The sequence below is a fragment of the Aptenodytes patagonicus genome, chromosome 12, assembly GCF_965638725.1.
Source record: "Aptenodytes patagonicus chromosome 12, bAptPat1.pri.cur, whole genome shotgun sequence".
Taxonomy (NCBI): domain Eukaryota; kingdom Metazoa; phylum Chordata; class Aves; order Sphenisciformes; family Spheniscidae; genus Aptenodytes; species Aptenodytes patagonicus.
Genome location: NC_134960.1, coordinates 12,979,659 through 13,268,016, shown reverse-complemented (window position 1 = coordinate 13,268,016; position 288,358 = coordinate 12,979,659). Strand labels below are relative to the sequence as shown.

Below are 288,358 nucleotides of genomic sequence, written 5' to 3'. Positions count from 1 at the left end.
GGAAGCATCATGCGTTAGTTACACCTTCCAAGTCGTATCACCAGCCTTCACTGAAATAGCAATTTCAGACTACCCCGTAAACAGCAGAGGAAGAAAGGACAGAGCCAACAATCCTTGTATGACCCTAAGATGAGGGTATGGGTTAATGAAGAGATGGAAAATGTAGATCACTTTTTACTCCAATGCCCAAAATACACAGACAACTATTTTCTCAAGTGACTAGGAATAGTATAAGTCTTTCCAATAAAATAGGATGAGCAAAAATAGTCTGCACGAGCTGGTGAAGAATAAGGGAACTAGTAGGGGTGTAAAAACCTAACAGCATGTAATAACTGCTCCTAATCAGAAATGGGTCACTGTAGAGATGGTACAGAGCAGAACCCCACAATGTGTTAGGGCTCTGCCAAGCCACCCTAACTGTATCCAAGCAGAAAGCCAGTTTCTGCCATTTTAAGTTCATTGCAATTTCTGTCACTAAAATCCAAGCTGCTTTTGTTGTTTTTGAAGAGGAGTGAGTCTGTATGCCTGTGTATACATGTGAGGAAATTAAAAAATGACAATATATTTGCTCCTTTTGAGGCTGACACAAGCTAAGGGAGATAAAAATAAGCAAGTGAAATGAGCCCAAGGAGAAGGAGTGCAGAGGAATTGCTTATCACCACATCCAGTTCCTGCAATTTTGCCTTAAAGTGAATGCAGCTTTTGAGGAAGAAAGATGAAGAACCCAACCACATCAACTGGAATAAGCAGAAACAGCTTTTCACTGTTTCCTTGGGGGAGATTCAACAGCTCCAAGTGGGTTTTAGATCTTGTGATATTATCATTCGTCTTTGGCCTTCCCTCACACTACACTGTCAGTTTTGCTGAACTGCACTGCCTGAAAAGTATTTTTCTTCCTTGACATGGGACCAGCAGGTGAGGGACATTTCAGAAGTTCTGTCCTGTGGGGATAGCAGCTGCTGCATTTTACTAATCCATCTGAGATTATTGCTCTAGTCCAGATAACGGAAACTACTTCTTTCCTACTGTAAGTCCCTCCCTTTCCTATAGAATTAGCTACCAATTCTGAACTAGTTCTCTCTTTATTTGCAAGAAAAGAGAGTACCTGACTCATGGGGAGCTATTTAACCAGATAAGGACTTTCTCTGGGGCTTGTAATTCTTCCTAGGGAAACGGACCATTGCTTCTTTCTGACAGAGGAATTAATCACTGAGCATTATTAGCAAGTGAGAAAACACACACACTTTCAGATGTAGTCTTCATAGCTTTGTGCGTTTATCAAAAGACTAATGAGGAAACATTATAGAACTCTGATTCCCTTATACCACTTCATTTGCATGAAAAAGACATCTAACCTGGTGGAAATTACTCCCAGGGAATGCCCCAGCACAAGATAACTTTCTGCTCATTACAGTAATGCCAGAAAATCTTCCCTGCAGCATTTTTTGCTACCCCAGGGTGTTACAGTGCAGAGGCTGAGCCATGTTTCGCCTGTTCTTGGCCAGCTTTGTGCTAACTAGAACAACTTTAAGGCTGCTTTTGTCTTGCACAGGGAGCCACACGAAGAAGCATCCTTGCTCCTATCTCTTTCTTGGGTGAAGCAGAGCAACAAGGACACAGAGAAACACAATCATGCTTTTACTTCTACATTTCTGGAGAAGAACGGAAAGGAAAATGAGACAAGCTACCTCTGAAAAACTTTGTGGTGCAATGCCAACAGATAAACTGTCATTAAGTGAGAGAACCAGTTCTGCATTATTGAAGCCTGAGGTTTTAATTGTACCCAAGGGAATTTTATATTTATTCCCTCTGAAATTCAGACAGGTGGAGCACCATAGGATTCCTTGGCATTCCCAGTGGCAGCACTGAAGATAACTCAAATTGTAATACTCCACCCCACTCCTGGGACTTCCAAAAATACAGCAATGGATGTACAGACAAAACAGATGGCTGTGAGATTTTGGCAGAAACTGGTTTGAACAGAGCATCTCTGGGGAGCATGAGGAAACAAGGCATTCATTCCACTCTGCTAAGTCATGGATCACTCACAATTTGACCAAAGAGAGGTTTCCTTCAAAGAGGAAACTGTCGCAGAGCAAGTGGCATCGTTTTGGATACTCCTGCTGGCTAGTCCTTCTGGTCCCTCTGCTCTTGGACATCACTTCTCTTTTAGAAAGTGTACTTCTGGCAGCAATTCCCTTCACACCCCAAGAGTCCCTCCTAACATGGGCTCTGCAGAGCACAAAGGAAAGCAGTGTAGGGGGGAGGCATGGCATGGCTCTGCTGAAGTTGTAGCTCTCTTCCATACTGAGAAACAAGGCCAGGTTTCTCTCCAGAACATATTTAGCCAAACATTTCCACCCTATGTAGCTACAGCCCTGTGATACAAAGTGCTGAGGATGCGCTTGAAGGATCTTGAGCTTGGTGCAGAAACTTTTCTTTTCTTCTGACCTCAGTGGGGGAAATATGCTCAGGATTTATACCCTACTCCCTTTTAACCAATGGAGACAAATTCTTCCAGAAGTTCATGTTATTCTGGGCTTCTAAGAAGAACCAGGTGCAAAGACTTTAAACACTTCTTCAGCCAAAAAGGGTTTTTGAGTATCAGCTAAAGGTGCCATACCCATAGTAAAAATGGTACATAGCTGTCATAGTCATAGTCAAAAGGAAGGACCTGTCTCTTCAGAGGAAGAACAGGTCCACAAGAATGTGTTATTCAGCTTCAGCAATTGGTAGTCCAGGGAAAGTCCAGTGAAAACTCAGTAGCAAGGTACCTCCTATGGAGAGGGGATGAAGGTACAAACTTCAGTACGGAAGTGTACCCAGCTCTTCAATAATGTAATGGCCTCTGCTGCTTGGTGGCATGGCCTAAAACGTGTGAACAGAGTATTGTGATTTCTCCCTTTCTACACCCAACATGCCTGCATTCAGTGACAAGCTTATCTTTCCTTTTGTGGGAATTATTTAACACCCTAACCCAACTCCCAGCCTTCCAACAGATCATTTTGAAGATTTTGGGGAAAAAATGGCTAGTGAGATCACATTTTCAAAACAAATGATCCAAATTTCTCCCCAGCTGGCTGGTTCCCTTCTAGTTCTAGTGGTTATTACATTTTAGAAATTTACTGTATAAAGTGCAAATTATTACAGTTTGGCTCATGAAGCTATGGGATGAGGAGCAGTCTGCAGAGTTTGAGGGGCTTGTTTGTACTTTGCCAGTTGCAGCCATTTGAGCTGGAACAGTCGTTGCTATTAGTCAGGAAGTTAATTGCTGGGACATGAAACTGAGATAGCATGTCTTATTGCAGCTCTCCTCTGAGATTACTGAGAAACAACTGAGTGGAAGAGAGTCTTAATAGCAATCCAGCATGGACCATTTCCCCAGACCTTCAATTTCTTGCTGAAGATTTATATTTTTAATTCTTTTAATGAAGGTTGTCCTAGAGGTCAAGAAATTCCTAGCTGACACTGGCAAGCAGGATTATACATTAAACAGCACCTCCAGCTATGTGCTGGCAGAGAGGCTTTTGGGGCAGAAGTTCTGGGGCATCTCACTCATTGCGAACCCCTTGCAGCACTTTGAGGTCAGGTTTTGTAGAGAGAAGCAACAAGCTCAAAACTGCTCTTTTAAACCAGAAAAATTCATCAGTTACAGTCCCCAATTTCATCTTCTGATTGAACTTGTTGGAGGAAAGAAATTGTATTTGTAGGCTTATTAAGTTGAATTTTCTGCCAGCAGCACTATATGACTGGATTGCACACATGTGGAAATGAGTTCTTATCTGTCCCGACACACTCCTGATGGAGTTAGCTCTGAAGGACCTAACGGAGGCAGTGCTGGTGTCTGGACAATTTTCTTCATAGGTGCTTAAAGTTCTATTTGTTAAACATGTGTGGTATGTCTAGAGAAGATAGGTGCAATGCTGGTCCCAACACATATCAGCCCTAGCCCAGGTCCACAGGAGGATAATTTCCTTGATGTGTCACTGTATGGAGGCCCACCTGCCTTCATTCCCACCTCACTGCCATTCCAAGGGGGAAGGAGGCTGTGACAGGGAAGGGCTGCGTTTCACACAAATTAGAGGCATCCTTTTTCCGCATAGGTCCTGAAGCCTCTTCTCCCAACCTTAGGCATGTGATAGTGAAAAGAGACCCCTAGAAAAGCACCTAATCTCCAGCACACTCTTCTATCTGCTCCAACAGCCACTGCTACCTGAAGTGCTTCCCGCAGCCCAGGGCCGCATACCTCAGGGAGCGAATGAAGCAACTCGTGTAAAAGCTCAGGCTCTGATTTGAGTGGCTGGAGCTAATGAAGGAGTTCCTGCTTCTCACTGTTATCTGTGCATCAGACCCCCTTGCATGGCTTTAGCCTCTGGCCCTGGTGGGTACAAGCATCTGGGCCTGCTGAAGTGGGCTGCAGCAAGACCATGGGGGTAGCAGTGGCTATACCTGCTCTGCGCTAGCAGAGAAGCCATTTCCATGGTGTGAAGCTTCATGACCCATTCACAGCTTTAGTGCCATCAGCATTTCTCTTGTTTTTCTTCTAAAATGATTAAGTGGTCCTAGAAATAGATTACTGTTTGAAGCCATTTCTGAGCATTTAATTTGTCCAGACTTCTATGCCGCTGGCTATGATTTTCTTTGAATAAACAGAGTCTGTCTGCCAGGAAACTTGACTAGTAGGGATTTTTTAAGAGCAGGAATACAGCACAGAGCATCTGCAGGCAGTGGGAGAAATTTTATTAAGTGTGAGTATGTGCAAGGAACTCACAACTAACTTAGTTTTACCTGCTGAGGACTAAACTACGCAGAATGTGACATGGAATGAAACTACATTGGTGGGAACACTGAAACTTATTGACTGGAAAGCAGACATTTGGGGAAATATTGACCTTAAGCAGCTGTCCGCAGGGATGTTTGGAGCTTTAAAGAAATCACTTCTTTTCTACCTTAGTAGCAGTGTATGTTCTTATCCAGAGAGATGAATGCTGTCCAGAGAGAAGCACTCTCCAAAGTATACTATCCATTCACTATCTGTGACTGACTTTTGTAAAAGGGCACTGCGTGAGCATTTCCTAGCACATGTTGAACCTTTGGTCTTTTCAATGTCTTTAAAACTTTCCAGTTATTCTGAGCAAGTGGCAATTGCTTATGTCAGTTTAAGTCTAAAAATACCAGCTTCCTTCCCCTTCTGATTGTATTAGCAATGGTGTGAGCCACAGCAGCTGGCTTTGGGGCAGGGTGCGATCAGATCTGACAGGGTCTGAAGTTCTGACATTCCTCAGTATGGTACTAAGCATCATTCACAGCACTAAGGTCAGAGCTTCCATCAGGACTGAGACTAGGGGAGAGCTGAAATTCTGGGTTTCCGATTCTGGAATACTTACATGGGAAGGTTGAGGGCTGAGCCAGCTCAGCAAGAGTGTGCCTATTTAGGGTTTTAATTAATACAGTATTAAAGATGGGTTTTCATTGGGTTTGGGTGCACACACTAATTAAGTAAATAGTAATTCTGTAATTTGCTGTAGGGATTTTTCTTGTGCTTGTTTTAGGTATGGTACATTCAGAGCAATCTTCCTGAGGAGATCCTGTGAGCCCACATACTGCCATCTGGGGAATCCTGGCATCGCGCTTTCTTCAACGATCACTGCAAACACTCTCGGGAAGAACTTGCCCCTATTTTCTCTTTTGCAACCCTCCAGGAGATAAGCTAAATTTGATCAACAATACAATGCAATCCTGAGCAGAAACTTTATCCTAAAAAGGACAGCTGGAAACTTTATGACATTCAGTAGGGACTTTGCTATATTGATTTTATGTAGAAGGTACTTTGGGGAGTTAAATGCTTTAAATGGCTGAGTTATGGTGACTGGCTTTCATGTTACCCTCCACAGGCTGTGCTAGAAGAAAGGTCCTCTGAAAGACAACTTGGAGAGCCTGAGCTGGCCTTTTGCTCTCCGTTTCTTACACCCACCATTCCCGTTGGCTCATACATTGCTGAGGAAGAGCAGCCCTTGTGGTGCTGTGGGTGAAAAAGCTGCCTCAGGGCTCCCCCCAAGCCCAAGGTGTTCCTCAGCCTCTGCGACTGCTGCAGTGACTGGGGACACCAGCTCTGCCCTCCCTCTCTGAGTGCAGAACCACTCACAGTTTCAGGGATCGTTTTTCTAACAAGGCTTGGAAAGATAGCAATGTAGGAAGCAGGCACTTCAGAAGTGAACAGTATTACTGGTAATTACTATAAGCCACCAACCTCAAATTTTCACAACCCAAGAGCAAAATAGTGGGAATTACATCTGAAAAAGGCTTAATCGTGCAGAAATGGCACATAGATTGGCATCATGAAGAAAGGAGAATTGAGAAAGCTGCATAATTTCAAGATAGTGAAAAATGTCACGTATCTAATTCAGAACAATTGAACAATCACTGGTTTACAGTCTTCTAGAGCAAAAAAAATGTCAAAGCAAAAGCAAGCTGATCTGCTGCAAGAAAGAACACCTCCCAGTCAAAACATTCAATTGCACTGGGATATTGCTGTTAACTTAGCAGTATATTGCTTTTTCTAAATGATATGAAGTGTAAATGAAAGTTGTAGACCAAAGGAAGCATGCGTTGACTGGGTGAGCATGCTGTGTTTCAATTACATCTTTGTTAATCATAGTTAGAGGTGTTAGCTAAATAAGGTGGCATTATCTCCTCCTTAACTGAATGGCTGGCAAATGCATTTATCGGCAGGAAATTGAAGCAAAACAAGTGCAAGATGCCTGAATAATTCCCACTGAACTTTCTAGGGGGACTAGCCCCAGCACTGACAATAGGCTTCTCTCTCCTCTTTTCTATTAAAATTCATTGAACAGAGGTACAGTGGGAAATAATTTCAGGAGCTGAAGATGCCTCTGGAATGAGCTAAGCAATTTCCGTTTGATATAATTTCTTACAAATCCAAATATTCAGGGACCACCACAAAGTAAAGCCATGGAGATACTGATCTATCACAAGTCCACACTGCGTTTATCCCAGCCCACTGAAACCTCTGCAAACTTTTCTTCCCGTGTCAGTCAGTGTCAGGCCAGACCCACTGCAAGTAACAGCTGAGAGGACTCAAACAGAGCACAGAAACAGCAATGTTTCAGGTTGCCATTTGATGGCAAGGTTATTATTGCTTATAAATGCCTACAAGAATAATTCTTGATGCATACCTATCCAGGCTGTGCAGGTCTGAGGAACACTGCCAGGCCATCTTCTGAGGTACAGTAAGGGAACTACTATGCTTTTCAGTCAAGAAGGGAAAGGCTGAAGGGTAGTAGGAATCAGGCAGAAATCGAGGCTGAATGTATCATAATCACTGCTTATGATTAAATCAGTTGGATTGGCAATATGGGCACCTGGCAGGAGAATGTACCTGATACTGCAAATAGATACATGGTACCATTTAATGAACATATCTGCTTCCTTTCTCAGTCTGTAAGTAGTGATACCATTTTGCTAATTGCCATGAAAAACCTAAGAAGGTTCCTAAGAAGGAACTATGGGAAATGAGACTGATGATCCATCTGCTAGGCAGGGGCCTTTGAGAGTAGCTGTTCCACGTACAACAAAAGGACATTGCAGCCTCATGAGGGAGTTTCTTCCCTTGCTCTAAGCCGTTATGCCTCGTCCAGTCAAGAATGAGGAGCTGGAGTTGCTTCTGTCCCATGAAGAAGACAAACATAGTTAAGTGGCAGAAGTGGGGGAGAAATGAGATCACAGGAGAGGAGAGATGGTTTGGGGAAAATGTGACTTTATGGGGAAAATTAGGCAGTAAAACTTCACTTCTCATCGTTGGATGAGACAACCTGTAAACTGCATTTGCTTACAAACCCTTCACTGCCAAAAGCAGCTTGCTATGGTAAGAGACTGAATCACTGCTGTTGCTGACACTGAAAGGAGGGGCTCCCCATATGCTCACTTTATATTATTAGCTCCAGCATACGAATGTGACAGGTCTAGGAGGGAATAGAGAAAACACAATGAACTTCAAAGGTCCTGGCATGATGGCATTTAGGGACTATAGCAGCCAGCATAAAACTGATGTTCCTCTGTGGCTGATAAATACTGAAATCCAAATTAGACCCAAACCAGTTCTCCAATAAGGGGAGCTATAGGAATAGCTAATAGCCTCGCCCTGGCAGCTGTAATAAACATATACAGAAGATATAATTCTGAATAAATATAACATTTCTGTGGCTTGAAAAATGCGTCTTTTGCAATCTCCTAACACAGGACTGGTGAATCATCATGTCATGCTGTCATCTGTGGAAGCGCAACAGATGGAGGAGCAGTCATCAATGATCCATCAGAAACCATCTCAGGGCTGAAACTGGTGTCATGGGGCACCCTCAGAGAGAGAACTGTGATGGAAGACAGCTTCTGGAGACAGTCTGCAGGAGCCCTGGATCACAATGTCTGTGACGGGTGCGTATATTTTGTATGAAACTACTGGAAGCAATGTTACCAGATTATTCATAAAGGTGCCAAAAGCAAGGCAATACCACAGCTACTATTGTCTGATGGACATTAAATCAGCCATCTTATGTTTATGCATTACAATACAATCCTTAATTACTTGATTGCATACTATGTTGATGGAGGACCTGTCTCAACCACTGCCCAGGGTGAACTTTGTGGGATAAATCAGCTGCATAGCAAAGCACTGTTGTGTGCAAGACTCTGCCTTCTTGTTGGAGGTACAGAAAGTCATGGACCGAGTCAGTGATCTGCCTGAAAGGACAGAAGGGATAGCTGCTGAACCAGTCACCTGAAATCAAACACCCCAGAGGTGGTTGTTAATTGTGTCACTAATTTTGTGGTAACTGTGATATTCTAATATACGGCACCAGGACATGTTTTGTAGCAGTACTGGCAAAGTACAACTGCAGTGAATGCTGATTAGTGTTATGCTGTGAACAAATGAAGTGTTATTGTTACAGTGGTGAGTATGGGAGAAAATTGTGCTGAAGGCATCCCAAAAATGTGCATCCTGATGACCACACTCTTTTTTGTTTTTTTGTCTGAGCAGTAGGAATTGTGCCAAATTCAGCTGGAAGGCTGTTTTGCAAATAAACACGAGTGACATGAAGCTCCCAGATTAGTATCATTAGTGACGTTAAAAAAAAAGTTATTAAAAGCTACATATTATATTTATTGAATCATACCACAGAGAGGAAAAAAGTCCCTTAGAATTTGATTTAGTGTTGTCCCTCCTGTGTGAATAGCGGGGAAAAGGCCATCCTATTTGTTATTTTTATTATAGAGCTATACAGGACAGGTATTACATTTCATTGCCATCTTCAGGGAGTGAAACCTGTAGGGTAATTTGGGCCTAAACTTATCCAGTTGCTTCCTCTGCCCCACAAAGAGGAAGACTAAGGTAATCAATTGAAGTGGCTAGCTAGGAGACTGAACATTTTCTGTTAAGTCTACTGGCAGGAGGAGGCGGGAATCTGCCACGTGCCTGACACAGAAAGGAGGAACGGGATGTATGTTGCAGTTCCCCAGGAGACTTGTTACTAGGAAGTAATTCTGTCCATGCAAAGAACCCTACAGTCATAAAAGCGCAAGTGGAAATCCACTGCTGGTATCATGGAACAGGGTTGTCCCACGCCTCTAAGCCCAGCTGTGCTGACCCTGCTAAGCACAGGGCTTGATCTGGTCCTTGTGGTTCTCCAGCCCTGTATGCCCTGCCTTCATTCCCCAATATGACCTCCATCTTGCTGAGTCTAGATGCCTTGCAGAGGGATCTAGATAGATTGGAGCAATGAGCAATGATTAATGGGATGAAATATAACAAGTCCAAATGCCAGATTCTGGACCTGGGACGGAATAATGCCAGGCACAAGTATAAACTGGGAGAGGAGTGGCTGGAGAGCAGCCCTGCAGAAAGGGATCTGGGGGTGCTGGTCGACAGCAGGCTCAGTATGAGTCAGCAGTGTGCCCTGGCAGCCAAGAGGGCAAACTGCATCCTGGGGTGCATCGAACACAGTATAACCGGCTGGTCAAAAGAGGTGATTATCCCGCTGTATTCAGCATTGGTGCAGCCTCACCTTGAATACTGTGTGCAGTTTTGGGCCCCACAATTTAAGAAGGATTTAAGGTCCTTGAAAGTGTCCAGAGGAGAGCAACAAAGCTGGTGAAAGGGCTGGAAGGCGTGTCCTCTGAGGAGTGGCTGAGGACTTTGGGCTTGTCTAGTTTGGAGAGAAGGAGGCTGAGGGGCGACCTCATCGCTCTCCACAGCTTCCTGAGGAGGGGAAGGGGAGAGGGAGGTGCTGAGCTCTTCTGCCTGGTATCCAGTGATAGGACATGTGGGAGCGGTTCAAAGCTGCGCCAAGGGAGGTTTAGACTGGACATTAGGAAGCATTTCTTTACCGAGAGGGTGGTCAAACACTGGAACAGGCTTCCCAGAGAGGTGGTCGATGCCCCAAGCCTGTCAGTGTTTAAGAGGCATTTGGACAATGCCCTCACTAACATGCTTTAACTTTCGGTCAGCCCTGAATTGGTCAGGCAGTTGCGCTGGCTGACCGTTGTAGGTCCCTTCCAACTGAAATAGTCTAGTCTAATCTAGTCTAGTCTAGTCTAAGAGTTCTTTGATTTTCAAATGCAGTAGAAGTGTTTTGGTATGTCAGCTCTTCTATGACTAAAGATCCTCCTCCTATTTTTTTAATTTTTAACTTTTAAGCATTCATAAGGGTCTGCAGTTCTGGCTCACAAGAGCATGTTGTATGTTTGATTTCATTTTTATTATGGTTTCCCCTAAAAAAACAGTACAGCTAAAGAGAACTCCACTGCACTTTTGAAATAAATGGAAAGGCAATCCCTTTGATTTGCAGATACTAGCAAAATCAAGAGAAGACAGACTTGGAAAAGCCAGTTCAAAACTGGAAACAGAAAAGAAAGGAAAAGCTAGAGGGAAAGAAGTAGTATAGTCAGAGCAATTTGTCTTTAAATTTTGTTTTTTTTAGTGGAGAAAGAGAAAGGACTTGTATTACATTAAACTTGCCAAATTCTGGTAAGACTTAAAATAGTTGCAGAGATGGTTATACTGGTAAAAGCAAAACCCTTTAGAGGATCTAATAAGTTAATTTTCTTGTCAGAATTAGGAAATAATCAGCTGAAGAAAATCAGTGGAGACAATCACAACAGAGAAGGGGGAAAAATCTGTTCAGTGACACGTCTGGCTCACAACTTAGAATCATAGAATCGTAGAATAGTTTGGGTTGGAAGGGACCTCTAAAGGTCATCTAGTCCAACCCCCTGCCATGGGCAGGGACATCTTCAACTAGATCAGGTTGCTCAGAGCCCCGTCCAACCTGACCTGGAATGTTTCCAGGGATGGGGCATCCACCACCTCTCTGGGCAACCTGTTCCAGTGCTTCACCACCCTCAGCGTAAAAAATTTCTTCCTTAGATCTAGTCTGAATCTCCCCCCCTTTAGTTTAAAGCCATTCCCCCTTGTCCTGTCGCAACAGGTCCTGCTAAAAAGTTTGCCGCCATCTTTTTTATAAGCCCCCTTTAAGTACTGAGAGGCTGCAATAAGGTCTCCCCGAAGCCTTCTCTTCTCCAGGCTGGAAAACCCCAACTCTCTCAGCCTTTCTTCACAGGAGAGGTGTTCCACCCCCCTGATCATTGTTGTGGCCCTCTTCTGGACCCGCTCCAACAGGTCCGTGTCTTTCTTATGCTGAGGGCTCCAGAGCTGGACGCAGTGCTCCAGGTGGGGTCTCACCAGAGCAGAGTAGAGGGGCAGAATCCCCTCCCTCGACCTGCTGGCCACGCTTCTTTGGATGCAGCCCAGGATACGGTTGGCCTTCTGGGCTGTGAGCGCACATTGCTGGCTCATGTCCAGCTTTTCATCCCCCAGTACCCCCAAGTCCTTCTCAGCAGGGCTGCTCTCAATCCCTTCATCCCCCAGCCTGTATTGATACTGGGGGTTGCCCCAACCCAGGTGCAGGACCTTGAACTTGGCCTTGTTGAACCTCAGGAGGTTCACACAAGCCCGCTTCTCGAGCTTGTCCAGGTCCCTCTGGATGGCATCCCGTCCCCCTGGTGTGTCGACCACACCACTCAGCTTGATGTCATCTGCAAACTTGCTGAGGGTGCACTCGATCCCCCTGGCTATGTCATTAATGAAGATATTAAACAGTACCGGTCCCAATACAGACCCCTGTGGGAGGCCAGTCCCTTAACTCAGGAATTAATCAAAAGGGACAAGTAGTGTAGTTGCCTGGGTCTCAGTTTAACAAGGTATTTAAGTATATGCTTAAATTTAGGTATGTAAACTGGCTCAATAATTTAGTAGATGATCTCAGCAGAGCCTTTCTGAGTTATTCTATGATTAATCTCAGCAATATTAACTTGTTGATGATTAAGGACACATTTATGCCAACTATGTAACTAAATTGGATTCTAGGGTCCACAGCAGCAGCAAACTGTATAATTTTCAGTGTTTATGAAAGAGAAATGGCTAGGCCCTGAAGAGTTAATACATCTATTTTGCTTCTTGCTTGCACTGAAGGCGAGATCAGCAGTATATTTATTACACTCCCCAGACAGACAGCAACAACCTTTTGCAAGAACTTTCCTAGCCGGCTGCTTGAGGACAAGTTAACTCCCACTTCAACTCTGTTACCTTTGAGGATGTTTTCCCCGCAGTGACTTTGATGTTTAGTGGACAAAGTAGAGTGGAATCGGGAGAGAAAAAAAAAAAAAGTATCCATTTGACCTGCACTGCTTGATGCTGCTGTGATAAAATGTAGCTTATTTTTTAACAGATATTTTGGGAAGATCCATCCAATCTAACTTGAGTCTAAACTACCAAGTTATCTCAGCTTCCCCGTAGCAAGTGGCAAGAGGCAGGATATTCAGCCTATCCCAAAATAAACCCATAATGTAGAATAAATTTCTCTTCCCCTCTACTGACACAATGACTGTCTACTGTCTCACTAAGTAACATCAGAGGATATGGAGTTGACTTTCTGACAAGGAAGGGCCTTTTTGTTTTGCTCTGTTGTTGTCATCATTTTCTGGTTTAAAAAAAAAAAAATTCCAAAGCTTTAAGATTGTTTTATTTTATTAAAGTTTAGCTGATGAGTTGCAGTTTCTTTGATATTGCTCCAGGTCATTGTTTCTGAGGAGTAATGGTTTGGGTGTAGAGTATCTTTGAGATACTCTACAGAAACCCATTTTCTGTAGCAACATAATTTTCAGCAGTATAGATGTGCTGGTTCTCCTCGTGAAGCAAAGCTGTCACTGGGTTCTACAGTTCTGCTAAGAAATCATGGCAGGGGGTTGCTCCAGTGCTGCCCACTTAATAAACATGATATCTAAGAGAGACTTTAATGGGACTTAGATAAGGCGTTGAAAGATTTACTTCTTTGCCTGTCTGTGGGTTTGATGGCTCTCTGGAACAGAAAACACCAGTTTCATAATTCACACACCTCTTAAGCACAAGAAGTTTCTTCCTTAATCTTAGAAAACTGGGGGGAGGGAGGACTGTGTTGCTTGGTTTTCAGTTTGGGGGTTTTGATTTAGCAATGTCTTGCCCTTTTTGAAAAGTTTGTGGATGAGGAGGTTGAAATGAGTTAAAGTGAATATTTATAAGAGCTTGATACAGTAGTCGGCTTGTCGCTTCTTGTCCCCCTCTGTCCCTCACAAAGACTACAGGCCTTATGGCTCTACAGTGTTTAGAGATCTTTGCAGCACTCACCCTGTCCCTGACTAGTTTATCAGGATTTTAAGATTTTGCATTCACAAAGGCAGGGTGCAAAGTTCCTTGTCCATCTAATACTAAAAGGATTCACAATTCCCACAAGAGGACATAACAAACCTGCTCTGCTGTTATCTATGGAGAAAAACTGACTGAATAGTCAGGACATGCCTGCTTCCTTTGTGAACACTTTCACAAATCCTAAGGGCTATTAAAATACAAGCATAAATATAAAAATACCTGCTCCAGGTGGTCCTTATTCATTGCATGCCACTTGTCATTCTTGACTTTGGAAGCTTTAGTCGGCAGTTCAGTGAGTAACATTTATCCTGTGCGACACCATAATAATGAACAGCCAATACTGAAAAACCCAACAATAGAAATTTGTCCTCCAAAACAACTCAGTTAAAAACAAAAACATTCTCCTTTTACTTGAAACACTGCAAAATGGGATGAAATAAAAGGATAAATTGAAAAATATAATTATTAATATAAACCATAGACTATACTGTAGTAAAATAATTCCAAATAATACTTGATCAAAGGCTTAAAAAGACTTTACCCTGCTGCTTGTGCCAACCATGTTTTTCTTAGCTTGAATAATAGAAAAGTTTTCCTTTCCTGTTACAAAGAAATTTTCAATAGTAATTAGAGTGGTATAGAGACAGATAATGTGGACAGGGGGAGTTTTACAATTAAGTGCCTTTGAAAATCCCAGTAGATATTGATTTTCTGGTGTATTTCAAATTCTCATTTCTTTTTTTTAATTAGTTTTATTGAAGTGTTCGTATGTGCTGGAACAATGCTGAACTGTGTGAGCCATGACTACCGCAGGAGAATGCATACTTGTTAAACTTACAAGCTCTGAGTACACTTCTAGGCATATTTTAATATGATGAAGGTATCTCTTGGTCTTACATGCTAAAGTCTACATTTGGGAGTGATTTGACTTGACCAAACTTCTTTAAACAAGTGTAGCAGATCAGAATCTACATGCTTTGAGCATGCATTTCTTACAAAGTGTGATTCCACACGTTTTCAGAGTATCTCTTACATATGGTCTATCAGCCCATAATTCTCTCAAAAGAGGAACAGCTTATTATTAATTTGTGTCTATTTCCCCACAGGAAATCTTTTAGGATTTTACCACGGAAGGAGCTGTATGATCGATGGAGTGAAGTGTCAGGAGCTGTTAAGACAAAAGAACGCTGGCTGTATATAGCAGCTTTACTGCAAAATCTTGGACACCTTTCACATACCAGGCTCTGGAGGCCCAAGCTGTGGAATTTTCCTCGGATCTCAGGGGATGACAAGGTAAGGCAGCATGTGCACAGCTCGAGGCGTGGAGGCCATTAGTGGGATCTGGTGGGTGCCTTCCAGTCTGGAATAAAAAACTGTGCCAAATTTCAGAGTACAAATGGAGGTAGAATATAAGGGAAGGTTCAAAGCAAGCATCAGGTTCGGCTGCACCTGGAGCAGACTCTCCCACTCTCACTACACTGCCTGTGTGCACCCCAACAGAGATTAAGCTGTTAGGGTCCTAGAGGGAGGCAATATGAAATATCTTCTTCCTCTCCCTGTGTTCACACCTCTTCCCATCCTCACCACAAAGCCATCACCCAATAGTCCACAGACCTTTCTTGGCCATGAGAAGTAGTTCATGGACTCCCAGGGACGAAAAGCAAATCTATTGATGACAAGCTCAGATTTGTTAATAGGGCTACAGGTCTGCTTACTCCAGACCCAAGCCTGCCTATACACACAGCAAAGTTCACTGCATATGTGTCGTGGTTTAATCTCAGTTGGCAACTAAGCACCACGCAGCCGCTGTCTCAGTCCCCCCCACCCGGTGGGATGAGGGAGAGAATTGGAAGAGCACAAGTGAGAAAAAACTCGTGGGTTGAGATAAAAAACAGTTTAATAATTGAAATAAAATGATAATAATAATAATATGATAATAATAATAATAATACGCAAAGCAAGTGATGCACAGTACAATTGCTCACCACCCGCTGACCGATGCCCAGCCAGTCCCCGAGCAGCGGCCCCCCCGCCCAGCTTTCCCCAGTTGATGTACTGAGCATGACATCACATGGTATGGAATGTCCCTTTGGCCAGTTTGGCTGTGCCCCCTCCCAGCTTCTTGTGCACCTCCAGCCTCCTCAGTCAGTAGAGCATGGGAAGCTGAAAAGTCCTTGGCTAGTGTAAGCATTACCTAGCAACAACTAAAACATCGGTGCGTTATCAACTTTGTTCTCATCCTAAATCCAAAACACTGTACCAGCTACTAGAAAGGAAATTAACTCTATCCCTACCGACACCAGGACAATATGCTATCTCAATTACTTCGTTTCCAAAAAAAAGCAAAGGTAACTTATCTGTAATTGTGATTGCAGCATTTATTTTCATAATGTCTTAAAGTATTGCTGCAATACATGAATCTCTTTTCTTGTCAGTGCCTTTGATCTGAATCCAATACAGGTCAGTCAGGTGTGGTATTCGTAGACATTTTTGATCAGCTCACAGCTTTCAGTACTGACCCTATTGACATAGGTCATATCTGTAAATTCATTTGCACTGAATAAATGAAAAGAAGGAAAAGTCGGGGAAATTAAATCCCAGCAAAATCAAACAGCTTGCATAGTATAGTGCCTAGAACATTTTGTATTGGCCTTGTGCATAAAGATTTGAGAATGTAACAGCTATTGCACATCATTCAGTAATTTCCTGTATGAGTCAGTGCAGAGGTATTTATCCCCAAGGAACTTGCAGAAGCCTTCGTTCATAAGTCACTTGAAAGTAGAGAGGACGATACACTTCAGATTATAAACTCTGTAAATAAGCTCTGTAGTGTGGTCTGTAGCCCTGATCTGGTCTTTGGTGTCTGGGAAGCATTCAGTGGCCCTTCCATCCAGCCTGTAAAGGTCACTGAAAAGTTCCCAGGGCTTTTGGTTGCATTTGTTTAGGCCCAAGTAGGATGGTCTTTTTAAACTTTACTTTCTGCGATTCCATTAGAAAAACCTCATTTCTCATTCATAAGGCGAAATTTCCATTAGGCCAAATTTCACTCTCACTTTGGAAAAATAGCAGTTTCAGGGGGATTTGGGCTCACCTGCCTGAGAGCAACATTGAAATTAACTTTCAGCAGTTGTCTTCAAGGCTTCCACATTCATTAGAGTGTACAAAGCACTTCCTTTGTCTATGTAGCTTTTTAAGTAGAGAAACTGCCAGATCATACTCCTTCTCCCAAGTACACCTCCTGTTGTACAAGTGTGTCTTTGTCCTTAGCTGTGGCTCCTCCATGCCACCTTAGTGCAGGCAGCAAAAGCTCTTTACTGTGACCAAGCAGTCTTAGAAACTAACTGAAAAAACTTTGTCACTAAAATCTGAACTTTTTCTAAGTTGTGGAAACAAGCCATAGCTCGAGTTGGAGGGCATTAAGTTCCCTTTTTCCTTATCTTACATTACCCTCTAGTGGCTGAGTCCTTAAGCATCAGCATCTGAAGTAAAGACAAGAAGTTAACTAAGGTTTTCATGCATTGCTCTTTAACTGACCATACAAGGCCTCTAAATTTCCAATGCATTTTACCTTTTTTAAAAAAACTTTCTTCAAAATAATAGAAAACTTGCAAAACCAATCTGAAATCAGTTTATCTTTGAATGAAATGAGTGTGAGAAACAGTATCTTCTTGCCAAATCAGAGGAAATTATGTTCAACACTGAACGATAGAGAACCACAGTAGGAAGATAAAAATAGACCCTAAAAATGGATAAAGATCTGTTTTTATCTTCCCTGACATCTTTCTGTACTAGGTAGGGAATGGGAAAGTCAAAAAGGGCATGAGTTTAAATATTAAATACTTAGGAAAGGAGGAGTATATTAAAAACTTCCATTTTTACTGTGGTGGTCATGGAGGAACAATCATTCAAGGTTCCTAGGGAATAAAACCCTTTTAAATTTCAGCTTCTATTTCTAATTTCAAATTCTTTTAAGGGTTTGGAGGGATTTATATAACATAAATTGATCAATATGTTTATCTCAAGGGATTAGTCAATGTAATCACTAACATGTCTTGCATTGTTCAGTTTGTTCATTCTCAATTATCATTCTAAATTTATCGGAGAGTCAGAACAGTGTGTCTATTATTATTAGCAAATTAACAGACTCTCATTAGCTTAATTCCAGTTAAAGGAATAAAGTAAATCTCAGGGCAATTGGGTAACTTTTCACACTTATATTATTTACAAAGGAATAGAGAGATTCAGATGTGTATTTCCTTCAGAACAATTATATTAAATTTCATATTTCTCTGGCGTTGGTTACATTAGAAATGTTTGACGAGTACTCATGATGTGCTGTTTGCACTGTCATGGTAATGAGTTATGTGATATTAGTTCTATTCTGGCAGAATGACTTACGTAAATAACCAACGTGATTCTAGTTATGAATATAAGAACAGAACATTCAATTTGGAATTACATTGTTTCAGTGTGATTCTATTGTTTATTGTAACTAACAGAAACAATTCAGTCAAATTTGCATTACTGCCAATAGTTAGACATTTCATGTGATATATTTAACGGCACTGTTTTCCTCTAGCAAATCTTTCCGTAAGAATTACATAGCAAAGCAAACTCAGCAGGCATTCTTAATGAAGGCTTTTCAAATACAAGTATATAATACTATTAGAAATTCATTCAGGATATATTGGAGCTTGGAACTCCAAGCATATAAATATGAATCACAACACAGTCTCCAAAATATGATCAGATCAACATTTGTTTGTAACTGGAACAAAATGTTCAGAATGTTTCCCCCCACCACTCAGGCCTAGTGTGCACAACGGTCCTAAAGACCAAGTTGTTGGATTTTTTTTTTTGCTGCTCTCAAAATGAGGGCAGCAGCCCCGAAAAGCATCCTCTCTGTCCATGGAACTTCACTGTAGTAAAACTCAAGTATTGTTTGGGATATTGTATGTCTTGCAGTCCCAAACAGCTGGGTACTGCGAAACTCGGAGAAAAGAAATCTGCCCAAACATCAGCACAAATGTACTGTGCACAATTTCTCAGAGTTTTTTGCTCCAGTGGGTTTGCTATCAGCAAGCATCAGACTGGTTGCATCCCATGCCCTGACCATGAGCATGTTTGTTCTCTGCCACGGGCCTCCTCCACCATGGAGACATGGAGCTGCCCTGCATTCACACTGCAGTGCCGCCTGTCCTCTTCCCTCCGGACTGTGCTGCTGCATGTCACCTCGTGCAGATGTGTCAGGGACCCACACTGCAGACCTCCTCCGCATGGCCCCATACCCAAAGAGAACCAGGTGCAAGACATGTTCCACAGGCAATAACTATGCTCTGCCATTTCTTCCCACCTACAAATGCATTCATGGAGTGGTAATGCACTCTGGGTTTCCCCAAACACATTATCTTTACCTACTTACACATTTTTCTAGTCAAACATGAGAATTCTGTCTATTTATCCAGATTCAAAGAATAGGTGCTACCTTGTATACTCATTTTTTCCATCTGAGCAATCCTAGGTAGCAACATAGCACTTCTAGATGCGTTGAATCTCACAGTAACGCTGCTAGCATCACTTGCACTAACCATAGTGATTTTCAGGGTCGTGTAGAGATTAATTAATTCTCCTGAGTTAAGAACAGATAAAGTCACATCCTCCCTAGCATCTTAAGATGAGGTTTTCTGTGGTGTTTAGCTCAAGCTGATAGCTTGTATGAAAGCAAAGTGTCTCAGTTTCTCATTGCAAAGAATGATCATGTCACATTTTGAATACAGTAGTATCTGAAGCCTTTTTATATGTTAAAGGCAGCAAACTTCCAGGGCTGTTGAGAATATAAAACTGCTGAGAATATCACCATAAGGTTCAAACTTTTCCACCCACGATAAGGCCAGACAGTGCCAGTATAGAAGAGGCCCAAACTCTGTTTTTACTATCCCTTTTGATTTTGGCCTTAGAGACAGTGAGGGAATTACCACTAATCCTCTAGAGCTATACAGTCTGGTGCCCTAATGACCACTGAGTTTAGATTCTGATTATGAGACCATTTTCTTCCCCTTTATGCAACTTCAGTGAAAACTAGTATTTCTTAGAAACTGAATTTTTTTTTAGTAAAATCATTCTCTCTTAATCTCATTGTATCCTATCTTGTCTTGCTTTGTCTTGTATGAAGACTCTGCTTTGCTAGCCTCCTTCCAAGGTTCAGACATAACAGGACACAGGTGCTCACAGCTAATTCCTAGTTGAAACACCTTCCTAAGCACACCCTTTTGGTCGGAAGGTATAAATTACTGTGGTGCCCAGCTTTGTAGAGCAAAGGAAATGGGTGGTGGTGTTGTTGTCGTCAAAAGAGGTTGTTTTGGTTATAGGGCTCTGCTGGGACTCTCAGATGTGCACAGACCCATGTATGTTGTTGCTTTGATGCTCTCTGGTAAGACAAGAATATGAGGAATTCCTTAGATTCATATTCAAAGCTACCTCTTTAGAGCTAGAGCTTTTTGCTTGGTTCTCTTTGTACTCTATGAATGCTTATGCAGTAGGAACCTCCAAAAATACAGCAATTAAATAAGCTGCAGTATCAGATCCAAAAATCTGTAGTTTCTTGGGATAGAAATCCTTGGAGGAAGTGCTTTCTCATGGTTCTTTCAACTCTGAAGGTGAAGTCACATTTGACATACAGAGAGAATTACCTTTCTTTCAGTATGTTGCTGCCTTGCTTTTGCAAGTGGCTCATTGATTAGGAGATGAGGGGAGTGGGGGACTAATTATTTAAAGGGAATTTAACAAATGTTGTATAAGCCTCAGTAATGTCCACCTGCATTTGCTCCTGGCTGAGGTAGTGGTAGTAGTTCCTACATCTTTATAGACAATTTCCTTGTTTTCACAGAGTATCATTCCTCAATACACCACATTTTTATATTGTGAAGTTATTATACTTCCCTTTAATTTTCTAAGCTAATTAAAGAAATAGATGTTTGTTTCTTGGCAACCTACCTTCTTTTGCAATCTCTAGTGTGTATATTCGTATATAACTAAGTTTGTCACTCTACCAAATTAAAAATTCATAAGTAAAAGATTGCAACTTGAGCCTAGAAATAATTAGAGTTAGGAAGTTTCTGAACGCAGTTTCTGCTTCCTTGAAAATGCTCCTACGAGGTCCCAAATTCTGTAATCTTTAACTACAAACTTCCATGGATTTCAAAGGCAAAACTTCAGTAATTAGAACCTGCAGAATTTAGTCAAAGATAAGGAGAGGGGAATCCTTTGGGATCCTAGAGAGAATCATGTGGATGTTTTAGTCTGTTTCCTGAGGTGTTACTGTGTCATTAAGACCCAAATTCACACTTTTGGGTCCCAGCACTCAATTGAGTGCTGCAAAGTGTCTTTCAGATGAGATTTTGGAAACACTTGAATGGTGCTTTGTGGACCTGTGGCCTTTTGACCACCCTGATTAGCCAAACATGGAACAAAGCTAATGATGTCTCCCAGATATCTTTAATCAAAATCTTAAAATGCAATTGGGTTTCTGCTTTAATGGCCTGTCAGCTGCAGCCAGATTTGGGCATATTAACAGAGGCAATGTTTTTCTTTCTAAATTTGAGTGCTTCATTTATGAAAGGCACTACTTCAGGCATCCCAGACAGGGTAACACGGTCTGCCACTGTGAATGTGTAGAGTAATTGCTGTCCTTACCCAGCCTCTAACAAGCTAAAGAATGGGGAATGATAAAAATAAGTGATTCAAGATGCTTTGCAAAAAGAATGTCAGTCAAAGCATGTTTTGTGCCAGCTGTGATCGTGGCTGTTCTGGTGTATATATTTAATATGTCAGAGTAAGACTGCAACAGGTTATTTCAGCCTGCCAGGCTGTGGGCTGAACTACAGATCTGAAGATATTTCCTTGGCCATTTGCCTATGTATGTGGGGCGCTCAGGACTCCTGCTGTTGCAAGGCACTTTTTGCATGGGAGCTTGTAATGGACTCCTGACGATGACTTTTGGTCACTTCTGACCACCACTATTCCAGAGAAAAGCAGAAGAGGTTGCTCTCTTCTGTGTTGAGCTGCCTTTTTAGAGGCCAAGAACTGAACTGTGCTGATGTAAACTGCCTTGACTTCAGTGGAGTTTTCTCAAATTCTACAGCGGTGGAGCTGGAAGCAGAGTTTGTCAGCTGGTACTCATCTTGTGTCTGTGCGCTCATATGCGGTTGATTTAGACTTGTTTAAATGGATACAATGGCCTAACATCATGTTGCTGGAAACCTCGACTGTGACAGGCCAAGGGTCCAGCCCATGGAGTCACTTCAAGGGGAAGATCTGCGGATGAATGTTTCTTCAAGTGGCATGTTCTTCCAGCTTGGAACAGTATCATGCTCCAGCATCCCATGTGTCAGGTCGTGGTGGGCAGCTGAAGCACTATCATGCTGAGTGAAGGAGACCCATCACATCAGCTCTGCTCTTTTCCCTTTTTAATAAGAATGCAGCAAGATTAACAACATTGGAATGGTGTCCATCCTTCAAAATGAAAAAAATCAGATTGTTGACAAGAAAAGCAGAAATCAAGAAGGATTTGCTTTTTGGGCACATAGTGAGAGTATCAGAAAGCAAGGTAAAACTGCAGCTTTTCTGTCACCATCAAAAAGGTAATACTCTTCTTTACCCTTCATCTCTCTTATCAAATAGAATTCACTTTATTTCTAGGAATTTTCCCTTAGCTCTGAGCTGGTAAGGACTAAGAGGGGGGCTGTTTTGGAAACTCTGTTTCTAGGCTCCTGTTTCCCTCTTACAAGACTGTGTGGACCGGTTGTTCATGTCCAGTAAGGTAGCACCAAAAAAGAGTGGGTCTGTCTACAACTGTGTGTATAACTAAGACTTCCTGTTGGACCTAATCTTGGTTATTTTCCTGAAGAAAGCCCCCTGTTTGGCCACCACCCCACATTTCTTAGAATCTACCTATATGGTAAAAAAAGGAAACTTTGGATTTCTCAAAAAAATGGGCTACATTGCTGAAATGAGTGTTTCTTAATGAATTGCTTGGCCACAAAATATATTAAGAAAATAATCTAGGGAACCCCTGGGCTAGCTGATAGCTCAGCTGTTTCCAGGCAGAAAGGAGTTTGTATTGGTGCAGTATACTTATATCGGTATAACTGTATCCATACTAGAGAGGCTGTGATTGTGCCAGCCCTGCAGCTGCTTCTGCTCACAAGGGCCTCCTTCTGACACCTTCTTGCTTAGACCTTATTTCTATGGGCAGCTATCCACAGCATGCTCTAATCACAAAACGTGATGATGGTTTTGCGGGTCTTTTGCTTTGCTAAATACAACATAGAAATTGTTGGTGGATGTTAAGCCAGCCAAGACAGATAAACTGGAACATGGGTGAGGAATGGAAAGTTTGGGCTTTCTGACTCTCATGTATTGATATGAAGTCTAAACCTCATTAAAATGCAGCCATTGAATGGTGGAACAAGATATTATTTCTCAGGTAGGAGAGCTGAAGTCTTAATTTCAGAAAAGTGGGTACTGTGTGAGTAATTATTTTTTTTCTTTTTGGGCACAAAGGCATTTACCCGACAGAATGAGGATGATTTTCTTGCAGCTTAGTAGCTTCAGAAACAACAACAGTGTCTGAAGAGATCAGAAAGTCAGATTCAAGCATCCAAGCCTGCCTGACACCTTGATCAAAATTCAGTGCTTGTACAAGCTGCAGAGAGATTCTCCTGTCCCCGCTGCTGTATCTGAGTACCTAATGAAATATCACCACAGTACAAATCCTTCTAGAGTTGAGTCCTTAACAATGTTTTAGTAAGTTAGAAAAAATTTCAAACCTTCTAGCTCAGTTGATGTTTGGGCAGATTTGGAGTTACCTATAATAATGTTGAACATGATACTCTGATTTCTGCTTAAGACAATCTTGGACTAAATTGTTAGAGCTGCTGTGAAAAATACAGGAAAGCAAGGTATTGCCTAGAGATGGGAATATCCCCCAACCCTTTGAGAAAGCCTTAAGAAGCAGAGGCAATAGTAGGGCTTGTTTCTTTCACGGTTTTGTTCAGCCCTTGGAAAGTGTACCAGTTTGATTTTTAGGCTGTACTTCCAAACTGGGTATGTGCAAATGGGCAAGCCTGGCTGGATTTAAACATGGTAAGAAGCAAAAGAAGATTTAAGGGAGCAGATCCACACACCGGCAATGCTCTCTTGCCTCTCTTATCCACTTCATGGCAAGATAGTCATGCCAATAATGAGAAGTAGATTAGACTTTAATGAAATACCCTGTTAAATAAACAATTCTGATATTTTAAAGCTGTTTTGGGTCATTACACCTACTAATCAAAGGATACTGGGGGCAGGGAGGATGCATGATGCCAATGTCTGAACGCTGTGGGACGACAAAGAAGCAATATTGAGACTGAAGACTGTGGTTCAGGACACACTGTGCATTGGAGAATCACCTCTAAGCTGGGAAATTTTATGGTACAAAATCTGACTTCTGAGGGCTAAGAAGCTGAGAGCTTATTTCACTATCTGTATTTGAAACAAGTCTCCACAAAAATGAAGAAAACTTTTTCAATGAAAAGAGTACCTTTCTCATAATACTTAATAGAAAATACGGAATTTTTGTTCACCTCAAGAAGATGATACCATTCCTCAATTCTAAATATGGGTTTGCATGTGTGTGTGGTTTTTTTTTTTCCCAAACCACACTGCTGTTGTCAAAACTGTCTTAACTCTCAAAGACTACGGAGAAAATATTGCAGAACTGAGAATCTGATTTGGGAATACTGTGTCAGTGGTGTTCTGACAGTGTTTTAACAAGGGGATCCACAAAACAGCTCTTTGCTAGCAGCAGTGAAACCTCTAGGGAAACTTGTGGGTATGTGTTTGCCAAGATGAGAGATAAAGGTTGAGATTCACAGTAAGAAGATTGTAGAATTTGTAATATGCTTGTGGTATGTTTGTTTGTGACACACTGCTATTGTTGCTTGGGTGATTGAAAAAATCAAACAACTTCTAACACAGTGCAACGTTGTGGTTTGGAAAGCAAATAAGGTTGTATTTTTCTTTTTCGATTTGTTTGGGTTTTTTTTAACCAAAGGGATAAATTGCCTGTGAACTGGTAGCAGAAATGTAGGGAGACACACCCACACACCCACACACACACCCCGCTATGCAGTACTTGAGCATTTTCAGAACAAGCCCTCACAGATGAAAATGAACAAAATCAAAGATTATGGGAAGACTTGTATTCATGGGACACAGTTTAATGTCAGGACCACCACCACTGGGATATAACTCAAAGGTCTGAGGCTGCGATTTTTTTATTCAGGACCTGAGCTGCATGGGGGCATGTCTGACCTGCTGTAGGAGCGGTCTTCCAGCCAACCCACCTGGCTGCTCACAGCCTCGGTGGGGTCGGGACACACAGCAACCAGCCACAGAGTGCCCCAACCAGTTTACTTCTGACCTCAAAATGTCTGTCCTGCTTTCAACCACCCACCCCACCCCCCAAGGCCTCTGTTTTGGGGAGAGAATATAGTATTTGTTCTGTCCATGTACCATCCCAGTTAATGAGGAAAGTCTCTGGAAGAATGAGGAGATGCAGGTTTTGCCTAACCTTTTGATTTGTCCCCTATAAAGCACAGCTTAGAGAAACTAAGTTAAGAATATATTTTGCTTACATATTTGATGTTAAGCCAATTAATGGGATGAGGATCAGAGAGGACTTTTCAGTGAGATTCAGTAAAGGCCTTTGGGAGGTTTTTTTGCCTCTTTCTGGCAGCAAGAGATGTGGTCCTTTTTTTCAGGTGTTTCATCTCAGAAATTCCCTGGAAGTAGAGAGACTCATTATGCTCATTATACTCAATATAATGTCCTTGGTCTTTCCTGCTCTGTTACTGTGAGACGCTGGTATTGTAACCTCCAATTTTAAAGGTATTCAGAGGAGCATTTCATGGCTTGGGAAGGGGCTGTTGAGGACATGCTTTGGAGTAAACATCTCTTGTGTAGTTGTGATGATGGGGAATTGATCTTGATGATCCAGGTGACTCTTCCAATTTCTTTTTTTTAATAGGCATTTATTTTTAAAGAAAAGATGTCTCACAAAGAGGATAAATTTCTCTGTGATTTTTTTCGTTCTTCCTTGGGGCAAAAAATATGGACGTACAAACTCTTTGACCATTACTGAAATGTGGTCTTTCTTTTCAAAGTGTCAGCTACTTTTTTTTAAACTCAAATCTACCAATTAAGGGCGTTATATTCACACATGTGGAAAATGAAAGAGGAAGAAAAAAGAATTGCCCCAGTGAGTTTCCCCATTTCATACCCCTATTAGTCTTGTAAGAGGTCTCTTGATGTCACAGGAATGAAGCTACTGGGGATATTTTCCACCCACCCATGTGATAGGAAGTCCAGTGTATAAGAATTACATTGCTTTCTTGAATACTCCATTCTTTAATTACTTCATGATTTTGTTCTTATTGAAGCAAGAGGTTTGAATGCTCATGAAGACAGACAACAAGCACAGAATAAACGGTCACAGACACTGAAGAAGCTATGGCACTTCACATGGCTGTGTGCCCCCAAACACTGTGCTATGAGGAGGGGAGCTCACGTCCATAGTTATTCTGGCAGCAGCTTCATCCCTGCAAATTCTGTTTGCTGAGACACAGTAATAGGCTGAAGAGGACCAGAGGGGCCCTAAGATGTGGAGGGTCTCCTCCACTGTGGAGTGGGAGCCACCTCTGTAGCAGAATGGCTGTGAGGAATTTGGATGGCTGCAAGCTGTCTGCAATCCAGGCTCTGCTGGAGAGCCACGTTGCCTCCTCCTGCAGCCTCAGGGTAAATTTGTGAGATTGTTTCAGCTCACCTAGTAGCACACTGCTGCAAAATGGAGCAGTCCTGCTTCTCTCTGTGTTTGCCACTGGTTCCCAACCACTTGCTCTTGGTGCTGGGCTGTGGAGCTAATCAGCCTCTGCTGAAAGTAAAGGAGCTGGGTGATGAGTGAGGAGGAGCAGTATTTCCAGCAGCCATGACTTGTAAGTATACCTGGAGAAAAGCAAAGTCTCTCTCCTGTTTTGGCTCTGGGTCCTGGAAGCCCTTTGACTCTGGGCAATTGCCTGGGCTGTGGAGGAGCCCCAGGGTGGTAGCACAGCGCTGCCTTGGGGACATGTGCCTTGGGAATGGGCACAGCTGACCAGAGGGGTCTGATTCAGCCAAAAACATGAACTGGGTATAGGGAGAAATAACAAAAGGGAAGTAGACTGAAGAAAAGAATTGACTGTACATTTTTTAGGAATCTTCTTGGAGTTTGTTAATTCTGAGATGAACTGTGAATGAGTGAATTGTCTTGCAAGTGAGATCACCCTTGATATGAGTCTTTAACGGGGATTTATCTATCAGAAAGTGGACTGAAATTACTCAAACTTTCTATGAAGCTATCCATTAACGATCAGTGGCTTTCAGTCACTGTAGATTAAGGTTGGAAGTGAATGTCTGATTCATAGGTAAAAGACTCATTGTCATCCTCTATGTTGGAAATTCTTTATACAATTTCTTTCCCATTTTTAAGTCATTTGCCTAAACAGAGAAGAGGACTGACCTTGTAATTAAAACACACGGCAGGAGCAAATCATGTGTGTTTGTGTTACTTTAGTCAGGTAACTTAATCTTTCAGTATATTAATTTCTCAATATCAAACGCCATGGTAATCCACACTGAGACCTTGTGAGTTCCATAGGAACAGTCAAGACTATAAACGTGAAATATTGGAGGGAAGCTACAAATGCTTAAATAATAATATTAAAATAATGAAGGCAGTTGCAAAATACTAAGTTGAAAGGGGAAGTTGTGTCAGGTAACATTTCCTGCCGTGAACTAGTGGCACTGTTCTTGGTGGATTAAACTTTTGACAGTCGAGTTGCTTTGGGCATACCTGAATGTCATACTCCATTTTTAAATAATGTGGATTACAGCACTATATTTCACTTCAAAAAATTACTTCATACTGTCATTTGCTTTCACATTACCTAATACAGCTCAAAATTGCATTACCTGGTATTTTTTCTACTTAAAATACCTGCCACATGTTTCTTGTGCAAGATCATAATTTTCTTTACCTTTTCCTTTTCTTTTCCTTCTCTCCTTTCCCTTTCTCCTCTCCGCTCCATTCCTCTCATCACTTTTGCCTTTTGTTCCAAAAAACCACATATGCGAGATAAAATCTAATTGTGTTTTCACAATGTGGTGGTTGTTTCCAGGAAAATAACGTTCATTAATAATAGACTCTGTTCTTCACATTTAATTTGCCTAACAGGTAGCATTACGTCACTGAGTAGTAGGAGAAAAAGCAATGTGATGCAGAGACCAGTATAACTCTTAGTACAGACCGCTGTGTGCCCTTTGCAGGGTTGTCCAAAGTGAATTCACTTGTTCGGGACAGGTTCCTGATTTTTGTTATACCAGTTCAATTTGCATTAGTTCTCTTGTTCTGAAGCTGGCCAAGCTTTCAGCTTGAACAATTCTTCATTTCCCATAATCAGATCTTTTTGTAAAAACCATTGGCAAGAATTGGTTTTGATATCATCTTATGTCATTGCATACTTGCATTGGTCATATGGACTTTGTTCGCACACCAGAAGTGAGACTTGTAGTCACATTGGAAAATACGTTAGTTGCCCAATTTGAATGTCACAAATACATTTGAAGTTTCTGATTCCAGCAGTCTGCTGCCAGCAGCAGTCTCAAAAATGTTAATGAGGTCTGGGCTTAGTGAAAATGTTCACAAAGTTCAGATAAACTGTGGTTTCTGTTGGGCTTTCTTGAAAATCACTGAGCTTTGAGAATTCAGGATCTGGTTTAAACACTGCGGATGACTCCTTGATAAAAAAGGGCATGAACCAAACCCTAGAATTAAACACAAGGAAAGGTTGAAGTTGCGTATAAAATGCAAACTGGAATGTATAAAGTCTAGTCAACATACACGATTCAAGTCGAGCATTTCATGCAACTTTATTACCCTCAAAGCAGAAGAGGTTCCACTGAAATGCACTTGAGGGAAGTGAGCATGAAGGGAATGAAAAGGGGTAAAAGATTCGGTGTGGTGGGGCATTTCAGAAACTCGGCAGTAAGTCTGGAGAACGAAACTCAGCTTGTCTGTGATGAGAAGGATGTGGAGGAGAGTGAGTAATAGGAACTGGCAGGTAAGGAAGGCAGCTGAGGCACTGCGGAGGAGAGAGGATGGGGACAGGGTGGAGAGTATGGGGCAGAAGGCTGAGAGGGAGTGATGCCAACCATGGTCCACAGTTGTTAGAGCAGGTTCTTGGCAGAAATAAACGAGGGACCTGGGGCTTCTGGCAGCCAGTGTGACTCCGCTGCCAGCAAATAGGGACAAAACCTATTACTCAATGTGCCTCGTCCCATCCTACTTGCACAGATGATGACCCTCCCTAGCTCTCACCACGTCTGTCTTTACCTTGTTTGTGGGTATACAAAGGCTCCTGGTGACCTATACAGTGGCAACGTGACAGGACATGGTGGGACTTCTGTATTTCCAGTGTGGGTTTGGTTTTTGTAAGTACTGAAACATACTGACAGAGTAGCCACAAAAAAATTACTGAAATCACAGGTCAATTACTAAGATATGTGTAAAAGCCCAAAAGAAGAACTCCCATTAGAAGGGTGGTGGTGTGGATATGGGAGGGGGTGAAAATCAAACACCTCTACAGCTGATGTAAGTGCTGCATAAGAAACTTGTATCAGAGCATCTGTACTCTTCTGGCAAATCAGAAATTCTATTGAAAAAAGAATTCTATTCATAGTTTATTCCGATGTTTTCTTTTGCCAACAGCTAAGTGCTGATTAGTATTTTTGAGATGTGTCCATTTAGCTTTTCTTATTCGGCAGCACCTGGAGTATGAAATTAAAATTCTCCTTGTTTGTATTTAATCTCCACTGAGCAATCAGAAATTCTTTAATTCCTACTGACGTTTCACATCTGTAAATACCAGGAGTGAAATCCTGACCCAGTGAAATGAACACGAGTTTTTTTCATGCTGAGTTAAATATTCTGTTATTTAAATGGAGCAGAGATATAACTTCAGTTCTTAAGCACCTAGAAAGCATCAGCTAAATCCTGACTCCAAAACAGTCAGTGTAAAGTCACCATAGTTACAGGACTGTGTATTGACATGAAAAATGTGACACAAGAATTGATTGGTTGATGTGCAATATAACATGGTAGGATTTTATGTCAAAGAAAAGCATTAGAAATTGATATTTGAAAAGTTCTCCTCAGAAAATGAAGAAAATCAGCTGCTTTATCATTATTTTTAATGATGACTGATTTTTCACAGTGTGAGATTTTTCTGTGTAGAATATGGTAATTAAAACTTTAAAGAGCAACTGATCAACTGGTCAGCAGGACAAGATATGTACAAAATATTGGTATAGTTAGAGAATTAGCACATGTTCTGTGCTTTAAGGATGCTATCTCCTTAAATCTATTTACACTGTCAGGAGGTGCTTGGGTTTCAGTGTTTTTAAATAATACATTAGGGTTTTTTTCTTATACAATGTTTTTAGTTTTTCCACTGAATTTTGAGTTTGACCTTCAGACCCACTAAAGACACAAATCAGATGCCGCACAACCCTGTTCCACTGGCAGGAGATAATGACAACATGGTAGCGTTGAGTTTCAGTACATGAGTTTGCATCAGAGCTTGCAGGTTCTTTCCCTGACGTACAGAGAAATGAAGTTCGCAGAGCTGTGCTTACAGAACAGGTAAAACCCTTCTCCACCAACTTGCGGGCAGGCACACTTCCCCTGCCAAATGACTTTTGAAGATACTTATCACTGAAATCACAGGTTTTCTGGTTTTTGTATTTCACTGGATCAAATTACCCTCCTGTCCCCAGCAAATGTGTTTTCTTTCCTTTATTCACTGGATCTAAAGGTTTTGAAATTTCTCTCCCCCTCTCCCCCTCTCCCCCTCTCCCCCTCTCCCCCTCTCCCCCTCTCCCCCTCTCCCCCTCTCCCCCTCTCCCCCTCTCCCCCTCTCCCCCTCTCCCCCTCTCCCCCTCTCCCCCTCTCCCCCTCTCCCCCTCTCCCCCTCTCCCCCTCTCCCCCTCTCCCCCTCTCCCCCTCTCCCCCTCTCCCCAGATTTGGAAGTAGAAACACCATTGACGCAAGTAAGAAAACCTGGCAAATTTCTCATATTTTTTCCCATACAATAAAATTTCTGTCTGAGACAGACATGGCAGGTATATCAGACGAGGAACAGTTCAGGGTGAGAATTTCCAAGTTTCTTTGAGCTCTTCCTTTAGTTTGGGAGTTTGCATCACGTGAACTTTATCAGAGATATCGGAGGGGAGGGGAAAATTTGTGTGCACGTATGCGCACGTGTGTGTGTGTGAACCCACCACTCTGCTGATAAGTGTAACGACTGTGCCACTCTTGATACTCTCATGACTGCTACGACAGCTCACTTTCCTGTCACAATAAGGAGTCAGTTTCAAGCTTCTGGGTTTTGAGGTCAAGTTAGGTCTTACAAACAGTTCTGGGGGAAGTACTACAGTGAATAGAGACTTAGGTCTTCTTTGAAAGGCTTACTATTTTATTACATAATAGAGAGCTCCACTTCTGACTCATCGTATTTTATTTCCCCTAATATGTAAATGAAACCACAGAGTTGTTTTGACTGGAGCTGGTTATTACATCCCTAGATAACCAGTCAGCAACTGGAAGCCTCGTTAAAGCCGCGGAGGCTATGCAAATTAAGTGACTGCGTACTCCACCTTTGGCTGCTCTCAGAAGGAAACAGCAAAGTTTTTAACATAACAAAACTGTCTTAGCATTTCAAAACTGAAAATTAGTGCTGTTGAGGGGGAGAGATTGTGAATGCATGAGAAAAAGTCACTATTTTGAAATAACGTTCAGTACATTGCAATGACTTCAAATAACACACAGGTAGTCCTGAATGGCTGGTTTTAATCTGAAGCTCTTTTGTCTTGTGAATGAGAAGGTGGACATGAGCAGCACAAACCTATACCGTGCTCCTGGAGGAATCTGCACTGAATACTCACAGTAGTCTTGGTGGACAGAGATGCAATGTACTGAACGTTATTTCAAAATAGTGACTTTTTTCTCATGCTGCGAAGAGGGAGGCTGCGGCCCCCGCACATTAGCTGGAGCATAGGAAGGGCACCACTGGAGTGGTGGGGTTGTCCTGCACCCTGCAATGAACGCACATGGGACACCCACATCCAGCCAGCGTTGCTATCTGCTTCTGCAGTGAGGGCCTCCTTAGACTTGTTCTCTCTGTTGGTTTTTTGGGTTGTTTGGTGGTTGTTTTTTTTCCCCTTTGACAGGCTTCAGCTTTGTTGGGCTTGATACAGCTCTTTGTAAAGAAAATAATTCCTTTACTTTCTGAGGCAGAGAAATCACTCTCAGTGAAAACGGCCAACTTCTTGCAAAACAAGAGTTTCCAAGAAAGATAAAATGATTCTGAGGAACTGGCGTTTCACCCTGTCGTTACGTGGCTGTTTTCATATAGACCCTTTTTTCACTGAAGAGCATGGAATACTCTGCACCATGAAAATGGCCAGTAAATGAGAAAAAACATGGGGGGAAAAAAGGAAAGTCTAAGGGCTGCTTCTGCGCATTCATTAAAAATGTCAGCCAAAGTCATTGTTAGTCTATGCAAAAAGATCAGGAAAAAAGGTAAAATCCATGCTTGCTCTGACTAAACAATAGGCCTGGTGAGAAAGAAGCAGTGGCTGCTTCCAGAACTGTTGTCTTGATGTTTCCTGCCAAGAAATCCCAAAGCCCTTATTAGATCTGTAGCGATACAGATGGGAAGACAAGCCGCTGCCTTTATGTGATTGCAGCTGCGCTGGGGACTCTTACGTGTTCTGCACTGAGAGATCAGAAACAGGGAGGACTGACGACTCCTGGTGTGACGCGAGGCGGTACCCGGGAGAGCAGTGCTGATGAGGGGGTCTCACGCAAACAAATCCACGCTGCTGTGCACCATGCAGACCCCACGCAGGTCCCTCGTGGTGGCCAGGGGGGATGGGGCCATCACTCACCCACGCTCCAGTCCCGCCCTTCCAGCCTTTGTGCAGCAACATGTGTTCGTTACTGCCACCTCTTACACTCCCGAGCCATAGACATCTTTCAGCTGTTTCTTACTAGAAAATGTTGGAGTTACCTGGGAAATGTCCTGCTCCTGGCCTTCCTCTTTCCCCCTATGGTTTCACCACAATACTGACATCTTCAACAGGTTTGTACAAAAAAAAAAAAGGCACTCCAAACAATTTTAGTAAACAAAAGGTTTCAATCTCAGAGAAAATGTTGCTGAAACTCAAAGTGGTTTCTTTTCAGTGAAATTGTGAAGGAAAACGGAATTTTCTTTTTTACCAAATGTTCCATTATCTCAAAGTCATCAGTATGGAGAAAAGGGATCTAAAGATCTGGGAAGAATTTTTAATCAAAACTAATCAAGAAAGGCTGGAACCACAGGTAAAATGGACTTAGAGTGCTTTTTATGAGTCTGTTTTTTTAAAAGTCCCTAACACTAAGATTCCCCCAAACTAGATTTCGAAATTTTACTTTAAATGCTTCTACTTTTCTTCCCTTCTATTTCCTTCTTTGTTTCTCTGATTTTCTTTCTTTCTTTCTTTCTCTCTTCCCCTCACCACCGCCCCCCCCCCCAATCTTTCAAGACAACTTGCTGAGTGCCTAATGTTTTCCTGGTAATTATAGTAAGACTTTAAACTCATTCCAAAGAAATCTAAAGACCTCCTTATCTCTGTACGGCCATTTTAGCTCCCACAAGCTGCCCAAACCTAAACTGATTTGAACAAATTTTAGCACCTTTTTCTTTTTTGTGTAGCACAAACATTTATAAAGAACAGCTTTCTCACAGATACTAGTACATCCACCCTGCTGGTATCGATGGTTGCTAGAAACTTGCAAAACACAACAGCCTGAGCATCACTAGGAAGTTTAAACTATTTAATGGGATATTACTTACTCTTCTGCCCTGTCCATGTGCTCCAGCCAGTGAGTAATACCAGTGAAATCCTACAAGGGATTTCAGGTCAGATTCTCAGCCTGCAGGAGTCATGCTGGCACAGCTCTGCAGTACCGCTGTGCCTGTTCACCTCATGTAAGGTTCTGGTCTTTTGTTTCCTTTTCAGCAAGTGGCAGTTTCTGCCAGCTGAGCTGACATGAGAGGAAGGGTCTTTGATTCATAACAACCAAGTAGCTACATCAAAGAGTGGCAGTAGCACCAGCTGAGATGCCTTTCATCATGATTGAGGTCAACAGGAACTCGAACCTTTGTGCCAGGACTGGGTAGGAGGTAGTCTCTGGTCTGAAGGTAGTAGCAAAGGTCAAAGGCTACCAGACGTTACTGGCAGCACCTTGCGCCATCCCGGGGTTCCTGTTATATCTCAGATGCAGGAACCCTCCCACATGGTTGTGGGGCAGGTCTAAGCCTCCAAACGAAAGACAGTGACAGGGAAGGGGAGCTGCCAGATGTTCTAACTTCACACTGAGTGATGGACACAGTGCCTTCTCCTATAGAGAGGATCTTTTCTCACAATTTCCAAAGTTTAAGCAAAGGGGATTTTTATTTTTGCTTTAACTTTGACGAGGATTCCCCTTCCAACTGAAAAAAAATGGTTCTTTTAAGAGGAGTGGCTTTAAATTTTCCTTCCCAAATGCAGATGTGCTGAAGTTGTTTGTGAGGAATATTGAAGTTATTTGCATTCTGCTGGATTTCAACACTAGTAATGCTTTTTTATATAAAATGAGAAATGCAGGTAAAGAGTCTCTATGACAAACCCTCATGGCAAAGTATTTGAACAATGAATAGTGATAACAGATACAACCTATATACAACTACACACACTGTTATTTACTGATGCCTTGTCCACGTCATATGGTTTTATATGTGCTGTTAATGGAAATGTGCCCATGTCTTTTCTACCACAGTTCTGCCTTGCTTGCTAGGAATTCTGATTCAAGTCATAGCAAAAACCTGAGCACTACTGAATGGGACCTTTCTCAACAAAGATGTCTCTGGCTCACCTATGAATGCAGACACAATGTACAACAGCAGTGCGGTGTGATATAATGTAACCTTCACTGTCTCGACAAAAATCAAGGCTATTTAGTAGAATCTGTGTTTCTCTCCCCATCTTTCCTTTTCCATATATTTGTTGTATGTAAATAAAGCTGCAGCGCAAGTGAATGAAATTCTGTCTCACCTGCTCAGTCACAGGCATTCAAGAGAGACATTTGTCGTATAAAGTTTCTGGGGTTCTTTTCTCCTCATTTCTATTTCTTCCTTTTCATGACCAGTTAACTGTAAGGAAAGGGCAATGCACATGTAGTCCCCTATAATTAAATGGTAATTATAGTATTGTCACAATGGAAATTCATGACTGCTAAGGATTTCAGCTCTGATGACTCTGTTCTCAAACCCATGGCTGTGCCCAGTCACCTCCCATCTAGCAGCTGTGAATAAACTTTGCCCTCATTTATAACTCTACTGCAGATTGGAAGGTTCCCATTTTCTTAAAACAACACACTTTGTTGCAGAGTTGACTTCTGTGGAAAGCTGTGTGGTGACTCCAGGAATGTGGCTGTCTTCCTAACTCATCCTGTGTCTGTGGTGCTTCTGCCAGCTGGCTCATGCAGCAGCGCCAGGCTCGTGGTGCTGACCACAACCTGCAAAGTGACTGGCCCTTTCAGCCAGCCTGAAGTTCCCTGCAGATCCGGATGGAAGTGTCCTTCCATGAGGATGCTCACAGTAGTTAAGTAGCATGTTCATTAAATTCAGCTGGGTGAAAAAAAAAAAAGCAGAAGGTAAGGTAGCAGTTAACATATGAAGGATACTATTTGATATATATTGTTTTACTGCAAAATTTCTATTCCATTCAATCTACCTACAACATTAAGCTACCTATAAGGAACTGCATTCTGTGATAAAAGTGCTTTTCTGCTGAACTCTCGAAATATGACTGACATCTTGTTTGCTTTGGGCAAACAACAGTTCCTTTGACAAAGGGACTTATTGTTATGATTGTCAGACTAAAGCTCTCTGAAGTGATTCTTACTCTTAGATGTTAATTATAGGTGGAGGGAATTGAAACAGAATATCTAAAACTGATATTATTATTACATATACAAACAAGCATTGCGTAGGAATATTAATGTTTAACTTCTGAGGTAGTCAGGCGTGTGCTTATGGAAGAGATTCTGCAATGCAGGGCTTTCTCCTGCTGTTTCTCACTTGCCTTAGAAATTCCATAACTAATTGGAAGATAGTACAGCTTTGCCTCACAATATTAGAGGAATTTACATTGTGGAAAGTCACAAATGCAAGCAAACTCTTTGCTCAGTCAACAGAAGTCAGAGAAATAAACAGTGAATATTAGGTGTCCTGTTTTCATATGGTGTTCCTTGCAGTAGCTATTTACCACGGAAAGGAAGTAATGTCATTTGTGGCTGGAACCCACATTTGCTTGACTTTCTAGTGCCGGGGAAAGGTTTGGTGGAGTTAGGAAGAAACTCCATGGTGCGTTCATTATGTCAATACCGATTGTGTAACTTCGTTTAGCTTTGCACGGAGGAATTGAGTTTTTGTTTTGAGTACTCTGAGGAGTGTCCTAGGGGATTTTGCCTATAGAAAGAAGCAACAGAAAAAGCCAATTAAAGATGTAGTTAAAAATGGAATGACACACTTTTGGCTCAAATAGCTTATGAAGTCAAGTGGAATTTTGGGGCCAATGAATCTTTGTGTTCTGCAGCTCTGCACTGTGGGGTTGGAGACTAAGTTTAATTTCCATCCTGTTCATTCATTCTCCAGCTAGATAGAGTGAGGACTGCCCCCCAAAAAAAAACACAGTTAAGCTTCAGGGAAGAGCAGAGTTAGGAAGTGACACAGGAGAGTCAACAATCACTGTGTGATAGCTGCAGGGGTTATTTATTTACTTAGCAGGATAGCATCCTCTTCTTCCCGTAATCTAGAAGGTCCTGGTTTCATTACCTTCATACTTTCTGCCTATAATGAGAGCTGAACCCAGTAAAGACTCTCCTCTTCTGGCACAGGATCAAATGAGCTCTCATATGTGCAAAAAGCAGTCAATTTTAACTTGAATTGAGTATCGATAGTCCGCTCACAACTCTGAAGAGCCCTGTGTATCAGATCACCAAAAAAAAGGCACTGGGTTACATTTTTGGCAAAAACCAACCGTAAGTACAAATCCATGAAAGTTTAAAAATGTGAAGTGTTTCCTTTTCTTTTTTTTTTATGTCTCTTCAGATAAATTTAAGAGAGATCTCATTCCTGCTCCAGTCCAGGAATTTACTGACATTGGTCAATGATTTCATCTGTGTGACAGACGCTTTTTCTATGGACCTGTTGTGGTGCATTTACTCAGGATGATGTCAGAGCCAAGGGAGGAGCAAGAGAGCACAATTCCCAATATAAGCAACTCCAGGCACATCCTCATACTCCATGGCATGATGGTAAGCAGAAACAGATGCGTTCACTCCATGCAAGCGGTTTCATCATTCTTTTGGGAAAGTACTTAGTGGAAGTTCCCTCATGCCAGGCTTTCTCCTCACTTTGAAACCTAAATTGTTTGCTGAATGACAGTTATTGACTAACCAGTAATCTTCCCTGAATAAGGAATAGTAGGTAGGTTCACACCCAAAATCTCAAAAGACACCCCATAATGACATGAAAAGCTGTGTGTCTGCTTTTGACTTGATCAAAAAGAAATGTAAGCAGTCACTTCCTTTCTTGTTTTGCTTCCTCTGTGCCCCAGTCCAACTGCGTTGCTCGCAGGCAGTAAGAACTGAAGGACAGTGATCACTCTCTCTGCTCCTCACCTTTCTGCATCTGTGGAGCTCAGGCAGTAGAGACCTGCTCCTTGGATGAAGCAGCTCAATCTTAATGTCTTCCCCTGCCTACTCTCTTCCTTGCATCTGAACACAGGGGCCATACCAGCTGTGTTCCCCTTCTTAGCTGGTTGGTTGATGTTGTATCCCCTAGAAGTAGCTTTTTTAACAAACTGCAGAACAATAGCAATAACAACAACACCAAAGTACGTGATGTCTGTTAGTCCCGTTGCTGTTAAACCTTGAGACAAGGCATTGCAATGTGTTTTCATGTGTCTTGTGCCATACCTAGTCACAAAGACACAGGACACTGCAGTGGAACTATCCTCTTGTTTTTTCCCCTGCCACAGTGTTTGGGGTCAGGTAGATGTTCAGATCTTTCAATGTTAAAATTGGAAATAAACCCCAGGATTTCTCAAAATTTTCCAGTCACACTTCTATCATTTCTATCATTCTAGCATCTTTATATGTAACATGTTGAGTACGATTCTGGCCAGCATATGGATCAGTCAGCAGCTGAATATGAAAAAACCTCTCTTTAGGTACCAGGGTGTGCTTGGTCTTAACTAACCTAAAAGTCTTCCCTGTGTTCTCTGCTACTGTTTGAGATGGGATATAGAGCTCACCTGGCCTTTGGCCTGATCTAGGCCATACATTCTTATTCTTTGCTTCCTATTTTACTTTTTTTTCCCTTTAATTAGAAACCTAAGGGATCAGAACTGTTAAACCATGAACTAGTTATAAAAATGTTGCATGATACAACAAAATCTACCAGCAAAAGAGTAACTTCTACAGGATCTGAAACTGAGTCAGAGATCAAGACTCTGTGTCCATACGGGCTCAAAGACCTGCCACTGCTGCATTCTTGTGATCACAGAGACTGTCCATGTGCCTGTCCTCTCTAGTTTGTGTAACCTATGTGCAAATGAGGTAGTGAATTTTTGGGGCACAAAATGAAAGGAACGCCACAGGCCATACAGCGGGCAACAGGGGAAAGAAGCAGAGCAGTGGGCTACAACCAGCAACTGAGTTGCTTGCACCCAGTATAAAACTGCCATTGAGTTGGCATGAACAGAAACAACGTATTCCTGGTCAGGAATGGTGGTGGCAAACACTGGCAAAGCTCAGGACAGGGACCATACAGAGATGCAACTTCAGGTTGTTATTATTCCATTCTTACAGCTGGCATATCAGCACCCACACCTGCCCCTGTATCTTGAACAAGAAGCCTTCTGCAAAGATTTCATTCAGAAATGTGTGGTGACCAGAAACGGAGTTGCTGTGGTTAAGTATGAAACAGTCTAATTCCCATTAATCTTGTAACAGTCTATATGTCAGCACAGCTGGGAATGAGACAGACAAAATATAGTTAAAAAACAAAGACTCTCTCTTCTGTCTCTTTCCTCTGCCTGTTTAATTACTTTTGGCTGCAGAGACATCATATTAGCGGTAAAAGAAATTTTTAAAAGACTTCCCCCTTTCAAATAAAAACAAGATAAATTCAGTTAACTGATTTGTATCATAAACATTGTAACAACAAGGACTGCTCAGCAGTTTAAAAATTGATGAAGAAAGCTGATACTGTTGAGAAGAGGAAAAAATATATATGGATCTCTTGTTTTATGGCTACAATTAATAACTCTGTAATAAAGGACAATTTTTCTGGGGCGATAATTTTAAAAAGTAGAAAAATGTAATACAAAATTACAGCACAATGCAGTAATAGAGAAAGCGTGTTTTTGCACTGAAAGAAGTGACACTGTAAAAATAACTTTTTGGGCTTCCATTTTTTTAATTTACAAAGAAATACACTGAGAAATTATTGAAATATTTGTGTGCTCCCTATTAGAGTTCAGATCTACTCTGAACACCTTTTTAATGGACAAAGTTAAGGAACATGAATTCTCTTGCACACTGCCCACTTGAACTCATGTGTTGCTGGTCTCCCTAGTGGTTTGCTGCATGATTAACTACATGAAACTAACTATACAGAGAGAATGCAATGTATTAGTTTTCTGTCCTTGAAATTCCGTGATATATGACTCAAGTGGATATTGAAAACCTGGGTTTCATATTTCTTCAAATTTTCCACTGGAATTTCAAATGTCTGTTGAGAATTTTAGACTACTGTGGTGACCTTACTCTCTTAAAAGCTTGTTTATAAGCGTCTTAGAACAAACCGTGGGCCAGTTTGCAAACCTCTGTTGCACAGAATATATTAAAAAAGCCTAACACATGCATTCATTCCCTAAATAAGCCAGAGGATAGACCTAGGTCTCCTGATCCACTCTTTGAGAAGGCAGGCAGCACACTTCAGGTCTGATCATGTCCCATTTAAATACAGTGGAAGTTTTTCCTATCCTCAAGTCCAGTGGTTCCAGGTTGTTTCAGCCAAAGCCTGCACAAATAGGGCAACCTTTCTGCAGGCACCTTGGTCAGATTCAGAGAAGTCTGAAATAAGTTTTCCTGTCTAAGCATTGTAGCTTTAGTACCCAAGAGGTTTTTTTGTGAACACTGGTGCAAAAGCTCTTTTCACTGACATCTACGCTGAAACACCCATTATATTGGAGGGAGAAGGATTAAGCCTGTACTGTTTTCTCTTTAAACATGGAACATTCCTTTTCCCACTGTACAAACTCTCTATAAATTCGCGTTAATCCAAATTTGTCTTCTATCAGGAATAGAAACTAAAAGCCAAAAAAAGGCTTTTCTTTCAGCTTTCTTTTAAGAGCGTGCTGCAAAGTTCCAGAAACTGCTCACACCTTTTGCAGTTTATTAACATAGAAGCTCTGTAAAGTTTTGAATTGCGTAGTTTTAATTAGTCCTAGACTAGTACCAAGCAACCTTATTATTTCTCTAATTATAGTATTAATAACTCTCAAAATTTTACAGGGACTCATCTTTTCTTAACATGACAGTTAATCTCAAGGCTTAGATTTACATGATAACACATGAGATTGAATTCTCAGCTTACATTTTTTACTAAAATTAACTTCTAGCTATTGTGATTGCAAAGAACAGCTGACGAGTGTAACTTGGCTCCACCCTGAATCCTAAATACAATACCAGCAGAAGACAGAAAATGTTGTTTAAAAAATAACTCCCTGGAGTAGATAATATCTGGGGACTGCGGAAGGCTAGCAGGGCTGTAGCCCCTCCCGGGCACATTTATTCCAAATGTTATCTGGTACATAACAGCTGGGAGGATTTGCCAGTCCACAGTCTCTCTCTTTTCCCCATTCTACTGTGGTTGCTAGAAACCATCACATGTCAAAGCTCCTGATTTTTTAGCATTCAGGGCTGGTAATACTGTAGTCCCACTTATTACAACATGACTTCAGCAAAGCTAACGTTCACAGAAGTTACAGAAGCGAATGTCATATCACAAAGCAACCACTGGAGTCATCTCAGAAATTTCCTTTGACTTTCAGAAGTTGAGGGATGCTTCAGTGGTTCATTTGTGAAACATCTTTGCTTTCCAAATAGGCCTTTTATGACATCATTCATCAACAGTCATAGGAAGTGTTAAAGCTCTTATTACGTAATTTAAAATATCTTTTCACCACCTCCAGGAATCTGGAATTTTCTGACAGATAAAAAATGATGCAACAAGATGCCTAGATCATGACTGGGCACTCAATCTTCCTATAAACTCCTGGTATCCCTTATAAGATGGGGTCCTATTCTCAGTTTGAGTCTGTAGGCTTTAGCGTAAAATAAATGTATACACATTAATAATTACATAGCAAAATAGGAAGTTGTCGTGACTTCCCTTTTCTTCCAGGTATATCCCCAAGTACTTTAATTTATGTCCATCTTCCCCGTCAAAATAGCAATAAAAGCAGATAAGAGAAGTATTTTTCGTAATGATTACACTTTGTACTGACATACATGCTCTAAGAGTACAACTGAAATTCTGTCAATACAGTATTTCATACACAGCTGTCAGCTTGCTCTGCTGGGACCCTGAGCTCGATCAGAAGTTGCATGGCAGCAGTTAGCACAGTGCCAAACCTGAACTATGTGCCCTCTTAAGAAAGGTTCAAATCTGCTTGTGAAATACCATGTAAACGTAGACTTAGTCAATGGAACTACTAGCAAGAATAACTCCTCTGCTCTGCTCTACTTTGCTCTCCTCTCATTAATGCCATGATAACAGGCCGGTACCTGAGCAATGTGCATGTATACAGCACATGTTGTTTGCTTTCCCTGGAGGAGGAAGCGTGTGCAGATTAGAAGGGAAAGAAGGAGGGTTTGTTTGCTCTTTATAGACATATTGCAGGCAGGGTAAAAAAAAAAAAAAGGTGCATTTGGAGCAGAAGGCAATGATGTTTTCTGACTTCCTGAAACATTTCATTCAGAAGTCTTGGGCCATTTCTGGAGAAAGACCTGTTTTCCTCCCTTCTTCTCCCCTAAAGAAGCATTACCTTTATGTCCAGATTTCTTACTATTAAAAAAGGTGAGAATTTTTAACCACTATCATCCTCTCAACATTCCAGGTGCTGTTTTAGATTTCCTTAGCCCAGCTCTGGTGCAGCTGGAAAAGAATGGCCATGAGGGTCCTAGATAAAGCTGGAAACTTATGTGAGTTTTTGCAATATACTACCAAAAGGCTGGAGTGGTTCAAAATGTCTTTCAGTGCCTTTGACAATTTTCCCTTTTCCCCACAACGGGAGGAAATGAACAGTGCTTTTCTCCCCAGCTCTTCCCTTCACCAAAGCTGCAGATCACTTAGCGTGGGCTATGCTAGCCGGTGCAAAAGCAACAGTCCTTCATCTATGGTTCATGAGCAGCCTGTCCCTCATAAGGCCCTTTGATATTTCATGTGGCCATAGGGATGTAACAAGCTCATACTGCATTAAAGGAGAACAATGTCTCATGTTGCCAACAGCTTATTATTTGTTTTACCTCTGAGACTGCAAATCCAAGAGCCAAAATGAATTCTTATGGTTGCTGAAACAGAATAATTAAAAAAAAGTAAACTGTCCTTCAAATACTGTGCTATTAAGTGATAGGTGAGTGGTTAAAAATAGAATATTCCATATAATCCCACAAAAATTACAACATAATGACGCCTGAAATATAAAAGGTCTGCAAAAAGTGTTGTTATAACCAATTTCTGTCTCTCTCTGAGGCATGCTTAACCTTTGCAGTTCTTTTCTACTCTGCTTCTATTTTGATTAAAGTCACTCACTGAACGCTTTGTCTTAAGTGCGTGCATTAAAAGCATGTCACTTGCTGTACAAAACTGACATGTATCACAAAGTTAATTCCCTCCTATCAACAAATATCTTTTGTAATGATATCTAATCAAATAGATGTATTTCATATGAGAAAATCAATTAATGTCTGAGAAAAGTATTTGATGAATTTTAGATGATTAATACAATTCCAAACCCTGAGAATAATTTCTCAATAACTTATTCTCTAACTGAATGTTAGTGTAGATGTTTTTTCTTCTCTTCAATGTCATGCTATAGTTCTCCACTTTATCTTTCTCCTGCATTGGTCTTTCTTCAACTGTGGCCAAGGAATAACTGAAGAGCAGTATGAGAGCATCAAAGCATTTTCCAGACCATGCAATAGATGCTCTTTAGTAATTGTCCACATTGAAATTATTTTCCTATATTGCCTGATCCTAACACCAATGGAGAAGTCTTACGTATTAATTGGCTTTTAGTAAAGAAAATACAGAGCTTTCCAGGGATGTTCTTATGGCTTAAAGTAGTGTGATGGACTACTCTGGTTGTTGTCTCCTTTGTCACCTTCAAGTTTATGTAGAAAGGCTAACGTTGTTTCCTGTAGACTTGTTGATCCCAGTCCAATAGTGTGATTCTGGGTTTTAAAAGACTATCTGACCCCATCACACATCCATTGCTAACAATCACTGGCTCTAAAAACTGTGACCAATCTACCTACCTGCCTACATACCTTTCCCTGTCATGTCTTAAATCAGCTGAAATTCCTATTAGTGTAATACAAATCACAAGTATGTCATCAGGTTCTCTGCACAGATACTCAGCTACTGAATTTGTTGCCCAAGGATTTTATCCTTGCCTATTATTAACTTATTGTGAATACCTGAAAAAATGCTATATGCAATTTTAGAATTGCAAAGAAGTCAAGTGTCTGGCCTCCTTTGTATGGAAGTTGCCTGACAAACAAGAAAATGCTGCTTGAATTTAAGTCAATAAGTTACTACTGGGTTTTTCCCTTTACTTTCAGTTTGATATGTTATTTCCCCCACCCCCAGCACTATATCCTGGCCTAAGTAATGGTGACAGTGGATTTCAAACAGTTGCAACATCACACTCAAGAAATGAGTGAATTTCACATAAAGTGAGCAACTTACATCTAGATCCTGCAGTTTAGTGTAGCATATCAGATTTATCAAATGTAAACAACAGATTTATGATGGAAACAGCCGACTGATGTAATAGGAAACATTGCATTGCACTGCATTGCATTGCACTTAAAAAAAGCAAAGAACCGTCTTCATATGTGTGCTCGGGGGGAGGAACCTTTGTGCTTCCTGTGTTAAAGAGGACTGGTATCTCTATGGTTCTGCAATGAATCTTACAGAGATACCAGTTTCTTTTGTATCTCTGCCCCATATTTTCTGAGTGACTATGAAGATTTGCAAAAGCATATCGTAGACTTAGGTACCCAAATCCCATTGACTCTCTGGAGTAATTTACTGTAGAAAATGTGATTGGGTTCTTAAAACCCTTTTGAAATGTCATACCTCTTTTTGCTTTTTTTTATCCTTATGCTGGATAGTACTGTCTCCTTCCTCGCATTCTTTTTTTACTTCTAATAGTCTCTAAATACAGGCTGTATGTATAATGGAGTCTACGTAGAGACACCCAATGCGTTGTGAGTCGTAAGTTGACTGGGCAGATGTGGATTTACTGGGGGAGAAGGGAGTAGGACTAAGAGATGAAAACCCCTTCTTTCCACTTCTCTTATTTAGCACCAGCTAGTGCTCTGTGTCTACAGGTATTTTATATCCACATCCAGCCCTACACTGAACAACACTTAGCTCTAATCTGAAAGTTGAATAGCTACATTAGCATGATACTGGCCAATTAATTAGGTCAGGCCACAGTAATGCTATTGTGCAATTTCTACTCTGGAGGTAGGGGATGGCTTACCAGCTTGGAGCACAAATGAGGTAAACATCTTATTGTCCTCTCCATCTAAGGAGAGATACCCAAAGTCCCCATCTTGGGTGGCTGCTCTAGTTGTAGCATAATGCAAAGGAATCACTGTTGTATAAAGCTTAGATTTTTTTATTTTTAATAGAAGCAGGATGTATTTTTCCCCTCTATTGTTTTGCATTTCTCTCAAGGTTTGATCTTGGTTCAGTGATTCCACATAGTAGCTTGCGACTGGAATTTTTTAGGAAAGTTCATTGATATGCTAATATTACACAGTATTTCCTGATGAAGTCACATAAATCACTGTTTAGTGAATTATATATAAAGAACGGAGTTCACTTCTCACTGCTACTACAATAACAGTAATAAAATTTGATCTTTGGCATTAATCTCCAAATCGACATCCATGTAAAACTAGCCAGATGCTGAAGGAAATTCCATATAGAGGAATCATACTGATCATACAGTTTATATAAATCTTCCTTTTACTAATGTTACACAGGTTTTTTCCTGGATTGTGGTGAAATAACTGTGTCATTCCACAAAGCAAAAATCATCTGTCCTTCAAAAGAAAGAAAAACCATTTTCAAATGGACCATTTCTGCCAAAAAGGAATGTTTCCATTGCATTAGAGGAAAGCAAAACATGGACGTAGAGTTTCCACCATTCTCTTTCAGCGTCATAGGGGAAGTAGGATAAAACGATGGGAGAGAAGCTGCTCTCCTCCAAATTTCCCCTTAAGAATATATGAGCTCATAATGAAAAACCAGACTGTCATCAAAAGATATTTTCACAATCTCTATGTTTTAATATTTAAAAATTCCTCTGATGGATCATAGCAAACTATCCCATAATGGAATTTCCACACAGATGTGTCTGTGCTCCATAACTGGCATCTAGGATTCTTGACATAACGCTTGGGTACCGTATTACTCCATTTGTCCTGTAACAATAACTGAGCTAAGGCAATTATGTAGCTTTATGCATGTGTGTGCAAGCATACACTCTGAAAATGTGTATTTATGTATATTAATCATTAACTATTCATGTTTCAGAACTGAGCAGGCATTTAAAGACTACCATCAAGTTGGGCAGATGTTTAAGCTATGCATTAGTGACATTACAGTCAAAAAAGAAAAGCCATAATACATGGTTGACATAAGCAAACAGGCAAGCTAAGATGGGTTGAGAAAGGAGTAGGCAACATGTATGTAAAGTTCCTTGTGCCCTTATTTGTCTGCTCAGTGACTGAATGCGGCTCTCAAGTTTTCCTGGTCATTGCCGGCTTGCTGTTGAACTTGTGTGTTATCACTGAAGTGACTTTTGGAAATTGGAAATTGTCTTAAATGGGAACAAATTGTTGCCTAACCTTGATTCAGCCTGGGCTCTTTCTCATTTGTGAAAGGAGAGCTGCCCTAAGTGCTTCCTGGAGGCTGCAATTAGAACAGGCTGAGACTACAAGGGGAAAGGGGTGTCACTGTTCACTGAGGCTTCCTCCCGGCCCTTGTTACAAGGTCTCCTCTGGGAGGAGAAGCAGATGAATGGGAATATGGTGCACAGCCCAGCCTCCTTCTGACATGCATTTTAAAGGTAATCAGGGACCAGGATCAGGAGGAGGCAATTTTGTCACCTGGAACAGTTTGAATACCTTTCACTTGCCTGTGCCCCAGCTGCTTCTGTCACATCTTTCTCAACATGCTTTCTGAGACTGCCATTTTCTCTTTCTGAAGAGTGAAACAACAATGGCAGAAGAAGTGTCAGCGTCTGCATGGCCCACCTTTGGCAAAATGGCCTGGATAACAACAGCTGTTAAGATAGGAGTGGGAATATAAACAGTGTATGTGAATGGAGGACCCAAAACTGCCTGAGAAGACGTCTGTCCCAAATGATCATGTAAGAGAGGAAGACAAGCATCAGCCAGATGCAAAGACGGTACATGTGCTTGTAACCCACACGTCCTCTCGATGTGTGTGTGTAAGACTGTGTGTATGTGTGGGAGGGGGAGATTAGAGCTTTTGGGGATAAGTGGAGGGTGGAGATGTATAGGTATAATTAACATTTTGGAAGTGTCTAGTACTCTGGCTTATCTGTTATATTATTGATATGGATCTCAAATGAATAGTTCACTGGTTGCTGGTCAATTCTGTGTCATGAATAAATCAATAAACCACTTTGATCCAGATTCAGTATACAGTATGTGAAGGGAGCAGTTCTTCTCTGTGACAGAGCCACTATTTCAAACCTGCTTCAGAAAGCTGCCCTCACAGCCTGCAGCCCTCTCACTCTGCTCTTGCCCAGCTCTGGCTGTGAGCTCTAGCAAAGGGAGGTCTGGGGCTGACGTTTGGGTAACAGGTTGATACACTGGACTCAGCAGGGAAGTTGTTAGGCCCATCTGAGATTGCAGTGCTCTAGTTTTGTGTTTTGTCAGATGGGAGGGAGTTAAAGCTCAGCTGCCAAAGGTGCATGTGAGCCTACTCAAGCAGTGTTTCTTTGAAGAGGATGGCTAAGGAGAGAAAAGGATTCCACTGGCAATACTGTACCTTTGTGTAAGGCTTTCAGCACGGTTAATCCAGACTCCTGAAACTACCCTCTTTCAAATTAGAGCATGCCACCCTCTCTGCTGTCTGCCTCCCAGATGTGTGACAATAAACAGGAACCCCATGCACTGGGAACTGCTGGGGTTCATAAGTTTATCTCACTGCTAATTTGGGTTGTTCCTCCTTTTGTTTTATGTTCTTGCCATATTTGGGGGCACCAAATATGCAACATATTGCAGATGCTTGTGTTGTTTCATCTGTGTGAAGGACTTCTGAAAGACCATTGACTATAGCAGAAGGGACAGGCACCGTATTTTCATTGCTGGATTACTACATTATAGCTTTGCTCTCTGGGCTGTGGGAATACTCCCGTCACTAGAAAGCACATAGGATATAGTTGTGTCTCTTTATGAATTCCTAAAGCATGTCAGGTTGAATTTCAAACCTTTTTTTTTTGCTTTTATAGGCAATGTATTTCTTCTTGTGTGTAACTTTTCAGTCATCTTATTCAGGTTTGGAACAGGGCTAGAAGAACAACTCAGTTTTGTTTTGCCTGACAAAGTGAATTGTTTTCTATTATTTCACAAATAATAAAAAAATCAACAGAAACTTCTTCCTCATTTTCAAAGTATATGTTATGTATGGGCTTTTCTTATGCTTGAGTACAGGTCTAAAAGGAACATCAGTTTATAAAGAAAAAACAATAGGTTATATTTAAAAACTGCAACATAATGTGACAATCTCAGGTTTTTATCTCTGAGCCAGAACTAATTGTTTATTTTTTGGTTGACCTCATTCTCAATTTTTAGAATAAACACAATTCTAAAACAGCAATTAAAAATTAATTTTCACTTAGCTTTACTTCTGATTGATGTGGTAGCTGGGATTTTATTTCATGTAATTATCTCTGTCGTGCTTATCAGGTAGAAATAGATTTAGTTTATTTAACTTTCTCTTTCTGTCTTCATGATATACTCCCCATCAGACAGTTTTGGAAGTTTATTCATTCTGTATTTATTCTTCCTCGGATGATGAACAGGCAGTATGAGAGAGACAGAAAATCGGGCAGGAAAGGAAATGCCTCTGGCATACCATAAAGGTCACTGTAACAATCTCATAATCTCATTTCCTCTTTAAAGTTTACCTGGGAGTCCCAAACTTTTTTTTTTTTTGCTTTAGCTCTGCCACTATGTAAAAAAGGAACTCAAGCCACGTGTTGCAATTCTGTGGTATTGCGGTGAAATGGAGCATCCCTTTCCTTTCAGAGTTTAGAAGTATTTATAAGGGAGCCAGCACTTTGTTTCCTTCAGATCACAAAACCAACCTGCCTGGCAACTTCAGCTAACAGGCCTCACAGGAAAAGGTGAGAATTCCTTTCTTCTCTAACACTGGGGCAACACAAAGTCTGGTACCAGCTGCTTCAGGGGAAACTAATGAAAACTTAAAATTATTTATTTATAAGTATATTTAAATAGTTGTCATGACATTTTTCTCAGGACAGTATTTATATGCTTATGTGCCTGAAGTTAAGCACATAATGTATATACATATATAGCTCATAGAATTGTTATCTAACCAACAGAACAGCTTATGTTATAAGGTAATAATCTTTTGTATCTTACCAATATTCATGTTGCTGGGGTTTGTGCATCGACAAATACGTATTTATGGTCAGACCGTTCTCTGTTTTAAAAAACATGCAACACCATTGACTTGGCCCTGCCTTGAGCTGGGACTGGTCCAGATGACATCCAGAGGTCCTTTCTGACATAAATTATTCTGTGATTCTCAGTGAAGGAATCTGTGCTGATTTACAGCAGCTCATGCTCCAGAGTGCAGGCAACTTATGATGTTGGTACACTCTCCTCATCTATGAAGTGCTCGGGCAACTGCACTGGTTAATGATGCTCAGAAACCGAGTTTATTTGTGATGAATTTTTCAATAAAATTTTGAGATGGGGGGAGAGGGTGTTCTCCCCCCCATCTCAAAAATTGAATAATTTTCCATGAAAATGGTTAACTTCTTTCATCAAAAACCTGAATCGTGAAGCTTCTCCCTAAAACCAGGAGAAACTTTTCTGTTTTCAAGGTTTCAATTTTGATGAAAGGTTGATACGGAAAAGAAGGCATGTTTTACACCCTTCTCCTCCAAGTTTTAGCTGATACTTCAGATACTGGTTTTATGAAGCATAGTGATGAATGCCATGTTGTGATGAAAGAACTGAGCGTCTTTCAGAAAGTTGCAAAATGTATTTTTCTTTTGCAAATTACAGATAATCCTGCGTGCAGTAGAAAATCATCAGGAGCTAAGAATGTTTGCCTTTTAATGAAGCAATATACTGCTGATAGGCTGCCTGATAGTGTCTGGCTTTTCACTGAGGCTCGTGCCTCTTTCTGAGTACAGGTGCAATGTGAGCTGGTTCCTCTCCTAGATACTCTCTCCGGAAAGTATACTTGTAGCTTCTGGTCCCATTAATAGCTGTGCTGTGTGGTGTACAAAATCAGATGGCACGCTTTCTTGGCATTGGTCCAGAGACAGCTGACTTGATGAAGATTAAGGACCGCTAATAATAGCAGGAGCTGCCAGTGAGTAACAGAATTGGTGCACACAGAAATACACACATACTCTTCCTCCATAAACCCAAATGAAAATGTTTCATAGCACATGAGAAGAAATCAGGAGGACTACTCCCCTCTCACTGAAAAAGACTGGTTTGGGAGGAAAAAAACCCAAACCACTTAATTTTGTGTTTTTCATGTGCATTCAGACTCCCACTGTAGTCAGAACAGACTTTGAAAGATATATTCACCAATCTCTTTCTAAGTCATACTCCTATTCATTTGGCTTAATCTCCATTTGAAAAAGGTCTGAAAGTGTATCTAAAAAACTGTCATTAAAGTTTTTTATGCACCTAGTGGTTACTACAATATTTGGCAAATATGTTTTGTGTTTCATGAAGAGCTCTAGCTGTATTTTGAATTCAGGACAAATATACATTTATATCTTGTATATACAGCTATATACTTCTCAAGTAAGATACATGTATATGTCTCAAATGAACACAGCAACAATGATATACATATCCAGCCATTTCTGCAAATACAGCTGTGGCACTGAATCCAGTAGGAATTTTGCCTGAAATTACTTGCAAAATTAATTAGACTATGCAACCTCAGGTGGATACTAGAACTAGTACCAGTTAGGCAAGTGTCAGTATTGATGCCAGCTCTACACTGCATTATTGACACTGTTACACTTGTTCTCACAAAGATGGTGAAGACTACAGTCCAGCAAAACTCTTCAGCAGGTCCTTCATTTTAGTCGCAATCCTTTGTTTTAATAGGACTATTGACATGCTTAAACTAAGGAATATACTTATATGCTTTGTATGACTGGAATTTAATGTCCATTGATCCTTTAGTCCAATGTTCATGCAACTAGCCTCACTGGCATCAGCAGGACTTTTCTTGCATGAGGAATATTTAACTGAGGGACCTGGGAATGCTTCTGAGCTCCTGACCATATAAGACCTATGCACACAACAATTTCCTCTAAGTTCTGTGATTTCTTCTATAAACTGGTTTGCGGTGTGAATAACAAGCGGATCATAATCTTGGCTTGAGCTCCAGTACAAACCTGATTCAATTTTTCCGTAGTCTAAGAGTTCTCAGAATGTGAGAATGTTTCTTCACTGGAACTGACTCTGCCTTCTTATTATCCTGTCCAGCATTGAGCTCGATTTCAGTACACACTTAACAATCCCCAATGAAGTCTAGTAATTTATTTTTTCCCTACAGATGTGTCGCCTACTATTTGCCTTATTTTCATTATTTTCCTTTGCTGCCCTTCTGGAAGCACAGTGGAAACTGAGGGAAAATGGTAAGCAATCTTCACTTACTGAGACCTACAGCTGACTGTAGGACACAAGGGTATTTCAGAATTATACTTGTGTCCACAAGCACAGAATTTGTTAACTATAGTATCTTAGGCCAAGGTTCTTCCTCTTTGTTTGTGAATAACTAGTCAACTAATTGGTATTAATGGAAGAAATATTTAGAAGTCCTAAAATGTTGTACAACAGCCACTCTGAATATTTGCATTAGAAACTGTCTTATTTCCTATTCCCTGTTCTCTTGTTTCAAAAGTTTCAGTCATGCAGTCTGGAAGCAGAAATAGTATCTTGTGACTTAGGTAATAACCCACAAACAAACAAGTGAAGAATTACCAAAAAGAATACTTCACAGTAAAACCTAAAACCTAGAAATAGTTTATCCAACTTTTCTGGTAAATAACTTAAATGTAAATACATTTGTAAAAATAGAGGGTCAGTAATAAACAAAAAAATCTTTTGAATAACTTACCAGAAAATTGGGGTAAATTCAGATAATCAGGCTTGCTGTTCTTATTCACCCAGTGTAGCTCCATAATCCAGGCTGTCTTTAATGTGATTATCCAAAAAGAAGGACCCTAATCAACATGAGAAAAGCATTCTCAATCTGATTGTGTTTTATTTGTAAAAAGTAACTCAATTACTTTTCCCCATATCTTGACATTAAAAAATGATTTATCCTGTGGGTTCCCTGGACAATACCACGGTGCTGAAAACTGCAAATATGTTTGTCAGTATTGAGAATAATCTTTGTGTTTGAAGTCTGTAAGATTTACCTTGCCTGTGCTTCAAATATCCATAAGCAGTTTGGTAAGCTTCCAAGCTTCCTGGAGTTGCATGTTTTCTGCCATTTTAGATTCAGTGTTTGACATGTATTTCTTAGTGTTTCTTCTTTGTGGTAAAGTCTTAAAGCTCTCATGCTGGTAGTGAAATGCTCTGGTGAAAAGGTCTTAGAGCTCACTGGAACTCTGATTTCCTGAGCTGAGTGCTTGCTGTGGGGTTGACACACTAAGAAACAAATTTTTGCCACTTCTTGCATGTAGAAGAGTCTCTGAGGACACTGAATGTGGTTGGGGAGCCTGTGACAGCAGTAGTATATCTGAGCAATGACAGTTAAATTTGAGAACTCTTGCCACACAGAAGTGTAGGTGAAGTTCTTCAGCCAACCACAGCAGAGAGACAAGATAAGATAATGTTTCTTTAGCAGAATTTTTCAAAGTTATTTTGTTATGTGGTGTGTCTTCTAATTTGGAAAGACCAGCAGGGCACTTCAGAGTTACAAGATGGCATTTAGAAGACCACATCTCCCTGTTGCAGTCCACTTAGCTCTGCTGTAGCTCAGTGATCCCCTGTCTCTTAGTAATTGCTCCATTGGGACCAGGGTGATAGCAGTACAGATTGTTCCCTGCAGAAAATGGAAAACAGCATCATCTACAGGCAAATACAAACCATTTACCCAGAGCTCCCCTCCTTCCCATTGCTCACTCACAGACCTTTGACGCTGAAGAGGGCAAAGCGTCATAGCTTTGCACCATAGCAAAGCACCATAGTATGGAGTGGTTTTACATGCCATTCTGTGAGCAAAGGCCACAGGCCACGTGCAGGAGGAATAAGTGGGCTCGGTATGTCCTGGCATCCTCACCTTTAAAACAAAGGTACATGCCTGCTTCCCACTGTTATAAACCACTGTAAGATTCTCTGGGAACTTAGAAAAAAAATCACTTCTTCCATTAAAATGTCTTCCCTATTGATCAGCATGTTCTAGATACACTGTAAATTTCTAAGTTGAACCTCTTCCTGTAGTAAAGATTTCCAGGTTATGGTGAGGCCTCAGGCAAGAAAGCCAGAGGTTTGTTAGCAGTTTTCCTGGAGAGTAGAGCTGAAAAAAAGGGCTCAGTTCAATCTTCATACTGTTAAGTATGAGTAGCTGCTAACATATCTTTCTCTGCAATGTCCAGTGTACGTCATAGAATCAGAGTGGAATGATGAGACACCAGCTAAAAGAGTGGAGCTCACCTGTAACACATCTGATGAAGCACTGCCAGTTTACTGGAAAAAGGGCAGCGAACTGAAAGGAACTGGAAAGACTCTGATTGCCGAAGTGAAAGAGTTTCCAGATGCTGGCAACTACACCTGTCTGACAGCTAATACCCATGAAATCGTCAGCTATGATTTCTTTCTCATAACTAAAATAGACTCCAATGGGCAAATGATAAGGTCAATTCTGAAAAGCTTTAAAGGTACGGTCATAAGATGATGTGATGTATCTTGCTCAGCTTTGTGCCTTAGAGCTTTGTGAGGACCAGAGGGACCTCTTTGGAGCAATGCATGAGAAATATCCACTTTTAAAAGGGTCCTCTTCAAATGCTTTACTGACAATGAAAGGCAAATGATTACTTTTGTGGGTCTGTATATGGTGCAGCTGATGAGCAGCATAGGAGTCGGTTGCCATGGGATTAATTTAGGACTCTCTAGACCTATAGGATGGAGTGATAGTAGGAATGATTAAATACAGGATAACATCAATACCATACCACTGCTTTTTTGGTGGGGGGCAGTTGACTTGCTTTGCCTCCACCTCACAGACCCAGCACTCAGGAGATGGTTTGCAAAACCAGGGCTACATGATTTGACAGAACCAGGACTGACCTAGATTTTAAGTGCTGTCATTTGGGCTTCTCCATTCACAGTTAACCCACTGGGACAAGCCTGTGTTGTTTTGCATTTTCTGCATGAACCTCAGTCATCTATGTCTCATATTGCAGTCCCTCACTGTAGTGCCAGGAACTTAGGAATTTCCAGGACTTTTTCCCTGGCTCCTGGACCCACATATCAGATGCAGTAGGCTGGTCTGCCAGTCAGCTACATCCAGGGTACAATAGAGAGTTGTTGAGAGTCTGCAGTGCTGGGCAACAGAAATGAAACACGCCTATACAGAGGCCTCATTCACTTCGCCCACTGGAAACATTCCCCATCAAGTGCCCTGGTGTGTGAAGACGTGAGATTACCCACTGCGTGCACTCTCATGCGCGGGGTAACAAATAACAGAGGTTTACCAACTGAATAGCTGCAATGTTTCTTTGTGAAAGGAACAATGGATTTGTCTACATAAATCTCTTACTGATAGCTATCTGCGACAGCTTGGGTATGCTCTAGCTCCTGTCAATAGCCACACAGATGTGGTTAATGTGGTGCCATGTAAACCAGCCTTCAGCCACTAACTGTGGTTATATGGCTTTTTAACTACAGGTGAGACTCTGTCTGCCTATGTACCCACCACCTGCCAAAGTAGATGGGAGTCTACTGAATTACTGTTTTCTCTCTGCTTTGACCATTTTGGCAAAAAGAGTAAATAAATCATGTTTTCTTTCTTTTTCCATCTAGAGCCAAACAGGACATTTTTAAAATGTGAGGCAAAGAACTACTCTGGAATTTTCATATGTTCATGGATGATAGAAAATGAGAGTCCTAATGTGAAGTTCACAATCAGAAGTCTAAAAGGGTAAAAGCTTGTACTTTCCTTAACAACCTCATAGTAAGGTCGGAACAGCCCTTTGTGTTACTCTGTGTAGGAGATCCTGCATTTTTGGCTATTGAGGACATGTAGAAGGCGAGGAATCCCACTTCCAGAGTCTGAACATCTGCAAAATGTTTTGAGCCATCACTGGGGCTAACTTGACTAATAAGGGCATGGAAGTTGCTCAGAAATTAATAAAGACTTGAAAATGGAACAACCCCCACTGGACTGTTACAGCTGCTACAGTACAACCACAGAATAACTTAAGCAATAGCAAAAAACAGTTCATGCAGGGGAGAGAGAGGAAGTTGAGCCAAAAGCAGAAACAATCATAGCACTGAGTCCCTTTGCAGCAGATCCAGTGGAATTAAGGGAGTGGGAGGCTGCACCCACTGCAAAAGCCACATGTCCACTGACAAGTCTCTGTTGAGGAACACTGCAGAAACCTGCAAGGGAAATATGTGAGGGGAACCTTGTGGGGATTTCCTACCTCCCTCTACTCTTCGGGGTTTCTCCAAAACATGGAGTGCTTGAGCAAAGGTCACTTCAGTTTGTTAAAGAAGAAACAACTGCAAAGTGTTTTATTTTGCTGAATGCAAAAATAGAACCAGATTCAGGTAGTACTTTATAGATGGCTTTTGTTATTTATCTCCCAATGGATACATTTTAACCTTCCCTTATTTCTTCCAGCAAGGTTTTGGAAAGGGCTACGGAACAAAGTAAGATACTAGAGCTTGTCATGGGACAGTGGTAATAAGAAATGCGATATCTTGTTTTAGATTTAAACACTAATTCCTTCTGCTAAGGTAGGGGGGCTTTTGTGATTTTACATTAATATGTAATACAGCACTGAAAATGTAAGAACTCCCACTGAACTGTCTCTGCAGCTGTTGAAGCACAGCCGTAAAATGATACAGGCAACAGCAAAACATTACCTTACCAGCTACATGTTATCATTGTGGCAACAAATTCTCAGAACAAACCAGCACTTCAGTACTTTTCTCTGTTCTGTATTCAGCTCTCAAGCAGACGTAACCTGCAGCAGCCCTGTAGCTCACACTGATAAATCAGTGACTGAATACACAGCCCAGTGCCAGAAAGAAAACTACTGTCCATTTGCTGAAGAGCACCAGCCAATTGAGATGTTCCTGGAGGTCATTGACGAGGTGGAATATGAGAACTACACTAGCAGCTTCTTCATCAGAGATATCAGTGAGTAGACCAGGAATCATGATTAATTCTTAGCTTTATTCTTGCTGCTGATAGTGGAACTAACAACAGTAGCTGATCAAACCAAGCTTGGGAATCCCTGCCCTATTCTACTGTAAATCTGTATCAAGCTCCCAGTTACAGGAACAGGGGAAAACAAGTCTTAGCAGCAGTCCAGAAGAGGATGAGGAAGTGAAGAAGCAACATCTTCCTAGCTTGTGACCTCCAACCCTCTCACCCCCACATCTCCCAGAAGTTTCTGTAGTCTTCTCTATTAGATGGACATGTTTTGGAAGGGGTATGTGGGAGAAGTCAGAAAATAACCAATAACCCAGCAAGCTCTTCCCTGAGAACTGCAGATTTACTCAGATAATGGTTAACGCTATGTACGCTTCCCTCCTGATCCATTCTTACAGAATGGGCATCCAGGGCAGGTTAATAGAAACTGACAGGAAATAAAAGGACCAGTTGTGACCGTGATGCCACAGGGCACAGGGAAATGAAGCAGCATCCTAAAGAAACAGATGTTTTGCTAAATGCCCTAATGGTCAGCAGGGGTTGAAGATATTCCTCTGTGTCCAACAGAACCCTCTGCAACCCTTCAGGCAAAAAAAAGAAGGATCTTACCCAGAGAGACTCTGGGAGTGTGCTTAAATTTCCGTAAGAAGCGTACAAGGCATTTCTTACACATCATGCCTACTCCTCTCTTAATCTCATGGAGGCTCCCAAACCTGATTCCTATAAAACTATCAATAGTAGTACACCAACATCTGACATTATGCTGCTAATGTGAATTAATTCCTTCTATATTTTTTCTTGCAGTAAAACCTGACCCACCCCAATGTCAGTATGTGGCCACAAATGGAACAGTGACCTGGACATATCCCAGAACATGGAGCACACCAAAGTCCTACTTCCCTTTGACTTTCAGGGTCAAAGTTGAAAGTACAAAGAAACGCAAAAACCAGGTAGAGATACAACATTTGAAACACTATTTTCTTGCTTGAACAGACAGTACAAATAATATAAGCTTAGTATGCAAGAATCATGGACTAGAATAAAAAAAAAAAAAAAGGGTGCTGAGACCCAAATGTGGCAAGGTTCTGTCTTGGCAGAAAAAGACCTCCTTCCCAGTTCTATGAGCAGTAAGATCCAAACAACACACTCTGGGGTGGATGCAACCCTGATGTAACTGGGGAGATAAAATCGTGCCCAGCATTGCATAGCTGTGCTAGCGTGAGAAAAGCATTTACTAATTCATTAGTAGGCTGTGTGGGTCCTAATGTGGGAAAATCCCGATTTCCAAATCAAGAAGTCTAGGATCTGTTGCACTGATTTCCTTGTATGTTGTTTGTACCTAGCTAGCTCAGACTTTCTTTACAGGTGAATGGCAAATAAGGAATCAATGCTACCAATCATTTGGTAGCATTTTTGTGGAGACTGGCGAAGACTATAGTCTTTGCCACACACTTTCCAGTTATTAGTTAATTGTTAACTAAACATTGCTACTCTGTATTAGCTTTAAATCACAAAATGGTTTTCCTTCCTTTGCTAATGCTCATGGATACACTACAGGGTACACAACAGCAGTATGGCAATTTGCCTAGGTTGGCAAAGAAATCAACAGCAAAACTGGAAAGAAATACACAAACCGGTTGACCACAGTGCAGGTCCTTAACTGCAGTGCTGCTCTTCCTTGGTCCAGCAATCAGAAAAGTAAACATATGTAATGATCGTTCCAGTTTGTCAACTGATTAAACCAAAGACACTAGAGGACGTCTTTTTCTATGTGAAAAAAATAAGCAAGCCTGTACCAGCAGATGGGGCCATTCCCCCAGCGCTGACTCCTTGATTTTAGTAGGGTTGTCTTGTACAAACCCTTAGGTAGAGAAACTGGCGAGTCTACGGAGTGCTTCTTGTATCAGCCACGAGTCCTCAGTGGAAATTTCAACGATACTGAACACCAGCAACTTCTGCCTTTTAGGGTTCCCACTCTGGGAGAAGAAGGAAAAAGAGAAAAACCCAGATAAACAAATAAACCCTTTGTTTTCATGACTGTTTCAGTTTGGGGTTTGGATCACTTTACAACACTAACTTCAGTGGAAAGTGGGCTTTTTACTTTGTTTCTGCTGAGGCTCAAGTTCTCACAAGTCCTCATGACTTTGGTATCTGTGGGTGAAGATATCTGGGTTGAAGAACCCAGACTACCAGTGGGTTTTTTGAGTTACATGTGCTTGTTGCAATCTGTCTGGCACTTATTGTATGTTCTGCTTGACCTTTACAATCCGCTGATGGAGCTGTGCCCTGTTCATAGGTCTATGATGCTGAAGAGCAGTCTATTCAGATTCCAATGACTGGGCCGAAAGACAAGATCTCTGTGCAGGCCAGGGATCGCTATCACAACTCATCCTGGAGTGAGTGGTCTTCACTTTGCAGGTAAGACTTAAAGAACCTTCTACTGGAGGAGCAGGGATAATTCCTTACCTAGGAGAGTAAGGAGTCTATGAACTTCTGCTTCTTAAATATTCATTTATTCCACATTTCCTCATAACCCTTTTTGTCTCCTGAACATTTTTTCATGAACTATCTGTAAGAGAATAAACATGTAAATGTATTGGGCTGTCTAAACGATGATTCTCTTAAAAAAATAATTGAGGAAACAATTAGAATCCATTTAAATCAGAGAGGAAACAATGGATGTAGGTTCATGGACATGGGTACTGTTCTACCTAACTAGGCAATTATAAAATATTCTTTAAGAAATATATGAGCATTTGGCCGTTGCTAGTGTAACCCATGCTGATTTTTATCCTTTGTGTTCATTGATAGCTTATGAATCAATGTTGAGCATCCAAATACAGCAGACAATCCATATACAGCCAAGTTTTACCAGTAAAATGAGAAAGGGAGTGAGAGAGGGAGAGATGAGATATTTGCTATTAGGAAGAAAAGCTATTAGCAGCTTCTGCTAGTCCTAGGAATGGCTGTTTTCTTACTCTGTGAATTGATTAGCGTTCTCTGACAGCTCTAAATTACTCCCAGCCCAGCTTTCCAGGTCAGAACATATTTTTAAGTATGGAAATAGCCTCCTTCAGATCAACACCAAAAAGAATTATGCAGATTTTTTTTATCTTCTTCCTCTCTTCTGTTTTGTAATTTTGGGGTGGTTTTTTTTCAATTAGATGTAGATGCAAATCTCTCTGACCTCCAAGTTTCCTGACTCACACAGTTGAAAAGTTGTAAACCTGTAGCCCTATTGAAACACTTGAAATGAGATCACACTGTTCTGTGGATCCAGTCTTCATTGGTACAGGGGTATTTATAGATACCTGGGAACTGAAGGAAATTTTCAAAAGGGCCGTAGCTGGACAGGTGCCTAACTCCCATCAGTTGAAGCTGAATCCCTAATCCCCATCAGACACAGGAACTTCTGAGCCTTGCATTATGTGGTCCTGAGCCCTTTAGAGAAATTGAGTGGTGGCATTTCACTAGATGGCTCAGACCAGCGAAGCTCTATTAAGAAATGGACTAAAAATCTAGGTCTGAGGAAAATAAAGATAATTAAGAAATGGACTAAAAATCTAGGTCTGAGGAAAATAAAGATAATTCTCATGTAAATTTCCTTTCTCTTATTTTACAGATAACCAGTAAGAGATTCTAGGAGAATGGCACAATGCTCCTAAAGAAAGCAAAGAATGAATTAGCACAAGAACATAAGCATAATTAGAAGAAAAATTTGCATTTGAGATTATTAAGAAGCCATAGCGTATCTTTTTTGTAATAGATAATACGATCCTGATTTTGGCAGCTCTTTTAAATTCCCCAGATTTGAGTAACACCTTTAGCATACATCATGTTATGTTAACATGTGTAGTATTTTGATACATTGCTGTCAGCTATTATTGTAGGTTCTGCATATTATTGTATCACATTTATTTATTTATTTTTATTATTATTGTTATTATTTTTATTTATTTACTTGACATGACTTGCAATGCCAGATGATGGCAGTTGCTATTCAAACTGTTTCATGTGTTTATTTATTTGGAAAGTAACTTACTGAAAGAACTGTTTTAGTATTCCATTATTTAATTAACTATTTGATTATTTAATTATTTATTTTTATTTATTTTGTTGAAGTGTATCACCATAGAAAGCCTTGGCTGCATGAGGCAGCTATGTATCATGTATCAGGGCCATCCTCATCTTCCAATCTGATGGCAGATGTTTTAGTAAAAGAAGGAATTGCAAGTTCAGAGTCCTAGAAATATTAGCTGCTGCATTTTGTCAGCTGTCTGTGCTTACATCATGTTGATGCCCAGCTGGTGAACACTGCAAACGGTTGTTGCATGAGAGATCAACCACTCTCAAAGCCCTACACTTGCAGCTGAACCCAAGCTGCAGTGGAAGCAATGGGAGTGCTGGCATGGAGGCAGCTTTGAGGTGCTGTGGTTGAAAGAGTCCTGTTGCCACCTCTCATGAACATGAAAGGAAATGGGAGCCAATAGCTGAATATAACACCTCCTAAACAAAACTCCTTTTCTTTCATGCTTGTGATCATTAGAAGCCCTTTATTCAGTGACCCACGTGTACCCAGTGCATCTCTTGCAGTGGACTTTTCTGACAATAAAATTAATTCAGAGCTGCTATGCCACAGGGCACAAGTAGTCAGGAATCTGCAACTGAAACCAAGGCAGCTTAAATTGTTTAGAAGTTTAACTGCAGTGTATCTGATATTTCAGAGAGCAATTGGTAACTGGTTTTATATGTGGATGTTAAGCATCTAATTCAAGTTAGAGTTTTAGAATACAGCTTTTTATAGTTCACTTTGAAAGTATTTCCCTAGTACTGCAACATGTGCTAGGTGTTTTCACAGAACCTTAGGAAAAAAACCTCAAGTCCTAGTTCTGAACTGCTTACAGTGTAAGTCCCCAGGTCTGGAAAGAAGCAGAAGCATGTGTTGAAGTCTGTACATTTTTGTCAAACCACGTAAGTCCTGACTTTCAGGAGGGAAAAATGCATTAAAATATCTTTAAGGAGTTAGGCCTTAATCCCTGGTACAGAATCACTGAAATTAAAAAAAGACTTCCATTGTGACCATGCTTCCTTTTTTTCCAGTCTTAGAAATGGGTGGTAATTTAAGATATTTAAACATTGAAATGTGGGAAGTATCTGATATTTCAGAGAACTGTTGATAATCTAGCTACAAGTGCTGTTAGTATTTATTAAGTGTACACATCTTATTTCTGCTATAAATGCAATTTACTGTGCTTGTTTTACAAAGGAGCTAATAATAAATACATCTGAAAACAAGAAAACTTGGTTTACTTGTGATCTTTTAAGAAGAATGGTTAATATCTTCACTTTCCTACCAGAATATTATACACTACTTCTGAGGCAGTGTTGGTAAGGAGAAGTAATATTACTGATTAATGCTACCAAATTCATGGCCTGTAAAACTGTACAGGACAACACAGAAAAGTGACGTCTGTTAGTCAGCAGTCTCTTCTAAACCCTCTTCTGCAGGCTAAGAAGTGATTGTTTCTTTTGCAGTCTAAGAGTACATTCAAGTTCACTGGCCTTTGTGGTCAGGAGGTTTGCAATTGAAACCAGGCTGACATATATCTTGAGGTCTTTGAGGTTTCTCTCTAATACTGTTGGTACAGTGTTCAGTAGGACCTTCCTGTTCTTCAGATATCTGGGTTGAAACCCTGACACCATTGAAACCAATAATTGAAACCTCTCATTAACTTTGATTCAGCCTAGTTCTCACTCTCAGAAATACTCAGGCTAAATTTGCAAGTATCCTGCAAAGACTGTATTGATCTATTACCTTTAGTGGAACATGCCTTTCTGTGCCATGATCCCATAAGGTGAGTTAAACCTCCCTACAGGAAGCTTTTCTGGCATAGATCATGAGGTAATGAGGAGCCGGTAGTGAGGAAATTTGTTGTCTAAGATTCTTCAGGAAAATAACAAAGCACAGCTTGAAACTACCCCTTTTTCTGCAGAAATCAAGTTAATTGTAAGGTGGCTGTTCTCTATAAGACATAAAGTTGGCTTCAGTCCTTGATTATCCATTTCCTGGGCCTTATATGGATCCAAGTGCCTCTGAATATCTGCTCTAGAAATTGTCAGACAGTCTCCCATTTCTGAGGAACTCTCTAGATTGTATAAAAAGGTGTTAATATCACAGCACAAATATTCAGTGGGGTGGCTCCATACACTGGAGATCATTTCCTAACATACTCCATCCAGTCAAGAAAATAATAGTTGATGTGTCAGTTAATCCTTGTACTTCTCTTTCTTAATTCCTCTCCTTGTTGTGCCTCAAATAATCTGGAAACCTTCTTATTAATGTCACAATGCATAGACTCAATCAGGCTGCACAATGTACAAAACTGCCCCCCAAAAAAACCTTTAGATTGCAAAATCAAAGCTTCTAAAATAAAATAATGATAGAACTAAGTTTATTCCTGAGGCCCTTATGGTATGAAAGTCGTCAATCATATAGACACATAATAGGTCTTCTACTGGACCTCTGTCTTACTCGGTGACCCACCATTCTCTGGGAAGGGGCAGCTCCTCCAGCTTTCTATTCATACTCATCATTCAACACCTGGCTTTAGGTTTTGCCTACCACACCTCCCTAAATGTGCACTGAACAGAGACTGACTAATTCCCTCCAGGGCTTTTTGTGGGTGCTCCTCATCTTTTAAAGAATGCTTTACAAATAGTTGGTGTACTTAATGAGGCACTAATAGGTTGCAGTAGGAGCTTGCTATCCTCTAAGTGTTTCAGCCATTACAGCTGGGTAAGCAGGCACTTGCTAACAGAAAAAGGAAAAAAAAAAAAAAAAAGCTTACATCTAATCAGGAATTCTGTGAGAGAACACATATTAGATTTCAGGTCCAAATGCTTCATATCCACCCCTCCTTCCATGTTGACCTTCATCCTTTCCCAATTCTTCATAAGTTGTAGCTTCTCTTTTATAAAAGTTATAATATTTTTAATAGGGGCAAAACCAATGTATGTCCTCTAACCTTGTTCTGAGACATGAAAAAACCTTAAAAGAAACCTTTCCTCAAATACTTCAGTTTCACTGACTTCAGTGTGACAGAACTTCAAAGTGCTAAATGCCTGGAAATTACACAGAATCGTAGACTACTTTGGGTTGGAAGGGACCTCTAAAGGTCATCTAGTCCAACCCCCCTGCAACAAGCAGGGACATCTTCAACTAGATCAGGTTGCTCAAAGCCCCATCCAACCTGACCTTGAATGTTGCCAGGAATGGGGCATCCACCACCTCTCTGGGCAACCTGTTCCAGTGCTTCACCACCCTCAGCGTAAAAAATTTCTTCCTTAGATCTAGTCTAAATCTACCCCCCTTTAGTTTAAAGCCATTCCCCCCTGTCCTGTTGCAACAGACCCTGCTAAAAAGTTTGCTGCCATCTTTTTTATAAGCCCCCTTTGAGTACTGAGAGGCTGCAATAAGGTCTCCCCGAAGCCTTCTCTTCTCTAGGCTGAACAACCCCAATGCTCTCAGCCTTTCTTCATAGGAGAGGTGTTCCACCCCCCTGATCATTGTCGTGGCCCTCTTCTGGACCCACTCCAACAGGTCCGTGTCTTTCTTATGCTGAGGGCTCCAGAGCTGGATGCAGTACTCCAGGTGGGGTCTCACCAGAGCAGAGTAGAGGGAGAGAACCACCTCCCTCGACCTGCTGGCCACGCTTCTTTTGAGGCAGCCCAGGATATGGTTGGCCTTCTGGGCTGTGAGCGCACCTTGCTGGCTCATGTCCAGCTTTTCATCCACCAGTAGCCCCAAGTCCTTCTCAGCAGGGCTGCTCTCAATCCCTTCATCCCCAGCCTGTATTGATACCGGGGCTTGCCCCAACCCAGGTGCAGGACCTTGAACTTGGCCTTGTTGAACCTCAGGAGGTTCACACAAGCCCACTTCTCGAGCTTGTCCAGGTCCCTCTGGATGGCATCCCGTCCCTCTGGCGTGTCGACCGTACCACTCAGCTTGATGTCATCTGCAAACTTGCTGAGGGTGCACTCGATCCCACTGGCTATGTCATGTATTGATGAAGATATTAAACAGTACCGGTCCCAATACAGACCCCTGCGGGACGCCACTCGTCACCAACCTCCATCTGGACATTGAGCCGTTGACCACTACCCTCTGGATGCGACCATCTAACCAATTCCTCACCCACCGGACAGTTCACCCATCAAATCCATACCTCTCCAGTTTAGAGAGAAGGATGTTGTGCGGGACAGTGTCAAAGACCTTACAGAGGTCCAGATAGACGACATCTGTAGCCCTTCCCATGTCCACTGATGTAGTCACTCCATCATAGAAGGCCACTAGGTTAGTCAGGCAGGACTTGCCCTTGGTGAAGCCATGTTGGCTGTCTCGAATCACCTCCCTGTCCTCCATGTGCCTTAGCATAGCTTCCAGGAGGATCTGTTCCATGATCTTCCCAGGCACAGAGGTGAGACTGACTGGCCTGTAGTTCCCCGGGTCTTCCTTTTTTCCCTTTTTAAAAATGGGGGTAATGTTTCCCCTTTTCCAGTCAGTGGGAACTTCACTGGGCTGCCACAACTTCTCAAATACGATCGATAGTGGCTTAGCAACTTCTTAAAATACAAAATAGAAGGCAATTTAAAATAAGTCCTATTCAGTGCTCACTGTCTAATTCATTCAGTGCTAAGTGTTAAGCTGTTAATGCCTGTTTTGCATATATCTGTGAAGAATCAAGTCATTCAGAAACATCAATGATATGACACGAAGTAACTCAAAGTATTCACAAGCTAGTTGCACAATAGTAAGTATCACAGCCCTGTAATTTATCTTAAAGAGATGAGAAGATACAAAGAAAAAGAATAAAGATCAGCTCCAGCCTTTGCAGAGAGTCATGATGTTGGGTTGTTGGTTTTTTTACTTTCTAAAATAACATATGAAACCTTCAGCTGGGATCTGTCCCAGCCTGATACCTGCAATTTTAAAGAAAGGCTCCTTTGATCTTTCTTAAGGTGTGGAAAATGGGAAACTCACCTTCCTTCAGGCAAATACCCAAATGTTTTGGCACAGTTTGATGCCTTAAGAAATGCATCACTTGGTTCTCAAATCTTCCATTGAGCAAGACTTTAAAGTCTGATATGTTAATTGCACATGGGTGGACAGCCCTAACCACCCACACACAATCAAATTGAAGGAGCCTGTGTACTGGGTTGAGTATAAACATGCACCAGAATCACTAAGAGATCTGAATTCCCCCTCGTGACCATATCAATATCTATCTTGGCTTGTACATTCTTTCCAGTTATACCTGGTGTGTGAGAACATGTTTTTTAGCTATTCCATGTGCCTTTTTTTCAGCACTGTTGATGTCCTCAATGTGAGGCACTCCATCATATGAACGGGAACAAGCTACTGTGCATCAATGCTTTCTGGAATGCAGCCAGGTAACATCCTCCCATGCAGAATAAAGCAGGCACTTAACTAATGACGTGCTGCAGCAGCGTATTTGGCATCACATTTATGCTCCATTCAGGGCTCCAAAAATAAAAGCAATATATCAATAATTGTGACAAATGTTCTCACTCTCCAAAAAAAATGCACTAATATTTTATCAGATATAGCAGACCCATTGAAGTGAATAAACATTTGTTCACCAAGTAATTACTTTTTCTTCTTCAAAATAACCACTTGGAGAGGTAAGAAGTTGGGAAAAGACAAGATACAATGACAAAAATTGAAAACTATCAGAGGCCCACAATTAACATACATGTATTCAAACAGTACCTCCCAGCTCAATGGAAACCAGTACGAATTTGCTGAAGAGACCAAAATTTCACTCACAATTTTTCAATCCAAACAGAGTCATGAATTTCAGAATTAGTTTTAGGTATGGTAAAGAGGCCTACTTATCCAACTCTGGGAAGCAGCTATTACTAAGCAGATCTGAACACTTGTTTTCCAACAAACAACATTTTTTTTTCAAGTAGCTAAAATCAGTCCAACTACTCTTTTGTCCGTGTCTGCTTTGTCAAATCTAGAAATGTTAACTCATAAGGACAAATATAATATGCCACAAAGTCCCTAAGCAGCTGACAGTCAGCAACACTTAACATTCACCTATAAGAATCACAGAATCAGTTCAGGTTGGAATGGACCATGGGGGTCGCCTGGTTCCCCACATCCCCACCCACCACCAGACCATGGCCAGTTTAGAACACATTCATTTTTTATTATCTCCAAGGATGGAGTTTCTATAATCTCTCTGGGCAACCTGTTCCAATGCTTGACTACTCTCATTGTGAAAATTGTTTTCCTCATATCTAATTGGAATTTCTCTTGCTGCAATTTGCACTATTCTCTCTCTTCCTTTCACTGTGCACCTCCAAGAAGAGTCTGGCTCTTGTCTTCTCTGTACACCTCTGTAAAGTAGCTGAAGACAACAATGAGACTTTGCCTTCTTTCCTTAAACTGAACAAATCACTTCTCTCAACCTTTCCTAGTATGACATGTGCTTCATCCCTCTAAACATCTTGGTGGTCCTTCACTGGATTTGCTCCAGAATTTCAGTGTCTTTCTTGTGCTGCGGAGCCCAGAACTGTACACAGAGCTCCAGATGCAGCCTCATAAGGGCTGAACAGGGGGAAATTATTTTTTTGACTTGATAATTACATTCTTACTAATACAGCCCAGTATGCAGAGTTGGACTTGTTCACTGTAGGGCCAAACCATTGACTCATGTTCAACTTGTCCACCAAGAGAAGAACCGCTCTGTTCTCCTCTCAATCTGCCACTGAATGTTCTCAAAGACAGCACTCTGACCTAGATGAACCTATCTGAGGATGACAGGTCTCAGGCTGTCAGACCAGCTCCGTATGAAGACTACCAGGGCAAACAACAAGCCTCTGCAAGTTTGGACAGAAAGACACCTCAGATGAAGCATTTTTTCAGCCAGTGACTATTTTCTCCAGCTGGCTAATGTGAATTCCACCCATTCTTAAAGCTAGGCATATAGATACTGGGGTACTTCAGTATCCTTTTAAACTGGAGTTGCAATAAATGCTTTGTGGCATTACTTTTTACCGAATTTCATTTTGAGATTTTGCATATGAGTATTACCTCACTGCAGAAAGTGAAACAGACTATTGCTTTCTGTGTATGGCATTTTTCTTCTCAAAGCTTCAAGACAGCTTTGATATTTCAAAATGCAAAAATCTCCAGAACTTTGGCTGACCCCCTGCTGTGCCCTGCTTGTCGTGAGCTGCTATTTGCACACCCTACAATATGTCACAGCTTCTCATCAGAACTGTATCCCTCCTATCTGAGTGGTCTGGGCAAGCTCTACAAAGCTTAAGGTCCACTGCTCAGAAAATTAATCTTAATTTGATTCAAAAGCCCTAATCAAAACACCTAAACATTACCAGAAAGAAAACACTCACACCATGGCTATCCTGCTGTGGGGCATAGAATAAGCATCAGGAATCCTTTCAATAGCAAAGTAATTTTCAAATGCTAAGAAAAATCTAATCGAAAATCTGCCTCCCTCATTAGCCCCCTCCAACCTCCAAAAGTCCTCTCTCCCTTTCTACACTAGTCCTCAGAAAATCTTCCTACATCATCTCAGAAGATGACAAACAGATGTTTATATTCTTCTGCTAGAGGGATGGGATGGATACTGAGGTTGCATCAGACAGTACACTCTGTAGCACCGTATTAGGCAAGACAGTGTAACCAAAGTGGCAGATTTCCTCATACCAGTGTCAAGGAACCTGCGTGTTCTGTCAAGCTGCAGTTTTATAGTTTCAAGATATCCTCAGGAGTCTTGTTTGCTCAAAACTATTCAGACTAGGAGTACCTTCTGGCTTGTTTTGGGTTTTGCTCTTGTTGCCTGATGTTGGTAATTGTCCATCAACCAAAGAACATGTCCTGAATATTTGCTGTGAGTTTATACACGCTCTACGCCAGGCTTTTCAGAAAAGTTTTGGGCTCTCCAGAACAAAAGTTTCACTGACATCCCAAAGCAGCAGAATCCAGACCAACCCAAATTTAAATCACAGCCTGTCTTTTGTGATCTCTACCTCACAGGAATATGCAGATGTCCAAGTGAAGAACAAAGAAAAAATTAAAATGAAATCACCGAAGTAAGGGCATTTAAAAAAAAAAAAATCTACAGGCCTCCACCTCAAACCAGATCTTTACCTACCCTGGAATTGGAATTTGATGGCATCTATTTTTTTGTCCCATTAAGTGATGAGGAATTAACCGTTTATTCGTTACCTACATTCTTTAAAGACAAGATGATCTGTATCCCTCTTGGGATGAGTTAGTGGGGCCCAAAGTCTACTTGACCTATTACAACCTTTTCTGTAAAACTTTCAGTCCCTCTGAAATTAGCATATATGTCCCTAACTCCTGCATGGGGAAAAAGCCCCAGGCTATCTTGCAACGTAGGGAAGGTGATCACTGGAATACTGTGAATTGTAATGGTGTGCAGGGATCTTTCATATTGAGACAATTTGCACATCTGCATTGCAAATCACTAAAGAGAAGGGACTTCTGGAAGGCTGGGTTCAAACAAAACTACAGGCTCAAAACTCCACATTACTTTGAACTTTATGAAAATTAAGACTCAGATCTGAGTTTCCCACTGTGACTCTACCCCTGGTCTGTACTATAAATGCCAGAAAATTATGCCTATTGATTAAGTCACTAACACACTGGTATGTTGGATTTGTTTAAAGAATCCCACATGATATGATACCTATTGTGCTGGAAATAGCAACAAAGGAGAAGATGGGCAAGCAGGGGGATCTTCTCCATATCTCCATGACAGCAAACTAGGCGGTAACTCAGCAGGATGCACAATGGCTGTGAACTCATCACTTCTCTGTTAGGCAGTGCAATGTGGTATCTTTGCTCCTTCCGTCACAAAGCATTGTTTCTGATCTCTAAACTGGTGGAACTTTAAAGGCAGAACACTGAAAGACTGGGGGATCTTCTGGGCTGTGTGTGAAGGTGAGGGTATTCACGTGAAACACAGACTTTTCCAAGCAGCAACTACTACCACAGAGCAGTCTGAAAGGGCTCAGCGTATGGCCATACTAACCCGCATCGCCTCTATCCACAGCTAGTGACAAGGGTCTCCAAAATTTCAAGAGAATAGGAATTAAGCATTTCAGCTCTACTGGTATGATTTTCTTGGAATGCACCCAGTAAGAATTATTCTTTTGCCCTGAGAATTATGTTCAGCTCTAAGGATCAATATGACAATAACAGAACCGCAATAAGTAACCACCTTACTGAGTCACTCCTTGAACTCGCTAATGGAGATGGAACAGTTAATTAGGCAAGGGGATTAGCCAAAGTACAATACATCTCCTTTATCAACACAATCCATGCTGTGACACTCATCTTTGCCCTGTACTTATGACCTTCATGTTGTACAGAAGACATTCTTACTGACACTACCCATGGGCAACACCTTCTTCTAATTACCTTCTCTACAAGGAGGATTTCATCATCAGGGTTCCTGCTCTTTGTGCGTTCATATATATATATCGGCTCTCACAGATACACGAATACACATTTAAGCTAAGTGTACAGGAGTAATTAGAGCACAGATTGGCTGTGAAACAGGTCAAGAACCCACGTCTGCCATGAAGATAACAGGCGCCTTTGTGCTCCTCACCCTGGCAGTTCTTTGCTTAGCAAGTGAGTAACCTTTTTTACTTCCTGATATGTTATAGTTCTAATGTTCAAACACTGCAAGCTTCTCAGTCTACTGGGATAGTAAGCAATGGGTGCTGGATATGGGTGGCAGAAAGCAAGTGAAATTTTATGCTTGTGCACTATTTAGCAAGCAATATTGCACCAGCTTTACAGTTGCCAACTTGAGCAGATGAAACCTATTCCTTGATGGTGGTGTGAATCAGAGCTACATTCTGCATTGTAACTAAAAAGTGAACTGTAAAGCCTCAGAACTAAAGCAGGTTTTTACCTACTGATTTTTTTCCTCCATCTGAGCAGAGAGCTTGGAGCTGATGAGGTCCTTCTCCTGCCAAACTGAGAAAGCAGGAGACAGTTGATTATGCACGGGCCACATAATATGGCTGTGAATAACCTCTTTATGATGTTAGTTCGCCAGGCTGGAAAGAGCTTTGGGGCGCAGGTTGCTCTATAGTAAAATAAGGAGCTAGGAGTAATTTCCTGAGCCTTCACCTGGTAATTCTTTTTAAACAAAAACTTGCAATAAAAAAAAAAGTAAGATATAGAAAAATAAGTACATTTGGAATAACTGAAAGAGGAGAGTCCAAATCTTCTCTGCTAGTAGTATAGCAGTTCAATAGCATTATGAATGTTAAAGAAGCAAAACAATGAAAATGTTAAAACAAAACCAAAATTATGAAACAAAATAATCTGTTTCCATTTTGAATAGCTCTGAAAAGTTTGCTTTGAAAATTGTCTCAAAATCAAAATTCTTATGAAAAATGTCAATTTCAATGAAATGGCATGCTTTTCATGGAAACTGTTCTTCCAAACAGTGTTTCATTAACTGCAGATAAATGAATAAATATTGCTTTCATACGAATTCCAGCAAATCCCTTCCTTGAACATTCTAGTTTATCTTATCTGCATTAAAACTTTATGGATCAATACTTTTTGAGCCACATCTTTTTTGCATTCACTCCCAAATACATAGTGGATACTAAAAGGTTACCAGAGGAAAAATAACATCTTAATGTTTTTGTGGAAGTGGGTTAAATATGATCCAATTCCAGAAAATGAAAACTCAGTCAAACTTATGGTGACATAGACTGAAACTTGACATGGAACATTATTTATGCTAGTTTTCTTTACCTTGGACAACTTTATTTGATGAGAAGATGTAAGTAGCTCCATGAAAGGAAGTTTCAGTGGAAAGCTTAATGGCTTTAAAGATCAAAAAAAGCTACATTTAGTCAGAAAGACAAGTGCTAGAGCTGTATTGCCTTTTAGATCATAATGCATTTTCTTCCTGCTCCTTCTGTACAGAAGCCTCTGCCTGATAACTTTTATCCTTTGGAAGCCACAGAATGACGATTACAGGACAGGAGAAGAACAAAATACATTCCTAAAGAAAGTAGCAAATGTGTCACCATAATGGAGACATGCCAATGTTACTTGATTACTTTCTGGGAGGTGTAATTACCATTGTTTTGAAGGAGCTTTTTGAAGCCCCACCTGAGAACAGGGCTCCATTATACTAGATGCCATGTGTATACAAAATAGGAGCCAATCCTTCTGCTAAATAGTTTAGAATCCATACTGACTGGCAAAGGAAAACACTTTTTAAAGTGGTATTATGATCCAAATTGCATTATCATCATTATATATATTTAGTATTATATTTACCTCTGACAACAAAGGCTGTTCTAGTTGCTGACACAGATTTCTAAGGTAAACAATACAGTAAGGTCTACTTGTTTAATAGGTCCTGAAACCTGTATCTTATTAAACACGGAAAAATTATGTCAGTATTCATTTTCAAGGAGGTAAGAGACGTGGTGTTGCTGGAAGGGCTGTTACTAATGAAACCATCCCAGTTGCAAACTGAATATTCAACAGTGTTTTTTTATTTTATCTTTTGTGATTCTGTTTATATTGCAGATGCTGCCAAAGAGAATGAGGTGAGTAATTTTCTCCTTTATTTCTGGATAAAAATATATAGTTTGCAACAACATGAGGCCCATGAGGTAAAAAAAGCATATTAAACATTAATTAAATGCTGCCAAAGTATTTCAGAGAGAAATCCCTGAGTTTGAGATATGTGGTTTCCATACAGTTGCCCTGACAACTTCCAGATGTTTTTACATGTAATGCAGTCTGGGCAAGGCAAGGCCAAATTTTAAGTCAGAGAAATCAAGATTTTTTTAATATTTATCTGGTGATGACACTTTCTTGGTGACCTTCAGATCCTAAATCATGTACCTAGAGATTTTAATTTCTCTCTGACTATGCTGGAGTGTCCATCCTGGGGTCAACCTCTGAAAGAAATGAGGCACCAAGCAATAAAATTCCTTACTCAGGTGAGCAGAGACAAGCCCTTTGGGAGTCCAGTGGACAGTAGCAGGGAGTGGGAATTCACACACACACAGAGCTGGTCCAATACTAAGCACACCATATACAGCCTCTGATGCCTAAAACTACACCAAGACATACATACTTTTCCAGGAAGAGCCTGTTCTGCTCTCCACACCAAACTAAGTATCTTCCCCATTTTACCAGCTGTTACACATATATATATGGGGCAAATTCACCTAGTTTCTAGCTTTTTTATTAGCTGACCCTTGCCCCTCACAAGTTGGTGGTTGACCAGTTTTAAAATGATAAGTTACAAGCTACAGAGATTGCCTCCCATGCCACTGCCTCTGCTGGCTTATGTTGTGGAAACCTGTCAGCTACGTCAGGTCTCTGACCTGCTTTTGCAGTTGGGGCTAGGTGTGCTGCCTCCTGCTTTCCAGCCACAGAGTTTGAAATGTGTGAGCAGCCAGGGCTTTGGAGGAGAGGGACAGGACCAAATGAAGGAAAAACCCAGGTAAACTAACATCCCATATGCTTTTTCTTTTTTATGGGACACTGCATTTAAGCCCATAATACCCAAGAGTGATTGGCTAATGACTCTTTTTGGCAGTGGAGACTTCAGCCTGTGCTGCAGCCATGGCACAGGGGCTGGGCTGCTGAAGGGGCTGACCACACAGAGCTCCTCACTTCACCCACCTGCAGACCCTGGGCAATGACTAGCATAAAAGCAATCATATAATCTGCAATAAACTCCAGGGTTTGGCTAAGTAATACTCCTATCTTTCACTAAGAGTTGGAATGAAGGGGAAAAAATCAGGCCATAACAAGAGAACAGCAAGGCTCAGTTCTGTTTTAAATGTATACATTTATAATACATATTTTGGCTAGATCTTCAGAAAGGAAAACCTCTAGTCATAGTGTTCTTCCAAAGACTAATATGCTTCAAATTGTCACTAGACTAGCAGCAAAAAGAGCTGAACAAATTTTAGTTACAACAGCACCTATAAGGACAGGTGATTTCCTAGGCAAGGAAATCCTAGGCTTTTGAGGATAACAAAGCACATCATTAACTAGAATATGTGCACTGCAAAAGGAACTCATTGCTTGTCAAATACCAGGAATAATATTCACTTGACAGGAGGAGATTGAGCTCCAAAACCAGGACAGGAGCACTTTCAGTCATTTCTTGTATTAGTTTGTACTCCCATTTTCATATATAAGTCTGTAATGAATACAGTCCCACTATCAGATGAGGGCCTTTCAACAATTTCTTTTCATGCTAATACTTAAATAGGACTTTACTTAATTCTGCCTGGGCAGATCCTTTCACCAGTGTAAAAAGCGTCAAGAGCTGATACTTGTGCAATAAAGAGACAGAAACCCTTCACATCCTTGAGAACTAATCTCACCTGAATTTACTGATAATTGCAATCAGGTAGAAAAAAATATTAAGCCTCAACTTTTCTGTAGCTGGAAAAGGGGCTGTATTTTTTGCAGTGATGTATTCTTATTCAGACAGACAGCGAAGTCCCTGAAGGTGCTCAAAACCTGACATGGGTAGCATCACACACATCTCTGTCAGAAGGAATGCTTCTTTTTTGAGGCTTAGGCTCAGCTAATATAGATGGTGGAGCCCCATTGACCACGCTGCTCTAGAGCAACTGACAAGCTTGTCCAAAAATTTCATATATTCATTATTTCTGTAGGTGAACGGAGAATGTGAGAAAGATGGATTCAAAGAAAAATGATAATGTATTTGCAGGTAGACTGCAGTGAATACAAGAGGTTAGAGAGAGGAAGACCTATTTACTGCGAAAGACTCTATCAACCTTTTTGTGGCTCTGATGGGAAAACATATAACAACAAATGTTCTTTCTGCAAAGCAGTCCTGTAAGTACAATACTATGTAATTACTCCTGAATAAGCCAAAATCTGAGACTAGCTGAGTTATCTGGTATTTCCATTCCACCTAAGTGCTATCATTTTTTTCAGGGTCACTACTCCTCTGCCTCTTTGCTTAATCTTTATAGACTAATTGCTTCTCCCACCAATAAGGTCCAATTGAGCTAAACAAATGCCCTTGATATTTGTGTGAGCAACTTCCTACTCTAGCAGAAACTGTAGTTTCTCTCTACTGGAGACAGTAGAAGTCAGACAGTACAGAGAAGAGTCCAATGAGCAACACAGGGCTAACAAGGCACCTGGACCCAAATCAGGTCATATAAGAATTCAAAAATGGTACTGGAAATATCTTGCTTTTTATGGATAAAATACATACTTTTTAAAAGAAAATTGTTTACAGATCAGTGCCTTCTTGTCTACTACAAATGTTTATAGTGTCTGTTAGCAAGTTGTTGGCTGAGGACTTCAGAGAGATTTTAGTTTATAATGTTAAGCTTACTGTCTGCAATGTCTATGTCCTCCCTTTCCTTTGCAGGAAAAGTAGAGGTACCTTACGCATGAAGCAAGCAGGGGCATGCTGAATGAATTCTGCGTGACAGAGAAGAGTGCTGAGAACAGCTTTACACTGCCTTATCACAATCTCTTAATTTAATTTCATTCATCCTGCCTGTTCTGATGATGGTGAACAAAGCACAAAGTAGGCTTTTCAGTTGTGCTCTGTCATTTGTGGCTTCTCTTTTGCTCCCCGCAAAGCATTTCTTTGGGACTCTCAGAAGCATTCCTGTTTCTGTAGCAGTTGGTTTTCACATGAGCCCTTCATTATATATTTGTCTCCACAGTTAAAGTTCAAATCTTCTGCCAATGCCACCTGATTTTAGTGGCCACAACTCAGTGCAGGCATTGCCTCTGCTTTCCTTGTTGGTGAAGTGTTTTCTTTCATCTACCCAGAAACTTTTGCAGATACTTCTTTTCAAAGGCTTCAGCTTTCCTAGGCAGTGCTTTGACTCCTCCAGTTTTGTAGCTAAATTTTAAATGCTCATTTTTCTTCTAACTTTGCACAATTCTGATTCATGTATGTTGTTTAGCTACTTAGTTTGCAAGTTTATTAAAATAAACATTGTCGCTCTTTTTGTCCATGGTGACCTTTCTAGAGAATAAGTTTTTGCATCCATTATTCACAAATGAGATATTTCCCAAGGTACAGAAAATAATCACAGAGCAGGAGCTAGGGACAGAGGTAAAAAACCAAAGCCTGGAAGACAAAAGTTGTAACACTGATAATATGCACTAGATGGCCTCATGTTACTGGAATTTACCCTACAATCTGGCTCTTTTTTTCCTTCAAATGAAACAAATCTGGTAAACTGTAAGACTGTATAAGCTTCATAGCAGTGTCTCTGTTAAATCATGTCATTTAAATGTGATCATTAATGATTCTGTTCACTTCTGATAACTTGGCTGGTTTCAGACCTGAAGAAATTTCTGTTCTGCTGTTGCATCCTTATTATCTTCATTATTAAGCTAGTTTATGTCTTTTACACTTGAATAGTCAGTCAAGGGAATAAATTTTCCCAGAATTAAAACCTATGAATGACTGACTTTACTGGGCTTACACATGAAGAAAATTTTGGAACTGGAATGTGGGTATCATTTCTGATCATTTCTGTCTCGTACTCTAGTTGGGCTGGAGTAAGACTCATACTTCAAAAAAATGGAAAATGAGGGAAGACGCTCATGTCCTTGCCTTTGAAGGCAAGACACCAAAAAGCCTAGCCATTCCACTGCTGGCTGAATGTCACTGTAGCATCAGGCAGACTGCATTCTGTAACAGAAGGATCAAGAGGATTTGTTGGTCCACAGTGTTAGTATGCGAGTGTTAGCACGCGCTCTTTCTCCTGACAGAGCTGGGAACATCACCCTCATTCCCTGTAGAGGAGAAGAGGCTGTTGGACTTTATGTGATGCTGATTAACAACCAAAGAGAGAATCTTTCACAGGCTACTTTACCAAGGAATTAAACAGTGCCAGGACCCAGCTGTGAGCACTGGAACTCCATCATCTTTACTTTGAAACTGTTAGCATGGCCCTGGCATGGTCCTGTCTTGGATCAAAATTCCACCCAACAGTTCTCAGGCACATCTTGGGAGGCTAGGGACCATTCCCAAATAGGAAACTGGATGAAGGCACCCTGTTTTGGAAGCTAAAATAATTTCATAGCAGAGATGTGACTAGACTCAACTAGCTGGCCTCTGAATGACAGAGGCTCTGTTTAATTTGCTAGTACACACTGATGTAACCCTAGTCTCTAGTTTGATTTATAACGTGAGCTGGCTGAACTATTTTTAAGCTAATTGCCTATTACACTCAGTACATCTGGAACATCTGGAAGAATTATAAAGCCGAAAACAACAAAAAATGAAAGGAAAAACTGAGGATTAATGAAATGCTAGATTAAGTATGTAAATGGAGTGCTATCTTCCAACGAAGCAAACACCATAAAAAGTAAATACTCTGCATTTCTATGTCAAATAATAGTAAATAATGAGTGTATTTAACAAGGGACTTCTTTTTCCTGACGGTACAGTTCCCTAATGCATTGCATTTCTGGGCAAAATAGCAGTAGCTACTGAATATTATGTAAATCTTGGCCAGATGGATTTCTTAACATTATTATATGCTGTTCCCAGTCACTGGTGTGTCCCATAAAACCACAGGTAGCAGAACAGGAGCCTAGGGACTGTTTTTTGGGATGGAGTGGAGTTTATTCTCCACTGTGGGAGGCTTCAGACTCCTTTCTAAGGGACAGTGGTGCTCTTAGTACGTTAAAAACCTACTCAACACTCCGGATCATTCAAAGGCCACTGAAACTGATGGGAGGCTGCCTGTGACCTTGGCTTTAAACATGTATCAGAAAGGAGAAAATGGGCATATTATTTTCTAGGTGATGCATAAGCAGAAGCTACTCACTTTGATGTTCTAGTGAGGTTATCAGTTTAGAATATCAGTCTTAGCCAAGTGCCAGGATAAAGTTGGAAACTTAAACATTGAGACTAATGAAGATGGATGAAGAGCTTCTGCATAGACTACGGCGCCCTTCTCTTTGTAACTGAAGTCAGGATTAGCATCTTCATTTGTCAAAGGACGGACTACTGCTCTAAATGCCAGATTACAAAAGTATGTGAGGAACATAAAGCTCCTAGAGTGAGGAGTGTGGCCACTCTCTTCATGGTACCTCCCAGACTGTGTTTCTGCTTGGTGTATTTCTCTCAATAAAATCAGACTTTATGTGTGGTGTGGATGGGGAGAAGTGGTGGAGGGGCTTCAGGTGCCATGTTCTCCATGAAACAGAAAAAGCACAGTCCATTAAAGCAAGTTATAGTTCCCTACAATGCCAACTTATCAATGTTATTCCAGAAAAGCTGGCAGAACAAATCTCATCTTTGCACTTTGTTAACAAAGGATTAGTTAATAAAGGCCATTTCCATGAAACCAAATGTTCATTTCATAGTTAGAGAGCCTCAACAGACATTAAGCAGGTTTCTATCACATATATTTCTTTATTTAGTCCCTTCATCATTAGTATTTTCTGATTGTGGGAAGTTTACATTGCTATGAACTATGTTCTCATGGATATGTTTAAAATAATTTTTTCATGAGACTGTCCCAACTGCTGAAGCAAGTTATCAGAATGACACATTTTCAAACGTAATTTACACTCATGGTTGCTTTGGAAAGCAGACCTTCCTTCTACATTAGTGAAGAATGGATGCAACAAATCACAGATGATGAAACTTGGCATGTTCAAGCATTTTCAGATGGTGGCAGTGACAGCACCATGGGCAGATGGGTGAATATCAAGCAGAATCAATGGACAATGTTTTAACGTGAAGATTTTAAACCAGGAAGCTGGAGAGCACTTGTCCATTCCTTCTCCTCATTATCTCCTCAGGCTTACTTTAGTGCACAAACCAGAGCAATATAGTCTTTGCCAATTCCTAAAGACGCATCTGTTAGCTGAAAAAATCTGTAGTGAAATACACATTGACCATACTGCCTTCTTTCTTTTCCCATGATTGCTTAGTGGAGAAGACTCCACGTGTTCAGCTAAGCCACGTACTCAAGAATCCTGCAGGCTGACTGAAACACTAATAAAGGGTTAGGTGCAGATGGCATCTTTTTATCTTCTCTATGAAATAAAAAGGCTGGAAATCCTTGTAATTCTAACACAAACAAAGTCACATGGACTTTTCTAGGGGTTTATATGGTTATCTTCCCACTCTCTTTCAACCCAGGGTGAACTTCTGTGAATAAATGATGGAGAACACTAGAATGGTGACATACATTATGAAAATACTTATGTTATGTAAGCTGACATTGGAGGTTTTTTTCATTTTTCTCTGCCCAAAGATAGGGACATTACATACCATTGAAATATTTTCTAAAAATCTTCGAGAGTCTAGTGAAATTGCCATGTCTTGAAGTTGCAGGTAAGACATCTGACTAGAAAAGCAATGCAATAAAAATCCTCCATTGGGTCACCAGACTATTCAGGTACTTTCAATGCATTTTTTCTTTCTTCTTTAGCTAGACTGCTCACATTAGTACCTCCAGCATTAATTAGATATGTTGCTGGTAAAAAGATAAATTGTAAATCTGTGCTAAGGTAATAAGAAACTGTTGGTTAGAGCCACAAGCGCTCATGACCTCTGGCACAAGACCAGCAAGACTTAAGGGCTGTGTGCATGGACTGGTGGAAAAGGCTAGTCAGATGGCTCTGACTATTATCTTTTGGATTAGGACATGTATAAAGCATGAGAATGTAGGCTGGTACTGAAACTAAAGAAAATCAGTGGCAGCAAAAAATCTGCCAGTATGAAATGTTACTGCTCATCAGCTAGAGTTGTTTCCTGTTAAACGAGATAAGCTGAGAAAGGTAAGGAACCTAGTTCTCTTAGTATCGAATGAGAGGAATTAATGGAGGACATTGGCAGAAAATTCTTCTGTTTATCCGAGGACACAGACTAAAGCCACCACTATCATGAATTCTGTTTATCTGGAAACCAGGTCCCAGCAATTAGGCAGTAGGAATGCAAATGAGCAAGGTAATATTGTAGAAGTTTCTCATAGCCCAAAGGCTTGTGGGTCTGGCCAGTCAACCTAAAAAGATTGTCACAACAGGTCAGCTTACCCTGAATGTGTCTTGACTGACAGAGGTCAAAATGAGAAAACAAAGATCAAATTGAGAAAACAAAGTCAAAGTCTGATGTTTCATCGTGATGTCAGAAAATCCAGCAGACAATTTGGGGATATTTTCTGCCTTCTAGCTTGGCTTGTTATAGCCTGAGTGGATATTCACACCATCTGCTTTAGTCTATAGAGGTATTTAACTGCCTGTGTTTGTGGACCAAACCTAAGATACTAAGTTTCCTATGCAGCCAATGCACATCCACAAGGGTGATTCAGAGCCCTGTAAGTTAGAGGTCTAAAATAGTCTACCACAGACCCCTGCATCTACCACAGACCCCTGGGACTCTAGTTCATTTCTCTTAATTTCTGACATGAAACAGTAGATGAGAGCAGCTGGAGAGCAATACTCTCCAACATGGAGTGCTTGTGCTTTTTATCAGCTCCTGCTAGCATCATGTGCTGGCCCATAGCTGCAGATAACACTGAGAAGCATACCAGATTTTGCCACATACCACAGCAAAGAACATGATTTGCCAATTGCTGTAAATGACATCTGAAGAAAATGTTGAAGCAGCCGGACAATCTGGACAGTCAAGTTTGTGTGATGGAGCAACGACATAGAAATATGGGGAAGGGAAAATGTATGTAGCTTGAGCGAGCTGATGAAACATGCTGAGATCCTGTTTGCTAGAAAATAAAGTAGAAGTAGCCAGATATTGGCATTGAATGGAAAAATAGAACAGATCTCCTTGCACTCATTGAGGATTAGAGTCTTCAAAACTCTGCACTGAAAAAGTACTCATATATCGTTGATGTATCTATTTATATGTGGAGGAGAAGGAAGGGCTTTCACAGTAAGGTCTTACGACATTTTCTTTTTCACTTCTATGACAAGAGGTAATGAAATACAGGCCTGAAAATCAGATGGGTTGGATTCCCGAAAAAGAAAATGCCAGAGCTATAATAAAGCTACTTCACTTGTCCATAAAGCCCTGTATTTTCTGATATTGTTGTTACTGTCATTGTTCTAGCATGTAAGTGCAGTAGGTGAAGAGCACTGGTGCTAGGTCCTCTACGTGCTCAATATAAGAAATGGACCCTGCCCCTAAGACCTTGGAGATTGACCTGGAAAGCAATCTGTTGAGGGGGAACGTAGCCACTTCGATCAAAGCCTCTTATATATCAGACATGTATGGGTGAGCCAGAACCAACATCCAGGTCTCCTGACTCCTACACTAGCAATTACATTCTTAAAGACATCAAGGGCAACATGAAAAATTGCCAGCTGTGCTCTACAGTTGCTATTGCATAAATCATTCTTTTGATCAGACCAGAATCCCATGTCTCTGGATTGAAGATAATACCAGGTGACAGACTGGTGAAGTATAATGGAATATAATTCACATTCAACTGGCTTCATTATGGTGTATCAGTGTCTGGTCAGCCTGGAGAGCTGCATTCTAACCCTGCTTTAAAACCAGTGTGATACTGCTCAGGCTGTTTACACTAAATAGCTCAAAGGTCATCTCATGCTTGTTGAGTGTTTCCAGTTACTACAGTTATTTGGTGTTTCTGAATCTTCTAATACTACTAAGTATTTGGAAAAAAACAGGTCCTCAGTGCCACAACTTAGAGAACATAAGCAGAAAACATTTTCAACTATTTGATGTTAAGATCATAAGATCTTACTCTGTAAGACTCTGTAACTTGTGGCTGCAAAGAGAACTGGTAAAAAAAAATGTCACCACCAAAATACCAGTGAAGTTCTCAACACTTAGTACTCTTTATTTCAGCCATGTGTCAAGAAGGAGACATCTTAAAATTTTAAATTTTTATTGAATTTGCATTTTCATGGCAATCTCTTGCTTTGGAACATTCTTCAGCTGGCTCCAATATAAAAAAATAGACGGGAGATGATTAAAAGCAAGTCTTGAGCTAAGGGAATGGATAAACAACCAGGATATGGTGCTAAATTAACTCTGATCACACTAGCATTGTAAGCTTAGGAAAAGATAGAAAAAATAATTTTTCGTGCCATATTTGATACCTTTAACAGTAAAGGAGATTGGAACGCTATCCAGTACTTTTGCACAAAACGTGCAGACTCCTACATGCTCTGTTTAAACAGATATGTTGCCCTCTCTCCCCAAAGAGAGGGCATTTAAAAATTACAGTGCAGAACATCAGAGTACCAAAGCAATGTATTTCAGTAATGAGCAACAATCAACACACGTATAGTGCTAATCAAGGAGCAAGAAAAGAAACTGGTGACTGAGGAAAGACAAATTATTTTTTTTAAAGAAAAAATGGTGATAGGATTCTACATATTCACTTACAAGAGAGAGGGTCCTCCTCTGAATTTAACAAGCCACGCGGAGAAAAATATTTATCTGTCATGAAAAACAAAACAAAACAAAAAGTCAATGATTATCGTCAAGAAATGTGAGACAGACAGACTTGCCTAGGAATCTTTCCCAAAGAGGCTATTCCAACCATTCTCTGTGGCATGGAGCTCATTATCTCTAGTTTTCTTCTGTTCTGTTTAGGCTTTCATACTTCATCTATCATTATGACAACTCTAATCATTGTCTCACTTTTTTTTCTCCAATTCAACTGAGGCAACCATCAATGTAAACCAAAATAGACTAATACTAAAGTGAACTGAAATGAAATGAACTCCGATATTCTTCAGAGGACATTAATCAAACTTACCATCCTTACTTGTGCTAATGTACCTGATGACTTTTGGTTTTTTGGACTAATGCCTGAACAAATTCCATATATAGATTTTTGGCTGCTTTTTTCTCTTTTCCTCAGTTTCAAATATTACAGATTTCCTTGCAAAAATCATTAAAGAAGCAAAATTTCCTCTCTGTTTTGCAGAAGATAAATAGACCGTAATCCAAACAACTAAAGTCTGATAACAGTTGAGTTCTGGGATTCAGTTCCTTGAGGAATTCGGAAACTGGGGCAGTAACAATCTTCCTTGGGAATCACTCAGAAGGAGGCAAGATCAAATTCAAATAGTAATCCAAACTGTGCATCGATCTGTCCTTGGACAACTCATAAGCATGTAACAAGATTTTCAACTTTTATATTACAGAATATAAACTCTTTGACACTTTGGACAATTGCTAGTAATGCAAAGCTTTGTATGCAAGTTACATACACTGCGAGTTACATGAATTAACTTATCAACTGTCCATAAAGGGATATTTTTCCCATTCTGTGGGACACGAGGTGTGTTAAACTATTGAGACACAAGCAAACACGTAGAGATACACATTTAAAATCTGAAAAACTGAAAAGATCTAAAAGATTTTCTTTCCCTTCTTAATTGGACTTTAAAATTCCAGCACAAGATGGTCACAGGGATCAATAATTATGAAGCTTTCCCCCTGTTAGGCCTAGATATTCTCAGATATAGCAGGAAATTGGAATGCATCAGCTACAAGCATGACAGCTCTAGTATCTCATTCCCAAAGGTTAATGATTCCACAAAGAAGAGCAGCCCCCCTTGACAAAGTATCTCACATAAACCTTACACTAAGTTGGCCAAGCTATGACCATGTGCCTTCAGATGTCCCAGAAGCAGCACCTGAAGGTAGAGGAATGTGGGCACGGGGAAGGCTGTTTTCCCATCCACGCCAGAGGTGCCACCTCCTGGGAGAAGCACAGCACATTTGCAGCTGCTGGCCTCCCACCAGCACACCTCTACCCTTTCTGAGCACAGCTGGAAGGAAGATGATTTCATGTGACACAGAGCATAACAAAAGAATGACAGGTTTGTTTCTGCTGCTGTATCCACTCTTGTGGCTGGTTTCCACTCCTGCAGCGGACAAGCCCATCATTGCAAGGACTGAAGCTGCCGTTACTTCCATAGACTACACTTCAGTGTGACTTTACAGGAGGGCTTGAGGATTTTGATAGGGAAGGACTCACACCCTGCCGAACAGGGGAATGACAAAACAAGGGAGTTTCCTCCCCGTTCCCAATGAACGTTGCATTGTAGCTCGTCATGGCCCCAGCCGTCACCCGTCTCCCACAATGAGCAGGACCCCAGTTTAATTCCAGCTCTGAAGACCCTCAGTTCCCTATCCCAATCGTAAACTTACCTAACCTGAAGCAGAAGGCTGCAAATTTCTTTCCACCTCTCAACTCCAAACATACATTTAACTATAGCTCCCTTCTGAATTCCATGCTTATCGTAGCTTTCCTGTCTGAGCAGGAAAAAAAATCAGAAGCTCAAGGGAGGACACAGTTTCCTTTGCTCCCTTTGTAAATCTGTGAAATCACAAAACATCACCCCATGCCTGCCTGAAGGAAGAGTGCAGACACTGAGATGCTATACTATTTGATTTTTGTTATATACCTTATTAAGAATTTATTGTATTTCTGGAAGCTGTTTTTATTTTTTAATTCTGACTTGCAGCACAGCCTCTTAGGCCTGTTGTTTTAACAGACTCCGCACCCTCTTAAAGGAGAGAGGTGCATTTGGTGACTGTCAGCAGACCACACCTCTTAATGCCACCGGCACATTCTGCCACAAAGGGCTCCCTGTAATCCTCCCACAAACTGATACCCCTTGTCACTTGTGTGAAATTAAACAGCCAGTAGTTTATATGAATTTCTAAGCAATGCCTCCATGTTTTCAAGCAACCAAAGCATGCTACATGGCTATTCTGAACGTGCTCACTGGGCAGCTGAACTGCCTCTTTCTCACTGGAGGAAATCATAACAGCTTCCATCAGCCAGGTCAACAGAAGACAGCCCTGGGTGGCTTATAGTCAGGAAAACGGCACAGTTCCACTCAGTGCAACCAAAACACCTTGGCAGCAGATGGACTTCCCATTTATGAAACTGTAAATATAATTCAGAAGGGTCCAAGTGCCGCTAGAGGTACTTTCTCCTGTGAATGAACTTACTTCAAGTTCATAGCACCAAATCTGTTTTACAAATGCATGCATCATTTTTTCCATAAATCCTTCCATAATTAAAGAATTAGTGAGAAGTGATTTCATGACTTTGTAAACCTCCATGACTGCCAAGAGCACTATGGATCTGGCAACTTTATACTATTGCAAACAGGTATGTAATTGTCCAAGCTGAGACCACCTTCCCTAAAGGGAAAAAACATGTAGTCCCAGAATCCTCTATATTTAAATTATGTGTCATGGCCAAACCCATGGCCAGTGCAGGTATGAGTTGTAACATCTAGGTATGGATACAGACAGCATGGTAGCATTTCAATGAAACAGGCAGACAACAGCAAGTATTAGCAATAAGAAGTAAATATTTTTACATTATCAGTGCTATGCTAATCCCAAAGTTTTTATAAAATTTTCTTGAGCGTTTTCAGGGTGAAGAGGGGCATGTGCATATCAGAAAATAGAAATCATTCTTTCAAAGTTTAACCTTAAGAGAATATTTCTATGTGCAGAAGACACAAAAATGTGAGGCTAGATATTTAAACTTTGGTGAAAACACTACCGACATGTAAGAGGAACCCTGTATATCAGAATCCCTTTGATTCACTTTTATCAGGTATCAGCTGTGGAGAGAGGAGCAAAATACTAACTGCTGACTCAGTGATGCAGGTGAGACACATTAAGTACCGATTTCTTATAAATACAGAGAGAAAGACTCTTTTTGAAAGAAAATAGTGATATGTTGGGGTTTAGGGTATGCTAAGACATTTTCTTAGAATTATGTTGATGGGGTAGGAGCAGATACAAGAAAAGTGATATACAAATTGTTAATGACGAGTTATAGATACAGTAAATGTGTTGGGTTTAAAGATTTTTCTCAGCTTGAAGTTTCTTTTGGAGGTAGATGGGTATTTAATAAGTTGTTCCCTTAGAAACTTCAAGTTTTGAAATGTTGATGAGTTTTGCTAGCCACTCCATATGTAGGTAGTGCCTAATTTTGTCATCAGTTGGGATGGGGAGCATTCATTGTCTCAGAAGATTAAAGTTTAGAAACATCTCTTTGGGAGACTGGTAAGTATTGAGAGTCTGTGGGTTGTATACTTTTTTCTTTAAAGCATAAAGGAATGCATTAATTCCCTCAGGTCTCTTATTTTTGATTCAATAATACTTGTGTTACAGAAATAAGATTATGAAACCTCCCCAAAATATAAACTTGTAGTATGTATGTCCAATTACCTTCCACCAGTTCTAAATGAGAGGTCCTAACACCGTGGATAAAAAGAAGCAAAGCTAATACTCTAATATTAGTTTAAGAAACAATAGCCTCTTTACTTTGTAAACTTCTCAGTAGTGCGCTATATGTAATGCAGTGTGCTATTTCATTTCAAATTTGATCAAGACCAGAACAGTATTTTTATTGATGGCTCAGCATCTCTACTTTCTAATTGTTTTGCTTTGGGTTTTAGTTTAGATATCCTCGAGTGCCTCAAACTCTAAACTTTCTCATATGTAGCAGTGGAGAGAGAAAGAAATAGAACCTTCGAAGATCCATGTATAACATAATCTATGTGATAAATTACTGGGTTTCTGTTAAGAAAAAAAAGAGGGTGTTTTTGGTTTCTGCTGTCTATCTTGTAACCACCTAACCATTCATATACTCTGTTTCTACATAAGTTCAAATGACAGTTAAACCGAACTGCCCTGCCCAAATTCCTTAATTCAGTTTAGTCTCTCTTGTGTCCTTTTTGCAATATTCTCTTATTGCCACTAACTGCGTGCCCCCCTGCCTTTGGGGGGGGGGGGGGGGGGGGGCAGGAACAAGCATTGTTAGACTTGAATCCTGCTATTAAATGAACTACTGTTTGCCTTTTGTTTTCTTTTCAGAGGAGGCCTCCCTTGCCTACTTTCCCCATATTTTGGGGTCTAAATTTTCGGATGCTGCTGTTGACGCATCTAAAATCCATGCTGATTGCCAAGAAGAGGGTCTGTCCCTGTTTTGCACAGCTGTTACCAATTGTTCTATGTTCAGCAATAGCATCAGTGGCACCAGTTCCTCTCATTCAGCAACCCAGCTTAAATTCAGTCTATCCTGCATGCGTTCCTGTTGCTGGGTCATTCTTTTCCTGCTGTATGCTGCCTTCTCCTGCTTTTTTTTCTGTACTGAAAAAAATCTTACAGGAATGTAATGTGCTAGGCTGTGGGTAGGTCGTATGAGGTATTAGCCAATAGATGTTCTTGCTGTCTTTGCTGTAGGTAGCAGTGATGATATGAGAAGTTAGCTGAGGGATGAAGAGAAACAAGACTTGGACAGAGCAGTTATTTGATTTTTGTAGTCGTAGTCATGAGAATTTCTTCTAATATGCAAGAGGAAAAGCTAAACAGGAACATTTCCTGAAGGCATTTCACAGTTGGAGTAAATAAGAGTAACATCAGATTAAATGTGAATGCTACTGCATGCATTTGCTCTATGATCCTTCTATGATTTGCTCTATGATACTTACTCTTCACTGGATAAAAAACTGGCTGGACGGCCGGGCCCAGAGAGTTGTGGTGAATGGAGCTAAATCCAGTTGGCGGCCAGTCACGAGCGGTGTTCCCCAGGGAACACGTTTTGGGGCCGGTCTTGTTCAATATCTTTATCAATGATCTGGAAGAGAGGATCGAGTACACCCTCAGTAAGTTTGCAGACAACACCAAGTTGGGCGGGAGTGTTGATCTGCTCGAGGGTAGGAAGGCTCTGCAGAGGGACCTGGACAGGCTGGATCGATGGGCCCAGGCCAACTGTATGAGGTTCAACAAGGCCAAGTGCCGGGTCCTGCACTTTGGCCACAACAACCCCATGCAGCGCTACAGGCTTGGGGAAGAGTGGCTGGAAAGCTACCCGGCAGAAAAGGACCTGGGGGTGTTGGTTGACAGCCGGCTGAACATGAGCCGGCAGTGTGCCCAGGTGGCCAAGAAGGCCAATGGCATCCTGGCCTGTATCAGAAATAGTGTGGCCAGCAGGAGCAGGGAAGCGATCGTGCCCCTGTACTCGGCCCTGGTGAGGCCGCACCTCGAATACTGTGTTCAGTTTTGGGCCCCTCACTACAAGAAGGACGTTGAGGTGCTGGAGCGTGTCCAGAGAAGGGCAACGAGGCTGGTGAGGGGTCTGGAGAACAAGTCTTATGAGGAGCGGCTGAGGGAACTGGGGTTGTTTAGCCTGGAGAAGAGGAGGCTGAGGGGAGACCTCATCGCTCTCTACAACTCCCTGAAAGGAGGTTGTAGCGAGGTGGGTGTTGGTCTCTTCTCCCAAGTAACAAGCGATAGGACGAGAGGAAATGGCCTCAAGTTGCGCCAGGGGAGGTTTAGATTGGACGTGAGGAAAAATGTCTTTACTGAAAGAGTGGTGAAACATTGGAACAGGCTGCCCAGGGAAGTGGTTGAGTCCCCATCCCTGAAAGTATTTAAAAGACGAGTAGATGAGGTGCTTAGGGACGTGGCTTAGTGGGCATGGTGTTGGGTCGATGGTTGGACTCGATGATCTTAGAGGTCTTTTCCAACCTTAATGATTCTATGATTCTATGAAAAGAGGTGGTCTCAATGCATCCTGTACATGTGGGTATTCCTAATAGCTTCTCTGTGACTCACTTCGCTCATTCTGCAAAGTCAAATTATAAATTTATTTTGTTGCTTCATATTTCACCACAGAGCATTGTGGATTATTCTAGGGTGATCATTAAACCAGTAACTGACTCTTTACATGTTGGTCTTCACAAAAAATAAACCACAAATAGTCTGCTCAGTAATAAATGAGCTTTGTTACTCAATTCCTTGGGGTTTGCATAAAATGTGCCTTCAAGACGTTTAGTAAATTGTGATTTCTACTGGGATCAATCCAAATGCACTGATTAAAAGATGGCCTAAATAGAGACCTGCAAAATGCTGCAAATATACTTTGGCAAAGGCAACTAGCAGGACTTGGGGCCAGGCTAAAGCCTCTGCAGGTAATGTATCACACTCACCTCTCAGTTTATACAGAACTGTGGGTTGGGGTATAATTCTTATAAATTACATTCCTCTTTGTATGTGTGTAAAGGGACCTCAGCGTCTCACACGTGGCCTGTGAGCTGTTGTAATCCACAACACCTCAGGGGTACACTGCCACACATGTACAGTTGCTGCTGTTGTGCTAGAACTCCTCACCCATCTTTGAGGGTTTCCTCAGTTCCTTCTCTTTCAACATACCCAATTTATGTGCCTGTACCTCAGCTGGCATTTAATGCTCTCAGGGGTCTGACCTGCCAATCTCTACCCTGTCACCGGGCCTGCGGACACACGTCCCGCCAGCTGCTTCAGGCTCAGGCCGCGGACCGGTGTAAGACCAGGGCGGCCGGGGCTGTCGAGTCTCGGCAGGCCGCGCTGGGACCCCCTCCGTGGGCTGCGAGGGGCCGGCCGCGCCTGCGCTGTAGCCACCACCGAGATGGCGGCCCCCTGAGAGACGCATTGAAGATGGCGGACGCGACGCCGCACTCAAGATGTCGGCAGTAAGGCCTCGCCCCTCACTGCCCCCCCAAGATGTCGGGCATCTCGGCGGCCGGCGCCGGAAGTGGGACCGGAAGCGCGGCGGCGCTGGCGGAAGGGGACGCGCAGGAAGCGGCTGCCGGGGTTAACCTTCCCCCCGCGGCCACAATAACAGGGCGGCGCTGAGGGGCAGGTAAGGAGCCGCGGGCTGGCGGCGGGGGGCTGAGCTGGCTAGGGTACGGCGGGGCTCGGTGAGCTGGAGGCTGTCGCCCTCGTCGCCCCCCCGCCCCCGTCCTCTCGCGGCGGGTGGGCCTGGTGCGGCGGAGCGGTGCCGCTGTGCCGCTGTTCCCCTTCGCCGGCCGGGGCCGTCGTTGCCCGGCACCGGGGCCTCGGGGCGGGTCGGTGAGGGCCGTTCCCCGGTGTGACAGGCCCTGAGGAAAACTGCTCTCCTTCCTGCTGCCGCGGGGGAGAGGGGGAAGCGCTGAGATGTCGCGTTAGGGGCGGCTACCGCCTACCCCCCCCCCGCCGCTGCGGGAACGGCGGCGTTTGGGCTGGCTGCAGGGAAGAGGGCTGTGGGGAAACCTGCTTTTATATCGCTTATCCAAGCAAAAATAAACTTGTTCTTTTTTTTTTTTTCTTCTCGCCATAAGGAAACACCCCTCTTAAATCAGCGCTTGCCAGACCGTCCCTAGCTGTTCTCCGCATTTTTCTCTAAAGCGGTCGTTTCTGCGGGGCGGCGCGGGTCTCCCCGTGGGTTTTTAAGCTTTTTAAGTTCTGCGTAGTGGTTACTAATCGAGAAGATAATACATCAAGCTGTTGTTTCATACAAAGGCTCTCGTGAATTAATTGAGTTGGGGAGATCGAAACTCTGTTTTATCTGCTTTATTAAATGTCTGAAGAGTTGGAGTTTTTTTGCAAATGGGGTCAGCTTTCTAATTATAATGAGATGTCAAAGCTGCACGTTAGCTCAAAATAGTATCAAGACGAGAATGTATTTTGCAGAAACTGCTGCCTCATAAGAGACTAGGTCATTCTTTTTCCCTTTTACTTAATGGCAGGAGCCAAACTAAACTACAGCCCAAACTCAGAGGGCAGGTTGTGCTCATTGCATTTAAATTTTACAGGATTCTTTCAGACTTTTTCCCTGATATGCTGGTCTGTTTGTTAATATCTTTCTTTCTCTTACCTTATATCACAGTCCTTTTAACGCTGTCCTTTAAATACTGCTGTATTATACTCCATCATGCGTCTGCATCAACCTAGAATTTTTTACGTCGTATCCTGCCTTCTGTTCAAATTGAGTCATCAGGTGACATTCACTGGGAATCTGTGTAATACTTGTTTTCATCGGAATCCAATCTCATAAGTAGTTTGAAGTCAGTTTTGGGCTTCATGAAGTTGAACAACATTACAATGCAGTATTATGAACATACTAAACCCTTCCAGTGTGCACCAAAAAGAAGGGTAGTACATGTACAGGCAACAAACTCAGTGCCTTTAGCTGTGGCTGGAGAAGTCCTAGCCAATCCAAAGGAGTAGAGATATGTTTCATGCTATTCACGGGCAGAGGGTGCCAATTTAGTTATTCTAATATCACCGTTTTAAATAAAATTAACTATGACAATTTAAAATGCATATGAAAATGTGTGAAAGCACATGTTTTTAGTAATTAGATCACAGTGAAGCTATCAATATTTTAAATTTTGTGCCAGCATATACATCATTTGTGTTGGAGAAGGCAAAATTTTTCTTTTTCATTTCCATGAGGTACTTTGTTTTTCTTCTCAGTTGCCACTTCCACATAGTGTGAAGCAAACACTGTGGTATATTTACATCACAGTGAATGCTGTAACAGACGCAGCTCTGATAAGTTTTCCAAAAGCTGTCTTTTTTTAAAGTTGTTTCTCCTCATCCACTGAATTTTGGTATTCAACCTGTTAAACAGGTTTACTGAGTTAATGATGCTTTACCCTACTTACCAGAAAGCATTCCTCAGCTAAATACCAGTAGTGAAGACATTTCTCATGCTGTTCATCTGCATGAGGTGCTAACTTGGTTATTCTAATGTTAACGTTACATTCATATTTATTTGAGTTACTTATTTGTTACTTCTTGTAATCAATTTGTATGTTTTTAAATGAAACATATTATTGTTATTTCAGTCCTTCTGTGCCTGTATGTGTGCTGCAGGAACAATGTAGACATGAACACATTAATTCAGTAAAGGGAAAGAGGAGAGGATATCCTGCACATTGCTGCTGAGGCAAGGTCTTTCAGTTTTTCTGGGGCTTTGATCTTTAACTAAGCAACCTGAATATTTTATTTGGTATTCTAACCTCTAAGAAGAGCTAGTTTGAGGACCTTTAGTAGGGCATTTTTTGGGAATGATTGGTAGGAGCCCGTTTTTTCTTAAAGGAAAATTATTTATTTTTCTGCTAGACAGAGGCTTTGGGCTTTCTGTTTCACTGGAACATGTCTAGTTGGTATTTGCTTGGTAACTTCTGTAGTCTCCGCACAGCTTTCCTGTGGTTTGTTTTGTCAACTAGTGTGTGGATGGTATCTCTGAAGACATTTTATTCACGCAAAAGAATTGATCTCTTATTAAACCTGTGGTGATTTTCCTCTTTGTCAGTTTTCCTTAGCTCAAAGGGATGCTCTAGTTTATCTAAATTGTCAGGTTATGTCTGAGACCTCATGTATGAAGCAAACTATAACTTGTTGGAAGAATTTTTCTATTTCTTAGTTAACTCAGTTCAGCTGTACTGGAGCTTGTCTGTATTGGCAGATTTTGCTGGGTTTTTCAGTAAACAAAGCTTAACTGGTGTGTCCTCCTCTACTCTCTGTCCCTTTTCTTTTTCAGTTGCACTGAATTTGCATAACATTGTGAACATTTCCTTTAATCAGAAATCATTGCAAATATGGGTCCCCGGCGGAAAAATGTGAAACCATGCTCAGTGAACAGGGAAGGCTCTGAGTCTACCAAAGCTGATGAGCCAAAAGATTACATGAACCAACTCTCTCATGAAGTGCTTTGCCACATCTTTAGGTGAGCAGCTTGTCAGAAGTCAATTTATTGTTTATTATTATATTGTTTTCTATTTTTTTCCCAATCTTACCTGCATTGATGCTTGTGTCACATAGTATTCAGAAAGTGTAGATGTACCATGAGTGAACTGGTGGATAAAAATTGGATAAAAAGGGGTGAGAAATGTTTTTTCAGCCCCAGAATTCATTTGGATACTTTGAAAATTAATTTATGTGAATGTTGTGAATGATAGAAGGAAGAAGAAATAAGTAAGTGATTTAATTCTGTTCACCAGTGTGTGGTAAGAAGTGTTTAAATATTGATTTCAGTGCAGAAATGTATCTCAGGTATTACATAGTTGAGGTACATGTTTTGAAATTGTTGCGTCTGCTTCAGTGTGCGGAACGGAACTTGGATGAGTATATAATCTTCCCTACAGCACAGTCTTTCTCCAAGATGTTCACTCATGCCTATTATATTCAAAACATAATGTCTTACTGGCAAGTTCTTTAAAAACAGTAGCTCTCCAAAATGTTGGCAAATTGAGTATGCTAGTATGTACTAGAAAATGAAAGTACCTTTAATTAAAAAACATAGAAACTATCGCGGCAGATGGTTTGGTCAGCAGTATTTATTAGAGAACTAAAGCATCTCTCCATTTTAATACTATATTTGTACCTTAAATATCCTATATTCCGTGTCAAAAATTGGCGAGTCATTCTGCTTAGCAAAATTTCACACTTTATTAGAGTACAGTCTGAAAATTCTGTTTGAATTAATGTTATTAGGTGTTAGAACTGTATGAATTTGTGTAGTCATGCTTGGGATGTTCTTCAGTTTGGAAAAAGTCAAAAAGGATCCACCTTTGATAAATCAGAGGGGTGTTTTTTCCTCTCCCAAAGGTACCTTCCCTTGCAGGATATCATGTGCATGGAATGCCTGTCCAGGAAGCTGAAGGAAGCAGTCACTCTTTATCTGCGAGTAGTGAAGGTTGTGGATCTATGTGCAGGCCGTTGGTGGGAATACATGCCCACTGGTGAGTAATGCACTCACTCAAGATATGGCATTAAAGTGGTATTGGGCAAAACTGTCTGTGCTGTCCTGGCATTTATAATGACATATGCAGGGTAAATTTTCAAAAGCAGTAAAAGGAGTTAGAAGTTTAATTCCTTTTGACTTTTGTGAGATTTGGGTGGCTTCCTTGAGTATGTGGTTTGGAAAATTTATCTGTGTATGTATGTGTGTATATATTGGATATTACTGTAGCAGAAACGGGGATTCTCTGTAGCAATCTGTAAATACAATCTGTGTTTGTCTGATTATTGTAAGGGAGTTAATCCAAGGGTTAATCCAAGAAGAGGCTGTTTGCATGCAGGCAGGAAAAAATACAATGGAATGAGAGAGCAACTCATCTGCCAACACTTAACAATGTAAGAATAAATAAGTTTTGATGTCACACCTCAAGCCATCTTCAGATCAATAGATAAATTTGGCAACCTAGGTCAACTCTGTGAGTATTAGGATTTCTGTTGGATTTAAATGATGCTGCTGGGATTTGTTGGGGGAGAGAGCTAAAATGAGTGAATTCTAAAAGTTAAAGGATCTGCAAAGTTAGATTTATTAGGGCTGATATCAGGTAGATGGTTAGACCTAACCTAAGATAGATGTAAATACAGGTAACTTACTAGTTTAAAATCCTTTTTATGTGTTGTCTTATGTTAGAATAAAATAATCCTTTGCTTTAAGAAACTGTCTTATTTCTTTGAGAATTGTGAGCTGTGGTTAATAGTGATCAACTGCATATAACTGATCCAGCTGGGCATTTTTGAGCCATATAGTTGATAAATGGAATTCCAGGAAAGACAGAAACACAAAGCCTGACATTCTGCAGAGGTGCTTCATCTTGAGAAGGGAGAAAGTATCGTTAACCCTGTAGCCATGCAACTCCACTGAAGGAAACCTATAGCAAGCTTGCAAAATTCAAGGCAGAAGAGTATGTAGGTCATGATTCCCAGAATCTGGAAGTAGAAGACAAGCTATTGCTTCACTGAGTACATCTTTTGACATTGTAGAATTTATACTACCATATAAAGAGAACAACGTATTTGGCTTTCCCTTTACAGCTAGGTGTCTGCTGTCACACAAATACCAAATCTGTTGTTGTCATCTTAGGTTTCACTGATTCCAGTTTCCTAACGCTGCTGAGGAAGATGCCAGACATTGAACAACTTTATGGTCTTCATCCCAGGTATCTTGAAAGACGCAGAGTCCGTGGCCATGAAGCTTTCAGCATTCCTGGAGTTTTAGAGGCTTTGCAGGCCTGTCCAAATCTGCTGGTGAGTGGTTAGACTTGAGAGAGAACCTCCTTCAGCAACTGAGATGATGCATGTTAACAGAGCAGAAGTAGTATGTCAGGAACTCATTGCTTACAGGGCTTCATGTTCAGACCTGGGCTTTGTATTCAGATCTGGCTGTACAGAGTAGCAGATAATTGTGACCATATTTGCAAATGACTACTATTTTTAGTTGCACCAGTGGGAATCACTGGTGCTCTTAAGTCCAGAAATTAATTGAAACTCTGATCCCTCTGCTTTTAAAAAGACAAGTCTTGCTACAAATTTAAAGTGAAATAACACATTGCATTATGTATAGCGTGCTATTGAGAAGTTAAGAGGATATTGTTGCTTGAACTGGTGTTAGAGCATTTGCTTTGCTTCCTTTTATCCAGGGTGTTGAGACCTCTCATTTAGAGCTGGTGGAAGCTATTTGGACATACATGCCACAAGTTCACATTTTAGGGAAGTTTCGTAATCGTAATGGTGCTTTTCCAATTCCTCCTGAGAACAAGCTGAAAATTCCTATAGGAGCTAAAATTCAGACTTTGCACTTAGTAGGTAAGTGTGGTAATGGTGAAGTAGTTGGCTTCAACACAGGTGGGTTTAAAGGCTTTGAAACTCTGCAAGATTGTAGTTCTTCTTGAGAGGGAATTTGGCATGTGGCATTTTTGAAATATTAGTTGCTATATATATGATAGCAGGTCCAAAGGGCAAATTCTAAAAAACTGTGTTGACAAACTGAGGTGAAGAACTTGTGTTTAAAATGTTTACAGCTTTTCTCACACGCCACATAGCAAAGACAAGACTTCCTTTTTAAAGCCAGAATGATAATCCAAAGACATTTATCCTAGAGTTTATAGTTTAAAGCTTGTTTAAAATGTTTGTTTTGTTTGTGTTATTAGGGGTGAATGTCCCTGAGATTCCTTGTATCCCAATGCTGAGGCACCTTTATTTGAAGTGGGTGAGACTGACCAAACCACAGCCTTTTAAAGATTTCCTTTGTATCAGCTTACGCACTTTTGTCATGAGGAACTGTGCCGGTAAGAGGCATTCATATATGGAGGGGATGTTTTAGTATGTAGGAAATCTACTAATTCTGTTAAAGCTATGTAGGCACCAACTGTAAATGGAAATCTTAGCTAAGATTCTGAAAACAGTTACTGTTTTATTCATGGTGTTGGATAGAAATGTATCCCTCTCCTGTACATTATTTGGTGCTATGTAGTTCTGTTGACTTCCTGATCTAGATGGATATATGTGGACATTTTTTAATTCTTTAACATGATATGTTCGATGTTGTTAAGTGAACAACCTTCTTTGTCTATATTGGTTTGTTCTATGTAGGACCCACAAATTCTTTGAAATATGTTCCCCTCGTGACGGGCCTGGCTTCTGCTCGAAATTTGGAGCATTTAGAACTGGTTCGTGTTCCATTTCTTGGAGGACTTATCCAGCATGTGGTAGAAGACAGCTGGAGATCAGGTATGAAACTTCTTATCCCTCATACTTAAAACAAACAAACAAACAAATAAAAATATTAGCAAATACTGGAGGCATGTGAAGCTTAGCTTTTTTGTCTGTGGCATATCCTTTCTTGATTATTATTTTAAAGGTATCAAGTTTGGAACTATATTTATGGTGCTAAATATAGCTCTGTATTGAATATTGTTTTGATCTTTTAACTGCAATTAACTCTTGACTGATAAGCTAGCCTTACAGTTGCATTTGTTAGTGAGTAGGACTAGCAGGATTGGAGGGGAGTTGGGTGCAAATACGTGTTTTATTGATTTGCTAAAAAAGATGTGTTTTGTTAATTCACTTGTCAAGATAACACTGGTGGAAATGTGTAAGGCTTAAGGTTGTGATCTGTGACTGAAGTGAAAGAATGTTTTTTGTTTGTCAGGTGGTTTTAGGAATTTGCACACTATAGTTCTGGGAGCTTGCAAGAATGCACTTGAAGTGGATCTTGGCTACCTCATCATAACTGCTGCACGAAGGTATGGGCCTTTAGATCTTTCTTTTCCCCCTTCTCCTTTTTCAAAATAAGTATCTTAGTAGTGAAGTCCAAGCACATGAAGAAGCAGAACAACCTTCAAAAATTTAAGGAATAAACATTTAAACTTTACATAACAGGAGTATTCTGTGGTTAAAATAACTGGAGTTATGTCTGTTTCTGAATCACTTTGTATCATAAACCTTCTTCTTAGACCTATATCTGAAAAGTGTCGTGCTGTTAGTCTCACAACTATATTGCTGTGTAACTGCCAAATACTGCTGTCAAGATACAACAAATATCCTCTTAATCCTGCCATTGTTGAAAGAATATTTTCATTTTATTATGAGAGGGCATCTTCTTGAGTGGTTTCTATGGCGATTGTGTTTTGACATGCCTTTTAATAGGAACAATTCTTAATTGTATTCAGGTTGCATGAAGTGCGGATCCAGCCTTCCTTGACCAAAGACGGTGTTTTTTCTGCTTTGAAGATGGCTGAACTGGAATTTCCACAGTTTGAAACTCTTCATCTAGGATATGTTGATGAGTTTTTACTACAGTGTATGACTTTTTTTTATATACATAAATTATTCGACAAATATAAGGATTAAATAAGTTGAAGTGTTTTCAATCATTTTCTAAGAGTGAGTAAAAAAAAAATTAATGTGCCCATATTGAGGCTGCTGATCTCATACAGCCAAATACATTTTTCTTCACTTCCTGAGACTCTTACTGAAACTAGGGAAAGTCTCAGCTTTATTGCACTGAAGTAATAATCTGATCCATTTTGCCAAATTGGACTAAAATAGGGAGTTAGAAAATAATGCTATAAAGGCAAGTTTCTGAAATTTACTGCTGTGTTTGCTACTATCTTTTTCATAGGTAAAATGACGAATGGAGACTTGGTGAAGTACGGCTTGGCTGATGTAGTTGAAAATCCAGGAATTATTACAGATATCGGTATGAAAGCTGTAAATGAAGTTTTTTCTTGCATCAAGTATCTGGTCATTTACAACTGCCCACATCTACATAACCCAAATAATTGGATCACAGGTATTGCACACCTTTGAAATTTTAGAGATATTGTATGAATCGCTGTGATATTAAAACAGAATTTTTCTGCTCATAGTACTGCTTGTTCTGTTTCTTAGTAAGTACAGTAGATGATGCTTGGTTTGGAACCATAATGATGCTGGTAACAGTCAGAATGGAGATACAGAAGATGCCTACTCTCAAGTCTGGAAGGGGTATAATGAAAAATAAGTGAGATAGGAATCCTTCAGGAAATGCATCTCTTCTCTTCTGCAGATCATTCAAGGTGGACCCGACTGGTTGACCTCACCCTGGTGCGATGCCATGCGATAAAGCTAGATTCTTTTAGTCAGTTCATTGAGTTATTGCCAAGCTTAGAATTTATTTCTCTGGACCAGATGTTCCGTGAACCTCCTAAGGTGAGTCTTTCAGGGAATGGTTTTGCATTTTATTGTTGCCAGCTCATTGGAAATATGGTAAGCTCCAGCTGTTACGCATTCTTTTAAAAGTTTTAATTAATTAAATAGTTTGGTAAATAAATGACTTGGGTTTGCAGTTGCTATTATCATGATATGTTAGGGAGAATGATGCTGCTTCTGCAGATGGGAGCAGTGGCAAGGTATGATCTTGTATGAATAGGTGACCAGGAAATGACTCACATTGATTCTGTGTTTCTGCTGAGGTCTCTGCTGCTACTTCATTTTGCTGCTGCTTTTTATATTTTTTTTTCACTCTTAGGGATCTGTTTACAGTGCTAAGGGGTTTTTATGATTTTGTAGTGGGTGAAATAGGGGTACTGTTTCCCTGTTGGAGTGCTTTCAAAGCTTAGGAATTTTAATTCTTCATGTTGTCCCCTCTCCCACACTGTAACACAAATCTTTGTAACAGCTGTTGTAACGTAATGAAAACCGTGTACGTAAAAAACCTGCTTTCTTTGATCATTAATTCTATCTTGAGGCTACTGTGTTCTGGGAAGACTACATAATCTGCTATTTGTATTGATGTAATATGATCTCATAGCAAATGAAATACAATTTAATAAAGTAAGATTATATGCTTTGTGGAGTTCCCTTTCACTAGGAGTTTAACAGAGTATAAGTCTTCTGTGTTGCCAAACTTAAGATGGACATCTGCAATGTGTAGCATAAGGAAGTATTAGGGACAATTTCCCTGTTCTTCATGTGCATATTGTTCTGCTATCCTGGATACTACTGACAGAATGCTTTTTCTGTTGGCATTAGGATATGTTGTCGAGATAACGTGTCTGTGTTTTCAAATCTTAATAGTTGCTCTTCGTTTTCAGGGTTGTGCTCGTGTGGGCCTAAGTGCAGGCACAGGAATTGGTGTCTCATCTGCCCTAGTCAGCAATCAGAACTCTAACAATGACAATGACAACAACAATAACCACCAGAATAACAATAATCCAAACATCCACCACAACAATCACCAACACCCAAATGACCAGAATGAGGAGAATGAGCTGCGGCAAGATGGTCAAGCTGAAGAGCAGCAGATTGCAGCTGAGGGTAATCTCTGATCTTTGTGAACCTTTGTAGGGAGTGATTTTATTTGCATTGCCACTTAAGTAGGGTCCTAGAGGAGATACAAATATACATTGAAAGCTTGTTGCTCTTTCAGTTCCTGGTATGTAACTTTTACCTTTTCTGAGGGCTGTCTGCACATCTCTGATACCTGTGTGATAAAAGCTGTCTTTGTATTGTATCTAATAGCTGTTACAGTCACATTACAATTCAATGATATATGTCAGTACAGATATTAGCAATGTAGAGTTTCAGTGTGATACTCATCTGTGGAAGCGTGAAGTGTTTTCTAGGTTCCTCTGGTCAGAGCTGTGAGTACATCACAGTGTCAGATGGTACATTTTTAAACTTTCCCAGCAAAGGCAGAAGTCATTGGAGGAAACAAATATGTAAATCCTGGTTATGCTACTCACTGCAGTGGAACAAGACTTTTGAAGAGGAGAGGAAAATTTGGGAGAAGTAAACCCCAAAAATTAGGCTGGGGCCTTGGCTAAAGAGATGTAGAACAAATCTGTGAGAGACTTTGTGCAACCTAGAGAGTCACTGAAGGAATCAAGGCAGCTATTACTTATTTCTTGAGGATTCTCTGTCTCTCTGTGGGTGCTGGCTGAATTCCTCCTATGCTTACGGCCTCTGTTCCTTCTGTTTCCTCCTTTTGACCCCATCTTAATCTTTTCAGCCCTGAATGAGATGGAGGAGGTGGCACAGGAAGAAGGGATGGCTGCGGGGCAGGGCCAGAATGAGCTCCCGGCTCACAGTCAGGCTGTTGTTCCTATGGAGGTTGATGAAGAGCAAGCAGGTAACTCTGGTTTTGGAAAGAAATTAGCTTTTGGTATCCCCTTCTTGAAGGGTTAAATTTTTCGGTTATAAGTCTGTTTTTGGATGGTTTTCTTCAGCTGAGTTGTCTGGTGTGTTTGAAATAATGATGCTAGCACAGCTTACTGCTGTGAAGACATTTATTCTGTTTTAAAGTCTGTTTTACAGTCCCCAGTTTTCTTTTGCATATGGAGTAAAATATCTCGATCTTAAAGCCTTATTTTTGTGTCCAGTATAATAAAAGACTCAGAAGGCCTGAATGAGCTTGTCATGTTCTGATGTTGGTGTTAATGGCCTTACTTCTTTCATTGCAGCATGTGGATTCTTTTTTGCCTTTTTTTTTTTTTTCAAGCCAGAACAACTTGTTCCAGTGTTAATTTAGTTTGTATTAGTGACACACATTAGTGGTATAAGGCAGTCTTGATTTCTTTTATAGCCACTATTTGCTGGATAACATAATTTTCTACTAAATATGCCAAAAACATGAAGTAACATACACATATGCTGGATCTGTTCACTTTTTCAAGATAAGTCCTGAAAATGTTATTTAACTTCATGTTCATGTTCATTTCTTGTGTTATTGACAGGCAGATAAGTCAATGTGATTGGCTAATGTCTTTGGTTAGTAGCCAAGAGAGGTAACTAGCAAAGCACATTTATACTGAAGCTTGATAATTCACGCTTCTCCTTCCCACTTCTCCTGGTGGGATTTAGAAGGATAATTACAGATGTTCTGACCGACATTTCTGTCTTTGTGGTGGAAGTTTCAGGGACCGATTATAATATGTAGTTGTGCAGTTACTTGTACTATTGTGGAAGAACATTTAAGCTGTTACGAAGCAGAGAAACATTACAGAAAACCTGTGTTTTGTCTTACGTTGTTACATTCTTCCCCTTCCAAACTAGAATGCTTTGATGCTGAAATGCAGTGTTTTGCTCTTCTCATATTTGGATTTCAATGAGGGAGCCACAGAATGGGTGGCTAAATTGAACTAAATTCACCTCTTGTCATTTTTTCAAGCAGTTCTAAAAGTTCTTCAGCCCTTTAATCCATGCATGGCTTATTTTTACATGAACTGTTGGCATTCTCCTACTGTTTTCAGGACCAAGTGGCATTCAGCCTGTTGTAAAAGCAGCACCTATTACTGTCCATGATTCAGACAGTGAGGATGAGGAAGAAAACATGGGGACTTCAAGAGCCTGCATCTCTAACAGCATTGCACAGAATTACTCAGATGGAGAAGAGAAAAGCAGAGATCCAGTAGAAACTAGAGAACCTTCAGGTGTGGAACAGATGGGTTCCTGGGCACTGTTAAGCAGAATTTATTCTTAAGCTTCAGTCTTTCCATCTTGTTCAGTTTTATTTCTAGCTTTGTAAAAGGCATACTCGTTTGTTTGCCCCCTACTCTTTTCTTCTTGTTATAAATCTAGAATGGAGGTGTAAGGACACATCTCTCTGAGCTCAAATCACATAATCACTGTACAGAAACACAGAAATAGTGGTGCTGCACTGCTTTGCATGCAGAAATCTGCAGCTCCTCTTTTGGATTTCCAGGTGCACAGAATTTATCATATCTGTGAAGCCAAATTTGCAGCTATGTTGTCTATATGATTCATCTGTCAAAGCATTGCTGCTGAAACAAAATGTGACCACTGGGGCAAATGCATGAGAGTTGTAGCCATCTTTTGGTTCATGGGGGCCCTGTGGGAGTGTCATGAAGGGGACACTTTAAGATCGACTTTACTTTGATGGGAGCTTTGGAGGTTAGTTAGAATTCTCAGGGTGATGTTCGGTACTGTCATCTTCACTTCTGAACAACACTTACTATTAGCGCGTGTGTGTGTGTATTATTATTATTAGTAGTAGTAGTAGTAGTAGTATATATATTATTATGACTCATTCAGAGTCAGAGGCCTAGAACTTCATGGTAGTATGACAATTATAGAGAGACATAGAAAAGGACATTCCCTGTCTTTTGAGTTTACAGCTATAAGCTGCACATCTGTGGCTCCAAGTCCTGGGTCCGATGCCATATGACGTAGGGCCTTTCCAGCAACAGAGATGACATGCTATTTCCTGTAGTTTGTATTCTAAGTGAAGTAGTTTCATATGTACACAAGAAAGGAGGAAGTTGAAGTTGAATTTAATCTATAAGTAATTGACAGGTGAAGTACATACGGTATTAAGCCTTAATGAATATTTAGCTAAGCAGTTAACATAAAAATCCTGCATTGTGAAGAACTGAGAAATGTACTGGTCTAGTACTGGTTTAATTTCTGCAAAGCCTGGGACATATCAAAGCTGTAATGGATCAAGTATCTTCTTATTGTAACTAGCATACTCCCTACACATCCACAAGACTGGTAGTTTCAACTTGGAAATCTGTAGAGTGCTGTGCTTATAGTGCAGATGTCAGTTCTGGTTTGAGGGTTGAAATAACCTGCATTTGGAGACAATTTGCATAAACTTTTGTAGTGCCAATAATGGTTTTTCGGGCTTGGTTTAGTGTAATTAGCTGAGAGGATTAAGACAGTAGACATTAAGTTCCAGTTGCGATTTGTACACCATTTGCTATGGTTTTTTATTCATCTGTAAAGTGAGACTACTGTTACCTATTGACACAGCTTTCCATACCCAGGATTGGGGGGAGCTAAGGTTTGCTATTGAAAGCATAAACTTTAGTCCTATCTATGTTACTATTTAATTCCCCAGATTTATTCTTCGTATTTAAGAAAACAGAAGCCTATTATCAGTGTTTTTCATGGGTTTGTGCTTTGGCCTTTTTAACCAGTTAGCTGCTTTGTGAAAATGTTAGCCTCTCTGGCAAAGATGTATCTCATTTACTGACAAACACTCCAGCACATCACTACAAAAATAGCTGCAAGACATTACAGAGATTCAGCAACTGCTAGAAATACTATTAATTCCCATAACATGTGAATAGCAGCATGGTCCTGACAAGATTTGTCATTGGCCTCTAGGCTGCCTTCTGTTTTAAGTAGTCTCTAACAGAGTAGCACTTAGCATTTATTTAAACTGTGTATTAGGTTGTCTCACTATTCTCTCTTGCTTAACTCTTCCAGTGAGCGGTAAAGGCAAGACACCACTGCGGAAGAGATGTAGTGCCAGCCAAGTGGGCCAGACAAAGCAGTTCCGTACCGAGGAAAGCAGCTGTGAGAAAGGTTGTCAAGTAACAAGTGAGCAGATTAAAGCAGACATGAAAGCAGCAAGTGACATGCCTGAAAGGAACAAAAGCAAAGATTCTTACCCAGGTTGCAGTAATGCTACAGGATCAACGGGAACATCCAGCTCCTGCAGTGCTGTTTCTCCTAGCCCTGACTGTGCACAGACAGCTAATAGCCACTCCGCTGGCACCAGTCCAGCAACTGGAGATGAATCCAGGCAGTGTGTCTGCTCGCCTTGTAAAAGTGAAGGTTCCGCTGAGAGAGAGACCGAGGAGAGCTCTGTTTGTTCCAGGTGTTCCTGCTACAAGCCACAGGACGCACAACAGAGGACTAGTGGATGTTGCGATGGGGATTGCCCATCCACGAGTGGAGCATGCAGGAATGGACCAAATAGCGCTGGGTCAGATTTTGCACTTAGGACTCCGCCAAACTGTGGGCCTCCAGGAGAGACAAGTGATGAGAGGACTAGTGGGAGTGCCTGTGGGCCTGCCAGTGAGGAGGAGAGCATGGGCTCCCAGCGAAGGAGCTGTGAGTTGGAGTATAAAGAAGACTATCCTCGCCGACCACTAACAAGAGCTAGAAGCAAGCTGTCCCATGTCCCTCTGGTGTCAGAGTCAGGTATGACCTATATGTATATGTTAATTTCTGAGTAAACTACTGTGCTGGCATGAGACAGTATTGAACAACAGCAACACCCACAGATAATACTGAAGTTAAACGTGAAGTTTATTGGTTAATAACTTAAAACTGAGTGGTTTGTCAAAGGGACAGAATATTGATGGAACAGAAATGGCTGACTTCACTGCCATAGCTAGGTGAAATAACAGATCTCTGTGAAACAGTGCCAGTGACTTTTTTCTCCATGCACGTATTTCTGTATGTGTTATCCATACATACTAAACAGTGTGTGATTTACTCATTTGAAAACCAAATGCAACTTCTTTTGACAGCTTCTCTCTTCCTGTGAAGGCTGTTACTCATTGAAACATAAGACTGTCTCCCCCATTAAAATTCTCCCTTTAAAAGGAAGAAGACAGCAGGTACGCTCAGATCTTAGCAAGAAGGCAAAAGTTAATAACTGATACTTTATCAGCCAATAAAGAAAGCCATAATTATTATTGAGCCAAGCTTGTGCACCTGCAGATTGGATTCTACTTCCAAGTGTGTAAGGCATGGTGATCAAACTCGTTGAAAATTGTCTTTTTATTAAATAGGTTCATGCTTCACATCATGTGAAACAAACAAAACAACAAAATAAAAACAAAGTCCTGAAGGGCTGGAATAAAGCCAGAAGTGTTGGGAGAAAAGAATAGATGTGAGAGGGGAACTTGCTGTTTCTTCCAAATATACTTGCTTTCCAAAATAATCATCTTAGTCTGGCATAGCACGCTTTATAATTACCTCATATATCCAGGATTCTTTGCTGAGAATATCTGGCAAGTAAAATGAAAGTGAAAAATGAAATGTGCTAGTTACTGAACTGTATGCGTTGGAGGTAGAAAAGATTGATAGCAAATTTGTCTCTCTGTTACATGGAATGATTCAAACACAGTATGTCCTTGTGTCTTTCCAGTTTATCTTAACGTTCCCAAGTGTTAACAAAACCTAAATCACCTAGGATATTGTCCTGTGGCTAGATGCATCTCAGATTGAAGAAATGATCTTGCTATTAAATTTAAAAGGTCTGTTTTCTACCTTGCTCCATTATGACTAGTAACTAGTCTACAAAAATCAAAAGAAAGTATTTCCTCTCTATCCTCATCCATTACCAAAACATGAAGTGAAGTCAGTCAGATCTAAGTATCAGATTAGGGTATCTTTCTGAAAGTATCTCTGTTTTCATGTTTCAGTTGTTAGTCAGGAAAAAGATCTGTTCTGCTTATGGAGAAAGATGTCTCAGTATTTCCTATATTTAGTTCTGACTGTTGTAAGCTGTTTTCCCAACTCCATACAATTATGTGTTTGTCTTTATGCACTTATTTTCCTCTTTGAAGCATCAGATATTAGCTGATGCTTGAGGCAGAATATGAGACTTGATGTGTCATTTTTATCTTTTAAATCTGTATTTAATGCATAGGACAGTGAGGCTTCTTCTGCCTGGCTGTTACAGTGCTTTTCTTCACTAGGACAGGATATACAACTCATTAGAGTATAACCTGAAGATGCTTTGTTACAGAGTTGGAAATGTTTTTCCATAAATAGTCTAAAAATGTGCCTTGACTATGACTGCTTTCTATTAGTCTAGCATAAATGACATTGTGGTTTTCAGCTTCTGTAACAAACCTGTTTGATAGTAGAAGTATTTTTTTTTTCCCTTAAATTATTTACTCATATTAAACAGTGGAACAAGTCAAATATTAAAGACAGTGACATTTTAAAAGCATTATCACCACAGACCAGCTGGCTAAAGGACGACTCAAATGTGTAACTTTGATTTTTACTTTAGTAAAAATGTAGGCCACACTTTTTCTTGTAATAAATGGATTTTTTTAAACTTGTTTTAGTTTGCATTTGTAGTGAAGCAAGCTTTTCACATTTTAAAATACATGTTATGTTAAAACTTCTGTAAAGATTTCTTGACCTTGGGCTGCACCTTGAACAATTCAACACAAAATTGGAAAGTTTTTCCTATAATATAGCTAGGAAGCATTCCACTATCTGTAGATACTCTAGGAACTGTCAAAAAAATTCCCTGGGGATGATGATTCATGGGTGCCACAAGTTGAGTACTTAATATAACATCTTTCAACCTGTGGATCCCCTAAAGCAGTAGCCTGAATTCTGGAGCTCATAGGCCCACTGAATGTCACATGTTAATTAATAGTTTACATGTATTGGTGGAATTTGATGATGTTAAGTAGGAAAAGAGATATTTTTTAATGTTAATGGTAGTATAGCATGGAGCAATTCGTATATAGTCTCTAATATTTTGCACTTCTATCTTGATTGTGAATCTTTGTGAACATGCCGCATATTTTAACAAAAAAGTCAAAGGAAGCTTAACGTTAGTAAAATAATTTCTCGTTTTGGTCTGTTAATCACAGAAAACTAATTCTAGGGCATTTTTTTCTCTTACTGTAGGAAGTAAGGGTGGTCATCTATCATCATTTCTTTTCAAAGCCTCATCTTTTAAATCAAGCAGGAATTTGATGTCACTGGTGCATGAAATGGAGTAAGAAGCAGCTTGGGAACATCAAAGTATTTTATACCTGGGCATCGTTTGCAATATTAGGAAAAACTTAGTGACAGTTACGAAGAGCAGACTTTCAAGTAGTTTGAGATTATTTCTACTATTTAAAACATTAAAGCTATTTTTGGTTCTTGTATTTGTCAAGAATGTTCCGTTTGCTGTAGAGAACCAAGTGTAACCTAACAATTCATCTTCTGTTCTTTTCTTGGCTCCGCATCTTTCTGTGATGTTGAACTTGTAGGTTCAGCATTCCTGTGTTTTCATCTACAAACAGCCCACCCCCCTGGCCCAAGTTACTTAGTATGAATGATTGTGAGCAACAAACCTGAAAGTGGTTTTTGTGCAAGGAAGAGAGATATAGTTGTTTTCAAGCCAGACAGGTATTTTAATCTGCTTTTGTAAGAAATGTATGTTCTTATTGAATGTTTTCAGCTAGGGAATGGCTCTATTGTTCTCCTAAAATGTAAACAGAGGAAAGATTTTTCTGGTTTTCTGTTTCCAGAGGTGGCCAAGCCAAAGCCACGGCAAACTACAAAGCGGAAAAGGACAGCTGACAAGTCCACAAGTACAAGTGACCCAGTTATTGAAGATGATCATGTTCAAGTAAGGTCTTTTTCCTCACCTGCTACAGGTTTATCAGCTGGGGATGCTCATGAACAGTGATGGAATTATACAAGCTTGTCTTCCGTGTAGAACCAAATGAGTTACAACTGATGTTGCTGCTCTCCTTGGTCTTCACTTATATACAGGAAATTTCTGTGTTAGGTGCAGTGACTGGCTTGAGAAGAGGAAAGTATAAGCTAAAGCCAAACTTGAAGTTTGTCAGATGCTCATGGCTATAGTGCTGCATGAAGTCCTGCCTTCCCACAGCGTCCTTCTTGATTTGCAGGGGAAAAAAATTTTTCTCTGGCATTTAATTTTGAAACGACGGCATAGGCTACTGCTGCTAAAAGAAACATGGGATATGTAATTACCTCTGGACACAGCAACTCAGCTGTTACTTTGCAGGCTGGAGGTTTTCTTAGTATATAAATAACATGAGTTAATTCTTCTGCAGTGAAGATCAGTCATGGAAGGAGAAATCGCAAGGTCTGGCTTACTGTATTGGGGCTGTTTACCCAAGGCTAATATTCTAGCTGAGCATGAGATTGCTTCAGAGGGTGACTGAACAGCTAACTTAAGCTTCTCTTCTGAGTTCTGCTATAGAGAAACCTGCCTGCGTTTATTTCCCCCTTTCTGTCCAGTGAAGAACTTAGCCGCACTAATTTAAGATAGCTTTTGTGAATATGTCCCATAATATTTTTCTGGTTACTAGGATGCATTAAAGCTTTTGTGATTAGCATAAAAGATATTTTTGGGTGCATGACTGATTTTTCTTAAAATATGCCATTTTGAAAGAACAATTGTGATTTTTAAATTTTTTTTAACTATCTGTGGTTACAAGGAACAGCTTAAATTGCTGGAACTGAAAGAACCCATTGCAGAATGCTTCTTTTTTCTCTTCATATGTGTTTACTTTGTTTTAATAGAACTCTGTTTAGTCTTCGTTGTGTAATTGGTCAACTTCATCCTTGGGCTGCTAAATTTTGCTAGAATTTTTAGTGATAAAACTTTGAAAAATTCAGATAAAAAACCAAAAAGATCCTTTCTTATTACATTCTCCCTGTGCTCATGCTATTGGAAATGATTCTGCTTACGTGTTTCTTGACCTTGATGCGTGCTTTATTTTTCTAACACTGCTAGTGGACATAGAGGATTAAATAAGCTATGTGTATCATTTTCAACCCTCCGTGTGGGGTTTTCCTCTGAGATAGCGCTGGTAAAGTACATTGGTATGGGAAGTTCAAACCATGATTCTCTGCCATACCTTCTTTCTGTGTTTAAACAAGAGTTACTGTCCAGAATTGCCATTTTTGTCATCGTGGTTGAAAAATATAAATTGAATAGTAGAGGGTTTGAATTTCCTAACAGATGATACTTAGGATTTCTGATAGAAATTGTGCTTTCTGATATGACTCCTCTTTTAAGCTTGTGAAGTTTTTCTTTTGTGTTTTGTGATGTTGCTGATCAGCAGGAAGTCTTTTTTTCTCATTGCCACCAGTAGCCTATTCGTCTCAAATACCATTGCAAACAGAAGCTGTATTATATTGATTAGTATCCAGTTAATATCCTTATGTATCTAGCAGTATCTTTTAAAATGCAGTTCATTTTAATTTTTTCCTTTGTTTTTACCCTGTCATAGATTATTTCTTTTTGTAAAAAATTTTCACCAGGTACTGACTTTGAAATCCAAAAACCTCGTTGGAATCACCTTGACCAATTGTGGAATAACAGATTTGGTACTGAAGGACTGCCCCAAAATGATGTTCATACATGGTATGTAGTTAATGTCATGTGTACCTCCTCCATCTGGCATGATTAGAAATTTCTGAGAGAATTAAAGTCAGTCCACTGCTTATTTTGTATTCATCAGCTGCTTTGCTACAAGTCAGGCTGATGCTTACAACACCAAATATTACTGCTTCTCAATTTGAATGCCTCTTTCGTTATAAGTCAGGTTTAATAAAGGTTAGGTTTAATAAAGGTATAACAGGTTTAATAAAGATTAATATCTGAAAATCAACAGATGAAATTATATGACAGTTAGGAGGATGAGATGTTTATTGAAGAGCAATAATACAATAACTGGAAGTTGATGAAATGAGTTTCAGAGTACCTTGTTTTTTCTCTCATTTTTTCCTGCTTCCATAGATTATTTAGCTGACATGATGATACTTTCCTCCCTGATACGATAAAAATTTGTTTTAAATTATGGCATTTAAGCTGCATTAGATTCACATGCCAGGGTGTGTGACTAGTCCTGTATCGAAGCATTGGGTCATTTATTGTTTTCTGCAACATCTACACTAAATAACATGTTTTCTTTGGAAATTGGGTATCTCTACATAGCAGAGAATGAAGAAATTATTTATTTATTTATTCCAGAATACTTCTCAGAACATACATTAATTTTTAACTAAATTTTCATTGCATGAGCAAGGTTACTAGAAATGAAATAGCTTTATTTTACATCATGTGGCTTCACAATACTCTACATTTGATCTGATTTTGAAGTCAGTGGTTTTCAATTGTGGCAGTCCACAGACCGTTTCCAGGAGGCTTTGTGAAAGGAAACAAAGGGAGAAAAAGGTTATTGTTAGATTAAATTTGACATGGCCTTTTAAAAGGACTCTTCTTACAAGTTCACAAATTAAAAGTTTGATCATAATGTGGAAGAAATGAAGAGCTATTCTATTTCTTCAATATGCTTAAGTTGCCAGCTATCCAAACCATTTCATAAATTACCTGTTACTTACATTACTTATTTTCCTTCTTTTGAAACAGTCAGCTTTGAAAATCTCTGACAGGAGGCTCCTAAGGTCTTTTCTCATAATAATTTTGTTTGCTTATTTATAGCTACAAGGTGCCGTGTATTGAAACACTTAAAAGTAGAAAATGCACCAGTTGTCAATCGGTTTGACTACGCCCAGTGCAAGAAGTTAAACATGGATCAGGTTCTGGATCAGATTCTCAGGATGCCACCGGAAAGAAACCGGATCATTTATCTTCGTCCAATGCAGCAGGTACACAACCAACTTTCATTTAATTATGAACAGATCTGAAGTTCTGCCTGTATTCTTTCACCACTCTTGGCTTCATTTGTTTTTCAATTAATGCAAGAAATGTAACACAACTCTGAGAAACTTGTTTATTAAAACTTTATCCCATCAAGGCTTTTATTGCAGAATCTGGAACTTGGATGATACTGAATTTTAAGCCTTAATGTTACCATCTCCAATATTTATTGCATTAGAAGATACTGTAAAAAATCATGATGCATTGAATTCATTCCAAACTGAATAACTAAGAGTAACTGTAAGAACCTAGATGCTACTAAGTCAGCTTGTAGTTATGTATAAGCAGAAGCATGACATAGGCATAGGTATCTGAAATCTATGTCCTATTAGATTTAGTAACAGCAGTTAGTGTTTTGAATACTATGTTGCTGAAAGCTGCATCCACTTTTGATGCTAAACAGTGTTGCAAGACATTTGTGGTACTGGCAGCCACCCTTTCCTGCCCCAGATTACGTGTCAGAGATGTAAGCACTGACATTTAGTTGTTGAGGTCATTTGACAAGTAAATAAGAGAGCTTAATTTAAGATCCGGAATGTTTTTTCAACTTTATTACTTTAACGACAGCATTCTGTATTATACTGTGATGCTGCTTGTCTCATGCAAAGTAATGCTTTTTCTAGCTCAGTTTGCCTGACCAATGAGGGAAGGCTGATTTGATATAAAAGCCAGCTTTTCTTTGAAACCAGATCTCTTGCTTTAGCTCTTAGAGGACAGTGGTAAGACTATTAGGAAAAAACCAACCCCTCCCCCCAAACCGGAGGCAAATTCTGAGAAAGTGAATGTAGTTTGGGCCATTAGGTAATTTTATGAAAGTTTACTTACATATTGGAGTTGTGAAACACATCAGAAAATAGACATTTCCCATCAAATTCCACTACTTGAGAAGATTCATTGGCAAAGCTGCACTAGGAAAGTTTTACTCCGCTTAATCGTGCATTTGATTATGTATGCTGTTAAAATATCTTTTCACTGGACATGTTCCCCCAGAATTTGGGGGATTTGATAGATGTCTGCTCTTGACTCTAAAATCACATCTCTCTGTTTCTCTTGGTTACAAGTCTGTTTGCTGCCTTTCACAGGTTGACACGTTGACTCTCGAGCAAAAGATATTTAGTGGCCCTTATCCATACCACATTTGCATAATTCATGAATTCAGTAACCCACCTAATGTCCGCAATAAGGTGCGCATTCGGAGCTGGATGGACACAATAGCAAATATCAACCAGTGAGTACTTGCCCTTCAGTAACTTTACAGAAAAGGTATTCAATCCTGATTCAGCAGCTACAGCTTCAGTCAAGCTGTAGACTTGCTGTGTTCTGTTAGCCAAATTAAAAAAAAAATGGTTTGTTGACTAGCGAAGGTTGAATTCTAGGTGGTGCTATGTAGAGTTTCAATGTCAAGATGTATCTAATACAAAACGTAGATTAAATAAGCCTAAACATATGAAAAATATTGTAGAATTCTCCAGTTCTAATCCATCCAGCAGTAATGGAATTGAACATTGAAGTAGTCAGGATGGCTGAGGAATATCTTCAAATCTGAAAACAAGTTTCTTTTATTAAAAAAGAGAAAGACTGGTTTACTCCAAGAAATAACATTAGTTTCTGGGGAAGATGATGTGCAATCAGTAGCAGCTCCTTACTGACTAGCAAAAATTTCCAGCAGCAGGGAATTGTATACAGTGGCTCTCATCCAACTGTTTTAAACCAGTGTTTTTGTTGTCCTGGTTTTTCACTAAAATGACTAAGAGAACAAATTTACTTTTGAAGTTTTGTTTAGTTGCAGCTATGCTGGCTTGTGCCTTACAGATAGAAAGCTATGCTTAAGAGGTAGCTTAATTGGTTTCTCATCTAAACCGTACATATTCTCTGGTTACTCTCAAAAGCAAAGGGATTGCATACTGAGTTCGTGTGAGGGTCTTGGAAGAGTGTTTCTACGGATTCAGGCTCATTAAAGGAAAGGTTGTGTAATAGGATTTCCCGTTTGGTTTTTCTCCCTCCCACCTTCCCATTTCCTATCACTACTGGCTGTAATCTCTTCCTCCTCCTCTCTAGAGAGCTTATTAAATACGAGTTCTTCCCTGAAGCTACACGAACTGATGAAGACCTGAAGAAATACACTAAGTACCCTTGGGGACGAGATATTTACACTCTAGAAGGTGAGTGTTTATAGAGAGCTGAAAGCTGATGATCAGTCTTTTGCTAAGATAAGTAACTGCATCAAGTTACAAGAGACATGAATAATAATTCTTGTGAAGGAAGTGGAGGACCTTTGGCACAGAGTGGGGGAATTGAATCGAGGAGGTGCTTTTCCTGCATTAGAGTGACCAATCTGTGTGATATCAGTGAAGTTTACTTGATGAAGAGTGCTGATGCTGCAGGAGTGACATTGTCCTCTTTGTATCCTCATCCTGTCTGTCTTCTAGGCATTGTGGATGGCGCCCCTTACTCCATGATTACTGACTTCCCATGGTTGAGATCACTGAGAACAGCAGAGCCAAACAGCTATGCTAGATACGATTTTGAAGATGATGAGAGAAGTGAGTAGTTTTTTTTGATGTGTTCAAAGAACTTTAACGTGTTGCTTGGTCCCAAGCTGACAATGCATTCCTTTATTTTTCAGTTTTTTAATTCTTATGCTGTTTTGGTAGACTATAAATAACTACTTGTAGCAGTATTGGGAGTTGGATGAGGAGCGGGTGCAGCAGAGGAGAGGGCCATAGTACTACAATAGTGTATCAGCCAGCTGGAGACCCCTAATACTGACAAAATCAGACAGCCAATCTGGTGCTTAGCCTAAAAATGTGATGGATTTGTCATATGAGTGCATTTAAAACACACACAAAACTAATGTTGTGATGTGTAGTCCCAGCAATTCATGTTCTGTGGAGTTTACTGGCATTACTGCTGAAAGCTCAGCTGGACTACTGCCTCTGGCTTTGAAAGGTTGTTAAGGTAGGCTGAAGAGAGTCCAGCAAAGAGAAGTGACTCACAGAAACTTGGGAGAAAAGAGGAAAGAACTGGACTTGAAAATTCTGGAACAGAGATGATGTGGGTTAGAGTTTAGAATGGATATACCTCTTTCTATTTAGGAGCTTGTCTTACAAAATATTATAGTGGGCAGTTCCTAGGGCTCAATTAAAAACCTTGCTTGGTAGCAGGGAAAAATACGTTCTTCCACTACTTAATTAGGAAAATCTTGGCATCTCCTTCATTAGAGGTATTTTTAATTGACATCGTTTTGGATATTCTTATCTAGCTCCAGTTCAAGGGATGAAGCTGAAGAGGATGAGGAAGAAATCTTTTTTGGCTGTACCTTTCTCTGATTTTTTTTTAATTTATTTTTGTTTTATTTGAAACTGATTCATAGACTTAATGCTTGTAGTTCAGTATGTAGTCTGAATTATAAAAAATTGATATGTGTTTGATTTAAAGGAGTGATTAGATTAAACATGATGTTAAAGCCATAAAAAACGAAGAGAAGACTGCTGCTTTATCCTTAATTGCTCTCGTTTATAAAACATTTAAGTGATCACTGAAATGGATAACCTGAAAGCGTGTCAGATAAGTCTCGGAAGGCTTTATTATGTGCTGGGATTCCCTTCACTTGCAGACATATGGACTTTGCGTACATTAAATGAGTATTGGAGCTATTGAAAGGTTTAAACATGGGGAAGGCAGAATACCTTTTCTGCTTGAATAATATTCCTTAAACGTGGTTGCTCAATGGAAGATTTTTCTGTTTGCTTTGTTTTCCAAGATTGTCTCATTTAATGCAAAACAGATTTGCTCATGAATTTATAGGAAAGATTCTGGTTTTTATTCTTATGTGCCTTCCACAGCTACTATTTATGCACCGCGAAGGAAAGGACAATTGTCTGCAGACATCTGTATGGAAACAATAGGAGAAGAGATCTCTGAACTGCGCCAAATGAAAAAAGGTGTATTCCAACGTGTGGTGGCTATCTTCATCCATTACTGTGATGTCAACGGTGAACCGGTAGAGGATGATTACATTTGAGTGGATACCCTCCCTGACCTGTCATCTCTTCCTAAATTCTGATTGGCACTGCCGGCCAAGAAAGCAGGTGGATTCTTTCCGAATGCAAAGCATTTTCTTGAAACACATACTTTGCAGTTGCTCTCTCAGTTTGGAAAGGAGTATGTAGTAAATGTATAATGAAAAGTAAAAATTGTATACTAAGATTTGTACATAGAGGACGCAAAAGAAAAACTTCCTAATACTGAGACTTTATTTCATATGTTTATACAATTTAATTTAAATTCCATTTTAATGAAGGCAAATAATTAGGAACAGGGAAGAATATTTGAATTTTTCAGCCCATACAATTCATAGCAGTATTTTTTTTCTTATAAACAAAATCCCATTTGCTGTGTTCAAAAGAGTCATCAGAGTCTCTTTTAATCTGTGCCTTTTTCTTGAGCATTTAAGAGTCCAGTCTGAGTAAACCTGTTGAGCACAATCTTTGTGTCTTGTGTGCATTTTTCAAAGAGAGAGAATTACTCTACAGCTGTTGTAAAGAAGGCCAAAAGCAGAAAAAAAGTAGCGAAGTTGGTGATCTGTGGTAGTTTCTAAGTTCATTAAAAACATTTTTTTGGGGGGAAAGAAAAATCCCCACATTTAGCACCTTGGAAACAGAAGATATGTTCTAAAGTATTTTGTACCATTAAATTTCATTTTAATAGTGTATTTGACTCTGTAATATGAAAAATAAGTCGCTAATTGTTGGTTCCGCTCTCTTTAACATAAATCTGCACATACTAACTGGCTGAAAGCTGAATTTTCCCTTAAGACAGGCAGGAAAAGGGATGTGTAATTGCTTAGTTGTAGCTGTGTCAGTACAGGATCCATCTGACTCAAACAGTGAGCTTTCAGGCTGATTCATGCTCACTCATGAATGCAGGTTTTCCGTACAGTCAGTAAATACTGCTGCTCTTTGCCCCTGAATGCTTGTTTTTATTGTATATAGAAAATGCCTCTGGTTCCCACAGTATCCATAGGTGTTTTGTGTATATGTCCAGAATTTGCTGCAAGTCCAGTGTACAGGTATAAAAATGCACAAGTCGGTATTAAACTAGCTGGCTTGTGTGCTGTTAGTAATGTGCCCTGTGGGGGTGGGAGACCTCTTCAAGGCTAATTTGCTGTGCTGTGAAACAGTGTCTGCATGCCTACACAGCTGTGACTGCACAAATGCACCTTTAGATGTGCCATACGATCTTTAGATGGCCTGATCTATCGTTCATACTTTTTGAAAGTTGCAGAGTTACCAGCCTAACAAATGACAGTTTACTAACTTACTGTGGTAAAAGCTGTAGAGCAGATTAGTTTATACCACGATACAATTTTACACATTATTGTTAATGATTTTAATTCTTTGAACTTTGGTATAAATGTGACTAATGGGGATTTCTATGACGTTTAGCTCTGTCGAATTGAAGAGGCAAAACTGTTCAACACAGCAAAGCCAGTGTTAGTTCTCTCTGCACCTGTCCCTGTGTGGAAAGTCTTGAGGTAATGTGGAACTAGAAATATATTAGATAAGGGGAATAGAATGGTGCTTAATGGAAGTAGCAAGAGATTTGGTACAGCAGCATTTTCTCACGTGTGCTCTCTCTACTCTAACTGGAGGTGGAGTGCTAAATACCAGATAATGATGTGAATGCTGTTAAATTTGCTTTAATGCAGGATCAAAGTTAATGGTTTAGTTGTAACAAATATATTTAACCATAGATAATATATTCAGTGATATTCAGACAAAACGTAATCGTGACCCTTCCTAGAAGTGTTTCAAGAAATCTGAGTCATTGATTCAGTCATGTTTACCATTTTAATACAGCATGTACAGGAAAATGTTACTGCGTTTTTAGAGTATTGCACCAGATCTCTGTCTGGTATCTCTAACTTTAGCCTTTTGAAGAAGTATTTATACGAATAATGTACTTATTTATATTCAGTATTTCTTTCTTGCAGTAGTTTTAACCTCTTAAACATTACACCCATTTTATACATAGTGGTGATGTAGTGACTAAATTAATTGTGTCCATCTCATGAGAGCTCTGGGTGATTGAGATTGTATCTGGGATCTGGCCAGGGAACCTGCTCTCTTCACTAAGTTCGGTGTCTGAAATTGAGGAAAGGAGCAAAGGAGATGAAAAGAATTATTTTCCTGCTCAACCTTCGTTAGTGAAAAAAATAAAAAATTATTACTAGTACATGAACAGGTATAGTGCGTGTCAGCAGGAGCTGCTGTACAAACAATAATTTGCTTGCCAGTCTCTGGCTTCAGTGGTGTTCTGCTGGTGGCGAGCATACACACTCGGTACTGCATCAACTCCCACGTGAAAAGCTGTCCCAGTTGTAAGGGCTGAAAATGTCTTGATTTGTTTTCCACCGTGAAGAACAAAAAGTTGCAGTTGTCATTTGGGTTTCTGGTTTCTTCTTTTGTGGATCCTTGAGTCACTGCACTAGGGGATGTGTGTTTACAGTAAAGATTGCTCTGACATCAGCCCAGATTTGCTGATGGGGTGTGCAGTAGTCATGAGTGTTTTCTTTTGCAAGTTGTTCTTGATTTTGTCAACTGAAGAGGGTTAACTGCATCAAACGACTATCTGCAAGAGCAAGGCAACTGAAACCTGGTAACGAGCATGAACTTGATTCATAAACCCTTCGTTCATGTGCTAAGCTGTCTCTGAGATTTTTACGTTACGCTAAATCTTTGCCCCTGGGGGTTACTTCTCCTTTGCAGGGCTCGGAACCTGACCGCTATCCGTATTTGAGCTCTCTAATCTGAATTTTTAAGATCGTTTGCCCGTCTGATCCAACTGAAAGGGTCGGATGGGTTTCACGCTCCTCTGCGCTGCGGCAGGGCTATGCAGCCCGTCGCTGCTTGGCTTGTTTGGCAACGACTGGGCGAGAACGTCAGGTCGCGACGTGCCCCGGGGCTCACGGCCGCCGAGGTTTGGGCGCCCGCGGCTCTTCAGCGCCGGCTCGGGGCGGACGGCGCGAGGCCGGCTGGCGCGGGTCTCGGCGGGCGGCAGGGGGCGCTGCCCGCCAAGGCTGCCGGCGCGGGGCTCCGCGGCAGCGGCTCGCGCTGCCCGCGCTTCTCCGCCTCCTCCCCCGGCAGGCGCGTGCCGCCGGCGGAGCGCCCCGGGGGCGGAGCGGGCGGGGGGGGGGGGGCGGAGCGCGCCCCTTCCGCGCCGCGGGGGCCGGGGCCGGTTCGGCGGGGTGGGAGCGGGCCCTGTGAGCTGGCTCCTCTGCACCGCTGGGCCCCTGCTGAAGTCCAGTTTCCGGGAAGGCAGGTTCACGTGCAAAGGCTATTTCAGGAGCGGTTTCTGTATAAAGCAGTATCTCTTGCAAAGTTCCGGGTGCTTCAGTTTCATGAAATTCTGGCGTAAATTTTTTGACCGCTTACGGGAAACTAAGGCTTAGAACGAAGTCAATTACGGTCAAGAATTGTTCTCCTGTTTTTACTTTAAATGGAACTTTTTTCTTTCTTTCAGAGACACTTTTCACTTCCTTGCGCGAGATGCAAGTCCTTTTCGCGACACGGGTTCATAACCTCTTCTTGAGCTAAGATCAGCAAAGAACAGCTGATCTACATAAAGAAATACCCTTCTATCAGAGCTCTAGGTGAACTAAGTAGAAATCAATCACTTCCTTTCCTTCTTTTGGTGGTTAAGCAACTTGATTCCGGGAGGTCACGAAAGGTGCAATAGAGTATCTTTAGACGTTTAAAAGTAGTATGTATTGTACCATGCCAAATCTCCTGCATGCCACAGAGTGTTTTAACAATCTCTTTTAAGAGAGTTTGATGTAGTATCTAGAAAAGGTGATACTTTATGTCCATTTCATTTTCTTAAGTCCTACGTATATCTCCAAAAGATCCTATATACCATTTGGAAAACTGTCACCACATTTATAGACGCAGATGTAGAGATACTAGGCTTGAGAAATTCTGGTTTGCAGCTTCCAGGTTGTAAAGGGTTATGGTCTTTTGTGTCTGAGCTTCCCCTGTCTCTCCATTTTGTTTCCTTTTTAGGCAGTCTGTTACTCAATTGCCATGTTGAGCCCTGGAGGGCAAGAAAGGGTTTCCATTGGTCTGCCTAGCTGTTAAACTTTCCTCAGGAAGCAGCCCAGATGCCTTCTGTCTATGTGTGACAGGCTTCCCTCTTAACACTGAAGCCCGGTCTGACACCTCTCTTTTGGTCTCTGGCAGGAGGAACAGGCTGCTGTCACTGCAAATAAGATGGCTGAGTGATCCTGCTCTGTTCATCTTTCTACCACAGAGAAAACTCCATCTGGGGCTTTTAGCTTTACTGTGCTCTTGCGTGGCAGCTTTGGAATTAACTATGAAATCCATTTACAGCCCACTTAACAAACAGTGATATTTGCATCTGGATATCAAAGCAAGCTGTTTGCTGGAGTTCAAAGGCAGCTTTGCAAACATTAAATCTGATAGGTAAGGAATATGACAAAGGAAATCTGATGTGATTGCATAATTTCTGTCCCCTGCTTCCTTCATGTGCTTTGCACGTGTGTGGCTTCAGGGAAAAAATTAAACAGGAAAGATTATCTTCCCTAGGTTAACGCTGACTTAACAGTCCTTGCTCAACAATACACTTCCTGGGTGGGTTACACCTTTCTTAGATTTATATGCCTATAGTGCAGATGCACTAGTCAGAGGGGTCTCCTCTTACAGTCAGTGAAGAGAAATAAGCGCTTCCAGGGCTAATTCAGCTGGCCAAAGGCAGGTATTGACTAGCTCTCCACTAATTGGAAAGTGAGTCTGAGATGACTTGTGCCACTGCAGGCAAGTGCTTGAACTGCTTTGTGCCTCTTTTTCCCCACAGCAAGTAGGGGTAACAGCTCTTCATGAAAGAGGATGCAGTGATCGTGGCTGTGAGTTGCTCAAGTACCTGAGAAATGTCATCTAAATAGAGAGTACGTAAGGTAAATAGGTAAAGCAGAAAGCGTGCTTGGGACGTGGGCACTGTGGAGAGAGGAGCACAGAACATGGTGTCTCAGAGATGGGCAGTATGCCGGTTCTTGCTTTTTTCTCTGATTTAGGAGAAAGACAAAATCAGTGTTTGGGTTTTGAAAAGAAGAGGATTTTGAAGGTATGTTTTTATTTGAGGAAAAGCTATAAGGAGTTGGAGATAGGAATTTTGCCTCTATCCTCACTCTAGTCTCTAAGCTCTTCAGTGTGTTAGAAGCAGCTGCAGACTCCTGCCCTTGCCCATGATTTCTGCTCTGAGTTACTAGTCAAGCAATTCAAGCTCAATGCCTTGTCAGGGGGAAGACAGGGCATTTGTATGTACATGTGTGCACTGCACATGATAACAGGACAGCCAAAACTAGTGCCCCATCAACTGGAGAGTTTCCATTAGCTCATGAACAGCCATTAGGTGTTGAGATGAGATAAGGTTCCTCCATTGCAGACTTGTTACAGAGCAAAACCACCAGCTTTGCAGGGGAGAACTTCTGCTTCCTGCAGTATGATGTCTCCGAAGGAGTTACCTAAGCTGGAAACACGCCATTTAGTATGAGAGCGTGAGATACGTATGAATGCATAGGTGTACATTGTTTGTGACAAGGGGTAAGGAGACATTTCAGTGTCGGGAACTACCCAACCCGAACTGTGGATGCTGACCTTGGTTTAGCCCGTCCAGCTATATCACACACTTCCAAAGAAAGGTGAGGCAGGAAGGTGAAACATGATAGCAAAGCAGCACAAGAAGTGCTTAACTTTTCTGGAGGTATCACCCCAAAACCTGGCTTCATCTCAGAAGAAAACCTTTGGCTGGAAGCTTTCAGTACAATGACTCATTATTTTGAAGTGCTTTATTTATGAAGACCTACAGCAACCCCCAGCTTTCAGGGATAGGCTATTCTGAAGAAGAGCTACCTGAGAAATGGAAGTATTTCTGGTAAGGAAGGTGCTTGCAGAACAGTCTTGTGCAAGAAAATATTCAGGATTGTGACAGGATGGGCTGTTAGAAAATGTCCTTGCTTCCACAGGACAGATGGATCAAAAGCAGAAGCAGAGGATAGGTCAGCTTTCTCCTTCAGCAAATATTTCCTTTGATGATCCGCAGTTTAGATGTGAGCCTTTACAAATAGAGCTGTAAAGGACAAATGAAAACCTGTACATTGGAGCTCTGGTATAGAAGAGAGAGGTGGAAGGGTTTATCTGCTGCATATAATCGTGCTCTGTGGACAAGCTACCAAACCTGTGGCTGAACTGGAGGTCTGCAGACAAGAGTCGGAGGCTAATAGTGAGAAAGCATAATGACAGTCCCGCTTTGGCTGCTGCTGTTTGTTTGCAGAGGGAGGACAGGAGTCATCTTTTCGGGTTTATTAGATGAGGGCCATACTTCTGCCGTAAAAACGAGCAGCAACATTTTCACTCAGTTTTCAAAACATAAGATCATGTTTCTCGGTTGTCTACACTGGCCAGCTCCGTAACTGAGGTGGATTTCTGCTTGAGAATATTTCCCGATGTAGTTTAATCTCCTTCTCTATCTCTCGATCTCTTCCTCCTCCAGGAGCAAAGAGAGACAAAAATCACAGATTTTACATTAAAGTTTAACTCTGGCTTTGCTGCACTCCTCTTTCCAACTTGTTAGTTGGGCAAGGAAGGGAGGAAGCAAGTGGAGGTTATGGGTTTAAACGTGCCTGGTCTAGCAAAGGGCAAAAAATCTGGCAGTTTGAAATGGGAAATGAGTTGTGGTCTCAGATGAGACTGTCCACAGGGAGCCAGCGCTGGCGACACGGAACTCGGTGTAGGCTCTCAGGGTTAGATAACTCCTCTCTTGGCTGCTCTAAGCTTATGCAAGAGGAGCACGGGTGTTCACAGCTTGAATTTCTGTGTGAAGATGATTACCAGTAATGATCTTGGGACTGCCATTGAGGGCTGTAAAGATGGTAGCAAGTGAATTGACTCTTTCAAAGAGAGTAATGATCGAGTGTAATAGTGGGGCACAGTCACGGAAACTGGTATGGAGTAAACATGTCTGTGTTAATCTGTGTAGTCCTTAAAGTAACCCCTGAATTAATAGCTGTTGTTCAGTCACTGGTGGTAGTTATTGCAATAATGCTCTAGATTCTCCTTTATGTTTTCTGTTTTTTACAGATAGAGGGATGCCCTTGAATAGGGTTGGATATAGAGCTTAGTGATACGAAGATGACCGTTGATACGATTTGACAGCCCTTTCAGATACTCATTATGTCAAGAGCCCTGTTTGGTGGGTGGGATTCAGCTGTCAGGAATATGAGAACAGATTCATTACTGAGGCTGCTGGAAAAGGATTTAGTTCTGACACTCTGTCTGGATCATTGCCTGACTGAAACACACCCCATGGCAGCTGGAGGTCCTCATTTGAGGCCTCCCTCATCTTGACTTGGAAGAAAGCTTCAAGGAAGTAAAGTGTGCTACTTACTCAGCAAGGAAATAAATTTTCCTCTTGTCCCGGAGGACTGAGAAGCCCCCTTCACAATATCTCTTAGGGGGTACAGACCTTGGCACTACAGCAGTTGTGTAAGGAACATCGGCTAGCACTGCATTCCCATTCTGTTGCGGTCCAGGAAAGATATTTAGGGTTTCTCTGGGTTTTTTTAACGATTGATTTCAAGAACTTCAGAAGATCAATGAAAATCATTAAAAAATTACAGAATTCTGTAAATTGTCAAATAATGTATGCTAAAATAATGTTAAGCTCTTCTGCCAAATCTTTGAAGTCCTTTAAGTAATAAGCACATATTTGACAGGAAATCTACTAGACTTCCTAATAGCATAGGCAATTTCAGTTCAGTTTAACAGAAGTAGTGGAACTCAGATATTGGGTAAATTCTAGTTAAATTATATCTGTTTGTTTAATTAGGTGAGAGAGTTCCTGTGATAAGGTACGTCTTTATAAGATGCTGAGTGAATATGTGATTATTTTGGATTTGGAAAGATTTAAGCTCTACAAAAATTGAAAGAACTAAAAGCTTTTGTATATTTTTATTGAGTTCATATTAGTAGAAAAACACCAACAGATTTATTGCCTTTTGGCACGATAGTACTCAGATGGCTCGGGAAATCTAATGCAGAGAAAAAGATTGGATCCTAAACTACTGAAGGATTTACAGTTGACAGTTACAGAATGAAAATGCTCTCCTTGGCTTTAGCGTTTACAAAGATGGGCGAGGAAAACTCTTCAGAATGACTCAGTCTGCTGTATGTGGGCTGCCTGCTCCAAGAATCCATCATTTTAGTGGCGTTGTTATGTATTTTTCAACTGTGCTAGGAATTAAATGGACACGATTTGGACCCAATTGGTTAGTTCTGTTGCACACTATTAAGTCAGGCTGATGCCAATAAATACCTTAAATACCTTTTGATTCTTCCTCATCTTTGCTGAGCAGAGCCATTTTTGAGTGTATTCCATTCTAAAAGCCACAATCCTTTGGTCAGATGGTCTTTAGGTTGAAGATACGTGTTAGTAATACCTAAATTGAGAGGTATTTTGAGACACACAAAAGCATTTAAGTACAACTAATACACTATTGCTGATTATTCACAGAGCTCTTGATCCCATTTAGGGGACAGTAGGAGAAGGCACGGTAAAATAAAAGCCATTTTGAAGTGTGCTGAAGTCAAAGGCAAGGTGAGTATCAGTTAGCTCTCTCAGCTCTGACTCATATTCAAGTTTTCAGTGGTTACCTAACACATTTCCAATGTACATTCTCCCTGAAGTGTCCTTTGTTATAACAGAGACTCGTGGAGGACCAGAGTTTGCAAAAAGAAAGAGATCTGGAGCCAGGGATTCATACTGCTCAAAATCAAGATGACCCTAATAATGGTTTTCATTGCTCACGTGAGTCCATTTCGATTGTACTCATACTGCAAGCTAGACCAGCATCACAGTGACCCTCGAACCTGGGACTCCTTCAGGTAGACATGCTAGGCCAAGGTGTGGGCTTCTATGATTGCAAGTAAATCATAACCAGTAGTGAATTAAGCTTACTAATACGACAGTATCTCGGTAAGCAAACGGTGGTTTTATGTGCCCGCTATCTGCTTGTGACTAGAAATGTGCAGAGAACAGAGCATTGAGAAAGGGGTTTTCAGTGTGCCGAGTTTGTTTTTTCCGCTCGAGTCCTCTGCACGTGCATACTATGTGCATGGCCTCTCTTTGAAGCATACACTTCTATATTGAGATCGGGAGGGATTTTAGCCTTCAAACAAGCTGAATGTGGAAAATGTAGATTGGAGCCAGGCACTATGTGGGTGAGAAGCGAGTAAGGGCTTCCCACGCATCTCTACAAATGCCCCTCAGCTCCAACACTGTCAGTCCCTCTGTTTCCACTGTGACCTCCTTCTCAGCTCTGCTAATACACCGCAACTGGAGTGTAGGCACAAAGGCAATGTACTGCGGTGTAATGCAAGTGGAAGCTATTGCCTTTGTTTTTAAGCCACTGTGGTAAACTTTTTCATTTCTTATTGTGCTTAGACAGGCATCAGATCCTGCAATCGGAGCAGGTCACGTATTACATTTCTGAACTAAATGAAAAGGGTTTTGAGAATTTATTGAAAGCATTTTTCTAATTGTTCTGCTGGGATACTGTTTCTCTCTCTCTTCCCCCCCCCCCCCCGACTAAAAACTGAAAATATATTCAGTGTTGAAAGAACTGTGAAGGATAAAAGTGGAAGGGACATTTCCCCATAAGGATTCATCTGTCTGCATGGTGTTTATGAGCATGACCTGCTAGTACGCTTGGGCTGCAGCCATATCTCCATACATCTCGCTAAGCAACACAGCTGCTGACTGCCTCGAGCACTGACATTTACAGAGCGTGTATCATCCAGTTATTGCTTCACATCCCTTCAGACAGTCTTGATCATCAGCTAATTAAAGTGTGTGGCCTCTTCTGCACTCTTCCTTGGAGCTCCTGTTTTGTGAACACAGCTTCCTATTGGTTACGTGTTTTATTATGTCTCCGAATTTTACTTTGCAGCGTGACTGTGACTTCGTTTCTAGCTGAGTAAACTGAGTATCAGAGACATGGAAAGCTGCTCAGTAGAAAGGATGGCTCACCTCATGGTGTTGTGCACTCTGACACTGCCTAGGGCCCATTCAAAGTCAGATGGCTCACAGTTTTAGTGTTAGGCTAGGTTTTCAATCTGCCTCTGGAAGTAGTCAGCCTGTTGCTCTGCTTCCCTCTTTCAGCACAAGTAACCTCTGCATCTTTGGATTTGCTTGTCTGGGCACATGCCCTGCTATCAAATGTCATGCAAGATCTCAGAAATGCTTCTGGAGCCTAGAAAAATACAGAAATATGGAATACAATTGTGTTGACAGATCAGACTCCTGAAGACAGTTTAGCAAAGGCCCAGCCAGCCAATTTCTTATTAGCTAGCTGTTCTGCTAGCACATTACCTCTGGCGAGGAAAAGTGTAATCAGTTGTAATCCAAGAAAACAGCTACAGCAGGCATCATGCTTAACACTTCTGAGGCTTACTGCATTCAAAAAATGTGAGGTGTTCCCAGATCATAAATGTGGTGGTGTGATAATTTGCTGATGAGTATTAGTATATTTAAGTGAAGAAATAAATATATGGTTATTAGAGTGAATCTGTGAGAGATGGCAGGAAAGAGATGCAAAGGAAGGAAGAAAGGAGCATCCTACTTCAGTCAAATTCACTGGGAAACTCAGAGAAACGGAGCCGCGCAAAATTATATCTTACTCCCTATTAGCAAATGCCTGTCTTGAGCGTGATGCCGATAGCAGTGACATCTCTCAGTGTAGATAGTGAGAGATGAGGTGGACGCAACACAGGTAAGGGAGAAAGAGGGTTCAGTAACAATCTAAGCAAAAGCGTGGGGAGAAAGAGAGGCGGTGCATGAGGCAGGATTGTTCTGGTAGATAAGCATTAGGAACTTGTATTATAAGCCAAGAGCTCATCAGTATTTTCAAAGCAATGGGGCCAGATTCTCCCTTGCTGTTATAGCTGTTTGAGTATATTGTGAGGCAGGTGGAAAGTATTACTTGGTAGCATCTTATGTTTTGAGTGAAAACAGTACAAGAAATGAGCATGAGCTGGAGTTTACTGCAATGTACGTAGAGGATTTTTTTTATTTTTAGAAACAGCCAATGCATTACACGTTATTCAGCACAGGCAAAGACTCTGACACCGCTAGCCAAAATGGTCAATGGGAAGGTGAACTGAGAGGCTACAGGAGCAGCAGCTACCTTTAGCAAAGGAAATCAAGTATAGGTCCTTTCCATGAGACAGCTTCATTTCCATAGAAATTCTAACATTATTGATGATGGACAATGTCACTTGCTGGGTTCACAGAAGCATTGCTGAGATTATTGACTTATTAAGCAGGAGCTGCCAGGTGGTTCATGACAGGTTTACTGAGTCCAACAAGCAATTAGCCAGAGATGACACGGAACATGGACATTTCGTGTTTGGTATTTCATTCAAACATGGTGTTTGGCATTGGAGCCTTTTTTCCAATCAGAGCTGTTGACCATTTTGGCTAGGGAGCTACTGATCCTATTGATAGAGGCTTCTGAACATTGCCCATGAGTAAAATTCAGTGTTGAGAAGTTAATTTTAAATTAAGAAGAAATATATTACTGAAGCACATAAAAATATAGGAGAAAACAACACTTCAAGGACAACAGCGGAAACAAAGAACACCATCACTATAGCATCCCCATGCTGCTGGTTCCATATCACTACGAGAAATTTCACACCAATATTTTGATGCCTTTTAATGGGGACAGAGAAAAGGTTTTCTAGGCTTTCTTTAAGAAATTTGATACTTGAGGTGAAACCAAGACAACCTGTTCTGCAGTCTTGCATACCCAAATCCAGACAAAAACCCATGCGAGCAGTTCCACAGAGGTGCAGATCATAGGACTAAAGCGGCCCTGGATGGATTTTTTCCAAACTTTCAATAATGGCCTATTTTTTTCACCCACTGCTCTGTTTTGGTGTTAACAATAGAGTTGAACTGATAACGAGTTCTTTTGGAAACACAACCCTGTAAAAAAAGGTCATTGCTAAATTGTTCTTAATGATGAACCAGGAATTGGCTCAAACTATCTCACCCTCTCTTTTCAAATAGCTCATGTTCTTCCCATCAGCACCTATCACCACAAACACCAATAGTTTGTCTCTTTCTACCTGCTAGCTATTTTCTACATTGGTAAGTGTCTGGCTTCTTCTAATTAGGGCTGTTTCTGCCCAGTGGCCTTTTGAATCCCAAAGGAAAGTGATGTGAAGCTTTAGCAGTGACTTTTATGAGGAAGAAGTATTTAAAGAAGTCAGACACCATGGCAAGGAAGCCAGTTGTTCTTATCACGCACAAATTTTTTTCCTAGTGAGCAACATTTTGGTTTGTTCAAAGCAGGATTTGTTTGTTTGTTTACCGTAAATACCTGTCACATAGCAACAGAAATATTACTAAATAATAATACATGTAATGTTAAGCTCCTGGGTCTAGAAGCTTTTAATGAAAAAACCCACATGTTCCTGATAAAAAATAATAAATAATGTCGCCTTTTCTTTTTACATTAAAAATATCTGTACATGATTACACAATATAACAAAGTACAATTTTATTTTCTACGCTCAGGGTGGCATCTCTGGGTTAGATCTTCATCTAAAAAGGGTAGAGGCTTGTAGTCTTGATCCTGCGTATTTCCCACTGCATGAAAATCATTTTCCCAAAGTTGTGAAGTCTACAGCTTTGCCTACCCTTTCCATGCAAAGGTGGAAGCAGCTCACAAGGAACATAGCAACATCTACATGCAGGAAGCAGCTAAGGACTGAGATCTTTGCAAATGGAGATGTGCGTATGGTGATATTTGAAAGTCTTGAAACTTCTTGCCTCAACTGGAAGAGAACAGAAACAAATAGAAAAATAAAGATGGAAAATGTAAGTAGAAGACTGTCTTCCTAATGTAGCTAGAAAAGTTTTTTAGATGGTATATTTTTCAAGATGGCACTTAGTGATCTATTACAGACTGATTCTGTCTCTTGGCCAACCTTTCTTCTTAGTAAGAATGCCCAAAGATTGCTCAGATATTTGCTCAGATGAGGACAGCACTGGCAGCTTGCATGGGGTTTGACGGCCACATCCCGTCCATTGGCCTCCAAATGGCAGAGGATGGCCACTCTCTTTTAGCAATTGGGCTGGATTGAAGCAGCGCTTGCAGGGCCTTCCATTAGTGGTGAAATGTCTCTGTAGGTCCCACTCCAGCTTGTCAGGCACTCCATACACCCTATGAGTCTTCTAGCAATGAACTTGGCCAGGAAACACAATAAAAGCATTTACAAAGAAAGCTCTGCAGGGTAGGGTGAATCAGCAGCTCATGCTGACCTTTCACCAGTAACTATAATCAAAGGGCAAACATTTCCTCTTATTTTGCTAAAGAAAACGTAGTGCTGTTTCTCTCCTGACAGCAGCCGGTCACCAGCGGGCAGGATCTTGCGCAGATAAAGCAGGCATTTAGTCTCACAGCATGTTAGGGCTTTAGCCAGAACTTGTAATCTTTAAGATCATATCACAGGACAGAGAGGTGGCTTGTACACAGATGGCAGCTGGAAAGGAATAACAGAAGTCCCTGCACTGGGTGATTTGTATCTGTGTTGTTTCCTTACATTGACAGAAATCAGCTCACTCCTGGAGTAAGGCTCTGACGCAGTCATATAGTCCAGCTGTCCTTGCAGCTACAGGAAAGTCTCCTCAGCCGTTCTGCTCATGTACCTTCCCATGCCCCCATCAATCTACACACGAGCAGCTGGACATTCATATGAAGTCAGTGCAGGAGGCACCGTGACAATGCAGATGAATGAGTTTTCATAAAGTCCTGCTGTCCGTGAATCCTTTGGGTATCCTAAAAGGAATCTGTTCCTTCCTCTTCTAGGACTGTGACTAGAAACAGGACTCGTGGGATTCAGGGTCATTGTGGATGGGAAGCTTCTCATGTTCCTGATGATGCCCGTTATGTAAAACGGTGTACCTGGGAGTGGAAAAACATGAAGAAAGATTTGTTAGTGCTAGTTAAAAGGACAACCTTATGTAAAATGAGTTCTTGAAAACTCTAAAGTACATCTTAAGACAGTACATCTTCCAAATATCCAGATCCCACATTAAGCAAATGTGAATCCCTACTTTGCTCCATGACAGGAAGCCAAATCTTCAGTTTGATGCAGTCAAGGCAATCCCTGAAAACCAAGAACCTGTTGGTTTTCATGTATCTAAGGTGCAGCTGGTAATGAGAAGAAACCAGACCAAAGAACTAAGAAACACTGATCATCTGTGGGTGGACTAAGCTGAAGGCACTTCAGTAATGTCTTCAATACAAGCATTTAAAGAACCATTTGATACTAGTTTGGGAAGTGAATGCTGTTTAAGACGAAACCAAGACCAACATTTTGGGGCATTTCCATGTACAAAAGAAAGTAGTCTCTGTCTATTGCGAAGTTGGGTTTAATGCCAATTCTAGTATGTCTTATCAAACCACTGCTGTTCAGGTTTTATGTCCTTTGGAGGTATCATGTCATGTATATACCTTTCTGATATTTTTCCGGGCTTTGGGCCAGATACGGAAAAGCAGAATTCAGTTGTAAGGAATTCCACATTATCTCTTACCCTGTGCCTCATCTACCAGCGCATTTCCTGCTGCCCATCTCAACATGGCTTTCTGAACAGAACTGTTGATTTAGTTTGCTAATGACATGCAGCTCTTTTCCCTAAGTGGTGTGTAATGCTTAGTAGGAATAAGCAGATCTGAGGTGATAGCAAAAATGTTGGCTAACTGGAGTAAAACTGATTTAGCACATCTTTTAGAATTTCACATCTAATCATTCTTGCTTGCAAACCCCCTGAAGGGTACAGAGCAAGCCAGGTATCTTCCCTTGGCAGTCCATTTCATTTAAACTAAAGCTGAACCAAACCATCCTTCGAGTAGGTCCAGAAGTAGGAAGCTGCAAAAATAACTGTAAAAACATATTTTTCCCTAGTCCAAATGCATATCGGGGAAATCAGGTCTCTGTTAAGACTTTCCTCTCCCGAGTGTTTACAGATGTAGATATATTATTTCTCTTACTAACAAACATCCAAGACATGCCTGAAATATCTGCATCCCAACAGAGATTAAAAAAAGAAAAAAGCCTAAGAAAATAGCAGTATATATCAGTTCTCCTGCTGTTAGTAGAGGGAAAAGAAGTACTATCAGCCTCGGGATTTGTTTGAATAATCAGTAGAAAAAAGGTCTGGAACTCCTCATTGTCTACATATTCAAAAACTGATACTATGACATCAGTTTATTTGGCATTATTAATCTGGATGCATCTCTTTCTCCATTGAGTATACTTGGGACTTAGGCTCCTAATTAAGGTGCTTACAATGCCACTGAAATGTCTGAAGGAGATGATCAGAACATCCTACAAATGATGTATCCGTTAGTTCCAGTAGGTCAGCCGTGGACTCAAAATGAAAGCCAGGGTATAAACTGTACCACCTGTCTGAATTTGCCCTGGTGAATACTCCTGGTGGAATTTACCCTCTAATGTACTAGATGCTGTTTTTCAACATGGTCAGGCTTGGTTGCCTTCATACAGGTCACTGTATGTGCAGATATATCCATCGAACATACTCCCTTAGTACTCCATCACTTCAAATAATGACGGTAATTTCAAAAAATGTGCTAGTTCTACCAACAAGATACAGACTTGATGTAAGAAACAAGAAAAGACATTTTGCATCTAACACTGAACAGACACTCAGATTAGATGACCATGAAGTATACAAGTCATAACGTAATTTTAACTTTATATATCAAGTCAGACATGGCACATTGTGTGAGGCAATCCACCAAAGAGACCTCTAGCATGGCAAAGTCTCTGCTACAAATGGTGATACAGAGGATGAGAGCCAGGAGGACCCCCGCGCTGTGAACAAGGCAGACATAGTTCAGAGCAAACTCAGGACTTGCTCAGAAGCACAACAGACAGGCACTGAAAGCTGACTTCATACAGGATATCCAAAGAGCCAAACCTTTCTTCTGCAGTAGTCAGAAAACAGTTGTGCAAGATCAGCAGTTTAGCAGGTGATGCCATTTGTTACAAAGATGCATTAAGCTAAAGAGAAGTCATTAAGGTGTCCCAGGATCTCTTGTGGCACAAAGTGTCTGTCTGAAGCCTCTGGCAGTTAGCTCAACACTTCCAGCTGTTTACCCTGTGGGGAAAGAGGACCTGTAGGAGAGGAGGAAAGAGCATTCGTATGTCGGGTGCGAAAGCTGCACTGCAGGGGTGATGGCTTGCTCTGGTACTGGCACATCATTCCTAAAAATCTTACCAACATCTCAGGGAAACTGTTAAAGGAGTCCTCTGCTGGTGGGCTTTTGTGTTACCAGGATTGTTTTCACATACTGTAGTTTTTCCCTTCAAATGAAAGTTTAAAGCTACCTGCCAGTTACAGGGCACCAATTTAGTGTCAGATAAAAGTCAGGATTATAACAGCCCTGCTTTTTTTCACACCACCATGTCTTAACTGATCTACTCACTGAAAATACAATTAATTTTTCAAGCATCAGTATTTATGCGAAGCAAGTTTCAGAGAGAAAGCACAGCTGCACCTGAAACTCATTTTTGCCTCACCTGCAGGAACGCACACCTAACGTGCCTCAGCTCTCACCCAGCTGAGAAGCCAAGCACCATCGGATTTATCTTACCAACCACAAGAAGAAAACAACGCTCGGACCCTGCATGTGTGGGCTGAATGTCTCAAGAGAAATTATCAAGTAGGTTTGAGTAACGAATACATCTGAGGAAGCCATAATATGTGAGCAGGAAAAAAATTAAAAAGGTTTAAATGCATTAAATAAATTATCTGCAGCAAATCAGTTGCTCAGCTTTCCTGCCTATAATGAGTTCCTTCGATGGGATCTGTATATGCTGGCACGTTAAGCTACCAAGCTCAATTACAAATAGCATCCCAGGCTGCCTCTGCCCTCTGCAGCCGACTCCTCCCAGAACTGGGGGCGAGTATTAGTGTCATTTCACCTGACAGCTTTACTCAGATCATAAACACCACCACCCAGCAATAAAGCCCAATAATGAAAAGGCATTACCACCTATAAAGGGACCCTGCTGCAGGCTATTCACATACTTGCCAAATGGTACTTTAATTGTGATGATGACCAATTTGGAGATAATTGCTTCTGCATCTCCTGCTGTTTCTGACAGTCCAATGGAGTCGTTAATTAACTGGTTGGATTAGCTCTCAGCACAGTGGAGGGGAGCTGTGTGGTTTTACCCTCCGTAGGCCCACAACCAGAACAAGGAGCTCCAGCATTATCTTGGGAACTCGGCAAGAGCCAGGGGAGAAAACACCAAGGGGATGCAGTGGCTGTTTGTAATCTTCCCACTTTCATTCCCTGCAGAGCTATCCCCCACACTAACTTGTACAATTTATTAAGGAAGCAAAGCCAAAAAATTGCTGGTCTTTGGTTTCCCCAACCGTAATGAAAAAGTCACCATTTTCACAGAGCCTGAGGTCCCTGCTTAGTGCTCTCCTGATGAGCAAACCCCTGGCATCCAGCTCTGTCCCCCGGGATCATGCCTGTCTTGCTGAAAAGCAGAAAGCAGTGCCATTTTGGGGCAGGGCTCCTGGCTCTGAACACAAAAGCTAACTGCATCCATTTCCTTGGCAGAGCATGACCCAGGAGGAGAGGAAGCAGTATCCTGATGGTGTGTGTGCAACCCCGCTATCTGAATTCGCAGTCGCCAGTCCGGTTTCTAGAAGGGAGTCTCTGTCTGGAGACGGTGCCTGGGGTCCTTTGGACAGCGGGGAACAGACGGGAATTGGAAGGTATCTGCTCTTTCCCAAAAATGCCTCCTACCAACCCTTCATGCTTGCAGTTTCTGTGTAAAGCTGCCTACACTGGTTACACATACCCACGGCTCCTCTGCACCAGCAGAAGTGCTGGGAAGCACAGCTTGCAGTTCTGCAGCTGTTTTACCCGTGAATTACTCCCCTGGTTTTTAACCGTAGTCCTTGCTCTGAACACTCGTATCCATCCTTCTTCCCTAAGCTCCCTGCAAACGAGTTCATCAGCGTGCAGGCAGTTGATCCTGATGACTGCTGCGGAGGGCAAGGGGCCCCTCACAGGTACAGAAACTCTGCGAGGGTTTGGATCACGTTGGTAGATACTGCTCATTAACCCTCTTTAACCCCCTGAACAAACACTGGGCTTAGTGTTCCCTCAGCAGCCTCTGTCCCTTTAACCCTGGGAGGAGAAATAATTTTACCTAGAGGGTCATAATAATAGCAGAGAAAAAAATGAATAAAATAAATGCCCACAACTGTCCAAGCACGGTGAAGCTTTCAGCGGGGCTGAAGGCAGATTAATGGAGGAAACCACAGCCATCCTAAACCCGCTGTAGGTGCGCAGCTGTCTTTGCTCTCTGTTTAGTAATCCTTTCCCAATACACGAGTTTACATTATTAATTGCTTCCATTTTTGAACTGGCAGAAGGTGGTTCCTGTTGTCCTGACATTCACTGGAGACTGAGGTGAGGTTTTGCAGCTGTCCCTGGATGGGGTTGGGAAGGGTTCAGTTTTTTGCGGGGGGTTACCAGGAGCTGTTAACTCTCTGCTCCCTGGGACTTTTGCCATCTAAATCCATTCCCCCTCTGCCTGGAAAATGAAGGACACATTGTCATCAGGTAGAGAAGAGATTTTGCACACACATTCAGACACCAAGAGGTCAATGTTGCTGCAGAAGTAGGTGGACGGGGGCATTTATGGTATATATATATATCTCTGTTACTAGTACTGCCAGGATAGCTCGGGTCTCAGCTGGGTACACAAATGGCTGCAAGTCTGGGGAAGTTTAGACATGAACTATACAAAAAGCTGATAAGCACCAAGTTTCATTGTATTTGCAAATCTTTTTGATAATCTTTATATTATAAATGCAGAATAATTACTGCCGGAGTTTCTAAATACCCCCTGCTAATGCAAGAATAGAAGATAAAAACCTTGTATCAAATTCTTTGAAATAAGTGCTGTTCTTAGCTGTTCACATTAAATTGTTTGAAGCCTGTAATATACTCCACCACTGGCTGCAACAGTGACCTTACAGATGTGCTAGCCTGTGAGAGTCTCCTACTGACCCCACGCTCACACAATTCAGGAAAATTGCCCCTAACTGAAATGAAACTGTGGTCCTCAGACATCCCTGTACTGGGATTTGGGGTTTGTTGCTGGTGGTTCATTAGTGACTCCCTGCTGGACTGTTGGAGGGAACTCGGGCATGGCAGAGTCAGGCAAGGAGCAAGTTTTAACTGTGACATTCATAAAAATTTGAAATAATAAGAAAAGGAATAAATCTGCAGGTTTTGTGGCACTGAAACTTTTCCTGAGTTTGTACCAGTTTCTATGAATTTGTCTTTTAAAAAAAAAAGGTAAAAAGCAATAATTCTGTAAAAATGACAAGTGAATTTTTTTCATTTAAAGGCATTGCAATTTGTTGTCGTTTTTGGGAAGTGTCCTTTGTTAATATTTTTATCTTAACTTTTTTTTTTTTGTCAACTGCATTCCAAATGAAAGATTTCAAATTAAACCAAGCATTAAATTTCAACAAAACCGAAACTCTGAATTCAAAGTCTGAATCTATTCATCTTTTCCTGACACTAGCACACTGTAGTCCAAACTAAAGCAGAAATCTGTTGTGCTGAGCTCTGGCAAGCTCCTTTTGAAGATGATGCATGCCCTGAAAAAATGTACAGGCTAATTTAGTTTACAACTAGATTTAATAGGTTCGAGTGGATGTTTAAAGGAAGTCAGAGCATCTGAGAAACATGCAATTATAAAGACATGCTTGCTAGGTCAAAAATAATGAGTTTCAAGCTAAAATCAGAGTGGTATAGAAAATGCTTTTCCCATTCTCCAAAAGTTTTCACAGTTTCAAATATTTTCCCCATTTCTGATCTGGAGCAAGTCTGCATGTCCTCATGAGACAGAAAAGAAAAATAAAAAAAGGAAAAAAAGAGCAGACTCCAATTCATGTTCAAGGCCTTTTCCTGCCTTTTATCAAGGTGACTGATCTAACCACTGTGATATTGGCAATTTTGTCTGAGTAAGCACTCATCTGCCTGTCTCTTCCATTTTCTCCTTTTTCCAGTTGTTGATTGCCAGCACTCCAAATGAAACATTTCAAAATACATTTCTTCCTTCATATGCAACTAGAAACTCCCTCCAGGACCCCAGAAAACTTCTCAGTAACAGCTTTTGTACAGCCAATTTGCATCTTTGAAGGTTGTAACAATGGTTGCAGAGGCAACCCAGAAAACATCAATATTTCTGGTTATTCTTAGAGAACAAAATCAACTTTTCCACTGCTCTCCCATTCCTCCCACCTTTGGTTCTGCTCCCAGTGGGCTCAGACAGGAGTCCTGCACCTTTGCATCTCATTGTCCACTGTTTATCACATCACATTCGGGGAGACCTTCTTGCAGCCTATCAGTACTTAAAGGGGGCTTATAAAAAAGATGGCAGCAAACTTTTTAGCAGGGCCTGTTGCAACAGGACAAGGGGGAATGGCTTTAAACTAAAAGAGGGTAGATTTAGACTAGATACAAGGAAGAAATTTTTTACGCTGAGGGTGGTGAAGCACTGGCACAGGTTGCCCAGAGAGGTGGTGGATGCCCCATTCCTGGCAACATTCAAGGTCAGGCTGGACGGGGCTCTGAGCAACCTGATCTAGTTGAAGATGTCCCTGCCCATGGCAGGGGGTTGGACTAGATGACCTTTAGAGGTCCCTTCCAACCCAAACTAGTCTATGATTCTATGATTCTATTTCCTCTGGGTTTTGCCTGCAAAATTCTGATGACCCCATGGTTGTACCACAGCTGTGAGGTACAAGTGATGCCAATTGCTTTGGTGCAGAAGAGCAAAGCTTTCAGCCATAGGAGAGCTGTAAACTATGTTTCTGAGCAGCTCACCAGCAGCACAGCCCTCAGACTGCCCACTGAGTGAAGAAGATCTGCCACAAGTGGCATCTTGAGGTAGCCTGGGTAGGACATATGCACAAGGAGATGTGAGGGCCAAGAATTAGAACCTGGCTAATGGCCAGAACTGGAGAAATAGAGAGTCCTTCAGTCTCAACAAAGAAACATTGACACTGTGTCTCTGCTTTCATCCGTGTTCAGACCAGATCCTGAAGTCTCGATGTGAAAATAGTGGGGCAGGAGATTGCAGAAATAAAATGCAAAGGAGTTGAAGTGCAAAGAATTGCCTCCAGATCCATCACATGCCTTGTAAGATGATGAAGCTGGTAAAGTGAAGCTGGTACAATAAGATTTCCGAGAAGGAAGGCAAATAAGTGATGATTGCTCCAGTTACATCACGAAACCTCGTTATTTGCAGAAGCACCCAGTAAACACGTGTTGGGACTAGAGGAAGACAAGGTGTTACTATGTAAGATGTGATAAACTGTGAAGATTTACATTTTGCTTGAGCAGAGAGTCCCATTTTTAATAATGGAATCTGCCATTACTGAACTCAACTACCTAAGATGGTAGACCGTAGAAAGAGTTTGCGCATAGGTAGAAGCTGGCTGGAGCCACATTTTAAGTGGGACTGAGCTTCCAAATTGAATAAAGAATTGAAACTTTTCTTGGATTTGAAAATTGTGTTGGCCCACAATTTATCTTTCGCTGCATTTTTGTTTCTCTCACAGCTGCAAAACTCTTCAGTGGTTTCCCATCTGGAATATATGCAGCACCACTGTTGTAGCTTCACACTCAATATAGTGTCCATTTCTCAAAGCTCCATTTCTTTCAGATGGACTTACAGAGAAAGAATAAATAACTCTCTTCAACATCATATTGGGATTACAGTTAACAATCAGTTGGCAGACTAGAGTAGGTTATTTTAATGAACACATCATTCTGAAATAAGCCTTCCACCATCTGTTCAGTCCCATAATTATAAATGCAAACAACATAATTCATAAATGCACTATAAAAGAGAGGGAAAGAGAGAACAGCTTAAGATGACTGTTTGTTAGTTATTCCAGACAGTGATGCATCTGCTTACTTTATTCCTGTTTCAGGAGCAGGTAGAAAACAGTCTTTTAATTCTGTATTTTATGGCAGTCACTAACCCATGGTAAATGATTGCCTGTAGATGATAGAGATGTTGTTAAGTGCAGTACAGTTTCTGGTTGGCATCATTATTTAGCCATGTCTACGATGGAAGCGCCCAAGAAAGAGCACACGGACCATCCTGAATCCCAGTGGGCCAGGAATAAACTTTGAGCATGTTTTTCAGAACAGCCGGAAAGAGCCTGTGGCGTTGGAGTGCCCTCCAGGGTTACAGGAGCTAAGGGTAAAGATGACAATGCTATTGTCTCTCTGAAAAGATGCTTCTGACATTTTTGAAAACTGGGAAATCTTGGGAAACAGTCAGAAAGTCGAGAAGAGTGTAAACATAAAATCCAAGAATCTCTGGAATTTGCTATTTTAACCTCTGACATTTTTCATTTTGAAAGAGGCAAAAAATTTTTTTTTAATCTGAAATACACAAAATGTCAAAATGAAATGTGAGCAAAGTACGTTGCTTCATTCCCATTTTCTGTTGAAAAAAAATGAATACACACAATCCAAATTAAATGTATTTTCATGAAACATTTGATTTTAATACAGCTGCATATTTAATTTTCAAAAGGTCAGTGCAGAATTGTCCCTCTCTCACAATTGCCAGGTTCATAGACTCCATAAAATTAAAAGCTTTCTAGTAACTCTGTAATCTCTGGGCTGAATGACTCATGCTTCCAGCCACCAAAGTGAACTTCCACATTTGACCATCAGTAGAAAATCATTATAGCAGGATAAGAAGAATACCCTCTACCTACTCAACACGATTCCTGGGGCAAAATGGAGCCAGGCGTTACAAGCTCGTTCTGTCTTTTTGTTGATACGTATCAACATTGCAGAACAACGTAAATCGATTTCATATTCAATACTGCAAAACTAGCAATACATGTAATACTTCTAGGATGAATAGCTCCTGTTGTTTCTCTGTGGGTTTCTCATTTCTTCCTGTTTCTGAGATGAGCAAGATACTTGCAAGATTTCCTAGCGTGAGGTTTAAGCTTATTGTGTATCGTCCTTGTGCTGCATCTGATTGATTGACCTGCAACCCGGGGGAGACCAGCATGTTATCAAAAGTGAGTTTACTGAAGGTAGGTCTTTCACTGCACCTGCGCATGACTACCTGTGATCTGCTTTGTCCAACAGAAGCCAATTCAGAGAGAATTTTTCTTCTAAATGTATGGGAAACCAATGAATATAAAAAGAGTGCATGAACTCAGAAAACACAATGAGAACTGCTCCAAGAGAACTCCCTCAAATATCAGATATATTCCTTTAACTCGGTAGAGATACACTTAATGTTTGTCTCTCACGCACTTTCAAGTGCAGGGCTCCCACCCAAGCGGGCTGGAGGAAGCTGGATTTCAAACCAGACGAACCCAGGCATGGGGATGGTGAAGCCGTCATGGCTGGCTGCTTCTTCTGCTTGGGAGCTGAGTTAGGCTGGACGGCAGACGAACGTCTCCATCCTCTCCTCCTGTGACTATTTCTCTTCATTGCAAGCTGACAGCCTGCAGAGCCCATAAAGATACGGTATGATTATCTGAGTAAAGTGGCTGGGGTAGATGATTTGCTAAATTGCCTGTTGGAGCCCTGGTGGAGAAACAGCCGACCAGACACGGTCGGTATCTGTCTGTCCCTTTGCAGCCAGCACCAGGAAGGCACAGTAACGTGGCAAAGTGAAATCCGTCCTCTGCAACGAGCCTTACAACAGGGACCTTCCTTTGCCTTCAGTGTCTTTTATTCCAATCTTGGGGAGGGATCATCATTTATCTGTGTGTAAAACCCACCTAGTCAGTGGACTTGATGTCTCAAGCAGCATCAGCACCAAAGAGAAAATATTCCTAAATTCTTAAAACATCCTAGCCAAATTTGAAATCTGTCCTAGTCTTACTATTTAATTATTTTTTTTTAAATAAAGAGGAGCAAATACCAGCGGACCATTCCTCCTTGGAGATGATGCAGTCCTTCGGGAAAACATGGGTAAAATCCACAGAAATGTCACCAAAAGTTCAATTTTCCCATTGCAGCTGAATGGTGAAAATCCAGATCTCAGGAAAACATTTGGATTGCTAAATTATTTATATGGATATGACAGCAATGTTGATTGTAAAGTCCTTTGTAGTCAAATGTAAATACAACTCTCATGACAAGTGTTTATTTTTTTCCACTCTTGAGCAGTTATGCTGAGTATCTTAATTATCTTTAAATCAAATAATGCTGTTCAGACCTTTCGAGCTGAAATTAAGCACTCATCATACTTTACTAAATTTCAGTTAGAGGTTTTAGAAACAGCTGTCTCCAGCCCACATAATCCAGCCTTCAGTACATTTTGTAAGACTTCTACATGCCTCCTCAGATTTAAAATTAGCAGACAGTTCTCCAAGTAAGCAAAGGCCTCGAGTGAGAGAAACATACCGCTGGAAAAAAATATGACTTTCTTTGTATCTGACAAGTCACAGAAAACAAAGAAAGCATCTATCAATACATTTGTTTCTCTCCTTTCTTTTTCTTTTGTTCCATCATTCCTGAAGGATGGTTTCCTCAGCTGAAGCTCACCTGTACAAGCCAGCTCTGGCTGCCACTTGCTCTCATGACCTGCAGCTGCAGGACATGTTCCCAGACCATCTCACTCAGACGTGGGCCAAGGCATTCCCGTACAGTACCGTGAAAGTCACTGTAGCTACGCGAGGGATGTCCTCATCTCCAAAAGCTGAGGTGTACAGATAATGCCTAGTGGATATGTGACCACACCGACACACAGGCGCTACTGCTTTAGGTTGACGTACAATAGAAATGTTTCATATTTTTTTCTGGCAAAAGAAGACCAAATCCCCTCCAGTTCATTTATTTTTGTGTTTACAGTAGAAGCATATCTTTTTTAAGGAGGATGTTTAACTCCTTTTAAAAGTGCAGGCAAATAAACTGAAGTATGATTTTGAAACAAAATGTCAAAACACTTCAGCATCTTACTTCCTTTTTGTTTTCTCCTGCTGAAAATATTTGCTGAATTTGGCCCAATCAGTTTGTTTCCCTGGAACTGCAAATGCTCAGTACGTCTTCCTTTTTTTATTCTTTCTATTGTCAGGGTCTATTAATGAATTTGGTCTAAGGAAAATTATAGAACCCATTTAAGCTACTTTAACTTCAACAGCTAATCCCAGCACACTGCTCCTTTGCTCAGAAGACTCTTTTTCCATGAATGGAGGAAAATCATTGGTCTCTCTGGTAAAGTGCTGAACACAACCCTTCGCTTGGCACAGGAAATAGATTGGATAGAGATTGATTAATAAAGATTAATTAGGAGCCTGGCCTGAGTCAGCCAAGGCATTTCACATAGATCAGCAAAGAAGCAAAGAGTCAAATTCGATAAAGAATAGGGCTGCAGGAACACATTTTTGTATGTCATTACCTCTAGGTACTGGCTAAAACCTTTTGCATGATGTTATAAAGTCTCATTGTTGTATTGAACAATAACCTCTTAAGATTATAATTACATTCTTGATAGACATAAAAAGTTAAAAACAGGAACATGACTACAGATACTTTAATGCTAAGCAAATAGACAAATGCTAAATGTGCTAATAAGAACAAAGATCAGCTAAGTTCTTCGGTGAGCTATTTTAAGAAATTGTTGACAGAAGATTGCCAGGGACTCGGGACACCTCAAGACTGCAGAGGTGGCTTTTCCAACACTTCCTGTTTGATTGTGGGCAAACCATGCGATTTCTCTGAGCCTTCTTTCATTGTAGATAAAATAGAGGCAATAATACTTCCTTTGTATGCCTTGTCTTTAGATTTTAGCCTCTTCGGAACAAACATTGTGTCATTTCAGATACGAATAGTGTCTGGTACAACTAAATCATAGTTTGGTTCAGGGCTGTGGTGCTCCAGCAGCAGCAATTAATCACTTAATAAAAATAGTTTGTTTCAATTTTAAAATGTTAGAAATGCTTTCGAGGACAGAACAACCTACAGCTGTAGGAAAGGTGTTTTATTTGTTGAAGAACTTCTTTCCTCTACTATATCCTTCGCACCCTCAGAAGCTGGGACTATCCTGCCTCTGGGTCACTGATCATAATGATGCTCTCAGGCTGGTGAAATAGAAACAGAGAGATGACGGAGTTTGGTTTGGACCTCCTGTTTCGCATTGCACAGACACAATAATTAGACTCCACCTTTCCCTTGGTTCTTTTAGCAATGCTTACGAAAAGGCTGAAGCCTCCCCGCGCTGTAATGGTCACGCTGCAGCTCTGCAGCGCTGTGCTTATGATCCTGAGCTGGCATCAGGACAGGACACTCCCTTTGCACAGAGCAGCGCCCACCCACAGCTGTCTTCTCTTCTGCTGACCATGTAATACTGCTGTCCTGTTTTAAACTTCAGCATTTTCAGTTTTACCTGACATAATTTCAGACAAGGGGAACAGTTGAGACTGGCCAGGCACTGTGCCTGTTGGCCCCGACCCACGCTGAACAGGTTTACTTTCCATTGCCTCCAGTGGAGATCGCTCTGAACGTCCATCTGATGTTTATCACTGTTGGCCAGTTATTAATTGTAATATGGATGTTGCTAAGATATGCCTGAGATTTTTAATAACTTTTTAACTAAGAACAGCAAACAGTCTCTAAGTGGGGCCTGGAAGAGGTGAGAAACACAGGACATGATCCCTTGAGCATACACATTTGTGGCTGTCTTTGTACAGCTTGTGTATCTTCCTGCCTGCCCGTTTCCTAGCTCTTGTCTTACGAAACCAAACCTTCAGTAGCAAGCACCTGAACAGGTTAAATTTTTCAGCATAAAGCAGTGTCACCGTTGAGAAAGTTAATACTTTGGGAGATGGTTACCAGATCTCCTCCATGAGCCAGTATCACTGAGCTGCTGATGGCTCGGTGGCTTTTCTGACGTGAACCAAAGGGCTCAACTGGACCTTAAATAAACCAAATAACCACATACCGAAAACACGCCATCACTGTTGTCAAAGTTGTTCTCTGCTGTCAGCCTGAGCCAAGCAACAATGCTCAACTGAGAATGAAGTTTCTGTTTCCCAGGGAGCTGATAAACTCTCGTTGCTGTTGCCCCGGTGCTCCCGTGGCCTGATTGCATTTTCCCTTTCGTGCTCAAGCAGGTGCCTGTGCCTTCCAGAGCTGTCAAATGTGGCAGCTTTCAAACAGCAAAACTCACTTTAAAAATAATCAGCCTCATTATACCGTGAGCAGTTTTGATCCTGTCAGAACAATAGCTGCCACATTTCTCCAGCACATCCCAAATGCATCTCACTGTCCCCTCGCTAGAAAGATTAGCAGTTTGTATCTCACCTCTTCCTGGGTGTAAGGATGAGAATCACAGGCCCCCCTACACGGAAAAACACCCGACTAGGGATGTGCGAGGGATGCTGACTCTCTGCTCCCCTTCATGGAGACCTGCTGGGGTGCTGGCACCCCCAGCTCTCTGCCTCACAGCTCCGGGTGCTGAGCAGTGCTGTGGATTTTAAACAGAAAGATGATGCTAGCTAATGTCCCTCCTGACCCTGCTGGAGGGGTTGAAGACCCCCTCACCTTGATTGCTGGACTTGACTATTGCAAAATATCAGCATATGGTGCAATAGCTTAAAAATAAGCCTGCTTTGCTTTTTGTTTAATGCTGCTGAGACAATGTCTGGAGGAGCAGCCTTGGATCTCATGTCAGAGTGAACCAGGGGATGAAGAAGGCATCACCAGGAAGGTCCCCAGGCACCTGGGCTGAAAGGTACTTTTTCGTCGTTCTAACAAGTCCAGTGGAGGCATTAGAGATACAACGGAGATTATCAGCTACCCCATGCCACCTCTCTGCTCATACAGGGCTGTACCACTTGCCATTACTTCATCCAGCCTAATTTTGGTCATCCAAAGGGTGTTTCTACAGTGGTTCCCTCAAGAGACTACTTCACGTGCTAACAGATGTCGTCATTGACTGCCTTTGCTGACAGTCATCTTAATTATGCTTGTCCTATCTCCCAGCTTGGAGTTTTCTCTTTTCCCAGCCTCCTTATGCTTCCGTCTTTCAGCTGTTTGACCTGAATGATGTTTATAAGTTTCCCTATTTTCCACTGCATAAGGCCTTGGACTTTGGATATTGTGAACATAAATGTGACAATGACTGGTGATGAAAAACATGGGATCCACACAGCAACCAAGATGATGGAGACAGTCCACAGATGTTGACTTCTTCCATCACAGATTTGCAACTTCTTAATGTTATAATAGTTGATGTTTCCACAAGAGAAACAGAAACTTGGGCACTTAAGGACAGAAACTAAGCTAACTTTAAAATCAACAAAGGAGCTATTTTTTTCAGTGATCTAAATCCATTTGCTAATTATAAACACCAGGGTAAACAAGTAAGCAAATGAGTGAGGCCATTCAATGCCATGCTGCAGAAGACGGGCACTTTCCGCTTTTTCTCACATTAACTCTGTATTTCCATTTCTGTCTCATTAATGTTAAGTTTGGCACTACATTATATGCTCTAATTACCTGCAGATTTTGGCCTACAGTTCATTTTTGCACCATAATTAATGCAACATTCATAAGAGACCCAAATCTGATAATTAGGGGAGTACTTGGAAGTGCTCGCTTGCATTAGAAATACACAGCATCACGTTAAGAGCGGTTTATAACTACCTGCAGTACTGCCCTTTAAGTAAGGTGTTTCAATTACTGAAGTACAAGCAGGATCAATTAAGAATATCAAATGGAAGATAATGAATGGGTTTTTTATAAATGGAGATCTCACAACTGGCATAATTAGATCTTTCATCTGCTAGGAAAAAAAACACAAGCCATTCGTCAAAGCTGTGGAATGAAATAGTGGCAAAAACTTGGAGCTGTTTCCTTGTGCAATGGAGACACCACAATTTCCAAATGCATTGCAGCCCCAAGACTGACTTTTGTTTGTCAGCCTTCAAACATGTGCCACAGTGTTAGAATTGCAGCTACCTGGGAAATGGGTGGCTTTTCTGCAGTGAAATATCCAGTGAAAAATGACAGTTGCAGTTTGTTGAAATCTTCCGGCAAAAAATTCTTCACCATTTCACGTGTCTACTTTGTGTGTGCAATAGCAGAACTTTTTTGTGTCAAAACAAGACTTTCTATCAAGAATTATGTGTTTTATAACAAAAGTCTAGCATATGCATATTGTTAATGTCAGTCACTAGTTTGAGTTCCTTTCTGAATAGCAAACTATTACAAACTCCCTCACAGCACCTGGGGCTCACACATGTTCCCTCCTACTCTACAGCCTGCTGGTAAGTTTTCTGGTCACCAGGGTACATATCATCCTTTCCTGCCTTTTGTAGGGCCAGTTCACACACGTGCCCATGCAATGTCTATGGTTTTGTATCCTGGTAACTTCTGGATATCCTGAAAGTGGCGTTGTGAAGCTGTACATATCTTAAGGCACCTAATGGTAAGATCTGAAAATTGTATTTTCTGGTAATGGAACAATGACAAGAATTAAATAACAAAAACCAGTATTAAGATCAAAATTAATAATAAAGATCCTTGTTGATGCCTTTAACATCTCAACTAGTATCTACTTTGTTTTAGGTTAAGTTGTAGTAAGTCTTACTAACTTAAGGTAAAGTTTCTTTGGCTACAGTAGCTGCTGCCTTTTCTCAGCTATCCATCCTGCTCCCGGGGAAGGACAGGTCAGATAGCAAACACCATGTTTCACCATGTTGTGTTGAATGGGAGTTGCCACTCCTCTTTCCTTCCTCCTCAAGGTTTTTCAATTAATATTTCTGTGATATGCATTAACTAACACATTCCTGACTTTAGACCGCTTCTCTCTTACAGCCCACTGGGTATGAATTTGTAAAACTTTATACGTCATATTATGAAAAATATTAACATGGCAAACTTCTGAGCTGTGCTCATAACTAATCTTATTTTGTAAGCATTTTATTAGGATTAAATGTCATACCACAGATGGTGACATTGGAAGTGGGTGCTTAATTTGAGTAAAATCTCCATATTCCTCTCCGTACAGCCTTGGTTTGATAAATGCACACCGTGTTTTCCCTCAGTGCACTAAGGGCAGCAGCAGACCCTCCGTGCTCCCCATCCTACTCTGTCCTCCTATATACGCCCCACTTGCAAACAGTAATTCCCTGCATCACTTTCATAGACAGTTGCTCCTCATTTTTAGCTTGGTTAAGACCGATACCAAAATAAGCCAGTAAGTACATATTGCTTGGTGGCTGTGTTTTCATTCCCCTGTTGTTCTTCAGGAAGGATGATGCTTCATTTGCTCATCCGCCTTCCCTGCCAAGAGCTATTTCACAGCTAGGTTAGATCATCTTCAGGAGTGTGCTGGGGAGGACAGGAGGTGCCTTTGACAGCTTCTTCATTTCAATATGATTCAGAGGTTGCTAAATCCCCATTTTCTGTTAGCTATATCCCCAAACATCCTGTGATGATAGCCCGTTATCTGACTTCAGCCTTTCCAATCTCAATAGGAGTAGTTCCTGGACGTCTTCTAGTGAGGATCTTATACGAGCAATGCCAGCTACTGCTCCCCTCCAGGCTCAGGGACTCTCTGAACTCCTGTGTGCAAGAAGGACCTAAGAAAAAAATGTTCTCATCTGAACATCATAACAAGCAGAACCTCATCTCTTCTGAAGACGTCCAAAAGAAAAATGTTAAGCTCAGTCTGAACATTTGACTACATCATGTCCAAGGATGCTTCTCCAAGTGTCAGGAGAGGAAAAATCTGAAGAGGAAAGAGCATAGCTGCAAACAGTTTCTAATTTTTGGGCAGGTGAGGGGAATCCAAGAAACTAGGGAGCATAATCAAAGCAGATATTTATTCTCTGGTGGGTTTCATAAACTAAAAAGAGCCCTAAGCAATCCCTTTTGAGATCCTCTGTTACACGAATGCCTTGTAGAGTGGAACATGACTAAGAGTGGTATTGATCAAGGTATTGATTTTGATCATAGGAGGAGGTAACTAGTGCAATCAAAATATCTGGCAATCAGCTGGGAGAAATGCATGCAATAACTGCTGATAAAGTCATATTCCTTCCCTGCTGACATAATTAAGTTTTCAGTTTCCTTGCAGAAATACAGGGTGGAGAAATTAAGCTTCAGGTGAAACTAGTCATTTATTCTACTTGACGTAAAGTGAAATGCTGGCAGAAAACAATCCAAAAATATTTTATGAATATTGAGTCTTTGGATTGACTCAGCCAAGTTTGAGTCCTTTAAGCATATGTGAAGCTCTGGAGTTTGTTGGAATGGATCTGTGGAATATATATTTTCACTGGCATTCAAGTCACATATCATAGTTACACCTGCAAATGACAGAGAACAACCACAACAGTATGTGGTACCTAAATCTGAACGCTAACTGTCAAGACAGATCATAAATACACTTGTTGTTTGTGCTGTGGCAATAGTCATTGTATGTTTTAAATATCATACAGATTCAGAATCAAGAGACTGATTTGCTTCAGATGGGACAGATAAGCCCAAAGTCATCAAATCTTGTGGCAAATTCTGTTCTGCAAGATCAGCTTTTTCAAAGTCTCATCACTTTTTAGCATAGGTACAACCGTTCTCCACAGCACAAGTAGTTCAGAAAGCACAAGAACCCAAGCACAGGTGCCTGGGAAGAAGAGTGGATGTCCCAGCAAGCCTCAGGGGCAAAATCTCCCTTTGATCCACAAATGAAAATTCTGTCTACATGAGACAGAATTAGCTTATCTTTATAGTCTATCCAGCACAAGAAATATCAGTATCTTATTTAAACAATGTTTAAAATGTAAAACCGAAAACAGACATAAAGTAAGCAAAACCCCATCTGTGTTTTTCCTCAGTTTATGCTGGTTTAGATCCTTCAGCCTGAGCCAACAAGGTTGTGTTGGTCAGGTTTGCTTTACAGGGTGGGACCTTGACCACGTCCTTGCAGCGTTTTCCCTGAAGACAACTGCTTACCTGGCTGAGCTCTGCCCCATCTTTGTAACTAACAGCATCTCAGAGGCTGTTGCTGCCTGAGGGATTCCCAGACTGAAGGAGGATGTTTTTTAAAGAGAAGACTGCTCCGGCAGTCAAACACAGCTATGAAAACATGCTGGGAACATTCAGATAAGGACTTAAACTTTTTTTGAGAGATCAGATTGTGCCTTTTTGTGCTGTTTGCCGCTGCAGTGAGAATATCTGCACGTGCTGCCTTGGAGGTTGATTCCTTCAGGCAGAGCTGTTTTTCCTAAGCCAGGCTAACCACAGAGGCGATTTCTTTCCCCTCTCATATAATGAATCTCTCAGTGGTGGCCCCAGCCCTTCAACCTATGGACCTGATGTCCAGAGCACCACAGTCCTATGCTGTACAGTAATTCAGATGCATCATTGAATCCACCGTACTGCAGCTTTTCTGAGCCTTGGCATAAGCTGGTGGAATATCACCCTCTGTCTGTGTCTCTTCGTGTTTGTACCTGTATGTGTAAATACTTTATTTGCATATACCTGCTGTTAACATTAGGCTACTTTTGCTATTTTGTGATTTCTTTTAGTCCTCCTGCAAATATGAGTATCTTTCAGGGCTCACAAAACTGGCAGACCCTACCTGTCCATTCCTTTATATATTGCCTTCAAATTTAAAGTGCAGAAGCAAACAAATAAGTTCAAACTTCTGAAGGTTGTGATATCCCCTTCCTTGGTTGCTCCTGGGCCTCTGTATTTTCTGCTTCAGAGGAGACGACGTAGTCTATAAATCTCTGCCTTAGCCTCTGCTTTGGTAAATGAATGTCGCTCAGATTTATGTTTGTTCCCCTTCTTGAGGAAAAGCAAAGCAAAGCAATGATACATGTAGCAAATGGAACAGAAAATTGCATTTTAGCCAGTAAGTTTCAAATGTAACTGACAAGTTTTGGCTCAACTACAGCAATCGCCGGTCCATCCTCTTAGGAAGTAAACCCAATTTTGTACCTACAATTCTTTGTGTTACATTGAGGCAATCTAAGATGCACTTTGCCCAATAATTTAGCAAAAGATCACACACCTGCATGATTAGCATGATACTTGCTACATGTATAAAATACAACAAGGTTTTGCCCTCTTTTTATGTAAACTCATCTCTGTTTCTGTAAAAATGTGAAGGTGTATTAGCCCTTACAAGAGAAATAGTAAGAGGTGTGCTGGACTTTGCAGACATTTGTTCTTTATCATTTTATCAATGCTCATCCTAAATCCTTTGCTTGCACTTCTTAGAACGGTCTGACAGTACTAATTATTTTTAAGAGTGAAATGATTTATCCTAGAGCAGAGATCTCTGATTTGGCCAAAGCATATGGTTTTCACACACTGCACTTCTAAGCCCTTCGCTTGTGCTAGTAATCACTTGTTATTATAAGTGAGCAAACCCAAATATTTACCTTTGGGTGTCTAAATTGTGGCACTGGTTTCCATCCAGAACTGTGCTATCTTAAAACCAGTATCTGAGAACAGTATTATCTGGGGAGGACATTGTCACACCCTTGGCTAATGAGCACATTTCAGAAGTGTGATTTCAACCATACATAGCAATGAAATTAAAAGTTTCCAAACATCCCCTGTGATATTGAGAATATCAACACTGAGCTCCTGGTTAAATGTTCCTGTTTCGAAGCTAGATGTGACCCTGAGAGCTCTGAGTTTCTACTCCTGCTGCTCACACTAAAAGAATAGAATAGAAAGGAGTATTTTCAGTTGGAAGGGAAAATTTTCTAATTCTATTCTATTCTATTCTATTCTATTCTATTCTTTTAGTGTGAAAGGTGAAAGGGAGGCATGAGACTACAAGTGATTGCAGTGTGAGAGAGGGGGAAGGAAATATTTTGGTTAGATTTGAACATAGGATTAACACAGAGAAAATAAAAACTAATTACTATGTGGAGCAAGAAAAGAAAGGAACATGCACTGTTTTGGAGGCACTAACAAGATACAGAGCAGAGAGTTATGCATGCTAATGCTGATCTGAAGGAGATGCACCTAGCCTCTCTCTCTCTATGTCCTAGTATTCTCTAAACAAAAATAAATAAATGCAATTAAACTGACAAGAGCAAAGGGACCTTGGGGCTTGGAAGTTGTTGAGAGGCAGCATGACAAGAGCTGAATATACCTGTCACAGAGGTCAGTACACCTATTTTCATGACATATGTCTTGTTGACTCTTAAGCTCACAGATAGGTGAGCTGACTTAAAACCTCCAGGCTGAGTACACCACAGTAAAGCAAGGATAAAACAACAAGTAAAACAGCCTTAGGAGCTCACTGCTGTCTCTCCCTTACAATTCACCAACATGTAAAGACAGAAGACCGTGAAGGACTTGGGATGCTGAAGACACTGGCCCAAGGTGGCAGCTTCTCCTGCCACCTGGTCAAAGCAGCCAACCTCAACTTTCTCACTGTCTCTGGAAGCCATGGAGCAATCAGCCCCCAGACGCCTCAGTAGTTACCTGCATGGTCATGGGAAGGATTAGAAGGAGACAGATGATCACAAAACTCACGGTTTTCAGTGCACAATCACACCAATTATGTCAGGGAAACACAAGATTTTTAGGATCAGACACGCTAAAATGATAAGCAGTTTTTTCAATCACGAAGATCATTCATGTAACAACCAGCTCACCTTACTTCACCCCCAGACCATTTGCTATTGCAGACCCATCAAATGGGTTTACACATCATGATCTCCACACTGAGCTTGCAGCCAAATCTCTCAGTGTTTTCCCTAATAGTGTAGCAGAGGAGTCTAGGATGAGTTACCTGGAAAATAAGCCTTATTTAGCAAGCGGAGATGGAGATTGTACTGTCCCTGTGTTTCTAATGCAGTCAGGAAATTACTTTCAAACAGGACCACAGATCTGGTGGCTCGAGATAGACTCATCACCTCATATACCATCCAAAAAAGCAATTCAGTTACCAACATGGAAGTAATTTCAGCTGACTATATTGGTGCAAAGAGTGTTTTTCTTGCTGAGCTTTACAGCTTTTGAGTGATTGAAAAGCACTAAGCAAGATCTCACAGTGATTAACAACAGTCTGAAAAACATGGTTTCAGCTACAAAACTTGGTAAAATACTGCCACTAAATTCTGGTGGGAATTCCCAAACTGGCTGTGAACATGCCATGAGGACACAAAACCAGGACATTGTGGTACTGAGGCCTCAGACTATTTAGGAGGATGCATGGCTTACTGAAACAGCTATTTTTAAAAAATGAGGCTGTCATGGCTGAGAAATAAAATATGGAGAGAGGCTATCTATTGGGATCATCTGTTATATAGCCATTAGGTTTACAACACCAGAAGCTGAGAAAAAAAAATTATCGGGAGACCCAAGAATAGCTGCAGATTTCTGCCTGGGACACGGGCATGCCCTGAGCACATGTATAGCAAGAGAATACCACAGCTGAGGCACAAAAGGTGTGACACGGTAATAGGTCAAATGGGGATTTCTGAGCAGGGATTCCCCAGTTCTTGTAAAAAAAAATCTTTTTTTTTTTTTTTAATTTGACCCAGAACAACTAAGCTTCTTGCTTTCTTTTTATGGGAAAGACAACTTAGGATTTCTCTCCTGAAGTAAGAACTGATGACACCGATTACTGGAATTATCCTTTCATTCTGAATAGGCTAAGAAATGCTAATTTCTCCCAACCATTTCATACAGCTGGTGTGCCTGGAGTGTGATAATTCTGTTACACAGGTAAACTGTGTTGCTATCAGAGTAAAAGATCAGAGAAATTAAGAACACACTAATCTAGCTGCTGTCTCAGAGAGGGCTTGTAAAGGAAATCTTGTGTACATTTTGGCAGTGCTTTAGCTGTGCTACCAAGCCTCCAGCCGCCAAGGTCTTAACTCCTAGCTGTTTAACAGGCGTGCCTGCATGTGGCCAAAAAAATGGGTGTGTTCCAGGGGCTAAACACAACCTCATTAAATAAACTTGGTTGGTGAGGCTGCCATAGTAGTGTTACTGAACAACATGTTCCCGGTATGTGCGTTCATGGATTCAGCATGTCACAGCCGCTTTGTCTAGCCAGTTTGGAATTGCTCAGTTTCATCTTCTCCAGCTGTAAATCATGTTGCTTAATTAATCTTAATTAAGTGTTGCAGGCATCTCTCGAGCTCAGTTATCTCTTTATTTAATTACAGTAACATACCATATAATGTTCTCTGTTTGATGGGATGTTTTGCACAATAGTTTAATCCAGAAACTGAAAGAATTAATTAGTTCTTAGAATATGTCTCTAAGCGGGTGGCCAAGTAAACTGCACGTTTGTCACAAATGCCTGGACTCGTTAGTCATCGTAATCTATTGCTGATATTATATAGACAGAATCAGAAACACATTGCCCAGTTCTGTGGCTCTCAGCTCTCTGTAGGCTCTTCTGAAGTAGGAATCAGACTAATGTTAAACAGAGATATCTGGCATTTGTCAGCTGAAAGGCTTGGCCACAGCCCAGGAGAGTTTACAGTTTTGCTCTTGTTCCATAAATGTTTACTCCCTGTGAACCGGCCCCTCTCTGTATCCCCAGCTTTATTGCGCTATGGTCTGAGCCACCTCTCAAAAGGGACCGACTGCCCAAGGACATCTGGTACACCAGCACGAACTCGTGCCAGAGCAGAACCAGCACAACGTGGGACCACTGCTCCTGGAAAAGCATCTCAGTGTTTGTGATGGCTCCATGGCGAACAGGACATTTCCTTCCTTACCACCTGCCTGTGTATCTTTACTGGGCCATACTAGTTCCTTTTCTCAACAAAGCCCAGAGCTGCTGGCCTCCCCCTTTTCTTTGCCAAAGAGAAGCTGGGTCAGCAAAAAACTGAACATTAGAGCAAAACTCTTGCAGCAAGGACAAAGCTGAGCAAAGGTGGGGGACTCCCCCAAGCAGACTGTAGCCCCCGAGCTCCCGGGGCCACGTGGCCCTGACACTGCTGCACCGCTGGGCTCTGCTCTGCTCATCAACTTGACCTGTGGCACCCTTTGCTGTCATGCTTTTCTCACTTTGCTGCACATGGCTGTTATTCCTTCAGCAATACAAATGGAGGGGAGCACAATGTGAGCTGCGCTGGCAACCAGGCGAGGTATGCAACCCCTGAAGATTGATTGCTTAAGACAAGCACTTTCTCTCCACCCACCCACACAGACATATACACTCAGTCAAATACACTTTACCCTAAAAGTACAATACTTGCTAAAGAAAAACATGCAGAGCCTGACTGGTTTGCTATCAAAATTTCTATGAACTTTCTGCTTCTTCTTGAACTGAGCAGGGAGGTTCAGATGCATCAGCAATCTCTCCATGTGCAGGACACTTGGAGACACTTGGGTTTTGCAGGTTAGGAGGCTGATGAGAACATGATGATCCTTGGAGACTCAAAAATAAGTACTGAGGGGGAATTACTCCAAAGCAGCATGCAGCTTTCATTCATACTTCAGGAATCGGCTTCATCCAAATGGGGAGAAAATCCAGCTGGCCCAAAGCCCTTACAAGCATAAATGCTGGTTTTCCGGTACATATGGCAGTACCATTCAAAGAGCTATGACAATGATACTGTTTATAGCTCTGAAAATGGCGCTGCCATCTGCACCATGGTGCAGTGGCTCTCATCCCCAGGACGCGACTCTGCAGCAGGACCCGTCCCATGCCCTGCTCTTCTACGTGCTCAAGTGTCCTGCTAAAACACAGCACAACTCCCGGATCGTTAGTTGAAATAAATGAGAATGGAGGTGCGATTTCGGTTGAGAAATCCCTGCCATCTTAAAGAAAAGCACCCTTGAAGTTCCCGTTGTGGTTGTCTGGAGGAAAAGACAAGGAGGTGCTGGCTGCACAGTCTTCTGCTGCTGTTGGTACAGTTGCCAGTCGGAGGAAGCACCGGCCTCCTGCATGCTATTCCCTGCAAAAGCTAAGGAGGCTGTTGCAGTGGTGCAAGTGGAATATCATGACAAAAGCACACGTGCACATGTACACACACACGTACCAGTTTCCTCTTTTAGCCTGCGGTTTAATAGGAAAAAAAGGGAAAGCCTTCCTCTCTTTCCTGATTCCCCCCATAAACTGGCATATTTTCTTTCCTTCACTTTTGATTAAAGTCAAGATGTTGCAGTCAAGTGTACTGCAGTCCCCTCCCGGACTAGTTAGTAAATGCTGCACAACATTGGACATTAATTTCTCCTGGAGAACAAGCACGTGGCATTCGCAGGGCATGATGCGCATGCTGCACCTATCAAGCAAATTGCCAGATATCCACATTCCAATTAATCCCAATGTGCTGCTTGCAATGAAGCATCGATCATTATTATTGTCCTTTCCAGCTGGAAGCCAGTTCTAGGCTGGGTATTTCCAGTTGCTCTTTGAGAGCAGTCTTCAAAACTGAAAGATTGATGCTTTGGAAAATTGTGCAGCCCCTCATTTGTGTTGCTGAAACATTTTTCCAAGACAACTGTTGTATGACTACAGCCGTAACTCCCACCAGAGCTTATCCTTATCACACTAATGCATTGTTAAAGTAGGAAGAAAGACAAAAAGGAGCTTTTCTTTCTCCTTGGCAGTGGCATCCTACCTGCAGTCTCCAAGGATGATTGTGGGAAAAGGTTTGTGTTACAAGTTGAAAATACATTTTCTGATGTGTGAAGCATTTGAATCAGCTGTGTTCCTATGACGGGCACTGACAGCTTTCCTCTCAGTGCTTTTAAGCCTCAAAAAAACCCCAGCAGGATCTAAAATGACTTTTCTGCAGCCTCACTGAGTATCTGTATTCAGATATTCAGTATTCAGACCAGTTACCCTCAGGGTACTCAGCCCCCTGAGCTGGAAGACAGGGATGGCGAGCAGGATGAACCCCCCATAATTCAAGAGGAAGCAGTTAATGACCTGCTACGCCACCTGGACACTCACAAGTCTATGGGGCCAGACGGGATCCACCCGAGAGTGCTGAGGGAGCTGGTGGAGGAGCTCGCCAAGCCACTCTCCATCATTTATCAGCAGTCCTGGTTAACGGGGGAGGTCCCAGACAATTGGAGGCTTGCCAATGTGACGCCCATCTACAAGAAGGGCCGGAAGGGGGATCCGGGGAACTACAGGCCTGTCAGCCTGACCTTGGTGCCGGGGAAGATGATGGAGCGGTTCATCTTGAGGGCGCTCACAAGGCATGAGCGGGACAACCAGGGGATCAGGCCCAGCCAGCACAGGTTCATGAGAGGCAGGTCCTGCTTGACCAACCTGATCTCCTTCTATGACCAGGTGACCCGCCTAGCGGATGAGGGAAAGGCTGTGGATGTGGTCTACCTGGACTTCAGCAAGGCCTTTGACACCGTCTCCCACAGCATTCTCCTCGAGAAGCTGGCGGCTCACGGCTTAGACAGGTGTACTCTGTGCTGGGTCAAAAACTGGCTGGACGGCCGGGCCCAGAGAGTTGTGGTGAATGGAGCTAAATCCAGTTGGTGGCCAGTCACGAGCAGTGTTCCCCAGGGCTCAGTACTGGGGCCGGTCTTGTTTAATATCTCTATCAATGATCTGGATGAGGGGATTGAGTGCACCCTCAGTAAGTTTGCGGATGACACCAAGTTGGGCGAGAGTGTTGATCTGCTCGAGGGTAGGAAGGCTCTGCAGAGGGACCTGGACAGGCTGGATCGATGGGCCAAGGCCAATTGTATGAGGTTCAACAAGGCCAAGTGCCGGGTCCTGCACTTGGGCCACAACAACCCCATGCAGCGCTACAGGCTTGGGGAAGAGTGGCTGGAAAGCTGCCCAGCAGAAAAGGACCTGGGGGTGTTGGTCGACAGCCGGCTGAACATGAGCCGGCAGTGTGCCCAGTCGGCCAAGAAGGCCAATGGCATCCTGGCCTGTATCAGAACTAGTGTGGCCAGCAGGAGCAGGGAAGTGATCGTGCCCCTGTACTCGGCCCTGGTGAGGCTGCACCTCGAATACTGTGTTCAGTTTTGGGCCCCTCACTACAAGAAGGACGTTGAGGTGCTGGAGCGTGTCCAGAGAAGGGCAACGAGGCTGGTGAGGGGTCTGGAGAACAAGTCTTATGAGGAGCGGCTGAGGGAACTGGGGTTGTTTAGCCTGGAGAAAAGGAGGCTGAGGGGAGACCTCATCGCTCTCTACAACTACCTGAAAGGAGGTTGTAGCGAGGTGGGTGTTGGTCTCTTCTCTGAAGTAACAAGCGATAGGACGAGAGGAAATGGCCTCAAGTTGCGCCAGGGGAGGATTAGATTGGACGTGAGGAAAAATGTCTTTACTGAAAGAGTGGTTAAACATTGGACCAGGCTGCCCAGGGAAGTGGTTGAGTCCCCATCCCTGGAGGTATTTAAAAGACGAGTAGATGAGGCGCTTAGGGACATGGTTTAGTGGGCATGGTGGTGGGTTGACGGTTGGACTCGATGATCTTAGAGGTCTTTTCCAACCTTAATGATTCTGTGATTCTATCTCATCAATAACAACTGTCACAAAATCAACTGGGGGACATAAACAAGGACAAAAAGAGAAGCAGAAGAACAAGAAGCAGTGTTATCATCCCAGTTCTGTCTCTAGCCCATGCTAAATTGGTCCAGAGCTGATATAACCTGTGGGGGTGACAGTGGCTCATGGGGTTGGCCAGAAGACTACTGCCACGCTCTGGCAGAGCTGCCTGTGCCATGGCCATGAGAAGGAAAGCAAACGCGCTCGCTGTTTGGGACAGCCTTCTGGGTATTGACTTTGGCTTTCAGGCCAGCTGGGATGGACACAACAGCTCCAGCACAGCTCTGAGGCATGTCCTACGTCAGCCTTGGGGGTTGATTGGAGGACCCCGCTGCCTCTCATGCATTTCATTAGCAGTAGCTGCTTGCCCTCCCTAAGCTCTGCATCCTCGCCTACACAGAGCATCCCTACCACGTACATTTTTTTACCTTCAGTTTAACAATTCAGGATGGCATCATGAGTAACTCAGGGTTTTAGAGTGAGGTTAATACAAGGGCTAAAATAGCATTTAGGGAGTCCATTTGTCTTATAGAAATATAAACAACAATTTTCTATTCACATTATAATATAAAGGGCTCTAAAGGATAACACTATCTCAGAGAAAACATCTGCATAGGTTTGAGCATGGATTTTCTAAGTGGCAATTTGTTTTTAAAGACTTGGCAATACTTTGACTTTACTTGGCCCGTGAAGGGAATATATTTAAGCAAGATGCTGTATTGTTTTATGAAATCATTGTTCAGAAGCACAGTCAATCCTCCTTTTTGACTACAATTTTTTTGGGGGTATGGATCTGCTTTCTTTAGTATTTCAGGAAATGTATGCTGTCAAAACTTTGTAAAGAATTGTTTAAGGGAGCAGGAATGTAGGAGCGTGTGTGTGTTGCTCTGGCTCTGTACGTAATTGTCAAAGCTCAGCAATGGCTTAACAAATCTGTTGGAAAACTTCTCCCTTTGACCATCCCTGTGGAGTTCCATTTGGGGACCCCATAAAGTGTAGCTTCCTGGCCAAAGGAGCTAGCAAGTTTTTTTTAACAGCAATTACTTGTTCCAAAATATTGTAGTGTGTGTTCATTCTGCCCGATGCTCCAGCTCTCTGCTCTGATTCACAAAGTGAACCTCTCATTATCTTTCACCAGTGACACCGAGGCAGAGTCACCCACCTCCTTAACAAAAGAAATGGAGCGATCCACCTTAAACGGGGAGGCAGCCCCAACCAAAGCACTGTTCTTAACTAACTCTATCATTGCAGCCTGCCAGGGCTTCTCATTTCATCACAATTCCATGTTTTCGAACAGCTACATTCACTTCTGAATGAATCATGTGGTTCAGATGCCTTGGCAGCCTGCATGGCTTTTTTTGCAGGCCCTAATCAAAGTAGTGGTGACTTTAAAGACTGTGATAAATAAGGACTGGTCTTATCAACGTCAAATTGTGAAATACAGCTCTGCACATCTCACAACCAGGGTAGCAGGAGTCTATCCTGTGAAGGAGCTTGCCAAGCCATGGGGTCAGATCCTCGATTGCTGCTAGTTAGGTAGAGCAGTGTAAAAGGCAATGGACTGTGCCGATTTACACAAGCATGAACTGGCTTGTGCCAGCAGCATTTTGCTTTTTTTTTGTCCTTGCTCCTTGTTGCTTTCCGAAACTGAGCTACTTTCGCTGTGGTCCTGACCTCTAGGGAGGTATTTTTCACTTTGACCAGGCAAGCGTAAAATCCTACCAGACCAGATTGTTATGGTTTTGTAACTATTTAGCATAGATACAATTGACTATGGAAATCAAGATTTTCTTTGTGACTAGCAGAGCAAGTGGAGAGGTGTTATGTCCAAGTGTTAGCGGGTCACAGGATTTGGCAGCACCTCAGTTAGTTTGGATTGTTCCAGGCAGAGTTAATTATTTCACTGTAAAGCAGAGATAGCAGCACACAGAGCTGGAGACTGTAGATCACCTTTTGCTTGCTCTCTTCATTTGAGCTTTTTGGAAGAACTGCAACCAAGACGGATTACAATTAAGTGATGGACATGCCAAGTGATGTTTGTGTAGGGATAAGAGCATGTGGCTATATGATGGGAAATGACAGTGGAGAAATTGCCAGAGGGAGGAAAGCAAACACAAAAACTCACATGAGGACATTTCACAAACACCTGACACAAAGAACTGAAGGAATAACAGACACGTTAGATGTGTGAAATTTTTACGTCTGAAAATTAGACCTTTGAACTCTGTGCTCAACCCCCATCTAATTATGAGCACCCAGTAAAGTCTCTTAGATCCCTAAATGCGAAGAACCCAGAAGAACCATGAACCTGCCTCATGCAAAAACTGCAGGAGCCTCCTAACCTAGGTCTGAGTGAGCCTCAGCTTTCCAGCCCCATCCCATCAGCTCAGACAGGCTGGCACTGGTGACAGGAGCTTAGTGAGCAGAAAGGGATTTGGAGTTCAGACTTCAGGTCTCTTTTTTCTCAGAGAGAGTCAAACTTGTTTCTTTCTCATCCTACAGTGACCCACCACCTCCAGACTAGTAACTGCTTTTGGGTGCTGATTCCTGCTCGTGTCTTCTGTTGGAGTTTTTCCCTTCTGCACAAGTATTTAAATACACACACAGTGCAGAATGACTTTGTACCTTCTGTGGCTAATGCCCCTGCTTAGGAAAAGGAAGATGAGGTGAGTGCCATCTCCTAAGTCAACGACTGTTTAAATAGGGCAATATTAAGTAGCACATCAGCAACTGGGAAGAACCAGGACAACCTGCCCTCTGCACCTCATTCCAAAAAAACATCTCAAAGGAGTCCAACCAGCAGAGTGAGGCACTTCTTTCATCCCACCTTGCTCTTGTTGCCCTGTGGGCCAGCACAGCTCGTGTCCTACCCATGACAGAGCCCAGGGGCCTTCCAGAAGGTGACAGGACATGGTAAAAGGGTCTGATGGCCTGAGACTGCACTTGCACTGTGTGCATGATTATTAACAGACATGCAAAAATGAGTTGAAGAAGACAGCCAGCTGGTCCTAGGCGGTGGCTTAGGTAAAGGAGTAAATTGCAAAATTATAATCCTCAGTGAGAGAGCTCGTAGGCAATGGAGCTCTCCCTGAACTGAGATACTGCCTGTTTACGGTGTCCTTCAATGCTGTAGAATAGTGTCTTTTTCATAGCTGAAATGTGGCTGCAGGGTGCTTGTGTACAGCATTTGGCCAGGAGATGGTTACCAGAGACAGCTGTTCCTGCAGAGCAGGGAGATGGGTAGGGCAGCAGGAAGCCCGATGAGCCTCATTAGCACCAAGTGCCTTGGTGGAGAGGAGGAAATAAAAGAGCAAGGGTGGGAGAGCAGCAGTTCTGGGTGTTGGAGTGGGTGTGGTGATTAAAGGAGCTCTGTTAGTGCTCAGTTATCCTGGAGAGCATTGAAAAGGTGAGGGAAAGATTATTATAGAAGATAGCTATGAGAGGGAGTGATAGCTGTGCTAATCCTGTTCTCACTGACAGTTATTTCAGCTGAGGAAATCTTTGTGGGTTGGGAGTTATGGGGTTTGTACCTGGGCTCTTCCAAGTGCTTCCCTTTGTCTTTCCTCTCTCCCAAGTGAGACACAGTGCTCCCTCTCCTCTCTGCCTGTCTAGCTGTATGTGGCTGTGGTGGCTGTGGGGCTAGGGAAGGACCTGAATATTGCTGAAAACCAGAGCTGCTTGTCATTGCCTCTGAGGCACAGGAACTGAGTCCATCGGGGATGAAATGGTGTGGGGTGATGCTGGCAGTCATTGCTGGGAGTCTGCTCTCCCTGCCCTGGACACTGCAAAGGGTGAGAAGATCTCTCCTTTGAGGAGCTCCGCTTCATGGGTGCTTTTGTACCTGCAAGTGTATCCAGGGGATAGTCCAACCAGCTCTGAAACACCCCGGAGCCTCCTCCTAATCCTTCAAGTTTCAGTGATGGCCAGGAACTGGGGGATGCTGGAAGTTACTGAGGTTTTTCTTCTCTTCTAGTAACGTGCTCTCTGAGAAGTGCTCAGCGTTCCCTTCCTGTTTAGCCAGGGATGCTCTCTCTGTGCCTGAGTTCCCTAATTCATGTTAGTCCATTTTAAATTAGCAGCTTATGCAGCTTCTACCGCCTGTTTCCAAAAAGGCATTTTGGCAATCCCTTGTTGCTGAGGAATGTCCTTTATTTCTTACAGCCTTTGAAGGGATGGTGCCAGTTCTTCATCAGTGGTTGGGAGTTCTCCAGTGCAAAACTTCAAAAGCAGGTTGAGCGCTGATACAGGGAGCAGATTGTGGCCTGATCACAGCTCTGACTCTGCATATGCCATGTCCTATTCAGGGAACCTGGCTACAGAAAGTTACAGATGGCAGAAACAGAAACTGCGTTCTCCACTTTGAACTCTGCTGTCTTAAAGCGACTGTTGAAATCTGCTGCCTCTCTTCAGTATCTGAGTGTCCTAATGAGGAATAAACAAAAGTATTGAAGGGAAAAAGCAGAGAAACCCCCTGCCTGCCACAAATCTGTTGAGATAATTGGATGTTTTGTGGGTACTGGGAGGTGCAATCTCCCCAGGGTCTGTGGTTTCATCGGCTTGGTGCAGAGAGCATGGTCTGGAGAGCAGGTGGAGGGATTGGTAACACTGAGATGCTGGAGCAGTTGTGGGTGTGTGACACTGAAGGGCCAGATGCATTCTGTGTGTCTCCTGATGGAAGATGCAAAAGGCTGGTCAAGTATCAGTTCTTGTGACTTGTCATCCCAGTTTCAAGGTAGGGAGATTATCATCGTCATCACCAGGATCTTCTTGGTCCTGAAATGAGCTCTGCTCCTTTTCGCTACCCTCTTTCCAGAAACATCTTGAGCAGGAAGCCAATTTTACACTTATTCCCTTTTTCTTTTTAATGTTGAGCTAATTGGAGCTGCATGTCTGGAAGTGCCTGGCCCCTGGAGCATTCCCATGATGCTTGTCCCACTGTGGCAGGAACCCAGCTGGAACCCTACACACCATCTGAGGGAAGAGGAAGCCTCAGAGCTGTCAGAAGGTCTATCTGACTTAAGACAGGTACTGGAGTTTTCCACATACCTATGAGAACCTCTCATGGCTGTATCTAAACTCTAGGAATTATTAAAAGTCCTGTATGCTTTATGCATGGGTCAGGCTTGGTCCAGTCAAGGGCCACAGAGAGCTCTTCTGTCCTGAGCACAGTCTGTGATATATGGTGTTGTGCAGCTCCGATGTGAAATTAATCCCAGCTTGCTACTGTCCTCTGTATCTTGTTCTACTCTTTTGTGTGGTACCTACTGGTGAGACCCTGCACTATTGTAACACAGTCCTTTGAGTGAGAACAACCATCACCAAAAGGCAGCGTTCCTGCTGCATGCTGTCCGCAGCATCCTGCAGCCAGGAGCCCACCCTCAGTGTCCTGGGGTAAAACATCCCTATTCAGCCAGGGTTTCTGCTTCCACCCCACAAATCCTAAGCTATACGTCAAATGAGGCTTTAAATTGTGTTACATTAAATACTGAACAGACACACGCACAGAGCTGCAGTAATAAAAGAAAGGACTTACAGAGCATGTTCATGGTTAGACAGGAGCTGGTCTACTGCAGAAGAGCAGGAGGAGCTTGGAGACAGAGGAACAGCCACTTTTAGTGCAGAAAGGAGGAAAGACACAGTGAGGTAGTGAGGGGAGAAAGGAAAAAACGACAGAGATAATTAATAGGAAAATGCTTTCCAGCTAGTCTGACATTAAACACCAAGAAGTTATATTCCAACAGTGTCAAAGTTAGAGCTACATCCCCCAACCTCCCACTAAAGGGGAAACCTATTTTTTCCACAGTAGTGGTGGTAACTGGGTTAGAAGTGTATGAGCCATCAGGTGGGGTCCTTTTTTTTTTCATAAACCTTTTTGGGAATCCTTCAGCTTTTCAAGAATATCCTTTTCTTGTCTCACTGATATGATTTTAGGCAGGAACGCTCTGCTGAGCCCATTTTCCAAAAGCTCTTCAGTATTGCTCTAGGAGGGGATTTGGTAGCTACATATTGTCTTCCTCTTGCTAATTTCATAAGTACCACCAGCCCATTCGGTCTGAGTGAGGATCCTCTTTTGAGGAAGCCACCTGTATCTCTTAAACAAAAGTCTAGGGAGTAGTAACTAGCTCACTTAATTTCTACCCATGATAACTGACATGTTCACTGCTAAGAAATTTGATTTATGGAGGCAGTGCGGACCTGCCGTAGATCCCTGGCTGGTGATCCTTGAGCCTTTTGACAGCTCTATTATGCTGGAAATGTCGGTCTGCTTGTTTAAGTACAGACAGGGGAGTAATAGTTGAGCTCCTTGATTTTGTCAGACTGCAGTGCAGGAATACAGCAGTTACTATTTAATTTTTAGTAAAGTTATAACTACATCTGGCTGCTAGCCACCAACTTTAAAAATATACTGCTGTTGGCTGTGAACAAGGTACTACTGGTCTCACCAATCCTCTGAAGTGTAACAGAGAATTACCAGTGCCTCTTAATGCACTTAATAGCTGTAACTCCCATTCCTAGTCTTGCATTTTTCTCCCGACCAGCCGACAAGAGCCTGATAAAGTGCAAATGGAAAAGAAAAAATTCCTATATAAACAGCAGCAGTTCTGATGCAGAGAAGTCGAGAGCTTCTTAAACCTTTTCATAAACGGGGTTTTCCTTGGATTTGATGGATTTGTTTGGTTTTTTCCCATTGGCAAGGTGCCTGGAGATTTACAGGCAGACCTCGGTCCCTGTTGTAGATTTTGATTTCACTGTTCTCTTCACCTGGGCTGTCCTAGGGATAAAAAAACACCCTATTGCCTGTGTATAGCACAGGACCTTGCTAAATGTTTCAACCAGTTGTATCTTTGGGGGGAATCTTTAATTTCTTAAGATATAAGTAAAAGAAAAGCCAATGTGCAGCTGATAATTTTCTCTATTGAATAACTACCCTCGCTGTTAGAAACTTGTGCCTTATTTTCAGTACTAATGTTCTAGTTTCAGCTTTCAGTCACAGGATCCTCTTTTCACTGCCTTTTACACTAAAGAGTGTCTTTGATTGTCTTCTGGAAGCTTTGATTAAAGACCAGCTTCCCCTTTAGGCCCCAAAAAAGAGATCATCCGTTAATTTCTCACTGTAAGGCAGGCTTTCAAATATTTCAGCTACTTTGTACTTCGTTCCCCCTGAATTTTCTGATTTTTTTCATGTTCCTGATCTGGGCACATAAGAACAGGCTACAGCATAGCCTGTGATCGCACCATGTCAAATAAAGAGGTCACTTTTTTTTTTTCTACTTGCTATTCCTTTTATTTCTTCATTCGTGGACAGGAGAGAACCTTTTGCTCTCCTGACCCACGGGTGTGCTGAGCTGCCAGATTTGCGTTCAGCTGCCTGTCCTCAGTTACACACAAGCCTCATCCTCTGCAGACCTGTCCCTTCCCCTGATAGACCCCCACTTACAAACAACTCATGGGGATCAGAAAAGGGGACTTTGATTCTCCAACACCTGCCCAAAAAGGGAGCTTTGGGGAATTAAGAGAAGCAGGTAGCTGAAATCTAGCCGTAGTAGAATGAAGACTACCTATGTTGGCCTTTCTGGCCTTGAGGGAATTATCTCCACCTATATATTCAGGTCATTATAGGTACACTTCCAAGAACCTGAGGAGGAGGTCATGAGATGAGAAGGTGGGGTTTTTATCCCATACTTATTAAAAAATATAAGCATCAGCTGTAGGCCTTATTTCTCTGAGGTCTAGCAGATCTAGACCTTATTCTGCAACAATTATCAAAAAATAAAAATACAATGATAAATAAAGCAGCATATGTGGAAAGAGGAGTGTGCAGCAGAAACTATTTGCCAAACAGAAAAGGACAGAACAAGTCAGGAAACACGAGGTACTCTGCAGGTTTGAAGAAGGTTTCACAAGCTGTGGAGGACACGGAGGTTAGTGCAAAACACAAGTGACTTAGCAGCTCCACTGAATGACAAAGAAAAGAATTACACATTAGGGCCAATTGTGAGAAGAAGGAAAAGATTTGCACGAACAGACCTGGCTTATTTTCTGCATTCCTTGCTTTTTATTGACATCTCTAGTTTAATAAGAGCCTTTTCGTTTCAGCCCAACAATACCCTTGTACTTCTGCATCTGTCTATAAAGTATTTTGAGAGCATCATACTGGGAGTTGCATGATGTTTAGATCAGGGTTTTATTCTCCTTCTGCTGACTTAAAATGGGGGTTGGAGGGAAGGTTTTGCAATACACCTGTGTGATACACTTGATTGCGGAGACAGAGTACCCACAGAGCCCAGCTTCAGGAATTTCGCTACCCTGAATTGCCTTCTGGAGGAGCTTGTCTTCACTGATTTCTCTGGGGCAAGAGGGATGTCCCAGGCTAGGCGCCTCACCGGGGCGGTGGGACTACCCGCCCCAGGCAACTGCAGGCTCATGGCTATCTCAGACCTCTGCCTGTCTCTACAGAAGAGACATGTTTCAGACACCCAAACACTTGGATATTGCTTGAGCTGCCTGTTTTTCCTCCCCTAAAAGCCACTGAATTGGCTTAAGAGGCTGCAGTAGTGGTGTAAGTAGCATCAGTGGCAGTGACAACATAATTAACAGCTGAAAATTATCCTGTTTGGGCATGAAAGCTTTGTAAGGCTAATTTAACCACAAGGGATGTCTCTCTGAGCTTGTGTTATCTGTGTCATAGTTTGACCAAAAACTGTGGCAACAACAGCTGAAAATTTGGATTCGTGAAGAAACCAAATTTCAGGCATCTAAAAATTCATCTGAATTAGACAACTTTCCTTATGTCATGAGAGTATAATTAACGTATGTCTGATGTTTCTGAGCGATATTCCAAAGACCAGTCTCTCTCCAACTGCCTCTCTGCTGCTTCCCAATATATGTATTTTTTACCTAAAGGCATGTATGGATTTTGCAGATCACTGAGGATCTAATTGCCTCCAAAACATTCAGCACCCAGGTCTGTACTGGAAGCCAAAGGGAGAAGCACTGCTGGAAATCAAAGCCTTTTGGTTTAGTCTGGAGCACTCTGAAATATTTGCTTGTAAAACTCTGTGCGTGTGCCTCCTGACTTCAAACAAGATGCGCGGGTGAGGCAGGACGGCTCCGGAGGAGCACGACAGCCTGTACTGCTCAACCATTAATTAAGCTGACAATAAGAAGCCCAAGGTAAGCATACACAATTTTACAGCCAAATCTTCCAAGGCAAACCCATGTGAACCTGTGCATAGGGGAAAAAGATTTTTAAGGAAATTAATTTAGCCTACAGCTTATTTTAAAGGATTTTTACGGGCTTGTTTTAAAATTTATTAAGAACAAAGATTCTTTCAAAAACAGAAAAAAGAAATGGTGTGTAACTGAAGTGCATCATTTCCCTAAGTTCTTTGAGCTGTTTTTTTTATGGACTCCTTTGCATCTTGTTTTCTTCACTCCCATACGATCACAGAAGCTGAACGGGGCTGTGCTAAGAAGGGAGCTCCAGGGATGCCGAGGCGCTGCAGAAGGTGCATCTAATTGCTGGGGAGGTGGATGTGACACTCCTGCTGGGGTGGAGCTGAACAAATGTTCCCATCCTCTGTGCTGACAGCACTGTGCTATTGCCGGGTGCTGTGTTGTTGATGGTATGAAACCGAGCTCAGATCTTCATCTTTGAAGATCTCTTGGTAACGCTTCTTGAAGTGTCATTCGTAATTGCTTTCTTGCCTACGAAGTAGTGGCTTTGTGCAGTTCTTGTCTCAAATATTGTATCAAAGTGTTATAAAGTGCTTTCACTGCTAATAAATACTAACTACAGTGCTATAAAAACTTGTCAAAAAAGCACCATAGGGCATGAATCTCACTGAATAAATTATATGTGCCTTTAATATATTAATGTAAACTGTTACTGTTTCTGTGCACTACCAGGCAGCTTACAGATCAATCAATGATAAAATTATTCATACATAACATTAACATAAGATACCACCAGTTTCTTGATTTTTCTTTTCTTTGGTACAAATACTCGAGTTTGCCTGTTTGGCTATGCTCCATTTTATGTAGCAATGCTGCATCCTTCCGTTCCTTCCAAAGTGACAAATCTATATCGTGTTTCCTTCACTTCTTAAAAAAATAGTGTATTACTGTGGTTTGCACTTAAACAGCTGTTACGTGTCTTTCCAGAGGTGGCTTCACTTCAGTGGTGGAAAAGGCGCTGTCAGGACTCAGACCTTTGGGAGACTTTGAGGCTGAAGGAATTGCTATACTTCATTTTGAGAGAGAGAAGCATTTCAGAGCAGTATAATACTCCTATGAGGATGTCACATTATATGATGTGTGACGTAATACAAAGGCAAAGCACAAAAATGGAGAAAAAATATGATGGGATGTAAGGGGATGTGAACTACTTTTTCATTTTTCCCTTCATACAAGTGGGTGTATGTGAAGATAAGCTACATTCAGTCTAACATTCACATATTTGTGTTGGATGATTTGGAAAGCAGTCCAGAAAGGGTTATTCTTTACAGTGGTGTTTCCCAAGCTATTTTGGCCTGCCTCCTTCTTCCACGAGAGTGCAAAATGCAGGCTGATGCCCTTGCAAATGCCATGCCAATGCTTGGCTGATGCTATGGGTCATGCGACTACCTGCCTTTTTTCAGGTACAGGCAAGGTAATGCCCAGGTTAGTGACCAATGGGCCAGTGATCCTTTGCAACACTGAATTCTCCTGGGATTGAACGAACTCACTGACAAAATTCTTACTAGCTTCAAGAGGATCAACAACTGACCTGGAAGAGCATCTTTGTGAACTAGAACAACGTTAATGATCTTGAAAGCAAATGCATCCAGCTGCACTTGGGTTCATAGTAGAGGTAGCAGCATTTGCAGGTGGTCCAACTGCTGCATGAGTCTGAGTGCATTCCCTCTGCGTGGGTGCATTCGATGTCGTTATTTAAGGAGGCTGCTGCAGGCAGCGATGGCTGCTGCCACAACATCTGGCTTATACCTGACATTCTTCCCAGGTAATAAATAGCACTTTATAGATAAAGCTAAATGCTCTTTAGTACCATGTGCCTCTGTAGTTACTGAGGAGCTGCGCTGTGTTTGATGGGCCTATGGAATAACACAAATCAACAGCCTAATTAACATCCCTTCTGTTAAGTCTGCAAGAACATCTCTTCAAAGACTGTTAGCGATGGTGACACTTAACAAGTGTCAGACAGAATCAACACGCTTCCTTAAGGGACGTGATTGACTTTGAAACTACTGGCTCAGTCACTGCCAAGAAAGGTTTAACAAAGCAAGATGGTTATTTTGACTTCTGTGAGGGAAAGCAGCACCAGAGAAAAGGAAGAATGCAGGATGGACCACAGCAATGTTCTTCCTTTCCAGCACAGTACTGTTCAAACAAGGAAAACTAATACAGCTCAGCTGTATCCTAAGGATTGCTCTGTTGGGCAAAACTCATTTCAAAACCTGTGCCTGTAATGGGTCTGTGTTTTCTGGAATTAAATTTAAAGAAAGTCCAGCTGAAGACTCCATGGTAGGAGTCCCTGACTCTGCTATATGTCGAAGCACACAAAGCTAAACTGAGCTTCTGCTAGAGCTAACATGTCTTCCTCCCCTGATGAAAGAAAAAGAGGAAAAGTATCAGTAAGTTTATTTGCTAGTTAACTCCTCACTCATTAATAGGATAAACTTTCATTCCACAGGAAGAAGGGAAAACTGTTGGAGCTGTCCTCTCAAAAAGCCCCACATTTTCTGCAGTGAAAGTATGAGATGGAGGCAACTTCAGCCAGCTCTGCATCTGACAGTGCCTATGCCATTTCTCCTCCAGGGTCAGAATGCCTCTGTGCTTGAGAGTTAATTTATAAACATTTTACACAGAAAATGCTGAAACTCACCTTGATCCAAGTATATGACATCTGTGGAGGAAGTCGCCTGCCTCTTTCTGACCGGATGTTTACATGTTATCACTCCCTCAGAATGACCTTCCAGAAAAAAAATGCACATTTCTCCACAGGCAGTGGTGTTTGAGTCCCACTGTGGATTTATCAGCTACCATTGACATCAAGGATACCAGCAGAGACCCCTTAAGCTTCCAGAAGATATTATTTCTTCTAATCCAAACAAATCAGTCCACCCTCAAACTTTGCTGGCGGTCTGGAGCCCTGCAGCAGACTCCTGCCAGGGCACAGTTACAACCTCCCAGCACTGCTCAGGAAAGCTCTGAGCTTTTAATGCAGATCAGAACCTCGTAATACCCTTCAAATACTCTTCACGCTTGCCTCTGTTATGCTGTTCCTGCTCACCTATTGCCTCTGGTCCGTAAGAAGTTAAATTCACACAAAATAGCAGACATTACTAGAAAAGTTCACTCTAGCTGCACGGAGATTACAGCCGGTCTTTCCTTCTTCTGGCATCTCGCAGTGCAATTAATTACACTTGATGTGGAGTGGGCTAGTAACATTTTCTATGCTTCAGTGATGTCTTGGGAAGTTCATAGGTTATGAATTTGAAGTAGTGTTTATAGGTTAAATTCAAATATGAATTTGTAAAATAGAGAGTGGTTAATTTGCTTTGTACTAACTACTTACGATGGGTATAAGATGTCAAGGATACGAACATCAAGAGAGGGATTTTTAGTGAGTTAACTGGATGTAACAGGAGGAATTAAAGAAAGACTTATTTTTAAAGAAGAAACAGAACTTAGAAAACACCTAATAGTGAAACCTATTAGAAATCATGAAAGTGTTCCCTACAGAGGGTGAAGAATCTGCTTTGCCTCTGGAAATATGAAAATAGACTTGGGACTCTGACACGTGTCAGTCACAGGTTCCCCCAGCCAGGAGTTACTAATCTTGCATGTGATGCGATATGACTTGCAATATGATTACTCTTCTGATTATAACATCTGCAAAATACAAAGGTTCATAGTGAAACTAGTCTTCAGATTATAGAATTTCAGATGGTTTGACATCTGTAGTAAGAAAATACGTCCAGGTGTATCCCTGCAATGTAAGAAAAAGACTTCACATATTAAGGGGCTTGTACATCTCAAAAGAGAGGACTACACTTTGTCACCAGTAAGAGAAAGGCAACGTGTGGTTCAACGAGCTCTTTAAGCAAGAGAAACCATATAACTTAATCTGGATTAAATGAAGACATAGGGTCAAAGGGAGAATCCAGAAAAATCCCCCATTGATAGGGTTGTGATCGATGAAGGCATCATACGCCAGGTATAAATCTCATTGATAAAGATGCAACCATAAAGCAAAACATAGCAGTAACAACAACAAAGGTGAGTTCCAAAACTGCCTCCTAAATGTAGGTACCTGAATTTTAAAAATGCTGTCTTCTGTGATGGATGATAGTAATGCTGAAGTAGCCTGTGATAGCCAAAGAACAGAAAGAGTAATGCAGAAGTAAGGACGGGAAATCATCAGCTAATGCAGAAATAGCCTTACGCAGCTGTATGTAATGGTTGATGTAGTATTTGCAAGACATTATGTACTCCCAAAGGCATACATAAAGAAATATTGCATCTTTACTGGTGACAAAACCAAAACAAAACGACATCTGTATCAATTCACAGGTCAGGTCATCTATTCAAGATGCAAATGCATACTGAGCAGCAGATGTTAGCAGCAACTATAATCCTTGCTATGCCAAATAAATAAAAACAAAAACCTCAAAATGGCCAATTTACTGTTTTGAAATGTGCAGTTTAAGATGGAAAGATGCTTACAGCTAAGAACTGAAATCACAGGTGGATGAGCACTGCAGACAGGCTCACAGCAGGCTAAGCAGGTACCTGAATTTGCTGAAGCATGTGAACCAGGCAGGCTGGCACTAGCAGCCACCCAGCAATCAGAAATAAAGGCAACGGTTAAGGATCCAAAAAGTGGCAAAATGGTAAAAGGCAACCAAATCACAGCAGATGTAGTGAAAGTCCTTGACATCTTCCTGGAGATATCAAAAAGCTGGCCAAAATGTCTTGCGAATAACAGGGCTCTTCTGTCCCACAGATACACCAAAGGCTTTAGAAGCAGTTTTAACTACAGCAATGGGGAAGCTTTTCCACAGTGTGAGCTTACAGAGAAAGAGGCAGTGCATATAATGCTTAAGTAAATTCTCCTACAGCAATCAGAAAGGAAGAGAGTTATTTAAAAATGAAAAAGAAAAAAGAAGTTAACCTAAAATTAAAATGCGCTTAAACAATTAGCCCTGAGTTTAAGAGATGTCTGCTGCCACAATGAATAACAGAATAGAACAATAATTGCTTAGATTTATGTAGCATTTCTAGCCCTAAGGCATGTGGAGCTCTTTGCAAATGCTGATATGCATTGTCTAAAAACACTTTGACTGATAAAACATATTAATCTCTGGAGAGGAAGGAAACAGCCCAACACATTCAGCACAGCTGTGCAAAGGTCTCGGTTGGGAGCTATGCAGTTGAAACAGAAGGGAAGTAGGTGGATAGTAAATTGCTATCCATAATAGAATTTATTCAGGTACCAAAATTAGTTTCAAACCCCATTTTGGCCCTCTGGAATGAATGGAGTCCCAAAGGACTTGGAATCAGATTCAGTATGTCAGTATGTATTATGAGGGATGTATGTATTTACCTAACTGTAATTGTTTAAGTTACAATCAATTATTTAAGTGATATGTTTTCAATAGGTCTGGGCTTTGCCATGTAACAGGAGGAGATGTCAAGCAGTCCAGCTGCAGGAGCACAGTGCTGTGTCCGGCAGTGCTCCTCTCTGGGCAATGGATCCCAGCTCCTGGTGCAATGGGCAATGGACTCCCAATTACAACTGGAAGGCAGAAAATCTGCACACATCTTTGTCCATCTCATCGCACCATTCCCAGCACCAGCTATTCAGCCTGTCCTGTATTCCCAACACAGGACACATTGCTGTTGAGAAGCTCAGCTAAATATCATTACCTGAGAGAGAATTCACTTTTCAGCAGAAGCTTTCAGCTTTAGGTGTATAAACCTGAATAAATATCTAGCATCGTATCATTGATTCAGGAAGCAGAGCTGGGATTAAATTAGGCAGTCCAATAATGGTGCTCTGTATCGATAAGGACTCAAGTGAAATCAGATTAGAGCTTTTCCCAACAGATAATGTCCTGCTTTTTCATCAAGGCCTCCAAACCAATTAAAATTACCATTCAAATCACTTGCGCAGAACAGAAGCTGCTTGCTTTTAGTGTCAGGAGACCTAGAAGGATGAAAAAGTAAATGTGTGGAAATCTAGCCCATCTTTACTGGGTGAGTCCCACCAGACAGATGACTTTCCTATTTTTGTCGTGCACTCCCTTGCTGTTTCTTTGCACTATCTTTTGCAGGAGAGAGGAAAAGAAACTTCAAGGAAAGCTGCAGATGCTGGACAGGAGGGAAGCAGATGGGAGAATGGCAGTAGGTGCCGAGGCTTTGCAGCGAGGGAGGCGTTTCTGAAGCCCTTCGGAGAGCTGTCAGAGCTCTCCAGGGCTCCATGTGGAAATTATGTTCCTGTTCCAGGCCAGCGATTGCAAAATGCTGGGGACATGCTGTTCATTATGCAAACTGGCTGCGCAAAGCAGAGAGAAATAAGAAACAGTCATGCATGTCAAGGACCAGAGAGGTTTAATTGGAAAAGACAACAATTAATGTAAATTATTTAAAGTTTCCATTTGAATCCTAGAGACAGTGAAGTGAAACCCAACAATAATTCCACAGAGAAGAAATGTTGACCTGCAGCAGGACTAGCCATTCCTGTGGCTTCTTCCCCTCTTCTGCTTTTCCTAATGGCACTCTTCCTTTCAGCACTGTCCTCTGACAGCACTGGAGGGGCTACCGTCAGCTGGATCGCCGCAATCTTCTGTAAACCAAGTTACTTTCCAGTTTTCATAAACATTAAACAGATTAAGAGAGGCTTTGCACAGAGTAACGGGGCTGAGCCAGGGGCTTGGTTATGTAGGCTTTGCAGGTGATACATAGAAAGATTGAGCAGGATGCAGGATGGCGTGGGCAGGCAGCGCCTGGACTTACTGGACTGAGCCCAGCTTCCCTGGATGGCCCATGGAGTATAAAATCCCCTCTGTTTCCTGCAGAAAGGGCTCTCCCAGAAACCTCCAAATTATATGGGTCATACCACAAATAGGGAGCTACTGAACAAGGGGTTAGGCATTCCCTAGGGAGATATAAACCAGGGCAACGAACAGCAAAAGTAAATCTCAGACCAGAAAGAAAGCCTTAACTGGGATCCTGCCCCACATCAATTGCCTTCATTACCCAAAGCACAAGTCATGCAATTAAAAATAGACAAAAATGAGTTGATATTTCAGTCGCTTCCAAGCTCAAGGTGCCCTTCGGTGCCTTGGCTTCCCTACCAGAAACAAACATGTAGAAGAGAAGCTCTGATCTTGAATCTTGTATTAGGCCAAATAACAAAGAGGGGTTTATTTTGGCTCTAATCTCTTTTTCCAATATACAGACATATTGAAAGAGATTACCTTACTAAAATTGAAGGAAACTGTGGTATTTTAAAACCCTAATCCCCTCTTTCCTCCGTAGGAAATAGCATAAATATCTTGATTTCACTCGGTACAATTACAAGAAGCTTTTCTCTTATCAAAAGTTCTCAGTTTCCTCTGGTGAGGCATTTTTTGAGCTGTGTACCAGGCTTCAGCAGTGTCCTGATTATTGGCAAGCCAAGTGTTTTTTGGGTGAAGGAAGGTACCGGCCTCCTCCGACACAGGGTGCGGCACAGATGCTAGCACCAGCTTACCCGAGGGCAGGAGTCCCCGTGGGAGCTGGTTTGTACTGGGACAGGCAGTTTGCTTTGGCGGCGGGTTTCGCGGGGCTCGGCTGGCAGGTGGGACTGGTGTGCAGTCAGCGAGGACCGGGGAAGGGGCGATGCGCACACGCTGCCCACACAGCCCAACGTGATGCTGGCAGCACTTCATCGTCCCAGGGAACCGGCGTGATGCTGAGCAGGGGAGGGGAGCCAAGGTCACCCCACGCCCTTTCCCTAAACTTTAACCTTTTTGCAGAAGAAGTTTGAAGTGTCAAAAGAAAAAAGTTCTTAAAACTGTTCAGCTTTTAAATTTAGCAGAGATCCCTAGGAAAGAAAAAGCAGGGAAGGGGTGGGAGGAGGAAGCTTAGCCCAGACTTCACAGATGACAGCTGAGAGAAAAGAAATTAGTGTCTCGAATTCCTACCCTGGGGATAACCCAACCTCAATAAAAAGCCTATTGCATTTACAAATACACAGAAAGGCTTCACCAATAACTTTAGAAAACACCCACAATAAAAAATAAGTCCGCCCCCACGCAAGCCGGAGGTACACTGTATGCGGTAATGCTGGTGGTTGCTTCAGCAAGCACAGACATGCTCCAAAACCATGACAGAGGCAGAGCAGGGGCTGTATCTTAGACAGTGAGCACAGCTTCAGAGAGGCTCCCGACTACCATGTCTTGCCATAAGCTCCCATCCCCACACAGTTTTTCTGGCTTCAATTAACGGTGCAAATCCTGCTCTTTATTTTCCAGACTGTGCTGGAGTCTCCCTTCCTCTTTTGCAGCTCTTGGCCTTTGGGATTCTTTTTTCTGATGTTTGGATTTTAAATGACGTGGGAAGCGGCTGGTACCCGTGATCGCAGCGCTGCCCACCCGGGGGTGTTTGTGCAGTGGGAGCCCAAAGGCAACACCGTGCCAAACAGCCCGGCAGCTCTCAGCAGCTCCCACTCCCTTCCCCTCGGGGTGACGTTACAGTACAACAGAAAAAGCCTGGAGATGTGACTGTGTCACTGTTAAGTAAAAGAGGCCAAAACCTCTGCTGGCACCGGCTCCCGTTTATGTACAGCTGCAAGCGCCTGTGCATTTTTCACTAGCTGAAGCAATCAGCTGGGCTGTAGCACCAGCCTTGGCTCTCTACCCTTTCTCCCCAGTTGTCCTTTTTAACCCTTGCACTTCAACAGTGAGAAGAAAGCTGCTGGAGGAGAGCTGAGAAGGCCGAGTGGTCCAGGGCTCGGCAATGGGAGCATCAGCGGAAGGTGGGTGCAGGCGACCGCCATGGGGAAGCAGCTGGACAGTGATGAGAAGGGAAGGAGCCCTTACTGCAGCTTCCCACCAGCTCAGCCGTGGCTGCGCCTGCTTTGCCCTCTGCACATCTCCATGTGTGTTGCCATGCTGGATGTATGTCCTGGCCACTGCAAATGCTTTTGCCCAGGGTGGATTCAGCCTCTGTGGGCAACACATCAGCTGCCTGGAGGAGCTTTGTGTGCCACCAGCTGCCACGGGGTGCCCTGTGCGTTTACCTACTTGTAGAAGTCAGGAGACACAGAAATACACACATCTTTCTTCAGATGAGGGAGAGGGGAAAGGAGGGACAAGACGGTTGTGCAGACGATGATGCCCCATCTTTTAGTTTGCAGGTTGTTTGATGCTGCACAGAACAACACACAGCCAAGCCCTTTGCCATGTGTGCAACTCTCTATTTTTATGGTGATAACTTCTGCTGTTGTGGAACATCTAAATTCCCAGACCCGAGGGCTTCTCTGCTCTTGCATCCTGCATAGCAGAGTGTATAATCTCACCCCGCACTTCCTGACTCAGCCCGTATCTCCTGTTTGAGCTATCATGTACCTCCTGATATTTATAGCTCCCTGTGTCCTGCTCATGATCCTTCACAACTCCCAGTCACAGTATTTGTGAATGTTACACTAGAAGGCTGTTACTGTGGAGAAGACTGATGCCAAGTTGTAAAATCATGCCAGGGAAGTTGGAACATAAGTTTGATTGTAAATATTGGCAAAGCTTCATAAAAAATTACAAGAAAGCTCCTCCAAGAAATTACAAAACTTTTTTTTAGTTGTTATTGAGCCTAATGAGCTCCTATATTTTTACAGAAACCCCTTTCAGGTTTGCAGCTAATGAAATTCCAGTGAAAACCAAATTATCTCTTGACTAACATTAACAACACTAGCAAAGGGGAAGACCTAATAAGTGCTATACTCTAATTCCCCAGTCTGAGCCTTTTCCCTGGTACAAGATTGTCCCCCTGTACTATTTTTAACTACTTTGTCCAGTCTAGCTTTAAATGGCAGAATGAGATGAGACATCTGTATGTACTGTACATGCCATCACATACCCACTCTGAAGAAGAAACTGGGAAATAGGAGCAAAGGCACAAAAGAAATGTATTTAGAGAAGTAACAGAGGTTATTTCAAGGTCACTGAGAGCCCTTGTGCTGAACTGAATGCAAACAAATACACTTGTGCTGCCTCTGCTAATACTTTAGGGACAGAGGTGGAAGTTGTTTTCTCCTTTCTTGCACTCATCACCCCCACCAGGCTGCAATAAAATACTCTGGCTACTTACAAAGCCACACACTGCTGAGAGCTGATCGGCTTAGGCCGTGGTCCGGCCTGCCAGCTCAGTGCAGTGTGGTGTCCCTCTGCTCCCCAGCTGCCACCACCTGTCCCTCGCTTGTCCTAGGCACAGCTGCCGGGCGTTCGGGCTGCCTTTCCCCTCTGAAATTGTGTGGCACCCAGCAAAATGGTGAACTTGCTCCTGGCTGGGTGCCCTCAGTGCTAGTACAACAAAGCAATGGATTGAAAGCGAAAGGGCTGAGGACATCCCTGTCCTGGAGACCAGGTCACTCAACCAGCAGAGACCCTTGTCATCACCCAGTACGTCCTGAACAAAACAGGCTGCAGGTCTTCCCTGAACTCACACTTGCTTTGTGTTCAATACCTGTTCTTGAGCTAGAGAGGTTATTACAAAGAAAGCCAATCTTCAATCTTAAATTTCTAGTGGTAGAAAACTGCATATGATAATCTGTTGTCACGGCTTACGATTTTCACTGTTAAAAATAAACACTGTGTTTCTAAAGCAAACTTGTGCACTTTAAACTTCCAGGCCTTTCCCTTGCTACACATCTGTGCATTAGACTTCTGTACCCAAACAGACACTGACCTCTCTACCTTCTCTAGTACAAGATAAATAGTTCATGTGCCAGGACTATATTGTTACAGCCTCTTTTTGAAACTTTTAATCACACTTCATTTTTTCCAGCCTCCTTCCGGAGCGTGGGACCCCACTGCCAGCCCTGCCTGGGCTGGGTACGTGGGCAGCACTGGCTCCATGTCTGCGGGAACGGCCACCTTCACCCTTCAGGCTCAGTATCAGGTGGGAACTGATGTTCAGCATCGAAGCCTGTTTCACCCTGGCCTGTGGTCTGAGATTGTGTTCAGCATGCCAAGAGGCACAGCCATAAAGACCATGTTTCTGTAACTCCATGGAAACATTTTCCTTGTGCTCAGTTAACCAAGTAATTCAGTGTGCAGAGTAGCCCTATGCTGCTCGCTCTTACTACTGTTAGTCCTCTAATCTTGTACTATCTGCATATGTTATCAGCAATTATTTGTTTTTCTCTAGAGAGGAGATTAAAAGTAAACAGCTTATGGCCAAGACCTGTTCCTTAAGAATCCTGACTACAAATACACCCGCTAGAAGATGGTAATTTTGTTATGATTTACAAACTATCAGGGCGATCTAATTAATACATGCCATGCTGATGTAGGTACCAAGTCAAACGTGTCACACTTCTTGCAAATTGCAACCTCATAAAATTAGTTTGGAGAATTGAGATCTACTTTTCATAATCTCACGTTTACCAGTGGTATGGACATTACCCTGTCTTTTCAGATTTTTTGTACCATATTCTATGTCAAACAGTCTGAACACTATCACTTAAGGACATTGTTCTTCCTTCCCATTTATCTTTGGGTGCAATTTTGTGCCAAACCCAGATCCTGGGAATAAGACAGAGGCAACCTCAGGATACCAAGCTGCTGATCCACGGGGTTACGACCTTGAAAAGCCCACTTGCCAGCTAGCGGGAAATACTGCACTGCAGCCGCTGCCCAGAGGGGAAAGGTGAGGTAGGAAGCACAGGAACCAGGCCTGCGAGGTCTTTTGGGAAATGGGGACAATTTCTGTTTCTCTCGATGTTCCCCGATGGATGCAAAATCAGCAAGATGGGGGAGAAAAGCCGCACTTTATCTAGGCAGTGTGGTCAGGTATCGACAAGACCCGAAGCAGTTCAGCTCTGCTTCCGGTTTCCACAAGGGACAGAATTAAGGACAAAGTGGGGCTTTGTGGGGTCCTGAGGCAGTTTCCTGCTATCACAGTCATACCATATAATGAGATGATTTTTGTAAATTCATCAAGCTTCAGCTTGTTAGAAATTAGACGTTTTCCCCCACTAGTCTCACTAAGAGGTTGTTTCAAACCATCACTGCCGTGATGGCTGGAAACTTTCATCTAATTCCATGCTTAAATTTATTCCTGGCCACTTTATATCCATTTGTTCTTGTGACAGCATTATTTCTTAGTTTAAATAACTCTTCTCCCTTCCCAGTCTTTATCTCCCCAATGTAATTACAGACAGAAATCAGATCCCCTCTTTTGCTAGACGACACAAGCCAGCCGTGCTCAGGCTGTGGTAAGGAGCCACGTGGTGCCGTTCCTGCCGACACGGAGAACTGATGCTTGAACTGAAACTATCGGAGTGGAAAACATCTTGAGCAATCTCTGGTTGCATTGCCCATTGAAGGCAATACTCTTTGTCACCCCTGAAGTCATCATTTTAAAATTGTTTTGGTTTATTTCATGCCTTGGGACAGAGAGCTCTCACGAGGTTTCTCTCCTCGGCATGGCTCTGTACCACAGTGGGAAGAGCAGCCTCCAGAGTGACCCACGGGGCCACCTGCTCAATACCCTTCCAGCAGTGCTCATGCTGTATGGGGTAAGCTTTTGGCCATGCCAAAGTCTGTGCCTGCAGACTTGTAATGGGGAAAGTGTACAAGACTGGTGAAAAGGGCTGCCAGACAGCACCCAAGGATGTCAGCATGGCTTATCCAGGCACATGCAGCTGATGAAAAATGACACTACTGCAATTTAAAGTCAAGTCTACCAACAGATTTATGTCTATTAAATGAAAAATTTCATTAGCTTCTCTTGTGCCTCTTGCTAAGCACTGGAAGGTCTCTAAGGACAGAGCCCTCCCAGGCGCAGAAGAGGACGTTCCTTCAGGTCCTCCAGCCACCGCAGAGCAATGCAATAATGTGCCTGCAGGGTACAGTCAGCTGAGGGTGGCTGCCCACAGGCCTGCTAATCAGAGTAATTTAATCGCAGGAGCATGACGGTTTGCATGCAAACATAATGTTTGCATCTATTTGCTAAGATGAAGCAAAATAAATCCCTACCATCAAGGACAAAAATCAAAATCCCAGCCCAAACATATACAAAGATATTAGCTGCTCCCTAGCAGTACTTCATCAGCTTCTCTGAAAACAAAAATTATTTGTGTCTCTCAACAGGGAGTTTCCGCTAAAATCCTGTCAAAAAGAGGAATTACATAAAGAAGCAAAATTTGCAGGGGATGGAGATGTCAGGGGGATGTCATCATTTGTTGTGTTTCTCAAGCTTTTGCTCAGAAACTTCCTAAAAAGAACTTAGTGGTAATGTGCTTTATCAGCACATTCACAAAGGGGTGAAGTTCTTGCCTATTGGTCCCATTAATAAGGCAACTGCTGGAGAAATTACAACACACGTCCTACAGCTCAGCAGCCTGTAATTGCTCCAAGTGTCACAAGCGCAGCAAAATATATGCTGCTTACATTGTGCCTCCAAAATGACCTATGGAAATCCAGTGTGAAACAGCAAGCAATGAGGCAATGAGGGAAAGAGCAGACCAAGTCCGAATGATCTGTCTTGGGGCTAATGACCTTGTAGTGAAGAAGATGATAACATATGTCAAAGCTCTGATCCATCTTGCAGGATCATTAAAATTCCCAGGCAGTTCCTGCCAGTCAGAAATTTTGACCCTAATGGCCTGATTTTGCTCTAAATAACTGTATAGCTTTAGACAGTAGTACTCTGCCACTGGAATTCTTTTCCAAATGATACTTTAGTGATAAGAAAAAATCACAGGACATCTACAGAAAAATCCATCCAGTTTGTGTAAAGGGGGAAAAAAAACCTTTTAGAAAGGGTATTCATGTTGTAGTTAGTGCTAAAATAAAATAATAATAATTAAAAAAGAACAATTTTAGATCAAAGACCTGCATCCCTCCTGTTTAAAAACTGAGTCACAGTGAAGATTCACTTCCACATCAATTTCAAATTTGGTCAAACCAAGCTAAAATAGCATGTATGTTATTGATGTTTTTTGTTCCCTTGCCTTCCCTTGCACTTTGTTTGTGAGTTTTGTGCACCCAGGTGCCTACCTGCTGCTTGCCTGTTTCTCCTTAAGAGCAAAAGCAAAAAAAAAACCTTCCAGAAACTCTGGAATAACCAATAAATATTGGATTTTACCCTTTCAACTAATTTGGTGGAGCCTCCAGGCAGCCTAGCAGAGTGAATGAGGAATGCAAATAGCTGGCTTTGAAGCTGAGGGCAGTCAGGAGGCCTTGAGTTTGAACCCAAACCTTAATCTTTCACCTCTGGGCCAGCTGAAAATCAGAGCTTTTTGCGAGTTTGTCCAAGCAAAGTTGTGCATGTACTGAAATATCTCATTTTCTTTTTTTGTTTTGGTTTTTGGGTTTTTTTGAAGCAGCACTGAAGCCCTTCCTTGCCCAGCCTGGCCAGTTGCTGCTGCAGCCTGGAGCTGAATTCCAGGTTCTCACTACAGCCCTCACGCACCGTACTCTTTCCAGCACCACAAGCAGAGCAGGGTGTAATACCCCCTGATAACACAGCCTGTGAACATCTCCTTTTCAGAAATAACTTCTCTCTGGTTTACATAATTAGTCATTTCCATGAATCCATGCATGTGTGTGAGAAAGAAAGAGAGAAAACAGAGACAAATATTTAGCATCATGTAGCAGCAGCAGACCTGGGCTCAGATTCCTCTCTGCTGCTACTGAAAAGGTTTTTAGGGACTTGAGCAGGGAGGACTGAGATATTGTCCTGGCCGTGCCCAACCTGTCCCCCCACGCTCGCTGCCACGGTCCCTCCTTTCTCCAAAACACCTCTGCCAGTGCCAGCGGCCACCACTCTGTCCCACGGGAAAACGCAGTAACGAAGGCGTGTGTCCTCCCCGTCTGAGGCTAAATGCACCTTCGCCGATGAAGCACCTGTGCTGGGAGGGCTTTCGGCTTGCCAAACACCAAGGGACGACTCTGCCCCAGGAGAGCTGGAGAGGAGGCACGTGAGCAGAGGACAGGGAGGCTGTGCAGGCCAGGCTGTCGGCTGTCAGCTCGGCTGGGGTGGGGTGGGGAAGCCCCACTGCTGGCAGGGGGCTTTCCGACCCCCAGCAGCAAATGTGTTATTCTGCCTCAGGAAGCTCTGCAGTCTCTCCGGCTGTCTTAGTGCCTAAGGAAGGATAAGAGATAAGAGGAACAGGAGGAGGCAGAACAGGAGGAGATTTTTTACTTGTAAAGCCAGATCCTTGAGAGAGACCTGACAGTTTCATCAGAAAGCAGCTCTGAGTAACTAACCTCTGTGTTTTCTAAGTCAAGCCACAACTGCCGCCCACAAAATCCCACCATCGCAGGTGGGACAGGATTGCCGCTCCATCCATGAGCACAAGCGAAATGACCCACGCCGGGCACTGAACCTTGCTGCATGATTCAGCCCAGCACAGGGAAACCAGAGCACTCTTTAACCCATCTTGTGAAGCCATTTCTGAGCCCGGGAGCTTGGAAACAGCCGGAAGATTTGTAACACCACAGCCACCAAATGTGCCCATTCCCCTGAAGGCAACTCTGCAGGAGAAGGGGGTGGTGCGTGGTGGCACAGGGACACCTGGCCAGCCAGGATTTGACCTGTGAGGAGGTGACTGAGCACTGATGGAGTTAATGACCTTGTGAAATTAAAGCTGTCAAAAAGGCATGGTCATTCAAAATCATCTATGAAAAGACACAAATTGCACAGCAGTGGGCATATGGGCATCCTGATGTGTATTTGCTGTAGGCAGTACCCAGGCTGCTGCTCAGGCAGGGGGATCCTCCATGTCAGGGTGTCAGGGAGACCCCCAGGAGCAAGGGAAGCTGGGGCTCTGAGTTGGCAGCCTAGCAAAGCCAGGAAGGTTTCAGGATGGCTGCTCATCTTTGTGAAAAGCTATCTCGTAGACAGAGGGGGAAAGTCTCTTTAACTTATTCACTGTTTTAAAGCTGCATAAAGTAATGCAATGCCATCAGCCCATCCATCCCGCCTGTATGTAGTGGCCTCTAGCCTGGCTCCAGGAAAAGGCAAGGAGAAAGGAAGAGCTCCTACCTTTGCCTTTATGGACTGGAAGTGGCAACACAAAGCTAAACCCAGGTGCGAATTCCCCCTCAAGCTCTGACCCTCCTGCCAATCCCACATGTCAAACCCCTGCAACAGGAGGGTCTGGCTGCATGGAGCCGGGGCAGTGGGTGCACTGGGCACCCGTGGAGCTCCCCTCACTGTGCAGACACCGCCGGCACCGCTACAGGTCTCCCCTCAAATTACAGCAGACATTTCACAGTATGCATGTGCCAGGAGGGGCTTCCAGCTCAGAGCTGGGGCAAGTCTGTGGGAGGAATGTGTAGGAGACTGAGCCGTGGGGCAGGACCACCCCTCTGCACTCCTGTTGGGGAAGCATCGCCGACAGGCACACATCACCTCTTCCTTCACTCCACGGCAGCTCTGACCTTCTCTTCCCTACAGCCAGGGTGGATTTATTTTTATTCCAGATCTGTAAGCCATGGATTTGCTAAACTTCTAAAAACTGGAGACCCGAGTTGCTGAGTTGCCTGTTCCAACAGCAGCAAGGAAGCACTGGGGCTCGCTGCGGTTCGGGAGATTTACTGGCACAATTAGTCATGTTCCCTACAGGGACCAATAAGACTCCACAGCAGTGCTCTGGCATTGAGTGCCGGCTGCACGCAATGAGTTACTGCATACTTCTCCAGTTTTGTGCACCTTCAGAGTGCTGACATGAGTGTGGGCTGAGCAGGTTATTTATTTAATTTTGTATTTATGAAGACAATGAACTTCCAGCCCCCCAAGCTGCATGCTTCTTTTTTTTTCACTTTGTTTCTCTTGGCTCTTCTAAAAGGAAAATCAGGATGTGTTTTACTTTGGAGAAATAAAATTGGCTTCAGCTCTGTCTGAGAAGACCTCTCTGTGATGGAAAATGAGTAAATAAACCACTTGCTATAGCTTTCCCTGAAGAGACTAATACACTGTACTGTGCTGAACAGTGCACTTCTGAGAGGAAATGGGGAATATACCAAAGCGACCTCCTTGACCCAAACGTTCCAGAGTTTGTCTACTCCGATCATTGCTCAATTATATTTTACCCAAAGTCATCTTCTTCACTGTGGCAAAATTTCAGAACTTGTTTTATCCAAGAATTCAGGCAATGCTGATCTGGGTTCCTATCCACTTGTGCAGTGCAAGACTTTAATGATTCATGAAGGCATGAATTTGTTGTTTTGTGTTGAATAAATTTCTATGCATGACAAAAGATATGCAAGCAATATGTTTAAAGGGGAAGACAGCATTTTTCAGATGATTATGGCATTTTGCTTTCAGTCTTGTGGTGCACAGAACTCCTGAACACATGCTACAGCCATCCAAAAACCCATCTCTATTGCAGTTAATTATTGTACTAATTTTTGCCATACGTTAGTTGAGTGCTCATTGTAAATTCTCCTATCCACTCATTAGTCAGAATGATTCCCGAGTCCTTTCAATGAATGATATTCCAAACCACAGGTTATTAGAACTATGAATTGCAAATATTTATAATGAATTACACAATTTGTGCTGCAACCAGAGAAACAAACCTTTGTATATGACATGTGAGTTGCAATCTCAGCCATTGAAAAATGAATAGGGCATGAATTTCAGATTGTAGCCACACCTGCAGATTTCAATTCACCATTTGCATGTGTCCTGCCTGAATTTTCCAGTTGATGGTACACATCAGAATTGAAATAGGTGAATATCCAAGGGTAAAAAAAAAGGGTTCTGGCAATTCCTACACTTGCAGAAAGCAGACTTGGAAAACAGGCAAATAAAAATTTTCTTTCAAAGCTGAATATTTAGTTCTAATACTCTTTCCCATCGTACACATAGATCCAGCTCTAACCAAATCCTATCTCCTCGCTGTTCATGACATCTTCGAAACACGTTTTGCGCCACATCTTATCCTGCCCAAGGGATGGGTGTCTCTCACACTAGCTGATGTTCAAGAACAAAATGGGTGACAGGAACTCCTTTCCCCATCTTCTGGTTCATGATTTAGGGATAAAGTGGGGTGGTTGCCAGGGGATTAAGCAAGCTGTGGTCACCCTCATATCATGGTTGAGCCACTGTGCAGTCTCCTCCCTCGCCCCATCGCCACTGCGGTTGCATCTGGCCCCAGGTGTGCTGTAAAAAGTCTCTCCCTGCCTGGGTGACCCAGAGCACCAGAGTCTTCACAGATCACTTGAAAAATAAATTAAAAAAAAATAAAGAATGATAACTGTCTCCCAAGCGGTCTCTCAGTCTGTGTGTGGTGAGGGCGTCTGCCTCTTCTCACTGCCGTGTTTTATCGCACTCTGCTCCTCCTTCTTCTTTTTTTCCCATTCCTAATATAAATGTGAAAAATCCCAAAATGGGAATGTCAGAACATTTTGACACTAAAGTTATCAGAAGAAAAAAAGAAGAAATGCCTTCCCTCCCTGCAAGGTACTCTCACAGGTCAGACGCATCCAAGAGCAAGAGCCTGAATTTTAACTGTGACAAACATATTCTTTGCACTTGCAAACGCACCGGTGAAATGATTGTGAGCAAGGACAGAACGGTTTGGACAGGTAGGGCGGAAGGAAAGTTCAGATATTCTCAAGATTGGAAGTAGAGCGGAGTTAGAAATTCCAGTCCTACTGTCAACCACTCCTGACTCCTTTTGAGGCTAAATGACTCATGTCAGCTTAATACAAAATTGCAAGTCTTTGTGGTTTTGGGGGGAGGAACTCTGCCCTAGATTCAGCACAAGGTCTGTCCTGCTCTTCACTGCTCTCCCTGCCAGGGTACAAAAAGCAGCTATAAAATCCCACTTGCACAACTTCCCCATTTGCAGAAGCTCTTGGTCAGGAAGAAACAACTTTGAGGTTGGAAAAGAAGTGTGTGAACCAGGTCCAGCCCCTACGCAGCTTCTCAGTTGGGTTGGTATGAAGCTAACCTGTACAAGAAGGTTTCAATATTTCAGCTGCTGGGCACAAACCCCTTGTATTTCCATGCTAGTAAAGCAAATGTATGTTATACCTTGAGAGAACCTGCCTCACTGAATTTCTCTTCCATTCATGCTGAGTCCAACCTTTTTTGCATTTAAGAGAGAAGCATTGAAGAAATACAAATTCCTCAAGTGAGGTTAATTGTCCAAAGACTACAGTTAGTTGGTTTTCCTTTAATCCCCACACCTCTATCATCATCAGTGCATAATCTGGACCAGGGAAAGAAGTCACGCTTTTCTCATCAGTTACAAAGCTGAGGAAAACAGAAAATTGCTCTCTGAAGTGCTGATGTGCAGAGCCACATCCCTCCGGCATGCGGAAGGAGGAGGGGATGCGGCAGCAGGAATCAAGTGCCTTCTGCAGAGCTGGAGTGATATGGAAAGGCAGGAGGTAATCTGATTTACGCTTGTAGCATGTTGAAGAGAGGTAACGTGCTCTTATCCGTAAAAGTACTCATAAAAGCTAGAAGTGGACAAGATGTCCTGTGGAGGTTTGGTTCTTATGGGGCCTTTTGCAATGGTTGTCACATCTAGATTGACAGGATTGTTATACATCTCCATGGATAACTTTTATGTGGGAGCAGAGTGGTACAAGTGGGAGGGAGAAGCTGGAAATGAGAAAAGCCTGATCTGGTGGGATCCACCATTAACTGCAGCCCACCAGAGCCTCCTCAGTTGGCCGAGGCGGCCAAGACCATGGCCACCCCTAGCTTCGGAGGGGAGGTCACTCTTCACATTTGCTTTGGCCATCGCTGGGACATCGATATGTCTAAAAAGTGTCTCAAAACGGGGAGTTTGTCAGCTCAGGGACACTCAGCACAGAATGAAGGAAACCCCCAGCAGCTCAGCCCTCCTGGAGGTGTGCAGAGCCTCCCTGGCTGCTCGCTCTCTCGGGAGCCCATCTCCACCACCCAGCATCCCCAGGGCAGTGCTGGCTTGAGCCTGCCTGTCCCACAGGGCACAGGCAGGACGATGAGGTCTCACAGGAAGATAACTTAGTGCAAAAGCAGCAAGACAACTTGGAGACATGAGGAGGCACCGGCATTGCCATCTGCAACACTTGGAGGTCAAACATCAGCATGGACTGAAGCAATTCACCTTCTGGGCTGACGTGCTCCCTGCCCTCCACATCTCAAACACACACCTAAGAGAGGCTTCCTGTCGTCTCTCTGCCTTGTATACTTAGCAAAAGGTATCTTGTTGCTGTGCTTACTAGCCAAAATAGATGCCCCCCTCTCCTTCTTTGTGTCTAGGCCACCAGGCTGGCCCCATGGTGAGAGCATGGAGCCACCCCGGTTAACCAGGGATGGGAGAGAGCCCTCCCTCCCCTTCTCCCCAAGCAGGGATGCCTTTCCAGTGTTCGCCCCTGCAGCTCCCCAGCCAGAGGTACCGTCTCGCTTGCTGCGGGATGGCACGCTGCGTCCAACAAGGGCTGCTCTCTCAATCCCCCTAACTGCAGCAGAGGAGCATCTGGCTTATTGCCAGGAGCATGGCTCCGATAGAAATACAGGCTGAGTGTGGCACGCATCCATCACAGACAGAGGGCTCTGGGACCATAGCCCCCAAACAGATTTAATCAGCAGGAGAGAAATAAGTTGTAATGTCCTTCATGACTTAAAAAGCTTGAGAGGTCTGTCTCAAGGTTGTGACAAGCCCTGCCCCATCTCCCATCCATTATACGGCTCAGGACTCTTTCCAAAACTTCAGAGATCATTGCAGAAGAGAGCTTGGGGCAAACCAGCAGATCAGACTCAGCTGGGAAGTGCTCAGTGTCTGATTTAGTCTCAGATGGGTTCAGCTCTGAACACAAATATGGTTACCAACTCCTCATCCGCTTGTGAAGAGCCATGAATCCATCTACCAAAAGAACCAAATCTCCTCTAGACCGTTGCATAGAAACACCTATGGGGTTTTTTTTTCAGAGATTGCAGTTTGTTCTGATATTACGGGAGATAATTGTTCTTCCCTTCCTTCCTCCTGTGCTCTGCCTCCCACCTCTCTGCTCAGTGAGGAGAAGACAGCAGAGGGTGCCTCATACCACAGAGCCCTCCAAACCTCTCTGTACCCCCAGAGTGCACAGCCCACACATTCTCTTTTGCAATGAACACATTGTGGTACTCAGTGAAGGGTGGGGTGTGTGAGGTGTGGGGTTCAAATTCACTGGGACCCCAAACTGCCAACAAGCAGGACTATGTCCTGTAGCTCATGTGAGGCACGCTCAGCTCCCAGGACTCCTGCAGAGCTGGGTGCTGCTGCCTTGCACAGGGGCAGGCTTTGGGTTACAGTAAAAGGTAGACACCCCAGCATTTTCTGAGCTGCTAAAACACAATGGCAAGTATAACTCCTCCCAGAGAGCCACTGAAGTGCCCCAGCAGGGTCAAGGCATTTGGGGAAGTTCATTCTTTGCCTTTCATTAGTTCAGAAGATACAGCAGTGGCTGGTGGGGCCACAAAGGAAGAACCTGAGAAGGGGCAATGGGGGTCATGATCCCTTTGCTAGAGAAGACAGAGTAGGCAGCCTCCCTCAAGGTGCTCCCCATTGGGGTCAAGTTGTTCCCCTCAAACTAAATGCATACACGACTTCTGCGTTCTCCCAACTCATTCCTGAACATACCTCTGGAGAAACTGCGCATGCCAACACTTATCTGTTATCTACAAACCCAGTTTTTTTGAGCACCCTAAGGATTTCTGGACGCTTCTCTTGCCCTCTCCCTTTTTAAACATTTAATCCATCAGGTTTCAAATGCAAAGCGAAACCAATCCTTTACGAAAACTCTAAAGAAGTACTCTTTCTAGTGACTCCAGGCATTTTTCATCATCCAAGAAACACTCACCTTAGTACATGAGTTGATCCATTTATTGTGGTAGTCGAACAGGGGACTGTCTGCCCCAAGATGGAAGGCCTTCGGTATCGCTCATCACCACAGCACAGGATGATGAGGAAGGCACGTCTGAAAGACTTGTTCAGGAAGGCGTAGAGGAAAGGGTTCAACCCTGAATTGATGTAGCCCAGCCACAGGAAAGCTGTCCACAGCTTCCCCGGCACCGTGTAGTTTATGAAAGGGTCCACTATGTTTGTGATAAAGAAGGGGGCCCAGCACAGGCAGAAGCACCCCATGATGATGCACAGGGTCTTGGCAGCTTTGGTCTCAGTCTTCATGCGGTGCGTGCTGTGCTGGTCCGGGTGGTGCTGCCGGTCATCAGTGGGGGCCCCTGCACGCTGCAGCACCCGGATCTGGCGGGCGTGCTCCCTGGCTGTGACGTAGATGCGGTAGTAGGCCAGCACCATCAGGAGGAAGGGAATGTAGAAGGCCACCACGGAGCAGGTAATGGCATATGGCTTGTTGACCATGAATATGCAGTAAGTGGAGTTGGAAGCCTTGTTGAACTGCCTTTGCTGAATCTGGGGCAGGAGGAGGAAGGACAAGGACAAAGAAGGAAATTCAGCACTGCTCCTCTGATACCAGCAGTCTGTTTGCCAGGACACCTCACCACTGCTTTCCAGTTCTCTCTCCTCCCTCCCCTCTCCCATCCGTGGTACCTGCCTTACCCACTGCTGCCTCTCCTGCTTGTGCTGACACCATGGGTTCTCCGGCCCTGCTGGTCCCTAGGTCTGCAGGACCAGCCCACGTTGCAGCTCTAGCATCCTAGAGCATGCCTCAACCTGGCCAGTGAAAATCAGCCTAACTCCCCAGTTCAGACACAGTGAAGGGGAATAACTTCACTTTCTGCCATGCTTTTTTGCAGTGCTCGCTGCTCTGTTCATCGGGGTGTGGTTTTACACCAAGGATGCACAAGTTTCACCCCGCCGAGTCCCACAGGGGTATTAAGGAAGGACCAGGTGGACAGGGAAGGGACTGGGCTGCAGCATCTGGGGGGCAGCTCCAGGCTGGGGATGACACTGAACTTCCCAGGCACAGGGGCTGTGGGCAGCAGCCCGGGCAGGAGAAGTCTGCAGGTGGAGTCTGTAGGCTGAGATCTGGTCAATGACTTGTGATGAAAACTGAGACAGCAGAGGAAGAAAGGGTTCTTGCATGTGAGTTTGGGGAGCAGGGGGCATAACTGGGAAGGACAGGATTTCTCTGAGGCTATTCTTGCTACAAAGCAATGTCGTTTCAGGTCCATCAGGCCCATAATTTCTGGTGTTTATTCCAATAAGAGAATAACCCTGCCTCTTATTTAAAACTATAATATCAAATTTATTTAATAAATTATTTAAATTATTTATTTAAATTTATTCATTTAAATTTATTTATTTAAATAATTTATTCAACTGTTTATAAACTGGGCAAGTAAGGAAGTTTACCTCTAAAATAAACTATGAAGCATTTTCACTAGGTGGTGTTTGAACCTCGTACTACCTCTCAGCATGCAGCTACTGAAATCTGCACGGTGAACGCCAGCAAGTTACAAGGAAGGGCAGGCCTTGCACTGGTGTTTAGAAAGTCTGGTACAGACAGCTGGGTGTCGAGTCTTTTCTGAAAAGGCGGGGGCAAAAAGTCAGTGGAAGAAATCAGATACCTGACATGGTTTGTTAAATAAACAAAATGCACCTCCCTTTTCTACCAGCTGCATGTCCTAAAGGTGCTTGTCTGGAAGCAATTTTGGCTTTATCGCCTTGTCTAGAGGCTTGGCAGCTTGCACCTGTTATTCTCCATGAGCCAAAAAGTATTCATATCTCCTTGGCTGAGACTTGGCATAGAAGATGCCACATCTCTTTAAACAAGCTCTTCTAAATAAGGTGTTTTCACAGTTTGCCATTTTTTAATTACTGCATCTCCAGATTGGAAGGAGAGCAGATTTGCAGCTCTTAACTCCTTGCCCTGCAAATGGGATCCTGCAAGTGAAGCCAGACTGTGGTGAGGAAAATTGACTCTTGCTGAAATGACTTGCACAAGGGAACTTCATCTTCTCCCCCATCTTTAAGGCTCACACCAAGACAGGGGATATTGATGGGACTGGCCCAAAGCATCACCCCTTCTGGGGAAGTTTGGGTTTCCTGGCTCTCCAAACATCGCTAGCACAGCAAGGAAGGACCCTCGGGCTCAGACGGCGGTGGCCAGCACTCTCCAAGAGCTGCAGAGGCCAAGGGGAACCGAGGACTCCCGAGGTGCCCGTTGGGAGCCAGCTGGAGCTTGGCATGTTTTCAAAGGACTACTCACTGAACTGATTAGTAGACGCAGGTAAAATCCTCTCCCAGAGCCACCACTGTCTTTGTGACAGTCCTTCCAGGACAGAGTCTTTTCAAACCCCCTTAAAGACACCCTCCAGAGATTCAGCAGCCCCTGTGCATCAATAACAAGAAGTTTCTCCTTCAGCCTCTCTTGCCTTCTTTTCTCTGAATATTGCTTTTTAAAGAAGAATATACAGCACCGAATATATTTGATACCAGGTTGGTGTACCTTCTTAGCTACTCACCAGATCAATGATGCCAATGCTGTTCCAGCCTTGCATGATAGGGAGGAAAGAAATAAAGGTTGGGATTACCCAGCACCCTCCAAGCATTACAGCGATGCGCAATGGAGTCATCTTGTTCCTGTAAACCAGAGGCTGGCAGCAGATAGCATAGTACCTGCAAGGAGAAAAGTGAGAGAACAACCATCATCAAAGGAGACTTCCAGGTCTTCAAAAAATAAAACTGTAAAGCATTTTCTCCAGCTTGTTTCTCCTGCCTTTCAAAATAGAGAAAAAAATGAGTCTATAGCCTATTTCCATTGACTGCCTCTCACACAAGGAGCTCAGGATATTTTCACAGCATGAGTAAATAAGGTTTCATAGTGCCTTGCAGGGGAAAGCCAGTATTTTCTGTTTTACAGCTAGGGAAAATGAGGCACAGATTAATGCTGTGGTTTGTCTGAGGTCACAGAGCAAGGGAGTGACTCGATATTCAGCCCTCCTCTCCCTCTGCACTTAGTCACAAAGCTCTCTGCACCCTCCTTACCACAATGAATGAGTCCACCTTCCTTCCATTTAGCCATAACTGAGTAAATGTTGAGGTTTTCCTAACTGCAATGGACGTTTATTTTGACAAGACTGCAAAAGCTGTTATTGCAAATTAACAAACTGTTTCAAAGCTGTGAAAATGTCAGCAAAATGAAGTGTGTTTTTCTGCAACCAAGCTCCCTTTCTACATCCCAGGAATCAGCCTCTTGTCTGGCTGGGCTTTAACCTTCTGCCACAAGGACAGGGCAAATGTCTGCGCGGGGCTTCTAGTCTTTTCACCATCAAGGGGACGTGCCCTGCACTCTCCTTCCTCCTCCTGATCCATCCAACATATTCATAGTACAACAGGTCCCTGCTCTTAAAATAACAACTAGCTATGAACTAAAAATGTCTTCTCAAAGAGATAAGAAATCAACTCTTCTGTCTGATCCCTGTGCTACCCACCTGCTAGCAGATTTCTGCATCAGGAAGGTGTATCAAACCTAAAACTGGGAATCTCATTGCTCTGAAATTAATATATGCCCATAAGCATAGCAGATCAGCAACCATATCACCCTCTTGCAAATTTTTAGTGGTCCTGACCTGACAGTCTGTCTCAGGTTCCCAGTGAAATATTTTTGATCTTTAGATTTTTGGATTTCAGCACACTTCGTAGAAACAGGCCAGTACTGATGTCCCCACTGCTGCAACAGGGAACTGGGGTCCAGAGACACAAAAAGTGCCCGTAAATTCTCAGGTCTTCTAAATAACTAAATATATCATTCAGCTATGTGCCTGATGAATATATTTTCTTAGTGAATGAATAATGATCATCTGGCAGATGTAGCTTCCAGATTTGGTAAGCACAGAAATTATGCAATATGGTGCCCCACAGGATATGAGCACTGCATTGAAGAAGTGGCCACAGTTTCAGTAACTATTTATAAAGGGAATGAACGATCTCTGCCAGAGATTTTTTTGAGTCAAGCCTCAACATCAAGGTATAATGTGTACATAGAGAGAGCCTCACTGCTGAATGCCTATAAAAGTCGATTTTATGAGGTCAGTAGAATCATGAATTAGAGACATTAAATTAATAAACACACACTAAAGCTGGACCACTAACCTGAGGAGTAGCCTGTGAGAATTTCTAAGTGCCAGCAGCACATTAAAATAATAAATATGCGAGTGCACACATACACACAGTTTATGTGTATGTATTAGAGAGATGTCTTTGAGGTATGCAATTTATTTCATCAAGATGTGAGTGGGAACCAAAAGTTTTGTGTTAAACAGGCACAAAAATCTAAGAATTTCCAAATTTTTTAAGACTTTTTTTTAAAAAGTCATGTGGAGTCAATTGAATTGCTTTATTTTGATAAAATCAGATGATATATTCCACACAAAGGGTTGAAATGATATCAAAGTGTCAAAAGAAAACATTTTTTAAAAGTCTCTTTGAAACAAGATTCAAAATGTCACAGGGGAAAAAATGTTGAAACAAGCATTCAACTACTTCAATTCGATCATTTCTACATTCTCTTCTGGTTTCCTGTGTGCATGAAAATCAGCCTGTTCCTCTGAAACGTTTCACTTTCAAAGAAACGATATATTTGACAGTAACTGTTCTTTTAGAGCATTGGGTGGAATGTTCCTCTTGTGGAGCTCATACTAACAGCCATGGCAGTCAGTGGGTCTGATTCCTGTCCCTACTAACACGGCCCTCACATCCCTTCCACGAGGGAGAAAGAGAAGCTGAATAATTTACAGGAACAGGATTTACTTAGTTTTGGAGCTTGCCTTCGTTGGATCACAAGTTGAACAAGCGAGGGTATCCAGCCTCGAAGATATGCAAAACTCAACTGGGTAAGGCCCTGAGTGACCTAATTAAAGGAAGACAGATAAGTTTGAGTTTGGCCCTCTTTTGAGAGGAGGCCTGGATCAGAGACCTCCAGAGGTCCTTTCCAACCTACATTTTTCTGAGTCTATCAGACAATGAGGACCATCATGGTCAGATTTCAATATCTTAATGATTTCAGAGGATAGAATAAATATCTCCTTTGTTCCTAGGATAACTACCCTCCTCATGACAGCCACAATGTGTTTGTGTAACCTTGTCCTGCGTTGCTTGAGCTTATTGCATTTGGATTTCCCCCTGTTCTCCAGATTTCCTTCCCCCAGGAAATAAAGTGCCCTTTGAATTCAAACAGGTGGTTTTGGTTAATGTTTTTGACTGCTTATTAGGACAGATGGTGCTTCTCTTGGCATTACGTGCAACTGCTCTTCTGACTCTAAACACAAGAGAGGTATATCTGGCATATTTAATTGTTTGCTATCTGAGAGACACCTACTGGAAAGGGCTACCCAGTGCTGGACAGCAAAGGATTCCTTTGACATGCCTGATGGCAAGTTACTGCAAGTCACAAGAGACTACATTTATTTGCAGAAAGGGCAAAAGAAGAAATTCAATAAATAAATGGGAAAGAAGAGCCAAGACACCACTACCGTTTCACAAGTTGTATAAGCAAACATAAAAGGAAAACCATGATACATTGCTAATTAACTACAGCAGGAAAACAATTCTTCCAAGCAGTTTGAGTTATTACATTTCTGTACTTCTATCTCTGCTGCAGCTGACAGCATTACACTGACTTGTACATGCTATTAAAGGCCATTAGAGTAAAAATTATGCCTGTAAAAATGACATCTTAAGCTCTCATATTTCTTCCCTCCCAGTGATTCAGCAGCAATTTTCCTCCACTTACATGTCAAAAGATTATATATATATATTTTTTGCTAACTGCTGCTACCGTGACTTCCCTTGTGTTCAAAAATTCGAGCTGGGTTCCTCCTGCTCTACACCGTTATCGGTAACAAGGTTCCGCAATCAGAGTGTGGGTGACAATTTTGCCGGTGGCGAGGGAGGCAGAGAAGCACACCATCCACTTTTCCATATCTCAGCAGGATTTCCATTCAATGGCCCAGAGAGTCAGATAATAGGAATCTGTGTATGTTAACAGAAGTCATTGAAGCCACACCAATTTTTGCAGTAGTTGGTAATTTGATGTATGTGATGGTTTGGGCATTTAAGCAGCTATTTATTCACTGAGAGGAAAGTAATTATATCTCTAAGATTATCAATAGTTTTAGTCAAAAGCTGAAATAAAGACATATTCTTATTCTACATTTCTGCTTCCTTTCAAGCTAGAGCTGTTTTCCTGTGCTCATAAAGAATATCTATTATGTACTGGTATGACAGTGTGATGGATGAATATAAAATGTAATACATACACATGATTAATACCATGTCCAAGTTTAATTAAATATTAATTCTTACTATTATCAGCCAAGACCCATGTTTCTGCAGTTCCTTGAAAATGTTAACTTCCCCTTTACCTACAGCAGAGCAGATGATGCGAAACACATCCTCTCCTCCGCCTCTGTTATGACATTCTTCGCTGAAGGGAAAATACAAGAATCCCTTCCTGGAGCTGTAGATCTTCCAAGTAGCTCCATAAAGCAAAGGTTATTATAATACTTTTCCTTTCCCATATCAGACATTTGCCACATGAATGAATCAAGTGCTAACATTTTATAGATGGCTCAAAAGAACAAATCCATACCTCTTATGGCCACTGCAGATATGTCCAGTTATCGAGGAATTGTGACCTGCCCAGCATCACTTGGTGGCTCTGAGAAACCCTGCAGTGGCCAGACTCTGTCTTGAGGAACATGAATGCGATGCTCCCTGGTCTTCCAGTGGAAGTTCCAGTGATATGGATGTGGGGGGGGACACCGATTAGTGCCAAGTGGATCAATTCCCAGAAGTGGACCTCATGTATTACAAACACTTTCCCAGCATCTCCAAGGGGATGCAGGTGCACCTCTATTACGTTCACGAAAGCTATAAAAAATGCTTCAGTGCCCCAATCTGTGGGGCAATTTTTCCTCCATGATCCTACATTCATCACCAGCAGGAGCTGCCACAGTCACATGGAGGAGCCTTATATACACAGTGTCCACGAGCTGTAAGAGCAAAATGTTTTATCCTTTCCCGACAGGACTTGCACTTTGCCTGCCGGTGAGCTCCTCTTTACAGTCAGTTGCTACACATAAAACCAGAAAGCAGATATAAATGCCTGATGAACTGTACATCAGCAACACATTTGTACCTAACAGCCTTCAGCATTTTGGGTAGAAAAGACATAATACCACATTCCTCAGCAGCAGGATCATGGACAGCTTGCCTAATGTTAAACTTGAGTATATGTGAAGACAGGAGATGGCAGATAAGAGGGAAGCTGTGAAGCCAGAGAGAAAATAGACAGAAAATGAACCTCAGTTATATTCTTGGCTTGTACAACTGAATGCTGAATCTGCTGTGCTGGTCCAAGGCTTTCGTGGAAATTTAAGTGTTGTAAATCATGGGTGTTTCCTGTTGCCATTTTGAGTGTATGAAAAATCCTACGCATACATGCACACACATGTATGCACACTCCTTGTATCATACCCTGCCTTTCCTCCAGGAAAAAAATAGAAAAAAAAGCAATTCTTGAAAAGCACATCAACTTTTAAGTGACGACACCTGTTCTGTAGTTATTACACGTTTATAGCTTTTAGGTTCTTGGAGACGAGAAAAGAAAGTGGAGGGACTGAGAAAGAGCATTGCATTTCAACACACTGGTGACTTAGATCTGACAGCAACGTAATTTACCTGTGGTCCATGGCAAGGACGGTTATTTGTGGTAGTGACTATCTGCATACTCATCAAGCACCAACATGACGAGACTCCAGTTGTGACCGGGATCTGTGGTCAAGACTGAAATCAAGGGTCCAAGAATCTAGATAACCAACTGGGCCTGTAACGTTAACATACACTAATTTCTGTGGTTAAAGAGAAGCAAGCAGTGATACAGCAGCCAGGACATGTGGCCACCCATCAGCCTGGACATCCAAGCGCCTCCTCAAGCCCATGGTGGTGTAAAAGCTGCCCTTGGGCACATCTCCAGAGAGCAGCCCTGGAGTCTGCAGCTCCTGCCTCAGGATCACTGATGCTCTAACCACACCACTGCTCCTTCCTTGCCTTCTGGGCATTACAGAAATATAATTACTTAGCTGTATTAGATAATTCCTTGCCCTTGGACAAAAACTAAAGTATCCCCCTGGTTTGCAATACAATTTTATTTGAACTATGGGTATGTAGACACTACCCTAACAGAAGCTCCTTAGATATCACAGACAGACAAATACACACCCACCCTTACTAAACAGACTGGTTCTGTGGGTGGCCCACATTTAAAACCATTTGGTGTCATGTGCATGTATAAAATTATATACAAACCATATGTTTTATCATCACTGGGGCCAAAATGAGCTGAGGAAAATTTACTGAATACTAATACTGGATAATGTTTTACCCCCCCTTAAAGAATCTAGAAAAAAGAAGACAAGAGACTTTGGCCTCTTCAGGGATCTGCTTGGTAGAGTGCCATGAGACAAAGCCCTGGAAGGAAGAGGGGCCCAAGAAAGCTGGGTAATATTCAAGGATCACCTCTTCCAAGCTCAGGAGCGATGCATCCCAACAAAGAGAAAGTCAGGCAAAAACGCCAGGAGGCCTGCATGGATGAACAAGGAGCTCCTGGACAAACTCCAACACAAAAAGGAAGCCTACAGAGGGTGGAAGCAAGGACAGGTAGCCTGGGAGGAATACAGAGAAATTGTCCGAGCAGCCAGGGATCAGGTTAGGAAAGCTAAAGCCCTGATAGAATTAAATCTGGCCAGGGACGTCAAGGGCAACAAGAAAAGATTCTATAGGTATGTCGGGGATAAAAGGAAGACAAGGGAAAATGTGGGCCCTCTCCAGAATGAAATGGGAGACCTGGTTACCTGAGATATGGAGAAGGCGGAGGTACTCAATGACTTTTTTGCCTCAGTCTTCACTGGCAAGTGCTCAAGCCTCACTGCCCAAGCTGCAGAAGGCAAAGGCGGGGACTGGGAGAATGAAGAGCCGCCCACTGTGGGAGAACATCAGGTGCAAGACCATCCAAGGAACCTGAAGGTGCACAAGTCCATGGGACCCGATGAGATCCATCCGTGGGTCCTGAAGGAACTGGCGGATGAAGTTGCTAAGCCACTATCCATCGTATTTGAGAAGTCATGGCAGCCCAGTGAAGTTCCCACTGACTGGAAAAGGGGAAACATAACCCCCATTTTTAAAAAGGGAAAAAAGGAAGACCCGGGGAACTACAGGCCAGTCAGTCTCACCTCTGTGCCTGGGAAGATCATGGAGCAGATCCTCCTGGAAGCTATGCTAAGGCACATGGAGGACAGGGAGGTGATTCGAGATAGCCAGCATGGCTTCACCAAGGGCAAGTCCTGCCTGGCCAACCTAGTGGCCTTCTATGATGGAGTGACTACATAGTGGACATGGGAAGGGATACAGATGTCGTCTATCTGGACCTCTGTAAGGCCTTTGACGCGGTCCCCCACAACATCCTTCTCTCTCAACTGGAGAGACATGGATTTGATGGGTGAACTGTCCGGTGGGTGAGGAATTGGTTAGATGGTCACATCCAGAGGGTAGTGGTCAAGGGCTCAATGTCCAGATGGAGGTTGGTGACGAGTGGCGTCCCGCAGGGGTCCGTATTGGGACCGGTACTGTTTAATATCTTCATCAATACATGACATAGACAGTGGGATCGAGTGCACCCTCAGCAAGTTTGCAGATGACATCAAGCTGAGTGGTACGGTCGACACGCCAGAGGGACGGGATGCCATCCAGAGGGACCTGGACAAGCTCGAGAAGTGGGCTTGTGTGAACCTCATGAGCGTGGCCAGCAGGTCAAGGGAGGTGGTTCTCTCCCTCTACTCTGCTCTGGTGAGACCCCACCTGGAGTACTGCATCCAGCTCTGGAGCCCTCAGCATAAGAAAGACACAGACCTGTTGGAGCGGGTCCAGAAGAGGGCCACGAAAATGATCAGAGGGATGGAACACCTCTCCTGTGAAGAAAGGCTGAGAGAGTTGGGGTTGTTCAGCCTAGAGAAGAGAAGGCTTCGGGGAGACCTTATTGCAGCCTCTCAGTACTTAAAGGGGGCTTATAAAAAAGATGGCGGCAAACTTTTTAGCAGGGCCTGTTGTGACAGGACAAGGGGGAATGGCTTTAAACTGAAGGGGGGTAGATTTAGACTAGATCTAAGGAAGAAATTTTTTACGCTGAGGGTGGTGAAGCACTGGAACAGGTTGCCCAGAGAGGTGGTGGATGCCCCATTCCTGGCAACATTCAAGGTGAGGTTGGATGGGGCTCTGAGCAACCTGATCTAGTTGAAGATGTCCCTGCCCATGGCAGGGGGGTTGGACTAGGTGACCTTTAGAGGTCCCTTCCAACCCAAACTATTCTATGGTTCTATGAAGAGGGTGGGAAAACTGTGGGTGCTAGTAGCTCTCTCTGAAAGTTAGGGTGCAACAACCATGCCCATACAGGCTCTGTGCCTGTATGTGTCTGCTGAACCATGCCTTAAACACCAAACTGGGAATGATTCATATCTGATTTCCTGAGGAAAGAGAGGCCAAAGAAACGCAACAGGAGAGAGCCAAACTCCACTAGCTGCCACCACAGGAGACGCTGCTCTTAACCCAACACTTGGGAGGAGGCTGAGCCCAGCAGAGGGGCTCCCGGGGGCTGCCTCCCCAGGCAGCCAGCTCAGACGCTGAAGATACTGAACTGTATTGATGGAAAACTCTTGTGGGCAACAAGGACATTTAGTTCAGAAGCTTCTTCTCGCAGGATATAAGTTACATATAAGGATTTGGCTAGTTTGGAAAATCCCCTTCTTTGTCGTTTTGGAGCTCTATGCTGGTGTGCTCCACAAAACCCCCATCTGGGTGTGGTTTTGCACATTCCTGCTCTCCCTCAGTTGATCCAGACTGGACCAGAGTCTTCTGCTGAACCCTGACCAAGCGACGAAGTCTAAGGAGCCAGGATCTCAATTTATTTGTGCCTGTGTGAAATTAAAACAACGCTACTGGCTTTGCTGATATTTCAGTGAAACCAGATTCTGGCCTCCACATAACCAGTTTTTTACTTTTTTTTGGAGAGAACAGCTCTTTCTCTTTTCCTTTTTCCCACTGAGCAAATAAGCCATGGTCTCTGACTATGCCAAATAAAACAAAGTTATGCATCGGTGGTCCAGAAAAAAAAATGTCCTAAAATGATTATATCTAACAAAATTAAATTCTTATTAGAAAAACAACGGCCTGCTGGTGTTGAGATAATTACACTGAGAAAAACGCTGAAGAGAACAGTTAATTGGAACTGGATAAATTTAGCTAGTAGTACAAACAAACGTATGTTGCCAAATGAAGATAGAGGACTCCTTCATGGTCCCCGTGCGGGTCAGTGTGTGTGGAGGGTTATTGGAAGCAACAGTGGCAAAATAAATTACCATATTTCTAAAGGGTTTGTAAAGATTAATAAAGGACAGTGCATCCCTCAGGCTGTGCCATGACCATCTGCTCTGTTATTTTTCTTAATGCTCTTGGACCTGAATTCTGCAAATCCCGTGTTAGTTTTCTTGCTGAGCTGAGTGCCAACAGGGATAACTCCGCAGTTACGTGTCGTGTCTCGCAGCCCTCGTGGACAGTCTCCATTTGCCCTTGCTCAGCCCCTTCCCATGCTGCCTCTCTGTTCCTCCACCTAAGCACTGGGAGCTGTACGAGATCAGACACCTTTCCAGCTGAAAAGGGCATGGGGGATTTATGGCCTGGTTCAAAACTATAGCTGGAATTTGTGTTATATAATCAGACTGCTGACTGCCTAATCATTACTTACTGATAGCTATTTAAAACCTAATAAGTCTCCCGACTAATAACCTCCCCCCGCCCCTGGCCATCCAGCAGATGTTTCACAGAGCACAGCTGGGCGCAGCTGCTTTCTCCCTGTCCTTGAGAAAGACATCATGCTCCTGACCTCGAGCTCCACCATGGCCCAAGCATTCTTTGGTGAGCCAGTCAACCCCCCTGTGCCTCGGCTGCGTTGGCTGTAACACCATGCAAAAGAGTCGAGCACGGAGAGCGATGCGATGCAGCATCCGGAAACAGGGGCCAGCAGGCAGGGCGGGCAGAGCCGGCGACCACCCGAACCAAACCACTCCTGTGCCCCCTGCACATGCTCTCACACCTGCGCGCCCTCCCACCCCCTGCAGGGAGAGGGCTTCTTCTGCAGACAGACTGCCGCTGCAGAGCACCGAGGTTTGGGAATCTCTAAAACATCATCTCTCTCAAGGGATTGTGCTAATTTGATGTCTGAACAGTACATTAATGTTAATTAATGTTTGTAAATGGTGCAATGAGCATCTGTCACTCTGGTGCTCCAACACTCTTTGGATACATCTGCTTTGCTTTAGCCTTTATTTAGCAGTGATTATGTGGTATGTTTGAATTCCAGTAAGATTAGTGTTGAATATACAAACACAGAGTTAGGTCTGTTTTGTTGCATGTTACATAGCAAATCTGCAAATGTTTTGAACACGCCAGGCAAACAGTCTACCTAGTACCCAGCAGAGATGTAGACTTGGAGGAAAGCTTCACAGGCTGGGATGCAGCCAGGAGAGCTGGAGGAAGAGGAGAGAGGGTGCAGGATGCTCTGGCTGCATGAAGAGCAGAGGTGCCAGATGTGCGTCTAAGCCCAAGAATACAGATGTGTAGGACCTGTTTGTTTCTTTGTTGTTTTTTTTCCCCCAAGACTTTGAGAATTAATTGCATTGCAAATTGTACTGCAAATATTGGAGAAGAAAATTGCCTTTCCTGACAGGTTAACTCTATTTGGAGACTCTATCATAGCCACCTGGTCTATTTATATGCAGTGCAATTAGTTTTATTGCATAGGCACAAAGAATGGATAGATATGCATGAAACATGCAATAAATAAATAATTCAAGGGTAAATCTTTCTTTTATATTAGAATACCAAAGAGACGATGAAAAAGCATAACCCAATGACAGCAAAATTTGGATTCAGTGAGCCCTGAGGTACCTCTGATACCTTGGAAAAACACTTCTTCAGATGAGACTGAGAGTGTCTCTAAGTCTCTGCAGTACTTTGCTCCCTGTGTCTGCCGGTAAGATCAGTTTATCCTGTGGTGATTTCTCCAGATTTTCTCAAATCCCTTTGAGAATTAAAGCCTAAATGCTTTTTTTTTTCCCCCAGAGGCAGTAATGGAAATAGATACAAGATATTATCAAATAAAAGCCTTTTCAAGCAACACTTTCTGAGAATGTTGAACAGAATGACTTTCCAAACTGAGTCCTGAGGATTAGATTCTTCAAAAAAGTTGCTTTAAAAAAACCCACAGTTGTATGCCCTGAAATAAAACAGAAGGCAGGAAATATATGAATCACAGAAAAAACACCAGCTAGAAAAAGCATACTCCCATAAAGTCTGAATGAACAGAAGGGCAACAGCTAGCAAAATTTAAATAAAACACTGTGAAGGAAGCAGTGCTGTCAGTGCTCCTCCAACCCCGCTGCCAGGACGGGTGAAGCAGTGGTGATGGAGAACAGCTCCACGATGGGCTGAGTCATCCTTCCCTGCACGAGAAACCCAGGCATTCATCTACCTGCTCTGATCCTCTCAGGGCCATCCACCACTATGTTCTCATCTGTTCTGTCCTCTTAACACTGTTTGGGAGTCAGTTCTCACTGCAGAAAAAAACAACCCCAAAACAACCAAAAATTGTCACAGAAATTCAAGTTTCTGCCAGCAACCTTTAAAGCCTAGGTCTGAGGTTTTGCAGACAAGAGGGGAAAAGAAAGACACGTTGCTCTTACTCATATCAGAGTGAGTATTTTGAGCTGACCTGAAAGTTGCTTGGAGATGACTGCAGAATACCGCAAAAAATAAACTGTCTGGAAGTCTTTTCAAATCTCAACTAATGTTTGCACAGGACAAGATATGCTTTGAAAGCCTGTAGTCCAAGTCCCAAAAGGAAAATTTGGTGCAGCAGCTGGAAATCAGAAGGCTTTGCTAGCCTGTTAAATCCTTGCTGTGAACAGCACATGTTGGGCACACTGCTCATTTGGGTTAGACGATGGTTATTCTGTCAAGTCATTAATCTCTATTAGACTGCGCTGTCAGGTACCCACATTTTAACTAATATGCACCAGGAACATCACAACTTTTTGAGTTCAGTCTGCAAAAGGAAGAGGATTTTAAAAATTGGTGAAGTGCTCAAGAAATAGGTGGAATTTAGAAAATTTTTGTATCTATTCAAATGTGGCTGAAGTCTGGATATTTTCACTTTTCATCTCTAGCACAGATGTGAAGTGAGGTCAAAATTCTCTCCTTGCCCTTCTCAGGATGATCACAGACCAAAACACACCTGAAAGTGATACTCCCAGGACAGTCACAGCAAGGGGCTGGCACATTGGGAAGGAGAAAAAGGCAGATTTAAAAGGTGGGGTTTAGCCTTCTTTTGGTATGGAAAATGGATCTACTATTCTGCATCCACCACTCCACCCAAGCTGTGTTGAAAATCCCTGTTGTCCTGCTTGCTGAGGAGGTTTGGAACAGCAGCCAACTTCATGGCAGCAAAAGCGAATTAATCTCTGCGAAAAGGACACAGGAGTGAAGTGGGACTGTCACTAGCTCCAGGTGACCTGCAGCAGGACATGGCACAAGTGTAATATTCTCCACAATGCAGCAAGGAGGAGACCATGGCATGTCCTTAGGGATGTGATAAGGGCCAAAATCAAAATGTCTGCGTCCTCCCTGTCTTCTTCCACCCAAATGCCTCCTCTGAGAGATGGAGGGAAAGGCCTCATGTTTCATTTCAATCAGAAAATGGTTTATTAAACAGGCCCAATAGGAAAAAAAATTAATGTTCTTGGTCTTTGTTAATGTTTAGACCTGACAGTGTTGACAGGTAAGGAGTATTGGGTTTTGGATCTGCAGGCATCAGGGTCTGCTGCTTGTGTGGTGGAAAGCAATTCTTTTATACAACATGTTTTCTGATTTACCTAGTCAGGCTGCCAGACCGTGCCAGTGAGCAAGCACTGCAGAAACGTAAAATAACATGTACAGTGGTAATTCAGGAAGAAAGAAAGTCTTTTTAATAGACTGTTTGGGACACAAAAGAGCTCATGAATTAGCACAGAAATTCCTGGTCAGGTTAGGACTGTTTCTGTGCTCAAGGATGATGTCCAGGTGGATGTTAAACAACTTCAGTGATGGCTACAGTACCCTACTAGTGTCCTACTAAGTTGTGTTTTGAAAATCATGTTAATCAGTCAGTCAATCAATCAGAGGAAGAGATACAGCTTTAAGAGAGGAATATGACTAGGGACTGACCCACCTCCATAATATTTTCATTTACAGCAGTTCAGGAGAACTTGTCCAGTGCTACAGGAGGCACCTTGGTCTGTCTCAAGCACCATGGTGGGTAGTCTGAACTTGACATTTGGTCCTGAGAGAACCCAGAAGCCCGTAGTCTTGGGACTCAGTCAGATTCATACTGAGGTGTCTGACCAAACAGAAAGTGATGAAAGCCACGTAATTGACTTGGGATTCTCCTCTTCACATGAGACAGAGAGATCTTGGGCTTTCTCTTTCAGCTGACACTCACTGTCAGCAAACACAGACATAATTGTGCCTTCTTGTACTGGGAGAAGAAATATACCTTTTGAAACGTCTAAGATGAAATCCTGGCTTTTTTAATGTCAGTGAAAATGCTCCAAATGATTACCCATGGACTCAAAATAGCATCCAAGATGAACTTCTACAGCAAGACTGAATGGTTAGGAGAGCTATATATGCCCTGCAGAGATTAGACAATAGAGAAAAGTTTCTATCGCAAATTCAAGTGCCTTTGGAGAGGAGCAGCCTGTCTTGGGGATGTTGCTGTTAATGCTCTGCTAATGGTGTTGTGTGTGGTGGTCATTGCTCCAGCAAGCACTCAATAAAGCCATTTTGAGAAGAGAAACAAGAAAAACACTACCAGAGAATTACCTAAAGTTTAGATCAGCTGTGCAGCTAGTCTGCAGAGGCGTCATTCTTTGGCATGAAAGCACCAAGCAAATGATAAAGGCTGCGATAATTATCCATGTCAGGCTGCATCCAGCCACCAGCTTGGAGAATGTTTTCTCTTCCCCTTGCTCTGCCTGAGAGCAAAGAACAGCACATGTATGGTAATCACATGCGAAAGAGAAAGAGCATTTGTGTGTCCTGCAATAATTCCCCGACATCTGGCAATTTCAGGTTTGTCAGCTGTCAAAAAATTGCCGCTGTGTTTCTGTATCCCAGACGGTGCAGCTCTGCTCCCTCACCCCTGAACTTGCAGAGGTTTTCAGCACACCCATCACTCAGTAATAACTCGGCTTCTTTTCAAGCAATTTGACTGATGTTCAGTCTAACATGGCCGATACTTGGTAGATGGCAAATATTGGGGGATTTCTCTCCGTCAGAGCATTCATGAGGAAGAAGTTTACAGGCATTTTCTGAAAAAAAATTTTTGCTGTGACACTTAAGATTATCTCCAGCTCCTTCAAATTCAGAGCCATAAACACTTTTTTTTGATCAGTTTGGCACCAAGGTTGGTGGATGTTGGGCTTTTTTAGCCAGTGTGTGTGTGTGTGTCTATTTTTCCTTCTACTTTAAAGAATCTTTCTAATCCTGAAGAAATAGGAAGAATTTCTGGACAAGCAACAGGTTCAAATACACACTTAGTAAGCAGAAATCTTTAAAAGCAGAGTAATTTTATCACAGAAGGCCGAGCCACTTAAATGGAGTGATGCTGATATGGGACTTGTTCAAGTGCAATGCCCGTCACCCTTAGGCCCAAGTGCAGGGAGCGCTGCACCTTCCCAAAACCTTCTCAGAACACATGTGGAACAACCTTAGAGAATTAGTCTCCTCCAAAACACGGCTACAGCTCCCGCTTTTGTTCAAGACAGCCATTCTCTTCTGTGTATTATTCTAGTGATTAAAGCATTGGCTTGGGATGGGGGGATGGAGTGGGGGTCCCCAGACTCAGCTCCCCCTTTCCCTCTGTCCACAACAAGGGGAACCATCGATGTGTTTCTGTAGGCAGCGACGCTCACCCTTTGCTACAGCAGCTCTGCATCTGGCAGAGAAAATTCAAGACTCCCTGGGCCAGAGAATAAAAGAGCACAGAAGGAAGAGCAGAGCTGTAGTCCTCTTCAGATGTTCACACTCTGCTCTGAATGTTTCATTTAGTACAGAATAATCTAATCCATCTCTTTTTAGGGGTTTTTTGTTTGTTTGGGTTTTTTTTGCATTTCCAGTTCCTTCTACTGAGCTGGGTGTTTGCAAACTCTGCCTCAGGTCTGTTTACATAAAAACTTCCTGTACAAAACTGTGATCTCTGTTCTGTATCCCTGAAAAATTAACTCTGAGCCACGCATTTCGACAGCCATAGTCCCAAGGCTGTCCCCAACCCCTTCGCCACCCCCAGGCGAGGCTGTACCGGGAGCATGGGGACCGACGGGGACAGACGGCAGGAGCAAGAGCTCATGACATGGCAAAGGGTGGCATAGACAGGAGAAAGGGGGGAGTTTCCCTTCTGTGTGCCCCACACAGGGGTTCCCCATCCCCTGCGGGTATCAGAGATCAGGGGGTGAAAGGGAGGGAGGAAAACAACATTTTCCCTTCCCGATGCCTTCTCTACACGACCCCCTACGTTTAATTAAGAGCCTGGAGAATCAAACCCCAACATTTTATATAATAAGGCCACATCCAGAGCGCAGTGCCTAACATCTGCTTTACTGGTAATTGGCTCAAAGTGGCAATTTGTCAACGTTTTTAAGATAATGAGCTTCCTATTTGTGTTCCAGCCATCTAAACTTCCAGATAAGGAAACACGCTGTAGCTGTTGCACATCAGCTTCTTTCTGGATACAATACTGCATGTGCCGGTGCCCCTCTCCCACAAGAAAGGAGTGCTGCCCATCAGTGGAGAAGTTAATCAAGTATCTTTTGAAGTCTGGCTGGGTACAGACTCTTTGGATGAAAGATGCTATTTAAATATCAGTTGTCATGATGATGAAAATGATTATGGTTATTTTGGCCATATTAGTAATACTAAGTAATAGTATTTTTAAAAGTACTGAAATCTCTGCACAGAACTCAAATGAAAGCTCTAAATATTGCTTATTAGAATAGCTGGTCAAAATGTTTTCTTCTAAGTATTTATCCTGTGAAAAACTCGTGCTATTCTGTATGCAAAGTTCTGCCATTTACCCTGAAAAACTGCAGACAACAGTAAAACAGAATTGTTTGCCATAAATTGTTTAGGATTTTGGCTTCGTTTTAATTTCACAAGAAAATTTTCAAAGAAAAGGAAGTTTTTAGGATCTCCCACAAAGCCTATGCATCCTTTTCACCAGCTTTATTTGCCTCCTTGTTAGCAGTCACTAGTGGAGATGTGCAGATGGATGCCTTAGAAAAACAGCCCATAAAATATGGGGGGGTTGCTCTTTTTGCTCTTTCTCCATATAATCTAGTAATATATGCCAAAATGCGTCATTTAGTAATATCGGTTTTCATCTGCCCGTATGGCTGCTAGCAGTAGGAAGAGCAGTTCTGATAGCACTTGAAAGATATGTCAAATATTTTTTTGACAAGAGAGAGAAAGGCAGATAATTTAGTGTTTCGGTCCCTGCGAAGACGGGGCTCAGTACAACACATTAAGCCTTGCACCAGCCAAGCCTCCCCTGCAGCCCCTGGCAGTGAGCAACACCTGACATCGTAACGGAGAGCAACGTCCCTGCTAAAACAACGTCCTGTGCATGATGCACCTCCGTCTGCGACAGCTGCAGGTCTTTCCTCTGGATACATCTTTAAGGTGTCTTTTCTTTACTTTAAAGAAGAAACTGTGCCACGTCTGATCAGTAAAGCAAACAGAGCTGTGCCACAAAGCAGCTGGGAACCTGGCTTGCTCTATTGATATAAATCTCATTCCTTTCAAAGTTTTTCTACACTGATGAGGATTCAGAGAGCTCTCTCCAAAATCAGCTACTGAGAGATATTTATTGCTTTATGGTTCCCAGCAGGTTCATATTTGCACTTTGGCTACTGCTGATGAGCAACAACACCAAAGAAACTTAAAGCAACCATAATTATTCTCTATGCTCTTCTGTTCATACCTGTCCAGCGAGATACAGCACAGGTGCAGGATTGACGCTGTGGTGAGCAGGACATCGAGGGACGTTCGGACCAGGCAGAACATCTCTCCATAGATCCAGTTGTCCTGAACCAACTCAATGGCTCCAAACGGCATCACCAGCACTGACACCAGCAGGTCCGCAAAGGCAAGGGAAACAATGAAATAATTGGTCTTGATTTTCCTGCAAGACAGATCACAAAATTAGGGTGGAATAGTTTCAGTGCAGCATCCTCTACATGTGGACAGAGATTTCAGCTTGTGATTGGGTCTAATTTGCTCCATCACACTGAAAGGTCCTCTCTCACGTACTCCTCACTTTATATGGTCAGCTTTCGCTCGTTCCTGGTATCTACAGCTGCATATCCACTGTGTTCTCTGCATGAACATATCTTACTGCTCACACGGAAAAGGCAAATAGATGCTCTCAGGCCTCTGCCTGTGGCTCAGCCTCACAGCTTGCATTGGAGAGTTTGGGGTGGAGGAGGGGGATTTTGTTTTAACTTGTAAATTGAGAAAATCCTTCCAGAAAGCACTGAGGAGAATTTAGACTGAAGCTGTAATTTTAACTCGAAGAGTACTTTTTAAATCATAACAATAAAATAGAATTAAATCCATTAAAAATCCCACGCAGAATATGAATAGAGGCTGTTGAATTTCTCGCTCTGCTCCTCAGGCTGGTCTGACAACTCCCAGGGGTAGCAGCAAGCCTCGAGACAGGAGTTTTGCCTGTGACCCCCCCAAATCACTGGCAGCATTTGCCAAGTTGTGGCAGTGCGGCACAACTGCAACAGGACCTTGATCTGCATGGTTTTCTGATGGGCTTGTCGGGAAATTTGAGATGGAAAAGGGGTAGAGGCCAACCTGCTTCTCCAAGGAATTGCTGCTTAGCTCTGTTTTTCACCGATTTATCTGGTTTTTTTGACATCCAGAGTGCTAAAAATGTAGAGGATGGATACTGAAATGATCCCACCACCATGATGTAAATCCAAGTGGGGATGCACAGAGGCCAGTGTGAGAGTCTGACATCACCGTGGGCAATGCATGGCGAGAGACATCCTTCATTGTGGCGGTTTATGCTCTCGGCTGCGGGCACGGGGCTTTTTAGGCAGGGATTTTCCCCTGTGCCTGCCCGCGGAAGGGCAGGCGGTGGCTGGCTGGGTGGGCTCACCTGAGCTGCCTGTCCCGGCACACAGCCACCATCACCAGCAGGTTCCCCAGGATGGCCATCAGTATAACGGCAGAGATGAAGGTGAGCAGCACGATCTTCTCCGCTACGCCGAAGCCCTCAGTCGAACTGGGGAGCACAGACACAAAAAAAAGAAGATAAAAGAAAAGAAAAGAAGCTGCAGCAGCGCTGGGAGGGGATGGCCTGGGCAGCACTGAGGTGCCAGGCACAAGCACTCATTTTGGCAAGTGTGGGAGCAGCATCCCCACGCCCGTTGCAGCGAGGCAGCCTTCCCACCAAGACCTCGGCACCGTTTCATAAAGAGCAATTCATATTTATGGGGAAAGCTGCGAGGCTTGTGTTCATCAGCAGAAAGGCTACAGGCGGAGGATAGCCGCAACGCCTGCGGCTGCTCATGTCTCCCAGGGGTGGATAAGCCGACATGTACCGCAGAGAGCTGGACTGTGCTGTGCCTGATTTCTGAAAGTCCCTTCCAGTTCAGAGCCTCTGGATGAAAATGTTTTCATTCACTTTTCACCTCAATAAATAATGTTATTTTCTATGCAGAAGTATTTCAGTTTTCTTTCCTTTTGTTTTTCAATTTTTTTCCCAAGGTTTTCCTCAAGATGAGCATTTTACATCTCGAATTTTGAAATCTTCTACATAATCTTTTCCCTTGTTCTCTCTTCCCTTCACTCTGTGCCACGGAACAAGAGGCACCCTGGCTTTTTTTTTTTTTTCTTTTTCACTTGGTAACTTTTCCAGAATTAGGGAAAAGAAAATAAACTTTTTTTAAAAGGAAGTGCCCAATTTCCCCCTACCCTGACAGAAATAATTTCTTTCAGTTAATGAAGAGAAAGAAAAGAAGAAGGAAGGATAACATGAAAACACAATGTTGGACATATTTTAAGTCTGCATTTCTACAAATATCTTGTTAAATGTTTCAAAAAAAGTTGTTGGGGTTTTTTTTGGAGCCTGCAAAGCAGGAAGGTAATACACAGCATGCAATAAATACTCCTCAATTCCTCATAAAATCGGTTTTATTACAAAATTTTGAGCCACTTTTCCTTTAAAGCTATTTCTAATTATGTATCCAGAGCAAAATGCGTCCTAAACCTTCACCTGCTTGTGTAACTTTCCCTATTACATTACACAGGTGAAAACGGGTGTTTGTTCATGTTATCAAGTGTGGCTAGAAATAAACTGGCATTAAGAGCAGCACTTGACACTAATTCAGCAGGGAAATTTCTTCACAGCGTACGGAGCTGGTATTTGGCACCCAGGAATAATGTTGTGAAATTGTTCAGGTAATTGAAAAACTGAACTGTTACTCTGTTTTACTTTGACTTCCTCTGGGATCACTTTTTATTTACTAAATACATTCCAGACTTTTACACTTTATCTCACTGAATTCTCCTGATTTTGGCAAAGCTAAAAAAGATTAGAGACTGCTGAGGTCCTGCCTCCGCTACCTGTGCTATTTTAATAAGCTTCTAGTGACTGACTTCACCCTGAGCCTGCATTGCGGAACATCCACTTAATCACAATCTCCATTTTTGTCCCTAAAAGCAATGCCACTTTGAGTATGACTTTTTTGCCCACTGCCAGATGCACCAGTGGGTCAGACGGCAGCCTGCTGAGGTTGGACTCTTCATATTGAGTATGAACAATATCTTAGGAATTCCTTGATTGTCAATGTTTTATGAGGAAATACATCACTGGGTATCGGTTCATCCAGACGGGTGAGGATCTTTATAAGCAAATAAAGAAGAGAAAAGGAGATGCCCTGGCTTCACGCTAGTTTCATAGAAAAACACAGCACTAGGCAGATATATGCAGGCTCAAAAACAAGTGCAATTATACGGCTATAATAAGAAAGAGGTCCAAGGCAACTGCATATCCTAGCTTCATTAATGTATGTCCGTATGCCAAGTAGTGCTTTCTCACCTGTGAGAGCACAGGTAGCTTTTAATTCCAGATAATCTCCTGTGATAAAACTAAGAGATTAATAAATGTCACATAGAGTGGACAGTTGGGTGTATCCCACCTCTCTACGAGGTTTTCAGGCAAAAAGTCCCTGAACACTGCCAGGCACGTGTCCTTCTGGAGGTGGGTTGTTGGGGTACCAGTGTACCAGGAGAGGGGGTACGGGTGGCTCAGGACGAAGGGTACCCAGTAAGGAAGTGGGTTTAGTCTTGTGTTGGAATGAATGATCCTAGCCCAGAGGCAAGGGCATGACTGCTTCTTTTGCCGTGTCGGTTTTCAGTGCTGTCAGTAAATCCACTCCTGCTTAATGGAGGAAGGTCTCTGGTGTTAATGCTGAAGGGGTCAGATGGAGCCATGGGTTCGCATCCAGCAAGACACTTATTTTTGTGCAAGCCAATTATAGACGCTAAGATAGGAGAAAGGCAAAGTCAAGATGTGTTTTTATTCAGCATCTGAAAGAGTTTGCACTTAATTAGAAAGAGTTGTCTGCTGAACTTAGCACAACTTCAATGAGGGCAATTAAGGCTCCAAGAAGCTGGTAGCTCTGGGCAAATCCTTCGGTGCATTTAGAAATGTTGATAAGGCTTTGTCTGAACTAAATGTGGCTTTCCCAGTTTTTATTGGAGAGCGTTGCTTCCTGATGCCTTGGGTCATTAGTTCTTGAACAGCTCTTGCAACGAGTGGGTTCTATGTCTGCAGTTCTTGCAGTTACACTGCAATTATTGCCTGCAATTTGCCTACATTGGTCCAGTCATACTTCCTCCCGTCTGACAGAATAAAATCCCTATTGATCAAAAGGATCTGCCTCATCCATCATCCTGTCTCTGACAGTGGCCTGTGGGAGATGAAATGCCTACATGCGTACAGCAGTGCCTCCCTTGCATGGTCTCTCATGCCACAAAGGTCTGTGTCACAGTGGGCTTGTGTTTAATAGCTCTTGGTGGATTCCTTTGCCTTCCCCCTCTCTGGCCTGTCTTTTGAATTCTCAGTACATGGTGAACACTATCTCTGGGCAGCTTTCCTCCTTGGTCTCGTAGTAACATGCTAAATGCAAAATCAAGCAAATAGCATCAGTTTCTGTGCTTCTCAATCACCAGTGACCACCCCAAATTGCATACAGAGACTCTTTCCTCAAAATTAAAGGTGATTGGCATCTAATTCCTTATCCTAATACTAAAATCCCAAGCCACCCTGCAGAACTGGTCACTGGCCACACAGCTGCTCCTAGAAAAGGATGTCATTCCTTCCACGCATCTAGAAATCACTCTCCCCCTCTCCCATCCATCTCGATGTTCTTCTGATCTGAAAGACTTCATTTTCCCCAGTAGCAAAATCCTGTATTGGAGATTTTGGGAGGCTGGAAGCTGGGAGCTGCTGACATATGAATCTGCACTGCAGTAAAGTGCTTTGGAAAAGGATGAACAGCCAGGAGCGGGTCCTCCCCTGTGGGCACCACACACAGGGGGATGCACAAGGCGATCCTCCTCTGCTGGAGCTGCACAGACTGCCCTGGGCCCACCGCTTGCCCTCCTCCTGCAGATGGCTGCTGCACAGCTGGGGAAGGTCAGACATCAGTCTGATGGTCATGCCATGCCATCAGACATCAGTCTGATGATCATACCAAGCATCAGTATTTTGAGCACAATCAAATGCCAGAGCCTTCATTAATAATGTTCATCAGCAGAAGATGACACCATGAAAATTACAGGGAAATGGAAAAGAAACAATTTCTGCTAAGGCAGGTCTCAGCCACAGGCCTTCTAGCTGGGTACTGGGTGAGATGAAAAGCCTCAGGAACAATGGGGATGCCGGGATCAAAGGCACCTTCACTGCCCAGCTGTAATTGTACCTGTCTAAATAAGCCTTCACAATAGACTAACATTGCTCTGTGGCTGCATCTGTGAAACAAAATGTCAAACTACACTGAATAGCACCATACAAAAGATGTTCCTTTTCCTCCCAAGTGAGCATGGCAGCACATACATGATGGAACAGTGGTAAAGAGGATGATGATAGTTTAGTTTATACAGAGCCAGGCAGAGAGTTAGATTTATATTTTGTCTTATCTAGCTTTGCCTGTCCTTCTGCTGTTCCTAAACAATTCTCATCACTGCGTTATTTGAGCACCTTGCATCTGCACTCTGCAGCGTGTACAGAGGGGGAGAGACACCACCCTCGTCCCCGAGCCCTGCCAGAGGGGTGAGCTGGCCATAGGCCATGGACGGGGCTTCTCACTCCACCAGCCTTGGGAGGGGGGCTGGTGACTGAGCCTGCTGGCTCTTTTTTGGGGGAAGCCCCAGGGTTTTGAGGCTGCCTGCTGAGAGATCCCTGACCCCTCCTTGCAGCAAGGATGCTGGCTCTCAGGCTGGCGGCTGTGCTGCCCAACGAAAGGCACTTGGTGTCAGGATGCCCTGGGACCTCATCCCACGGAGGGACGAAGAGAGGAGGAGTGAAGCATTTTGATTTGAACTGTTCCTTGAATGAGCTGCTCTGATCCTAATGGCAATGGGTTTACACTTGGACATAAACATTTCACAGTAATCAAGACAACATGTAGTAAGTGCATGGGTGAACTTAACTGCCCGCTCTCCTCCCGCTGGAAAGCTGCTGTGCCTATACAGAAAACCCCGACAAATGTCCAGGCTGCCGCCTGCTATTGCCACCAAAAGGATGGCCCTGTCCCCAGGCACCAGAGCAGGCTCTTCACATCGCGGTCGCTCCTCAGGAGCACCGCATCCCTTCTGTCAAGGTGTAGCCTCCACTGCTCCCTCCCTGGCGATGACAGCATCCACGTGCTGCACAGCTGGGCGAGGTAGCGCCGCAGAGGCAAGCCGGGTGCCCTGGCCTGCTGCTGACTGCTCAGTGCAGACTGCTCCCCTCGGGATGGGCGCAGGAGGTTCTGCAGGGTGTGGGGGGGAGGGAGCTTGAGGGATGTCAGAGAAAAGGGCTCTGGAGGTGGAGATAAATGATGATTTTCACCGTGCAGCTAGGACAGAAATAGCTGGAGACACCTCTATGATCTTCCTTAGCAGCAGGATTTTCTGCATTGAAGATAAAACTCCAACAGCTGCAAGGAAGTTATAACTGGCCAAGTTTGGTGCTTTGGGGAGGAAGATGATTGACACTGAATTTCAGCTAAGCAATGACACCCGGAGTGCAGGGATGTGGGTTTGGGTGGAAGGGAGATTTGTCCTTGCAAGGCAGGTATTGGCCATCTCCTTGTGTAAGAACCCCAGACGTTTTCCACTCATTTTGGCTCATGAAGGACAGAGACCATAATAGCAGGTGAAGACTTAGATCTGCTCTGTGTTCCCAGACATCTTCCTGCGGGAACAAACTTACTGCCCAGGACAGAGACCTCCACCCCCTCCAGCCTCATCAGCTGCAGAGAGCTGTGCAAGTGAATAGACACTGAAGAGAATTCCCCACCACAGGTCTTCTTTGGTGCACAGAGATTTTGAGTTTTATTCATCAAAACAATCTCCAGAAATGCCAAAGGAGGCCAGCACTGAGCCACATTTCACCTGATGTTGCCCTGCTTTGAAGACCGAGGGATGTTTCAGCTTCAGCCAGGAAGCAGGGCAATGTTTTAAGCCCACATTTCCTATCCGGTGTACACAGGCAACCCTGCCGTGAAGTTGGTGACATCCTGGTCTGCACCATTTGACTTGGCTTGGCCACAGCCCAGGGCTCTGAACAGAGACCGGCTGGTCAGAAACACACACCAGCACACTTATCTATGGAGCATTTGCTGTAATAATAGTTTCAGAAGCATTTGGGAGATCTCACCAAAGAGTATTTCTCTCGTGCCGTGTTGTATTGCTCCCCTGGGGAACATTAAATAGGAATATGCATCATTGGGGGTGCAGGAAGGATGTTCATCTGGGCTATGCTTCTGTACATCTGCCTTTTGAATAATCTATCATCGAGTAGGAATATTTGTTAATTATTCAGTCTCAGTAATTCAAAGCTGTTAATAATGGAAGAAGTGGATATGGCTGTAAATTAAAATCAATGGTTTGCATAACATCTTTGATCAAATCTGAGTGCTCTGGCTTCCAAGCATGCTTCCCTGTTTAATAAAGCAGAGATTGACGGGTTTGCTATTATGAGGAAATGAGATTCAGACAAAATGATTGTTGGTTAGTAGAAATATAGAAATCGCTTAAGGAAAAAGGTGAAATACTGATGTGGAATGAATGCTTAAAACCCATACATGGACACATCTAAAAGGCTCTTCTGTATAGTCATTAATGTGAAGAAAAAAAGTGTAATTATTTTTTCAAGCTCAATTTCTACTTTCCTGTAAACACCCCAACTTTTCTAAATGACCTCCAGTGCTTTGCATATTTTATGCAGCAATTAAACTGCATAGATCAGTCATGTTGGTAAGACCACGCACATTGCTCCTCTGGTTTTCGTTACATATCACACCCTGACCTCCCTGCCACTACAGTGGGAAAAAAATCACTAATAAATAGCTCAGTGCTGAGAGCACCTTGGGCACTGCACAGACACTCCTGTGGGAGTGAGAGAGATGGAAAAGAGAGCGAGGGTTGAATAAATAGGACTTTTCTTTTGGGGGCAGAGGAGGACAGCAGATAAAAAGGAGGCTGGATGGCCCATTTCCAAACTGGAGAGGAATGACTCTGCTTGCAGAGGTAACCTGGAGCATCTCCTGGAGGTAGCCAGGGATCGTAGCGAGCACTTCATAACAAGGGACGTGTGTAATTCTCACTGAAAAAGATTAAAAGCTCAGAGCAGTGAGTTTTACCAGGGTAGCTTAGAAAAGAGCTTTCTTCTTGATTTGACAATGGCCTCAAAGTGTATGGGGAATACGTGGAGGGGTCGGTCTGCTTTGTTTTCAACCAAGCCATGGCTTTTCACTCTGTAACTCCAGCTGACGTGATATTTCATATAGGTCTTTAACTACAAATAAGCTGTCATTTGCCTTTCCTCCTTTCTACTCCCCTGATTATTCCTAGGCATAAAATCATAGGCTGAGAGTTAAACACTTAAAAATCAAGATGTTATTTTATGAGTAAACCTAACAAAGCGTGTCTCAGTATAGAAACATGACAATAGGGAAGATATTATTTGATCTATGGCTTTCCAGCTGTTACCATATTCTTTTCTACTGCCACCTAAAAATATTAATCAGAAGTCAGCATTAATCCAGAAGCATATAATTTCTTTTAATGCCTTCAAATGCTACACTGCCTGTGCTGTTTCGCTTCAGACTGTGCAGATGGCAGGACAACTTCTAACAGATTCAAATCAATTATGTACTTCACTTCTGTTTTAGAAACAGATTGAAATTAATTAAAGTATTGACAAGCCAGAAATAAACAGCATTCCACGTATCAAAATAACTCAGTCATATGATTGATTAGTTTATTTGAGTGCTTTTTGGTTTTTTTAACTAAATAAATTGCGGCAATGGGGCAGATGGGAAAGGATGAGGTTTTCTCCTTTTATGCTGGTTTGAACCTCAGAAACGTTCTGCAAACTGGCTTGCTTCCACTGACGGCGTGGGGCTGAAAACGCACCACACTATTGCAAAGAGCAGCAGCTCAAGTGGGACCATGAACGGTGAAACGAGGACTTCAGACCACCTCCTCCTGAACAAAACTACTGATAACATCACTGATCCTGCACGTCCGCTCCACGTGTCTCCTGGAGGCTGAATGCTATAGTGCTTCAGAGAATTAAGTGTTTTAAGCAGCTGATAATACTGATTGAAATCAATTGTCAAGATGAAGCAAAGAAGACAGGCTATTTAAATGCTTTAAAAATTGCCATGTGTGGGCTGCACAGTCAATCAGTACGTGCTAGGAGCACACTCCCATTTGGGAGCGGGTGCGTGCTGGAGCTGCCAGACACTGCGGGACCTCAGGAGACATTGGGGCCAGAGCAATGGCTCCAGCTCTGCACGCACCTCAGGCTTTGAGACTGCCCCGATTCAGGCTGACAGGCAAGGCACGAGGGGCTCCAAGTAACAAAGCCAGAAAAAAAGGAGCTTTCTGCTGGTCCATGCAATTTTCTTAGCTTACACCAGCAGAAGTTCCTGCCTTTTCTGGATGGAAATTGGATCTCGGACTGAAAACTGATCCTGAACAATGCGATCCTTTACCACGATCTTCATACAGATGAAGGTCTGAGACCTTGAGAGACAGCAGTTTGCACAGTTACATGGGAAATGTGCAACAGAGGTAGGAAACAAACCCAGACGCAGCGAGTGTCCGTCACTGCCTAAGCCTTAGGGTCTCTCCCCTTGCAGGGAAGTTAGGCGGGAGTCCAGCAGCCACGTCCGTCTCCACTTTTCATACAATGAAGGATGAAACGCTGGCTCTGCTCTTTCCCAGGCAGCAGATCAAGTGTTACATAATTTACACCCACATATGAATGGATATTGCTGCAAGGCTGATGCATGTAAGTACAATCCTTATAAAAACCATTAGACTGTCACCGAAAATATAAGCTAAAATTAACTTATGAAATTAGCATTAGATTAAGATCATGGTATTTACATAGAAGAAAGGCAGCTGCTTACTTTGTTTGGGATCCACTAACAACTACCGGAGGAGAGCTCTTGTGCAAAGCCCTGTGCAATCACAAATGGCAATCTTACACATCTACCTGGAGTTTGCAGGACCTTGGCACTATGTTTTGTTCCTTATAATATATTTTCAAGTCTTTAAATTTTACTCCCAATGCCCCCTTCACATGCTGAATATTCCCCTTTTATTTTCACATAAATATAACAATACTTTTCGGATATGCAGGGTCTACTTATTTTAATGAGGTTACCAAATACTCTACAACTATGAAAAAAACATATCTCTGGCTTAGGCATAGGTAGGAATTTAGGCACACTACAAAGTGCAGCAGAGATGTTGTAACAATCATTTCTCCTTTGTAAATGCTGAATAAAACCAAAGATCAAACATGCCTTTAATCAGAAATGTCTTGATCAGTTCCCAATTAGAATTGCTCCTCAGAAGTAAGCCCACTGCATCTACCAATCTACGTGTCAGTTTAATGAAGAACAGAAGATGAAAGAAACACAAAAATAAACCTGACTTTTGGTGTTTATTCCATATTAATAATGTGATTATCCTCTATTTTCCAGATAAGTGGCTCTTGCCTATCTCATGTCATATGGAAGTCTTAAACAGAGCAGGCTGCATGTTAAAAATGACAAATACAACATAGCTATGCTCAGGAGATCTGATTTAATGAAGCAACTTATTTCCCAGCAGCATTCCCATTAATTGTCATTCATTTCACTTCCATATTCTATAAATGTTGAAGACAGAGTTTAGTATGTACTTTTGAACAAGAATGTTTGTAATTCAGTTATTGTACAAAAGAATTTTACTTTACAGAGACATAAGCAACATCACCATTACACATACACGTACTACTATCTCAAGGTTTATCTCGGTAGTTTAGAAACAGGGAGTAACTTGATGCAGCTCTGTGACATAACCTCCTCTGGCACAGGAGCAAGCTGGGAAAATCAAGGTTTAGACTCATGCTAAACATACTCTGAGTGCCCAGATTTCTCACAGAAACCTGTGTGACGCCTCCTGCAATAACCAGGTGCAAAACTGGGGTGCACTGAGACTGATCAAGCAGAGCCCACTACTCTTCAGGAGTTAGCTGCTGCTCCTGGGCTAAAAGCATTTGTTTCCCTGTCTTATTACAACTTTTCCTGCAAAAACCAAAAAGTAAGCCCTGCCCTATCCCCACAGATTTGCTTGCCCAAAGATAACTCTATCAAAACACCATAATGGCAGTGCTTAGTCTTTATTGGCATTCTCGTACTGAGTTCTCATTTTCAAACGAGGGAAAACTTTGTTCCCATCTTTGCCAAAAGCCTGGAAGTTGCAAGATTTTCAAATCAAAAAGCATGAAGGGCCTGCTCTGCTTTTGCAAGCAATATTTGCAGTCAGGGAAATATTGTTAAATGAGAGGCATTCAGTCAAGACCGATGGAAGAGTCCTGGCATCAGGCTGTATATTAAAATATCCAGGCTGTGTACTTTTCCCACTGCTTGTTTACACCTTGGACAATAAAAGACAAATACAGCTATTGGCTCTCTAACTTCTAATATTTCCTGGATAGTTTTCCAGTTTCAGGAACCTAGAAGAATGAAAGAGTTTCTTGTTGTTACCCCTGCTAATGGAAGACTTGGCACAGACAAGATAATAAATTGATTTCTGGAATACATTTTATTTGAGACACCCCCCAGACACCCCGTGTGTCTCTGAGCCACATGAAACCAGTTCCCAGCTCATTCATTACCAGACAATAGCAGAAGGTAGTTTCACTTCTTTTTTGAAGACAACATAGGATTGTATGTCCCAATGAGTTTTTTTAAGGCACAGTATGGTGGAGTTCATCTGTTCAGCTCCCAAGGTGTGTGCCCCTTGAAGTATTTGACTGAGTGATTGCCTTGTGTCCCCAGGGAATGGTGCGTCTCCTTAGTCCCTTCTCCAGTGCCACAATTTCTGAACTGCCCAACCAGCTCGCTGTACCCTGACACAAAACACATCAGTCAAGCGGGATAAAAGTCATCTTTGAGATGTCATGCATTTCCAACTCTGCTACCACATTTTGAGCTTTACTATAAAGACCAGAGTTTGGTAAAGCTAATTCCAGAGGTGGCAGCCAGAAACCTTCCACCCCCAGAGTACGTGTTCATCAGCTCATTTTGTATGAACCTCGCTCTTGTATTTAGGCTCCAGATAGGCGTCCTTTCTAAGCAAGGACATGGAAAGTCATAGAATCATAGAATCATAGAATCATTAAGGTTGGAAAAGACCTCTAAGATCATTGAGTCCAACCGTCAACCCAGCACCACCATGCCCACTAAACCATGTCCTTAAGCGCCTCATCTACACGTCTTTTAAATACGTCCAGGGATGGGGACTCAACCACTACCCTGGGCAGCCTGGTCCAATGTTTAACCACTCTTTCAGTAAAGACATTTTTCCTCACGTCCAATCTAATCCTCCCCTGGCGCAACTTGAGGCCATTTCCTCTCGTCCTATCGCTTGTTACTTCGGAGAAGAGACCAACACCCACCTCGCTACAACCTCCTTTCAGGTAGTTGTAGAGCACGATAAGGTCTCCCCTCAGCCTCCTTTTCTCCAGGCTAAACAACCCCAGTTCCCTCAGACAATCCTCAGAAGACTTGTTCTCCAGACCCTTCACCAGCTTTGTTGCCCTTCTCTGGATGAGCTCCAGCACCTCAATGTCCTTCTTGTAGTGAGGGGCCCAAAACTGAACACAGTATTCGAGGTGCGGCCTCACCAGGGCCGAGTACAGGGGCACGATCACTTCCCTGCTCCTGCTGGCCACACTCTTTCTGATACAGGCCAGGATGCCATTGGCCTTCTTGGCCGCCTGGGCACACTGCCGGCTCATGTTCAGCCGGCTGTCGACCAGCACCCCCAGGTCCTTTTCCGACAGGCAGCTTTCCAGCCACTCTTCCCCAAGCCTGTAGCGCTGCATGGGGTTGTTGTGGCCCAAGTGCAGGACCCGGCACTTGGCCTTGTTGAACCTCATACAATTGGCCTTGGCCCATCGATCCAGCCTGTCCAGGTCCCTCTGCAGAGCCTTCCTACCCTCGAGCAGATCAACACTCCCGCCCAGCTTGGTGTTGTCTGCAAACTAACTGAGGGTACACTCAATCCCCTCATCCAGATCATTGATAAAGAACTTGAACAAGACTGGCCCCAAAACTGCTCGTGACCGGCCGCCAACTGGATTGAACTCCATTCACCACAACTCTCTGGGCCCGGCCGTCCAGCCAGTTTTTGACCCAGCACAGAGTACACCTGTCTAAGCCGTGAGCCGCCAGCTTCTCGAGGAGAATGCTGTGGGAGACGGTGTCAAAGGCCTTACTGAAGTCCAGGTAGACCACATCCACAGCCTTTCCCTCATCCACTAGGCAGGTCACCTGGTCATAGAAGGAGATCAGGTTGGTCAAGCAGGACCTGCCTCTCATGAACCTGTGCTGGCTGGGCCTGATCCCCTGGTTGTCCCGCTCATGCCTTGTGAGCGCCCTCAAGATGAACCGCTCCATAATCTTCCCCGGCACCGAGGTCAGGCTGACAGGCCTGTAGTTCCCCGGATCCTCCTTCCGGCCCTTCTTGTAGGTGGGCGTCACATTGGCAAGCCTCCAGTTGTCCGGGACCTCCCCCGTTAACCAGGACTGCTGATAAATGATGGAGAGCGGCTTGGCGAGCTCCTCCGCCAGCTCCCTCAGCACTCTCGGGTGGGTCCCATCCGGCCCCATAGACTTGTGAGTGTCCAGGTGGCGTAGCAGGTCATTAACTGCTTCCTCTTGGATTATGGGGGGTTCATCCTGCTCGCCGTCCCTGTCTTCCAGCTCAGGGGGCTGAGTACCCTGAGGGTAACTGGCCTGACTATTAAAGGCTGAGGCAAAGGCGGCATTAAGTACCTCAGCCTTTTCCTCATCCTCAGTGACAATGTTCCCCCCCGCATCCAATAAAGGATGGAGATTCTCCTTGGCTCTCTTCTTGTCATTAATATATTTGTAAAAACATTTTTTGTTGTCTCTAACGACAGCGGCCAGATTGCGTTCTAGCTGGGCTTTTGCCTTTCTCATTTCCTTTCTGCACGACCTAACGAGATCCCTGTACTCTTCTTGAGTCGCCTGCCCCTTCTTCCACAAGCGGTAAACTCTCCTTTTTTTCCTGAGTCCCAGCAAGAGCTCCCCGTTCAGCCAGGCCGGTCGTCTTCCCTGCCCGTTCTTCTTATGGCGTATGGGGACAGCCTGCTCCTGCGCCTTTAAGACTTCCTTCTTGAAGATCGTCCAGCCTTCCTGGACCCCTTTGCCCTTGATTCAAGAACAGAGCACTTAAATTTCTTGTTTTATTTAAACCTCCTTCTACATCCCCAGCTAAGTGCACGTTCTGAATACTCTCCACAAAAGCCTCATCACATTTCTCACTTCAAATAAACATGAGAGGATGTCAACCTGGGCAAGCAGCAAGACAGAGGAAAAGCAAACAGTTGGGACTGCTTTGTAGATGGTAAATGCAGACACTCAGCTCAGATGCAACCCAGATCCCACCCAGGAGTCACTACCAGCACATTTCTCTGAGGCCAGTCTAAGAAGCTCTGGAAGTATTTGTTCAGTTGTGATTTCCTTTGGCTAACAACTGCAAGAGCTTCCAGGAGGAATGTCTCACCGTGCTCGTCTGCAGAAGCCCCTGACAAAGATTCCTAGAAAGAGCCGTTCCTGGAGAAGAGAGCAATGCGAAGGGAGACACCTTCTTCCCCTCAAAGGAGTGAAATGACCTAGAGGTTTCTTGGTGGCATCAGGTATGGACTCTCCACTCACAGGTTCTATGAACTTCAAGTTTGATCCACAACTGGGAGCTAGCTGCTGCCTCTCCCAGCTATCTTGGTGCAGGCTGATTTTAAAAATCCGTTTCAGTTTGATAACTGGCCACTTGCGAATAAATTACACCCTGATATGCTGGGTACCACAGGTCTATAATTTTCCCTGCCACTGACTGAGGAAACTGGTCCAAGAACTGTGAGGGGTAAAAAGGAAGAAAAGCTCAAGGGGAAAACAGAGAGATAGAGCCAGCAGCACCGCAATGATACTGCTTATGGTATCCTGGTTCAAGAACTATCAGATAAGTTCTTCAGACTAGAAAATAAGCCATGAAGCTGCATATCAAAATGGATGACAAACTAAGAGGAGCCCTATTGGAAATACAACCTACTGCTCAGACATACTTGGAAACAAGCAAAGGCCTGGAGAGCTGAAATTTGATAAAATAGAGCAGAAACACAGGATCAGTTTGAGGGTTTAAAAGCCTATGGAGGAAGAAAGGCTGGGCATGTCCGCTGTATCATGTGGCCCTTTTTGTAAAGTTTTGAGACAAGCGAAGAAGAAAGAGGTAAGGTGCCTGCACCCAGCATCTTAGATACACCTAGAAAATGACACTGCAAACACAATGCTCTTTTCAAGTGTCAGAGAAGGGACCGAGCAAGCCCAGAGGCACAAGGCTCAAAAAAAGACAACAGACTACAACAACCGTTTGTTTTTGTGGGTAATTTGTTCCATGTCAGAGGAGGGAAACTGGCTCCCAACCCGGGGTCGGCAGATTCCTGGCAGTGCTGAGCAGCCAGGCTGCTCATCCGGGGGTAACCAGGGAAGCATGTTCACATTGGGCTTAAATTCTCTGCTTAGGGGGTCTGCAAGGCTGTTGGAAATGCAATAGCACCTGCCAATCACAAAGCACTGAAAACCTTAATTAGTGACATTTCTGGAAAGCTGGTGTAGTGCATTTTAACTGAGGATGAGTACAGAAAGTTAGTTTGTTTTGTGATTAATTTTCTGGCCATTTAAACTTTGCTACTAACTTCAACAGGTATTTCAGGTGAGGGACACTGTTAGCTGAATCAGTTTACAGCTTTGAGCTCCAGTGAAAATTTCTGTTTTACAGTGTGTCACCCAGAGTAATTCAGAACAGATTCTCATGCAAGGAGACAGCATCAACAAGGGCTTTGAGCGTGGCTTACAGGGAAAAGTATAAGCAATACAAAAACACTAGGTGCCTGCATTGGACCAGACCCAGATCTGCTGGGCTCAGGAAAGCATACTGAACAGTAGCTGAATTGCAAGAAATAAAACCCCCATGTTTCATTGTAGCTGCCAGCTCTGCCTGAGAATCACATCCCCATTATGGCCCATAAAAATGGAAATTGCAAATAATGGCAGTAATGGGACCAAATCTATTCCATCTGCTTGGGAATGGAGAAAAAAAAACATGCATTCTTCCACTCTAGCATGGCCCAAAATACCACAAAAGCAGTTTAATTCCCAAAGAAGTAAGGCAGCCTATTAATTTTCCAGGGATGTCTACCAGCGAAGAGGAGGTTTGTATCTTGATGCACAAGCCCCAGAGAAGCTTGTCTGGCAGAGGGTGCAAAGGGAACGGCCCATGCCTCCCACCATCTCCTTTCCACAGAGTAACTCAAAATCTGTCTGGACTCCTGTGACATCCTCTACTTGCCCTAGTTCTCCAAGTACCCGAGCCCCCAGTTGAGTCTGCTCAGAAACATGTCACAGCTCTTGGGCAGCTTCCTCACCACTCAGCTCTCAGTCCTGAGAACTTCTTGACTAAATTAACATGAACTAGGTCCTTCCTGCCTATCTTCTTTTGTTGGATTTATTTATTCTGTTATTATACTCCCCGTTGACTAGACAACAGCCTGTTCTCAGATAAGTCCTCAGAGCTCTCAGGAAGTTCATGAGAAGAGCAAGCCCTGGACAGGTCTCCAGACTAGTCTACTGACAGTGAGCAATGAGCTGGCCCATCACCACAGCCCTATGGTCTCACTGTGGAAAGGAGGCTTTGGAAACAAGTAGACTTTGTATTTTCAGGTCTTGGCCTTTAAGGCAAAGTTGAACAGAACTTAAATGCCAATAGATATAACTCTGGAGATACAGAGATGGGAAAAAAAAAAAATCATCTGAGCTCTAGGAGCCAACTGGGAGCTCAGGTGATTTTCCAGATTAGGCTAAGGAACTGGGGACTAAGTGAAGTAAACTGTTTACACACCTTTGACATCTGTAACTGACTTCTTTTAAAAGAACTCAGAGAGTCATCAGGACATGCTCTTGCCCAGCACTATAACCACTGGAGTCTGCTTTCACCTCTACCTGGTACTCTGCTGGAGCAGTGACCCAATATTCCCACAGGGAGGGCGCTTGGTCTGGGAAAGTCACAAAGTGAATGAACAAGCAGACACTGAGTGCATTAAAGCTTTGGAGGCATTGGAAAAGCAAGGAAAATGTCTGTGCCTACTGTTAGGTAGAAGTACTCTGTGCCTATACACAGAGTCACAGTTAGAGATGAGCTATGAGATAAGTGCCCAACCTAGGGAGGGGTGACAGAAGACAGATATGACCCAAAACAGCCATGGCACATTTCCTCTGCTCTCATGTAGGCATGAGTTCATGTGCCCCGGGAAGGGAAAGGCCCTGCTCGAGTCACTCTCTCTCCTTCACTCTGACCCATCAACAGATGGATAGCCAGATATTTAACAGCATCCTGCTCACCCCATCCCATCCCATCCCTCACTAGCAGCAAGCAGAGCCCTTTTCTCTCTCCTTCACTCCTCTCCGAGCTTACAGCAATGCCAACGTGCAGTCGGAAGGTCAGCTGTTCGTCCATTTGTTACAGGTATACCAGCACAGAGCCAGAAACCCGACTTCTGTCCCCAGCAGCCCTCTCCAATGCTGATATTCTGTTTCTAATGCTTTTTTCTGCAAGGATGCTTTTTTTTTTTAAAAAGTTTCCAGATTTGCTGTTCCTCAAATGTGAGAAATAGAAGGGCATCTGGCAAGTGTGAGATCAAATTCTCCCTGCAGTCCAGGCATCATATCCTGGGAAGGACTTGAGTTGCATAAGGCCATACTAAGCTTTCAATGATTCAACAGAGAGCAGAAACTGCATCAACTGCAAAAAGTCACCTGCAACAGACAGACCCTTCACCTCTTCACCTCTCTATCTCCTATGCATGTGCTTAAAGGTAGAGCAGTTTGGCCTCCAGTTACTTGGTTTGTGATGGAAAGTCCTCGGTTAACAGATGGGGCAAGACAGTAAGTTCAGCCAGCAACTGAGGTTCAAACCTCTGACTGTTTGCCAGACCAGGGAGTCACAACATTGATGATTCATTGCCACAGTACAGTGAGGGCAAAATAAATAGTGGAAAGACTGAACTAGGTAAGAATTGGAGCACATTTCTTATCTGCATCGTAGATGCACTCTGCTCCAGGGTAATAGTCTATCAACGGTCATTTATACTACCTGATAGTAGGTCCTAGACACATGGCCAATTAAATAGCACAAAATGTTTTGCTGCGGCATCTTTCATATCTGAGATAGCTCTTTCCCAAGCAGTGAATGGCTCGTTCTGCAGCTGCACACACTACTGCAGCAGGATCTGGAGCAGGTAACAGCTCACCGCAGCTCTCAGCATCGCAGCCCTATTCCCAAGACAGCATTCCCAGAAGAGATGTCTACCCAGGACCTTGGGACTGTCTTTCTGCACTTCTCTAAAAGCAACTCAGAGAATTTTAACTCACTGAGAGGAGAGCAAAAGCCATTAGATTTCCACCTACAGCCAATACCCTTTGGTTTTGAGACACAACATCATGTCTGTTCTATGAAGACACACAGCTCTGTCAGTATGACTCATGGTGCCCTATTAGCCCTTACACAGCTAATCCGGTCCCGTGTCTCCCACATAGCTCCAGTTTTGCAGCAGTCCTGTCTCTCAAGACACCCTAATACGCCCTCCCATCTTCCTTACTCACAACCTCTGAGCATGGCTGCCTCAAGAAATACCAAACATGGAGACAAACTGAATTTTGCCAGTCTAATGCTGAGGGTCAGCCCTGAAAAGTCAAGGTGGGTGTCCTGGAAAGCCCCTGGTGCCGCAGCTGCCAGCCTTGCCCTTCCAGGCAGCCAGGTTTTGCCAGCGGGCAAAAGCTGGCAACAAGGTCCAGCCTATTTTCCTGTTGCTATTTTCCGGGCAATCGGCTGCTTTCTAGGGCAGCTGCCCATTTTTGCCAAGCCTTAGAGCCGGGTCTGTCCCAGGACATCCCAGGCTTTGGGACTGTTTTAACAGCCTTCCACTGCCTCTTCCAGATTTTCGCCAGCTGCCACTCTGTGCAGAGATACTGAAGCTAAAGAAAGGATGTGCTGAAAGACACTAAAAAGTTAATTTTTATGGCCCAGCTCTTTGTCAAGGGCATTTTCATCTGTGCAGATTCCTCAGGGCACACTAATAAAAGCAGAGTGAAACATCACAGAAGTGTGTGACGGCCTTACCTCTCTGGGGGGGCTCAGCACACGCAGACAAATGGTAGAGCTGCCCCTCTGCCTCTGCACCCCCTAACTTATTTCAGAGAGTATGTATGTCTCACTTGCTCCACAGCTGCCATAAGGGAGCACACTATTAATTTGCAGAAGCTGGAGCCAGGCTTAAAAACTCCATTAATTAAGCGTTGGCGGAGGTGTTTGGAAAGACGTTCCAAAAAATATAGTGCTATAAAGTGTTTCCCTAGAAACTGAGAAAAAAGTTGAACAATATGAAAAGTACCCAGGCTGTTAACAGCTATTGCTCCTGCTGAGCAGTGCCTGGGCTGTAGGGAGCATTCAGCAGAGCAAACTTCTTTTGCAGGGCTTTTTTGGCTACCGACAATTTTTGGTTGGTAGCACAAAAAGATGAAAGTGAACCTCTGCACCATGCCTTGCTTCTCTGTGACCTCCTGCTTTGCCCCTCTTCTTGCACCCAGTGTCAGCAGATGGGAAATGCTCTGCGAAGTCTATGACTGCAGATTCAGAAATGCCCCATGCATTTTAGTGCTCCCAGCTTGTGGACTCCTTCCTAGGTGCCCCTGCTGTGCCCGACCACCCCAGCACCCCCAGGCATGCAGAGGCTAAACCCTACAAACCCAGCAACTGACCGCCTTTCAAATGGCTACTTATAATATGGTTCATTTTGTTCAACAGCACAGCTTATACATGGTCATATCTATAGCTGGTGTAAATCAATACTGTTAAGTTTTGCCTCATAAGGGATCTGTAGGGTTTTACTTCACTCTTTTCTGGCACCGTGTGTTCTGCCTGCCATTATCCTCCGGAGAAAGTGCACTCATCCACATCAGCTCAGCAAGTGGAACAGGACATTGTTATCACTTGTATACCAAGGGATGAAAACACTCAGCTCTCATCTACGTGCTCCTCCGATTGCTGCACCCCTCCTGCCTGGGGGATGCAGGTGGAGAAGACAGGGCTCTCTAGAAAATCTTCTCAATCAGTATGTCTGTCTCCACAGAAATGCATGAGCAAATACCTTTCTGGATGGATGCTGCAGGTATTACAGGAGGATTAGAGTTGATCTTCCCTTAGAAAGGGGACTAGGAAAAGAAGAATGGTCTAGGCTGATTCTGGCCTGTTAAATGTTAAATGACATTTTAGCCTGGTATTTCTCACCTAAACAGAAATGTGATCAAAGAAGTTGAGATAAACAATGATTTAATGACTCAAAGTGTAGAAGCTGGAGAGGTTTTGAAAAGAGCTTGTGTATATATAAGAATAAACACTTATATTGCAACCTGCTGGAGGAATCTTAAGCTGTTTGCTTTCTACGAATCCCCTCTGGCAGGGCACTCAGAGCACACCAGGTCTTTCCTAAAACCCTTCCGTTTTCTACACTTTGGGTCATTAAATCAGATGCTTATTTTGTTCCAACCACTCAGCACAGCCTCCCCCTTGCCCAAACGGCCACCTCTGCTTTCAGCCCAGTTTTCTGCCTGTCCTGCCTCACAGCTCAGTTCTTGGCCCCCTCAGTCCTCACTGCTGGCTGCCAGTGTCCAAAGCAAGAGGAGCACAGGGACCGAGGGCACGCACTGACTCCTCTCCTAGGGCATCCCTTAGCTACTTCTGGGGCTTCAGGGATGGAGCTCTTTGGGTGCCCCTCTCTCCCACTACTGACTATTGCTCCTGGTTCTCCCCAGGTTTGGGTGGGGAGAGGAGACCTAAGACCTTCTCTGCCTCTTTCTGCAGTCAGCCATCCTGCCAGTGTACCATCTTTAGGTAACGAACCTGTCTTAGAGCCAGCCATCAACAGCACCGCTTCCTGCAGTCCATGGAGAAAGGAGCCTCTTGGGCCAACACAGCAAGCTCCAGATTTGCGACTCACTCAAACATACAACTTGACTCAAGAGGGCATATCATCGAGAAGGTCTGTTGTCAGAAATAATGTTCACTATGCCTCTGTATGAGGACTTTGGGAACAGCAGCTTGGTTAGATAATGGAATATTTTCTTTGCTTCCAAACAAACACAACTAATTCAACCAATTTGATTCCTTGTTCCCTCACCTTGCTTCTCATTTCTCAAAGTCAAGACAAGATTAATGAACCCCACAGAGTACTGCTGGAGGGCTCAGCATTTTTCAGAGTACTTCAAGCCACAAAAATACCTTCAGCAACAAACTGAGAAAACTAAATCTGATAAAGCCAAGTTTGGAAGCAATTAACATCAATCTAAAATTCAGCTGTTTTGGGGGCTCAGCTTAAAACTAAATGCAATTACTGTTGTGACAAACTCAAATAATACATTGTTTCTCCATAGTTGATTCAGCAAAGGGAGTCTGCCTTCACCAACAGCTACAACAAAAAAACTTACATAAAAGCTATTTACTTGCACTGAATTTTCTCATGATTTTTTTTCAAAAGCTTATTTCTCAAGAGCATAACAGCCTCTCTCCAACACCTGAGGAAGCAAGAAACCTTTATACAGTGTGAAGTACACAGAACAGCTCTGACCACACTCAGAAGTACCCATTCAAACAGCAGAGGTTTCTCCTTGTTGCCCAAGAGCATGAGAAGAGCTCTGGCCACCAGAACCACAGCTCTGCTCACCCAGTCCTGGCTGTAAATGCCAGGCAGCTGCTCTTCCACTTCTCCCCTCCCAGCTATGGACTTGAAGAGTGACAAGGGCTGCCAGTGCTGGAGCTTGTATGGGACTCCAGTTGGCACAGTGGGGAGAATCAATCAGTCTTGAAGATTTGCCCAAGGACCTACAAAGAGTGTGGTGTGAGAACTGGAAAACAACCTAGTTCTCAAAGCCCAGAGCACAGCCTCTTGGATTAAAATGCTAACAGAAATATTTAAAAAGCTACCTGAAACACAATTGTGCAGTCAATATTTAGCATGCAACAGTAGGGTGCTTGCCCATTGGAAACATTAGCCAGCGCATGCAAATCAGTTTGCAGCTTTTGAGAAATGTTCAGATTGCCTCTCGTTAGTAACTGCAACTTTCCAACCTGTTGCACTGTTGTAAACCACACCAGAGCCTGTGTGTGCCAAAAGCTCTTTCAAAAAGCTTGAGCCAATGGTTTTCAAACTGTGTCAGCAGAGCATCTCCGAGCAGTTAACTGAATAAAGCATTTGAGCACCCTGCAGCTCTAGGGTGGTGGGAGATTTGCAGAGCTGCATCACAAAGAGTCCTCTATGGTGCCTGGTCAGCTAAAATTGAGGCAGCCCAGGAGCTAGAAATGTTGGGCTTGCCATGCAGCATCCATAGCAATGGCATGAATGAATGAACGATGAGTGCTGGAGCTCAAAGAAGGGAAGTGCACAGGAATGGCCAACCACGCCATTCAGAACTGGCGTAGATTTGAGTCACCTGTGTTCCCAGCAATGTAAAGGAATCAGATTTAGCTGCTACGAGATAAGGAGGGACTGGCATGTGACCGGAAACTTTACGTCATTCCTGGCTACAGGGAATGCTCTGTAGTGAGATGATGAAAGTCTTATCAAAGGTCTAGGAAGGCTTTAATAGTCTTTAATAAAGCCATTGCTCACTCCCTGTGCACGGCACGTTTGCAACCTATGCTGGCAAGTGCCCAAGAGAAGCAGAGTCCTCCCTGTTAGGGCCTCTCCGGATTGTTCAGCGAGGTCTGCAGGTGCCATTCTTGGTACACAGAAGCTCCTCTCACAGTTTTTACGGGCAGAGTTATTATGCACCTACCCACACTCTGTAAGAGCCAACTGCCCGGTTTGTGCACAGAAAAACAAGAGTCCATGGATTCCCAGGTGACTTCTGTACACACAAACTATGTCTATTTTAGCTGGTAATTTGGCACAACAGGAGCAGATCAAAGCAGTTGGTACTGTGGCCCCTACATCTCCACCCTATGCAGGACATGGGGGGATATTTTGGATTAGATTTAGCCCAGTCTACCTACCTGTCCCCACCACGCCTGAATGTGGAAGTTGCACGGTTTGAGCCCGTGCTTCAAAACCTTTAGGCCTCATTGTGGACTGCAGAGTGCGTGGTGCAGAGCTGCTGGTTTAATGTCTTCCAAGAGGAATGTAGTTCACAAGTCCCCTTGCTACGCTCTGTGTGATCTGAACTGACACACCATGTGTGGGGATGACCGGGGGATTCACCTTACTGCTGTTCTGCACCAAAATGCAAGCGTAGGCACAGTAAAACAAACTGCAGCAAAGCCTATTTTGTGCATATTTTCCTTTTGTGACCAAAGAGATTCAGCCTTTTCCACTTTCTCTGAGGCTGTCAAAATCATTGTGTTTGTATGAAAGTGAAATTGTCTAATGCATCAAAAACCAGAAAAACTGAAAAAGAGAAGTGCAAACATGTTTTGAAGGTTTGTACAAATTTACAAGAACCATGGGCAAACACCTTGTCATGAGCAGGCAGGGCAGCAGCCTGCTTGCTAAAACCCTTGCGCCAGCTCTGGCTCCAAACAGAAGATTCAAAGCGGTACGTCACAACCTTCAGATGGAGGAAGAGGTTTGTGCCACTGAGGGTAGCAGTGAAGGCATTTGCAGGAGCTCCTGCCCTTTGGCCAGAAGGCATCAGCAGCAACCAGCCTACGGTTCACCACGTGCCTGCTGTGCTAGAGCGGTCAGTGGGAAGGACCGCTGTACTCGTTTGTAGTGTGCCCAACTAATATTTTTATAAAGTTGTTGGAAATGAAGGGAATAAAGGGAACAGGTTTTTTTTCCCATACTCTAACCAATTCAAGGGTTTGAGTTTTCATTCCAAACTACTTGACAGTATCTCATTAACGTACTGCCTATAATAAATGTGTCCAATAACAATCACCAAGTCACAAGAAATTAAAAAATTCTATAAAATATAAATTGGAAATACTTCAAGGTCATTTATTTTTCTACACTAGAATTAGAGAAAATGAGGTCTGCCCCCCCCCTCAGCTGTAATAAATACAAGTCCCAAAGCAGACTGTCTAAAATTTCCAGGAATATCTCTCTAACCTGATACTGCAGCCTTTGTAAAATTCATAACCAAATTTTTCCACAGAAATAAAACATTTTTACAGTTGAATCTGCCTGCAATGCCTCAGGTAGCTACAGAGATGTAAAGCTGCTCATCAGTTGGCATCCTCTGGAGTACCTCATCAAAACCTGTTGAGGGCAGGAGCCCTGCGCCCACAGCCATCCTGCTCCTGGCTGGAGCAGGACAACTGCGGCACTTGTTGCTCTGAACCGAAGAGCGACACGCTGTTTCCACAGGGCTCAGCTCTAAACAAAATCAACCTGTCCCTCTCTCTTCCCATCCCGCTGTTGCCCCCATGTTGTCAAAGCATCTCCCATTTCCCCAAGCTTTGCTCCCCTTCTCATGCAGAATTCCCACTGGAGCATCCCTGAGCCCCGCAGGGATGGGGAGGGGGGACCCAAGTGCTCCCACCTCTCAGGCTACCACATGCAGCTCTAGGAAACAACATGTGGAAGCCCCTGGCTTCGACAGAAAACATTCAGTATTTCACATCTCAGCAAAAAAGCTGAAATCAGGGCAGATAAAGGAGAAACATTAGCTACTTACTGGTAGCTGACAAGCAAAACTCTCAAACCCAAAAATTCACGGTTTGGAAAAATGTGGAGTCAAAATAAAATCATGTGCCTACCATGAAGTCTTTTTATGCAACCAGTCACACAAAATGAAGGACTGCCTTAGTCCAGCTCAGAAAAAGCCCCTGGGAACAAAAGAATAAAATCATTCCTGAAGTATAACGAAATGAGACCTGACCACAGTGTTTGATCAAAACAGCTGGGGAACGATGAATCAATATTGATTCAGGAGAGCTTTCAAATTCCCACAGATTTTCATTCATCAGATCCCCAGGAATACCTTGTGTTGCCTCTTTTAACATCTAAATGGGAAGGGATGAAATAATTCATCAAACGAGAATTTCCCCCTCAGAGATCCTTCCACTGCTCTGCCAGGGTCAGACCACACCAGCCAGCTGCACTGACCAGTCTCCAGGAGAAAGCAGTCTCTTGAGGGACTCCTTCCAAAAAACCTTTCCCCAGGCCTGTGCAATGGGTATTTTCTGCAGCAAGCTGACCGAAGGAGACCCCCAGCTCTCCCCACGCTCCCGCACCCCCCAAGCACCCCAACCCCCTGCCTCCCAAGCACTTCTCATTGCATTCAGGCTACATCACGTATTGGAAAGTATCACAATTAGGAAGAGAAAGCCTAATTTTGGCTGGGGTTTTTTTTGGACCAGGATTAGGGCTGATTGGAATTATAGTAAAATTCAAAAATAGGAAGAAACAGATAATGATCTGTTGGTTCGTACAAATAGTGAATTACAAAACTCCAATAGATCACTTCAAAACATCCATGCTTGGTCAGACCTACTCAGTGTCTGTCTCCACCAGTGACAAACAGCACGTTACTGAAAAAAATATACGAGTAAAGTAAATATAATGTGACACTTCCCTCCCAGAATAGCCTCCCTGTGCCCAGGTACTTGTGGTTCAGACACTTGCTGAGCCAGTTTCTCTGTGCCCCTTGGTATTTATGAAGTGACAGATTTTCCTTCTATGAATGATGAAATGTATAGTGGGGAATTCTTTTCACCATATCACCGGGTTATAAATGCGACCTGCTAAGTGTGTATTAAAGCAGCAACCTGGAGTTGCTGGTGACTTTCCCGACACTTGAGTAGGTGAATGAAGACCAGAGATGTTCTCTCTGATAGTATAGCACTTTGAGGAGGCTCATTAAGAACAGAAATTGTCTTTGAAAATGTCTTCTCTCGCTCTGTGCATCCAACTGGAAAGAATGGGTTGTGGCTTGCACAGAGGCACGTCCCAACCTGAAAGCCCAAGAGCTAGAAAGCTGTGAGGACAGGGTGGCATGACAGGATCCCTTTTGAGGTGTAAGACCCTGTTCCCCCCTTTTCTGTACTGCATTTCCTCCTGATCTCTGTTCAGTAACTCCTTAGGGAATGGTTTCCTGGAAGACCAGAGTACATACATTTGATCTGTCTCTATCAGAGCAATTTTCTCCAAGACATTTCCCTGTGTACTTGCCACTTGAGTGTCCAGGCAGGGGAAGGATGAAGAATTACTCCCCGAAATAAAAACCCAAGACATCAAAAAGATACCCCCGAGTGGATTTTAAGAAAAGTCTTTGTGGAAAGGTACACCTCTCATTGCAATTGGAATACTGCTTCTTCTTGTGTCTGGGCTAGCAACATGGGTTTGGTCACAAGTTTGATGTCCTTGTGTGAAGTGGGTTTGGTGGGTCTCATTTCAGCCCCCCACACAGTTCAGCATCACCAGCAGCCTGGCCAGTCAAAAGGCCAAGAAACAAAAGGGACAAATCCTAGTCCTACAGAAAGACCCTGCAGATCACACGTGAGGGAGAATGGCAGAGCCGATGCCAGCCCTGTGTCCCAGGGTCAGATGCAAACAGGATCTCCAGCCTTTTTAAACAATTTCTGTTGGCATCACACTTCCAGGATCAAAATGATCCATACCGAAATTTGTCTCTCACTGATACCAGTAGTGTGCCCAGGGGATTGAAATTACTTCAGAGATATCATTTTTTTGCTTGCCCCAGTATAAGCCAGCAGAGATGAGGTTGTAAGTTTTTAGACCATTGCACCAAAAAGAAAAAAACCTAGGATCAGACCTTCAGCAGGCACAGATGGGCTTGTGCCTGGTCTTTGATGGGGCCCTATCCATCCTACTGCAGGGAAGTCCTTGATTTGGCTACGCCACATCTGACACACAAATAACAGGGTGACACTACAGCCTCACAGAAGCTCCAGGAAACCCCAAACCAGATACTGCTGCATGAGCAGAGACCTTCATCTACAGGCAAACAGAAAATACCATCCTGCAGCTTTGCAAACACACTGTATGGCCACTGCCCCCTGCAGCTCACCAGCTGGATGAGACGCGGTATAGGAGAAGCCGTGTAGTTTATCCTACCTCACATTAACATCAAGTTCTTCCATCACAGGCAATAGGCATACGTAGCTGGGAGTTCAATGTCCACAGAAGAGACCTCGTCCTGCAGTGGAGAGAGTTAGAAAGGACAGTTATAAGTTACAGGATCTCTCACAGATGCAGATTTACCCCAGTGAAGACACCCATATGCTGCATTTTGCGCCTCTGGCCTGGCTTCTCTTAGAAACAGAAGTTATGTAGACACGTCAAAATGAAGTCATACCATTGCATAGAGCTGTCATAACACAGTTTTCTGACATCTACCCTGACATATTTTTATCTCACAACACTAAGGTGCATACCTGGAGGCACAAAATCAAGCTGAAGTGATAGATAACCCTTTGTGGTTGTGTATACACCACCCATTTGTGCATAACCTAGGGCTAACAGAGTGCTTCAAGGTCCCAGGGGAACACTGGCTCTACTGAAAAGAACAAAAAAATTTCCCCCTTTTATGAGTGAAGTCAGGTCTTTACCTGGAAGCTAAGATCAACCTTTAATCCACTCCGTGTTCATCACTTCTCCTGGGGACTTCTTGGATTTAGAGTCCCAGAGGATTGTTTCAACTGCAGCACAGTAGTAAAATACTGTAAGGACTGCTACACTGGCACAGAGAAAAGGCTCTTCTGGCCAAATATTCAGTGTCCATAGAGGTGAGTAGAAGCTGCATAGGCAGAAGTCATAAGAAAAAATGCACAGGATACAGATCACATCTAAGACTGTATCTGTCACGGTCCTCTGCAGACATCTTGTGTCACTTGTTGAAAAATCCCATTCTGTGTAGTGCCTCCTCAAATGGTAACAGCTCCTTTCCTCTAATTACCACAAATGAGTTAGTAGGGAAATAATTTCAAAAGACACGAACCCAAAGCTTTATACCAGCACACACAGCATACCATGCTGTACCCAGTGAGCTCTGGGTGCTAGTGTGGAAAGGGGCACACACAAAAATACCACGGGTCAATCTGCCCTGTCCTTCTGCAAGTGAAACCCCCAATGACCTCAAAGAAATCCATCTATATATTTTGTCAAAGACTCTCACAGCTGAAATAGTCTTATTTCTTGAAATAAATGCAAGCAACATAAATTACTAACACAGGTACCATTCCTGAGACTTATTCTCCAAGACCAACTTTTTATGAAGTTTATGAAAATATGTTATGTTGCAATTCTGGTGGCACCGAGGAGCTGAGCACTGTGATATAAGTGACCTCTTCCAGGCTATGCTTACATTCAAAATTACATGCAACAGCATGCACACATGTAAGCTGCACTGGACCTAAGACTTTTCATGGTAACTTCCAAACTTTCAAAGCTACAAGAAAGTAGTTTAAATACAATCAACTGAAGAAGGCTTGCAAAACCTGGCTGGGAAAACACAAGCAAGAATGCTTGGTAAATTAGTTTCTGTTTTTACACAAAATTAAAACATTGACTTACCACTAAATTAAAATAGGTTTCCTGTGACACTATATTGTACAGCCTTATGAATACTTAATAGCAGTACTGTAATTACAAAGAACTAAATGATTTGCAGCTCAAGTTAAAATAAATGTACTTACTCCCAGTAACACTGATATAAATATTAATGGGATTTTTGATTCTATCAAAATTCCATCACAACTCCAAAGAAATTAATGCACCATCTTAATAAAGAGTTTGCGTATTTGCTGCTGCTAATCCAGTGGAAAAAATAGGATAAGTTTCTGAGCACTTCAGACTGTTGATTGCCCCTTGTGTTATGTCTCTAGAGAGCCAAGGATAATGCCACACCATGGTGCTATTAATAATAACTCAAATGCAAATAATGCCATTGTGGTTACTTGGCTTCAAAGAAAAGATTGTAATAATACTGACTCAGACTTCCTAGATACGATGCCAGCTTTGCACTGCAAATGAACACCCACTATCCAGGCCTGGTTCAGTGTTTACCAGAATTAGTACCTCAGTAGGTATAGATTACACATAGCTTTGCAAGCAAAACTTACTCGAGTCAAAAGGGTGGTTTTATCTGAGGGTGGAAACCTTCAGAATTTGGCCCCTATTTACAGCTTCAGCCTTCAGCTGGTGTTTCTAAGGGCACTCTGGAATCTGGTGACTTAAAGACTACTGCTGTATTTTGCACATATAAAGGTGAGAGGTCTCGAGTTTCTAATCAAGTCACCTCTGTGTCCCTAAGACCTGACCTCCAACTTTAATTTGGGGGAGAAAAAAGCTCTCCTGTGCTCCTGCTCTGTAGTTCTTCCACAGAACAAAATGCCTCGCAAGCTGCTGGGATGGCTGCCTGTCAAAACTGCAGGAATAATATCCTGGAAGATGGTCTTGGGGATGTAAAAATACAACCAATAGTCTCTGAGCTCAAACGGACAAAAAGAAACCTCATTATTTCATCTCCAGAGAGGTTTAAGTAACCACTTACTTCAAATCATTCGTTTGGCACATAGGTTAAATTAATTTCAGTTAATTCAGTCGCAAATACATCAGAATAGGTCTGATACAGTCCTTTGTTTCAGTGGGGCAGGAACCCGTTCTTCCCTGTCCTGTCATTTCAAAAAGGATAAATAAGAACCAAAGAGAACACTCTATAAACTGCAGTCAAAACATGAGATCTTGACCCACCTCCTCTGCCTGCCAGCACAGTTTGTGAGCAGTGGGTAATTCTGCCTTACAGCATCCTTCAAATGCAAGTTGTCATCTCCGTTTACCGTGGAGGCACAAAGAGGTTGACTGAACCCCACCAAGAGGATTCAGAGCGGGGCAGAAGCAGTCCCTGGACATAAGATATAGATATTAAACTGATCTTAGTGTTGAGATAGCACAGATATGCCACAAGGAAAATCTGGACAAATTTTGCTGACACTGATTCAGGGGAAATTGTTCCTTTGCTATGCAGAAGAGAGGCTTTAGTATTTATTGCTACAGTGGGAAGTTATGAAACTGCTGTGCTGCAGTTCATGCCTGTTACAGTTCTGAATTACAAGGGAAACGTGTGGGGGGGGGAGCCAGCAAGAGCGGAGGGTAGGAATAAGAGAAGACAGAAAAAACGTCACCTATCTGCACTACCCCAGTCCCCCATGCTCCCTTCAGTATCAGGGTTTAAGAGGTACCTTGGGAAACTTTCTAAAACAAGCAAAAGTCACAGTTTCAGTACAATCAGAATTGTTGTCTCACCTATTCATCAAAATGTACTTTTCTATGTAGGCACCAGCACTACTGTTCCTTCAGTCACAGCAAGTGCGACACACTTAAAAACACAGGAAAACGTCTTTGTTTCCATTAGTATTTCTTCACTTGTTTTGTGTTTATTTATACAGTAGAAATAACATTTTTGGTACAAAATAGGAAAAAATGAAGGCTTTAAGGATTTTGATTAAACTAGGAATTTTGTATACAAACACCCAGCTACATCTCACTGTGCTGTTAGGTGTGTTGCTGACAGCCATCCCATACACTGTGTGACAGCCAGCGACCACATTTCTTATATTGCACCTCAGATACAATTTATTTTTTCTTATAATTCTTTACATATTCCTAAGCTCTGCAGCCCTGAGAACATTTCCCCCCCCCCCCCCCAAATATGTTATCTTTTTCCCCACAAACATAGAAACAAGCAATGTTTGGGTCTGAATGGGCAATGCATTTAAAGCATCACACTCCACAGCCCTCCAGGATCAGAAACCTCCCACCACTGTACAGGAGGCCTGCGGTGTTTTAAGGGCTGTTAGTACTTTCATCTTTCCCCATATGATGAAGAATATAATGAACATATAATGAAAGGACACTAAACCAATGACATTATTTAGCTTTTGTCAGCTTTTCCATAATGGATTTTAAAATCTTTTAAAAATCTTCCTTCCCTTTTGCCTCTCCCCATGACACCGCAGTGGTTAGACTTGTAGGCATTGGAGTCCCAACAAAGAAAGAAAAATGACATCAATACCATGTAATAAAAAAATCTCCACGAGTTATTCTGTAAATATATTTGGCTACACAGAGGGCCTGGTGCTATCCTTTGTTATTAAAGCGATTACTCATACTCAATTAAGAAGCTGTTCTCTGCCTCAGAAAGATAACACTGACCTCCTAACTCAACCCTTATACCATCCAGTCCATCATATATATATATTCCCTTCAACACAAAAGAGCTTCTCTGCCGTTATGCATGACGGTGATTACAGGTAGACGGAGCCATGCACATCACCGCAGCCAGGTCATGTTTCCCTGAACGTGAACGTCCAGCTTCCAACAGCTCATGAGCAGCCCCTGCTCTACAGCATGGGCTGAGGGCAGTGGTCCTGCAAACCCATGGTCTTCCTCTCCTGGGCTCCAGAGCCTTTCCATCCTGGGCTTGCTGAGAGCAGCCCCACTCACAACCTGCCACGGAACCCGAGTGGGGCTCCGGGTCTGGTTTCTCGTAAAAATCTGGTTCCCAGCTTCTAGCACAGGCTCCTGCTCAGACACGGGTCCGCTCTGCTGGCCAGATGGGAGAGTCAGGCTGAGCCTCTGCACTCCAGACATGTCTGAAAATGAGTCTTCTCGTATGTGTTCTCTTCAGATTTGGTACCAGGGACTGCAATGAAAAGCTCACCACAGTAATCTACCTAAGGACTTCCATTATCGTGAGGGGCTAAATTGAGGCAGTGAAGAGAAGTGAAATGGTTTCACTTTTTCAGGTGTCAGCACAAAATTAATTTTGATAACTCCTGCAAAAGGGAAGAAAAACTTTTCAGTGATTTTGTATGTCAAAATTCCAGTTTGGGGTCATCTTGCTTGCTTTATTTTTCTGCAAAATTTCATAATTTTAATGTGCACTGAAGTTACACAATATCTGTACCATCATGCTATCATGGAGACCTCTACAATAACTGAAACTTTCTATATTAGAATTAAAAAAAAAATCAAACATGGAACTCTTAAACAAAAAAACCCAAACCAACCAACCAAACAAACAAAAGCCTTCACGAAGAACTGTTTGCCCAGAGAAACTTAACTGAAGTCAGTACTCTTGGCAGTATTTTCACTTCAGCAAAGCATAACATTTTTTAATGCAAAAAAAATACAGGCACAGCATCTCCAGCAGGCTTGACGTGACAGCTCCATAGACGTCCCTTGTGAGGCAAGAACTCCTCATCTTATTTTATTCTCCACTAATCACTGCCAAGAGCAAGACAGATACACCATATGTGTATGACTAGTCCTAGTCATCACTGCACAGGAGACTGGCTCTGACTTGGGAAAGGCAATCCAGTAATAAGCCTCGGTGAGGCTGCACTAATGACATTCAGGGAAATCAGAAACCATCCGTTGAGATCAGCTGCATGCTTGTGCCTCACTCCTTCACCTGACACACCACCAAGTCACTTTAGCAGATGCTCCCCTACCTCTGCCTCTTCTCCTCCTCACCTCCACAGTGGTGGGGGGTAGGAAAGGGAAAACCCAATGAGGAGGTGGATAAATGGATGTATCTTCCCAACCAAGCTGTAGGGACTCTTGGGGAAGCCTTACTCAGTGGCTTTAAGGTATTAACAAAGAATTCACTTCTCAGAGACCATAAGGAGTTAGCTGGTGGCCAACAGCTAATCCTGTCTCTTAAGTGACCACAAAGTCACCTGCCCTATGTGGTGGCCTTGGTCTGCCCGGTAGAGATGAAAATGTCCCACCAGATGACAGCAATAGCCAAGACACTCTCCTTGCAAGGCACTAATTAACTGAGACACTGACACATTCTTCATCCAATTTATTTCCATCCCACTCAAGCCCCATCTAGTTCCACTTTCTGTCACTGCTCAGCTGATGACAACAGAAAAGTTGAGTCATTCTGAAAAACTTACACCCCCATTTCCTGCAGTGCTGGATTGCGCTGCTTCATCATTTGTGACACCTTAAATGAAGCCACGTCTAGGGTGGACTGAGCAGTCTGAAAAGCCCATTTCATTTTACCTACAGACAAATATCGTACTGTCCCTTCTGCTCTGCTGCACCACAGAGGAGGGAGAGGGATATAAAAAATGCCTAAATTCAGTTTCTGAGTGTCTCATGTTCTCTGTGAAGAATTGGACTTATCACTGCAGTTCTCCGCCTTCGCTCTTCTCTTTATAAAGGTAAGGTAAAAAAATGCCCTTTTCCCCCATCCTTTGCCAGCTTTGTCTTTTTAGAGCGGAGTGTGGTGTGCAGTGACGATGACTTGATGCAGCCTCTGACTTCAGCTTAGATGTCCCGCAGACACCCGTTGTTATTGGGTAACACAGAGCAGTGGACTGATTAAAAAAAAAAAAAAAGATGTCACAGATGTTTGGAAAGCCTGTTTAGCCTTCCCCTAGAAATTGCTGTCCTCCACATCTCAGAGTATAAATTCCTGGAAGTACAGGGAGTCATTTAGCTTTCATCCAGTATTTGTGATTCCTGATTGAGGCCAGAGGAACCACTCTCACATAAATAAAGACTACTACTACTTCTACTACTATCTGAATCTGTGATTTCAAGAGGCTCCTCACTTTCCGTAATGAACAACTGCCAAATTAAAGCTGTGATTGAATAAAAAAGCTGTTGGCTCGATTTCTACCACATTTCACATTTGGGGTTCTGATTTTTATCGCAGCTCCATCTTCATCACTATCAGAGAAAGAGAAGATGTTAGCAGAGCCTAACTGGACAAGATCTTCCCAGGCCACATTAAACCGATGCTGTGGAGTGACAGTCACCTCAATCCAAAGATAATTTCTTGCTCATCACTGCAGAGCAGTCCAAAACCCTCCAAGTGTTGCAAGAGAATATCCTGCCCATGACAACACTTGAGGAGTAGGAAATACCAGAGTGATCCAACTTGTTCGCTCCCAGATAAAATAGCTCAGTTTCCACCACCCATTTCTGATAAAGGCACTGCCCCCTCCCACAGCACTTCTTGCATCCTCTGTCACTGCTGTCTCTTTTCTGCTCACAATGGACAAAGCTGATAAGTCCCTCAGTTGTCAGCAGAGATAGATTGCTGGACTGATTTTAATCAAATGTCATTTCAGCAGGTTAAAATGCAGCACTTTGCTTAAACGGAGGAAAATAGATAGACATGACACGTCACCTGAAAAAGAAAATGGAGTCCAGCCTTACATAGAAAAAGTCACAAGAAATGTCTTTTCACTGAAGGGTTATTTTTCAAAACAGCTCTTTAAACTCATGGAGAGAGCCTCTGGCTGGACAACCCAAACTACAGGCACTGAGTTTAACAGGCTCGTGTTCCCGAGGGATGCAGAAGTCGCAGGCGGCACGCGGGTCACGGTGGAAGCCAGCACCTTGTGCTTGCCTGTTTGCAGACAGGCGGGCTTTTCTTCATGTCAATCTGGCCTTCATGGCCTCTCAGCTGTAACCTCTGTGCCTTTTCAACCTTACACCAAGGTATTCTGCACTTTCAAAAATGAAAGTTTAAATTCCACGTTTGAGTACCAAAAAAATACTAACAGACAGCACAATATAAGGGCTGTTCTCTTGGAAAGGGCACATGGAAGCAATTCTGCCTACCTGTTCTCTTGGACCAAATATTTACAGCAGTAAAGTTTCTATGGGCTGTTCAAGAGTGATTTTGTTCCAATGTAGAGACATCTGTATGAGATCCATGCTACGTTTGTATAAGAGGTCTGATGAGAGAAAGCAGCTATAAAACCTGAGGGGTTATTTACTATGACAGCAGTAGTATGAAATTTCACAACTCGCTGCTCTCACCTTTAGCAATTACTATCAGTTGGTAACCAAAACGCTCCAAGTCTTTGACTGCAATATCAAACCCTCAGCATAGGAAGCCAAGAGAAACATCCAGTGTGAGACTGTGGGTCTCTTAAAAAGACTGAGATACAGTAAGAGATATCAATCAACAAATGAAGGCAAGAAGGGTGGTTGAGTTCAGTGAGTGCATCGGAAACACTCCAGTGTTTCCAGTGGGTGGAAACACAGATGGGCATAATTTCCATGACACTGTCACAAATGGGTTTGTGTTTATAAGGACAAGCCACAATGTTAGTGCTCCTCATCACCACAAAGGACTAGAAACCATACCTATGTTTGATGGGGATTTGTACAGGGCTACCATGTTTCCTTCTTGCTCACATGTCATAAAATTTCCCCATAATTCACTGTAAATTTTCCCTCCCTAGAAAACACACTTTCCACTACTCTTGTTCTCACACCAGCACAGACCCAGGGTATGGAAACCACTGCCCCAGGAAAGCACCAGCTGTGCTTTCTGTGCCTGCGGTCAAATAAACTTACTTTGTTTACACAGCAGAGAGACATACACTATAAATGCTAGGAAATATGGAAATCCTTCAGCTTTGACATGGTGTGATGGTACTGAAGGTAACTCACAGCTCACTGGATGAGCTACAGGATGCCCAGCACCGTCACTAACAGCTCTGCCTCTACAGACGGCTGCACACACATGGCGACCTGGTGCTCGCTGCAGTTGAGAGCAGCACTACACTTTACCCAAGATCCTTGCTTTTACCAGTTCTCTAATAAATTACTAGCCAGTATAGTGCCCTCCTACTGCAAATAAACTTTAGAGACAAGTGCTGGTGGTCTCATGGCAGAGGTTAGCTCATACCCCAACAAGAACATCGCAGGCAGCAATGGGCAGTGACCCTGTTACTCAATGGCAATCCTCTGGTTTACAGCAGCCTAAGGCTCCAGCCTCTTGTTTAAAAAGCTACCCTGCTCCAAAGCAAACAGAAAATGACCCATGGAAGACGCACATTACCATGGGCATTCATCTTATCACAGAAATACACTGCTGCGCTGTTCTGAGCTCTGCTAATGAGTACGCGCAGGCAGCTGCCACCTTGAGACAGCCGAGGGAAAGAGCAGTGAAAGGAACCATCTACCTCCTGGCACCGAGCGCTGAAATGTCACAGGGAGAGTCTGGAGTCGCTCCCAGCTACCGTGTTTCAATACGTGATACTATTATTTGCTTTGCCAGCTGTGCAGGCAAGCCTTTTTCACCTGTTTTTGTTCCTCGTTTGGATTCCCATCCTGCCTGCAAACCCACTTGGGTAGCACTGCGTCACCCAGGCCACGGAGGGGAACTGTGAGTCAAAGCAGATGAGCAAGCCAGGAAAGACTCCTCGTCGTGCTCTGCAGAGAGGAGCCCTCGGAGGCTGCCACCGCACTGCAGGCACCATGATTCATTCGTAGCACAACGAGAGGGACTTCAATGTAACTTGTCTTTTGCACCACCTTCACCTCCTGCCCGATTTCCTACATGGGTAATTGCATGGTGGACGTGTTCCACTCCCCATCTGGAGATCACGCATGACTATAACTTTATTGTCTTGGAATAAAATTCCTCTGCTTTATTTTTATTGCTGCCATAAGATGGTTTTGTAGCCTGTGAAATGCAAGCAGGAAATAATAACCTCCTGCTTTGAAGCCCGGCACCGAGACACGCCAGTCGTTGTGTTTGTGGTTCTGCAACCCCTGGACTTCAGCAGAAACAAGAGTATTTCCTGGCCTAAATATCTTTGTTTGTTGTAATTACTCCTGTGTAACTATGACTAAGAAATCAGTAGGGTTGTGCTGAATTACATCTTCTGTGATTTCAGCTGTGCAAAAAAGGGTTTAGGTGAAGCTTTAAATATCAAGCATTAAAGATTCCCTGTTACTTCTGTCTGACCAAACTGACTATTGATGGGAAGTTGTGGGGTGCATCTGTCTGAATACCTTTGCAGCAGAGGCCATCTCACAGAGGCGTAGCTGGAAATTTATAACCCACGGTGTGAAAGCCTACAGGCACAGACCTTACCCCCTCCTGCCCAAGGGTGCTAACAGACCTGCTCTGACATGAGCACTCTCCTTGCTAAAAAAAAACAAAGCCCCCCAAAACTCTCTACACACAGGGGGGGTTTAAGACAAATAAACTAATGCAAGTGTGAAGCTGTTGCCCACAGACACATCTTTCTGAGCGAGGGTGCTGATCCCACACAGTTTAACTCATTGCATCATATTCACACTTTCTCATCAACTTTCTTGATTGCCACAGGCAGACCAGAGCCAGGAGGTTTCTGCTGCCCCTGTGCTGGGGTGGAAATGCTATGACTCCACGGGACATTTTAGAAAATGAAGCAGAGACAAAATCCCCAGAGCTCTGAGCTGCAGATCTATGTAACCAACCCAACTGACTCATGTCTCTGCTGCCATTTTTTCACACTCCATTAAACGATGACAGCTTCTGGAGAGAAAACTGGCTGACTATGTTCATCTTAAACCTGACCTGCCTCTGGCTGACTTCAAAAAATTAGTTAGTTGAACAGCAAGCTAAAATAATCACAGTCCCCAAGAGACCATGTGATTCTCCAGATATGTACAAAATATATAAAGTGCACACCCATCATCTTTTCTGGTTAACAAGCTGATACCATCAGGGAAAGTCCAAAGGTTAATTAATTAATTACTTTTTTAAAAGATGGAGATGATGCAAGAGGGAATGTGCTATAATACATTCTCAGCACACAGGCTCTGATGTTACCTACAGAAGAGTTTGCTCCAAACATTTCATAGCAGTAACAGAACTACTTTGAGATGACTGTAGGTACTTACATACTGCAGCAATAAAGCAGTAACCTTCTCTGGTGGTGGTCAGAGGGAAACAACTGGAGTATGCCATTTTTCTTGAGAGAAAGCAGTTAAAACAACCACTGTGGGCTCAGTATCTAACCAGGCTCTGCTGGCAGTCATGCCACTACCCTTAGAATCATAGAATCATAGAATCATTGAGGTTGGAAAAGACCTCTAAGATCATTGAGTCCAACCATCGACCCAACACCACCACCCACTAAACCATGTCCCTAAGCGCCTCATCTACTCGTCTTTTAAATACCTCCAGGGATGGGGACTCCACCACTTCCCTGGGCAGCCTGGTCCAATGTTTCACCACTCTTTCAGTAAAGACATTTTTCCTCACGTCCAATCTAAACCTCCCCTGGCGCAACTTGAGGCCATTTCCTCTCGTCCTATCGCTTGTTACTTCGGAGAAGAGACCAACACCCACCTCGCTACAACCTCCTTTCAGGTAGTTGTAGAGAGCGATGAGGTCTCCCCTCAGCCTCCTTTTCTCCAGGCTAAACAACCCCAGTTCCCTCAGCCGCTCCTCATAAGACTTGTTCTCCAGACCCCTCACCAGCCTCGTTGCCCTTCTCTGGACATGCTCCAGCACCTCAACGTCCTTCTTGTAGTGAGGGGCCCAAAACTGAACACAGTATTCGAGGTGCGGCCTCACCAGGGCCGAGTACAGGGGCATGATCACTTCCCTACTCCTGCTGGCCACACTATTTCTGATACAGGCCAGGATGCCATTGGCCTTCTTGGCCACCTGGGCACACTGCCGGCTCATGTTCAGCCGGCTGTCGACCAGCACCCCCAGGTCCTTTTCCGACAGGCAGCTTTCCAGCCACTCTTCCCCAAGCCTGTAGCGCTGCATGGGGTTGTTGTGGCCAAAGTGCAGGACCTGGCACTTGGCCTTGTTGAACCTCATACAATTGGCCTGGGCCCATCGATCCAGCCTGTCCAGGTCCCTCTGCAGAGCCTTCCTACCCTCGAGCAGATCAACGCTCCCGCCCAACTTGGTGTCATCCGCAAACTTACTGAGGGTGCACTCAATCCCCTCATCCAGATCATTGATAAAGATATTGAACAAGACTGGCCCCAAAACTGAGCCCTGGGGAACACCGCTCGTGACCGGCCGCCAACTGGATGTAACTCCATTCACCACAACTCTCTGGGCCCGGCCATCCAGCCAGTTTTTGACCCAGCACAGAGTACACCTGTCTAAGCCGTGAGCCGCCAGCTTCTCGAGGAGAATGCTGTGGGAGACGGTGTCAAAGGCCTTACTGAAGTCCAGGTAGACCACATCCACAGCCTTTCCCTCATCCACTAGGCGGGTCACCTGGTCATAGAAGGAGATCAGGTTGGTCAAGCAGGACCTGCCTCTCATGAACCCGTGCTGGCTGGGCCTGATCCCCTGGTTGTCCCGCTCATGCCTTGTGAGCGCCCTCAAGATGAACCGCTCCATCATCTTCCCCGGCACCGAGGTCAGGCTGACAGGCCTGTAGTTCCCCGGATCCTCCTTCTGGCCCTTCTTGTAGATGGGCGTCACATTGGCAAGCCTCCAGTCGTCCGGGACCTCCCCCGTTAACCAGGACTGCTGATAAATGATGGAGAGTGGCTTGGCGAGCTCCTCCGCCAGCTCCCTCAGCACTCTCGGGTGGATCCCATCCGGCCCCATAGACTTGTGAGCGTCCAGGTGGCATAGCAGGTCATTGACTGCTTCTTCCTGGATTATGGGGGGTTCATCCTGCTCACCGTCCCTGTCTTCCAGCTCGGGGGGCCGAGTACCCTGAGGATAACTGGTCTGCCTGTTAAAGACTGAGGCAAAGAAGGCATTGAGTACCTCAGCCTTTTCCTCATCCTTGGTGACAATGTTCCCCCCCGCACCCAATAAAGGATGGAGATTCTCCTTGGCTCTCTTCTTGTCATTAATATATTTGTAAAAACATTTTTTGTTGTCTCTAATGACAGTGGCCAGATTGCGTTCTAGCTGGGCTTTTGCCTTTCTCATTTCTTCTCTGCACGACCTAACGAGATCCCTGTACTCTGCTAGCAGCAGTCCAGGGCAAGGGGTCTCAAACAAGAGCCTGTGTCCCAGCTGCAGGCTTTGCCAGCTCATTATCCCAGGTGGAAGCAATAGGTGATCCCATCACAGAGCAGATATTTGTAAGTCAGGCCCAGCCCTGCTGGGCTATGAAGGGCAGCATGGGGCCAAGAGCTGTGTTGGCAGGAGTTGAGCAGAAGTTGGGTCTGGTGCTCCCCTGTTTAGGAATCATGCATGTGGAGGAAGTGTCTTTCTCTGCCAAACTATGCTGAACTCAGCATCTTCCAAGACGCTGCTGATGTTTTCAACTTCTTTTAAAATAAATTGCTAAATTACTGAATCCTTCTCAGGTCATTAAAAGTGAAGAAACCAAAATAAACTTGGAGCTATGAGACCTTGAGGGTTGACCCTGAAGGTCATTTTTTGGTGGGCTAAAGCTGTGAGTCTTACGGCACTCCTGATGGGAAGGAGGAAAAGGATAAATGAGCTCATAGGGCAAGCTGCTTTCAAATGGTTATTTCCAAAGTAAGAATGACAGGACACACTTTAGGTGGGCTGTGAGTTCTCAACAGCCAGACTCTCCAGGTAAAACAAGCTGTCCAGACACTGTCTGGCACCAGGCCCCTGGCAGCTATGAGATGTCATTTGGCTCATTTTCAATGGTTTCACAGAGAACAGTTACTTTTACCAGCACACATATTTGAACAAGTGCATTTTTCAAATTCTGCTAATTTCAGGCTGCTACTCCCTGAAAAATGTCCTCAGGCTGGTTTCTGTCAGGCTCTCTATGATGTACCCCATGCCATTGCTTCCCCCGTAGGGGAAGCGTGGTAATGGCGTATCGCTTTGCATTGCTAGTGAAGTGCAGGCTTACTAATCCCCCTGCTTACTTTAGCTCTGCAGGGAATCAGCAGATCCCCAAAGGAAGGAACTGAAAATTTGATGGGACTTGAATGCAGAAGGCTTCACCCCTCATTTCTGGTGATACTGGAGGGCCTCTTGGATGTGCATCCCATTGAGTATGAGATGTGCTGAAGCAGCAGACGGTTACCCTGGACCAGGCATCAACTCTACAGAACCAGCTCTGTGGGTTATTCCCTCATCCTGACGTATCATGTAGAAGAAAGGATGAGTGTGAGTGCGTTTGGCCAAGGCTTCTACATGGGACATCATGGTGCTACACTAAGAGGAAATGTTTACTGGATTAAGAAATGGTGATCGTGGCAGCTCTTTATGTTTCTGAGAAGCAAACAGAAAAAAAGCCAAAGCAGGAATATATGAAGAGACAGACATGTGCATTAGAGTTTAGACAATAGCTAATGTTTTTAACACAGCTGAAAACAGTGAGTTAAACAGAAGGAAGGATGTAAACAGAAGAGAGCGATAACCACCAGGTCACAGACCTGCAAGCACAGAGAAGCCTCCATGCCAACAACCCCGTAGGGAGGCATGGGTCGGATGTCACAGCTGTGTAGTATTTTCAAAAAATACTGTAATGAGAAGAAAGGGGAAGGTGGTAGCTGTGGATACACAGTAAAAGCTTGGGAATGGTCAGAAAGCAGTAACAGCTGCAGACAAATCTGTAGGCTGTGAAGAGGTTGATTTTGAGCATATTGGGAAGAAAAGAAATATTAAAAGTTAGGCTGATCAGCTGGAAAACAGTAGAGTTGTTGACTTTGATTCAGGAAAAGCAGATACAGCCAGTAAATACTTCTGTTCTATTTTTAGGAGCCATATTATGTGGTGATGAACTTTTCCATCCCCACAGATATTAAACAAAATGTTAAACAGCAGTTACTAATGCTAGACGCTTAAAAATTAGCAAGTCCAGATAATGGCATCTTTTTCTTTAAAAAGACTTTTTAGAGAGCTGGGAAAGGAAATTTATACATGGTTGATCTTGATTTCCAGTAAACTTGGACAATCAGAGTTAACAAAAAAACGTACCAATATTTTGAAAGAATAAAGTGGATAATCTAGGTAATTATAAGCCTATCAATCCAAGATTGCTCTCCAGCACAATAATAAAATGGCTCATAAAGAATACAATTCATCAAGAATTAAAGATGGGGAATAGAATTTGGCAAATCAGTGTGGATTAGAGGAGAATAAATTTGCCATCTTGATATTTTCAGTGATCATCAACAATACTGCTGTAATAAGTTGCTGTATTCTCCAATTTCAGAAAAGCATTTGATTTGGTATTACATGAAGTTTTGATAAAGAAGCAAGGACAATACCAACTCCGTACAGGACTCCTGAGCAGAGTTAAACCCAGTATAGCAAGAGGTCTCAAATGCACATGCAAACATGGAAATGCTGCCTAACAATTCTGGTTTTAGCATGGTCCCCTGGGAATCTGTTATAAGTTTTCTGCTACTCAGTTTTTTACCCATGCCAAGGAAAAATCCCTTGAAATCATCACTTAAGAGTTTGCTGGTGACCACGATCAGGGGGATTGATAAATTTAACAGGCAGTATATTGATACAGAGAAATCTGGATTGCTTGGATACATTTTGCAAGAAAACAATATGCATTTGAGTGTAGCCAAGGTGAGGCAACATATTTGGAAGCCAAAATAAAGGCAGTATTTACAGGACAGGGACAATTTGGCATTGGAAAGAGATGACTGAAAAGGAAATGAGGTCCCTGCTCATCATCAGCTCAATGCAAGTGCCTACTGCCATTTGTTGTGACTAACGTAATTCGCAGGAGGATTTTGAAATGAGAAAGCAGGTATGAGGCTGCTATGGCACCTTACTCCATGCTGATGTTGACATATAAGAAAGATGTTGGATAGCTGGAAATACATAGGAGAAAAGCCATGAGCCTTATGAAAGAACTGGAAGAGATGTTTTTACCATAGGATGTTTCTGGAAAGTAATCTGTTTAGTTTATCCCAGGAGAGGCTGAAGAAGGACTTGAGTATGTCCTGCAAGTATGTACTCAAGAAACAGGACAGTGGTGACAGGACAATCCCAGTGGCAGAAGACGTTCTGGGGGCTGAAAGTTGAAACCAGGCAAATTCAGACAAGCAAGTAGATGCATATATTTGACTTGTACTGATTATGACTGCCGCAGTCAAGCAGCGCAGCACAACCAAACACACTCCTATCAGGAGGCAAATCTCTGCAGATAATGGCAAGGCAAAATCTGTGAGCCGATCTGATGAATGGAGAGCAGAAATGGGAGCCGCTCCGGACAGTCAGGCTAATGGAGGGGAAAGCTATGACTGAAAAGATGAAATTGCAATGTGAAGGCATTGCAAGAGCATCCAAGGGTGTGAAGATTGAGTAATGTATCCAGACTGATGTGCGTGGCATTTAGCTAGTAGTTATTTGCCGTCTCTAGTCACCGATTTCAGTCCTTCATTCTTTAAACACAGCAAATCATTCAGTGGAAGGAAGATTCAGCAAAAACCTGAGAATGCAGCTAACTGATTGAGGTATTTTCTTTCCTTTCACATATGAGGCACTAGAATCTCACTGCCTGTCTAAGCAAGAGAAACTTCTGATGTTCAGACAATAGCATTGTGGAAACTTGATTCTTAAAATAGCAAGAAGATGCTATAGAAGATTAAAGAAAAAAGACATGTAAAATATAAACCTGTGCTTGAGGATCAGAACTTTCCTTTCCCCCTTCTGTAAGAGGAGAGAAAAGAATTACTCCTTTGTACCCCCTGGGACTTTAAGCTCTTTCAGATGAGATTTAATCACTCAAGAGAGCTGTTTGGAGGTTTTGTTCAAGATTTCATGCAACTAAGAGAGAAGCAAGTGCCACTTCAGAGCCTTGTGTTACGTTAATTGCTAGGATAAAGGGAGGCAAAGAAAAAGATCTGCATGTTCCCAAACAGTCCTAACTGTGCCTGAAAGCACTTGCTTCCCAAACTAATCCCCTACTTATCCCAGATACTTGATGACTTACTGGTGGCATTCAGTAAGAGGTAGCCAACGGCAACAGACTCTCTAATTATAGCATGACCTGTTGCTAATTACTGTTTGACTAACGCACTACTGTTGTATTATCGCACTAAATAAATAACATACACTCTCCTCTGGCAGTGTTTACAGAACTGATTTCCCATTCAGCCTCGACTCAAAGCTGTAAACAGTCCCCAGTGACACCAGCTGCTCCAGTCAGACCCCGCGGGTGGGGAGCCCTGCCTCACATATTAATAACAAGTGATGGACACGAGTGCTGAGCAAATGTGACAGCCACTACCTTGGCCAACAAACCGCCAGCTCGGCTGAGGTCCTCAAGCTGGAAGTACAGACTGACGTGACCGCAAGGGGGGTGCTGAGGATCCCACACCCCCCGGAGGTCTGGGAGCAGGCTGGGGGTTTCTGACCACGATGTTTTCGAGGCAATGCACCAGTATCATCAAACACCAGATGTTTCATCCCACCATGTGCATTTTGGGAAGACTGTTGATCAAATCCAGCTGGTGGGTCCAGCCCAACATGCTTTCCAGCCACTTTCCCTGGTGACCTGCTCAGATTGAAGGATGGCAGCCTTTCCGGACCGTCTCCTGCGGAGGCTTGAAGGTCCAGCTCATATTCAGCCTCTCTGAAGCTATCACTGCCAGGAGTCCTTAAAACCCTGGCTCCACTTGGCCACCGCTTCTTGATGCCCAATCTCCCACCCCCTCACTACCCAAGCAGTGATGACTGCCACACTCCATTTTGAAATTTTTAAAAAGAAACTTCTAAAAATCATTTTGAAAGCATTTTGCAATTCTCATGTTGCTCATGAGAAGATTTGAAATTTCCACTTTTTATTCCCAAGTACAAAGAATCTCTGACTTTCTGGCAGTTATAGCAAATAAATTAACTGGTAAGAAAGCTCATGGGAACAGCAGATTTTTAACTGAATATTGTGCATTACTTAATAATAAGTTCTGAATTTGCAATGGCAAGGACTAGCAATGAAAACCTGGTTTAGTCACTAAGATAATCCAACTGGGCAAAGGAATCAACAGTGTGTGACTTGTATGTCCCATGAAACTTAACAAAAATAGTTGCAATATTAGCAACCAAAAAATTGCAATGAATGGTCCACAAATGGAAAATAAGTATAGGAAAGAATCTGCATGTTGTCAGCAAAGTTTATCATTCATATTTCCTAATCTAAAATTAATCTACATCTAAAATTATCCGGTATAAACATAGGTATTCAATCATATACCCTCCATAGTTATTGGGAGTGAGATATTCCTTATTCTTGAGCTCACCTGGACTCATGGTGTGTTCCTCCTGTGCTAATTAGTTTAGAGGTTGCAACATGCTCAGACTACAGGAGTATATGGACGGGATGGTCTGTGATACTGGAAAGGGGGTTTGGCATCAGGGCACAAGCAGGATCAACGAAGGTCTTTATTCTGAAATTCTGTAGTTTTAAACAAGAAAAAGGTTTGGTCATAATCAGATAAACCAGCTTAAGAAAGACCTCAAATTCTCAGCTTTTGTCTCTGAAAAATATGATATACAATATATCCTTCATGGATTCATTTTGGGGCAGATGTCTGATGCAGGGAAAGAGCTTCTGCTGGCCATGGAGGTTGTGATTAATTTACAAGCTACCTTTTGTCATTTTTCACTAATATTCCCTTACTTTCATCCAACTGTTTAAGTTTCATTCTTTCATGGTCTCAGTACTTACGCCAAACCCGTGTTGTATTGAATATGCATCAGCTGGGGTCTAAGTGTGACCAGCTCTGAACAACTGCAGAGACTCTGAATTGTGCCATAGGAACAGGAAAGCAAAAGTTGGCAAGTTTCCCTTAAGAAGATACAGAGGGGAATTCACACCTTGCCCGGCACATCTGTAGGATGCTCCAGCCTATATAATTTCCTCCTTGTTGTTTCCAGGCACATACATGGCAGTACGGCGAGTATAGCAATGCATGGGGACAATACAGCACTGCTCTGCAAATTGTGTAGCTATTTATAAAAACACAGAAAGTGGCTTTAAAAGTTGCTGTTGTGATTTCCTGTCATTTTGTACTCCCTTTATGGAGTACAGGGATACACAGTGGTGGAGGAGTAGGTGCAGCCTACAGATGAAGTTTAGTATTTCGAGACTGCTTTTAAAAACTTCTGTGTGGGTGTTTGCCAAAGGATCTTTTTTTGTATTTTCTTCACTGCTAGTGAAACAACCAACTTTTACTCATACTTACACAGTCCATCATAAAGTAAATAAAAAAACCTACTTGTCCTAAGAAGTTGCAAAGTACTAAATTAGCCAAAAATAAATGTTCTTGTTGGGAAACAAGTTCCAGATGTGCCTGCCAGACTCCTTCCATCCAAAGCTGCAGTATTTAAGGGTCCACAACACAGATTGGATATGTGGAACAAAATTTCACTGTTGTTGAAACAAAAACAGATAATTGCTTGAGAGGCATTTCTATCCATGCTCTCTGGACATGTTTCCCAGGGCTGGAAGGGAAAGTCAGTGGGGGCTTGGTTCACGTGAGGTTAATGGGAAATCTGGGACACCAGAGGAAGAGCCACAGGGAAAGAATGAAAATGGAGGGTTTGCATGTGCACCTTCCTTATGCATGGCCAAGAACTGCTGCTGGCAAAAGGTGGCTAAGTCACCAGATGGACAATTCCTTCAGAAGTTCTCCTCCTCCCTCCATCACCTGCTATTACAGGACAGGTTTTTCACAATATATCTATCTTGTGGGTCTCCTGCACCTTTAGGAAAGTAATTTATGCATTCAGTGCATATTTCCCCTTCCATCTTTTTATCCATTTGAATCAAAACCTGTTAGGGATGGGACAGTGTTTCATGCAGCCTTGGCATCCTTGAAGCACCAGAAACCGAACAGGCCAGACAGCGAATCCTTCAGGCCTGAGAAGGGCTCTTAGGGCAACCTGCAAGTCCTCCATGAAAGTGGACCAGGCAGGGACCTTAATCTTAGAGTTCTTATAACAGCTACTGCTCCTTAACCATGTTACGCTGCTTGTGTGGAGCAGAATTGAGGGCTCTGGTTTTGGCCTCTGGGTTTCTGTTACGGGGAGAGTTACCAATGGGGTCTACATGGAGGAGGCTGTGGGGCCACCTGAGCCAGCCAACACCATGCTGGGCACAGAGAAGACATCTCTCCTGGGGGGGATCTAAGTGCTGCTAGCCCCCAGAAGTGATCTGGCAGCAGGTACAAATCCTTCCCACACATGGTTCTGACTTGAAACTTGGCAGTGGCTGACCCAAATTTTCTTGCCAGCTCCTGTTCAGGTCCTGCACGGACTAAGTTTCCTTCTCACAGTTTGTGGCGTAGGAAGTACAGGTCATGAAAGCTGCCCCTGAGTGTGAGATGCCCCAGGGTCTGCACTGCAATGTCACCAGTACAGTGGCTGGAGCTCCCCTGAGCCTGCTGAGGCGGAGTTGTGCTCGGTTCGGAGGGGAGTTGCTGGCAGTGAGTTGCAGCTGCTGCCCAGGAGGTGATCAGTGTGCATCTGTCTGCAAGCCCCAGAGGTGCCAGGATGAGCCCCTTTATGCTCAGTACAAAAGCTTTTTGCTTTGCCATTTGGAGAAGAGTTTCATTCCAGGAGATATCCCCTGTTACCCTGGAGATAACTCATTCCCGCGGTTCTGATAGCTTGTTTGCAGACAGGCATCTGGGGAGCACGACCTACCCTCTGAAGCGACTGCATTGCTAGCACCATTCATTCGACCTTCAGTCAGCTCAAATATAGAGAGCTTAAACAAGTGTTATTATAAAGTGAATTTTAAAAACCTATTTCCTTGTTTTGTATAATGTACAAGATGGGAAAGTTATGGATCTGTCTGTAAGAACTGTTGTTTGTAGCATGAAAAGCCCAGCGATGTCAGTCCAAGCATCTGCACGTGCTGCCCTGCCTGTGCTCTGAACTTCCCTGGGTGCACGGTCAGCTGCCCTGGGTGCATGCTGAGCTGCGCCGGGTGAGCCCAGGGCTGTCCTGGGTGCACACTGAGCTGCCCTGGGTGTCCTCTGTTTGGTCCAAGATGTACATCTGGGCATGACCTGGCACAGCATCTACTCCAGATGCACCTCCAGCTCCCCATGTCTCCCCCGTGACTGCTTCGCTGCCCACACAGCTAAGTGCAGAAAGCAAAGCACTAGCATGACCCTGTTAGCTCTGACAATGCTTCAAGGCCATGGGTTTACATCAACCCAGTCTTGAAGCTTTTGGAAGTGCTCACCCGACCGCCCTCCCAGGTATGTTCGTACTAGTACAGTCAGTGAGGCAGCTTTGGGACCACACACATCTCATGCCCGACTGCCCTGGAGCCAACATATGCCAGCCATCTCCACTCAATGGCTGAAATCTTTTTTTCATGTGTCTGGATAAATTATCTGAAAGGAAACCGCAGTGTTTAAAAGAAATGAAGAAGAGTAAGAATAGCTTCAAAAGTATAAACAAAAGCAATGCTCTCCCAAAGAGCTGTAGAGGCAAACCAGGTACAGCTCCTCTCCAGCCTGTCCTCCCCATCCTGCCTGTCTCATAACTAAGTTTTTCTAGTCTAAGTGGGAAGAAAGGATTACACCCTCTCCCATCTCCAGCACTACACAAAGCGTAACGACAATCATAAAGATGATTTTAAACAAATTTCAGGAGTACAGACAGGAACTTCACACAATTAGCAAGTGAAGGAAGTTAACAGTACTGCATTCATGTGGACAACGGGAAACCCAGACCCAGGGAGGTTAAAGGCCATGACGAGGACTACAAAATCAAAGTAGTAGTAGAGCTGGGATTAGAAATCAGCTTTTCCCTACTCTGAGCCTGCACGACATCTGCATTACCAACAGGTAACATCCTCTCCTTTCATGAGTATGAAACAGGACTCCAGATTTTGGAGTGTCTAAGTCACCTGCTGGGCCTTACTCTCTTCTGATGAAGATAATCGGCAGTGAAGATAATGCCGGCAGTGTGCCCAGGCGGCCAAGAAGGCCAATGGCATCCTGGCCTGTATCAGAAATAGTGTGGCCAGCAGGAGCAGGGAAGTGATCGTGCCCCTGTACTCGGCCCTGGTGAGGCCGCACCTCGAATACTGTGTTCAGTTTTGGGCCCCTCACTACAAGAAGGACGTTGAGGTGCTGGAGCGTGTCCAGAGAAGGGCAACGAGGCTGGTGAGGGGTCTGGAGAACAAGTCTTCTGAGGATTGTCTGAGGGAACTGGGGTTGTTTAGCCTGGAGAAAAGGAGGCTGAGGGGAGACCTCATCGCTCTCTACAACTACCTGAAAGGAGGTTGTAGCGAGGTGGGTGTTGGTCTTTTCTCCGAAGTAACAAGTGATAGGACGAGAGGAAATGGCCTCAAGTTGCAGCAGGGGACGTTTAGATTGGATGTAAGGAAAAATTTCTTTACTGAAAGAGTGGTGAAACATTGGACCAGGCTGCCCAGGGAAGTGGTGGAGTCCCCATCCCTGGAGGTATTTAAAAGACGTGTAGATGAGGCGCTTAGGGACATGGTTTAGTGGGCATGGTGGTGTTGGGTTGAGGGTTGGACTCGATGATCTTAGAGGTCTTTTCCAACCTCAATGATTCTATGATTCTATGATCAACCATGGAAAATGGGATGTCATGGTTGCAGAACAGTTTTATGAACACCCTCTAGATCAGCTGAGTTTAACATTTGGCTTCTGGGCAGTTCAGACGTGGTTCCCATCTCAGGGCTATGCCACATGAATGGCAGCAGAGCTGTGCCGACAGGAGCCTGGCAGCTAATGCAGCCTGTGGCTGGCTCTGCGTGGCCTTGGCAGCTCTGCTCTGGGAGCCACAGTCTCCCTCTCCGTAGCTCTCATGGCTCTCGCTGTCCAAGGCTGTGACGTGCAGCTCCTCCATCAGGTGAGCTGGCCGCTTTTCTTCCAGAGATGCCACAAAAGATGCTCCCCAGTGCGGCTCACCTGCCCAGAGCTTCACCTCCATTGACCCAACTGGCAGATACTTGAAGCTTGAAGGTAGTTTTTGTCCCCCCAAATTATAAACTAGGAAGGTCGTGCATGGGTCTGCCACTGACCCAAATTAACAAAAGATCAGAACCTTTCTCTCCTGCAATGCGGAAGTGCGGCAGTAAATCTCTCCATTAAATTGCCACCCAGTGTTAGAGCTTGGGATGCCAGAATAAACTACCAGAGCCTTTTCACACTGTACAACTGGAATTTATAATTCTTGGTTTGCTGTTTGATTGCCATACAGCTGACACCCTCCGGCCACGTGGTGGCCATAACTTACCCTGCTGCACCAAGCAAAGTCTTTCCAAATTCAACACCATCTGATCAAACGACTATAAACAAACTAAATACCAGCACAGCTCTTGACAGCTATAACTGTTAAAATGTTTATTCACTCTGTGAGCAAATGAACTTGTGCTTTGGAACGGTTACGGCTACTAACACTTGTCTAACTTTAAGAAGCTTTTATAAGACTTTGTAAACTTAGTTATTAAATAGAAGTTAACTTCTATCTTCTGGACAGCAACATTTTTTTTTGGAGGAGGATTGCTCTAAAACAACGGCACAACAGGCTTTTAACTAAGATTTATTTCCTGTTTAAGCAACAGTAAATCACTACACTAAGCAATGGAGTTGTATTTGTCCAAAACCAGGAGGGGAGAAAAGTATAAACCTCTTCTGACTTTTCTTGTGTTCCTTGGGAAATCTTACGGGAAACAAAAACATGAAGAAAATACTTGAACTTAAAAGCTATGGCAGCTTAGAACTTCACCTGAGCCTCAGGTGAGCTTCAGGTAAGACCAAGTCTCTCACCATCAGTCCAAACAAGGCAGCAGACCATGGAGCTAGAAGTACCATTCCTATCAGGCGAGTGCCTCAGTAGTCTATGCTAACTGTATTTGGTGGTCTCAGTTCTTCTACGTGCTTCTACGCACGCATTCCTACACACCTGGAGCCTGGTGGACACGTGTGTGAGTGGCAGCATGACGAATTAAGTTCATAAGCACTTGGCAGTGTCCTCAGCTTCCTGTGCCCTAAAGACCTAACAAAATTCATGGATGGAGAAACCAAAAAATGCGGAAGAAAGGTGTTTCCTTGCAACAGCATGTGTAAAGGGGAAAAAGTTTAATCCTCCCCTTCTGTAACAAACCCCATCATTTTCTCGAAGTCCACCAAACTTCCAGCAGCTCCATTACAGACGCAGGCTAATGAGCTCTCAGTGGTAATGCTGTGCTGCGGTGGAAGGAATCACACTGCATTTGGAAGACATGAGATTGGATAAAAAGCCTCAAGGAGATTGCCTTCATGAACAATTCCTTCAAGCATAGATTATCAAATATGGTTTAGTTTTATATTTCATAGCTAAAAAGCTTGCTGAATCTCTCCTGCTGTTCTGGTTTTGTGTTCTGGTGTAGCAACACCTGAAAAGCTGGTAAATCCTGATGCTAAGGTACACCCTTGGACTGTTTGTTTGCAGTATGTGACCAGACCCTTTCAGGGCTCACTAGCTGTTTCCCAGAGTCTAAGTTCAAAAGACAGTTTCACCTTGGGTTGTACCATTCATTGCAAAGTCAGCAAGAACAGCCACACTCCCTTCCCAGCCAAGGTGGTGGAAACACTGCCGTCAGCTTCCACAAGTTGTCTTGGTCCCTGCTAGAGAATATGAAACACCAGACCTCGCAGAAGGGTTGAATGAGGGTCAGGAAATAGATATCCTCTACAGAGGATTTGTCAAGTGCAGCAGGAGATGGCAGTCCTCCAATGACCATGCTCTCGCTCATCTCACATCTTAGTACTAGATACCAGTTCAAAAACTGCCACCTCTTCCCTACAATACAAAGTCAAAAAAAGAGGAGAAGGTCATGTAAGGCTTGTTATAAGTTCATGACACAAGTTTATGGTTTCTCAATGGGAAACACAGACAAAATTACTATCTAAAAATGACTTCCAAGCCAAGCAAGCCTTCACGGTCACCCAAAACTAATAATTTGTTACTTTGGTCTTTTTTTCCTTCCTATTTGTCATTCCTGGGAAAACTCTTCAGGATGAGACTTGTAATTTTCTCCAGATGGATCCAAGGAAAGTCTGATTTATGCTCCTCTGCAATCTTCTCCCATCACCTCTGTCCCTGAGCAGCGCACAAGCTTTTTTCTCTCAGCAATCCTTTAAGATTCTTCCATACACATATATTTATCGTCACATACTCTTCTGCTTAGAGTTTATTTTACCCTAAATCTCTTGGCTCCAGCAATACTGCACTTTTTCAGTGGGTCCTAAATTGTCTTTTCAAGAAATTATTCCTTTGGGGAAAAAAAATAAAAATCTTAACTATAGACTTGATTCTCCCACTACATCAATTAATTCTATTTCCTTCATTAGACTTAAATATGATTTCCACCAGCACAAGAGTTCCAGCTAACAGTACTATGACCATAACCTCTCTGTAAGTCCCTTAGAAATTAATTGTAGCTCACAGATCTTTGCTGGTATCAATTTATTGATTTTTATCATAATTGTGGATGTTAATATTATATATTCATCACAAAAGGTTTATGTGAATACAAAGCACTACATATTCACTTTAACATTGATACGCATCATTTCTCATTCATCAGTTTCTCAGGTTGAGTTGTGTCTGTTCTCTGTGCTCAGCAGCATGGAAGGGGTAAAGACAAAAAAGAGCTTAAAACAGTTTAACAGTAAGTAAGCTGATTGCCTCAATTTTTTTTTTCCCCAGAAAATAAATAAATAAATAGTAAAACACTAAAGTTATGCAGGTAAACTAGACAGAATGCATAAATACTGTTCTTTCCCAAATTATTTTTTCAGATGCATAATCAGTTCATACTAATGCATGAAACTTCCAGATTTTTGGAAGATGCTCATGGATAACAGCCCCCTTAAGTTAAACTGATTCAGTTGAACTGAATCAGATGCTTCAGTTTATTGTATTAGCAAAATTGTTCTTCACTGACTTTCAGGACAAGGAAAAGACGGGAATGTTGTTCTCAGCTGCATTAGGGACATCTCTCCGGTGCAGCCTTCAGCCCTTTGCCTTCTCCGAGGAAGTGCTGCCTGCCCTGCCCACCAGCTATCTCCTGCCCACAGTACAGCAAACGGCACCTCCTGACACCTTGGTGCGCAAAGGAGATGCCTTTAAACAATCACACCATTCTCATCTAGCTCAGGAAGCTCTTACAGACACAATACGATTTAAAACAACTGTGATAAATGACAAATAATAATAAAAGACCGAAGAGCATATGGTCTACGGCAGAGGCTGGGAAGGGACAGGGAAGGTCACACTGTCTGCAGTTTGCTGTTAAAGTTAAATGTGGATTTATAACTGATTGGATCTTCTGTAATAAACCTTCCTGCACACCTGACTTCCCTGAGATCTTTTCTAACATCCCTACTGGTGCACGAAAGCATTTTTGTAGGATTTGTTAAAACTTACTATAATGGCTCGTCAAGGTTACTATATCACTTGCAGTGCAGCTTGTTATGGGCAGGGCTTCTAAGAGCCACGTGGACTGTGAATTTATGAATATCACGATCTGTGCATGTCTCAGTGGGATTTTGGACCTTAGCCCACGTGCTTCCTACCCTTGACCTTGGAGATCCCAAATGTGTCGGCACCATTTGAACTAAATTCCCCAAACCAGTTTCATTTCTGCACCCTCTCTGGATGTACATGTGGCTCTTGGTCACATGCAAAAGCCATACAGGTAACAAGCTTTAGGCAATTACTCCCCCAATCTTTACATGGGGGCCACGAGACAGAGGACATAAGACCCATAAAGCATTCATACACAGGTAAGTTATCCAGCAATATGGTGATATGGCTATTCTACAGCTGCAGACCAAAGGTTTTCAAAGGCATGAACGATCTGAGCTTCGGCATTCTGGGGTGTCTTTTTTTTAACCCATTTATGTCTTTTTTCATACAGTTCTCTCAGCTACTCCAATTACAAGAACACAAACTGTTGATTTGGTGGAGGGTTAGGAACATGCCTGGGGAATAACACCCTTCTCAGGAGGTCCCACCTGGACCTGTTACACAGGTCAGAAAAAACACAAAGGTCTAGCCAAGACAACCCTGTTAAACAGCCACCAGTGATAAGAGAACAGCTAATCAAAACGCCTACCTATTTGCATTTCTATAAAAAAGGCAATATTCCTTTGGAAGGGTTTTAGTCAGCTGTAAGTGACAACAACAACGCCTGTCAGTGTACAGTTCAGAGCACTCTGCCAGACTGGCCAAACAGCCAGGAGAAGGGTGGTCAGGGGTGTACGTGTTTCAGAGATGGAGGCTGAGACAGAGTTGGGAGGATAAACCAGAGCTGCTTAACTCCAAATTGCATATTTCTTCAGAAAAACAACTCTTGCCCCCCTCCCTGCCTTGGGGATAAGGACCTAGCCTTCTTCATGTCTAAAGGCAAACCTAAAATGAGCAAGAAAAGGGGGAGGGAGGTGAAGAAGACTCCAGTTACGAGCTGAAGTACTGGTGGGCCGTACCCCAGGCAGTGCATCACGCTTTCATAGCTTCTTTTTTTTTAATTTCTATATACCTCTGAGTCCAACAGACAGAAGACATTTTGAGCTGATGCTCTCCTCTCTTCAGCAGAAACAGCCAGAGGTGCCTTTCTGAATTACAGGCATGGCCCCAATTTTCCCCCAGAAGCCCTTGGGAAGCCCTCGGTGCCAGCCTGCAGCCCTGCTCCGGTGAAGCCCTGTGCGTGGTGCAGCCCTGCTCCTCCTCTTTCTCCTGCTTCTCCTCGTGCTCCTGCTCCTGCTCCAGCCTCGGCTCCAGCTGAGGAGTGAAGGCGGTGGAGGGGAAGGAGGGCAGGCTGAAAGCCGGGAAGGGGAGAGCCCTCTAAGCCTTTCAGTTGTCCAGAGCTGGCTTAAAGCTTTTCAGCAACACAGACATCTTCCTCCCCATCCCCTCTTTGTTTTCTGAAAGCAGGGGAAGGTGCTCCCTCAGGCGTAACTCCGCGACTGCACAGACCTGTGAACTGCTTGTTTGACTGTGCAGAGCATCAAAAGGAAATGTCAGTGAGATCTCTGAGATCCCTTTTCTGTGAGGCCAGGTTTTGATGTCTGTGCTCACAGCAGAGAGTACTTTATTCCTGAAGCAGTGATGTTCAAGGCTCTGTTTAAAGAGGGAGATACCAGTCGATACAGCAGACACCAGCTCGCTTCGCCCTCTCCGTCAATCTGCTGCTTCCCCCTGCCTCAGCCAGTCCCTCTACCGCTTCACCGTATCCCATCCCCATTGCTAAAAACCTTCCTTATTAAAAGCAATAGATTGGGTACTTAATTTTCTCTTTGCATGGCAGGAAATTACATCAGGTCCTGCTATGAATGATCCAGAAGCAAAGTTTCAGCTCAATTAGTACAAGCCACTGTCTAATGCAGGAAGGGACGCTATCAGCTCCAAGTGCTGATTGAGAATAGCTCGGCTTTTGTCATGCTAGTTACCTCTGAAATGTGTTCACTCGAGGAATTCATGGGCAGCAATCAGATGTTTTCCTGCCTGCTTTTCATCACAGCTCATCAGAAATTGGGATACAGTTGGGGAAAGGGCAGGGGAGAGAGAGTCGGAGATGTGATGAGAGAACTAATCCATCCTCGGAAGAGGAACTGATTTTGCATTTTTTTTCCTGCTTATTTTACAGTTAATAAAGAATTAAGGAAGATTGCTGAAAATATGTCCATTCAGGCAACAGCTGAATTTCCTGCTAATTGCTTTGGGATGGTGAGGGAGGAGGGAAAGTGTTGGGACATTACAATAAGCAGTAAGTGGTGTGATTGGTGACTACCCAAAACCTTGCGTCTGCACATATGTCGCTAATGACAGAAATTAGAGACGTGTTCTTACAAAAGCCCCCTATTTAGTGAATGATGGTGAACGTTAAAAAAAAAGTTCCATCTTACAGGGAGAGAGAGAAGTGGAAAGTCATTTATCATGGCATTTATCTTGGCTGAACAAATAGTGCCCAGGCTCTGCTCCCCAGCTTTTCCCTGCACCAGTCTCATGTGCAGTGCAGCTCCTGCAGCCCCCAGCTCTCCCCAGCCGCCTGCTCGATGAGGGGGCCAGCATCTCCGACCTGCCTTGGGGCAGGAGCCAGCTGAGGGCAGAATGAAGAATGGCTTTGCCAAAGCCCACCATGAAAAGGAGCGGCACAAATAAGATTAACCCGTGTCATGCACTAAGTCTGTCTTTGTTTCTCTACCTCCCGGGTAGGTCTGGGTTCACAGGGAGGGGGAAGCTGCTAGGAAGCGTATGCTGAATAAGCACCAAGAGGTATTTTGATGTGCATCCTGGATGCACTCAGGAAGAGGGCAGGAGTACCTGCGGTTACAATGTACCCTTTAAAAACACCCACGGCAACAAACATAAAGTGCCTCTGTACAGGGAAGCGCGAAACACTGAACTGAGACAATCTCCTCCCGTTACCTGTATCTTTGGTTCACTGTATTTAACCATGCTTTTGATCCGAAGGAAGAACATCCTAATGGAAAGCAGCATCAAAATCTTTCATCAATACCAACTTAGCAGATCCAATAAAACCTCTGACCACTATCAAGTCAGCAGATCCAGTAAGTAAACAGTTTTTCCCCATGAGTTTTCTTTGTGATCTTGGCTTTTTCACAAAAAAAGCAGATTACACTGAAAACAGACTTTTCCCACAGGAATTTTCCATTTGTCACTTAAAAAAGAAAAACACTACCAAGAAAATCTGCTAGGTCTGTCATTTAGTTGTTTCAGCTCCATATTTCTCTTTAGACAGACTGTAAAACAGATTCTTAGGCCATGGAGAGAAAAATCAGATGGAGAAAAAGGGCTGGGAGAGACCCTGAGGAGCTGTTTAATCAGACCCAACTATATTTTAATCTGCTGTAGATGACATTTGGGGATGGAGATTCCAAGTTCTCCTTATGCAGTCTCCCAGAGGGGGTACACTTAGGGATTATTCTAGGGTCTATCATAAATCTTTCTTGCTGCATTTTATTGCTGTGACTTCTTTTCCCACCCTGAACAGACACTGAGATCTGTTTATTACTCTCCTTTCTGCAGACACTCCTGCATCTGAAGAGCAGTACCATGAATCCGCCCCCGGCCGTGCTGACACTGACACAGAGCCCAGCCTGCCCCAGCTCTGCTCTTCTCTCCTGCTGATTTCTGCTCTCCCTGATCTCTCCCGTACCTTTCTGGAAGTGCAATTTCCAAACCAGAAAAGAGTGCTGAGAGGAAGGACTCCTTCCCCTGCCTTACACACCACATTCCTCTGTATGAGTGCCGCTACCGCGTTTGCTCTTTTTCAGCATTAGTTGGTGGGTTTTGTTGATTCCCTGCTTTGTGTGTATAACTTTCATGTCCTTTTCCGTGTAATACCTTCCTATCCGATCATTCTCCATCTACTTTTTGTGCAGTCAGTGATTCCTGCCTACACACAGCTCATCGTCATCAGGTCCATCAATCTTCATGTGAAGATCCTTCCCCAACAGTTACTCTGTGATGAATACAGCATGACTCCTAGAGAAGCTCTCAGGAGAGAGATTTCTGAGGTTTGCACTTGATCTACCTTCATAACCTCTCAGTCAGGAGATGTGGGCACTCGGGTGTGATAAGGTTGACCCCCACCAGGGGCTGATAGGAAGCAGACTCTCTGCGCCCAGTTCCTGACATGAGACATGCATCTCTGCCACCTGGGGTATGAAAACACATCACCAAGAGCTACGTGCACTGCAGTGACTTCCTGCAAATTTTCATGGTTCATGACTGAATTCAGGTGGAGTGGACCGCACTGCAGAGGCCATCGCACGTCGAACATGCCAGTGAAAGTGACAGATTTCTGCAGACACAGTTGATTCCCCAGAGGGAAGCCTGCCACGTGCTAGGGAAAGCTCAGCAGGAATCCTGACGCAGTGCAATCTTAAAATCTGTTTAGGAAAACTGCCTATATTTGTAATCAAGCCTGGATGTATGACTGTGGCTTCATGTTCATTCATATGAGATGCGTGCACTCCCGGCAGTGAAAATGGTATTTTGATGTTGAGATAGGAGCCCACGATCTCATCCTCCTTACGTGGCCAAGCACATGACACCACGTTTACGCCAGCTTTGTACTCCTTCCCTAGAGCTGCGCTGGCTGGAGGACACACAACACCTGATCCAGCACATAGCCTGCCAGGACAAAAACCACTCCATTTAAGAGTGTTTTGACAAACTTAGATGATTGAGAGAGGGCATGCAACAACTTGGTGCTTTGTGTTTCTGACAGGGCACTCGCTGTCGTCAGCCGGAATTTGTCCTCATGTGGGAGCACAGCTTTACCACACGTAACTACATTAAGACGTAACTTCACATACAGCTATTTACCGTAGAATTTGGAAGACAGTGTTCCCTGGACCATGCTCTTCCCTCAACCACTCTGAGCATCACTAACAGCTTCTGTTATGGCTTAGCATTGCTCACAAAGGCCAGATAGATGTGGAGACAAGTTTACAAGACAGGAGGCTCCAGATAGTCTGGCAGTGCCTCCCCTATTAACAACAGAGCAGCACAGCTGATAAGGAGCCCCTTCCTTCCTTTAGCCAAGTTGCACAGAAATCCTAATTCACTCGTCGTTTAAAAAGTGCAGGGGGGCAAAGGAATTTAAACTCTAGCTAGATTTTTACTGTCTAAGTAATGCTCTTGTAGAGGGACGGCCAGCGGAAAGCTGAAGGGATGAAGACCTTTCCCCATGAAGTCTCCACAAGCAATGTTGATAATCAATCTCACTACCATAAAAGGAGGGAACTAGTGTTGCTCCGTGCTCCACAGCAATCCCTACAAATTCTCTGGGATTTAAATTATAAATCCTTTTTGGTGTTGTCCACCCATCTCTTATTTCCCTATTTAATGGGAAGAAGAAAATTTCCTTCAAAAGCAGCTTCCTCCATGAGCTCCACCACCGCACGGTGCACACCCTCCTCCCTTTGCCGAGCTGGGGATGTCTCTCTGGGACACGGAGGTTGGCGAGCTCTTCTTGGGGGCATGAAGGTCCACCTGAAATGGGCTGGACCCAAACTCCTGGAGGAAGACAACTTCTTGTGGCTGGCAGGCCAGCGGCCAGGGCAGACCTCTGCATGTGCAGGCTGTGACAAGGGGGAAGGAGAGCTGCAGAAAGCCTCCTGCGTGCCTCTCCCTGTGCCGCAGCTCTCTGGGGAGATGAAATGCATCTTCCCATCTTCCCTCTCTGCATCCTTGCTCGGCTGCACTGCAGCGACTGCCATCAGTCCCGAGAGCTCCTCGCATCTGGCCCCGGCTGCCGTCACGGAGTGCCGAGGGTCAGGGCTGTCACTGTTACAGCCCCACCAAGGGACACTTTCCCTGAAGGAGTAAGGCGGGAGGCACAGGCAGTGATGTGGAGCCAGGAAGGTCTGCCCCGCGCCGTCTCACTGCGCTGGCTGCTTGATGCAGTGCTAGCTATGCTGCATGGCGTCCTGTGCCTGATACTATTTTTGCCTGGGGTTTGAGCTTCAGTGAAGGATGATAATCAGTGTGCGCTGTGTTTGCCATTTTTCTTTGCAGATGTCTTTGGGGTGCTTTTCTTGCTGTTGTTGCTTTTAGCCAGGCTTTTTTAAGTCTTCATCACCTAAAAATGTTTTCATGTGCCAAGATTAGAGCTTTCAGTCTCTCTTGGGTTCCCTATTTTTGGTTCCTTGATCTGGGCTCTCATTGCTAATTTTTTTGTGTGCTTGCTTTTAAATAAACAAAAGCTGTAATAATAAATGTCCGGGGACCCAAAGAGTAGTGAAGGATCAGATGTTTGCTAAAGAAGAGGGATGTGGCTGTGGAAGAGAGAGGAATTGACTGGGAAACACTGCAGAGCCAAACATCCCAGAATACCTCACAGCTCATCTTGTCAGGCGGCGATGCTGAGAGGGGAAGGCAGGGAGTTCTCAGGATGCGGATAAATGTGGATGAGCCAAAGAGAGGCAGTCAATCTGCCGTCACCATTATCATTCTTGCTAATAATAAACAATGGAGCATGCTCGCAGACCACAGTCCTTCTCATCTTCAAAGCACCATGCAGCAGGAATGCTTGGCTACTGGTAACCCTTCATCTGCCCCAAGCCTTTCCCTTGCCCTTCTCCCTGGCCAAGTAAATCCTGGTGTGGTGCTGGCTCTGGTAGTGCAGTGCAGCACAGGGATTAGCAAAGCAAGACAGGAGTACGTGGGCTGTGCCACCTCACCCCCCACAGCAACCACCCACCAAGGCAAGGGCTCTAAAATCCTCCCCGGGGGGCCACCGAGTGTAGGTGGGAGACAGGGAAGGTCTGGGACTATGTTACATCAAATGCAAAACATGCCATTATCCAGTTTACCCAAGAACTACCAAGTAACCTGAAATATAAATTAGCTTTCAAATCCTGTTTCATTCCCCACCAAGCAAATTTCACCATCCCTGGCTTGCAGGCTTGGCTCAGAGTGATTACTGAACACACGCCCTGACACCCAGCCGGCGTTGCAAATGGGAGGAACCTGGAAACAAGTGAGATGCCAGCTGGGTCCCCAGTGCTGTCCTTTGGAGAAGACAAACCTAAAGCTTGTCCTGGAATTAAAAGCTCTTCCCCCAAATGGCGTTAAAGCAAAGTTGAAGACTCTTCCTTGAAGACAAAGCTGGCAGCCTTGTCCAAACCCCTGAGACTGAGCAGTGAAGCTAAACTTGGCACCACCTGGTTCAGGCCATACTGTACCTTGTCCACCTCTCATCCTCCACCTCACAATGCTTTCAGCACTGCTAGGCAAAAAAACGTGTTCAGAAACCCTCTTTTGACCAGGACATTTTCCCTGAGATAATTTAGGAAGTGTGAGAGATGCTAAGAAAGCTGCTGTGTGTTCAAGAGGAACAGCTTCCCCTTTGCAGACCATGCTGAGGATCTCCTCTGCTACATCCCAGCACTTACTCATCCCTCCAGGAGGTTTCAGAGCTTTCTGCACATCCATTCGCAGCCCATCCTCTGCACAACCTCCTCCCCATCTTTTAATTTTTGCCTTTTCCTAGAACTACTCAGCAATGCCTGCACTTGTTCCAGAAAACCCCAGCAAACCAGAGCTCCTTTACCTTCTGCCTTCAGCGCTTCGGCCCAGGAAGAACTAGCAAAGGGAGACCCAGAGCAATCCAGACCCATGTCTGCACTGCCATAAATCTGCCTTTGTGAGGGACTGACTGTGCCTCTGGGACACCCGCTATTATTATAGGCATAGCCGTGTACTACTATTACTAGTGGCTTCCTCCCCAGTAATAGATGTGGGCACACAAAGCACAGACACTGAAGAGCGAGGCTGGTGTGAACAGAAGGGTAGGGGGAGAGGAGATCAAGCAGTCAGTCCTGTGCAACAGCATCATCACAGCAAGGCAAAAATCTGTGGAGATGGCTGTAAATAGCTGGTGTTCAATAAAGGCCTGAGGTAGATTGTTCCACATGGCAAAACTGAACAATAAAATGATAAAGCATTGGAAAGCTGGGATTCGGGATGGACCACTTTGTAAGGTAGGTCATCTATTAGTTTCTGCAGTGTTCACCAAAGATTATGTTTTAAAGACAGGAAAATGTGATTCCCGAGCAATACCCGAAAATGGAAGGCGTTGGGTTTCCCTGGGCAGCAGTAACCAAACCTTTTTCAATGCAGAATAAATTTCTGTTACATCATGGTTAAGTTCGACTCTTCCTCTATTTACCCAGTCTCCTGCTTAGACTGCAGTAAGAATCCATCCCTGACCAGACCAGACTTCAGATTTGTTCATCGCCTCTGCCGTTTATCAACCAGGCCGAACACTTCCTGAGATGGGTCTTCTGGCAAAATCTCAAGGCACTGCCTGAGGGCCGGTGTAAGAGCTGAAATCCAATTTATTTGCCAAATGTTATTTTCCTTCATTTACTATCTTGAAGGATAATAGCCCAGATCAAAATCCACATACAGCACCCTTGCTTCTATCTAATCTTTTTCGGTATTAATAGAGTCTCCATCTCCTGGCACCGAGGTGCAGCATTTGCTCTTTCACTGGCATGTCCTTGCCAATATTTGCTATCAGAGTTATGTCATTTACTATCTTTCCTAGTTACTGTGATGTCCATCATTCTGGCGAAGTATGAATGATACCGGGGAGCGCACTGGAGCTTTCCCTGCCTTATCTCCTTAGCCCAAGATCCCTTCCTCGCTTAAAGGCAGCTCAAGTGCCTTTTTGGTCCCTGTGACCTTGTCAGCTTTAAAGCAAAACCAGGACAATGTCCTGGCTGAGCAAAGTAAACCCTGGGGGCCCAACCCCAGACATGGGGGTCACCATGCACGTGGGTGCACCCTGCGAGAGGGGGTAGGAGGGAACTTGTGCTGCTGAGAAGCAGCTGCCACCTCCCCGTGTACATGGGATGGCAGGAACAGTGGCGCAGGGTCCATCCTGAAATCCTCCCTGAGCAAATACATGTTCTCAAACACCTCTCTGGACTCACAAGAAAGGACACACGCTTTGCTCCCACCACTTGAGCAGCTCCCGCACCCCGTCACCTCGGTCCCCCTGCTCCGGCCGTGACGGCTCCCCGGCACTGCTGTCTCCTCGCCTGGTGGCAGCACTACCTACACATTTCTTCTGCCCCATTCGTGGACCGGTGGAAGGTAGGAACCAGCAGCGTCACCTCCTTTCCAAGCGTTTTGCCTGAATAATGACTCATTTCAAATACAATGAGAACAGCCCTGCTCCAGACCATGGTGGTGGGTGATCAAGGGGATGGTGTGAGCTGCTGTTCCCTGCTCCATCAAAGACTTGTTTACCCCAGCGCCCACCCACGCTCCTCACTGGGAGTCTCCAGCAGCATCGCCTGCTCGAAGGGATGGTGGGCTGCATCCCCGGCAGCATGGGTCTGGGTCAGGATTGAGCCCTCGCATGGGAAATGTAACGGAACAAGAGCTGGTAGCTCAAGGAAAAGGGAAATCTTCATTTAACAGAGAAGGAAGAGGTGAAAAAGATGCTCAGGTGTTCTGCTCTTTCTCTCTCCACCTGAGTAGGGCAGGTTGGACTAACACATTTTGCAGCTGGGTTTGACTTCAGGATCCAAGCTGCCAGCTAGCACTGATCCATTTCAAATGCAAATGCACTTAGTCAGGTCTTCATTTTTTTGACAGTTCTACCTTCATGATTTCAGCTCTTACACTGAAGAAAGTCCCTGCCCCAAATCCTTCTTTTTTAGAAAATAGTTAATTTGAAGAAGCCAGAACTTAATATATCCCTAATTCCCTTTGATGTCTCCCATGTAATTCACTGGAAGCACAATTTGCTGAGTAGGAGTTTTTTTCATGTAATGAATATTTACCAATCAGCTTTTATACACCCAACAATGATACTATGGTGAATTTAACAGCAGTTTATTGGCATCCCAATGTCATGGCATCATAACGTAAAACATCACTGTGGGCCCCCTACTGTGGTAATTTCAGAATAAAAACTTTAAAGTCACTGTTGAAGAAGCTATCAACAATTCCAGGCAAGAACAACCCAAATCCCAACTAATGTGCCCATATAAATCAAAAATAGACACCTCAGGAAAGCACAAGATTATGACCCCAAAAACACAGCATGCAAGACACGTTGCATTGAATTGCAAAATCCCCAGTGACCAGAGCCCACATTCCTCCTCCTGCTGCCCCTGTAGTGCCTGACCTAAAACTGAACTGACAATCTCATACCCATCATAGGCCAATACAGTTTAAGAGAGAGCTGGACAAGAGCTGATGCTCTAGGGAGCCACGGAGGAAGGAGATTCTTCGTTGGAGGACTTTAATATGTACAAAGGAGGATACAAAGAGAAACTGGCCCGGTGCATGCACAGCATTTAGGAAGGGCATTCCAGCAGCTGCCTAGGGAAGGGCCCTGGAAGACTGAGGACAATCACAGCTATGGACACAGGAGTGTCTCAGAGGTCAATGATTAGCTTTAGTTATTCAAAGACAGAACTGGAGTCTCTGCTCCGCCCTAGGTATCCTTGGCTGCCCTGGGCAAATTGCTTCATTTGGTTTCCTCCACAGCACAACACCCCGCCCCTATTTCAGGGGATTGCTGCAAGTATTAAGGGGAATTTAGTCAAGGCTCTGTGATGCCGATGGGGACAAGAAAGGAGAGAGATGGGGACAAGAAAGGAGAGAGCCAAAGCTCAGTGCTGGCTGCCTGACATGCTTTTCTTCTATGAGCTAACAACTTACCTTGCACATAGGTCTTGACAGATATTTGCACTCACTTTGCCCTGACTTCATGACAGTCGCCCACAGGTCTCACACACCATGGTGTCTCATGAAGAGCTCATCTTTCTCCTCTCTTTTAGCAGTTACTTCCTTCAGTGGTAATGGTTACTCAATGGATCAGGGAAATCCTGAACTGAATGGGAAGAAGAAAGGAAATTCCCTTCTTCCTCTGATTTCCTACTTTCCTGGTTATTTTTTAATCATCATTGTGCAAGTAATGCTTGCTTTATCTTATTAAATGTAAACAGAAGTGCAGATAGGGCTGGTTGTTTTCTTTCAGTAGTTATAATAGAAGGGATCGGATCAATAAGATAATGCAGCCAAGCAGAACGCGCAGAAAATCATGCACTCATAAAAGGCATCTTTGCAATTAGTTTTTAATCAGCTCCTGTGATTTCCCCCTGACCAGCAAGGCTATTAAACTCAAACCAGCAACAAGATGCTTATTTTGCACTTCTCTGACATGCCCCTACGGTAAAAGACAGGGTGGATTATTTAGCCTGGCTCCTATTGAAAGACTTCCGAAGCTGTGGATGCTGAATTGCCTGTGTCTCTGAGAGCAGGTCCATTTGCAACATGACCTGAAAGTCAGATCCAAGAACATGGATAACTCCAGAATGGGAAGTGGATGAAAGCAAAGAGGAGGAGGGAAAGGGAACTTCATCTTACACCAGCAGCAACTGGCTTCAAGCAACTGCCTCTTACATGCTTGCACAGTAGGTCTCTCTGCCACAGGTCCCGTTTTACTTTCACCAAATTCTCATCCACCCTCCTCAGAGTGAGGGCAGAGAGGTGATGTCCAGATGCATAGCACTGCATATCATAAGCAAATCCAGCCCAAAAGTCTCTTGTACCTTACGAGTGTCCCACAGTGTGTTGACTGTATTTTCCCTTCTCAAAAAAAAAAAACCTTTTCTTTTTCTAGAAAATATTTCTTTTTCTAGAAATCTCCTAAAATTAAGAAGGGCACTACAAGCCCCAAATATTCAGTCACCTGCTACCTGCTCCGTCCAGCCTCTGACTTACTCCCTCTTCTGCCCCTCCAAGCACGAAGGCTGTGCACATCAGAGTATTTACTGATTTATGCAGCCTATGGAAGCCAAGAAAACTTTCTGTTTCCCATGCATGCTCCGGGGCTTTTGGCATAATACAACGCTGTGAGGTGAACCTGGCTGCTCCACCTTTGCCGGCTGTCAGCGTGGGCATGCAGAGTGCTGTCCTGCAGCACAAGTTGCAGGCCAAGCAGCACCCACCGCTCTTGAGGAGCTGCTGTGCTCTTCCTGCCAAAACTCACGCAAGAAGCTGAAGCATCAAAGTTCTCCTATTTATTCTCACTGGCAGTAGCAGGATACCAGTTATTTGCCTAAGGTTAGGCAGGACAGACCTGCGATATCCTCCTAAGACATCAAGCAGGTCATGTCTCCAGCGGAGAGCATCCCCATGGCAATGAGTTAACTCTCCTGGTTTCATCCCAGAAAACACTGGCTTCAGAGTAAGTGTTGGAAACCCTTCAATACAGACAGGTTTTTCTTTAATTGTCCGTCAGGACCTTTTGGTTTCTAATGTTTAGCATATGCACATTTGTGCTAACTTTGGTTTAAAAGTCAGCTCAGCCCCGCGTGAACGATGGCACAAAGTGCACCAGGGACGGGGAAGGCAGAGAAGGAAAGGAGCTGCCCAGCTGGCAGGGAGGACGGCACCACTGCCCAGGAGGGTGGCTCTGAAGGCTGGCTCCTCTCTGGGAGCTCAAGCATGCCAGAAATGCAGCTCCTCCACAGCGTGCTCAGCCTCCAGTGCCCTGCCCACCCCCGGGGATGCCGCAGTGCCAGTATCCCTTTTTCTTCTTCTGCGGGTCCCTATTCATCTTTTGCCCAGTAAATAGGACCTCACTTCCCAAGGTGCCCCGCTAATTCCAAGAGCCATGCTCATAAAGTGAGGCACAATGCAGCATGCCAGCTCTGGTCTCCAGCAGCAAGCCCTGACACTCTTCTCTCCCCGTACACACTCCACCTGGCACTGCACTAACCAGAAGACCATGTGTCTTCTCACAGAACGAAACTCCCAGGAACAGCCTGGAGTTTGCCCCAAGAAGGCAAAGAAGGGGTCAAACCACTGCCTGAAATAATTTCCTTTCATTCTGTCCTTCCAGACACTGTTATATGGGCTGTTTGGAAATCCTCACAGTCAAGTGAGGATTTAAACAGGGTTTGGTGGGTTTTTTGGTCTTCTTTTATTATTAAAGAAAACAACTGGTTTATTTCTTTTTTATTATTCCCCATTTGATATTTTGGAATTAATCACAAAGACATTTCCTTAGCTACGGTTTTTCTTTTGTTTGTGTCTTTCTTTTGTAGGTAGGAGAGCGGACAAGACAATCAGAGAAGTCCTTTTCTGGCTTTAAAAATCCGCAGATTAAATTAGTGATAATATTACTCTCAGCTTCAGGGTGGGCAAGATTTTCAACTTTGGAATCTGTTTTTCCATGGATGAGCCCCCTTTCACTGGCATAAATCAGTGCAGTGCCACAGTAACATAGAGTATATCACCTGTGCCATGGACACTGCTAGACCACAGGCAAGCGGCTGGGGCTCTGCAGAACAGGGGTTTATACCTGGTCCTGCTGCTAATCATCAACACTGACTCAGAGAAGTCCCCTTTTCTCTCAGCATCCTTTCTAAAAGAAGGAAATAATGGCATTGCTGTCTTCAGCAAACTGTACAGAGTAAAAAATGCACTAGGTTAAGACCAAGGTATTTTTATAATGACAATTTATGCTCCTTGACTACCTGGCCAGTACTTTTTCTCACCTGGAAGTCTGGTGATAGCAACGGCAGATGGTACTTATTGCCAGGGAGAAGGGTGATTTGGAGAATAACCCATATGCTGGAGTTTAATCTAACACTCTCTTTTCCTTTCAGGACCCTACCATTTGAACCCAGCAAAGGAGTTATGCTGGACATAGCATCCTGTTGATTCCTAATGTTCTTGGAAGATGCTTTCTCTTCATCTTTAACCCTCCTGCTCATTACTATTTCACTGATTCCTTTAGCCTCCCTTATCAGACACCTACATGCTCTAACTTCTAATTTATATTCATTGCTATTACCTTCCTTTATTTTTCTGGGTATGATGTTGGCTAGTTTGGGGTTTTTATTTTATTTCCTTTTTCCCTTCTCTGCTGAATAATAAAAATTTTGCTCCGTAGTTTTTCCTGTTAGGGAAAACATGTTTTTGTAACATCCCCATGGAGGGCCCATAAAGAGGAAGCACGTTTCACTGCTTTGACTCATTTAAAATCAGCTGCATCCTTCAAGTCCTCTCAGGCAGACCTCTCAGAAGGGCTTTAATGGTGGCAGCTTTGACTTCACTAATGTTAAAGCAGCCATGGCACACCATAAAAGAGGCCAGCACTTCAGTAGATTGCCACAAACATTCTCCTCCGACTTTTCCGGTCCATATGAAACCAGCCTGAATCTCACCTTGCCAATCACGTCACTACAAGGGCCTGGTCACACACACTCTTGTTCAGCTGAGGTGCCCCACTAGAGTCAGGACACCTCAGGACACCTTCTTCCCTGATGAGCAAGGACTCATGCATGGAAGAGTTCATTTGTTGGATCCAAATGTTCAGCTGCATCCTTCAAGTCCTCTCAGGGAGACCTCTGAGAAAGGCTTTAGTGGTGGCATCTGTGGCCTTCCTAATGTTAAAGCAGCCATGGCACACCGTAAAATAGATGGATTCATTTGTTGCCATCCATCAGTCCAAATTAACCCTTCTGCATTTGAAGACAGTATTGTGTGCTTTTCATGGATGCTATGAGAGTGGCTGCTCAGATGCTGAAAGGCATAATGTCGAAGTTTACTCTTTTCAAGGACTTTCAAGCATAAAGGTGGAAACCTGCAGGCAGGACTAGCCACAGCGTAGGTGTCCCCAGGGGTGCCAGAGCCCAACAGGCAGCTGTGCCCCACGCACAAAGAATAAGAGAGGAGGACATGGTTTAGGGTTTTGTTTCTGAAGACAAAGAACCTGAAAAGGACCCTGACTCTGGGTTCCCGCTGGGAGAGATGCCATGCAAATGAACAGGGGGGAACTGCTGGCCCAGGCGAGAACTGACTGTGCCTCACCCCCCCTTTAATGTATGGCATCAAATCTGTCTCCATGGGAACTATAACAAGGGCAGAACTTGTCTGTGCCATCTCAAACCGAAAGGGGGGGAAAAAAAGTCAAAGAAAATAACAAGCCTCACAGCAATGTAATTCTGAGCAAACGGAGCCCGAGCAGATGGCTGAGCAAGTGCCCTGCCATCACCCCACGCCGGCCCTTTGCTTCACTTGCTCTAAGCTGGGATGAAGTCCTTACCCTGCTGCCCTGCTGCAGCCAACAGCAGCTCTGGTGCTTGCAGCTGTAAGCTGTGCCGCTGCAATGCAAACGCTGAACTAGCCACCGACCGCGACTTCAGCTTTGCAGCATGTGGCTGAACATGACTCTCGCCCAGCCAGAGATCAGAAGACCGGCACCAAGTTAGGGAGGGAGGCAGAAGGAGCATGGGGATGCAGCAGGGAAGGGGTGCATGTGTGAGTGGGACCACGCAGGCCTGATTTTTGGAGGTGTTGAGCCTACGCAGAGCTCACTGACTTTAAACAATACTGTGGGTGTGAATAACTTTACAGATGGAGGAGATGAGGGCACGGTGGAGTAAGTGGGGATGAGATATACTGAAGGCAGGGCACTGAACTCCTGCCTCGGCTCTGTGAAATACAGATCCAGGGATCTCGGCAGCAAAGGGGAGAACCCAGACGAAAATGCCCTCCCTGCTCGACTTTGTGAACAGGTCCAGATCCAGCCCCTGCTGCACCAGACAAAACCAAGTCATGGCTCTGTAAAACCCAGGTCATCTGTGAATAAGCAAACCCTCCTGTCTGCATCAGGACATGGGAAAAACACCCCAGCATCGCCAGCGCAGGAGGTCAGCAAGCGGCTTTTCACCATTATCTTCCCATCCCAGTCTGGAGACAGGACTCGGGTGGGCTGTCGCTGCACCCTGGCACCACCGTGCCCTGTGCTCAGGGATGACTTCGCCCTCGAGAGCAGCTGCCACCCCACCACCCATCTCCACCAGCGCACAAACCACTGGGCGAGTGCACCTCCAGCTATTTTCTCTAATTGTTCCCCTAATCACATAAAATTGTCAAACTTCAATTTGTCTTCTTACAGAGTAATTTGCTTTCCACCATGCATTGCTGGCTGTGTCTCTCACTGTAACCCATGTATCTGCAGCCACTCGAACGCATTAGGGTTGAGGAGGGGCCCGAATTAGATTATTTGTTCTAATAAAAATAAGTCTAATAGAATTACACAACAAGACCAGATTAAAGTCAGCTGCTTTGAAAATACTGGTTTCAGTTTCATGTTAGCTGAGAGAACAAGCATATGGCTCATCCCTCTCCCACCTGCTGACCCACACATTAAGGCTCCTGTGGGAGGTAATCCACCCTCTGCACCAGCTCAGGCAAAGGTTAGATCATGCTGACGACCACCAGCTTTTTCAGAAAAAAGGCAGCCCCACAACAAAATGCACCAGGGAGAACAGGGAACACCAGGAAACAGGAGTGCAAGGAGATTAATTGTGAAAGCCATGAAGCACTTTTCCACTCTTCCCCATAAATTGCCCCACAACAAGGTTCTTCACAACTAAATGCAGCCTGCCCAGCTAAATACCAGCGGTCACATGTGCCCACATGGCAGCAACCTCAGAGCTGCAGCTGGCCCTAAGCTAAACGTGCATTTTACCTTTCCTATGGCTTTATTCCTACACACATACAGGAGGCAAGAGCAGAAAATATGCTGGTGTTCAATCCTCTGGAGACCTGAAGGAACTGCCCTGCTTTCCCACCCTAGACGTAATTCATGCATGGTAAGAAATGATGCCACACTTTTTTTTTCCTACATCAGCATGGAGGAGGAATGAGATGATAAGACAGCTGAGGACAAGCGTAGGCCACAAGTGCAGGCCTGAAGGTAGAAGGTGCCATCACCAGCTGAGCCCAGCAGGGCGAAAATTTTGGGGATCAGTGCAGGGCAAGCAGAAAGGGTCCCCCTGCTCCTCAGCATCCTTATAGTCAGTGTTCAGAGTGTAAAACTCTGCCGCCTAGAGCAATCAACCAGGTTTCCAAAGAAACGTCTATACCATTTAATTTGGTGTATTGATCTTCTTAGACTTGGAAATTTTTTTGAGAGACTACCTGAGGAATGAAGCACAGGAATAACAACATCAGAACAGAGGACAGTCTCTAACTTGGTACTCATCGCCGTCTTTTTCAGCAAATGGGCTAGGGAAGCCATAAGTGGATAATTAATTAGTAGTCTTCCCATGAGGGAAGATTTTCTTTAACCCTCAGGAGCTTAGTGATCATCATGCCCTGACACAGGAGACTCTATCGACTTGGCACACTGTCACCCCAGATGTTCAGCCGCAGAATTCTCAGTATTTATACCAACAGGCACTGCAGTCCTTGTGCTAGATCCCCAGGCAGCTTAAATCAGCGTGGCTCCTCAATGAAATTACTGAGATTACTTCCATTTACACAAGCTGGGCATCTGCATCTGTGAACTAACCCAAGCATGGGGCAATCCTACCCTGCTTCTCCGCTCCTGTACACCAGCAAGTGTTGGAAGGACGGCACTCTCCTGCTTTTCACTCAAATGACAGCTTTGGTTTCAAACACAAACCCACAACAAATATTTCCATATTGTGTAGTGTGACAGTTGGATGTGCAAGGCAATATGTTGCCTCCTCGCACCGCCTTGGCATACACTCCATACCCTTCACTTGCTGCTCCTACCATGTAGGAGACAGTAGGAAGCATGATCAGTCCCCAGAGAGGACACTGTGGTCCTCACCTCAAGGTGCTCAGCTCCTTCCTCTGTCCCAGTGCACCACAGCACCAGGATCTGGAGTCCCCCTTGTCTTCCACATCCCCCCAGGCACCGCCTCCTGCTGTCTCCAGCCCAGGAGCAGAGGAGTGTGGAAAGCAAGAGAGACGTGAGGTGTCCTCAAAGGAGAGGTGGGGAATTCCCATCTTCTCCTCTTCAGCACCCCTCTCACCACACACTGCCTGCAGTCTTCTGTCCCATGTCAAGCTGTATCTCCCTTGCATTCACCTGGCAGCCCCTTCCACCAGGTCCAAACAGACAGTTCTCACCCAAAGGACTTAGACCCATGCTGGCAGGCACCCTTACCTGGAGGAGTACCTTTGTCCTGCCCTCAGATTTCCTGGAGATAGGGTCTACTTGGAAAAGGGGAGCAAACGTGGAAAACCAGGCATGCCAACTGGCTCCAGAGGACGGGGAGGAGGAGGTGGGGGAGAACCACTGACGGCACTCACAGGAACACAGTTGGCACAGGGGAGCTGCATGTACGATTTGGAGACTTCCTAGAGGGCTTTAATGAGCCAACAAGCGCAGCCAGTGCACTTGCTCCTCTTACTTTTAAATCAGTGTTTACAAAGTTCTGGGGAAATTAAACTATTTATGTCTATCCCCAGTAGGGGACCATTTAAGGAAACAAGATAAACATACCTTAGTGTGTAAGTACTTAGTATTTAAGCAAACACACAGGTTCACTCATATGTTTGTTTTTCAACGGCATTACTGGACAGTATTGACAGTGCCGAGGTCAGGCTGGGAGAGGAGAAAGGAAGCAGTGAAGATCTTTTCAGAGGAGAGGAAGGCTGCTGCTGCTCCTTGCACATCGCAGGAGTTCCCCCTCCTGGTGGGAACGCCACGGGGAGCCAGGTCCCCGGGTTCCCCCCTGCCTGGGAGCAGGGGTGGGCGCACCTGCGGCTCCCGCACCGCTGGTCTTCCCCCAAAGAGTGGTACTGCACAGACTGCTGCAACATCCTGAGCTGCCTTCCCCGGAGACTGACCTCAGCCGGGCTATCCATCATCTGCTGCTACAATGACAAAATCCCAGTAATCTCCTAAAAAACTCTATCTTGCCTTCGCTATCCCAAGCAAAAATAGTCAACTGCCATAACACGGGACAGAGAAAATCATTCTCCTTCAAGAAACACAGGGCAATATTCCCATTAAAAGAGAAGTATTTTATTTTCAAAAAGAAATGAAGTCATAATGACATCACATACTTCAAAGCACAGTCCAGGCCAACTGCCACTGCTGTCTGGGAGCTTAAAGCTGGCAAACCAGCACCTAGCTCCTTCCTCGCTGCCCTGAAGCAGCAGAAACTTGCAGCTGTGTAATGTTTTAATTACTCACTCTTCTACAAAGTTTCTGGGGGGAAGTTTATTTTGGAGCTAGGAAAGATGCCTCGGGAGTTTGGGGAAATGACACTAGTTTTTCACTCACAGACACAGCTCTGTCTTTCCTGGCATCAGATCCACAAACTGGCTCCACTCCCAGTACCTGAATCAAAGCACTTGGACATGAGCAGGACTCCCGTTAACTTTCCTCAGCTTCAGATAAGTCTGAGCAAGGTCAGTATTCAGCAGTGATGAAACGTTTAGCCTCAGCGACACGAGCTTGGAACAGACACAGAGCTTGGATAGCTTGGATGTGAGCGGAAAAGCTTTGCACTATGGACCCCGGGCCATGACTGTCAGAGCACAGAGCTGTCTGAATCCCCATAGCTCCATTCCTGGAAAACACCTTCCTTCAGCGTCTTCACTTAAGCAAAGTTTCCTACTCCCGCAGAGCCCTACGAGCCTCTCTGCCTGGTAACTTTGTGGCAGCGGGCTCCTGCTCTGTCCCAGCCGCAATAACGTGTCTTGCCTTCCTGTGGATCGCTACCGACAATTCCAGCAGTTCGCTGCATACCACGAGTTGAACAGACGCAGCGGCATCGAAGCTGGCAGGCACGCACGCTGATAACAAACACCGGTACAGAACCCTTCTACCTAGCCGGCTGTCTGCGCAATTACACACACGTCAACCTTCCCTCCAGCTACACAAGCAACCGCACGAGCCTGTGCCAAGGCTGCAGGCACCTACAGATGCCCGCATCGCTCCCCACACAAAGGCGGAGCGAGGTTCCTCTCCACCGGGATGCCCGGTTACTACACCAGCCATTCACAGCCGACACGGGCACGTGCGTTTCCACAGGCGCAGCCCCGCAGCGCTACGGACGGGCACAAAATCAGCGAAGATAGTAACAAAACAGCAAAACGAAGTCAACTCGGGTCAGCTCCTCGGAGCCGAGGGCGCAGCGCGGCCCCGCGGCTGCCGGCGCGGTGCCCGCCGAGGCGCAGGGGGCTGCGGGCGCGGCCGGGAGCGCACCCCGGCCCCCGCCGCACGCCACCGCCGGAGCCCCCGCTCTGCCGGACCGCCCGGCCGGGGCAAGGTGCGCTCCGCCTCCCCCCGCCGCCCCTCCCGGCCCGGCCCGGGGGCGCCGCTGCCTTACCATCGCCGTGCCAGAGCCCCGCGGCGCACGGCGCGGCTCCCCCGGCGCGCCTCCTCATCGCGGCGGCCGGGCAGGACGGGGCCGCCCGGGCCGGTCTCCGGCGCGGCGCGGTGCGGGGGGGGCCGCGCTCTCCGCCCGCCGCCCGCGGGGCTGCGGCGCTGCCTGCCGAGGCGCGGCGGCAGCGCAGGGCGCGCTGCCCCCGCCCCGCCGCTCCGCGGCCGCGGGGAGCGCCCGCCTCCGCCCCGCCCCGCCCCGGGAGCAGAGGGGCTGCTCGGCCCCGCAGCCCCGCTCCTCCCGGCGCTCCCTTCCCAGCCCGCGCCGAGAAAAGTTGGGTCCGTCCCGCCGCGATGCGCCCGGGCCAGGCCGGAGGGCTGCGCGTCTGCCCTCCCCTCCCCAGGTGGAGGGTGGCCCTGCCCCCCCCTCCCCCCGCGGCCTCATCCCTCAGCCACCTCCCGGACCGCGCTCGGACTCGTATCCCCCAAGTTTTTATCTGAGCGCTTTGGGTAGGGCAAGTCTCCCTTGATCCCGGCAAAGACTTTCTGATGCTTCTCTCTCTCTCGGCTTTTAAAGCCGACTTCAGGGGTTGGTTTGTTTGTTTATTTGTGTGTGAAAATAGCAGACGGGCAGTGGAGCCCAGTGAAACGTTGGGAGTGCATTTGTCACTTGCAGTGTCAGCCCGGTTCCTTTGAAATTGTTAGGGCTTTGGCAGCTAAAAATCTGGCCCTGTGACCCTTACAAACCTCGGTCTTGGCAGAGGTGGACACCACAACCAGCTCATCATGTGAATTTTTAAAATACCTATTGCAATATCGGACCGAGCATAAAAGCAGGATCTGAGCAGCTCCATCTTCAGGTATGCTCACCGTCCACATCTGGATCTGCATTTTGTGGTTTTGGGGTTTCAAGCTACAGCGCCTTTGTGCAGTTTCTTCTTTGGAGAGTGCCTGTAAACATCTTGTGTAAACATGAGGCTCAATACTGACTGCTGCAGGGAGGATTTCTGAACAGACCAGCTTTTGGAAACGAAGCGATATTTTTCCAACTGCCAGCACTCAGCTTCAGCAGCAGCTCCAGGGTCTAGCTGGATTCCCTCCACCACCAGTACCTCTGGGTCTGCACGAGACCGAGGTCCTCCATTCCCTCTGTGTAACTATGTCAGCTCCATGCTGTGCCCTAAGAAACACACACAACAGCCACTGCTGATACGGTAACTCACAAACTGAAACCAAATCCACAGGGCAGGCCCTTCGGTTTGGCCTCTTCAGCTTGATGCAACTTCTGGCTACAAACATCGGCAGATCTGACTCCAAGAGGCTGAGTCTCTTGAGTGAGATCCACGGCATGGATTCAGGCAGACCACTGCACTCATACAACGCCTCTCGGGCTGTGTGGGTCACGCCAAGGGACATCACTGGAAGGTCTTCAGGCTGTCATTTCTCAGAACAGAACTGCACTGGAACAGGGTGATCCAGAGTACACACAAGCTCAGAGAAGTAATTTCGTTTGTAGCCATCCGTTTCATGCCCTTTAATCACGATTTCAGTCCTTGCACCTGGAAAAGAGACATCTTCGATGCAGGAGAAACTAGAGCACCCAAAAAAATGCAATGTATGTTGCTTGCTGACAAGATGCATAAAGTTTCAAAAAATGAGTGTATATTAAACACAACTTATTATCAACTTGTTTGACAGGACCCATTTTTTAAAGATCAGAGGGTTTTTGGCAAAGATCTTTCAACTGATTTCTCAAAAAATTTGGTGGTATTTTCAGGCATTGCAGGCAAACACGCCTTCCCAGGCTGCCAGGCCTCCTGTTTGTTGCATGCATTTGTTCATCACTATAGTAACTGAAAGACAGATAAAGAATAACATTAAGAAAAGTAAAACTGGGATCAAATCCATGAAGAAACACCTTGTCATAGTTTGGATTTTCTCAGACTTGCACCACCAAGGACAAACTGGATGAGGCTGGTCTGGGTGGAGCTGGGATGGGTCGTTTTAAAACTGGAAGTTAAAGCATTCCTGAAACAATTTTGGTTTGCCTTCATTTTCTTCTTCGTAGTACTAACGTGAGCTTTCTGGACGAGTCATTATTATAGCCTCTAGTTTTAATACTAAATCCATATTTATGTGGCTTGATCTCTGTTCATGGAGCAAGCACTTGTAGCTCTTCCTTCAAGATCTGAGTCCTCAGAGCAGCTGCTCACTTGCCTTTGCTGTTGCTCTGAGTCCGGATCTCCAGCAGCAGCTACTAATGAGCCTGACAGCATAAAACGAAAAACATCAGAGCCCAGAGCCCTAAGCCAAGCACATGCTGCAGTTTGCACGAGTAGGCAAACTGAAGTCAAACGGGTTTATGCGCTTTCCTAGCAGGTGTTTAATGCTTTGCTGGATCGAAGACCGGCAGCACTGTGGGTCAGGATTAAAGCCGCTCACCCACATCCATCAAGTTGGAGAGTGATGGAAAAGAGAACTGAGCATTCCCCTTCCCGGTGGCACTGCAGTGAACTCCTGTCCCAGCCTTGCTGTGCTCGCAGCAGTTTTAGAGAAATGCACTGAAAACCTGAATGCTAGAAGGCGGATTCAAAACTTGCAGTTGGAGGAGGGTCTTGACATCTTAGGCCCCATCTCCCCAGCACCAGCGGTTAGAGCCAGGGATAAACCACGCTGTGCTGGCAGGAGTTTGGTTATGTCCTGCTGGAGGACGGGGCAGCGATCCCAGCCTGCGCCCACCCATTGCACGAGCACTGGGTCCTGGTTGCTCTGTCTCTGCCACGCAGTTCCTCACCTCCTGACCCTTTGGTGTGCCCATATTGCCAATATTTGGAGGAGAGCAATATTCTACACCACAAGTACCAGGTGTGTACGGAGCCATCTCTCCACCCAGGCAAAGCCTACAGCAGCAAAGTGTTTTGCTGTCTGCAGTGGGCCAGGTGGATCATGAGCCAAGGGAGATATTTGCAGAAGCTTGAACAAAACGGAGCCCCTTGCGTAAAGATACCTGAATGTGAGCAGTGCCTGAGCAGAGCGAGGTTGCCTGCCGCTGCTCCTCTGCAGTCCCGGTGTCAGGATCCTGGCACTCTCTTTGCTTTACCAGGTGCAAACTGTGAAGTGGGGAATAGATTTTGCTGCATGAAGGCGGCAGAGTGCAAGACCCTTCCACCGCTGGGTGTTTCTGAACCCCAAGAACAGGTCATGCTGAACCCCAATGCTGTCATCACTTTTGGCCATATTACATCACACCTTCTTTTAATGCAGATTCCCCTCCAGGATTATCAAAGGGTTTATTCAGCCTGAATGGGATGCCTACAAAAATTTAATTACATTTTTTTAAAAGAAAAAGGATTAGAGAGGAAGATAAAGCAGTGGTTTTTTCTTCTTTTTTTTCCCCTCTTTCTTTTTTCCTTCTGTAACAATAATAAAGCCAAAGATCTAGTTAAGAAAAAAAGTGGCTGAGTGATTCATTGGGACTGAATCACAGTCACTATGCAGTGGAATTCGCTGCGTTCACTCCTGCAGTAGTAACTCCGTCACTGCTTTAGATCACTGGCTGCGCTTTCAGGCGCAGATATAAGACAGAGAGAGGGAGATAAAACCAACTTAACAGAGAGGCTTTTTGGTGTGCACGGCGTGTTCGCTTTGAACACAGCATGGTCTCCTTTGCCCAGTTGTGTGGGATAGCTTTTATTAAAAAGAGAGCTTGAATAAATTAAGTTTCTTAGGGTTATACCTGCCATTAGATCATGCAGTCCTCCCACTCTGCTGGGGAAGAACTTCCTCCTTTCTATTCCATTTTAAATGCAAGCTTCCCCGCTCTCACTGGGAGGTTACCTCTGAAGTAAGCACTCTGCCTGAGCCACGACATCTATTAGTACCCAGACCTAAGCTGAATAATCCGGATGTGGTAGCTGAACACCTCGGATTCCTCAGTGGTTTGGATCCCAGTCCATTTTGCGAGGGAAACCATTGTGAAGAGGCGAGGCGGGAGGAAAATTCTGGTCTACATCTGATTTACTGCACCAGCTGATTTGGTGCTCGTCCTTACTTAGAATTATGTCTTACTGTTGTCACCACCTCCTTTCTTTACATTATTCATTATTTGGTCCAGGGAGTGCTCTGGATGCTACAGCATTGCAGCCAGGTTCCCGGACTCATGATAAAAGTGCTCAGCCTGAGCTAAGGTGGGAAGCAGTTCAAAACTGAAGCGATCAAGAAGAAGAGGGTCACAATAATGATACCTAAACAGACAGGCCTTTAAATAATCAAACTCCAACATCTGTGGTATGAAATCTCACTGTTTGCAGAGCACTTTAATTTATTTATAACACTACCTGTATATATGAATCTAAAATCCAGTTTAAGGCAGGTCTGACTTTTAGCTTTAAAGGAGAACATTTGCATTCATTTTTAACGGTGAAACTATCACTGTTCATAATACAGACATCATTAATTCAGGTTTCATCTGAGGGTCGCAAAATTATTCTGCAAGCGTTAAAATGCCCTCGCAGAGTGACCCTTTGAGGTATTTATTATCTCGAGACCAAAGAAGAAACCAAAGCAAGGGGCAACCATGTCAGCACAAGCCAGAGAGTTACAGCTGGAGCAGGGCCAAGCAGCTGCCTGTGGGACAGGGGCTCCCCTCTGGAGAGCAGGGCAGCCCCTCCACGACGGGTGGCTTGAGCTGTCTTCTGCAAAAACATCTTTCTCCATCAACAGCCCCAACTTTTAAATGGCCAGAGATGTGTAAGACCACCTACCCCTTTCCTGGTTCCAGTCATGCGAGGTGGAATATTAAATAAATCTGATATCAGGGGACAAGTTTGTCTTTCTTTTTTATGGGAGACAATTTTTTTGGAGACAAATTCCCCATTTACAGTCCATGAGCTGGAAACTACTAAAGAATCCACAAGAAATGTAAGGACGACAGAGCTTGAAATGACAGTTGATAAGCATCCTCAGCCTGAGCAGACGTGGGTGCCTGGAGGAGCACTGGTGCTGCTGTAGCTCTGCCGGGGAGGACAGGAGGCAGTGCCTGTGCTGGGGCTGCGTCCTCCTAGGCTGCCTCTTCTCCTCCCTCCAGTAACATCTGTCCCCGCGGGCTCGTCCTCGCAGGCTGGTGTTGCTGCTGGCTCTGTGTACGTACTGGGTTTTCCTCTCGAGCGTGCACACCCACGGTGCTCCCCGAGCCGGAGCTGTGTCTGATGGGGTTGTGTCCTCTGCTCTTCAGCATTTTCTGGCGTTTCCTCTGACTCCTCCTGGGAGAGGCTCTCAGAGGTGGCCCACCTCAATCCTCTCTCTGCAAGCCACAGAAGTGTGACAGAAATGTCATCATTTTCTTTTAACTGGTTTTTAAAAATCCTATTTCTAATGAAAATTTTGCACTTGGTTCTTTTTTCCTGCAAAGAAATTTCGGAATAAAAAGAGCTGCTTGGGAGGCAGAAATACATCTCCTGCCTCCTGCCACCCCCCCAGTGCTGCAAGGAGCCAGCTTCCCGGCTCACAGCACTGTGGGGTGGCCGGCTGTTTGTCTTTCTGCACTGCAGGAGGCACGGGCTGCTGCTGCTGAGGGGTTGGGACCACACTGATGAAAACAGAGAAAAGATTCTGGTATAAACTGGCAAAAGAGAGGGAAGCCTCAGTGCAGGGGAGCTGTGTGGAGGCAGCTGAGGGCTGGGGACACCAGCATCACCCCTCCCACCAGGCAGCATGGAGCACGCTGGACACCGGGCCGTGCTGGCTTTATAGCCCTTCTTCCTGTAAGTCCGCTCCGCCAGGAGGGAGGGCAACACAGACCCCTTCCCTTCCTCATCCCTGCTAGAGCAGATGGATGAACTTGCTGTGAAAATGCAAGCAGCAAGGAGCCAAGCCCTGGCACGCGCCTCTGCAGAAACCTCCTGAAGCTCCGAAGAGCCTGGAGCCTGCTCAGCGACCTGTGCTCAGCCCAGTGGGAGTGAGGTCCATGCAGCCGTGTATGATGCGCAAACTATGCTGAGCTGTAACCCCAGCTGCGTAGGAGCCCTCGCTGGGCTTCATAATTGTGGTGGGTTGACCCTGGCTGGATGCCAGGTGCCCACCAAGCCGCTCTATCACTCCCCCTTCTCAGCTGGACAGGGGAGAGAAAATATAACGAAAGGCTCGTGGGTCAAGATAAGGACAGCAACTACTGTCACGGGCAAAACAGACTCGACTTGGGGAAATTAGTTTAATTTATTACCAATCAAATCAGAGTAGGGTAATGAGAATTAAAACCTAAATCCTAAAACACCTTCCCCCCACCCCTCCCTTCTTCCCCGGCTTAACTTCACTCCTGAATTCTCTACCTCCTCCTGCCCAGCGGCGCAGGGGGACGGGGAATGGGAGTTGTGGTCAGTTCATCACACGTTGTCTCTGCCGCTCCTTCCTCCTCAGGGGGAGGACTCCTCACACTCTTCCCCTGCTCCAGCATGGGGAAGAGTCCTCCACAAACTTCTCCAGCGTGAGTCTTTCCCGCGGGCTGCAGTTCCTGACAAACAGCTCCAGCGTGGGTCCCTTCCATGGGGTGCAGTCCTTCAGGAACAGACTGCTCCAGTGTGGGTCCCCCACAGGTCACAAGTCCTGCCAGCAAACCTGCTCCAGCGTGGGCTCCTCTCTCCACGGGTCCACAGGTCCTGCCAGGAGCCTGCTCCAGCACAGGCTTCCCACGGGGTTCCAGCCTCCTTCGAGCATCCACCTGCTCTGGCGGGGGGTCCTCCACGGGCTGCAGGTGGGTATCTGCTCCACCGTGGACCTCCATGCGCTGCAGGGGGACAGCCTGTCTCACCATGGTCTTCACCATGGGCTGCAGGGGAATCTCTGCTCCAGCACCGGGAGCACCTCCTCTCCCTCCTTCTTCACTGACCTTGGTGTCTGCAGAGTTGTTTCTCTCACATATTCTCACTCCTCTCTTCCGGATGCTGTTGTGTAGACCTTTTTTTCCCCTTCTTAAATATGTTATCCCAGAGGCGCTACCACCGTTGCTGATGGTCTCAGCCTTGGCCAGCGGTGGGTCCATCTTGGAGCCAGCTGGCATTGGCTCTATCAGACGTGGGGGAAGCTTCTAGCAGCTTCTCACAGAAGCCACCCCTGTAGCCACCCCACTACCAAAAACTTGCCACACAAACCCAATACAATAATTTATATGCATATGAGTCTGTATATATTTCCATGAGTACTGCATCTCCGAGTGAATAAGGATAACTATATGCAACTGTGAATAAAAGAGCTGAGTGAATCATTCATCATGGATTATTGATAAGATTAATTTTACCTCTTTTTCTGCTCTCAGGATGCCCACAAGCCCCCCTGAATTTATGTTCCCTCTTTTATTAAATATTTTTGAAGACGAAGTAGATTAAAATGAAGTAATTTTTCCCCTCTTTGCTTGGTTCATCTCAAACATGCTGAATGAGATGTTTGCACTCAGGTTAACCACTGCAAATTCTCCCAGAAAGCAAGTGTCTTCTCTTCTGGCATCTGAGCCTAGAAACTTCAAAATCTTTCCCCCTGAACATTCACACGTGTAAAGTGCAGTCATGGGGATCTAAGAGGAAAATGAGCTCAAAACAGGGGGACAAGCAGAAATGAAGGGGTTTCATGAGCTAGCTCGAATGAATGACTGCCAGCTGTGTCAGGCAGGGCTCAGGCAGGGCTCAGGCAGGGCTCAGGCAGGGCTGTGCTCCGCTGCCAGGGTGGTGAGGGGAGGACTGTGGGGGTGCAAGCTCAGCTCGGCAGGTTCAATGCACACACGTTAGAAGGCTGTTTGAGCTCCTCTTTCTGCCAGGAAGGAGAAATCAGCCCTTCTGTGGACCTTTCAGGCAAAGTCCTGAGTCTCTGTGCTGGCCTTCCAGGCAGATCCCAAGGATGAAGAAATCCAAGTCTGCCCAGGGCTGGGTACCGATGGTGCTGAAGGACCTCTGAAGGGTGGAGGGCAGAGCCAGCCTCTGCCAGCAGCTGGCAGGTCACACCCTCACCCATTCCTAGAGGAGGAAGGACACCTTCCTCTGGCAGGGCTCTCCGGTGGCTTTCCATGTGGCATCAGCATGAGATCTCAACAACGTACACTCATGACATCAGAGCATGTCCCAGCACATTTAGGTCATGAGCTAGCAGAGCAATCCCAGGTTTAGCAGTCCTGCCCAAGCAGGGAGGATGTTAGTGTGGATCGAGTGGTTCTCTGCCATTTCTCATGTGCATTTGTTTTTCATGTACATCTCTTTTCAGGTGGGGCAGCTGCCTGGGAACAGAACCTGCTCTTCACAGATTTGAAGCCCAGCACAGGGTTGAGTAAAGCCAGGAGTGGGTTCCCCAGCTGATTTGGCAAATGCTGACTGATGCTCAGTCTTCTGCACATGCTTCATGCCAAGAGCTTTGTAAGTCAGATGCGTTCAGTCAAACTGTTCATATGCAGAAAGTTAACCTGGCTCCGTTTCCCACCCCAGAGCGGTCGAAATTCAGCTCCACAGCAGCAGCAGCCTGCTAGGCGGTCTCACGCCGTTGCCTCTCAGAAGACTTTTCTTTGCACACACAGACCTCTGCTTGCACAGAGATCCCAGCGTTCACACGAACCGAAAAGCTGGCAGCGTGAATGCCTGTGAGCATCACATGCAAAGTGCTGCAGCCCCTGGGAATCAAACGCTTATTCAAACCAATTTGATTCACACTGGTTTTGCACGTCAGGTTTTCTCCAGACAGGACGTTGCCGATCCTGTCTGCGGGCATTTGTATGTCCCATTATTCAGTGTGACAAGCACGTCCTGTCGTGTCTCAGTGTGGCTTCCCCTTGGCCAGCCGCACGCCGCCCGGCACCACCCCGGATGATTTTCCACAAACAGGCCAACAATTGTTCCCTTGCAGATGGCTGCGAACCACACTGGGGACCAAGGCTGCTGTTTCCATGGCAGCATGTAGACGATTCCACTTGTGAGCAGCCCTACTATTAAAACACAAACAAAAATAAACCTGGAGAGTGACTTTTTCCTTCCCACTCCTTGGCCTTTGGGGAGCCTTCACCCACTGCTCTGTGCCGGAAACCGCGGGCTGCCACTGTGGCTTTTCCCACTGAGTTTCCCTGGTGCTGCTGGAGCTGCGTGAACAGTGGCAGTGGTGTTTGGGGCATTGCATGCCGATGCCACGCTGCACAGCCTCAGAAACACAGCCAGATCGACTCAGGACAGCCCTGAGACGGGAGTCACGGCCATTTAGCAAGCAGGAGGCTGGTCCCAGCGGAGAGGGGAGCCAGCAGCCTGGCGCTGCTCTGGGGTGCCCTCAGCTACCCAGGAAGGAAAATTGAGGCCCCTCTTGGAGATGGAAAACCTATTTCCTCAGTTCTTTACTTAGTGGAGCAACGTTATTTCTGACTATTAATTCCCCGTCAAAAATCTTCAAAAACAAAAGAAAAAAGAAGGACACTTCTTTATTCAGAGCTGTTCAAAGAGAGGAGAACAGACTGGAGCCTGCAGGCAGTTTGCAAACCCTCTCTGGCAATTGCATGCTCGATTAGCACACAGTTACAGCCAATGTTTTCCCAAGTGCAGTAAGTGCCTGAGCCCATGGCCAGCCTCCTGAGCACTAGCAGCCACGATGGCTGGCACTTCCCAGAATGTTTATTTTCAATCACGATGGTGATTGGTTTTATATTTCCAGGGTAACACTCGGTGACTTGCAGCAGCTCAGCACAACAAAAGTTAAACTAGAGCTCCCCATCTCAGGGCTGTGTTACACATATGTTTTGCCTGGGCTTTGACAAGATGGACACGTGGCTAGTCCTTCTCCGTGACTAGGACTGAAAGCCACGGTTGGGATTTGCAGAACTAGCCTGGGGTCTAATAAATGCAGAAGACAATTAAGTATTTTCACTTCCAAGAAACAAATACCAGAAATTCCCCACCCAAATTTAACTTACCTGTTGTGCCACATTTAACCTTCAGCCATTTTCACTTCTCCTTTCTGCAGTTTCCATGCTGGTTTTGGCAAAATACACTGCAACATTCACACAGCCTTGAAGGGAAATTAATTACGCAGCTTTCCAAACACAGCAGATATTTTAAGCTAAATAACGGGCACGATAGGCCAGGCCGGGCACAGGGGTGGAAGGGCTTGGCAAGAGGAAGTCACGTTTCACCAGCAGCAGCTGCTGTGCTTCCTCTTTGAGGCCACACACAGTGAGTTATTTGTGTGAACACAGTTTCTAGGGCGAAAAAAAAAAGGAAAAATAGAAGAAAAGAAAGAAATGGCTGCCTATGGTCTAGCCCCAGCAGCCTAAAGCATCCCAGCAGTATTCAGCCCAGTTATTGTAGTGCTTGCAGAATACAGGTGGTCCATCTAATCCCGTACATTATCTCTGTAGTGACTACTAGTGGATACCTAAGGAAGAGGTTAAGAGGGAGTTTGGCATGTAGGCTCAGGCAAGCACACTGCATCCCGGGGACACTCTCCAAGCCTCCAGTGATCTGCGGTTAAACAAGTCCCTTAGCCAGAGAGGACACTGCTGCCTCAATTAATTGTTCTTCCATTAATTCCTCCTGCTGCATTATGAACATGTTTTTGGCATCTGGCAGCAAGGGGTTCCTGCATTAATTACTCCTTGTTTGAAGAGCCCTTTTGTGTATCTGGAGTGTACCACATGCCTATTTCAGCTGATGCTTTCTACTCCTTTTGTGGAAAGAAGCAGGGAACAGTCCTTCCCTGCTCACATAAACGCATAGGC

At 43.5% G+C, this 288,358-nt stretch overlaps 4 protein-coding genes across 16 annotated transcripts; 3 read left to right on the top strand and 1 right to left on the bottom strand.

Moving 5' to 3' along the window:
* Positions 1 to 46,694: 46,694 nt before the first annotated feature.
* Positions 46,695 to 58,420, top strand: LOC143165998 (interleukin-12 subunit beta-like). Of its 2 annotated transcripts, none has more exons than XM_076349945.1 (8): positions 46,695 to 46,759; positions 48,544 to 48,727; positions 51,163 to 51,244; positions 53,213 to 53,494; positions 54,639 to 54,756; positions 55,790 to 55,983; positions 56,803 to 56,948; positions 58,295 to 58,420. In XM_076349945.1, exons 3-8 carry the CDS (start codon positions 51,163 to 51,165, stop codon positions 58,418 to 58,420), a joined length of 948 nt encoding a protein of 315 aa, XP_076206060.1. In that variant the 5' UTR covers positions 46,695 to 46,759; positions 48,544 to 48,727. The 2 variants fall into 2 exon arrangements, with proteins under 2 accessions (XP_076206060.1, XP_076206061.1); XM_076349946.1 differs by having other exon boundaries at positions 46,698 to 46,720.
* Positions 58,421 to 69,544: 11,124 nt separating this feature from the next.
* LOC143165921 (ovomucoid-like) lies at positions 69,545 to 75,097 on the top strand. Its single transcript, XM_076349787.1, has 4 exons — positions 69,545 to 69,712; positions 71,648 to 71,667; positions 73,824 to 73,951; positions 74,499 to 75,097. Exons 1-4 carry the CDS (start codon positions 69,658 to 69,660, stop codon positions 74,542 to 74,544), a joined length of 249 nt encoding a protein of 82 aa, XP_076205902.1. The 5' UTR covers positions 69,545 to 69,657; the 3' UTR covers positions 74,545 to 75,097.
* Positions 75,098 to 88,706: 13,609 nt separating this feature from the next.
* On the top strand, positions 88,707 to 114,083 carry FBXO38 (F-box protein 38). Of its 7 annotated transcripts, none has more exons than XM_076349960.1 (22): positions 88,707 to 88,770; positions 91,482 to 91,623; positions 92,505 to 92,638; positions 93,775 to 93,938; positions 94,331 to 94,496; positions 94,841 to 94,978; positions 95,283 to 95,420; positions 95,842 to 95,935; positions 96,362 to 96,492; positions 96,814 to 96,984; positions 97,240 to 97,382; positions 98,267 to 98,489; positions 99,184 to 99,303; positions 100,424 to 100,603; positions 102,405 to 103,124; positions 106,199 to 106,299; positions 107,970 to 108,072; positions 109,153 to 109,319; positions 110,454 to 110,599; positions 111,430 to 111,533; positions 111,801 to 111,914; positions 113,217 to 114,083. In XM_076349960.1, the coding sequence occupies exons 2-22, from the start codon at positions 91,496 to 91,498 to the stop codon at positions 113,393 to 113,395; spliced, it is 3,564 nt and encodes a 1,187-aa protein (XP_076206075.1). In that variant the 5' UTR covers positions 88,707 to 88,770; positions 91,482 to 91,495; the 3' UTR covers positions 113,396 to 114,083. The 7 variants fall into 7 exon arrangements, with proteins under 7 accessions (XP_076206075.1, XP_076206074.1, XP_076206077.1 ...); XM_076349959.1 differs by having other exon boundaries at positions 88,713 to 88,770; positions 91,438 to 91,623; XM_076349962.1 differs by lacking the exon at positions 88,707 to 88,770 and having other exon boundaries at positions 91,514 to 91,623; positions 92,521 to 92,638; positions 93,851 to 93,938.
* Positions 114,084 to 126,298: 12,215 nt separating this feature from the next.
* Positions 126,299 to 277,700, bottom strand: HTR4 (5-hydroxytryptamine receptor 4). Of its 6 annotated transcripts, none has more exons than XR_012996350.1 (8): positions 277,637 to 277,700; positions 231,350 to 231,431; positions 205,523 to 205,648; positions 204,335 to 204,535; positions 187,677 to 187,830; positions 185,093 to 185,661; positions 129,457 to 129,653; positions 127,357 to 127,417 (listed from the first exon to the last, which is right to left on the bottom strand). XR_012996350.1 is itself a non-coding variant. In XM_076349909.1 (7 exons), exons 2-7 carry the CDS (start codon positions 231,373 to 231,375, stop codon positions 127,330 to 127,332), a joined length of 1,164 nt encoding a protein of 387 aa, XP_076206024.1. In that variant the 5' UTR covers positions 231,376 to 231,431; positions 277,637 to 277,700; the 3' UTR covers positions 126,299 to 127,329. The 6 variants fall into 6 exon arrangements, 4 of the variants coding, with proteins under 4 accessions (XP_076206024.1, XP_076206026.1, XP_076206028.1 ...); XR_012996351.1 differs by having other exon boundaries at positions 129,457 to 129,636; XM_076349909.1 differs by lacking the exon at positions 129,457 to 129,653 and having other exon boundaries at positions 126,299 to 127,417.
* Positions 277,701 to 288,358: the final 10,658 nt, after the last annotated feature.

Coding starts and splice junctions, on each gene's coding strand:
- LOC143165998 (XM_076349945.1), top strand. CDS start 51,163: ATGTGTCGCCTACTATTTGCCTTATTTTCATTATTTTCCTTTGCTGCC. Junction 51,245..53,212: donor GTGGAAACTGAGGGAAAATG/GTAAGCAATCTT, acceptor TGCAATGTCCAG/TGTACGTCATAGAATCAGAG. Junction 56,949..58,294: donor CAAAGAAACGCAAAAACCAG/GTAGAGATACAA, acceptor CCCTGTTCATAG/GTCTATGATGCTGAAGAGCA.
- HTR4 (XM_076349909.1), bottom strand. CDS start 231,375: ATGGAAGAACTTGATGTTAATGTGAG. Junction 185,662..187,676: donor GCATTGGCATCATTGATCTG/GTGAGTAGCTAA, acceptor CTCCTGCCCCAG/ATTCAGCAAAGGCAGTTCAA. Junction 127,418..185,092: donor GGATCAACTCATGTACTAAG/GTGAGTGTTTCT, acceptor TTCCACTCCCAG/GTACACCGTTTTACATAACG.
- LOC143165921 (XM_076349787.1), top strand. CDS start 69,658: ATGAAGATAACAGGCGCCTTTGTGCTCCTCACCCTGGCAGTTCTTTGC. Junction 69,713..71,647: donor GGCAGTTCTTTGCTTAGCAA/GTGAGTAACCTT, acceptor TTTATATTGCAG/ATGCTGCCAAAGAGAATGAG. Junction 71,668..73,823: donor ATGCTGCCAAAGAGAATGAG/GTGAGTAATTTT, acceptor ATGTATTTGCAG/GTAGACTGCAGTGAATACAA.
- FBXO38 (XM_076349960.1), top strand. CDS start 91,496: ATGGGTCCCCGGCGGAAAAATGTGAAACCATGCTCAGTGAACAGGGAA. Junction 106,300..107,969: donor TTGAAGATGATCATGTTCAA/GTAAGGTCTTTT, acceptor AATTTTCACCAG/GTACTGACTTTGAAATCCAA. Junction 111,915..113,216: donor TTTTGAAGATGATGAGAGAA/GTGAGTAGTTTT, acceptor TGCCTTCCACAG/CTACTATTTATGCACCGCGA.